The sequence below is a fragment of the Malaclemys terrapin genome, chromosome 6, assembly GCF_027887155.1.
Source record: "Malaclemys terrapin pileata isolate rMalTer1 chromosome 6, rMalTer1.hap1, whole genome shotgun sequence".
NCBI lineage: Eukaryota > Metazoa > Chordata > Testudines > Emydidae > Malaclemys > Malaclemys terrapin.
In genome coordinates this window covers 23,929,557-24,217,914 of record NC_071510.1, presented here as the reverse complement: position 1 = coordinate 24,217,914, position 288,358 = coordinate 23,929,557, and the positions used below count along the sequence as shown (strand labels likewise).

At 41.5% G+C, this 288,358-nt stretch overlaps 1 long non-coding RNA gene across 1 annotated transcript; it reads right to left on the bottom strand.

Moving 5' to 3' along the window:
• Nucleotides 1-62,521: 62,521 nt before the first annotated feature.
• LOC128839595 (uncharacterized) lies at nucleotides 62,522-283,014 on the bottom strand. Its single transcript, XR_008445483.1, has 4 exons — nucleotides 282,980-283,014; nucleotides 177,461-177,570; nucleotides 66,120-66,214; nucleotides 62,522-62,759 (listed from the first exon to the last, which is right to left on the bottom strand). It is a non-coding gene; the product is annotated as an uncharacterized LOC128839595 (long non-coding RNA).
• Nucleotides 283,015-288,358: the final 5,344 nt, after the last annotated feature.

The window sequence follows — 288,358 nt, the reverse complement described above, 5'->3', positions numbered from 1 at the left end:
GTCCAATGGGGTATTTGTCCCTCCTTTTATAGTTTCAGTCCTGCTCTTGAAATACATTTCCAGCTGGGTACCAGGAGACAAAAATGTCTGTGGGGGACGGATGTCCCATGTTGCTTTTTCCTCACTTGTTTGAGCTTCCCTTGTGTCCCTTCCTTCTTGATGACACTGTTTACTGCTTAAATGCAAATGAAACAGAGCATATGTGCCTTTGTTTAGGATTAAGACAGACTTTGTTTGCCAACCTCAGTAACACTATGCAGTGGAATCTTCACACACAATGTTGTTACACACATTTTATCAGGACAATACCGATCAGGAAATTATGAGTTTTCAAATGATACCTTACAAGGCATACTTTGTTACAAAGATTACTACAATTAGAGTGACCAGAGGTCCTGATTTTATAGGGACAGTCCTGATATTTGGGGCTTTGTCTTATATGGGTGCCTATTACCCCCCACCCCTGTCCTGATTTTTCACACTTGCTATCTGGTCACCCTAATGTGAACACGTGTATATTCTGTCATAATCTCCAGTGCCACTCTTCCACTCAGGCCAATGAGATGGAGCATGGACTGCAAGGAAAGCCACCAACCTCTATGAAAAGATATAAAGGCCCTTTCACAACAAACTGATTCTCCACCCAAAAAATTAGCCTTCACAGCATAGACCAACTCCACAAATTGCTCCTTTCCTCTCAAGTCACACAACAAAAAGTCTTCTCCCCCCTCCAGGAATATGCCCATCACCCTACAATGAAAGCGGTCCCTCACCCTATGATCAACCCTCCTTGTATCAGACCCAAAATAGCTCTCCAGCCTTCCATCTCATAATCAGCCTCTGGAACCTGCTGGGCTCTGCAGAGGGGCAGAGTGTCCACTTAATGAATAGTCTCCATTGTAATCATCATGCTGAGATAATGCTGTCACACAATGGCACCCAGATAACAACAACAACCCATTAATCAATAACCCTTTTGTAAATAACTTTGGCCAAGCTTCGTCTCAGAACTCTCCCAAATTTTGGCCCAGTTTAGATTACTGAATATAGAAAGTGTAATGTATTTAAAAGCTGCTTTTTAGCTTTATCTTTTCAATTATTTTTGTCACAAGTTTTCATTATTTTCCTTTTCACATCATGTTTAGACAAACTTTTCAAACCTAGGCTCCTTAAATTGGCATCTAAAGCCATATTTAAGCATCTATGTAACAGATTGTCAGCAGATCTCATTAAAAAGACATAAATGGGAATGATGAATGCCCAGCAGCTCTGAAAATCAGGATACTTATTTATTTGGGTGTCTTGTTTGAGGCACCCAAGTCTGAGTGTTTCCACTGACCTCAATGGCTTTTGGATCAGTCTAGGAAAGAGGGAGGCTTCAGAAGTTACACACACGCAAATAACAATGGGATATGTGAGCAATACTCTTTTTCTTCCTACCATGACTTTGAAACTGCAGGTTATATCCACTCTTGCAAAATCCCAATTTGATCTTGGCCAAGTGGCAAACTTTTCATTTCCCCATGTTTGACTGCAGGAAGGATGTGTTTGCTGAAGATGAAAAACAAGCCTGGTGTGTTCCAACAGCATTGCGGGATGTGATTTCAGACAGGAGATATCCAGCTGCTCACTTGTTATTTTCAGAGAGAATAGCATGATGGTTGTTGATGTTTTTACACTTTTTATGATTGGATATCTATGCTACTTCAGAGCACTATTAACAATTTTAATTAAGTATTCGTTTGCATCATGCTTTGATATATTTTTTTCTAAACGTTCTGTGATAGCAACAACTTTCCTCAATGCATTTTGCTAAGCTTTTCATTTTATTATCTCCATTTGTTACTGTTCTGGTCTACAAGGATAGCTGTTGCCTTCTTCTCCTGTGCAGGCTAGATCCCTTGTGAGCTTTGTTGCTCAGAATTTTGGTAGCACTGGAAACCATAGTGTCCCAAACCTCAAAAGCAAGCTTGATGGTAGAAATGCACACCAAAGCCTGTATTAAGTCCTATGGACTATTTGAATCTTAGAACCAAATTGTGATCACTTGTGGGAAGGCAGTGGGACTACCCATGTGAGGAAGGCATTAATAATGTGCCCCTATAATGGGATGTCATTATAGGAATAAATTTCACACGGTTTTCAAGCTCAGAGTCAAAGGCCCACTTATGAATGACAATGACACACAGACCCTTTCTCTTAATCCTGAAGACAGAAGGTAATTAACATGATGTAATTCAGATCAACAGGAGTTACATAATATAGTATTAGATAATTTAATAAATACATGATTGATAACACAGCTCTAATAAGAGTCAATCCTTTGGGTTATCCTGGTTTGAGCATTGTTATTGGAGTACTCTGTGTGTGTATATATGTAAATAGTTAATGGAAAACGTCGGATGAACGTACAATTTTACACACAAGGCTAGACTTTGAAAATTTGGACCAAAAGTATCTTCTGCTGCTGGTTCCATTAATATTATTGGGGGTGGGGGTGAGTAATTGCATTCTGGTGTGGGAGAAGAAAGCCCCAGGATAGGTAGTTACCATACCAGTCAGTAACTAGAATTGTAGTTTCTCCTGATGGGAGTCTATCTTCCTAGCAGGAAGTTTAGCCTCAAGAAGTGATTCCAGGTCCCATTAGAAAGTATAGAAAATATACAATAATATTGTACATTAATCATCCCCTTCTACAGCATAACTGCATCAATTTTACTGAAAGGTGTGCCCTGCAGACATGGAGGAGGGGATTGGATTTACAAGCACAATTGACATTATCTGTGAAGTGAAAGAGACAGGAAAATTTACCGTGCTTATGGAGAAGCTGTCTGGAATTTGATGAGTTTGTCTTTGGCTTGTGGCCTGCAAGGCTGAATTCTCGCTACATTTAATTATATATTTCTAGCACAATTGTCTATTTTGTCTATTACAGTGTGGCTATGTGGAGATTATCTTATAATGTGAAATGTGTATGTATTTATTTATTTATTGTGCATTTTCATTTACGGACTTTGTTCTTGCAATAATAATTGCCACATTTGGTATAAAATTATAACCCCAGGAAAGCCAGCTGTTTTGTTTTATATTGCTGATGTGGAATTCATAGTGTATTAGGATTTTTTGCTTGTTCACAGATTTGTTTCTGGCATTCAGAGTAGAGTTTTTTTAATTAGTTTTCCTCCTAGTTTCAACCTGTTTTTTCTCTGCGCTGAATATATACCAGTCTCATGTGTAAATCTATTTTTGCTCTCTCTTTAAGATCTGACTGTGCAACCTTTACTTCCGTGAGCATTTATTCATATAAGTAGTCCCCCGATTTCAATTCATTCACTGATGGTGCAATCTGTACCCACTGTGGTGAGCACTTACCCACGTGAGTAGTCCCAAGGAGGAAGGGTCACACTATTCAGCCTGTAACATGTTAACTGCAGTGTAAAAATTAGGAAAATTTTATAAATGAGGTTTTTTCCTAGAAAAAACAAAATCCCAGATGGAAAACCAGAAATCAAATTCAGCTTTTAACTCTCACTCACGCACAGGTGCCAATGCTGAAGCAATGAGCAAAGCCTGAGTAAAAGGGCTTTGATCCAATGCAAAATGCTGTAAACCATAGCACAGATAAGAGGAGGATTCCTCAGCTAACATTCACTTTAGCACCTGAGAACCTATGGTAACCATCCTGTAGCCACTAGTGGTAGGGATGGGAAAGGTGAGTAGTTGGTTCACGGCTTCAACCCTCCCTACACAGGAGTTTAGCATTGATCCGGATTCATCTGTGGGGATAGGCCTCATTTCTCATCCTCTGCATTCCCCTAGGAACAAATCTCACTTACACAGTTTGGGTTTTCTATTGATTTGCTCTCAAGTGTGGTTGATGCGCTGCATTACACCTTATTAACCATTATAGGCACCCACAGTCTTGGGTTGAATTATTTTTTTATTAACATTTTTTATGAAAAGCTGGTTTTTATCCAAAACAAAATTTTTGATGGGAAAAAAATTGTTTTCCATTAAAAAATGAAACCCCAATTTTTTTATATTAAAAAAATCAAAATTATAGAAAAATGCCCATCTTTTCTCAGTATTTGTACTGAGTTTGTTTTGATTTGTTTTAAATTAAAAAGTGAGAGAACATAACATAGAATAAAATTGAATGAAAACAAAATCTTTTCATTATTTTTCAATTTTATTTATTTATTTATGAGGAAAAAAACCACTGTACTTTTGACCAGCTCCTTTATTGGGCCCATAGTCTGAAAGATGATCAAAGGTGAAATTCTGGCCCCATTATAGTCAAAGGCAAAACTTCCCTTGACTTCAGTAGGCTCAAGATTTCACCCTAAATGTAGAACTGGCTGAAATTTTTCAAATGAAAATATTTCCCATTGGCTACTGTGGTTTTGTTTAAATCAAAATTAAATGCCAATTTGAAAGAAATGTTTTGGTTTTGGTTTTTTCTGTCCAGAACATTCTAACTGAACATTCAAAATTTCATTTTGAATCAACATTTGTTAGATTAAAAAGAAAGATATGCACATTAATAAGAATCAATGCACAGATATAGCTTATTGCTTGGGAGAAAATGAAGGATCCTCACATGGGAAAAGATTTTGAATAATCTTTCTGAAAACTGTAAAGCATCTGAAACGTAAATGTATTTCATATTTTTTTCTTACCCTGTTTCTTAAATACCAAAGTTATCGTTGTATAAAAAATGGCTTCCTCCCTCACAACAAGAATAGACCCTCAGTCCCTGAGTCCAGATGGGAAATACTACTGACCATTTTGTCAACAGCAACAATAATAAAAACAAACTACTGCTGTTTTCAAAGTGCAGTTATATTCGGAGGGCCGAATTCTGCATCAAATAACACCCGGAGCAATCCTTTTGACTTTACTAGGAATTGCATGTCAGTGCAAAATTTGGCCCTAAAATGACTACTTAGAAATGACAACATGGAGGTCCATAGCTATTCTGTTTCATATTACTCTGAATCCACACTGGGAATAGATCTGTTGAGTGAGAAAGTGCTACTTTGCTAGTCATAACTTGACCTATAAATCTTGATGCAGTTTGCGTGAGATGAGAGATACATCTATAGTAAAAGCCAAGTATTGTTTATTATTTGTTAAGCATGGAGAATATGTTCTGTGCTGCACCGAAAACCTTTGGCCTGACACTGTGAAGAATCATAAGTATTTGCACATGTGCTATGTTGTCTACCCAGCATTTAGACTAGGTTGTTGATTTGGCCATAACATCATAAGTAGGTTTTAACTGGTGCATAGGGTCCTCACCATTGGTATGGATTCCAACTTTAAAGCATTTATTTTTTCCCTTTTAATAATTGTGGATGAGTAAGAGCAATTTTAATGAGCTGCTTCAGGCACCTGGCACTACTGGGCCCACTTCTTCCTTATTCAAATGATCCTTAGTTGATGGGGAATGATTTAGGGCCTAATCCAAAGCCCAGTGAAGTTGAGAAGAACATTTATTCTAATGGATTTGGATCAGGCCCTTAGTGGATGATCTTTCCCGTTAAGTGTTCAATAACATATAACATGCACAAACTAGGGAACCATTTATTGCATACAAATTTTCAAACCCTCATTAGTAATTAAGATATTTGGGCCTAAACACACACATTTTACCTAACAGCCAGGTTGCTTCTCTCCCTTTGGCTTCTCTTCAGGAAGTTACTGGGTTTTCTGTCATCACAGTTTATTAAAGTGGGAGTAAATAAATTTGCCAAAAGGAGGAGATTATTGTTTCCTTGCATGTTCTAAGCATGGCAGGAGGAAAAAGAAGCATAGGTAGACGAATACTTGGCGTGGTGCCCTCATGTAAACAAAAAAACAGAAAAACTGAGAAGAGTTTAAAAAATATTTGCATGCCCAGTGGAATAACATTTGTATATGTTTAAGTACTCCATAAAGGGAGGAGGATTACATCAGAATGTATAGAAAAATCCCTCCTCTAAAATTGAATATGTTCGTTACTCCTTACAGTGGTAAAACTACAAGGACTTTGAGTGTTTAATTTTTTTTAGAACTAGTTAGTTTGTGCTCAGGGAGCTAACCTTTAGCTCTATCATCTGATTTCAAATTAAAATGGAATGACTGCACTGAACAAATCCAGTGTTCGGAAGTATCATTAAAAAGGATTATCCTCAGGACTATCCATTTTCAGCTAGGCTAAGAAAGGAACAAAGTGATGAAAGGTCCCTCATCAGGGGAAAAAATGATTAACTGTTCTTAATAGCAATAGTCAGAGAACTTTCAAATCGCTTTATGGCAATTAATTAATTAATCCCTCGCAGCACCCCTGTGTGGTAGGTAAACCTATATCATCTTCCCCAGTTTACAGTTAGCAAAACTGAGGCAGAGATAGACGAAGAAAAAAATTTAAAAGTGTCTTTGGATCTTGGGTGTCTCAAATTTCGAGTACCCAGTCTTAGAAACCTACTGTAGCCCTTTTTAAAATGGGCTTCCTCAGTCTTTTGGTGCCCAACTAGATACAAATAGGTTGTTTAAAGTTGGACACTCAATATCTGATGTAACATGCCAGGTGTTATGCATAGTCTAACATGCTCATGGATGTTAATGATCAGAGTTCTTGATATTACATTTAGGGCAGGTCTACACTACAGATTTACGTCAGCGCAGCTGCACCGGTGCTGCTGCACTGCAGTAGCCTGTCTGGTGAAAACGCTCTAAGCCTACGGGAGAGAGGACTCTCATCAGCTTTTAATAACTCCACCTCCCCGAGAGGCGGTAGCTATGTCGGTGGGAGAAGCTCTTCCACCAATACTGAACTGTCTACACGGGTTCAGGTCAGTATAACTATTTCGCTGAGGGGTATGGATTTGTCACACCCCTGTGCGATGTAGTTATACCAAAGTAAGTATGTAGTGCAGACCAAGCTTCAACAATCAGGAGCAGGAGCCTGTCATTCCTCGAGTTTAGAAGCGTTCTTTCCATCACTACGCCCGCTCCCCACCACAGTCTGCATCCCAGTTTCAACACTTTACCACGAAATCCGTAATAAAGAAAATGGTGTTCATTAACAAAGTTCCATTTATTTTATTTTTAAATGTGTGTTGGAAGAGAGGGGGTGAATGGGGTATGTAGCTGGATAGGATAGTCAACAATAAGTGGGTAAAGAAACGGGGGCAGGTTCAGCTTCTCTTTAAACAAACTTAATAGTCACAGGTTACCCTGCTCACTGAGGAACCTAGCTTTCAAAGCCTCCCGGATGCACACCGCGTCCCCCTGGGCTCTTCTAATTGCATGGCTGTCTGGCTGGGCATAATCAGCAGCCAGGCTATTCGCCTCAACCTCCTACCCCGCCATAAAGGTCTCCCCCTTGCTCTCACAGAGATTGTGGAGCACACAGCAAGCTGCAATAACAATGAGGATATTGGTTTCGCTGAGATCAGAGCGAGTCAGTAAGCTTCTCCATCTCCCCTTGAGACGTCGAAAAGCACACTCCACCACCATTCTGCACTTGCTCAGACGGTAGTTGAAGAGTTCTTTTTCAGTGTCCAGGGTGCCTGTATAGGGCTTCATGAGCCAGGGCATTAGTGGGTAGGCTGGGTCCCCGAGGATCACTATAGGCATCTCCACATCCCCAACAGTTATTTTCTGGTCCAGGAAGTAAATACCTTCCTGCAGCCATCTAAACAGACCAGAGTTCCTGAAAACACGAGCGTCATGAACCTTGCCCGGCCATCCTACGTTGATGTTTGTAAAACGTCCCCTATGGTCCACCAGTGCTTGCAGCACCATTGAAAAGTAGCCCTTTCGGTTAATGTACTGGCTGGCCTGGTGGTCCGGTCCCAGGATAGGGATGTCAGTTCCATCTATAGCCCCACCGCAGTTTGGGAATCCCATCGCGGCGAAGCCATCTATGATGACCTGGACATTTCCAAGGGTCACTACCTCTGACAGCAGTAGCTCAAGTTGCGTTGGTTACTTGCATCACAGCAACCCCCACGGTAGATTTGCCCACGCCAAAGTGATTCGCGACTGACCGGTAGCTGTCTGGCGTTGCAAGCTTCCAGAGGGCTATGGCCACTCGATTCTGGACAGTCAGGGCTGCTCGCATCCGGGTGTCCTTGCGCTTCAGGGCACGGGACAGCAACTCCCAAAGTTCCAGGAAAGTTCCCTTCTGCATACGAAAGTTTCGCAGCCACTGTGATTCATCCCAGACCTGCAGCACTATGCGGTCCCACCAGTCCGTGCTTGTTTCCCGGGCCCAGAATCACCATTCCACAGCATCAACATGACCCATTGCCACCATGATGTTCACGGCGTGGGGTCCCGTGCTTTGTGAGAGGTCTGTGCCACTCTCAGACTTCATGTCCTCACCGCACTGCCGTAGCCTCCTCGCCTGATTTCTCAGCATCTGCCTCTGGAAAAAGTGGATGATCAGGTGCGAGGTGTTGACAATGGCCATAACTGCAGCGATGGTCGCAGCGGGCTCCATGCTCGCAGTGCTGTGGCGTCCGTGCTGTCACTCACCAGAAAAGTGCGTGAACTGATTGTCCGCCGGCGCTTTCAGGGAGGGAGGGCGGGAGTGACGGTTGGATGACGACAGTTACCCAAAACCACCCTCGACACATTTTTTTTCCCCAGCAGGCATTGGGGGCTCGACCCAGAATTCCAATGGGCAGCGGGGACTGCGGGAACTGTGGGATAGCTGCCCACGGTGCACCGCTTCCAATGTCGACACTTGCCCCGTTAGTGTGGATTCACAAAGTCGAATTACTGACCTTAGTGTGGATACACACGTTCGACTTTGTAATATCGATTCCACATATTCGATTTAAGTACAATCAAACTACTCTCGTAGTGTAGACATACCCTCAGTCAATAATCCCTCCTGTTATTTTGAAGAAGGTAACATCACAGCTTTATATGTAATTCTTTCTAGCCTGAAGTCCCTCATTCTTGCTTCTTTAATCCTTCTCAGTATTACCAAGGAAGCTAAGATGTATAATGACACAGAGATGTTATCGGTTCTGTGGTGGGGAGTTATCTATGTCAGTCTCTCTCTCATTCTAAGCTAGTGTGAGACCCACGTTAGAAAACATGATGAATCCTAATGTGTGTATCAAGGTGAGCTAGCGAGCATTTCTGTGTAGAAGGTTTTTAATGTACTTCAGGGACAAAATATCTGTCTTCGTCACAGTGTATGCCTAACTTTCCTACATCTGAGTGTTTTTTCTACAGGATATTGTTCAACTAATGTATTTCACATTTTCCTGATAATAACTGGTTCTTCAGATAATGTGGCATTTCAATTAAATCTGAATGGAATAAATAACTACACACATTCTGTTTGTTACTGGAATGTGATTAGGTGATAATAGTCACATTGCCATGTTTCATGCGACAATGATCCAGTTCCTGAGTGGATAAACTGTGCGCCTGAGGGCCAAGTAGTTTATCCCAGTAAGGGAATAGGATTATTGCAGAGAAAACCAGAGAGAGGGTGGCATGAGCGCTTTTATGCTTCAAAATGTAAAGGAGAGCTGAGATGCTTTTAATCTATCAAGTTATGAAGCTCAAGGATCGAGTTTTCTCTTGCAACAATTGATGGTGATAATTGTTCATTGTAGAATTGGTACAGGTGGTGGAAGGACATACAGTCACTCCCTCAATTCAATTCAAGCACTGATTCTTATGTATACTTAAAGTTTTGCCTGATTCAGCATCAGTAAGCTAGGTACCATACTGGAGGCCATTTTTTATTTCCTCCCCTTAAATCAAGCAGGCTGGGGAAGTAAACCTTTTTAGTCTTCATCTACATAATCATAAAATATTGATCCACCAATGGTTCAAATGCAAATTATGAGAGGGTGGGGAAAGAGAGTAACTTGTGATATCTTATGATGTGGCACGGAACACTACAGTGCCAAGACTTATCGGCTTATTCAGTTTTGAGCTGTGGGTTTCATGATCTGCAGAGTGACATTGTATTTCCAACATAGATATTAAATGCAGGAAAAGGTGCAGAACATTAGTAACCAGAAGAAAAATGCTTCTGAGTGTTACTGAAGCTTTCCCTTCTCCCCTATCCTCCCTCCCCCCTCCCCCGCCCCATTGCATAACATTTGGGATCATATATATTATGTTTCTTAGAAATGGCCAGAAAACAGAATTTCCATTCTGTGAGAAATGCGAACGTTTCTACAATGGTTTTAGTTCTGAATCAGAACAAAAAGTCTCAATTTTGAAATGTACTGTGAAATGGAAATTCCAACTAATATTGATTCGGAAACATTAAGACGTTTCATTTTTGATAACATCGAATTTTCAATAATGACAAAAAGTTTCATTTTGATAGTGTTGAATTATTATTTTATTATATTATAAAAATCAAACTGAAACACGAAAAGGGGAGAAAGTCAAAACAATTCATTTGGACAATGTTCCTTAAAAAAAAATTGGTCAAAATCAAATGAAACATTTACATTCTGATGAAACTGCATTAGCCAATGGAAATTTGTTTAGATGTTTCTACCAGGTCTACTATTTATACAATTTAGGTTGACTTCTAACCACAGATACCCCAACATATATCCCTAGGTAGCGTACAGTTTTCCTGTTGTGCACAAAAACAATAGCACAAGCACAGTAGTAACATTTTTCTCATTACATACATGTAATGAGGTCAGAACAGAGCTCTTACTGTGGTGGCAGATTATAGGACAGATTGTCAGCTGGTGCATATCATTTTAGCTCCATTGAAGCCAGTCTGCCCCTATCTATTAGTGCAGACTAGTGGTATACGTTAATATGCTGTATTTTCAGAGAGAGAGGAGGAAGACAGTTCATGGTGATTATTGCCATTGAAGCCTTTTGCCTACATTGTTTATAAGTCACACAAAATCCTGATGTAGAAATACAGACTTATACTCTAGCTTTGCATGGCCTTATATAATAAACTGTGAAGAGTTTTTGGAGGAGGAAAAGTAATGTACCAGATGGCAATAAGCACTAGCCACTGTACATTATAGTGCATGGGACAGTGTTAATCTGATCATGTATGAACACTTGTATCTCAAATAGTGTCATAAACTACAAGGAGCATGCTTTATGTTTTAGGAAACAATTGTATTTCAACATTAACAGTCTTGGTCTTTTTATAAGTGTAGATAACACTTTAGTGTACAGTGTTCTTCTTCTAGTGGATAATAAAGTTCCTTGATTTATATCCCCCTACTATATAATGTTAGTTATTAGGGATGCTGTTCCTTCCACTGATATAGTCAAGTGCCAGTTGTCCTGCCATTCCCATTATAAAATGACAGACCAAAACAAAATGGCTTTGGAATGGAACTTGGCAAATTAATTCTAAGGCTGGTAACCAATTTTGAAAAATGTCAGGTCAATCGCTGTACTGTTCACAAACACAATTTTGCTACTTTTGTTTAAAAGAGGAAACTCTTCTGCTTGCATCTTCACCCTATAACTATAGATCAGATTTGGGGCTGTATTGTGGTTGGCCTTAACTTGAGTGTGCAGGGGGAGGAGAAAGCTGCCTCTTTAAGAGGGTTGTGGGCTCAGCTGCACCTGTGCAAGGTTTGGCCTGTCTCCCCAGGTGGAGGCAATGAGTCCACCTGACAAGGACTCAGGTGACCAGGAACTGAGCCTGCTGGGGGGGATAAAAAGGAATTTCTGGGGGAGGAAAAAAACTGGTTGTTGACAGCTATCTGCTGAGCGGCCGCCTTTTTGCTCAAGAAGGAGTGTAGTAGGAAAGTGTACTGCTGAAAGTGGGTAAAGAAAGGTGCATTGCAGCTGAAGTGTAGTGGCAGGAGAAGAGACAATACCTGGAAGGGTGTGTTGTTGCTGATAGAAGCAAGGTGAGTCTCCGAGAGAGAGAGAGAGCTAAGGAGAAAAGGACCCCAAGGAAATGAGCCCTAGCAGAGTGCTTGTCAGAGTGAGAGGCTAACCAGGTAGGATGGTAATATAGGAAAAGGCCCTGGGGAGAGTGAGTTATTATTTTTGGCTTGGCTATGGGGACAGTCTGTTCAGATCTTTAGAAGTCCCAGAGCTGGGAATCCATAGAAACAGGTGAGTCTGGGTTCTTCCCATATGGTGCCACCTGGTGATGTGAAGCAGTGACCCCTCATATTAAAGGCAGGGGCCTGGAGACTAACAAAAGCCCAGAAAGGCTATAGTGGAGCCCAGGTATGGAGTCGAAGACTTTTCTAACTTTGGTACTCTAGCAAGTGATGGACTTAAGGGGCTTGGCTAGAGGACCAAGTCACCTTAGTCACCTTGACTATGCTGACCATTGAGAGAATACAGTTCATGGGTGACTCCCAGGTGGAGTGTAATCCTGCAAGGAGCAGCCAGGAATTAGAGTTAAGAGTGCTGCAGTGAAAAGGTTGATGTTAATAGGTTGTGTCCAGTGCTAAGGTCCCGAGAAGAACTCAGTTGAAAGTTCCCTGGGCTGAGAGGAGTCCAGCAGCTCAGCCCTCATACACGTGTGTACACATCCTCCTGTGCATCAGCATTCGGGCCAGTCCCAGTGAGGCAGGCAGGGGGCTGCTGGCCTTTTTTCCTCCCTAAATAGGTGAATAGAGAGAGGGAAGAAGTAGGCGGAGCCATGCTTCCACCCATCCAACATGCCATGTACAACAATTGGGCCATCTCAAAGGGGGATGGGTGGAAGGGTGCTATACCCAGTGAAGAGCTGTAACTAATTATTTCCTCCTGTAACTAATTATTTCCCTGCCTGTGTACGCACACACAACACAGGGAAGCATGGGAGTCTGAGTCACAAGTCCTCACCAGAGCTCCTCCTGACGTGGTACAATCTAGCCCTTAATTATCTATAAGTAAGTAGTGCATGCTACTATACATATAAAAATGATGGGCTAATTGGTGCAGCTCCCTTGACTAGACTGAGGCTATGCCAGTTTAAACTAGTGAGAACTTGGCCCAAACACTTAACTCTTTGACTAGCCCAAGTAGCAAAAATTAGATCTATGGAATTTTTGAAGATTCTTCTTTTGCAAAATAAACAGAAAATGACACACTCTATACGAGACACTCTAGGATAACATTTGCAGCAAATCGCTCCTTCTAAGACCTATGTCTCTATTGGCTTTTCAAGGTTCCTGTTTTCTTCCATAACCATCTTTAAATATGCGTAGGCACTGTTGGAAATAGCAGCTGAAATTCCTGTGTGCTAAGCAGGCACAGCTGTAAATGCGCCACAACTGAAGAACACGCCACATGCCAATTGTTTGATTGTCAGTTAGGAAGATGATCCAGAAGAGAGAAATCTCAGCACACTTAAGCCTGTTTCATTCTCCCTTTTCTCCTTTTTTTTTAAAAGCCTCTCCTGGTTTTTCTGTCCTCAATCATCATCCTTTTTTAGGCAATGACACCTATCCTGAATTCTCAGGAAGGATCCTAGTCCCTCTGAAGTCAATAGCAAAACTCCCATTGACTTCACATGGCAGAAACATCAGCTATACAGTCCTGCCAATTCCAGGTGATCTCTTCATCTAAATACCTAGCCCAAACACATTATATGATATGCTTATAAGTATGTATGTTGCACTGGTGCAGGTTGGATATTTCAGTTGTCACCATCTCTCTTAAATGTATCTGCCCACTGAGCTACAAGTGTCTTTGCTTAACATGAACACCAGCTAGCCTCTGTGCCTCGTGGCCACATAAGCACAGCTGTACAGAATAGTGCTCAATAGGAAAAATGAAGGAATAAAAAAAATCAGACACCGTGCTATTGAGGTGGCCTTTCTGCCTACTGAGGTAATAAAGTTCAATAGCTATTTGTTTTGCCTTTATGCTGACTTAATAACATGTGTACGTGTGGTCCCTGGGGAAAGCAAGTCATAGGCAACAGGCATTTCCAGAGAGCCAGCCCTGTGATACCTTACACCGGTAAGAGCACCACACTTTCACAGGATCTAATGCTAGCGAGTGACTTTCTGTATAGTTCATATCCTCAATTATATCTATAGTGCTTCAGGCCCCTTTTGTTCCCCAGAGGAGTGTGGAAGCTGAGGATAGTGAGAAGCCAGCCTCTGCATCTGAAAGAGGGAGAAAGACTATGTTGCCATGGTTTGTAACTGCTTTTTCATAAATGTTTCAGTCAGGTCATGGCCTGCTTGATTAATTCCAAGAGTTCACATTCATCTACTGCTACACAGACAGCTTACAGCAGATGTTCACCGAAGCCATTTCATGCTGACTTAAAACCCTTTTCTTTTTCAAAACCTAATATATGGGGATGGCTGCATTGTGGACATAGAAGTCACTTGGGTAGTCGCTCACAAATCAGTTGCTGCTTTTCAGTATCATAGAATTCCAATGTTTGCAGTCGTGGTACCAGTTGCAAAGAACTGGTATGATGCTTTGACCGTCCAGCATAACAATGTGCCATCCATGTTATTGATGGGATAGGTCATTAAATAACAGGTTTTGTTGTGCTCTTTATGCAGCATAAGCAAAATGTTTAGGGACAGATTGTGATGACTCTTGCATAGGCATGCAGGATGCGGGGTGGGGGGAGGGGGGTTGAGGGAAGGGCATGGCCTGCAACTGCTCAAAAGCAGCACACAATAGAAATCCCTGCACCCCCCCCCCTTGCTCTGAGAAATGCAAGGACTGTCTGCTCCTATTCCCCCCAGGGACCAAGTGCCAAAAAATAGGGAAGAGGCAGCCTCCTGTCACGTGCAGTAGATTGGCAGGCTGGAGGGAGAGCCAGACTGAGGCTAGGTCTACACTACCCACCTGAATCGGCGGGTAGAAATCGATCTCTCAGGGATCGAATTATTGCGTCTCATCGGGACACGACAATCAATCCCCGAATCGACGCTCTTACTCCCCCAGCGGAGGTGGGAGTAAGCGCCGTGGACGGGGAGCCGCGGAGGTCGATTTTGCCGCCATCCTCACAGCGGGGTAAGTCGGCTCCGATAGGTCGAATTCAGCTACGCTATTTGCGTAGCTGAATTTGTGTATCTTAAATTGACACCCCCCCCTGTAGTGAAGACCTACCCTGAATGTTGGGAGTTGAGGAGGATTTGCAGGACCCTAGACCCCACCAGGAGATGATAAAAAAGAGGATCTGGGTATGAATTTTGAGGAAACTGAGATCCAAGAGAAAAGGCGTTCCAGGCTTAACATTTCCTCATGAAAACATGTGAAATTCTACTGTATGGCACAGTTTCTGCTTAAAATTATGTAAAAACCTAGTGGTTTTTGGTTGAGTTTTTACCTTTATTTTTTCTGATCTAAACTTTTCATTCAAACTCAAATTCTAGGGGTCTGAACCAAATCAAACCAAACTCCTGGTTAACGGAAGCACCCAAGATCTGAAATCACTGCTTCACACAGTTCTAGTTATTAGTAATTACCTGCAGCAGGCAAGAGATACTCTCACAGAGTTGATAATTGTGATTAAATAGATAACAAAGGAAAGGACTGCTTTTCTTATCTTGTGCACAGCACTTCTGACGTGACTCTGAGCACTGCAAGAAGACAGAATGCCACTATGGAAAATGACATGATTGCTTGAAATCTGCATCCACCTCAGTAATTCCCGCTGATTTACTCCTTATTACAGTATTATGCTGTAAAAACAAGAAACACTTTTGCAAGTCCTGTTTTTTCTGAATGTCAAAGCATCTCCTAAATACCTGTGCCTCCTGATTTCCTCTCACTGTAGCCCATCCTCACCTCAAAGCCAGATTGTGATTTACTCTTGTGCATGAGAACTAGCTGGGTGTGAGGACTAAAGGGGCCTGATCCTGCCCTCTGCTACACCAATATAAATCAGGAATTGTTCCACTAAAGTTACAGCAGTGTGAAAAGGGAATCAGACCTGCGTGGCTCTCCTATCCCTTCCCAGCCTTTGTACCTGCTGCACTGGGGACAGCCATAACTGCAGGCTCCGGTCTCCTCTGGGACTAACCATAACAAATGGGGAGTGGTGAGTGAAGTGGTACCATCCCTTCACCCCGCTTCTGCCACAAGTGGATGGAAGCCTGCTCTGGACACGCCGAAGAGGTTGTTTCAGAATTATGCTCCCCAGCTCCCTTCTGGAGCACCCACTGAAGCAGTCTGGGTTTCTCGACTCCTGGAGTATGTGTGTCAAGTAAAGAAGGAAAAGAATAGCTATAACTTCACAGCACTGCTGAGAAGCCCCTGACACCCCACCCTTCCCTACCCGCCAATGCAAACCGCTTCAAGATTTAAGGGTAACATAATCCAGATATGAATCTAAATTTTACAGTTTTAAAAACATTTTAAAACATAAGGTTTTTTTTGTTTGTGTTTTTTTTACAAGTACATTATTAAAATGGAGAACATTCTAACAACTAAGTTGGCTTTTCACCACTCGTGTTCGTTTACTCCTTGAATTTCACTGAGCTTTGACACTGAAATGAAACTGGTGAATTTAGCTGCTGTTTGGCAGTTTCCTTTGCTGATTTTTCATGTTTTATTAACATGATGCTGTTGGGTTTTGGTTTTCACAGCACAGAGGGACATAACTGAGGGTACAGCTTTGCAATGTGGCTGAGCATAGCAGGGCTAGGCTAACCTGGATGCTCAGACTCTCATGCAAAGACATACCCTAACAAGCCAAAACAGAAAAAGGGGTTGAGGGGGGAAGGAAATACTAGTATCCTCATTTTACAGATAATTTCTGTCCCTCGGTTCCTCAAGTGACTTTTCCAAAGTCCCTCAGGGAGTCTGCAGGAGACTTGGGAACTGAATCCAGACATCCTGAGGTCTGATTTAGTGCCTTAACTACAAACTATCCTTCCTCATGTGCTCTAATCAAGTTCCTCTCTTCTTTCTTAAAGTGGTTGATATATTTCTTTAGTTAACTTTTCTGCCTCATTTCTTAGCTTCTTCCTTCAGGGTATTTCAACTGGAGAAATAAATCAAAGAACAGAGTTTCACATTTACAGGGTGAGTTTGGGGGTCATTCTGGTCTCCTGTGGCATGAATAACAAAGACCTGAACCAGCCACCATGAAAGTTTTGTCTCCTGCCCTCTCTTCATGGCTGATAGTCCCTCAGGAGCGTAACTATCAAGGCATGTCATAGATGTGTTACCTGAAGGTCTTAAACTCTTTAAATATATAATAATTCTTCTGGAATCGAGTTTCAGTGTAACTTGAAGGAGGAGAATCAGCCCACTCCATTGCACGCTGGGCTTGTTTTTGTCAGCATGCACTCCTAATCACTTGGCAATTTCGTATGCAAATTGGAGGAGCAGATGCTGAAGGGTTGCTTTCAGGGCTAGCTCTTGCGGGGCCTGCAAAGCCAATAGCCGCAGATTTCCATATTTTGGGGTGAGTTCCAGTAAAGTTTAGTAGAAAGGGCTCAATTCTTCAGTGCATCTGTGCACCGCTCAACTGTGATATGAGTGCCTCTGGGTGGGTGGGTCTGCTGTGTTAATTTTGATGAAATAAATGGGCCCAACAAATTAAAGGTGTTAACATGACCCTGTCACTGTCCAACATTAAACAGTTTTAAACAAAGTTCAGGATTTGGTATGCAGAGACCTCAGACTGCTTTGTGCCATGGTAAACACACCATTAAAAATCCTTTTAACCTTTTATTAAGGACACAGAAAGAAGGAAAAACAGTTAAAGCATTTGAAACATTAAGTATTAAATAAGGCTTCCATTTTAATAATATCCTTTGCTTTCTTTGGCCAAAGAGAATCTTTAAAAGAAAATTTCCATGTTTGAAGCCTTTAAGATGGCATTAAAGATTGTGGTAACTGTACTCTTGGGGAAAAGAGAAGAAACTAGTCAAGATAGCCAGATCTGCTGCTGTTGATGATAAACTCTGATCCTGTTTCCTAGAAGATAAAACAAGACACGTGCATGCAAGAGGGGAGAGGGAGAACAGCAAAGAGAAAATGCAGCTTCTGTCTTTGGTGGTGACTCTCACTTGCAACTTTACTGCTGGAAAATCTCAGGCACAACATACTGTTTTACTAGCCACTCCAAGATCTGGCAAGCAATGTTGCAAAATATACAGACTTGGCTGGGTAAGCCAGACTCCCCTTAGACAGAAGACAAAAGGAGAGAGATAAAAAAGAGGAGAAATATAGGGTGGGGAGGGGGAGTAAGAGGGAAGTGACAAAGTCTCACATACTTTGGATTTAGTTAGAGCTGATGGAGGTGGTGATGCCATCTGGGTCGGTCTCTCTCTCTGACCCATTCTGGTCAGGATATCTTTCAGAATCAGGATGACAAAGGTTTAATGATTTCATAAGAATGGCCATACTGGGTCAGACCAAAGGTCTAGCTAGCACAGTATCCTGTCTTCCAACAGTGGCCAATGCAAGGTGCCCCAGAGGGAATGAAGAGAACAGGTAATCATCAAATGATCCATCCCCAGTTGCCCTTTCCCAGTTTCTGGCAAACAGAGGCTAGGGACACCATCCCTGTTCATCCTGGCTAAATTGATGGACCTATCCTCCATGATCATCTACTTTTTTGAACCCTGTTATAGTCTTGGCCTTCACAATGTCCTTGAGCAAGGAGTTCCACAGGTTGACTGTGTGTGGATCCCAGGAAACTGTGGGGTTGGCAGCCATGATGGCTCATTCTTTCCTGTTCTCCTGTCTCTCAGCCAGCTAATATAGTTAGAAAGCTTGCAGGCAGTCTTCCCCACAAGTTCTTTTTCCTTTAAAGATCCCAAAAGGAATTGATGGGTGGAATAGCCTATCCTCTCTTTATTTTGTCTGCCACTTAGGCTTAATTTTCAACAGGCCAACACTTCTCTTGTTTACCAGGCATGTTTACCTAACACAGTCCTTGAGTTATATCAGCAGGCCTCTTCCTTTGGACTAATTCAGTCTTTCTGCCTTCCTTTTTGCACCTTTTCCCATCAACATTATTGTTGTAGGTTATGTGACTTTTTATGAACTTTCACTCGCTTCTTACAACTGAGTTCACAATTAGAGTAAATGTGTAGTTCCAGTTATTACAACAGTCCCCAAAGATTCCTCCTGCTCCAAAGGGCTAGCAGGCATCCAGGGCATGGATAAGGAGGAAGATGGAGTTTGCTGGTTGAATGGGAAAGTAACAATAAATTTGGGATCTTGAGGGGTCAAAACTAACCTCATTGGGGGTCCTCAGAAATCTTGAAGAAACACCCCTTTAATTAAAAATGAGTAAAGTTTAATGGGGTATCTACTATCTTGCTATTACTCTGAAAATCTTGAAGGCAACCCTGGCTGTTTTATCTGCTGTAGATTATTTAAAGTTATAATTATATACTATGACTCAGTGCTCCCTTTCATATACATGCCTATTCTGTAGTGTTGTCTATCATAGAAACACACTGTTAAGTAACTTTGATAATGGTTAATAGGTAGAAGAAAGGGTTGATTAAAGTACAACCATCTAACTATATTTCTTAATTTGCATAATTATCTTTAATTAAAGAGCACAGAATATAAACTCTACTTTGTGCTGTTGTGACCACTGACAAGTGAAATTCCCTGTAGACGGGGTATTTGTGGATTCTGAGAGATCCTGTGGGGAAATCAATAACATTTTAATCTGCATTAGACATTGTTCCTGCAGAGTGGAGTCTAAGCAAGCCCATAGAAAACTACAGATTCTTACAGACAATGGAGCATTTTCTATCATATGTATCTCTTATTATGCAGAGATTTTTCTATAGGTGACTTGCAAGCACAAACTTTTTGTATGGCCCCTTTTATTTTTTTAGTCCCAAAAGTTGGCAGCTTACCTTTTATATAAGGTTAAATACAAGCAGTCTAAAGATTAAAATTTTTCTATCTGATCTTCTAAAGATTAAAACCAATCCATGCATAATCCCTCACTGCTATCCAGAATGCATTTTAAAAATGTTCGTCTAATTATCCAGACACTAAGACTTGCACATTGTATAACCTCATATGATAATATCTGAAGTATTATTAACAGATTACTGTGCTGAAAAATACAAAACATTCCCTGTTTGTAACTTTCATGGATGCTTTGCTGCCTCTCTGTGCTGCTCTTTGTGATTTGTACCTTGAGTTCCAAGAGGAAAATAAATAAGAACAGGGTACTTTCCATTTCCCTCTGAGGATCTGAAAGCCCTTAAGGCTCACAAAACTTCTATGAGGTAGGGACAATAATATCCTTATTTTGCAAATGTACACATCCAGTAATCCCAGGTAACAGCAATCAAACAAAGGCTGCCATAATGTCTTGTGCCATGAGCGTAGAGCGGTTCAATTTTTTGATGAATAATTTATTCATTGAAACGTGCAGTTTTGGGTCAACTGAAAATATTCCTGAACTTAATATGAATTAATGAAATCGTTTTCATCAAACCAAAAAAGTTAATGTTTTGGTAACATTTCATTTCAACCCAAAAGATTGTCTTTAGACTTTGAGGCATTTTGACAAAAGCAAAGGGTTCACAGAACTGGGATGGGGTGGTATTTACATCTCCTAGAGTCCACTGGCTAGTGCCCTCCTCTGGGGTGTCAGAGACCCAGATTCAATTCCCTTTTTCTCCCAGATGTGAAAAAAAGAATTTGAAGTTGCGTCTGTTATTTTACAGGACAGTAGCCTAGCTCTTGGGCTACCAAATATTCTGGTGTATCTTAATCTCACCTCTTTAAGCTGTTTCACTTTTTATAAAATAGTTAGTGACATAGGAACTTGAAGTTGGGTCTCTCACAGCCTAGGCAAGTGCCATTACTACAAGGCTATAGCTATTCTTTCTGCCCACTGATTATAGTCATTCATAGTGGCAATTTACAGTGATTCATAATGACAATGAATAGCTGTTGGGCCAGGGAAAGAGTGATACTAGCAATTGTACATGTAAGTGGTCAATACAGTGCATAATTTTTGGATATGCTAATGTTCAATTTGCATATGCAACCACAAAGTGCATGTGCAGTTATGCGTGGGTTTTTGCACACACATTTTGCAAAGCCTCTTTTTGAAATTAGGCTCTCTTTTTTTAGGCTAGCTCTAATCTGAGAGAGTCTGGCAGCTCTGTACAGAATAGATTTTGCTTTGTTTACATACCATTGATTATACAGTTTTCTACACGAAGTCCCTAAATAATCCTCTTCAGGAATCAAGTTATAAAGAGATTACACTGTAAAGAGAAATTTTAAGCTAGACAAAATGTAGTTCACTGAACCATAGCAACTTGTTATAAAACCTTTCATAGTATTGTCCTTGTTCTTGCAATTCAATGTCAGACTTCACTTTCTGTGCTCTTCATAAGGATTCCCTAACATTTTAGTGTTTGATTATAAAGTGCAAAAAGTATTTTGTATGGGTTTTTTCAATCTAATTGGTACTGACTCAAACACATCTGCTCTGCTGCAGCCTACATGTGGCTTGGAAGTACTGTGACAGCCAGACACAACCATGAAAGCTCCGTGTTAGTTGATCTCAGGCTTGACATCTGTACGCAAGCTGGCCCAGGTCTTGGCAGTTCCATATCTGCTGGTCTCAAGTTTGGAAGCTTTGTGCTCATCAGTCCTAAGGTTGAACAAGCAGAAACCAAAGTAAATTCTGCCTCTAGCTTAGCCCACTGAGCAAGCCATATCTACTTAGGGCTTGTCTGCATAGTGCAAAACGTGCCCGAGGGTGTGATTTGTGAAGTTCACTAACTTGCTGTGCTCTACCTGCTGCACGTAGACCCTGCTGGCATACTCTACAAGGTACCTTGTTTGTATGAACATAGTCGTTAAGTCTTCTGAGCTTTGTGGAAGACACAGAGCTCAGAATATATTGTGTTTATTAGAGCTGGTTTAAAAAAAAATGTTTTTGTGGGGAATGGGGAGTCTATTTCAACCAAATAGAAATTCTGTGAGGAAATTCGAAGGTTTCAGTTTTTCATTGCAAAACAAAACAAAACAAAACAAAAATCCACAAATTAAGAAACCAAAATTTTCATCTACATTGCTTAATTGAAAAATACATTTTGTCCAGCTCTAATAATAATAATCAGGAGCAAACAGTGTGATGTAGTTGGAAATAGATCTCTGGGGTTTCTTTCTCCCAGCCTTCAGCTCAGTTTCAAGGCATATTCCTACTTCCTCACTCTTTACACTTGCAGGAATTCTTGTAATCTCTGTATGTTCTAATAAAGATATTTTTGCTCCTTGCATCATATCAAACAGAGCAGTTTTAGGTTCACAAACTCCAGACTGAATGACTCTAAAGATACCTGCCTAGCCTTTCCAAAATGAGTTAAAGGCACCAGTCCTCTCTGAGGCCAATTAAATGAAACAAACCTGAAGTTTCTAGGACAAAGAATTTTTGATTTGACATTCCTAAAATAAGTTAGAACAGCTATTAACCCGTGTAATTCTTCTTCTTTTTTTCAAATCAGTGCCTTGTCCTCCTTTCCACTTCTCCCACCTCAAACTATTAAATAAAATCATCAGAAGGATTGTTTTGGTTTGACTAAAGGTGTGCCTGATGGCAAAGAATGTGAAGGTGAGAAGTCCAAGTCAAAATGTTGATTCTAGTGGAAAGCAAGTCATAATCCCTATTATGAAGCTACATATTTTGGAGTCAGCCTTCAAAAAGGTGGCTTTCTACTTTTGACCCAACAAAATATGTGCCTACATTTTGCAATCCTATTTTGTACCCACAGAAAGGAGAATTGTAGGCAGAGGTGCAAGCATTTTAATTTGCACCCATAGTGCACTTCTATGAGTGCAAATTGTACCTGCAAAAATGGAGGCTAGACCTCAGTATTTTGAAAATGTACTTCTTAGAGAAACAGAGAAAGGAAAGTACTAGAGCTATACAAATTGGCCAACTTAAAATGTTGCTGTTGGAACTTTAACTTTTGCATAGACTTCTTATGTTGTTTAAGTAGCCTCAATTAGTCTTTGAAGTTCAGACCTCACTAAGGCAAATGGAGTAGGGGAGAGTTGATTTCCAGCTTTTGCTGCTGTTTGATTTTTTGCAACACTTGGTTAAAAAGACAGTTGAAGCACATTGGGATGGCTTGCAGGATATTTGCAGGATATTACAGGATGCACATGCAGATTTGGGGGTTTTCCTCAAGCACACGAGTTTCTTTTCTCCCTTACGTTAAGGTACGCTTTCTATTTTGGATAGTGTGGTGTGTGGGTGGGTGCATGGAAACTGCCCCAAGAGCAGTCTCTGCCTTTTCCATCTCCTTCCTTATGCCACCCAAGGAGAATGAGCATGATTTAGTTCCCACTGAAGTCAATGGGAGGTTTGCCCATGATCAGTCCATCTGTCAGACAAGGAAGCTGGACCTCATTAAGCTGTGCTGAATTCTGAGGGTTTGTCTCTAATGTGCATATGTACAGGGCAGAAATAAAATAAATACTCAAAAGTGACTTTTCTCAGAGCTTCTTGTGCATCATTTTTTGGCCAAACCAAACCTAAGTCCTGCATGAGAAATGTCTCTACTAAGTTTCACATTTTAAGCTGTTTTTAGTTGCAGCCCTGTTCAAACATGGATGGTTATGATTTTCTTTTACAGTGGCAGAAGTGTATTTTTCTCCCATAACTCTAGTTCAGCTGCAAAGATTTTGCTCAACCATTTTGTAAAAAATTCATCATTAGTCAGTGCTCAAGCAAGAATTTCTGTCCAAGAGATGAATGTTTCAGGAAGTGATGACCATGTAAAAACAGAGGCTTACAATGCAAACATGTTCAAACTTTACTGATAATAGGTGTGATAAGCTCAAGTTATAATAAATTAAAAGCACTATTCACCCAAGACCTTCAATGTTCTTTTGCCCATTAATTCTCATAGTGCCCCTGTCAAGTTGGTAAGCATTATTATAGCCATTTTTTAAAAGTCAAAACTAATAAAATTGCTTTCTACTTTTGGCAGACCTGGCTTCCACTCCTGATTAGATGGCCAGCCAGAAATAGTTTTAGTAGTTTCATCTCAGATCACATTTTAAAAGAAACAAGTCCTGTGCAGTTGGCAATTTCTGTTGAGAAGAGATCCAGGAGTAGATCAGCAGAGGTACAGAATGGTGAGACCAAAACAGGAAGTGAATTCAGAGACCTGTATGTATGGCAATGGCACCTGGTCACAGTCAGTGCCATTAGTCTCTCCACTGTCAAGCACCAAAGTCTCTCACATTTTGAAAACAGGATTTAAATAAAAACCACATGAATTACTATTTCAGTAAAGCCCAGATCATGTTATAGCTCTTTCATATTAATCTCAAATAAACCATGCATAATCCATTTGAGGTACCACGCAGCTAATGCTCTGCTGCCTTACTATTATTGTCTTAACTCTTTTGTTTTCTGTTAGTCCCAGGTAAGGATTAGTCATGGACTTGTTTGAGCAAAGAGCTCAGAAATTCCCTTTCCAGTAAAACTGAGATTAAGAGATGGCTAACTCTCTTTCCAGAGCAAAGAGTCTGATCAAGTTTACCCTTACATAGCCATACTCACACTTGTACTCCTATTGATTTCATGAAGGTTTTGCATAAACAACCCCAAGATTCCAGTCCCTCTTAGAGATTAGCTATGTTTGAGAGGGGTGGAATTTAGTCAGAAAAATATCCACCCAAAACTTGAACCTCCTAATTTGCCTGTTTGGGGATGCATCCAAATTTTTCATGCCTCCTTGGAGCAGCCAGATATTTTGTCACATTCCCGTTACTCTTTCTCCTATCAACCATGTAGCTCACACTTATGCATTTATCACATGAGTATTCCATTGACTTCACTCATGTAAATTTGAGCTTTGGGCTCTTTCTTGTGTTTGTTTGGGGGGTTTTTTTGTTTTTGTTTTTGTTTTTTTTTAAATTGATAGTCACCTTGTTGTACAGCAGGAGCTAACACACATAAAGTCTCTTAAAGAACATCAAGTGTAATGTAAGAAATTGTTCAGCAAGGTCAAATGTTTGGTGTTTGGTATTTCTTTGAAGAAATGTGTCATGCAGCAATGAAGTTTATAACACTTTAAAGGGCCAAGTTTTAGAGTAAAAGAGCAAGATTTCTTTTTTAAATGAAAGAAAATATGGACATAGCAAAACTTAATATCAAACTATATAAACTGAATAGTTACGACATTTAAAACAGTCCTGTGCCATTGTCTGGATAAGATCTATCACAATCTGAGAATTCCTTTAATGACTAACAATAATGCTGGTAGTTTTCATGCACAGATGGCCTGTTTCTGAAATTGTTTTCCTCACATTACAGCTGTACAGTGGGATCACAGGGATACACTATTACGCTCATAGAGAAAACAATGCACAATTAAGTGTAGGGACAAACATCTGCATCTTCATATCCACCAAAAGAGCAAAACATTAGCACAACTAACTTGATCTTTAAAAATTTATTCTATCCTTGGCATTAGCAGCCTTTCCATGAAAAAAGGGTGTGGAAAATCCACTCCTCTGTGGGGATAAAATATAAGAACAGAAATCCCTTAAATGTATACCATTTCAAGATTCCCTCCTTTTCTATATGAGCAGGATGGGGAGAAAGTCTCGTTAGCATTTCTAGAATGGAAAATAATGAGACCAATATACATTTTGTTTCTTTCGGTTGCCACTTAACTCACTTCTCCCTGATGTTGCTGATTGACAACACAGAAAATAGTCATTCACATAGGGCTAGGTATTTCTTAACATGCCACTATGACTTCATTCTTTGGTATGGAAGCTATAGTTTAACAATGAGATTTTTGGAGTGCTAAGTGAGAAAATTATATGCTGTATTCAGGAGTGCTGTACAAATGATGCAGGGTATTTGGATGAAATAAGAATTGAAATCCATCTGATGTTCAAGCATTGGTTATTATTTGCATTCTGCTAGTTCCTAAAGGTCTCCGTCAGGATTGGGGCCCTATTGTTCTGGGCACTGTATGAATGCACAAGCAGACGTGGCCCCCTACGCCCAAAGAACTTGCAATCTAATTTGAAACAGGATGCAGCAAGTGATTATTATAAACAGCAGGAGGAAAGGAAGAGATAGGACAAAGGCAACTGTGCTGACACATACTGATATAGATTAGCTCAGTGCACAACTTGTAGGGTCTGAATCATATAACAGTCATTTTTTATTTCTTTAAATAAATTTCATCTATTTCTGACTGCTTACATTACAGTCATTGGTTGGCTGATTTCTTGTAGGCATCACAACAGAAGTGGGTTTTGAGGAGGCTATTAAAAGTAGCCATAGGGACTTGCTTAGGGAGGGTATATTCCATGACTCATGGTCAGCATGGAGGATAGCATAGAATCATAGAACTGGAAGGGACCTCGAGAGGTCATCTAGTCCAGTCCCCTACACTCATGGCAGGACTAATTATCTAGACCATTCCTGATAGGTGTTTGTCTAACCTGCTCTTAAAAATCTCCAATGATTGAGATTCCACAACCTCCCTAGGCAATTTATTCCAGTGCTTAACCACCCTGACAGTTAGGAAGTTTTTCCTAATGTCTAATTTAAACCTCCCTTGCTGCAATTTAAGTCCACTGCTTCTTGTCCTATCCTCAGAGGTTAAGAAAAACAATTTTTCTTCCTCCTCCTTGTAACAACCTTTTATATACTTGAAAACTGTTATCATGTCCCCTCTCCTTTTTTCCAGACTAAACAAACCCGGAACTGGACACAATATTCCACTTAAGGCCTAATCAGCGCAGAGTAGAGTGGAAGTATTACTTCTCATGTCTTGCTTACAACACTCCTGCTAATACATCCCAGAATGATGTTTGCTTTTTTTGCAACAGCATTACACTGTTGGCTCATATTTAGCTTGTGATTCCCACTATGACCCCCAGATCCCATTTCACAGTACTCCTTCCTTTGCAGTCATTTCCCATTTTGTATGTGTGCAACTGCTTGTTCCTGCCTAAATGGAGTACTTTGCATTTGTCCTTATTGAATTTCATCCTATTTACTTCAGACCATTTCTCCAGTTTGTCCAGATCATTTTCAGTTTTAATCCTAGCCTTCAAAGCACTTGCCACCCCTCCCAGCTTGGTATCATCCACAAACTTTATAAGTGTACTGAAGGAGGTTGTGGAAGACGCAGGCAAATGGACTCCAGGCTCGTATCACTAGCAGCGGTGAGGGAGTGGAAACAATAAGAGAAAAGTGGTTAAGCATGGATGGTTATGTTGTGAAGGGCCTTGAAGATGAGTATAAGAAACTTGAATTTGATTCAGTAGAAAATGAGAAGCCAGTGCAGAAGTTCAAACAGGGTTAAACACAATCGGAACGACAGGCAAGGAAGATTATCTGAGAAGCTGCATTTTCAGTGGATTGAAATGTCCCCAACTTGTATAATGACATGTTAGTGACAGGAGTTGCACTTTGAATGGCCTGGAATGTTCCTGACTTGCATAATGACATGTTACTGACAAGCACTTTGAGGGTCAGAGCAGCATTCTTATCTGTCAACCTTCTGACTTCCATGAATTTTCCCCAAACCAGTGAATTCACCATGGTTAAAAGTCTCCTCAAGGGCAGCAAATTCTGCAAATTGAGCAATATGCAGGCTTGTTTTGCTATTATGACCTCAAATTAACAAAATGTCTACTCTATAAGAGATTGTACATTTAGTGCTTTAGGTAAAAAATAACTTAGACTTTATTTAACCATGTAAAAAAATAAAACCTGCTTTGATGTAGCAAATAATTACCTCCCAGATATTGTTATAAAAATGAGACAAAAAGTGGTGGATTAAGGTTTCTGGATTTCCTTAACTCAACTTGGTTCCTTTGGCACTCGGTATGATCACAGTGCAGATGGCTTTGATTGGGTCTTACAATATTCTATAATATAATCAGTTAAGTTCTGTAAGACAGACCTGGCCTGCGCTCTCTGTTGGAAACTTTTTTTCACATCAAATGTAGACTGAAAAATGTGCAGAACATCACTGTCCTGTTGTCAGACAACTCCTGGACATAAGCTATACATGGATCTCCTTGTTCCTTTGGAGAATGTTATTGTAAGTGCTAATTTCACCATCCCTACACATGCTTGATGAAATGATAAAATGATCTTTCTACACTTTAGCCAAGATAGACTTATTCTAGAAATTGTTCAGATTGCCTGGAGATAAGTTTGACCATGAAAGTCAGGGTCATGTTACTGGAAATGGAAACACAATTGAAAAAAAAAATTAAAGGACAAAATACTTATCAACCATAGGGTTGGATTTGTCAAAGGAATAAGGGGGAGATAATGTTCAGTTTGGGGAATTCTAGTAAATAAATGGAATTCTGACCCTCAGCAACACTCAAAAGTAGACAAAGGTTATATTTAGTGATTAAACCCAAAGTTCTATCAGCCGTACTCCCCTCCAGTGGGCAGTGAAGGACAGAGGGATAGAAAAGGAGAGGAGAAAGGGGGGGCAAGACCTCCTCCCCCAACACCAGTGATGGGAGCAAAGATATCTGCAACATGATTTCTCCCCTTCCTCTCCTACACATACAGCAGCCACTTGGAATTATTAACTTGTAGGAGCTCTGTGGATTTGGACCTGAGTTGGGACAGAGCCATGTGCCAGAACTTGGGGGGACAGAGCCAGGGACACAACTTGTCTATGTGGTATCGTCCTTTCCATAATCTAGGTATGTTGTGGATTCTCCATCACTTGATGTCTTTTCAACTTGATATCTCACTAAATGATATGCTGTAGGTCAAACAGAAGTTATTGGTTTGATGTAGGAATTACTGGGTGAGGTTCTGTGGCCTGTGTTATGCAGATGGGCAGACTAAATGATCATAGTCATCCTTCTGGTCTTAAGATCTATGAATCTCTGAAAACAAAAGGGTGTACATTTTATTAAAAACAAAAGTAACTTCCGCTGTGCATTAGAAGCGATTAGAGTAGAGTTACACCAGAGGATAAACCTTAGTAGCAAGGCAGACCCTAGGAAGCATCAGAGTTGGTTTCTGTTTTTCCAGGAGCTTCTCTGGCTCAGTGGGATTTGAAGGTTGTCTCAATCTCTAAAGTTGCAAATTCCAGCCTTTGAGAGAAGAATGCAGCAACAAGTCTACAAACATCTCTTGGTGGAGTGTTTGATATTTTTCTTATCCTATCCTGTCCCATGCAGAGTAGCATTTAGATCTCCTTGGGCCTGATCCACGTCCCATTAAAATTAACAGAAAACTTGCACTGATTTCAGCAAGAGTTTTATCAGGTCCACGTAGAGGAAAACCCAGCTTTTGTGTATTCCCTAGTTTTCTATAAATGTAGAAATGCAGGAGTTTTCATAATAAGCAGTGATGATTTATCTCCATTCAAGTTTGTACATTTGGAAATAATTACAGTAATATCTCACTATTATATAGTACATAATCTTGCACCATACTCTATAGATGCCAGGTGCAGCTGGAATAAGTGCCAATTACTGAATCACCAGTATCATTTCTTGCATTACCTGCGTTTTCACTGTCTCTCTCCTGTCGATCTATGATTAGACTTGACTTTGCTTGGTGTCTGAAAACTGAGAACTTCATGATCTAAGCTACTATGGCTTCACAAACACTCTAGCCTACATTCACTAAACAGTAAACATGTTATTTGCCTGTAATCCTGTCAGAAATCTGGTCACATACTTGATAGGAAATATTTTGGACTTCTTTTTCCATTTTTGTTCAACATCCCCCAAAATGCCCCACCAAGGGACACATTTTGTCATCAGTTATCTCTCATTAAAGTCAATGGAAAATGGGAACTGTGTGTGTGTAACTGATGGCAGAATTTGGATCTATGAATAACTTGCTAGCTAGCCTGCGTTTCAGACCTATGTGACTTTTTAAAAAAAACATTGTTTTAATGATTTAGCTCTGATCCCTACAGGAATCAAACTTTTCCGTGTTAACTGTCTGCATTGTTAATCTATTTATACTGTGTGAAACATTATTCAGTTATTACAATTATGCCAGCTCTTTTTATCCTCAAAGTTCCTTTCAATGCTCTTTTACTATATGTAATTTTGCCTAATATTTTAGTATATATTTTATTAGAATTACTAAAACAATTGTAAAACTTGAATTTTTCTGTCCAACTATAGTTATTTTTTCCCTTGACAAAATTTCACATGGTTTCTGAGCTACATGGTACGTTTCTAACTGTGTGCTTCTTTCCATATAGAAAAGAAACAAAGGTAGATGGGAAAGAAAGAAAGGAAGATCCTATACCATTCTTCCTTCCACACTTGCCTAGCTTTCTTTCCATCTTCCTTCCTTTTCACTTCTTTCTTTCCCTGTGTTCTTCCAATTCTCTCACTCATCTTCTCTCCCTCTTCCATTTCATCTCCTCTCTTCTCAGCTCAGCTTGGCCTCTGTAGTCTCCTTTCAGCCATGTTAATGACAATCTGTGTTCACTCTCTCTCTCTCTCTTTCTCACACACACACATTCTTTATTTCTTCAATATCAACTCCCTCCCAACATTGTAATAAAGCTCATCTCACTTGTATAAAATATGCTAATTATTCTCAGTTCAATTTATTTTTCTCTCTTGCCCTTGTCTTCTTCCCCTTTTCCTCTCCCCCTTTTAAATGAAGTTTAATGTGGCAGTGTCCTGCCCTTTTTTTCCAGAGTACATTGATCATCTAAGGAGATGTGCCACACACAGACATCCAAAAGTTTCAATTTCATTTTTATCAGAGGTTGGCCAGTCCAGTTCCAGACTGTGCACACATTTAAACAACACCTCTCTCAGGGGAGTATAGAGTTGCAAGCTTCAACATCTATATGCAAATTAGATTTTATTTATTTGCTATCAGTTACAGCAGAAATTTTCCATTGAGGCAATTTTAAAACTGGCATTGTCTCACTGGCTGCAACACATATAGAAACTTATTTTTAAATGCCAGCATATCCTAAGGCAAGGTTATATCATAACTGAATAATCATCCTGAAGAAATAGCAGGTAATACTGAAGTCCACTAAACAGAAGTGCAGGGAAAAGATTCACAGAGACATTTGTTGTATGACAAGTGGAGAAGAGGCATTGAAAACAAAGAATATTTTCATAAAATCTTCCAGGCAGAGAACTGTAAAACATACCCAAGTGCACTCTAATCCATACACTCTCCTAAGCTTTGGCATATGTAAACCTGGAGCTAAATCCAGCAAAAAGAAAACATGTTTAACCCTTGGAAACTTAGCAGGTATACTGTTACACAGCTGGGGGGACTAACCCTGACACTTCAAAAGAAAACCCCTCTTCAGTGGTCCTGGAACACAATATTAAGTATATTCTGCTGCTCTTTTCTAGGAAGAAGATGATTTTACTCTTACTAAATACTATCTGTCAACTGGATTGTAGAGATTGACATCAATGGACCGCATAAAAGGTGCCCTAGCAATCTCTCAAGACATCCTAAGTGCACACAGCGTCTTCCTCTGAAATGTAAATGGCAGTAGACTACGGAAGGATTTCAAAGCAAAACCAAAACCACACCAGCTAGAGGTTTTGAGTGGACTTTTCTCTGCCTAACAGCTCTATTCTTCATGAGAGAATAGAGTGGTTGACCTCAGGAACAAATCTGCCCCCAGTGGAGAGTATTAAACAGGCCAAGTATAACCTAAAGATGTATTGGTGCAAAAATATTGGTTTCCAGTTCCTGCTCCCCAGAAGAGTCAAATCTTTTAAAAATATAATTTTACTTTTTGCAATACATTTAATCAGAAATGGTATTTAAGCCCCAACAACAACCCTTCTCCCCCCGCACCCATGGTGAAGCTGGGGAGGTGGTCTCACCATCCTAGACCTAATGCAATTGCTGATTGCAGCATGGCCTCCAGCAAAGCTTTCTGCAATCTCATCTACAATGACACACACCCCCATTTATAGCTGCACCAGTGCTGACCCACAGTGCAGGTAAGGAAAGCTGTGAGTTGCTCTGGTGGAGTTTATAGGTTTGGGAACAAATTGATAAAGTAAAGAGTAATAAGTCACCAGGATTAGATAGTATTCACCCAAGACTTATGAAGGAACTCAAATATAAAGTTACAGAACTACTAACTGTAGTATGTAACCTACCACTTAAACCAGCCTCTGTGTACCAGATCAAAGGAGACATAGGCACTGATTTCCCCTCTGCCCCATGGCTGCTCCACCCCTGCCTCTGATCCCACCCTGCCCACCCCTGCACCACGCTCACCCCACCCCAATTACATTCCCTTCCCCTATGTCCCTGCCCCTGCCCCACCTCTTTACCACCTCCTCCCCCAAGTGCGCCATGTCCCCACTCCTCCCACCCCTCCCGAAAAGTCTTAAGCACTGGCAAACAGCCGTTAGGCGGTGGGCAGGAAGCACTGGGAGGGGGAAGAGAGGAACGCAGCACGCTTGGGGGAGGAGGAGGCAGGGATGGGGTGGCGGGAGCTTGGTTGCCGGTGGGTGCAGATGTGCACCCATAAGGTCAGCGCCTATGATAGAAGAGTATCTAATGTAAGGCCTATTTTTAAAAAAAAGTCTCCAGAGGCAATCCTGGTAATTCCTGGCCTGTACACCTAACTTCAGTACCACGCAAATTAGCTGAAACTATACTAAAGAACAAAATTATCTGCCACATAGATAAACATGATATGTTGGGGAAGAGTCAACATGCCTCACCAATCTATTAAAATTCTTTGAGGGCATCAACAAGCATGTGGACAAGGGTGATCCAGTCAATAGTGTACTTGCAGTGTCAGAAAGCCTTTGACAAAGTCCCACGTCAAAGGCTCTTAAGCAAAGTAAGTAGTCATAGGGAAGGTCCACTCATGGATCAGTAACTGGTTAAAAGATAGAAAACAAAGAGTAAGAATAAATGGTCAGTTTTCACAATGAAGAGAGATAAATAGCAAGATCACCCAAGAATCTGTACTGGGACCAGTGCTGTTGAATATATTCATAAATGATCTGGAAAATGGGGTGCAGAGTAAGGTGGCAAAATTTGCAGATGATACAAAATTACTCAATAATCAAGTCCAAAGCTGGTTGTGAAGAGTTACAAAGGGATCTCCCTAGACTGGGTGACAAAAAGGCAGAGAAAATTCAGTATTAAGTGCAAAGTAATGCACATTGCAAAAAAAAAATCTCAATTTAGATGGGGGTCTAAATTAGCTGTTGTCACTCAAGATAGATCTTGTAGGCATCATAGATGCTGTTCTGAAAACATCCACTCAGTCTGCAGTGGCAGTCAAAAAAGCTAATGGGATATTAGGAACCATTAACAGGGACAGATAATAAATCAGAAAATACCATAATGCCACTATATAAATCCATGAAATGGCCACACCTTGACTATGGTGTGCAATTCTGGTTACCCCATCTGAAAGAAGATATATTAGAACTGGAAAAGATACAGAAAGGGGCAACAAAAATGATTAGAGGCATGGAACAGCTTCCATACAAGGAAAGATTGAAAAGACTGGGAGTGTTCAGCTTAGAAAAGAGACCAATAAGGGGTGATATGACAGAGGTCTATAAAATCAGGAATGGTATGAAGAAAGTGTTATTTGCCCCTTCACGTAACACAAGAACTAGGGTTCACCTGATGAAATTAATAGGTAGCAGGTTTAAAACAAAAGGAATTACTTCACACAATGCACAATCATCGCTGTTGCAATGGGATGTTTTGAAGGCCAAAAATATACATAGGTTTAAAAAAGATTTATATAAGTTTATGGAGGATAGGTCCATTAATGGCTATTAGTCAAGATGGCCAAGGACGCAATCCCATGCTGCAGGTATCACTAAACCTCCAACTACCAAAAGGATCTGGCACTGACCATTGTCGGAAGACAGAATATTGAGCTAGATGGACCCTTGGTCTGACCCAGTATAGCCGTTCTTATGTTCTTATCCTGGAATCAAACGGGAATAAATTCCACCAGTGCAAATTGCAGCTTTCTTTGTCTACACAGAGCATTTATACTGGTACAAGCTCACTGAAGGTTGTTCTTGTAGCTAATTTTATTCTTAAATTCTTAATGTCTTTCAAAAGTGGATGAAAAAAATGTAGAAAGGCTAGTTGTCTCCTCCCAGTGGCTATCACTATACTGAGACTTATGGTAATATGGATTTAAAAATAATTATAAAGGGCAAATTCATTGGTTTATTTCCTACTACCACTGGAATATATGTGACTTTATTTTATTCTCTCTAACCATGTTGTGAATGAGTTTTAGAGCTTGTAAAAGGTGCCAGGTTGACAGTCCTGGAGACTGAAGACCTTTATTTGTCCACACAATGCCAACTTGTCCACACTGTATTACCAGTGCACAGCAACCCTTGGTCTTGAAGGGCTAACTCTAGAGGTGAGTGTGATGTTATTGACATGAACATGACTGTATAGATCTTTGTTTCAACCAGGGTCCTATGGTTGCACCAGGTCTTGTACAGAAGAAGTCAAGTGGGGTGTCTATGGGAAGGTTGTAGTTTGCTGGTTATGATTATGCAGTCTGTATGTGTGTATCATTTTTGTATTTGAAGTTATGAATATTGGCTATGTACTTGTATCTCAATGTGTTTGATTCTAAGTAGTCTCAGTGAAGCATTTGGTCAGCTTCTTGAGAAAGGACTAATCTCAGTAAGTGCCCATTCAAGAAACACTAGACTTTGGGAAATGCCAATCCACATCTGAGCTTTCCTGGGAATGTTCAAACTAACATGTAAACAACGGCGTTGGCCTGCAAAAAGCTGAATCATTTATGGACATTTGACTTGCCCAGGTGGCTACAAACTCCATCTTGTTGCTGTGATTTTGCACAGGAGAACAAAGGGGTTTCTGCCCACAAGAGAGAGAATATAAAAGGCCATGGAAGCCCTTCCATTTTGTCTTCAGCTGGCTTAAGAGATGGCCTCTTCTCACCAAAGAGATGCCTGAAAGAAACTGGAACAAAGGACAGTAACTACGGGGGTGTGAATGATTGCTGGACCCAGACTAGGAAGGAGTCCAGTCTGTGAAAGAAGCTTATTGGAACATCTCTGGGGGCGAGATTTCATCTGTAATCAGTTTCTTACTGTATCAGGCTTAGACTTTTGTGTTTTGTTTTGTTTTGCTTGGTAACTTACTTTGTTCTGTCTGTTATTACTTGGAACTTTTTATACTTAATAAACTCACTTTTGTCTTTTATTGAACCCAGAATAAGTAATTAGTACCTGGGGAGCAAACAGCTGTGCATATCTCTCTTTCAGTGTTATAGAGGGTGGACAATTTATGAGTTTACCCTGTATAAGCTTTATACAGAGTAAAATGGATTTATTTGGGGTTTGGATCCCATTGGGAGTTGGGTATCTGAGTGCTAGAGACAGGAGCACTTCTTAAGCTGTTTTCAGTTAAATCTGCAGCTTTGGGGGCACATGGTTCAGACCCTGGGTCTGTGTTGGAGCAGACTGGCATGTCTAGCTCAACAAGGCAGGGTTCTGGAGACCCAAACTGGCAGAGAAAACGGGCTCAAAGGTAGTCTGGGCTCATCAGGTGACAGTTCCAAGGGGGTCTCTGTGACTGAACCCGTCACAGTGAGATGGTAGCTCAAGAGCCATAGCCCTGCATTTTTTGGTTTCTCTGCTGAGATTGGCAGGTGAGGTGCCAATCAGAGTGGTGTATATAAAAACTAAAATGGTATCCTTGACTGATGTTTTGACAACTTTTTTTTAAGCCAATTTGTCAAAATTGAAACTATTTGCAGGGAAGGGTTGGTTTTGACAAATTTCCTGCTTTGGAAAAACAGTTTTAAAAAATGTCAAAATGTCCCATTTTGGGGAGGGAACTGCCAAAATGAGTTTTTGTTTGAAATCCAAGTTTATTTATAGCTTAAAAATCAAAATGAAAATGAAATGTTTAGAAATTGCCAGTACAAAACATTTTGACTGATCCAATTTTCTATTTGTAAATTAATTCAAGATATTGACTTTTCATCCAGATTTGAGATAGGGAAATTTTTTTGATGTCTTCAGAATTCTTGCAGGAGGGAAAAGCCATACCCCCCCTCCCCAACTCCCTGCAGAACCCTTTTTATTTATATTTCTGCAAACATTCAAATTGACTATCTTTTCTCCTTTTTCATTTTCAAAAGTGTTTGTTGAAAACCATAGTTTCACAAATACACATGCAAATCCAGTTTGGGGTGAGTGATCATACCTAAAGTGTTTGCATGGCCAGGGTGTAATCTCTTTGATTTGTGCTTGCTCTCTGGACAAGGGTGGATTTTGCCCTTAATGGGTGTTACACGAGAACTATTTTAGTTAATAGAGCTAGATTTTTGTTTTTCTTTGTATAGTCTCTGCTTTGCCAACTTTTGTGGTTTTGTTTTCCCTTTTTCATCTCCCTCCACCTTATGCAATAATACTGTAGAACAGTCACATCTGGCTTTAAAATACAATTTGCCTTTTTTATGTGGGGGCACTGATGCACAAAAACAATCGTAATGCTAAATAGGTACTAATTATGAACAATGAGTCACCAATGTAAATCATCCCAGCCAGGGCTTGACAAAGCCCTGGCTGGGATGATTTAGTTGGGAATTGGTCCTGCTTTGAGCAGGGGGTTGGACTAGATGACCTCCTGAGGTCCCTTCCAACCCTGATATTCTATGATCCTATGTACTTTGAGGCAAACGTGATTTGATTGATGTGAAGTGCCTGAACTAGGGGGGAAAATGGTAGCAAAGTTTGTTTGTTTTTTCCCCCCCTCTCATCCATCTTTTTTTTTTCAATATTTTTTCCCATTTCCCCCCCTCAACTGACAGTCATGAGAAGTTGTCATGTTACATAACCACTTCTATCCTTGCCAGATGGAGCATGATGCAATTAAATATGACATTGCATTCCTCAGCCCTGTTGTATTTTGCATGCTATTTGAGAATTAGTTCATTTTATTCAAAAGTGGCCAATTTCTACCCTCGCTTAGCCTCTGTGGTCAGATGTTGGCTGCGTGTGTGTGTGTTCTTTCTGCTTGCTGTACTGACTCTAGCCAGATAGCCGTACAGCAGTCTCCGAACGAACTGCCCAATAACCGCAGACTCAATTCGTAGCGAAGGAACTTGGTCAGATTTTATTGTCAATGAAGCACAGTCCTAATATCCTGGCTCCATGCTTACAGGTACACTACCACATGTATGCCCGTTGCAATGAACTAGCTCAGTTAATTGCGTGACTTTCCATTATCCCCTAGGCCAGCCAAAGACACTCCCGCCGAGATACCTCTTTAAACACTGATACAAACAAGTTATGTATTACTCCTGACACATCTAGGTGCCACCCTCTGATGTATTTGGGTGCCACCCATTACCTTGTACATGTTGGTTCAATCAAAACATCTCTATCCATCATGCTGTCATCCTGACCTCATCTTTAGGATGGGTCAGTGTGTTCCTGTTATCTTTGGGGAATGTGTTTGGTATCAAGGTGTTCTGGTACCACCTTTCTGAAATGTGTTTGCGTATATATTCTTACGCCTAGCACTACTTAGGAATGTGTTTTTCTGCAATATCAGCCCTGTTCTTGCTAGATTCTGTGACCAGGGCCTGCCTCTTGCTCACAACTTAACTTTGCTTTATATCAGCAAAGTTTTGACTATTTTAGTCCAGGTCTCAGGACTCATACCAGGCTTCTAGGGTGACCAGACAGCAAATGTGAAAAATCGGGACAGGGGCTGGGGGTAATAGGAGCCTATACAAGAAAAAGACCCAAAATCGGGACTGTCCCTATAAAATCAGGACATCTGGTCACCCTACAGGCCTCTGATACATGGGCTTATATTTGAGGCCCTCTTCCTACTACAGCTACCTACTTCCTCCCCTAGACACTACCCCAAATGATCTATGTTTCATTTTATGCTTCTCTGCAGTGCTGTTTCCCACAGTTTCTGCTCTAATATGAAGATTCTCAATTTAGAAGGGTCCAAAGCAAAACTTGGGATCCCAAACTTTGGTGTGTTTGAAATCTGGATCTGAATTTTTGTAGTTTGGGTATTGGGCGTGAGATAACATCTTCTTGGGAGGAGGGGGAAATAAGGTGCTGAAATCTTGGCATGTCGTTTGCTGTTATAGGTGCAATTCTTGCAATTTGAGATAGGCCCAGACCACAGCATATGGATCTGAATCTGGCTCCAGAGTTTCCCAATATTTCAGTGTATTAGGAAGCAGGCTTTGGGTTCAAGATAGGATACAGCCAAAAAAGTTCAGCTCCAGATCCAAATTCACCTGTCTATTGTGGATATTTGGATAAAGGGTTTTGGTTTAAGCCATCTCTAGTTTCATTGCTGGGTATAAAACCTCTATTGTGCAATATTACTTCCAAAAAGATTTGCTTCTTTCAAGCAGGGTTGCACATGCTTGACTGACATTTTCTTCTTGATGCTGTCAGAATGTAGCTAATTATATGATATGCTAATCTACAGATCCCTTGTGTGTATCCTCCCAATTCCCCACCTGTGTCCTCACAGGGGCTCGTGCAGCACCACTGTATATTGCTACATCCTAATGCCAGGTTCCATATATTATGCAACAAACAAACAGAAAAGGGGAGCATGGAATTAGTGCCACCAAAAGACAGTTAAACCTGAGACCAAGCAAAACTATTGTAAGATGTTAATTTAAAAGTAAAGCTGGTTTAATTACTGATTTTGGGCAGTTTGGGGGGGGGGGGGGAGGGAACAAAAAAATCAGTTAAGCTTAAACCCAAACTATATGTTCTTTAAATGTTGGCATATTGAAAATGTTGACAAAACCAGCATTTCAGCTTGAATTTTTCTTTTTGTTTCCAGTCACTTAAAACTAAAAGCAAAGAACTAGACTCTCTAAATGATGAAGGTGGTGGTGCTGCTGTCCTTATTACCTTTAGCCCAGTGGTTAGGGAACTCACCTGGCTTCAATTCCCCGCTCTGCCTGATGTGATGTTAGCTTTGCTCACCCACATTATAGGAGATTGCCTCAAGCCCAGGCACTATGGGGTGTTCTGGGGAAACAGACGTGTCTCAATCTCTCCTCTTGACGCTGTTCCACTGTATATAAAAAATAAAAGAGACATTGAAGCTTGAACTCAGACTCAGGTCTCTATCACTGCAGATGAGTCCCCAACCAAGGGGGCTAATAGAGTTATTTGCACTCACTTTCTTTGGTCCAATGACCGGAATGTCCGGTCAAAAAGGGACACTGGCAGGCACTAGTCTGGTTGGCTGCCACAGGGCAAGCAGGTTCTGTGCCTGGCTCCGTGCGGCTCCCAGAAAGTAGCTGGCATGTCCCTCTGGCTCCTAAGTGGAGGGGCGGCCAAGGGGGCTCCGCATGCTGCCTCTGGCTGCCGGCTCCACAGCTCCCATTGGCCAGCCCATCTCTATTTAAATGTCTTAAATATAAACTAAAGCTACTCTCAAAGTAGCATGCTGTAGTGGTTGGAGGACTGGCCTGTGAATCAGGAGAACTAGAGTTTTTATCCCAGTTCTGCCAATTACCTAGTGTGTGGCCTTGAGCAAGGCACTCTGCTTCTCTGTGCTTGTCTCCCCTCCTACTTTTGTCTGTTTTGTCTATTTAGAATGTAAGTTCTTCAAAGGACAGTCTCTCACTATGTTTGTACACCACGTAACACAATTCAACCAGCTAATGTAATCCCTTCTCTGGAGACTGGGCTTGCTGTAATGTATAATCAGCATTAGAACTAAGACTTAAACTAGGACCCTCATGATTCTAACCCAGCTGTTCTCCCCCCTGGGGGGAGAGGGGAAGAGAAAGCCTCCCTCTGGCAGAGCTAGAAGGTGATCTGCTAAACTTGTCTTAGCTGGAAGTCTCTGTTTGCTAATCTTACCCCCACTATTTTTTGCATAGTTCTTTGTTAGATTGTTATGTGTTCTTGTAACACCAGGCCTGAAGCATTAGAAGGCATCCTGTACCTATGTTTGAGGTAAGACTTCTTTTTCAAAGTCTCAGTTAGGTAACTGTATCATGAGAGGAGGTAATTTGGCAGAAAAGCAAATGCATGCTGTCTTCTAGCGAGGTAGGTTGCTGGCTGAGTGCTCACAAGTGAACATGGAGAGGGAGAGAGGAATCATTCTGTGATATTTCTGTCCTTTAAGACAGTTGGGGCTGATTCAAATTTTCTTCTGCACTTCTGGAGTTGTCAGTCCACAGCAGGAGGGTGGGGATGGGGCACCCCAGGAAATCAAAGCAAACTCAATTATCTATCTGCTGACAATGACAAAACCATTTCATTCCTCAGCTCTTCACAGAATGTGAGGGGGAAAAATTAAAAGCGTGAACATTTTTAATGAGTGCAATTATTGAATCATCAGTCACACAGTCCATCTGCTTCAGAGTGTTCCAGTGACTAGCGAAATACTAAAATACTGCATTGCCTTTTTGTATTCATATAATCACATAAATGTTCTTTAAGGAAGAGCTAATGATATTCATATATCATACCCATCACTTTCAGTAACTCACAGCTCTCCTTTTTTCTTCCTTCACTTTATTAATTACTAATTTTGCATTTTGACACCAACTCACTGGAAATATACTGGCAAAAGCATGGATAACAGTTAGCCCTGTGACATTAAAGACACATGTAATATTCAATTGGAGAGATAAATTTTGCATTAGTTTATCTCAAAGGTACCATTCAGTCTGGAGTTTTGTGAACGAAATGAACTTTACACTGCAGTAAAAGAGGACTGGATTTTAAATTCCTGTCCCTACTACTATCAATCCACTTGGTGCACAGGTCTGGCTGTGACAGTATGTCAGTGAAGAGCCAAAGCTTACTCAATAGAGTTAGAAAAACCTCTGCAAATAGTCAGGATAGATGGGGGAGGGAGGGAGGTTCCAACAAACATGAACCTGAGGAATTGTGACAGAACTATAAATCTGGTTTGGCTCTGATAGCCTAAAATCCATCCCAGAATGGCAGGAAAGGTGGAGATTTGGATCTTGAAACACTAGCAGGCTTTGCTATGTACTAACTCATTATTGTGTTGGTATTTGTGTGACAAGCATGTGGCTGAGTAAAAAGGAGAATGGTTTTGTGCAAGGAACATTGGCTGGGGTTGCAAACAAATATAACAACACAATGTAATAGATCTGCAATGGGTAGGTCATGTCAGGATCTCTCTACAATACCCAGCTATGAATTGCCCAGATTCATTAATGTGCATATCTGAAGTATATTGCCTGAGAAACCAATAATGTTGCTACAGGCACCAACATCAAAACATTTTAAGGTTTTATCTTAAACTTCTTTCATTCAGAATCTGTAAACATTATATGGTAACAGTTGTTTTTCTATAGATAATACAACAAAAACAACCACATTTCTGGCTCTCGTCTCAAGTCTGGAAATCCCATTTCTTGTAGCATTGGATAGTCTAGTCATAGGATATGTAATTCATAGCAGCTGATGCCAAACTAATGACCCCAACAAATTAGACATTTTGAATTATGCATCATGTCCACTCTAATCCTGTCATTTGAGCTAAAACCAGCGAGACTGTATGTGTGCTGGTGAAATCCCATTATTTGTTGTCAGCGATAAAGTGAGTTATTGTTTTTATTGTTACATTATCATACTTGCTCTATGAAGTAATTATTTATTACATTTTCAAACCGTATGTTTTATTTGGGAAACCAAGATCAAAGAGGCAAACAGTTGGCTCTAATGTTATTGGCAGCATGCAGGCTTTGGCTAATTAATATACTCCTAACTTTTTCTCCCTCCCCCCAAGTTAACCCTTGCTGGAGCTACAGCTAGGGTGACCAGATAGTGAGTGTGAAAAATTGGGACAGGAAGTGGGGAGTAATAGAAGCCTATATAAGAAAAAGTCTCAAATGTCAGAACAGTCACTATAAAATCGGGACATCAGATCACCCTAGCTACAGCAACAATTTTTGCTATCAGGATGGAGAAGTGTTAAGTAAAATAAATAATTAAGCAAAGTATTCCTGAAGTTGTTCTGCTTGGAGGAATATTGGATGATTTTGTTTTTCAAAGTTCCAAAAGTGGGTACTGACTCGTGCATAGAGCTGTGAAAAAATATGGCCCCACTTTCACAGTTTCCTCAGTAGTAATCTAAAAGTAATCAGTAATCTCCTTCTCCTGTGAGAAAGTAATCACTGGTATGTGGCAGATGACTGCTGAAACCAATAAGTGGTAGTAGATTAATTCTCCCCTGAAACTTTGATAGCTACGGTAAAGGCTGTCAGAAAATGGGTATGTGCTGTGTCGGGTGTTCTGGAGAAGAGTCACCCAAGTCAGGTTTGGCTCATCCTTTTGCAAACCTCACTTACAGACAGCCCCCCAACCTGAAGAAACTACCCAGCACACAACAAAAACACCAACCCAGGAACCAAATCCTGCAACAAACCCCAGTTATCTATTCAAGGGACACCATAATAGGACCTGTCCACATCAGCCACATCATCAGGGGCTCATGCACGTGCACATCTACCACTGTGATATATGCCATCATGCGTCAGCAATGCCCCTCTGCCATGTACATTGGCCAAATGGGACAGTCTCTACGCAAAAGAATAAATGGACACAAATCTGACATAAGGAATCATAACATTCAAAAACCTGTAGGAGAACACTTCAGTCTCTCTGGTCACTCAATTACAGACCTAAAAGTGGCAATTCTTCAACAAAAAAACTTCAAAAACAGACTCCAATGTGAAACTGCAGAACTGAAATTAATTTTCAAACTGGACACCATCAGATTAGGCCTGAATAAAGACTGGGAGTGGTTGGGTCATTACAAAACCTAAACCTAATTTCCCCAATACTAAGTTCCCCCTACTGTTAGTCACACCTTCTTGTCAACTATCTGAAATGGGCCACTCTCGTTACCATTTCAAAAGTTATTTTTCCTCCCTTGGTATTCTGCTGTTAATTGAATTGTCTCGTTAGACTGACCTTATACGTGGTAAGGCAACTCCCATCCTTTCATCTGTTTATACCTGCTCCTGTATTTTCCGCTCCATGGATCTGATGAAGTGGATTCTAACCCACGAAAGCTTATGCCCAAATAAATTTGTTTGTCTCTAAGGCCAGGTCTACACTAACCCCCTAATTCGAACTAAGGTACGCAACTTCAGCTACGTGAATAACGTAGCTGAAGTTTGAAGTACCTTAGTTCGAACTTACCTTGGTCCACACGCGGCAGGCAGGCTCCCCCGTCGACTCCGCAGTACTCCTCTTGTCTAGCTGGAGTACCGCAGTCAATGGCGAGCACTTCCGGGTTCGACTTATCGCGTCCAGACAAGATGCAGTAAGTCGAACCCAGAAGTTCGATCGCTTGCCGCCAAACTACCGGGTAAGTGTAGACCTACCCTAAGGTGCCACAAGGACTCCTCATTGTTTTTGCTGATACAGACTAACACGGCTACCACTCTGAAACCAAACCAAGGGTGTGATCCTGCCTACATTTACAAAAGTGAGGACCTTTTCAAGTGAGTTTGTGATGCCAGCAAGTGATGCCAGATGATAAATCAGTGAGAAAGGGAGAAAAGTGAGATTGCACAGAGATCAGGTGTGGAGAGGTAGGCTTGAGGGTCCCAGGACTACACCCTGCGATCACAAAACTCCCAAACTACTGCTGAACTTTGTCTAGTTTTGATAAAATGGCTAATTTATAGTTTGGCATTAAATGCCTGACTTTGACATGAAATCAAAACAAAAGTAGAAATGATGACTGAACTTTGAGATTTTGGTGATCATTTGAACTCAGTATTTTAAGTGTGAATCTGGGAGCACTAAACCAATGCAAACCAAAATTGAATGACTGCAAAGAAAAAACACTGTTTCTCATAGCTTATGTAGGGATTCTCTGATAAAAGCGGAGATCTTCTACCTTACTTATGTTTATTATTGTTATTATTTAACATTTATATTGTGGATCGGGTTGGGCCAGGCAGTGGTAGGCACTGAATCAATGTATAGTTAATTATAATCTCTGAACCAAAGATCTTACAACCTAAAAGACAACACATAATGGGTGGGTGAAATAAACAAGCCAATGGACGGGTGGGACAGATGAAGTAACAGGGATGGAATCCTGGCCCCATTGAAATCAATGGCAAAACTCTATTTGACTTCAGTGCACCCAGGCTTTTTACTCAGGAGATTTATAGTATGAACTATCAATGAATACAACTTTAACCTGCAGTAAGCCAATTGGGATAAGCAGTTACAGGAATCATAGCTCACCTCCAACTTTGCCATTATCAAAGGCCAAATTTCTCTCGTCGTCATTGCAAAGGTAAGCTGCAAGAACCTGAGTATTTGGTCAGTGTGCTTAGCTTTCACCCCAGAACTTCAGCACGCCAGACCAAATTCAGCCCTGACATAAATGGACACAATGTTCATTGATATCAGGGCTCAATGTGGTCCATTATGAAACCAGGAGCTGACAAGAAATAAAGAGGAAAAAAAAGCTGTCTTAAAAATCTCTTGTTATCCAAAGTTAACTGCTAGGAACGGCCTATGGTAAAAGTCGTTTACAAAGTACGGTGACAACCAATTTAGAGGGGCTTATTGCTACAGTAAACTTTAATACCAGCAATATTTTCAATAGACAGTGGTGTCTGCAGCACATTTTGGACAGTCCTCATTGAAAAACTGGTCAAAATGTAATGGTACTGAGCAAAACTAGTACCGGCCACATTTTAAAATGTATTTAACCTTTCCCACCTTTACCTAATTAATGAACTTTACCACTTTCTTCACACACAAAAAAAATAGTCCCTAATTCACTCCTGCCATACCAATCAGTTTAACTGTGCAGTAATACTAATGGAAGTGGGGGAGAGGGATGGTGTGAGAGAGAGAACACATAAATGGTTTCTTTGAGCTGTAAGGAAAGGAATAGAGAACGTTAACAAAGAATGTAATTTAATACCTAATCAATTTACTGATTGGATTTTCCATGAGATTAACTTTGAGTCCAGAATGAATTGCATTGATCTCAGAAACAGCTATAATGACCACCAGTGGTATGAAGCTGTAGTGGTATAAAAATGATAATGTCAGAGATTTTAAACAGCTACTATAGTTAATTAAATATGCTCAGATAACATTACAGGTCAAACATAAACCCACAAAAGCAGGGAAATTCTGAGGTGAGGCTTCCAGAAAGTCTGTAATTCTGCCTGTTGTGCTTACATATTTATTGCCGCACACACGGCCTTTTATCTGGGGTCCCAGAGCAGTGGATTATCTTACATACCAAAGGGGTGAAACCTGCGCTCAGATAAATATGCAAAATTCCCTTTGACTTCCATGCATTTTGTGTATGTATTTCCAAGAGCAGTATTTAGCTTTATTCAATACCTCTGAGGCAGTTTAAGATTAAAAACAAACAAACAAACTAGCTGTGCTCAGAACAGGAAGGAGGGCAGGCAAAAATTAACTTTATGTTCCATCTGATACTGGGGCCAATAGGTCATTTTGGCAGCCAGGTATCAACCAGATATGCCAGTCACAAGAAAAGTCAGACTATGACTTTCACATGTCAGGTCAGTAAAATGTTAAATAAAATAATGTAGTCATTCATGGTGCATTATGTTAATTTATGTAAATACATATGCAAATTAGCCATGGACTTCGTGCTCCTGAGAAGTTGTTAGTGTGGCCCTTGGTGCCACAGAGAATATGTACCACTGGTTTAGGCCATAAATAATATGTGGCCATTTTGGAAGCTCCACATCCACTGGTACAGAATTATTCTAATAGATAAACAGGGGTATGTGCATGGCATTATCTCTGCAAGTTACTTTGCAAGTGTTGATCATTTCAGTTCATAACACTATGCCTGGAAACGTGGACCAACTTTGGGTACAGGAAATGAATGAAATGATCCTAGCAGGTGTAACTTAAAGGAGATAACATTTTGCTTTGATTCTGTTATGGGCTGGGGGGGGGGGAGGGTTGAATCTGTTTTTTGTGCATTTGAAATATGGATGTATTATTTCATTCTGTTTTTGATGTGAAAGCAGTTCAGAATTGCCTCAGGTTATTCTTTTGAAATCTCTGTGATATCATCCAGCTAGAATTATGCGCACATATTTTCTAAATTCTGCAAGGAAAAGAGCTGAATTCTCTGTGACATTTACCTTATAATATCTTGGCAAAATTATTTCTCTTTTTTCTTCAGAAACCTATTTCCCATCTTAAAATCCATCTCCTGGAGTGTTTAATGTCTTTTAAAATCTTTATTACTGTGGCCAATACAACTGCAGTATGCAATAATAAATATATAAATTTCCCACAGGTTTATCACATTTTCCAGACCAGATAGTTCTTCATTTTCTGGAGAATCCTTTTACATGTTCTAGGATGCTGCCTTGTGAGGACCAAATTTTGCCATGAGATATGTATGTGCAGCTCTCATTGAACTTACTTGGAGATGAACGTGCATATCCGAGAGAAGAATTAGATCTTAATTATTTAGCTCAGTGTGACTTTTCCCATATAAATTAATTTCAGACTGATTCTTCAGACTGATTCAGTTCAGTTGCCATCAGGGCCGGCTCCAGGCACCAGTGCAGGAATCAGGTGCTTGGGGCGGCCAATGGAAAGGGGCAGTACATCCGGGTCTTTGGAGGCAATTCGGCGGCGGGTCCCTCGCTCCCTCTCGGAGGGAAGGACGGCCGCCGAATTGCCGCCGAAGAATGAAGCAGCACGGCAAAGCTGCCACCAAAGTGCCACCAATCGCGGCTTTCGCTTTTTTTTTTTCTTCACCGCTTGGGGCGGCAAAAAGCTGGAGCCGGCCCTGGTTGACATTTTCCTCATCTGTCATTCCATTTTTAATCTCGTTCAAGGCATAAATACCATAATTCAATAGCTTCAATCGCTCATAAATGTTTCTCCTCAGCTACACCCAAATCTTTAAAAGTGCTCTGTCCTATGACCCAGTTGAGAAACTGAAGCCCAGACAGGTGTCACAACGAAGCCTCTGTATGGTCTCCGCCATTCTACTGATTATCTGGGCTCAGTCATACAAGATACCAAGCACTTTGGCCCCACTCTAGCAAAGGATTTATATGCTTAGCTTTAAGCATGTGAGTATCCCCACTGAAGTCAATTGGACTGTTCACGTACTTAAAGTTAAACACATGGTTAAAGTGTTTTACTGGATCAGGGACAAAGTGCTCAGTAATTCACAGGACTGAGCTCTTTATGACTAATTCATGCATGATGAGATCTTGTCTCCCCTCCAAATTCCACACATGCTACTTTCAGTCCAGTGTGCCATTACTTCCATTTAAACATTTGTAAATAGCAGTCTGAGATGGACAAGGCATTCTAGGATGTTGCAAGCCAAACGCTATAATTTAAAAAACTGCAAGGACATCTATGGGGCACAAGACGGTGGTGAAGATAAAATCCTAACGGGTGTCAGTATCTCTGTGTTAGGCTTGATCTTATAGGTGAGTAACTGGAGGGTTATGCTCCAAAAACAGTGAAGTCTGTATTTTTCCTCCTCTGGTACTAGTGTTAGTTTAGAATAACCAGAATAAGACAGCCCCACTGGGGCCCAAAATAATTCCAACATTGCTTGTGTCCAGTGGAGGTCGTCCGTACTGAGAAAAATGCTGGGCTTTCTCTAATGCCTTAAACATCACATATTGTATGTGCTATTAATCTATATGTAGGGCCAGGATCTAGCTCACTCTCGCTAGTGTAAATCAGGAGTAAATCCACTGAAGTCAATGGGGTTACACTGGTGTAAAACTGGCATAGTTCTTAGGAACTGGCACATTTACAATTGCCCACATGGCTGCTTTTGCTTGGCAATGGCTTGAGCTCAACAGATTCTGTGAATTTTGATGGAGGGCACTGTGTAAGCTGGTACTAATGAACTGTGCAAGTTCTGCCTGGTGGTGCAACCAGCAGAAAATTCCAGTTGAGATGAATCTGCCAAGTCCTGCCTGGAATGACACTGAATGGCATCTATTAATGTATAACTGTCTGCATGAATCATCCCCATCTGCATCTCCTGTGGGATATGATACCCAGTTTTTTCCAAGCACCTGACAGCCTCTGAGGACTTGTCACACCTTTCTTGGCATGCAGTGTGAAAATAGATACAACTCTACCTACAGCTATATGTCAACTGGTGGCGAAGTAAAACCTTCGCCATCCTACTGCGATGTAAGAATTTCCTGGGCAACCTTTCTTACATTAAGAAATTGTAAACACTTGTCTTCAGTCTATTGTTAATGCTGACTTTGCCTCCATCTGAGAGCAGAAGCAGAGCCTTTGACTTATATTTTAGCAGAAAGTCTTTTTATGATGTCCTGAGGCAATGAAAATTTGATTCATATTTATAAATGGCAACAGTGGCCACTGAATTTGACATTATTTGCCTGAAGGGGATAATAAAGTTTTATGAGTTTTTGCCAATATTTGCTTACTTGCAGATGTGATTAGACAAGGGCAAGTGCCTTCTTAGTACTGAGACTCTGTTGGGGGAAAACAATACTTTGAAGCTTACAGCATATTAATAAAGGAAAAGCTTACAGAGATTTATGTACTTTGAAAAGGAGTATTTAAAATGCCAAGATTAAAAGTCTATACTTGAAAGGTGCTTTGTTGGTGCACAGACTAAGATATAAGCCATTCTCAATAAACCCAATGGCTGATCACAACCCCCGGGGGGGTTATATCTGCTTTCTTTGTATATATCATTTGCTCCAGTGGAGCCATTGGCTCTGACATTCTCTTCCCACAAAGGAATAATAATCTGTGTGTGCTTGCCAGCATTTGTGTGTTTGTAGACACGACCAGACAAGGACAAATCCTCCCTCCTATCCCCCACCTATTTTTTAGTTAGACACCACTGAGGGGAAAGCAGTGCCCTAAAGGCTGCCAGCCAACTCGAGGATGTGAAAGCGCGCATGTAAGGACAACTCACAGACAAGTTTATTTGCCAGAATTCCAGTTTTCAATGAAAAGAAATCATACTGTACTGTAACAGGCGGGCCACATTTGCCTGCAACACATCACTCTGTCAGCAGGGAAGGATCCTGATGGAAGTGTGTTTCCAATTCGCTGTTGCAGATGACTTGACACCATCTAGATATGAGAGTCACCCTCTGGAGAGAGAGGACCTAGGCTTGGTGGGGTTCTTGACCTTTTCTGTTTTACTGGGATAGCATTTTGCACTACTTCCTTCATCCACACTCTACCCACCCCTTTCAGTTCCTCGCTGTTGTCCCATGCCTTCTGCTTAATCATTCTGTGTGACCCTTATTTTAAGGATGTTAATAGAAAATTGGGCCAGCTGTTCCCATGTCTGCCAGCTATGATGAGGACTTGGGCAAATAGGTATGAATAAAATAAACACAGGCTTGAACTTTCATGGAAAAACTAGAATGGAAACACTTTTAAATCCAAAAAAGGATCTCTTTCTTCCCCATTATCTTTCATTTTCTTTTGCCTCAGTGCTTCCTTATTTCTTATTCCTGATAGGACTGGCGTGGAAGTGTTAACATATTGAGTAAAAGGCTGGCATTTCTGGTTTGAACTGAAGCAGGGAATGCCTGAAATCTCACAAGAAATCCTGCTCTTGGGAAATGTCCAGCCAAGTTTAGCAGACTCAAAGGGCCACATTTTTAAAAAAGACACTGAGGTTTGCATACCATCACACACAACTTCACATGCACATTTGTGCAGGCAATTGGGGTTAATGAATGTATAAATCAGATGATTCTGTGTCACTGTCACAGCTAGCCATTTGCATGTGCAACCACACAATTTGCATGTAAATATAACCATGTGCAGAGTTTTTTTCTGAGAGACCTTGGACCTTTTGAAAAAACATAGTCCAAAACATTCAGATTTGGTAGTTCCAAATTCTTAAATGCTTATCCAAATTGAACCTATGAATGTTTTCAGGGTTCTTACCATTCTATGCCTCCATTTCCCCATCTGAAAAATGGCAAAAATACTTACCTAGAGTGAAATAAGCGCTAAATAGGATTGAGGTAGAGTCTTCAAAGTTATGAGCTGTTGCTTCACAATAATTATTTAAAGTAGCTTGCTTCTTTCCTTCACCTTTCATTTTATATTGGGGGGCGGGGGAAGGGGAGAGAGAAAGACAAACCAATACAGAACAGTTTAATTTCTAGTTTGGCTTGTATTCACCTGAGTGTCTCTTCTCCCCAGGTGAAGGAGTTGTGGAGAGTCTGCCAGTTCACTCCCTAGTTCATTAAAAAGCACACCAGTAAAAAAATAAGTGCTACTAAAGTTTTAGTTAGATTAAAAGGCAGGGCAGTTGCTGCATAATTTATTATTGATTTTGGGGTTGTTTTTTTTAAAACATTTTCAGTTTCTGAGATTCAACAGGAATGCACGGTATATATCTAGTTGCCATGATTGCAAATTTAAAATAGGTCAGAATTATAAATAAAACCTAACCAGTCAATTGGTAACAAACAGCCCAACCCCACCCCACTGCCAGCAAACTTGAAAAGAAATGTTTTTGTCTGTTCAGCATAACTGTAGCAATGTTAGATATTTAAAACACTCATTCCAGCATTTAATGATATCTAACTTGTTTACCTTGCAATGCCAATTAGAGGTGAATGATGAGACAAATCATATTTAATAACAATCAAGTGCAATTGTACATTTATTACCAATGTAATTTTGAGTTAAAAAGTAACAAGATTTATCCTATAGCTGGTACTTCCTAAATCTTGTAATAATCAATATTTAATTAACTTATAATTACTCACAATAACTGCCTTTTAAATGCAAATTAAATGCTTCTTTGAGACATTTTAAGTGTTACTCATTTCTCCTATTAGATCAGTTTACATAGTGCTTACTACTAAGATTTATCCTTATTGGTGGTGGAGGCATTTGGAGTCTCAGAAGATATGTTTTGCAGAACATTAGTGAAAACCCATGCATATAAGGGCTTACTAATTTCTCCTTTGTATTTATCTTAAAAACATCTAATGATTTAACAATTATAATATTAACATAAAGCATATGCTGCGGGCAATCCTCTTTAACTTGCATACGCACATGGCATGCCCTTGTTCTGCAGTGATTCATTCCATTTAGTCAAAGTGAATTGACAAGAGATATGCAAGTTTTAATATAAAACAACATCCTCAGATCTGATTCAGTTTTAACTCAGGCAACATTCTCATTGATTTCAGTGGGAATTTGCCTGAGTAAGAACCTCTGGAGTTGGCTCATCATCTCCTTAATACACAGTGTCACACAGGCCACTTTACAAAGAAAGTCAATCGTAAGCTCAAGAAGAAAGTAAGCTTAAAAGAGTTGGTGATTCACGGTCCGGGTAGATGGTTTTAAATAGATAGTGCAGCAGCATCGTGTACTGTGGAAAGCTGTCTGTTTCAGTCCTTGTGGGGTTTGCTAAACTGAACAGCAGATTAGATTTGCAGCGGTTGATAGACTTTCAGGTTCACTTTGTGTTTCAGCTTTGCACAAAACCTGAGACTTGAAATGAAACTGTGTAATGTATTAAACCAGTGAGTTCTCCCCACTTCCTCCTTCCCTACAAGAAGTTCCCAGACTCCTCTTTTGTGAAGGAATAATTCCATCTCACTCCAAAGTCTTTTGGGGAAAGATGAGCTGCCATCCCCCACATTTGCAGGAGCTAGTACTGTAAGTCTCTTGCTCTCCCAATCCCTGAAAAGGTCTCTTGGGTGGGTGGGCAGGAGGCAGGAGGATTAGGGAAATTTAAGTGAAAGTTCTTATTCTGGTTCTGATTTTTGACTTTTTAAGAATCTCTGAAGTTTCCTTAGTTACCATGTGTGATAGGATTTGGTGCATCTCAGGCCCCAGGCTCAGCTAGGCAGTAAGAGCAGGAGATTTTCCTGATCTTCTGCACTAGATTGGGGTCAAGCAAGGCCTTCAACCATACCAAAGAGTACTTCAGGGATAGGAGAGGTAGCCCTCCTAATGACTGCAGGAGGGAAGAGCAGGCCAATAGGCTGCCCTCTAGGAAGTATGGGAATATTAAGGGGAGTGTTGCAGACCAACAGATCTATGCATCATACAAACTCTTAGCCCCTCTACCTAATTTTCAAATAGGGGGTAGTTGTGGGTATAGAGGGAAGGAATGGGGTCGAGCAAAACAAGCAAAGTTGCCTCCGGTACTCCAAAGGATAGTGAGGCTGCCCTGAGAAGGCATTCACAAACTAGGATAGTTTAGCGTGGTTTAGGGTTGCCAACTTTCTATTGGCACACAACCGAACACCCTAGCCCTGCCCTCTTCCCTGAAGCCCCGCCCCCAGTCACTACATTCCCCCTCCCTTCGTGGCTCACTCTCCCCCACCCTCACTCACTTTCACTGGGCTGGGGCAGGGGGTTGGGGTGCAGGAGGGGGTGAGAGCTCTGGGCTGGGGTGCGGGCTCTGGGTTGGGGCCAGGGAAAGGGGTTTGGGGTGCAGGAGAGAGCTCTGGGTTTGGGGGTCTCAGGGCTGGGGCGGGGGGGTTGGGGCACGGGCTTACCTCCAGTGGTGCAGCAGGGCTAAGGCAGGCTGCCTGCCTGTCCTACTCCTGGCTCCGTGCTGCGCCCCAGAAGCGGCCAGCAGGTCTGGCTCCTAGGCGGGGGGGGCGAGGCAGGAGACTCCGCGGCACGCGCTGCTCTCGCCCACAGGCACCATCACCCCCAGCCAGTGCTTGGGGCAGAGGCAGTGTGTGGCCAAGATGTGAAGAGCAAATGAATGGGTGGAGGAGTAAATAGACAGCATGGAGCAAGTCCATGGAGTGTTTTGGATATTGGTAGGGCAGTTTTGAATGGGATTCAGAGATTAATAGAAAGACAATGTGGGAAACAGAGACGGGCATGATCTGGTCATTTTCTAGTAGAGTTAGAGAGCTTTCTGGACTCACTTAAAGTTTAGAGAGTCAGGATTTAGGAAGACCATAAAAGAGGGAATAGCTGTCATTGAGATGGGAAATGATTAAGCATTTTAATGGTGGCTGCAGTTAAGCTTCAGTAAACCTGAGGAAGAGGGTGGGCCTCCTAGTGAAAGACAGGTTCTGCATAGCAGCTAAGCTGGGGACAAGCTGATTAAACTACAAACCTCACCCCCTCCTGAAGGTCTTAAGGTAGAGTTATAGCCAGGTATCTGAACAAAACCTAGGCACTCTAAGGCCCTATCCGCAGTAGGAAAATGACTTATGGTTGATAATGGCTGCCACCTTCAGGCTCACCCAAACCCATCCTCATCTAGAGTTGAAAACAGGAAATTCATGGAATATCAGGGTTGGAAGGGACCACAGGAGGTCATCTAGTCCCACCCCCTGCTCAAAGCAGGACCAATCCCCAACTAAATCAGAGGCTCATGCACTAAGTTCCAGTGCTCCCAGTTTCAATCCCGACGACCGGGGTCTGTCAGCGTTACATTGGGGGGACACATTTTGTTTGAATGGACCCTGCTTAGTCTGACCCAGAGATCCCTGAGTGCCAACTGGCGGATGATGCACAGAGGTTTACAGGCATCCCCTGGGGCTGGTATATGCATAATAATTCACCAATGGAGGGGCATGTGAGGTCTCCACTGAGCCAGTAGTCCGCTAATGAGCTCAATCTTTGCAAAATGATGATAATATGCACACACTTTTTTTTTAAGCGCCTGATGCTTAACTCCCTATCAACCACAGAGTCGTTTTCCTCATGCAGATGGAACCTTGGGTTGGATTATGCCGGAAAGGCAAAGGCTTAGTCTCAAGCAAAAACAAAAGCCTTTCTGAGATCATTAATGACTCTTTTAGAGGGCTCAGTGAGCCAAACACAAAACCCTTATGGAATAAAGCTATAGGATTTAATAGTATCTTTTCCATAGTTTGTATTTTTATTCAATCATCCTTTAGCATTTAATAGAGAATCGTATCCCTGTATTGCTATTCTATAGGATGGTTCAAAAAACCTATAGAAAGGATCATTCTCTATTAAAGAGATTTTAAAAATTATTTCTACAACCTCCTATATGATGCTAAAATCCTATAGGATTTTTATTCTTTTATTCTAGTGGACTCTTCTATAAAGAAAGGAGTCGTTCACTGCAATTCTCAGAGTTGCTGAAGAGATTCTAACATGGGGTCATAGGAGAGGGAATGGCTGAGAACAGCTTATGTGGGCATTGTAACTGGCTGAAGAATAAATATGAAGTCATTTTTCAGCACTGAAAAACCAATTAATTTCACATATATACATTCACTTTAAAGTAACAAAAATGTAAAAGAAACATAACCGCAAGTAATTTAAAATAAAAAGAGCCTAATAATCTATGACCATTTCAGATTCTGTGTAATATTGACAGAATCAGTGCACTTGGCAGTTATGCCTTAATGGAAGCACCTGAGTGACATTCGCAATAAATGATTAGCTGAAAAGCATGCTCCCTGCTGGGCCAGCAGGGTTTGTTTTGCTCTATTAGCCTGCAATATTTAAAACATGTGACTGCTGAAAGAGACCCACAACATGTGCATAATAGAAATTAGGTAGGGAATAATGAGGAGGAGGGGTTGTTTGTTGGCAGCTATATTTTTTAATAAATCTTATCTTACTACAGCAACAAAGGATTTTTCACAGGGATTCAGTTAATTTGCAGCTTTAATAAATGAGAGACTTTTGGAAGAGAGGTATATGAAGACAGAAAGCATAGGTGACATCTGACTGTGAAAAGATAAGAGATTTCACCCGTTTCCTTGATTGTGGGTTACACATGGTTTATGTGAACTGAAGTTTAAAAATCAATTAACTGCATCTTCCACAACATTGTCCACATTAATTATGTATAAAACACATATAGGAAGCTATAAAAACAGAAACAGCTTCATGCCTACTTATAACACAGACTACCCAAGTTCAAGGGACATACTACCTTCCCTTAAATATTTCCCCCTCCCACCCAGCGTCTGCTGCACTGTGAAATTTTAATATCTCATCAAATATATAGCAGCCATAAACTACAGTCCCTTCGTATATAGTTTCAAAAGCAAGAAGGAGAACCTTCTTTGTAATGACGTAAACCTACCAAATGAAATAACTCTCTGGGATGTTGAATGCTAAATTATGAGTGATTATTTATTTCTAAATTCATTACAACTTTGGCGTTTTTATTGCCTGCTTAATTTCTTCCAGCTAAGCCACAGAAGTCATTATCTTTGATATAAGCAATGCACCTATTAGAATTTCCAGATTTGCTTTCTAGCGGCTTGGCTTCCAATGCCAGGTGATTGGGCCATGCAGTGGAATGTTATTGCAGCAGATTCCAGCATCAAATATGCAGAAATAGAAAAAAGGTTGCCATGCAGAAATGAAACAAAGGTTGCCATAAACTTTGCCTTCAAGAAACTCCAAAGCACTTTTCAGACATTAATCAGTTAAGCCCCACAACAACTTTCTGAGGGAGGGGAAACTGAATCAAAAAGTTTAAGGAACACGCTCAAGGTCACAGAGTGAGTCATTAGCAAAGCAGGGAATGGACCCCAGAAGTTCTCATTCAGTCTCCTGATATAACAGCTAGATATCACTCCGCAGTTATGTTAAGAAAGATATATTTGAAAGCATTTAGGAATGAATGTTTATTCCAGGACGCTGTCTCACCTGGACTGAGGCCACATCATCATCTGATACCATCATATATTGGTGCACCCATGGAAATAACAAGGGAGACTACATTTGCTTTGCTAGAAGAAAGAAACCTATTTTGTACTGAAGTCTGAGTCAGGTCCTAGGGTATAATGAAGTCTGAGCTACATATATTCCCACTCAGCTACATGACAGCAAAGGTTTTGGGTTTTGTTTAGGGCGCATGCAATGTTGTGATATTTGTAGAACTATAATCAAGTAAGCTATTGTAATCAGATCTTTGGTTTTAGGCCAGGAACGTATCCATTGCCCACCATGTTGAGCACTTCACAACTGACTAATATGGATTTTTTTGGCCTTCCTCCGAATCATCAGGTATTGGCCATTGCCAGAGGCAGGCCACTGATCTGGTGTGGCAAATCCTATGTTCTACTGAGCTCTGCCCTCAGTGTCATTTTACAAACTGGAGCCAAATAAAAATCAAGATAACAAAGAGCCCTAAAAGAAGCAGAAGACAGAATAAGCAAACAGGGCACTACTCTAAATATAAGCGTTGTAGTTAATAGAGATGGTCCAACAATAATCACCAAATACATTTAGCAAATATTCCCTTTTTATCTAATTTATTCCATAGAGTTTTAATTCTTAAAAAAAGCCAGTCAGAGTCTATTTCATGAAAACATTATTCCACAAATACAGGCAATGTCAATCAAATACAAACTTAGAATTTTTTCTTGGTGTTCAGCCGGCTTTTTTGGGCATTATGCTGGTCAATAGTATAACTTACACTCATGTATCCAAGAGCAGACACATGCTCAAATCAAGGTATCTCTGTGTCTCGCTTCTTCAGTAGCCTAGTGTTTTGCCTAACGATATGAAGGTGGGTTCTATTCTAAACCTCCTTCTATTCTTAGCTATTTGTGTCAGGCCTTTTCTGATGCATTACTGCATGCATCTGTATGCCCATATAAGGTGACCATAGCAACATCCTGCCTTTATTGTAAAGCACATGAAGGGCCATTACTTCACACACATACTCTAAGGAAGGGGTCAAGAGACTAGCTTTATTGATCCACTACTTGTGACTTGGTCTCTAGCATGTTTTTCATTCATGTGGGAAGTGGATCCACAAATAACTTTGCCTGGGCAAAGCTCAAGCTGTCACCTGACAACCACAAACTGTTACATGTTTCCTTGGTGTGAGCTGTCTGACAAGAAAGTGGATAGATGAGCTTCTCACCCTGCCCTCTATTATGCAATCCCTATCCCCACAATGCACGTGCGCATGCGCACACACACGCGCGCTGGGGTGATAGAAGAGAGAACCTACTATGTAGTGCAGGAGAGAAAATTATGCTTCCACAAAAAAGAATATGCACCACCCGCTCCCCTCCAGTAACTATGATAATTACAACTAGTATATACTGGCCTGGACATGCCGGAGAGGTGTAGCATACCTGAAATTCCTATTTACTTCAGTGTTGTTCTTCTCACACTAACCTTTAGACAGACCAGCCATGAGTAAGTTTACACACTGAGTCTGCTATTTCTGCAGAAAGAATGCTGATATATTAGCTAATTCTTTTGCGGATGTAGTTCAATTTATAAAATATCAACGCCCCTCTGTGCATTGTAAATTGGACAATCGCCGTATGCCCTGCTTTTATTAATACATGATCATTGATCACACTGTGGAAAATCAATGTTCCATCAGTATTATGCCATGTACTATAACTCAGTGATATATTTCTTTAAAGAAGCGTTAAGGATCTAAAGTACCTTGCTGAAAAAATACACGTGGACAATGAAGCATTGCTCTGCTCCTGCTGATGTTGTGGCTAGAAGTATTTCTTTCAATAAACATTAGCACACCTAGTCTCTCGCTAAACTGTCTGTTCCATATAAATCTAATACCAAATTTTGCCCTAGTATGAGCACTGTAACTCCATTAAAGTTGGTGGTGTTACAGTCACTTAAACAAAGTCTACGTTTTGGCTATTGGTAGCCAGGGAAAGCTGCTGTGTGCTCAGCACTATTAAAAATCAGATCATTTATTCAGGTGCTAAAATATGATATTAGAGGCCTAGCACGTGACACCCATTATTGAAAACAGCCCTTGCATCCAGGGGTGCTGGAACTAGAGGTGCCGAGGTGCTTGGCAGCATGCCCTGGCTTGAAGTGGTTTCCAGCATATACAGGGTTTAGAGTTTGGTTCAATGGCTCTCAGCACCCCCACTATATAAATTGTTCAAATGCCACTGCTTGCATCTAGAGTTGGTCACATCATTCATAGTAAACAATGTATACAACAAATTTCAGCCTCCTTTCCCCGTTAAATAATCTATCAATTTTTAATTTTTATGAATTTGTTTCCAATTTGTAGTTAATCAAAATACTCCATGCTGTCAAATTTCAGCTTATGACTTGTTTGTGACCCATACTTGCTCTCGGTATTCAGTATTCATTATTTACATTGCATTATTAGTCATCTTTAGTCAGATGCTCTTTTAACTGTTCCCTGAGTGGTGAAATATTATAAAAACATATCAAGTCACTAGGCCTTTGATTCTTTCAGGGAGAGGATGGAAGCCATTTGGGAAGCTATGAAGAGTTAGACTATTTAAGCCTTTTTAAACCTCCTTCTATTCTTAGCTATTTGTGTCAGGCCTTTTCTGATGCATTACTGCATGCATCTGATACATCCTGGAAAAAATAGGTTATTACAGTGCCATGGGTGTGATGATATCACAGGGGGAGATTTACAATTAATTTTCTTCTTATCTAAGAAATTGTTTGTGATCTCAGCCACAGCTGGTTACAGCCAGATTCCCTGTTTGGGGCAGGATGCTGGTGAGGGGTTTTGTATAGGTGCTGCTAAAGATGTAGTCACACAGATTTATGTATTTCTCATTCTGCCGTGGAGTCTTTCTAGATGGTGGCAGACAACCATACTGCAGTACTCAGCTGACTCATCAAAATGTCTGACCTATTTATGGGCCTGCAAACATTCCTGTGCTTGCCGGTACCTGGCAATTCAAAATTTCTGCTTTTGACCAACTCTAAATGTTTAGCAACTATAGCAATTGTTGCTCACTACACAGCCGAAAAGATAGACCAAACGTTTTTCAAGGTCTTCTTCTTCTTCAGTGTCAGTACCCTGAATGGTTCTACGTGAGTGTTATTAAAACAGAAAATGTTGACTGAATCACTACATGTTTGAAAAAGTAGTTGCCTCTGGAAATGGAAGGGTCACATCCTAACTTGGGGATAAAGTTGCAAAGCTGGTATAAAGCACAGCATTGAAGTGTATTTAATAGCTCACCACAGAGTCACATTTGGGAACATAGTAGTTCTAAATAATAAATAAAACAGTGGTTTTATTACTTTTTAGAAAAATTAATGGAAATATTTTGTAGCGAACTCTCACATGACTAAGGCTCCCTTATTTTTACGGAACACATTGCCAGACATTTATGTTTAATTTATATGGAATTCTATGAAGTATCATAAATATTTTATCAAATAGATGAAAAAAAAGGATATTTTGTGAATACTTATTCACTATTTAAAAATATATATATATATTGTTTTGTGTTTGCATATTTGCTTATTCACAAGGCCACATGCAGAAATCTTTATGGAATTTTTACAAGGTCTTTACTCAGGCAAAACCCCCTTTGGGGATTTGGTCTAATATTTGCTAATTTGCAACACAGCTTTCAGCCATGAATATGGATTAGCAGGGACTCTGCTTTTAGGATTGAACAAATATGTGCATGTAGTTGTGGTTGTGCCCAGCATTAAGGTGCAGATTCTGGTGCATGTAAACAAATACGGCACACGCAAACATGTGCAGTCATCTTTGTATGAATGAAAAATCTGGCCCTGTAATGCCGAAAATTAGAGCCAGACTGCTTGATGTTTAAAAGATTAGATGGATGATTTTGTAGTTCTTCCTGTGTTTCACAAGCACATTTTCATTGCTGCAGTAAATTTCTGCAGTCACAAGTGCTTACTATTGTGCATCATGTCAAACAAACAGTTAGGTGCACTGTGAAAAGGTATTACAGGTTGTAGTATGTGAAACAGCAGGTGGGTTAAGCCACTCTGCTAATGTAATTTACATAACATTCAACTGATTATCAGAAGCAAATAATATAAGTTAAGGAATGTTGGAGGATGAAATGTAGGGTAGGAATCCATGTACAGTATCTACACTAAAGTTTAGACAAATATTTAATGGACTGTGCAAAACCAGCATTAATTTCTTTAAATTACATTGATTTCAGCCAGTCTTTGCTGAAGCCTTGCTGATAACCATTGCATTAGGGATAAAAGGTGAACAGGTATTCTCAAAACAGAGAAGAGACTGACATGCCAGGCAGCTAGAATTCAGTACTAGTAGGAGTGATTAGGCTGTGCCATCATCCAAACTGCCCATGGCTGACAAAAGGACATATCATTGGAGCAGCAGCAGCAGCAGACCCCTCATTGCATTGAGAAGGGGAGGCTGGTGTTGGCAGATAAGTGACAGAAAGCTTGACTCATCACCATATTTTATGAAAAGGCCAAACAAAGGGCCAACGTGTAAATGTGCAGTTTTAAGACAATATTGGAATAAACACACACACACACACACACACACACACACACACACTCTGCAGCTCATAATGAAAGAGAAGAGCGGTGTTCTCTCAGCTTGAGTTACTGAAACTTTTATGTCTTTGTATGAGTCTGGCTCACTAGACTACCATCATTTCAAATTGGTTTGAGGAAGATCCCAGGTCATCACCAATAATCCAGTTCCTTTAGAGGTCCAGCCCTCTAAACCTAGCAGCTTTCTTGATGCCTCTGCTTTAGGGAGAGTTGCTGGAATGAAGGGTTCTCTTTGCCCTCCTGTTTCACATGGTGACATTGTGGGACGATGTTTGTGCCTCAGTGCAAAGGCACCATGGAAATGTTATCCTATGCTGGTGCAAGCTTTTTATCTTGGAGGAAATAACTAAAAGATAGTAACAGTATTGGTAACACAGGTATACCTTTAGAACCACGCCTGTCATATTTGGCAGGCACAGCTTCACCAAACCCACATAGATAGTTTGCATGGGTTTAGATTTCCACACAAAATCATGTGTCTGGCTAACATTAGTATTTATTACTAATAAACAATAATATTTACATTTATATTCTTATGTTGACACAATCAAGAGAACTGTATGAAAAGTTTCACAGCAAAAATGAAACTGGTACAGTTTGCAGACATTTTCAAAAAGGCAAAAAAAATACCCTGTCTTGCCGTAAGTCGCTTTAACATTGCACTTAGGGTCTCTTCCAACCCTAATCTTCTATGATTCTAAGTCATCTAGTCCAACCCCCTGCTCAAAGCAGGACCAACCCCAACTAAATCTTAGCAAATGTACAAGAGGACGCCTGTTGAGGAAAAAGAAGAATATTTTCAAAAAATCTCAAAATATGGGAACATTTTTAAAATGCTTTGAGTCTGGATGATATTGGGCAAACTGCTGTGGCTCAAATTGTCATAACATTTTGCATACTTTTTCAGGTTCATATAAAATGGTCACAAAATGGAAGGCAGAAATTTCCCAATATGCGACAAAAAAACAATGCGCAACAAGTTTATATTGGTACTTACCTTGAAAATGAACTGACCCTTAACCCATTTACTCAGACTCGCCAAAGATGCAAAAGTGGGCTCCCTTCAAAGCTACCAGTTTTCTTCAATAAATAAGTGCTTTTCTACATAGGGAATTATTCCAGAAGTGCTCTTCTGGATTAACTCCTTGTGCGGATGCTCTTATTCCAGAATAAGAGTGCTTTATTCCAAATTAGCCATTAAACTAATTTGGAATAAGGCACTCATAATCCAAAATAAGAGCATCCAAACATGGAGTTAATCAGAAATACTTAATCTGCTTTAAATTAACATCCTATTTTACTCTGGATTAATTTTCATGTGTAAAAAGCCCTAGTATAACTTTACCTCAGTACTTTCAGTAGTCAAAATATTCCCTACAAGTACAGGAAAGTTTGGGGCAACTTTATATATCTTAAACAAAACTAGCAATGGAAAAAAAAAAAAACCTCTCATGCATGGGGATAGGTTAGTTTTTCATTGGTTTGAAACAAGCCATCCTATCTATTGGTGCCTAAACCCCATTCAGTCTAATTTTCCTGTCCATTTACAACGGAACAGAATGTAAACTGTATAAAATACAGGATATAGTGCATGTACTATACAGCCTATATGTGTTTTGTACTTCTTGTGATCTGAGTAAGATTGTCCATGTTAAAAAAATGTTCATGATTATTTGCAAAGCTCTCTTATATGAGCATCCTTAAACTTGGGTCTCTGCTAACATTTTTTTCTTGTCTTCTACTTGTATTTTCCTCGCTCTCTCTCTCTCTCACACACACACACACACATACACACTTTCCCCTTAATTTTATTTTGTTTTTTCACATATCCAGTCCTTTCCCATCACAGATATATTTTAAACAGAAATGAGCTGGTGGCAGAACTCCCACTACCTACTGTCACCTACAGGCAAAAAACTTGAAACCCATCAGTAGTGAAATATTTATTTTAAACAAACAGTTTTAAGTTGGGACATATTTAAAGAGACCGCTGTTTTATGGTCAGACTCTGCCACTTGCACGGACATCTAGTGCAATAAGGTAGTCCCTTATTCATTGAGTTGGTGAGCTCATTGCGACTACTTGTGTACAGTATTCAGCATCATTAAAGGCAGCAGTTCTGGTGCTTAGTATTTAATGTGCAGCATTATTAAAAGTCAAGATTCACTTGAAATGTTTCACTTCATATCTTGTGATGCTGCTTATGTTTTGAGGTATCAAACAATGGTGTATGGAGTTGGGCTATTTGATAACAATGTCAATAAGATATCCATGTACTCGGTTTAATTTCTACTTTCATTATTTTTATTATCATTGCAAAAAGCTTGTGCATCAGCTGCTTAATAATTCACACATATACATATACAACAAAGGCAATCTTGCTCAGAGTTCCTGGTCCATAAGTCATCTGTCACTTTCAGTAAAGCTGCCTCTTTTTGAAATGTACCAAAGTATCCAGTCCTAATTCAGGTAGTTAGCAAACTTCAGCATCTGCCAGCCGGAGGATATGGCATTGTCTACTATTCCCTCATCCACCATCTTCATTTCAGATCTGATGTCACCTGAGGATCCAGGGGGGCAAGTATTTGATAAGGGTGTGGCAGTATTCACATTCTGAGTAACACGTGTTATTATTGAGTTAATTCCATGAAGTTACAAAGAAGCTACACTATTACCTGTGACATAGCTCAATGTGTCAACTTTGCTTCTCTACTAGTTACCACACAGCTGGTGAAATAGAAAAGTTCCAAATACAATAAGAAATCTGGATACATTAGTATTATAAGAAGAAAAACATTATTACAATAAGAAAAATGGATACATTAGTATTATAATTTTTCTATGTATCATGAGGCAAAATCAGGTTATGATTTAAGGAAAATCAAATATGGCCAATCAGCAGTGCTGTTACTGCACTCTGGCTTTTGAAAGGATGTTGTGACTAGTTGTCCACCAATATGAAAGATAACCAAATAGTAAATAGTGCTTTTTAAACATTTATTGTAGGGCTCAAAGCCACAGTTCCATGAATAACATGCAACCAAGATATTCACTGTGAAAAATGAATGAAAGTGGAAATGAGCAATGCAAAGTCTAAAATGTATTCCAGACTGATATAATCATGTCTTTGATCCTCAGAGTTATTTATAACCCTGTTGCTTTTATGATCTCAGTTACACAAGTTAAGGAAATACAGGATTTGCTGGCATGAGAAATCTAGGCTTTAATCTACCCCAAAGCACTGGGTCTGATTCTAATTTACACTAAGGCCTTTTTCACCACTCTTGCCAGGCTATGTAATGTAATTTGTAATGCAATATAAATGTAATTTAACCGCCATTTAAGGCTGCATTGCATTACCAAAGTTTTGTAAAGGGACCTTAGCATTAATAATAATTAGGCCCTAAATCCGCATACATAAATGTGACTACATAGTGATATGGTGAGAGCGCGATTTCAGTGCTCTGAGGATGGAGACATGGTAAGAGTTGATGCTGCGCTGCACTGCCCCCAGAGAACAGTGGAGGCATTCTGACTGAGCATAGCACCTCCTTGGGTTCCCCATTAGCCTGAGTATTTGCTTTAGGTTGGGGGGTTGTCTGTAAGCGAGGACAGGTCTGTCTCCCAAGATCTGTGAGAGTAAAGGATCATCTTTCAGGATAGGTTGTAGATCTCTGATGATGCACTGGAGAGATCTACAAGGTATCTTGAGCTATCTTGATTATCACTTCAAAAGTTTTTTTTTTCTCTCTTACTTAATTGGCCTCTCAGAGTTGGTAAGACAACTCCCACCTGTTCATGCTCTCTGTATGTGTGTGTGTGTGTATATATATATCCTCAATATATGTTTCACTCTATATAATTCCGAAAAAGTGGGCTGTAGCCCACGAAAGCTTATGCTCTAATAAATTTGTTAGTCTCTAAAGTGCCACGAGTACTCCTGTTCTTTTTGCGGATACAGACTAACACGGCTGCTACTCTGAATCCACCTATAAGGCAACTCCCAGGAGCATTGTACCTCAGGCAAGCACACACCTGCCAGGCTGTGCAGGAAGCCCTGCCCCACATGCAGGATCAGGCAGCAGGAATATGGTCCTGTTTCCTCTTTTCCCCCCCGTGAAGGCTAGGGCTGGAAGTGGGACTAACCTGGAATAGCCTGTTCTTAAAGGTGTGCAGGGATGGCCAGTTTGCATATGGCCAGGTAGACATGAGGCTCCTTGGTCCTGTCCCTTCATTGCATGCTTTCACAAAATGAACACCCCAACCCCTTTGCCCTCACCTTATATTTATTAAACTGGTTGTTGTTTTTACAGTGGTAACATTAATTTCAAGCCATTTTCAGAGCCTGAGCTCAAAATGCCTTTCATGTGAGGTGTTTTTTTTTTTTACTGTCATTGATGATGACCTTTAAACAAAGTGTGTTTTTCCTTCTCATTTTGTCCTCTGAAGATAATTACTTACATAGCTATTAAACATTGTTTGGCATTGCTTTGGTTGAACTCTGCTATGCGGTATATCCCTTTGTTCAGCTGTCACTGTGACACTGGGCTGTCTACAGCAACTGGTTAGCATTATCCTCACCTTGTGAGCGCTAAGTGGATATGCTGTATTTTACTGTGACAGCTGGACCTTTTTACTTGAGCCTTATTGGATTTGATAGTTACCTTTAGAGAATGTCTTTTTTTCCCCCAATTGTTTGTTTCCAAGGTCTCCTGTCAGTTCAGAATGTGAAAGACAAAAGGAAGCCCTGAAGTTGTGGATCATGATGCACCCACCCTGGATACCAAATGTTGGGGCACTATTGTTTTTTTGGCATGGTATTTTGGAAAGGATATCGGTATCCTATCAGAGTGTGGTGAGACAAGAGAGGGAAACCACTTCAAACTTTTGTCTGGCCAAAGATTTATATTAGCTATTTTATCTTTATTAATAATTCCTTGTTTAGTGCTGAAAGTGTGTTTGGTGCTGAACAAACCAGTGGAAGAAACAGTCCCCCCCATCCTCCAAAAATGGAACTCAATCTTCTTATGTCATTAACACTGCCCAAAGTAAGAGTCAATGCATAGACAGAATATCCCAGTAGAGCTCTAGGCTGACTTGCACAATTCCTTCAGTGTATGCAAATCTAACCAGTCAGGCCAATATGATCCCCTCTCTGTGATCAGCTATGTCCCCTTCCCTGACTCTCTGGGGTGGCCTCCAGCCCCTCTGCCTCCCAGGGGCACTAGGAGGTAGCAGTCCTCATACATCTTTAATGTAGCTTCTGAAAGTAAAATATCCCCCTGAATGTGGGGACTGTGGCTGTGCCTATCCCTGGTGTGCAGAGTGCATGGCCAAAGGATGTACCCCCATTACACACTGTCCAAGATCTACCCTTCATTTATAACATTTTAGGATTAACTACCTGTTAGTAATTGTCAGACGGATATGTGGATAGATACTCTAGGACCAAATTCTTCCCTCAGTTACACAGGTGTAACTTTAGAGAAACTCCACTGACTTCAATGGGATTACTCTGGATTTACACCTGTGTAACTGGGTACAGAATTTGTCCCAGTCTCTCATATAAGGACATGTAACTTTAAGAATATAAGCTGAACTGACAAAGCATCCTCAGAATTGAATATGAATGTGAGAATTCATTCTATATAGACAAAACCTGAAAGCATGTTCAAAAATGTTCAGTCTCACCACCCAGTTGGGGGAGGGAGGGGTCATTCAAATTGACTCAAGCCGAGGAAAATTTGCATATTACATTTTAAATAGTCACTCAAGACAGGAGGCAACAAACAAAAACCTAAATGGAAAAATAGAGAATTTCTTGGACATTTCTCTACTGCCTCCTGTTAGGTTCATAAGTCTGGCAAACACAGAAGCCCTTTCCAAATTAAACAAGTGAGCAAATAAACCAACTTACTCACCAGATGGGTTTTCCCAGGATCATCTACTTCTAGTTCATATGCAGACACACACAAACAAGAAACTTCCAAAATTAGGCCTTCAATTCTATTCTTAACTGTAGGGAATGCAAAAGTCAGAGAACAGTGGGATTTTAGCACAGGCACTACAGTACATAGACCCAACAGAATGTATAAATGAGAGAGAGGCAGGCTTACCTCCACATTTTGTCATTGAGACCTGATGCAATTTAAAAATCTGAAGCATCATCCTTTCCTCTCCCTTTCTGCAGGACACTTACTACAATGGAAGGCAGTATGGCCTAGTAAATAGAGTACTGGACTGGGACTCCATATGTTCTCTGCTTTATCACTGGCCTGCTGGGTGATCTTGGGCAAGTTATTTCTCTTCTCTATGCCTCAGTTTACCCATCTGTAAAATGGTGGTAATGATACTGACTTCCTTTTGCAAAGTGCTTTGAGATCTCCGGATGAAAAGAACTATACAAGAGCTAGATATTATTATTATTACTACAACACACATTAACAGAATGTGGATGCCTGTGGTTTTCCCACCTTTTGGGAAGTATGAGTGAGAGTATGTCAAATTGTTTGGTTAAATAAAAAGTGTCTCCAGCCTTTGCCCAAGACCCACACTGAACCTTTTTTCAGGGTTGAAAAATTGTGGATATTTCTCATTTGTTGTGCCCAGTTAAAGAGTTGGGACAAACATTTTAAGCAGCCCAAATAAGCCACATTCTGTCCTGCTTCACCAAGTCTTTAACAGTGCACATCTGCATCACAATGCCATCCCCAAAGAGCCCTAAGATCCAGGAGGATGCACTCCTAGAACACTGAATGAAGCTTGGGTTTAGGATTCAAATTAATCTCAGTACTTAAGATGTTGGTTTTAATTTAGGCCTCAAGCCATTTAACACTTTTTCTCTTTAAGAGACAACTTCTCTCCTCAAGCCGTGCTGTCACAGTTGTGATAAGAGGAGGCTCTCAAGCTGTTTGAAAGAGATGGAGCTGGCTGTGTAGAGCCTTCTCCATGAGAGGCCCTCATCTCTGGAAAAAGCTCACTTCCCAGTATGAAATAGTCTTGGTCTGTTGGCTTTCAGGGCATGCTGCAAGGAACACCTGTATGTGTGAGCTACTGTGGAACATGAGGTTTCAGATGGTTATATCTATGCGGGGAGGGAAGTTTTGTATTTAGTAGGTGGTTTGGTGCTGTTGGGTTGGTTCAGTTTCATTATATTTTTGTAGTTTGTGACAAGGGAACGTAAAGCTATGAGTAGCTGGCTCTTTTTATTGTACAAATCCAAAAGAATAATTAATGCTAATTTTGTGATTAAAACTAGAGCTGCAATAAATGTTTGTAATGGAACCCAAATCATGTGAAACTTGCCTAACTTGGGGTTTGCTTAGCAACAGGAAACTCAGCTCTGCTTCGTGGAAAGGCTTTTGAAGATGCTGAGGTTTGAGAACATTTGGCAAAAACACAGACACAGTTTTAGTGAACCTGATTTTTTTCTCCATTAAAACCCATGTGAAACTTACAACTTTGCATGGTTTCAATATTAAACCATGTAAGACTAAGTTGTTTTGACCTGAGTTTCACGTTGAGTATTTGGGTTGGTTTAAGCCCCTAAAAACCAATGGTGTGACCCTGTGTGATTTGAAAATGGAGAAAATGTTTCCATGCACTGTGAATGGAAAATGCAAAGCTTTACATAGCACCTAAATTTCTATGTGATTTTCTACCTCTGTTAATAATTAGAGATGGGCCCAGCTTGCCTAGTTAGGACCCAGCTTCAAATCAGAATCCAAAGTTTGGGAGGGGAGTGGATCCTGGATTCTGTTTCAAACCAGTTCTTCTAAGAACTGTACATATACTAAGAAATGTGACCCTATAGCATCTTTTATGGTGTGCATCCCAAAGGGCTTTAAAATCCCTATGAACTATCCCAAAAGACACTACCCCTCTTCAACTAACAAGCTGCAGAAAACAAGCCAACATTTACTTGCATTTCAATCATATATAACCAAGTACAGTAGCATTTAATAACATGGAGAATGGGAAACAGGAGGGCAACACTGGGCTCTCAACAGATGGAGAGAGCAGCAGGAGAGGCAATATTAGCATTCTACAAATCAACTTGGCAAGAGTAAGTTAATACCAGTAAGTCAATCGATCAACAGGCACCAGAAGGGCATCAAATCCTGCAACAATATAATTTGCAACTGTAACTTCAATTATTACAATTTAGAGCATTTCCCACTTTAATCATTGTGGCTGTATTTAGAACCTATGAATCCTTGGGACTTTGGGAATTTGCTTCACTGGCTTAAGGTGGGGAAGTGTCTCACAATTCCACACACAGCTCTGCCAATACAGCTCCACCTTAACCTGCAACATCCCCTTGCCATTCTTTTCCTGCCCCTATCCCGAACAAAGAATTCCACTTGATGCAAGGATTTTTTTTTTTTTTTTTTTATAAATTACATATATGTCCAAGGTAAACTTATGTCCAGGTGTCTCAAAAACAAGAATTGGGTCTGAACAGGTAGCCTGCCCTGGATAAATTAGTCAGCCTGACATATATTATTAGGTATATCTTGGCTATGAGGAAATGCAGTATTTAACATTGTTTGCTTTGAACAGAAATATCCTAAATTTTCTTGATGGCTGTGAAGATGTGGAAGATAGTACTAGAATTGGAACAGTTCTGATTATCTGTGGTGATTATCTGATAATGCGTGTGCATGCACACACACACACACCCTTATCCTACCCTGGCAGCTGGTTGAATAAAGGATAAAAACTTGAATAAAAAGGAGGAGAGAGTTTTGGAACTTAGCATCACCTTTTCCTTCCTTCGGAGCTCTACAGATGGGCACTTTCAGTGGATGGTACTGGGGGGTGAAAGGGAAGAGAGTCACAAAGATACCTGGCTTTCTAACAAGTGTGGAATTGCTGAGGAAGATTCAGATCTTTCTTTACTTTAGGACGTTCTCATGCTAAGTGTTTAAATCCTCTCGCAAAGAGAATTGGCACCAGACCTAAAAATCAGGGAGGAAAATGATCAAAGGTAAACATGTCAGCTTTGTTATAAATCACATCTAGTGTCCTGTGGCTGTGACTAAAACTAAATGAACCTTTGAATTACCCAGGACTGCCAATAGCTATTGATGATGTTGCAGAAATACCAGTATGTGCTTAACAGACGTATTGGAGCATAACCTTTCGTGGGTGAATACCAGTATGTGCTTGTATCTCCTTTGCGGCTTCACCTTCCAGATCATAAGTAAATCTTTTCCTTATCATTTCACAGGGACACAGTTGACTTCTAACCTCAAATGCTCCATTTAGTGATAATATAGAGAATGTTTATCTTCGTACTCTGAGAAGATCATACTGTGAGATCAAGCATTGAAGTCAGGAAATTCCAAAAGTTAAGGTTTCTCCAGCAGCTTAATTCAGTCCTGGTGCACATCTTATACGTTTGCACAGCATATATGTTTTGATTTCCTAGGGAAGAGGTAAAGGGAAATGAGAGGCCTCCACTGAGAATGTCATACCCCCACCTAGTACATGTTCATATTTAGGGATTTTCAACACAAGTGCCCTAGTCTACCTCTTTCCTTCTGGGTCACTGTGACAGCTGAGGTCAGCTGGGGCACATCTGGTCATGATTACTAGATGAAAACATCAGAAGGTTGGAGTTAGGCCATTCTCAGTGGAGGGCTGTCATCTGTGTGATTCATTATACCACTGGTTTGTACAGACGAATTGTGTTGGTTATTAGGTCATTGTGCCTGATGACGATGAGTTTGGTGGTATGTAGGCTAATTGTGGATGAATTTCTTCCAATGTTGAAGTTTATCAATGAGACTATTTATATCTATATATACACACAGAGAGAATTTTAATATAGTTTGGTGTCTAGAAATATTGTGATGCGTTCTTAAAAATAATTAAAACTTCCTTAAGATTTCATAGGAAAGTAATTGTGATGGTGAGAAGGAAGTAATGCTGGAAGAGTCTTACCCATTGGATGGGTGGGAGTACAAAGAAGGGTTTTGACCACTGCAGTGGTGGTGGGAGATGTATAATACTGAAGGGGTGAGGGTGGGGTGTTGAGGACACATATCACATAGCTAGCTCTCCACCTCTTCCCTACTTTGAAGCTGATTTTTGGACCCATATTTTAAAAAAAATATTTATTTTTTTCCAGTTTGACAAAATGTGAGGGCCCCTTACCAAACTAATTTGATGCAATGCTGTGTGACCAGATCAGAACACTAAAATATCAGGACACATTGGGGTGCCGTCAGCCCTGCCCACAGTCCACCCCCACTCTGCCCCAGGTCCCGCCCCCTCCCTGCTCACCCCCCTCCCTACCGCGCACTTCCTCATCCCCTGGCCTCCACTGGCTTGCTGCGTCCCTCCTCAGTCCCCCACCCACTGCTCACCTCTTCACCCCCCCACCCGCTCGCTCACCTCTTCACCCCCCCACCCGCCACTCACCCCTACGGCGCCGACTTCCCCTCTGCCAGGTGGGTGCTCACCCAGCCCCTGCCTCTTCCCACCCCAAGCATCCGCCTTTGCTCTGCCCCCATTCCACCCTCTTCCCCCAAGTCCCCGCCTCTTCTCCACCTCCTCCCTTGAGCATGCCGCATCCCTGCTCCTCCCCCCTCTCTCCTGGAAAGCACTAAGCACCACCAAACAGCTGTTAGGCAGCAGGAAGCACTAGGAGTGGGAAGGAGTGGGGACGTGGCGCGCTGGGAGAAGGGAGGGAGGAGGCGGCGGCAAGGAGGGGGAAGCTTGGCTGCAATTTTTTCCCGTGGGTGCTCCCATGGAGTCGGCACCTCCCTCCCGCTCACCTCCTTACCTAAATATCGGGACAAATGGAGTCCCGATCATACATTGATCGGGATGCGGGACAAAGGATTAAATATTGGGACATCTGGTCATGTTTGAGAGGTAATGCAACAATTTATGTTCAACAGGTAACATCTGGACTAACAACAAAACTCTTGAAAAATAATAATGTGTGACACAAGACAATTAAAATGAAACACAGTCATGACAAACACTTACTGCAAGTGGGAAAATTTGATAACTTCAACCTCTTCACAACATATGGTGTCCACATATGTGTGTATTAACTCTATATGGCAAAATTCAGCAGGGGAGTTAGGCACAGCTGCAATTCTAATCCACAGTTATCCTTACTTTTAAGGATTGATTGTTAAAAATTAAATGTCAGAATCCCATGGGAAAGCACTTAAACCTAAGTAATTTGTGTTACCCTCATTGTGTGAGGTTTACTACATTACCAGAAAAGATGGCCATTACCTTCTTGGGTATGAGGACTTTTAGATAACTGGGGCAAGATCCACCAAGGTACTTAGGAACCTAACTCCAACTTTAAGGCACCACTGGCTTTCTCAAAACCACCACTCAGCTAATGCCTAATCCAAGTTCCCTTGGCAGACATGTGCAAAGCCACCTAAATCCTGATGCCACCAATAGCTAACTTGTTGCTCATGCCTAAGCCTAGACAGGATTCTCAAACTAGGTGTTCCCCTGCCTAGCTCCGTAGCAGGGCTCAAATTGGTAGGCATTCACAGGGCACTGTTTGGAACAAGGACTTAAGCCCAGATCACATCTCCCAGGAGAGTCCCCTAGCCACTTGGCTATTGGTTATAATGGACAGGTCTTTCTCTGACTCTTTGTGAGAAAGGTTTAGGTGCCCAATTGTAGGAGAGAGCATTCACAGCTAAGAATCCCAGTCAGCAATAGGTGCGCCTCTCCTCCCTGGAGGTCAGTTGCCTAAGGCCCAGATCAATGGCAATTAGGCACCTAAGTACCTTTGTGAATCTGGGCCCTAAACCTCACCCACTACTGGGTTTCCAATGGCGCCCCCTGCTCTGCCTGTGCTCCGCCCCAAGGCCCCACCCTCCTCTCTGGCCCCTCCCCCCTCACTTGCTCCTCTCTGCTGCCTTCCTCAGCAGTTCACTCCTGGCTAGTTTAAACAGCTCCCCACTCAGCTGGTTGACTTCTGAGGAACTTTTTCTTAGCTGCCTAATTCTTCCCATGCATTGAGCCTGGATGTCTAGCTCCAGGTTGAGGATTCCACTATGTGGCAGGGTGCCTAGGAGTTAGGCACGGCAATGCCTAAAAGCCCTTTGTGAGAGGCTAACACCTGCATACGTCTAGCTGAGGAACTGCTGAGTCAACCTTCAACAATGTCAGAAACTGACAGGAAAGAGTTAACATAGGTTTTAGTTACAAATATATATTTTATATATTCTTTTTCTGATGGGTCTCACTACTAGTCTAATGTGATATTGGGGTAGAGAGGGGAGCTGAAGTGAGTTAGTTTTTGTGTGGCTCATGGAACCTTGCATACAAGGACTGTCCTGAAGTAATATAAACCAGCATATGCACATTTGTAATTGAGGCTTGCATAAGCAATAAACTGAGAAAAGGAGCCTGGTTATTTTCTGGAGGCTCAATCTGGGCATTTTTACTGTGGGAGAAGCATGACAGAAATGTGAGATAATTGACAAGTGAAGGACAGGCACATTTAAGGAAAGGACGTTCTTTATAGAAACCATCAGTACTTGAGTATCAGTTACCAGCAGAAGTGTGTGACACGTGATCATCCACATAATAAAACCATGCCACCAAAATGATGCCATCTTGTTGATTTTTTTCAGTGATGTTCTCGCTCTCCTGAGCTACCCTGTTTCCCCGAAAATAAGACATCCTCCGAAAATAAGGCCTACTTACAGTTTTGCCTCTCGTTGTAATATAAGGCATCCCCCCATAATAAGACCTCCCCGATAATAAGGCATCCACCGATAATAAGGCATTTTTCATTTCTGAAAAATAAGACATCCCCTGAAAATAAGACCTAGCGCATCTTTGGGAGCAAAAATTAATATAAGACACTGTCTTATTTTCGGGGAAACAGGGTATTACTGTCACCAACATTGCCATAAGTAACAAATGCAATTTTTTTCTATTTTTTCCTCATAGATCATGTTTTCTAGACCTTTAGTCATTTTTGTTGCTCTCCTCTGGACTTTCTCTAATTTCACCACATCTTTCCTAAAATGTGGCACCCAGAACTGTACACAATATTCCAGCACAGAGTGGAGTGGAAGAATTACTTCTTGTGTCTTGCTTACAACACTCCTGCTAATACATCCCTGAACGCTGTTTGCTTTTTTTTGCAACAGTGTTACACTGTTGACTCATATTTAGCTTGTGGTCCACAATGACCCTCAGATCCCGTTCTGCAATATGCCTTCCTAGACAGTCATTTCCCATTTTCTATGTATGCAATTGATTATTCCTTCTTAAGCAGAGTATTTTGCACTTGTTCTTATTGAATTTCATCCTGTTTACTTCAGACCATTTCTCCAGATCATTTTGAATTTTAATCCTATCCTCCAAAGCACTTGCAATCCCTCCTAACTTAGTATTGTCTGCAAAATGTACTCTCTGTGCAATTATCTAAATCATTGATGAAAATATTGAACAGAACCAAACCCAGGACCTGTCCCTGCTGGACCCCATTCAATTTGCCTTTCCAGCTTGACTGTGAACCACTGATCACTACTCTCTGGGAACAGTTTTCCAACCAGTTATGCACCCACCTTATAGTAGCTCCATATAGGATGTATTTCCCAGTTTGTTAATGAGGAGATCATCCAAGACAGTATCAAAAGTCTTACTAAAAGTCAAGATATACCACATCTACCTCTCTCTCTCTCCTCACACTCACTTACACACACATGAAAAAGCTTGTTAACCTGTCAAAGAAAGCTATTAGGTTGGTTTGACATGATTTGTTATTGAGAAATCCATGCTGACTGTTACTTATGTTATTATCTTCTAGGTATTTGCAAATTGCTTGATTATTTGGGCCATTACATTTCTGGGTACTGAAGTTAAGCTGACTGGTCTGTAATGCCCTAGGTTGTCCTTATTCCCCTTTTTATACACTGGCACTATAGCCTTTTCCTTTTCCAGTCCTCTAGAAGCTCTCCCATGAGTTTTCAAAAATAGATATTCACTAATAGCTGAGATATCTCTTCAGTCAGCTCCTTGAGTATACTAGGATGTATTTCATCAGGCCCTGGCAACCAAGATATTAAACTTGTTCTTTTCCTATTTTAACCTCAGATCCTACCTCATTTTCACCGGTATTCACTATGTTTGACGTCCAATCGCTACTAAACTTTCTTTTGAAAAACAAAAAAATAGCATGTAGCACTTCTGCCATTTCCACATGTTCTGCTATTGTCCCCCACCCCCCTTGGGTAACAGGCCTACTGTGTCCTTAGTCTTCTTCTTGCTTCTAATTTGTTTAAATAATGTTTATGTCTCTAATCTTATTTTGTGCCTTGGCCTTTCTAATTTTGTCCTTAAATGCATGTGTTGTTTATTTATATCAACATTTCTCAAATGTGATCACCAGGGGGTTTTCATGCAGCCAGTTACAACAGCCTCCTGGGTGGTGATGGGTAGCGGGGGGAAAGCATTGGCCCCTCTCATTCCCTCCTTGCTGCTCCTGGATGTGCCACCCTGCACTGCCTCTGGAGAAAGGTGGGGCACAACACTGCAGGAGCAAGGTAAGTTCTTGACCCACGTTGGGTGGAGGGGGTTTGAGCAGCAGGCTCCAGGGGTGGAAATTCAGGGACCTGGCCACGAGGCCCCAGGCTCTGACTACGGGTACTGATCCCACCCCAGCTCTAGCCATGTGGCCCTAGCTTCGGTCAGCCCCTGGTCCACAATTCCAGCCGTGCGGTGGCAGGTGCTGGTGGCAGGCTCCAGCCATGCAGCCCCGACCCCTGACACTGAACCCCTGCCCCAGCTGCACAGCAGCAGGTGCCGACCCACAGCTCCAGCCCCTGATCCCCGGCTCTGGCCACGGGATGGCGGGAGCTGGCCTGGGGTGTTGACCCGTGGCCCTGGCTGTGCAGCAGCGAGAGCTGGTTCCAGTCATTCAGGGTTAGGCGCTGGCTCCAGCCACGCAGCCCCGCTCTGGCCATGCGGCAGCAGGCATTGGCCCAGAGCGCTGACCCACAGCTCTGGCTGCATGGCAGTGAGTTCCGATCCCTGGCTCTGGCCACTCAGTTCCTGTCCCCAGCTCTGGGCTCTGGCTGCAGGCACTGAGCCCTGGTCCTGGCCGCATGGCAGCAGAAACCAAGTCCTGGCTCTGGCTATGCAACAGTGGTGCTCATCACTCACCCACGTCGACCCTGCTGCCTCCCCGGCCCCGCATCCATCCCACCGTCACCTCCCCCGGCCCCGTATACATCCCATGATCGCCTCTGCTCCTTGCTGCCTCCCACCTTGGCCTTCCCCGTCCAGGGCTTAATGGGTCCCGGGGCTTGCTGAGGAAAGTAATATATGCATGTTTGTTAATATCACTTTTCACAGTAGACTTACTAGCAATCTGTGAAAAGTGATACTTGTATGTTTATTAATATCACTTATCACTTTTCATAGCCTCCCAGGTAGCTACTAAGTGTGCTGTGATATTAACAAATATACAACTATCACTCCCAAAGGGGGAGGCAACATTATTTTTATTATTGAGTCAGCCAAAAAACCCTACAAATCTAAATTACAATGATTTGGATGTGTATCTGTGCCTATTTAATGGTTTTTCCTAAAGTTAATTAAGTCACCAGAAAGAGTTGGTGGCTGCACTCTGAGGCCATCAAAAAATTTGTTGTGAGAACCCCTGGTTTATATTCATCTTTTGTAATTTGACCTAGTTTCCACTTTTTGTAGTACTCTTTTCTGAGGTTCAGATCATTGAAGATCTGGTTAAGCCAGGGAAGTCTCTTGCCATACTTACTATCTTTCCCATGCAGTTGGATAGTTTGCGCTTGTGCCCTTAATAATGTCTCTCTGAAAAACTGACAACTCTCTTGAACTGCTTTTCTCCTTAGACTTGTTTCCCATGGGCTCTTACCCACCTGCTCTCTGAGTTTGCTGAAGTCTGCCTTCTTGAAATCCATTATCTTTATTGCGCTGTTTTCCCTCCGACCATTTCTTAGAATCGTGAACTCTGTCATTTCATGATCACTTTCATGCAAGCTACCTTCCACTTTCAAATTCTCAACCAGTTCCTCCGTATTTGTAAAAATCCAATCTAGAACAGCCTCTCCACAGTACACTTCTCATATTACCTTAAACTAGGCACCCAAGTTATGTTTCATTTTTTTCCATCTATAGAATAGAGACTTTGATACTTTCCTACCTCAGAGGTTTGTTAAGAAGTTCCATTTGTTAGTACTTGTAAAGTGGTTTCAACATTGCCTGCAACAATTTCCAAGTATTATAGTCCAATTCTTGCAGTCTGTCTAGTCACCAGGTACTTTGGGTCATCCTAGCCTTCCTTTTCTCCTGTCACTATTTCTTATTCATTGCATTTGCACTTATTCCCACTCTTCCAACTGTCACTCCTCCATGAAGCAATTGCAGCAGAAAACGTCCCTTCACAGCAAAATAGTGTGTCTGGATGGTGCACTTCATCTTGACCTCACTCCCCCATGCATCCATAATTTAAGGCACCTGCAGATGACTGCTCTAACAACTTGTTGATTTGTTTTCAATAAACTTAAAAGATATCCAAACATGCTAAGGTATGGAAATACAAGTTAAGGCACCCAAAGAACTTTAACTTTGCTCTCTAATGGCACCATGCAATGAGTATTAGTGTATGAAGTGTTTATTCTACATTAAGTGAAACTGATTAAAAAAAAAAGCACTAAATTTCTCTCCTCTTCTCCCCCCACACATGGTTATTTTAGTGACTTAACTGTGGATTTCTAAGTTTTTTCTAAATTATTATTTAAATTTTTGAAATCTCAAATATTAAAGTCAAAAATGTCATTTTCCAATGAGAAATTTTAACTAAACATGATTTTTTTTTGGCATTTTTTTTCTGCTGAATCATCGGGAGAAATACAGAACATGCCAAATTGGAATATGGTAGTATATTTCTAAGGCATGGAATTCGGCAACAAATCATTCAATAATCCACACATCATAGAAATGGTAAGCCAGTTTTATTGATTTTAGTTTGCTCTTTGGCAGTGTGGGCCCAGAAATGGTATAAGTCTACAAAACCCATCAAGTCTTAAACTTTTAGATACACCATGACTGTCTCCTGAAGTCATCTGCTTCATTTTTTCCTGTGCTTGTAAACTGACCGTGAACTTTTATCAGAGTTATTTTTTCCAATTTTATTGACATAATTGCAGTGTCACTTTGTAAGCAAAAAACGAGGTTTTTTCTTCTTAGATATCAAGTCTATGATCATTAGTATCCAGCCCAGTTTGATAGATCCTAGAGGCACAGACAATCTGAATAATTCCTGAGATTTTTATCTAAAAATGAAATAAACATACTGGCGTTTTAAGGTACTGTCAGTATCACATTCCACACCAGGGGTGGGCAAACTACGGCCCATGGGACCATCCTGCTCAGCCCCCAAGCTCCTGGCCTGGGAGGCTAGCCCCCAGCCCTTCCCCCCTGCTGTTCCCCATCCCCCACAGCCTCAGCTCACTGGCTCTGCCGCAATGCTCTGGGCAGCGGGGCTGTGAGCTCCTGGGGCAGTGCAGCTGCAGAGCCGACCTGACCCGGTTCTCTGTGCTGCGTGGTAGTGGCGGCATGGCCCGGCTCCAGCCAGGCAGCACGGCTGTAGTGCCGCCAGCCACAAGTGCTCCAGGCAGCGCAGTAAGGGGGCAGGGAGCAAGGGGGGGTGGGGGTTGGATAGAGGACAGGGGAGTTCAGGGTCGTGGTCAGGGGGCAGGGGTGTGGATGGTGGTGGGGGAAAACAGGGAGTTGGATGGGGCAGGGGTCCTGGAGGGGTCATCAGGAATGAGAGGAGGGGTTGTATGGGGCGGCTGGGGCCCGGGGGCAGTCAGGGGACAGTGAGTGGGGGAGTGTGGATGGGGCCCGGGTCCCAGAGGGGCCGTCAGGGAATGGGGGGGTTGGATGGGGCAGGAGTCCCGGGGGGGAGGGGGACAGATAGGAGATGAGAGCCAGGCCACAACTCCCTCCCCTAACCGGCCCTCCATACAATTTACGAAACCCGATGCAGCCCTCAGGCCAAAAAGTTCGCCCGCCCCTTCTACACTGTAGATCCTTCAGTCCTCCTGTTTCTCACAATGGCCCCACAGCATTTGCTGTATCTGTGACATGGCCAGTATGCTGGAAGAGAGTTACCTTCCCCATGCGGCACTGATCCAGTCACCTTCCCCTCTTTATATAATCACTGGATTACTGTGAAGGGAACCCCAGCCTCTGGCTCCCCATGTGTATTAAGCTTTTCAGGTCTCAGAAAGTTGCAACACTGTTTCCTCCCTTGACCTGTCTGGCACATTTCCTGGGCACCAACAGTCTGCTTTCCCTTTACAGAAATGTAGATCCCCAGCCCACTTGCCTTAGGTCCCCAGGCCAGCACGGACACACACACACCCAAGACAGCCTAGAAGCTAGAACACACCCTCTCGCAGAATCCCACTGAAAACATGAGCCAGAACGCTCTCAGGATGTTCATGCATATAACACTCAGACACTGGGCCCAGATTCTAAGACAACTGCTTCTTAACTTAATCATACGAAGCACAAGAGAGGAGAGATCATTTAGAACACAAACACACTAAATGCACTGCCCCCATTCACTCACTTTTCCCTTGGGAGACCATCCGTGTTCAGAAAGGTAGGCAGTGTCTGCTGCATCATGCAGTGCCTTACATGTTGCACTGCTTCTGACTCCCCCTGAGTTTGGAGAAAATGGCCCCCACAAGAGCAGCTCCTGCCCTTTTTATAACTTCTTGTTCCCTTTGTCAGGTGATCTCCTATCAAGCTTCCTCAGGTGATCAGAGGCCCCTGTCAGGTGACTTCATTGCCCAGGTGACCTCTTCTCTTCTCTGCTCAACCAGATTACCTGGTTGGGAGCCAGTCTATGAATAGAAGCATTCCATTTTGATAGGAGAGCACTTAATGTTGGTGTCCCTCTTGTTATTCCTTTACCTTTTGGAACTTCAGCCCAACAAACAAACAGAGAAGGCAAAAGGCTGCATCTTCAAAATGGAGTTTGCAGGTTGGTAAAGCTACATACAGAGAGTTCATATTCTCTCACAGAATTCAAAAACTGTATAGACAGATCCCCAAGTATCACATCTTACTCTCTCTCCCGAAAACTCAGAGTTCAGTTGTTTCTCTGTCCCAAATACCAGTCACGTAAATCAATTCAGTTTCACCCTAACCAAAGCCATTTTTAAACTGGAACTTTATAGAAACAAAGAAAAACAGAAGCAAAAAGTAAAACATAATGTGTATATGCCTATGATGAATACTACAGGAAGCAATGTTAGACATGCACTGACCTTCAGATTACAATATATTGCAAGATTATCTGGCTCTAAAGATTGGCAACAATTTGTCGACGCCCTTGATTCCAGTCAAAGAAGACAGGACCAGGAATGCAAGCATACTTCCATTCCAGTGTAACTGACACATGTAGATGACTTTAATCATACCCTCTCTCCCTTCACATAGTGTCACAATTACCACATTAGCTGCCCTTCTGGTTTCACCTGGACTCTTCAAGCACGCATACACTCAGGGCTCTAGCTGTTAACCTGGATCAGGGTGGAATCAAATGATACGCCCACTTTCAGACTAGGCCCTGGGCCGCAGGCCCCTCTGATCAACCACAATTACCTTGGCATGTCTAATTTATGTTCAACATCTGCAATTTTCTTTCCTCTGGGAGCAGTGACAGTGGTATCTAGTTATCAGTCTTCTTAAAGGCAGAGTATTATTTATTTAGATTAAAAGCATAGAGAAAACAGTTTTTAAAATACACTTTATGCATGTCTATCTTATGAGGTGTCTATCCATCTGCCACAAGGGGATCCTGGTAGGTCTAAGCTCCCTACAGAACCATCTTCTTCCCCTAAATGCTAAGCCCTCTTCCCTTAACCCACCAAGCAGTTTTGTGTCAGCATGTCTCCCTTTCAGAGCTCCTTGCCCTCCTTCACTGCGCTTCGGGGAACTTCATTTTAAATCTTGCCCAATCCTTTGATAACTCCCCTTCCCAGGATCAAGTCACCATTGAACTGTTTATAACCCTTTGATCTGGTAACTCCCAACTCTGACAAAACAAAGCTTGGCTCTTGTTGGAGACAGGAGGCGGGATTCTTGAAATGAACAGACTTCCTCGTTGTCTTTCAAGTGTTTGCCTCGATGTTCTTATCTGGGAAGCCATTGTGTTGCCTTCCTGAATTGAAGCATTATAAGTGTATAATAAACATTCCACTAACCCCCAATGTAAGTCAGATCGTTAGGGTCATACAGGGAAGTCTAATAATAACCCACCATAGTTATAGTAACTTTATTTCACTGACCAGAGTCACATCCAATGTTCATAAAATTATGACATTTCAGTATTCTTCAACTATTATATAACATTTCCAAACCCATTACACAGACTTGTTACTTCCTTGGTATTATGTAAGTTCATTGTGTCAACAAATATTGTGTTTCTGACATCACCATATACTCACACATAGATTTTAAGGCCAAAGAAGGCTAGTAAGACCCTCTATTCTCACCGCCTGTATAACACAGGTCATAGAATTTCACTGAGCTGTTCCTGCATCCGTTTGAACTAGATTTTTTTTTTTTCAAAATCGTCCAGTCCACTCCAAGTGATGAAGAATTGACCTCTCCCCAAATCTGAGGTAAAGTGTTCTTATGGTTTATTGCCCTCACTGTTAAAAAATTGCATATTGTTTTTCAGTTTCAATTTTTCGGGCTTCAACTTCCAAGACATCGCATCTTGTAATAGCTTTGTTACATTAAGGAGTTCTCCAGTATCGGATGTCATCTTATGTAAATACTTTGAGATAATGATTAAGTCACCTCTTAACCTTCTAAATTGATTGAACTTTTTAAGCTAATAATATCTTTTCCAGAGACCAACATAACTAGCCATTTGAGTAGATTAACTTGTCGGGAAACATTTATTCCATCCAATCTTTTATACGTGTTCATTAGCTGGTCCTCTGTTAGAAAATCTAAACAACATGAGTTAATCTTTGCTGAGCATATTAACAGACAGTTCCTTCCAGGCATTTGGAAATTATAGATTACAATGTTTATTCAGATAAATACCAGACAGAACAACAACCTAGGTTGACAAACTTGTCACAGGTTCATCTTTCACTACTATTGCATTGATTACAGCAAAAATAACTTTTTTGGAGTGTTTTCATACACAGCTATGCAGTTCAAAATTACCTTCAATGTGAACAGACAACCTATTTAGGGAGAGATTTATAGCTAAAATACTTCTATTTCATCATCTTCTCCTTACATTTTTTTTTGTTTGCTGAAGAAGTGAAACAGTAGATGACATTTGATTTGCATTACATTTTGCATGCCCATAAATCTTGTTTTGAACAAAAACTAGTGTATTTGAACTCTGGGGCCTGTATATTTTGATATTTTATAAATGTTTGACATATAATAATCACTACATTCATGTTAAATTTAGGGAACAATATGAAAGCCTTCCTGTAGATAATTTAACATACACAAGTGGTAAACAAACACTGATAATGTACTGTGTAAAAGGTATAAATGCTTTATACTGTAAGGATAGTTTTCAAATGCAAACCCTGAGGGCTTGTAGATCAGGTGAGGGATTTCCTTTCTTTTTGTTCCTCTCAGTATGAAAAATATGACCCAGCTATCAATGCTTCAGGCTCAACCAAGAGCAAAGAGGCTGGGGAGACAGAATAAAGGAAGCCTTCTCTACCAGATAGAATGCTGGTACTGCATTTCCTGAGTTTGGAGACAGGAGTAGGGGTCTGTCTCTCTGTCATGGCCATAGGAGCTGTACATTCTATAGGGGATTTGGCTGAGCAAGGACTTGGTCAGGGAAATTGCTTCCCCCACACACTGGCTATCAACTAGTAGCAATGCTAGGAGTACATCCTACATCTCTAAAAAGGTGTGTGCAGTAAAAACTGTTTCCTCTAGTCCCGCCCCCCATAAGGCTTTCTTCCTGCCTCAGTACTTCTCAGGCAGAATGCTGCTGTCCACTGATACTGGTGCTGTACAGCTCCACAATGCTCTTCTCATGGCTCTGGTTGTAAAAGCAGCCATAATGGAAACCTTTTATTTTCAAACACTTTATGGACCAAAACCAAACTGCTTTTAAATAAAACACTTAAACAACTCTTTGGGTTCAAGAAACCAATTACAATATAATGTAATATTATTCAAACTAATTTTCATTACGATTTTCTATGAATGCAGATTTTAGTATGAACTAAGGCACACCAGTTTCTCAGCTATTTATTCTGTACTCACTTTTTTATTAATCTTTTCCTTGCAGTTATCCATATGTTTCTATTACAACCAGGTACCTGTAAGGAATGCCCTCAATACCTAATGAACACCTGTACGTGCTCTGGGCTTGTACATCCTGTGTAGACAATGGCTGAGGTGTCTATATCACATTTCAAAGGTGGTGAATTCAATTAAGGAGGAATTTTTTTTAGTAACAGTTGTGTTAGCTTTTTCCACCAGTGTAATTTAAAACTGAATAATCTTTAACTGCTCTTATTAAACACTAGACTGTAAACTCTACTTAAAGTGCTTTGGGACAGGTGCTTCTTTGTTGTACAAAATCTGTCTAGAATCATGGGATCCCAATCCCTGGCTGGACTTTCTACATGCTATTTCAATACAAATATTAGAAAGATGTGACACCTAAATTTCAAATGTTAAAAACGCCAAATTTTAAAGGATTTCAGCCAAATAAAGATTCAAAATTCTACCTCAACCCACAACTGCTCTAAAAAACATGGTAAATGTTCAATTGTGTTGGTATGGGCAAATGATCTCTGTGAAAACACAGCCACATTTGAAAACAGTCCAGTTAAACAAGATATACTAGCACAGATTTTTCACTACTGTGCATGTAAAAATGTACATGCCTAAATTTCACAGTCACTGCAATTTCACACACACTCACTTTATTTGTGTGCATAATTAGTGCACACATGGGGTCACAAAGATCTGGTCGATTGGTCCTGTTTCTGCTCCAGTTGAAGTTTGGAGTTTGGTCATGGACTTCAATGAGACAAGTGGATGGGGCCTTTTCTCCTCTGCTTGGGAGTTACAAAGCCACATGTGTACACTTTGCATAAAGGAAGGGGAGTGTGATCAAGTTATCCCAAATTGTGCCTTAGTTCACTGATTGGTTTAAAATATACGTTTTCTAATATGGCTACACACTGACACATGTGCAAGTTCATGTGCAAAATCCTGATGGCTTTACTCAGTATTTGTCTAGTCAGGTAAAACTTATTCAAGTCAAATGGGAATTTTGCTGAGCAAGGACTGGTCTAAAAAGGAGTAACACCTACAAGGATCCGGACCCATATTGTTACATGGCTGAAGTTCTGTTTTAGATCAGATTGTATCAGCCTGACTCTTACTTTGCAAAGTAGCCTTTTTGTTCAGCCTGATTTTTTTGCTATGCTGTTATAAAGATCAGTTTCACATAAACAGCCCCGAATGGCACATATAGATGGCAAATACATTTTGTTGACAACGGGGAGCTCTCTCAAACTTGTCCACATTTGGAAATGCATAAAGTGAAGCAGCAGTGGAGTATTTGTGTTCTCCTCCTCATCATCATTCTGAGTTTGTTTTTAAGCACTATGCATTATTCCTTGCAAAGACATTAGCGCACATTTAGAGTAGTTGCATTAGTGTCAGGATAAATTAACATGCAGAGCTCTGAACTCTACCATCCAGCTGTAGCACTCAATATAGTAAAAGCTGAGGGTGCCATTATACTTCTGCTCCCAGCCACCTTTCTTTTCATCACAATTTTTGTTTTCTTTTTTTAACTGACAGACAGGAGGTGCCGCATACCCACAGTTGCATCCATCTAATTCAAGCACTTTCCAGGACCCAGGAGCATGTCTGTGGATCAGATTTAACTCAGATTTAAGCCATTTTAGTCTTCATGTTTTGTTCAGAGTACAGATTAATGTGAAAATTAAATACAAACTAGAACAAACATCAAGATTTGATAATGTTATTTAATGAACCATCACATTCTTTAATTAAAATCATTTGCCATATTGGTGTGAGGAGAGGTCTCGTTAAGGCAGAAGCTTCAGAAATAGTTCTGGATGACTAGCCAAATCCCTCCAGGGGCACGAGGGAAATGGGTACTGGAGTAGGAGCTCCACCGTCCTCTGAAATGTGTAGCATGCAATCCCTGCACTAAACCATTGAATCAGAGCAATTCACAAAGATTATCTTAACCTGGGCTTGAATTTGACCATTCCTGGCAATATGATGTATCAGCACCTCTCCGGAGCAACACTCTTGTGATGCAGAATCTCTGGGTTTTCTGCTGCTTCTTTTTCTTTAAATAAACCTCTGAGCCTGTGCTCCAGAGATGGGATCCTGTAACAGAGTTAACTGGGTCTCAGTTGGGAGCTGGCCACAGAGATCTTACGGGCATCTCCACATCCCTGTGCACAAGATTCTGTTGCACAGGGCTCTGGCACAATATAGTGACGTGATGCTAAGTGATATAGTGACTACGTTTGCCTGCTTGAACTCCAAGAAATGCCTAGATTCAGTTTCATGGATTTAAATGGTTCCTCCTGAACCACTTGCCCTAGTAATAAGCAGAGATGCAAGAAATGGCTCAGACAGATGTGACCTGAACTTCCACCCAAACCCTGAAGTGAATCTGAACCTTTCAAACAGTGGTATAGAGGGAGACGGGATGGTCTAATAGGAGATTTCCCATCTCTCATGTTTGATGTTTGTTCAGACATGCTTGGTGAACTGTCTTTCATTTTTGGTCTACTCTGTTTTCCTTGGGTTTGGTTGGGCACAGAAATAGCAAAACACAGTAAGAGAGGCTAGTCTAGTTTTTGACCTGGCTGATTCCCAGATGCACTGGAAAGCTTGCAGGAGCCCATTCTTGTGAATTCTAACTCACCAGTGACAATCGACGCAGCTGAACAACACCTGCCACTGCCACAAACAGTTGGTTTGATTTCCTGAAAGGCTTCGTGTGGTCAATGTAGAATGCTAGCGCTCTCCAGACATCCAGTGAGAGACATCCATCTCTGCTCCTGTGCACTAGCATGCGGCTTGGGATAGAAGACTGGCAGAAAAATGTCTTGGCCAATGTGGAATTGAGACACCACCTTGGGCAGGAAGGCTGGGTGAGACCCGAGTTGTACTTTGTCCTTATGGAAGACTGTGTGAGGGGGTTGGAGATTAGCGCTTTTAACTCAGACACTCTCCTGGTCGGTATGATGGCAACCAAAAATGCCACCTTCCACAAGAAATACAGAAGGGAACATGTCACCAGTGGTTCAAATGGGGGCCCCATTAGTCTGAAGAGAACCAAATTGAGATCCCAAGCAGGTACAGGTGGTCACGAATATGAATATAGCCTTTCCATGCCCTTCAGGAAACGTCCTACCATGGGGTTGGTGCATACAGAGCGCCCCAACTCTCCCGGGTGGAATGCCAAGATGGCAGCAAGGTGTACCCTTATGGATGATCCTGCCAATCCCTGCTGCTTTAGATGCAGTAGATACTCCAGGATGAGCGGTATAGATGCCTGAAGTGGAGGTGCGTGACATTGCTCACACCAGCACAAGAACTTTTTCCACATAGCTAGGTAAGTGGCCCTGGTGGAAGGTTTCCTGCTACCAAACAGCACCTCCCTCACCAATTCCGAGCATTGGCACTCCATTGGGTTTAACCATGAAGCTTCCAAGCCATGAGATGGAGGGACTGGGGGTCTGGGTGAAGGAGGTGACCGTGGTCTTGTGTGATCAGATCAGGGTAGAGCGGCAGTGCAATCAGGGTGTCCACTGACAGCTCTAGGAGCATGGTGTACCAATGTTGGTGTGGCCACGCTGGGGCCAACAGAATTGCCTCTGCGGATCTTGAGCAGCATCTTGTGGATGAGTGGGACCAGCGGGAAGGCATACATGATGCTGTCTCCCCAGGGTAGCATGAATGCATCCAAGATGGAGTCCAGACTGAGTTTTTGGAAAGAGCAGAACATTGGACACTTCCTGCTGCTCCTGGTGGCAAAAAGATCTACCTGGGGAAACCCCCACCTTTGGAAGATGGAATGTATGACATCCAGATGGGTGGGCCACTCGTGGTTGTGAATCGACCTGCTGAAGTGGTCTGCAAGCTCAATTTGTACTCCTGGGAAATAGGATGCCCCCAGGTGAATGGAGTGGGCTATACAATAATCCCAAAGCTGGAGAGCTTTCTGACAGAGAGAGGAGGAGCGGGCTCCGCCCTGCTTGTTTATGTAAAACATGGCGGTGGTGTTGTCGATCATCACCGCTACGCACTGGCCCTGCATTCTGGACTGGAAGGTCTGGCAGGCCTAGTCGCACAGCTCTGAGCTTCTTGATGTTGATGTGGAATGAGAGCTTGGTCTGCCTCGACCACTTCCTCTGCCTGCAGGCCCATGTTGCAGGCAAAGCGACGGAGCAGGTCTTGGTGTGCCCTATGGTCAATAGGCAGGAGCCCTGAAGCTGACGCCCCTGTTACCGCCTCATTTGGGCAAAGAAGATGAGGTGGCAAGTGGTTGTACAGGGTCCTCCTGGCCCTCGAGCTGCCTGGGTTGCTCCTGGACTCCGCCACTGGCTCAGCAGGGGTGGTTGTCTCGTGGGCTAGCGGCAGGTCCTGAGCTGGTTCCAGCCCCACCTCTTCAATCTGAGGGGGCAGCCTGGCGAAGGCAGCTTCAGCTCCCCGAGGGACATGTCTATCTCTAGGTGACTGAGAAGGGCGGCGTCCTGAAATCACAGACCTAGAACCCTTGGAAGGGGTAAGCCCAGGGGGTCCAAAAGGGCTATTGCGCAAGGAGTTGACACTGTAGCTGCCAGGCCACACATGCATCCCTTCAGTGCCTGCCCGACCTGTGCCAACTGTGCCTCTAATAATACGAGTTGGCATCAGACTCTGAAGAGCCCGAGGGCAATGACCACAGTGGTGCTGAAGCCTCATGTGCTGGCCACCAGTCTCGTATGGAAGAGGCAGGGAACTGGTGCTGCAATGATCTCGCTGAGGATTGGTGCTGGCGGTCTGGTGATGGGGACCAGTGCCGTGGGGTCCAGTGGCAGCTCCGGCGCTGCTTGTCGGTGCCGGTCCTGCAAGGGTGTTGTGGACCGATCCGTCCTCGGTGCTGCAGAGATAGAATGCCGTGTCCCCGGTGCCGGGCATGTTCTCACTGGACTTGGTGCCGGGGAATGGTGTTGCGATGATAGGGATCAGGAACGGTGCGTCTGGGAGTGCCACATCATAGCGGGTTTGCCTCTGCATGGTACCAGTCTCAACGGTACGGGAGACTTGTCCCTAATAACTGGGGGCTGAGCCGCAGTCATCTCTATGAGATCTCTTGTGGCTTCAAAAGTGTCCGGAATGGGGGTGGTTCCAACACCTCCATCTGGCACTGCCCTTCTGGAGAATCACTGTGTACCAGACTCGATGGTGCCTTCTGGGGCACCAGAGTCATTGGTATCAACTCTTGCTGTCTGGGAGCTGGGTCCTTCTTCTGGTACAGCGAAGCGTCCCCTGGCAGTCCCGCAGCTCTGTGAGGAGAGCACCCTCTCTTAGTCTTTTTATGGCGCTTGTGGGGCACCAGGGAAGTAGAGCAGTGCTGGGCTGCTGCTCCCTGTTGCGGTGCCAGGGATAACCGCTGACAAGGGTCTCTTGTACTAGAGTCCTTCCTCAGCCCCGAGTCGCAAACCGATGCTGGAGTGTTCCGCACTGACGTGCTCGGGCCCGAGCCTTGGTGGTCTGAAGCCGCTGGACGAAGTGTGGATTCCATGAGCAGCTGCTTCAAATGGAAATCCCGCTCCTTTTTCTTCCTATGTTTAAAAGCCCTGCAGATTTTGCAGTGCTCAAGCTGATGCGCCTCCCCCAGACCCCTCAGGCAAGAGCCGTGGGGGGTCACTACTTGGCATGGGCTTGTGGCATGTGCTGCAAGACTTAAAGCATTGGGCTCGCGGCATGCCCCAGAGCCCAAAAAGGGGTGAGAGGCTAGGGAAAAGTCCCGCTCACAAGCACCTATATTAACTATAACTATAACTGTCCTAACAACTAACAACTACAAAACAACAAGAAGAATAAGACTAGGTAACTATGCTAAGGGAGCACTTGCAAAGCAAGCGAGTCACAGTTCCAACGGCCGCCACAGATGGAAAGAAGGAATTGAAGGGGGGGTCAGGTCAGCAGGGTCATATATTGAGCGCCAGGAAGGCACCGCACCAGGGTGCTCCCCAGCCGACCCGACGGGAGCTGCTAAGGGAAAAATTTTCCGACAACGGTGCACACAGCGTGCACACACCTGATTGGAATCAACATGAACAAGCACTCGAAGAAGAATATCTGGTTGCCTCCATGACATTTCCATTTGATGGGTTGTAATTTATGAAATTGAACTTCATTTTTTTAAAAAAAGGTCTTTTTCAGTGTTACATAGTGCACACATAACAACCTTCATCCTCCCCCCTCCCCGCATTTTCATTTGATGTCATTTTTACTCCATCTTTGATCCATATAACGTGTCAGAACAGTCAAGCCATCTGATGTTATTTTTGACACAATGTTTGCATTGGCATGTTAAAATCTTTACATGATTAAATGGACAAGAAGAGATGAGACATGGAAATCCTGACAATTGTGTGGTTTCACAGATCAATTGTTGTATGTAAGTCTTTTTTGTACGATGCCCCAAGAGCTCCTTTGCACTATTGTGATTTATTCAGAATGCAGCTGCCTGAGTTTAAACAGGGAGCAGGCTTTCCTGAAATATCACTTCTACCCTGAAATCCCTCCATTCGGTCCTAGTAAATCTTTGAACTGCAGATCCTGTTTTTCATTTATAAGAAGGACCTCTGTGGAAAGAGAGTATTTTTCTTCCTCACCTAGTACTACTAGCAGCAAAACATGTCTTAAGTAACCATGCAATGGATCAAGAAAACACCCTCCACACCGCAGTTGCTTGGTAATGGTCTAACTAGAGATCAGATGAAACTGTATTGGAAACCTTAGGGACATTTTAAAGTAGTTGTTTCAGACAGGGGTTGCCTACTGTTTCGCCTTAAGTGCCACACTGTTGCTTGCACAGTAGTTGTTTACTATTCCTTTTTCAAGTGCTCTGGGACCTCATTTAAAGAGAGCTATTGTATAGAAATGTCTGCTGCTTATATTGTATTGTACTTCATACTGCATTTTGTTTCAGCTGTGGCCACCACTACCGCAATGCACTGCTCTGGGACTGAAGTGAATTTAGTCATATTAAGGGTGTCTATCCTTATTCTCCAAGAATTCAGTAGACCACATATTTCAAAAGGTACAGAGTGTATAGAACCATATTAGAGAGGAAAACACAGAAAAGAATTTACAGTAGAGAATTCATAAATTGTAAATATTTGGTATTACTTTTGCCCCCGAACCCAAATATCCATATAAGCATCCCAGTTTCCTGGTAAAGTTCAATATTACATATATTTGTATAACGTCAAGATTAAATAGTAAACATAACTGACATCTCATCTGTATAATCTCTATTATATATAATAACTGAACTGGTAGCTTTGGAGGTTTAAGAATGGTAAGACTTGGAGTTTAAGGCTCAAAAAGACCACCAGATCACCTCGTCTGATCTCCTGTATAGCAGAGGCCACTAACACCACCCAGCCACAAGCATACCAAGGCCAACAACCCAACTTAGATCAAAGTATTACAACTCTCAGGAGACTAAACTGCTGTGTGCCACAGGCAGAGAACAGAAGGGACCAAGGTGCCCCAATGCCCAAGGCCACTGTAATGGCAGGGAAATGATTAAGTCAGATACCAGATCCTGGCAAGAGATCTGCACCCTACACTGCTGAAGAAGAAAAAAACAATCCAAGGTTGCTGCCAGCCTGATGTGAGGGACAATTCATTCCTGATGTCAAAAATAGCAAATCAAACTAGACCCTGAGTATATGAGCAGACCAGGCACCTGAGAAAAATTCTCAGTGCCACCTCTGAGCACCAGCACATCCCATACTGTCCCATCTCCAATCAGGTCATCTCTGGTGCTTCAGAGAAAGAAAACAAACAAACAAACAAAAAACAGAATACATAGGGATTCCTCCCCTTCCCCCCATTCTGACCCCTGCAGGTAACCAGATGAAGCCCAGAAGTGTGAGTGTTTAGGAACATAAGACATGAACTGGAAAGGACCCCTAGAGCTGCTGAGACCAGCCCTTCCCCAACACAATAGGCAACCCAGTCAAATTCCCACTCAAATTTATCAAGCTCTATCTTAAAACTAATTAGGTTGTTTGCCCATAGAACTCCTATTGGGAGGCCTTTCCAGAACCTAAAAACCTAGAAAAGAATGCATTTTCCATATAGAATATTAAAATAGGGAGAGAAATACAACTCCATTTTAAATGAATACCTTATAGAGGAACCATTAAAAGAATAAGTGTTGGTGCCTATAATGATATAGCCTACTTACAGTTGCTGTATGGAAAGATTCAGAATATTAGAATGATGGTCTGGAATACAGTGATTCATTTCACACTACTGCAACCCTCCTAATGGAAATACTCCTACTGATTTCAGTGGGCTTTGGATCAGTCCCAAGATGAGTCACCTTAAGGGCCCTAGTAGCCTTTTAAAAGAATGGCTTTATAGGGCACACAAATCCACTGACAGAGAATCTCAAAACCAGTGCAAGTTTGTCTTGGTTCAGAGAAGGATTGAAAAAGTTGCAAAATCTAGTCTAGAAAGTAAGTTTGATAACATCACTACCACTTTATATTGAAATATAGTGCCTTTCCCCTGGCATGCTTTAGAGAGAGCCTTACATACTATAGGGGTCACCATTAAAATACAGTCTTCTCTGATGTGAGACAAAGTATCCTAGGCAGGTAGGCTGCAGCCTATTCCCAACTCTCCCCAAATTCAATACCTGTTTCCCAGCTGACTGTCTCCTCTCCTCCTCCTGACCCATTTAGTTCACGAAGCACTCTACTTGAGTTTCCACGGGCAAGTCAGAATAGCTTTGGAATTGAAACTGCAGGTAGATTTTAAGTTAGGAGAATGCAATTTCTTGGTTCTGAATTTGGCCAGGACACCAGACTCAATGCCGTAACTCTTGCAGCAAGTGCTGTGGGACTTTTAACGAGCATGAGGGGTCAGGTGCTTGGTTTTATTCCTAAATTAAACACTTCCATCAAAACAAATCCTAAGACAACGCTGAAGCACTAGTTCAATAAAGACTCAAATGGACAAGTGTACATTCTGAATTTTCACCATTTCCTGCACTGGATGATCTTTTTCTTGCATATTCCCCTTTCCCATCCAAGTATATAGCAGGAGTGACCATGTTTAGCTTCTGTTATCTGATGAGAGCACAACCCAGTGCAGCACAGGCAGATAAAACACGTGATGATCAATTCTTGCTTTCCACACCTTACTAAACTAATACATCATAAGTGCACACCCTCCCTTCAGAATGAGAAAAAGTTATTAGCAAGGGACCAGAAAAGAACACTAGACTCCAGATTTTGTTAATCAGAACCGCCATAAACAAAGTATCAGTGCAGTCAGGCACAGAAGAACTTAGATGGCAAACGCAGTTTAATGCTGACAAATAGCACAATATTTCTTAGGGCGAAGAATAAAAAGAGGAAATATTTGACAAATGGAAAAGCTCTTCAGAATACTGATCAGGAAACAGTTTTTGCAGTAATGGAAGCAAAGGCCCCCAAGCCTTCAGCACAATGTGCAGCTGCAGCGATGAAGGGAAACAGGAGGCTGGGTTGTACTGCTGGAGGAATACATTATCAATCAAAGCAAGGCATACCCAGAATGATTTCCAGGGAAATGCAAGTACATAGCAAACTGTTCTCTTTTCCCCTTCTCTTCATGCACCCCCACCACCCTTCTAACCACTAGTTGCCTCATAAAACTTTCATCCCAGATCCCTCTTTTGCTTCTGGCTGATTGTGGTCCATCTATGTCATGAATCCAGCTGTGCCTCTGCTGCTGGCTACTGGCTGATCTAGCTTTCCATATGTGCCTATAGGCCTGTCTACCCTGGGAAAGCTTTCTAACCCGTCTTAAAATTGGTTCAGCTAAGTACATTTTAAAACCAGTTAGCCATAGTCTAGACTTAGTTTTAGGCATTCTGACTCATTTTAACTGAACTGGGGCATAGGAAGGAGGCAAAAATGTGCACCACCCAAATAACAGTGGTGTTGTGTGGTGTTGATGGCTTGATCTTGTGTCTTTGGAAAGTCAGGAGACTTTGATGTGACCTAGTTCATGTGCTGAAAGAAACAGCTGACACTGAGCCAAGCAAAATCTACTTAGGTCAAGAACATGACATGACAGCATGTAAGTATAAGACAACCGAGGAATAATAATTTCTGTAGCAAAGAGTAATAAACCTAAACATATGGAAGAGATTATCATAATGGTGATAGGGAGGCAATGATGAGCTTCTGAATGAGAGGAAGCTAAAACTAGGCAAATAAAAATGTGATAAAGCAAACGGAGTTAGACATCAAGGCCTGGTCACCTTCTCCTCCAACAAGCCCGATATTCATTTACTTTGAACATATTTTATCCTATTTCCAGAGATGCCTAGAGAGAAAAACTGCACAATTTTCAAGTGTTTAGGTTCCTATTGTTGACTGTAGGACCAAAAAAATACCTGTTTTTCATGCTGGAGCTCAGGAGCCCTGCAGAGAGGAGTTGAGGAAGGGCATTGGGAAGAGAATGATTGCAGGCTCTTCCTGACAGCTGATCCATGAAGTGACAGGAACAAGTCAAGAGGCACTTTGGCCTCATTTGCAGTAACAAGGATGAGCACTGCATATGCAGTTATCTTGAAGGGAGCAGAGATCCATAAAGAAAAATGGTCATTTCAAATGAGAATGAGTTAAAGGATCCAATCTGGATCCAATCTGGATCAGCTTTCCTTGTGCCAACATACTGAGGAGGGAACGATTGGGGATCTGAGGGTAAAAGCATTTTGTTTGGCCTAACAAAAGAACCATTTATTTTATAATATGGGTCTCATTTTAAATTATGGGGAAGATATTAAGCTCCCTTTAGGCAGAGCCCTGTTACTCCACAGGAGGCAGCCTAAGGATACAGCAGGAATAGGCATGCCTTATTTTAAGCCCAAAAAAGCAATGAGGGGAAGTGTGTAGGCAGGGTTTGTCTGTAAAGAACAGCCAGTATATGTGCTGATGGGCATCTAGGAGGAGTTACAGCACTGTTCAGACCTGCACAGTGCATAAATATGTTGTGCTGGCAGGAAGATGGGGGAGGGAAATGGCTGGTCTAGGTTGGGAAAGAAGAGAGGCAGCCGTGGACCAGTGGGTTCTCACCAGCCTCAGAGTTTAGCAGATAATCACTAAAGTGACTTGGCCCTCCAGCTAAACCCCAAATCCGATGTCATCAAAGGTGATGAAGCTGTTTCCTAGTGGGCCAGGATGAGCTACTCATAACAGGAAGAATGGGGGATGAGGCGGAAGGACACCAGAGAGAATGTAGGAATATTTATACAATGAATGTATCAGTATTTAGTTTATCATCATTTGCACCCGAAGTCTTTAATGCCATTTCCCCATATATTCTCTTCCCTCTCAGGCAAGTCCAAAGTGTCATAGGCAGGTAGGCTGCAGCCTGTTCCCAACTCTCCCCCAACTCAATACCTGTTTCCCCAGTTGATTGTCTCCTCTCCTCCTCCTGACCCTTTTTAGAACTGGCTTTCCCATTCCTTCAGCCTCCAGTCTTCTTGGGTGTTGAAACTGCTCCTCCTCTCTTATAGGATGATCTGGGTCTGCTTATATAGACCTCAGACACCTCCTACTCCCAGAAGCCTCTGGGAGGAGTAGTTATCTATGGAATCATCTGTTTGTTTTTTCCTTCTATGTGACCATTCATACGGTCACACATCCAAGGTGCTGTCAGGAGTTTTCTATGCTGTGTACCCCTCTGGATCCTTAGTTTTTAACTTTTAACCTTTACTCCTGTCCCTGTTTTTTCATTTGTTGTCCTCAGTACTCACTTGCAGCCTGGGTCCATGGCTCCTCCCCTTATTGGAGAGGGCAGGTCTCTAGCTTTGGGCACACCTAGACATGCCTGTTGTAGTACCTACAAATAGTACAGTCTCACATCCAAAGGAAACGTTGCAGAGACACTTTATCACTGCATTGTTCCTACCGCATGGCAACTATTTGATATGAGTTTCTTCTGACATGGCACTTCACACTACATTGAGTCTGTAGGGTTATGAATGGGAAGCGAAGGAAGCAAAAAAAAAAAAAGTTAAGGACCCTGATGTGCCAAAATGGGCATTTATTTGCTGAAGTATTCATCCGAGAACTCAAAAGTGTTGTTTGAAAATTGATCATACATCCTCCTTCTAGGAACCTGACACAGTGCATTAGACGGGGACAAAACTGAGGAAATGCAAAACATTTACAGAAGACATTCAAAGAATTTGCGTTTTACGCGCATACCACTTGTGAAAAAATAGTGCTATTAAATTTAATACAGCAGACTACTGACTGGAAGGACATTGTTAGACAGCTTGCCCAGCGGGGTGGTAATAGATGACCTACTGTACCAAAGAAAACAGGATAGAACCAAAAGGTCCCAAAACTAAATTTACATAAAAAGACACATAGACATGAAGAATAACTATGTGCTGTAAAGCTCTAGTTCTCAATTTAAACAATAATGTAATGAACATTTCATAACTGTATGAGGAAGGGAGAGGAGAAGTAATTCCCCACCTACCTCAAAGGCTTTATCCCTTCACTCAGACAAATCCTCACTCCTTGCACAAAGTCTATATAAATAGGTTCTCTGAGAGGCTTGAGAGTCAGAATCCTAGCCCAGCTTTCTCAATGCCATCAGAGGTACCCAGAGCTGATATGTGTGTGGATGTGGGTTGACTGATGCATCCATCTAGTTGCAGATCTATGGCCATGCCCCCATCTCTGTCCTCAAAGCCCCTTCTGCACTACTGCACATGGACCCACCACAGACCAGAAGGTGTACAAGAGGCCCTACAGCTTTGCATGGTAGGGCACATAGAACAGAGATGACTCCTTTACTTTTAGGGAGAATACATGAAAAAGATTAAGGGTCAATGGGCATCTAATGGGAGCCAAGATATCAAGATATGGAACATTTTTCCTCCAGTTGCTGCTTTGGTTCTTTAACAAGTTCCTTTTGCAGGGATGCTAGAGGATTTGACATTGTTATAGATGCAGTGACATTTTCACACAGTGAAAACATGCCAAAGTTGCCTTGAGATCTTAAACATTATTTTCACTACCCTACTATTGACATACAAGGAATGGCTGGTTTTTATTTCCTATTTAAGACCAGCTTTCCGAGGACATCCTAAACAGATGTATTGTAGGCCTTACCACTGTTTATAGATTCATAGATTCTAGGACTGGAAGGGACCTCGAGAAGTCATCGAGTCCAGTCCCCTGCCCGCATGGCAGGACCAAATACTGTCTAGACCATCCCTGATAGACATTTATCTAACCTACTCTTAAATATCTTCAGAGGTGGAGATTCCACAACCTCCCTAGGCAATTTATTCCAGTGTTTAACCACCCTGACAGTTAGGAACTTTTTCCTAATGTCCAACCTAGACCTCCCTTGCTGCAGTTTAAACCCATTGCTTCTGGTTCTATCCTTAGAGGCTAAGGTGAACAAGTTTTCTCCCTCCTCCTTATGACACCCTTTTAAATACCTGAAAACTGCTATCATGTCCCCTCTCAGTGTTCTCTTTTCTAAACTAAACAAACCCAATTCTTTCAGCCTTCCTTCATAGGTCATGTTCTCAAGACCTTTAATCATTCTTGTTGCTCTTCTCTGGACCCTTTCCAATTTCTCCACATCTTTTTTAAAATGCGGTGGCCAGAACTGGACACAATACTCCAGCTGAGGCCTAACCAGAGCAGAGTAGAGCGGAAGAATGACTTCTCGTGTCTTGCTCACAACACACCTGTTAATACATCCCAGAATCATGTTTGCTTTTTTTGCAACAGCATCACACTGTTGACTCATATTTAGCTTGTGGTCCACTATAACCCCTAGATCCCTTTCTGCCGTACTCCCTCCTAGACAGTCTCTTCCCATTCTGTAGTTGTGAAACTGATTTTTCCTTCCTAAGTGGAGCACTTTGCATTTGTCTTTGTTAAACTTCATCCTGTTTAACTCAGCCCATTTCTCCAATTTGTCCAGATCATTTTGAATTATGACCCTGTCCTCCAAAGCAGTTGCAATCCCTCCCAGTTTGGTATCATCCGCAAACTTAATAAGCGTACTTTCTATGCCAATATCTAAGTCGTTGATGAAGATATTGAACAGCGCCGGTCCCAAAACAGACCCCTGCGGTACCCCACTCGTTATGCCTTTCCAGCAGGATTGGGAAACTTTAGCACTTCAGTATCAGTGGTCAATCACCATAATGACATTAACCATGACAAAATCACTTGGTATTAGTGGATATAATACTGTGTGCAATGCCGCAGGAATTCCCATTCATCTCGCTGACACCTTTGAAATTCTCTGTATTGTGCATGTAGTGTCTTTTTATGGGAGTGAGGGTGGGGAGGGGGGATAAAAGAACATTGCCTACTTTTAATTCCCAGACATGGTTTCTTTGTGCAGTCAGTCTCAACAACAGGCTTTAGTACACTACATTTCCTTTGTGAATCAGAAAGGGGAAGGGACAAGTACAGAAGCCAGATAGTACTCCACTGTCACTCTGTTCCTTGGCCTATTACCTCAGACTTCGTTCAAGGAGAGATGATTTGTCCCTGAGTAAAGTGGGGTATCATGATTAATTTATGAAATGTGGGGAACAGATTCTCACATTGTGACATCATCATAATGTATACAAGACATGGTTGAATGTCACAAACAGGAGTCAGCAAAACGGTCTATTTTCTTCATGAAATCTCCTGGTAATGAAATCAGTTTTGCATGCTATGTTTTGTATGTTTGGAAGTTCTTCCTCGTTTGGAGGCTGACTGTGCCCAGCACCAAGTAAGGGGAGAGCAAAGGCCAAGTAAAAACATTAGACCCAGCATTGGCACTCTATTGATCACAGGGACTGCTACCTCCCACCACCCTCTGAAGTGCAGGACACCTAAAAAGAGACTGGAAGAGGCAGAGCTAGCCATGAACACAGGCAGATATGCTGCACTTCTTGAATGGTTGTAGCAGTAAGTATGCTCTCCTGGTAGGCTCGGGAACTACAGGAGGAAACTCTGTCAGCCCTGTAAATCCAGCCCAGGGTTTCAGTGTCACGCTAGCTGATTTCTTTCTTATGCATCATCAACAGGAATAAAGGAACTGTGGGGTAAATTACACCTCTAATTACACCTGTGTTGCATGATGGGAGATATCTGCACTAGAAAAATCAGCCAAGGTTAGTTTAGCATATATTAACTGACCTCAACCTAATCACAACAGTTTTCCTAGTGCTGGTACATTGCAATGCCTTTAGACTGATGGCATAGACCATGGTGTAATCTTGGTAAAAGATGTTGAAATGTATCCATACTAAGAAAAAGGTTGTGGTTAGGTTGAAGTTGCTTAACACACCTTGACCTAACTTTGACTCATTTTTCTAGTATAGACAAGCCTGAGTCTTCAGTGCGGTTCCACCAGTGTAATTTATGGGATTTTAGTAAATTCTGTGGGTGAGGCACAAGCAAGACTAAAATCCAACTGTCTTTCAGCTGTGTTGGCTCTGCAGAAGTAGGAGTGGAACATTATAAAAACATATTTTTGTCACCAAAATCAGCAGACAGGACTCGGAATACACACAGGGAGCTGATCTGCTGAGTAAGAATTTGCCATTTTAAACACAGTCACTTTTCAGAACAGAATTGCACTAGATTAAACACATTACTGGAAGATTTTGTCCTATTGATCTACTACAGGATATCATCATTTGCATATAGTTTCTGGAGATGAGAACAGGAAAGATTAATATCTGCTGTAGAAATTAAAGGTGCTCTAAGAAAGCATTTTTCTGTGACAAAACTTGAAATCTGTAATTAATTAGCTACATAGTAATGTGACTTTTTTTAAACTGTTGTCAATATTCTGAAACATCTTTTATAGATTTGTGATTAACTGCTAATTATAGACTAATTACATTGTTCATTATAACAGAAGATCTTGTGGGCTGAGACAGAATCCATAAATGATGCCCATGAGACAACAGCAGATTTAATAAATTCTAATCCAGCCGTCTCCTTTTACTAACCAACAAAGCACAGAGAGAGACCTCAGCATGCCCAGTGCTCAAACTAGGGGCTATTCTTGCCAACATTAAGAAACTGTGGAAAGATTTCAGCAGCTAGAAAATGACACAGGTGAACTTTGCAATACCTTCTTTGACAGAAATGTAAGTAGACTGATAAGAGAGAGAAGTAGGCTACACTGACATAGCAGTAGCCTGAATGAGTCACTGCAGTATCTGCTATGGAACAGATTGTGTATCTGTGCTTCAGAGAAACTCATCCCTGTTTCCAAAGAAAATGAAAGTGAAGGTCCAATAGAATTGGAGATAATGGTAATTCTAACACAGATCATATTTTATATACTATTTTCTGCTTACTTACATGTACTTACTAGATGTAACCTATCTACCGAGGTGTACCTTTTTCTATTGTCAATAATACCATCTACTGTTGTTCACCCATATCTCTATAATCTTATATGTTGCTCCTTGTTTCACTTGGCTTGACAATAAAGGCTGAAGTTCATCGCCACTCTTCAATTTGATCAGAATGCAAAATCATTGTCCCACAATTGCCTAAGAGCCATTTGTCACTGGAGGTCACACAGATGCAGGGAGATGTTTCAGTTTGCCTGCCACTAACTGTGCAGGATGTTAGGTCAGTAAATCACTGATCAAGATGACACTATACAGCGTTTCACGTAGTTGTGATTATCAAAGGGTTGATTCAGGAAAAGACAGTATAGTGGGGGCTGATGGTCTTTGAAAGTGGGTAGGCAAAGCTCACATGTAAACTCACATGCTCACGTGCTCAGAACAGGCCCAGATGACTCCTCTGGCTGACTAGGCACAACCTATGGAACTATGTTTCGTGGACTAGAGTGCATATGCACTGATGCAATGACTGTGAGTGGCTGCCTCTGGCTACTACTGGTCCTTGGGGGGTTGAATTGAAAGGGAAAAAAAGTGATATTTTCCCAAGATTAATCTACAGCCTAAGCTATGCCCACAAAATAAGCTTTACCCACTTGAGATGTCCTACTGAGATACCATGCACAATTGATTGTGCTGATGATCAAAATATGATTATGCATGCACCATTGACCAGAACCAAACTCTCTGAGCCTGCCATCCCACACCGTCAGTGGGATTCAAATACCCAAAGTCTGAGTCCTCAGACTTAGCTCCCCTTCACTGAACCTCTGTTGCCCCATTGGACTAATTGAATTGGCTACCCCTAGTGTGGGGCTCAAATGCCTTGCTGGACTCTTGCTCCTTGGGATTGGCTGCATCGTGATTGGAGGAAGATGTGGTGATCCTTGTGGCACCACAGACACACACCAATCAGAGCAGATTGTGCAGATAGTTTTATTATGATTCATCCTCTCCTTTCTTTCAGCAGTGAAATAGTTAACAATGTGAAGATTTAAACTGTCATAGTTGGGCATCTGAGTTAACACCTCCCTGAGATGAACAGTCACAGTCCACACCTCTCTGTGCTAACCTTTCAGCCCTCTGAAACTTCAGGTAGATATGCTGCATCAGATCAACATGTGAACCAAGTGTAAGCTTTTCTTTGCAATTATCAGTCTCAATCTTTCTAAATGAAGGTTTCAATTCAACAGCAGAAGACGGCAGCCAGGGAGAGGTGATGGTATGCAATGGCCCTGTGGAACTCTTTAACATGAACCTTGCAGTTGCCCTCAGCACAAAGAGTTTTTACCACTGGCATCTGCTAGTGGCTGCTCCAGACTAAAGAACAGAGCTCTCAGACTGCAGCACTGATTCAGTCTGGCTCTTCTCCCAGTTCAAAGCCCCAGCTGGCAGGCACTAGGAGAAGGAAGACAAGGAGATATAGGCAGTGTGAATTTTTTCCTCCTCAAGAAGAGGGCTGCAACCAGAAAGAGGAAGTCAGTGAGTGAATTTTTCTGAGCAGACTGCCCAGCAGCTTGCAGCCTAAACTTACTTTTCTGTGTGGCCAGGGCCCACCCTCAGCTCTTCTCAACTCCCCAACCCCAGATCTCTTTCCACCAGAAATGGAACTTTGAGGATGAGTGGCCACGGACAAGATGGAGAACAGAGGGGAAAGATGGAATTCATGTAACCGAGTGGATTTATTTTGGGGGTGAGATATTTGGAGACTGAGGTGCTAGATGTGTTTTACTTTAAAGCAGGAGAGTTATATAAATATTTGGGAGGGAAGCATTTATTTTGTTGAAGCAGAAAACATGGCTCATAATTAAAAATGCTTCTGAAGAATAGGTTTGGCTCTTTTTTTCGCCTTTGGAATGAATTGGGTGCCTTACATAGAGGCATTTTTAAAAAGCGTTATAGGGAAGAATATCCATACACCATCAACAAAGGCATCATCATACCTTTCAAAAATACTGCATATCCCTCCTTACACTGAGTTTATATATCCCCATTCTGCACATTATTCATTATTTAGAGAGGTGATCACCAGTGACTTTGCCTTTGCCAGTCAAGCTCTGGACCAGAACCAATTTACCACAGCAGGTAGAGATCATATTGTGTCTGATTCAAACCTCAAACACTCAAATGAGACTGAGTGCCATATCTTTGATGTGAGAGGATGTGTTAAAGTAATTGTTAAGAAAATCAAATTCATAAGTCACTCCACAACCCTATACAGATTTTATCCTCCTCCTGCAACCAGAGGAAACAAAGGCTCCTAAACCAGGATCAGTAGATGGCACAGAGCATGTATTAAGGCGCGAGGAACCATTCCACCTAAAAATCTTAAGGCTTATTCCCATATAGGTTTGGCAGTAGCTTAGCAAAAGATCATATGCTTCCTATGACAAAATGGCCCTTCTCAAGGCACTACAAGCTCAACCTTCAGCCACCACTTGATACCTCATTTAATGTGAGAGCGTTTTGGATGCGGTGTCTCAGTAACTAAACCTTCACTCCTAAGAAATCTGGCATTTAAAATTCTCCATAGATTTCAAAATGATTTTTCGTCCTAGGCTGAGTAATTACAACCTGGTGCATCCCACTGTGAGGATTGTTATGCACGACTGTGGAACAGAAGGGAAATTTGTGGTTACCTGATAATTCCATTGATAATTCATGCTTGTAAATCTGACCTACCCAGGGAGTTTCACTGCAAAGTCTGAATTCTTAATTCTTATTAGCAATTATTTTAAGAGGCTCTTTTCAAATGGACCATAGTGTATTTGTTATTACTGTACAGTTTAGTATGTTTCAAATTAGGAACACTTTGGTTCTGGGAGCTGTTCTCCCTGGGGGAAAGCCCTTAGTAATTCCCGCCAGCATCTGAAAGCTCTTGTCTCTGATCTCACACAGTACGAAAGGGGAGGATCCACTGTGAGGCAGGAATAGTCAAAATAAGGGAAGTAGCAGATAAATACACATTTTTCAACCTTACAAAATTAATTCAAACTGGCTGTTATATGAACACTCACATGAATTAAAAACAGGCTGAAGGGCAAAGTATTGCAATGTAGTCAGGTGTGGAGGAGTGCTGTTGGGGTCAGTGTTAAGTCTAAAAGTAATTCATAGAATAGCAGGGTTGGAAGGGACCTCAAGAGGTCATCTACTCCAATCCCCGGCTCAAAGCAGGACCAATCCCCCAACAGATTTTTGCTCCCGATCCCTAAATGGCCCCCTTAAGGGCTGAACTCACAACCCTGGGTTTAACAAGCCAATGCTCAAACCACTGAGCTATCCCTCCCCCAATTCAAGAGCTAGAAATGGGTTGGGGATAAATACTACATTAATGAAATATGCAGAAGATACAAAACCAGTGATACTGTGACCAACGGTATGGAAAGAGATCCAGTTTGGAGAAAAATGAAAGAGAATTGTGGGGGGATACTCATTTGGAGCACAGATATACAGTGGCAAAAGAAACCTGGAAAACAGTCAGCCAAACTATCTATCTATCTATCACCCCTCATCTTAGTACCTAGCTGATGATAGCCATCAACAAATGTTAAAAGTGGTTAATCATCTCCAAGTATCTGAAGATGAGTTATTTAGGGCATACAATCAAGACTAATGTGATGAAACTAAAAGAAGAAATAAAATGAAAATTAGGAATACTTCCAAACAGCGAGGTTTATTGGATTGTGGAATCATCTCCCGGCCTATCGCTTGGAACATTTAAAAAGTAGATTTGAAAACATACTGGAGGGTACAATACTGCGCTTGCAGGGGAGGGGACTCTATTAGGATCATTTTATTAGATCTGATTATCTGTTATGAGCTCTTCTCACTCTCCAGGGCTCCAGAAAGCAGGAGGTGGATCTGCCTTGTCCAAATTCCTGAGCACATGGGCAAGCTCTCAGAGAATCATTTATATGCTAAAAAGGTGATAAATTTTAAATGCATTTTTCAGGTTAGGTGGAGAGAGGGAAGAGTGAACCTTTACTTATGTCCTCTGAGAAAGATTTTGGGGGGATAGGAGCTGTAGAAATATACACTCAGAACAAATGGAGCCATGAGTTTCCCCACGCTTCAGTCACATACATGCACTGGGTGGTAAGGATAACAGCTCCTGTGACAAAGCTCTGGCTAAGATCTCAAGGCATGGATGTTTGTAAAATTTGTCTTTTGTCTTACTGTGGAACCAAAAACCCTTTCAATAGCATGAACAAATCTATTAGCTTGTTTCCAGCCTTATGTGGTCCAAACCTGGCAAGGAGGCTTGGGGTGGAGTATATATTGTTCTTTTTTGAGTCACCTTATTAATAAAGCCAAAACTCAGGAAAGGTTGAGCTCAGACCCTACATACAATGTGTATATCCTTGTTTTGGAGCAGAATGGGAATCCATAGTCAATTTATCATAACAATCATGGGGTTGGAAGCATAATTTACTATACACTATGTTGGGAAAACATGACCTTCCTAAAAGAGTTCCACCAACTAAGTAGGTCAGTTGTAAAGGAAATGCCTTGGCCCACATTTAGTGTTAATAGTGCCCTCCTCGTTATGCATAGAGAGCAATCATGTTAGCTTTTTGACAATTACATCTACTCCATTCACTGATCCATTAGCTAGCACAGTGTTCATCTGCTTTCTTGGTTGGTTTAAAAAAACAACAACCCAAAACTTTTACTAAGCATGAAGTAGCCTCTTTTGGTACTTTATGGTGATTATCTCTTACAATCTTCATCCCCCAGACATCCTCATTTATGATAGAAAAAATGTGCTTTCATAATTGCCTACTTATAAATCAACTTAAGACATTACCAGTTAAGCCAAAAGAAAAATGTACTTTGAATAGGGTGACTGATTTAAGGATGGGATTTTTGTTTTGTGCTTTCTCTTTTTATTTTATATATATCCCTGGAATTACACCATCTGCTAGTTCAACCAATTCTAGAACAATTTTAAAAATCAGTTGATGATTCTCATTAGTAGATTAACCAGGCTTTCGGTTGGTTACTGGTTAAATACATTTGTGTCTCATTTTATAAAGTTTTTGATATAAAGTTCTTCTCTGGGAATAACGAAGGGTAAAAAGGTGGAATGAGGATAGAGAAAATTCTGCTAAATATCAGGAAACACTTCCTGGCATAACTATTACAATAGGGAATATTCTCCCAGGGAAATAATGGACACTCCATTGTTTGGAACATTTAAAAATAGACCAGACTGAGCACTAGAAAAATCTACTGACAGAAACAATTCAGTGGTGGAAGGAAGATATATGAGATATTAATGAAATAAACATTTAATTCATATTCATACAATTAGTTATTTCTAGAGCCCCCTCCCCCATAAATGTACATGGAGCTTTACAGAGAAGAACTTCAATTTAAGGGCCAAATTGTGTTCATCTGCTCTTAGGGTGACCAGATGTCCCGATTTTATAGCGACAGTCCTGCTATTGGGGGCTTTGTTTTATATAGGTGCCTATTACCCCCCACACCCTTCCCGATTTTTCACACTTGCTGCCTGGTTACCCTATCTGCTCTATGAGTGCACAAGAGGGGGAGGGTGCAAGGATCCTCCCACCCTTTTATGCCTCTGTGCAGCGGGTGAGTACCTTTGCAGTCCTGGAGCCCCCTATAGCTCAACTCGCTAATCTGCTTACATTAAATCCAATGACAGTCTTCTCATTGGCTTAAATATAAGCTCTTAGGGGTGAGGACTGTCTACTACTCTGTGTTTGTACAGTGCCTTACATAATGGGGCCCTGTTCTTGGTTGGCCATTATTATAATAATTAATACACAGAGAACAAGATTGTGTCAGATCCCACATTCCTCCTTCAGGAATAAATTCTGTTGACTTTAGGGGGACTTTTGCCTCAGCAAGCTCTGGGCCCTTAGGGAAGTCAAAAGGTGAGTCTTCCAGTGCAGCGAGGAATCTACTTCTCCCTTTGATGCACACACACACTTAGTCTGAGTTATACTCCATTTTACCAGTGACATTGCCCAGAACCATTCCAGTTCTTTATAATGTTAAGCCCCAGTGAGCCTTATTTACAATCCAGATCTTACACTTCAACTCCAGAATCAATTGGACTTTTATGACTTTCACAATAATAATGTGAGCTGGTTGTGTTACCAGTCAATCAGGACCTCACCTCACAAGAACAGCAGCTGTAAAGACCAGACTGACTCCCTTATTTATATGTTTTGACAAGGCAACATTACTCTTCTCCCTTTGATGCACACACACACTTAGTCTGGGTTATACTCCATTTTAGGTGAAACAGAGTCATCCACAGTATAATGGTTCTCTTATATTGGATATCAAGCAGAAAAACTGCTATTTAATGTTGTTGTGATTTTGTCTTTTGTGTCAGGAGCACCCTGCCATTAGCCCCTTTTATTTTTGTATAAGTCCAAAGAAATAACAGCTAAATAAATTGTAATTATTTTAAAGGAACATTTTCTTTTAAAATTAATTCCAGATTTTTCCAACTACATCAGAAAAATGTATAGGTAACTTTATAATAAAAAGCTTATACACACACAAGAGATGAAGCACTTAATTATCTTTAAGTTAAAGTTGTTAGTTAATATTCAATTTTAAATATATTGCATTTTTTATTCTCCATCACTAGCCAATTTGTTATTCTAGTAGGAGGCAGAAAGATAAAGCTATCATAACTGCGCTCCCTATATAGCCTGGAAATCCAGCTACCCGGTACCTTCCATATTCATCTTCATATTCATGTGTGTCAGAGATTTCACCTTCCAAACACAGACCACATATTCACCTACACATAATCCAGTGTGCACATATACTGGTAGGCTGAGGACGTCAGAGAAGTTCATCATACCAGGTTAATGCATTACTTATTTGCCAAGGATGATAGAAAGGAGTCTAAATATCTGCAAAATGTGTTATATTTTTGGGTGCAGTAATTGATTTCAAAGCATTCTTGGGTGTAATTATAATATAAGCTATTTTCTATTGTGTAGATGGCTTGACTAACAGGTTAAGAGTGTTTTTTGACTGTGTAATGCAATATTTTATGTTGCATTTTATTTATTAGAAGAGATTATTTAGAGAGCAGTAAAACTCCCTTTCCAAGAATATAAAGCTCCTGGTTTGAGCCCTGGGGAGTCATGAGATATTGGAACTCAAAGCTGTTTCTGGTCCAGGACTAGTGATTGTCCATCCTAAGCCTCAGGCCAGTTTAATTTTGAGGGGAAAGAAGAAAACATTCTGCTAGCAAGTTTATTTAAAAAGTGGCAGCCTTTTGAAGAGGTTAAGGAATGTCAGCATAAATCCTAGGGCAGATGGATTTGGGGTAGAAAGGAGAGGTGAGAAAGTCAAAAGCGCATGACAAGTGCATTTTATTTTATGGCTTTGTAATCTATTACATGGATATCACCCACATCTATGTGCTGTATACACATGCAGAATATATAGGTTGTGAACATTCATCTCATCTGTCATCTTTTATGCATATTTTCAATAAAAAAAGTTACCTTACTCCCCTCTGTGAAATTCTAACAAAATAAATCTGTTAAGGATGTCCAAATGAGCAGGGGAATCTTTTCACAGGCCTAAGTGGTCCTTGTTCAAGTGATCTTTTAACGTGTGACTTTCACAGGTGCATGTCATGTTTACATATACATCAATGTTTTTTGATCGGTTAAGCTGGCGGATTTCCCACACACACACACGCACACACACAAAATCTAGTTAGGATTAATGGCTGTGAATTTTCTACTGAGGTTTATAACTGTGTAATCCCAATTCCATTTTTCAATGTATTTTTTTTTTTTCACAAGGTAGCCCACTGAAATCCAACATAAGCAAAACAACTGCTTCTATTATACGGGAACTAGAGCTGGGAGAACACTGAAAAAAAAAGTTGTAACAAACATTAATGTAAGTAAAAACTTCAGTTTGCTTTGGTAGTATTCATAATGCTTTTTATGTGTTTTCTGAAAACATTCCTAAGAGGAAGTGTTTTTTGTTTTTTTTTTTTTAATTTCCAAGGCTTTATTGGAAAGCAAAATCGCAAAAATAGTCACTTGAACAGCTGTAAATGCAAAAGGCAAGATTCTCCTTTATACTGCTTTACATTACATTACATTTACACTCTTTTATGCTGCCAAAAGAGTGTAATGTGGCCTTAGTTTAAATGAAAATCAGTCCCAAAGTCTGTTCCTGAAAGTTTTTGTGGTCATCTTAACGTCTCTTTGATTTCCCTTCTGTTTATAAAAGTTTTAATCATCCAGCCTATCATAAACATACAGCTAAGGGTAGCATAAAATCCCTCCTTACCCTTTAATAGGGTGACCAGATGTCCCGCTATTATCGGGACTGTCCCGCTATTTATTTGTTTGTCCCGCATACCAACCGATGTTCAGTCGGTACACGAATTGTTCCGATATTTTGCCCTCCGACTTTGCCCCCTCCCTTCCCCATTGGATCCCTCCCCAAATTCCCGCCCTTGCCCCGCCCCCTCACTGCCCCATTGGATCCCTCCCCAAATCCCCGCCCTGGCCCTGCCTCTTCCCCAAGCATGCCACATTCCTCCTATCTCCTCCCTCCCTCCGAGGCTTGCGCTAATCAGCTGTATGAGGGCGCAAGTGCTGGAGGGAGGGGGGAGAAGCAGGATGTGGCAGCTGGTGCAGGGGGGCGGGGTGTGGAGCTGCCAGTGGGTGCTCAGCCCCCACCAATTTTTCCTATGCTCCGGCAGCTCTTGGTTTTTTGTTTTTGCTTGTGTTTTTGTTCTTTCCTCCGCCCCCGCCCGCTCGCCCTGCATGCCGATATTTCACATCTCTTGTCTGGTCACTCAACCCTGTAAAGGGTTAATCCCTCCTTTAACTGTAAAGGGTTAAGAAGCTCAGAGAACCTGGTTGGCACCTGTCCAAAAGGACCAATAAGGGGAGAAGATACTTTTCAAATCTGTGGGGGAAGGTTTCTGTTTTCGTGTGGCTTTGTTCTCTCCCGGTCAGCAAGGAGCCAGGGAGGGAAAATACATCTCCCTAAGCCATATCTGAATTAAGCATCTAATATTACAGAAATAGTAAGTAATAGCAAGGCGATGCGTTAGATTATCTTTTGTTTTAGCTTGTGAATTTTCCCTGTGCTAAGAGGGAGGTTTATCCCTGTTTTTGTAACTTTCAAGTTTTGCCTAGAGGGGAAATCCTCCGTGTTTGGAATCTTTTTGTTACGCTGTAAAGTTATCTTCCATCCTGATTTTACAGAGGTGATTCTTTTATTATTCTCAAGCCTCCCCAGGAAAGGGGGTGTAGGGGCTTGGGGGAATAGGACTCCAAGTGGTCCTTTCCCTAATTCTTTGTCTAAATCATTTGGTAGCAGCATACTGTTCAAGGACAAGGTGAAGTTTATGCCTTGGAAAAGGTTTTAACCTAGGCTGGTAAAAATAAGCTTAGGGAGTCTTTCATGCAGGTCCCCACATCTGTACCCCAGAGTTCAGAGTGGGGAAGGAACCTTGACACAGCAGGAGAATAGAAACAAAGCCACATGACCATCAACCATCACACATTTTATATAGCAAATAAAATATAATCAAAATCAATCATTCATGAATAACCCATTGCCTGAAACAAACATTCTAACAATTTCAAATAATAAACAAATTTATAAAAATCAAAGTCTGTTCAGGGGTAATTTGTGAATAGAGGTAAATTCATCAAATAAATTATTTGTTGCAAATGGGAAATAATTTTTCCCCTCATGTCTATTTGGCAATATACTGGCCACAAATAAAAATTTAGCATTTGTTAGCAATAACCACACAGTTGTGTCTGTGGCACTATTGATTCCATTATATGCAGAACAGGAAAAAACTGTGAAACAAATCTTGATATCTTTACTGTAGTCAGTAGGACTTCTGATTGAGTAAGGGATTCAAGATTTGGTAACTGTATGGTATGGCTGGCAAACAAAGTCAATCGCTACATGTTTATTAGTAGTTACTGAGAAAGGTACCATTAAAAAAAACAACACTGATGCTCACAGGTAGTGGAGGTCTGAATAAAATTGTGCCCTTTTGTGAACAGGAGTGGCTAACAGGGGAGTTTTGTGAGGAAGTTCTCCAGGGGGAGTGTGAGCAGGGGCTAGAACTCAACATTCTTTAAATTTAAAAGCCAAAAATACCTCCTTGATATAAACAAAACAACAACAAAGGAACCAGCTGCAGGAGTAAAAAGATAATGCAGGCAGAAGTCCAGCAACAGAGTGGGGGCTACCCAGTTTATTGCACCCAAAACATCATGTATGATTACCTGCCCTATGGGCAGGTGGGGTATGTGTGCATTCGGTGCAAGGAGCTCCTGGCTCTCAGAGACCGTGTAGGGGATTTTGGAGATCAGAGTGGCTGAACTGGAGGAGCTAAGGGAGACAGGTGTATATAGATGAGACTTTCTGGGACACAGTAGAACAGCCACAGCCCCAGTCTGACAGTCTCTGTGCTGTTGAGGAGGATGAATGTCTCAAGGAAAGAACATCTAACTGGAGCAGAGGGAAACAATCCCATAGTTGGGACCCTCCTTCCAGATGACGTTGTGGTATCCTCTTGCACTGAGGACACCTCTTCAGGGGAGGGAACTCCAGCTATTAGAAAGAGACAGGCATTAGTAATGGGTGATTTGATCATTAGAAACATAGATAGCTGGGTTTGCAATGACTGGGAGAACCGCATGGTGACTTGCCTGCCTGGTGCAAAGGTTGCAGCTCTCTCAAGACATCTAGATAGATGTATGTGTAGTGCTGGGGAGGAGCTGGTGGTCATGATACATGTAGGTACCAATGACATAGGGAAGGATAGGGAGAGGTCCTGGAGGCCAATTTTAGGCTGCTAGGTAAAAGATTGAAATCCAGGACCTCCATGGTAGCATTCTCTGAGATGCTCCCAGTTCCACGTGCAAGGCCAGTTAGACAGGCAGAACTGCAGTGTCTCAATGCGTGGATGAGACGATGGTGTAGGGAGGATGGGGTTTAGATTTATTAGGAACTGGGGAAACTTTTGGGAAAGGGGGAGCCTATACAGTAAGGATGGGCTCCACCTAAACCAAAATGAAACCAAATTGCTGGCACTTAACATTAGAAAGGTTGAAGAGTTTTTAAACTCTTAAGGGCTGGAGGAAAGCCAACAGGTGCGGAGGAGCACATGGTTCGGACATCCCTTAGGGGAGGATCTATTAATAGAGAATCTCTATGTCCTAGTGAGGACGAGAGGATGGAAAATGAAAAAATACAGGCAGGGTCTGACCAGAAACAGTCAAATAAAAGAGAGTCCCATTCAATTACATCGTGTAATGGCAGGCAGCTAAAAGGTGACAAGTTTTTAAAAGTGCTTATATACCAATGCTAGAAGTCTAAACAATAAAATGGGCGAACTAGAGTGCCTCATATTAAATGAAGATATTGATATAATAGGCATCTCAGAAACTTGGTGGAATGAGAATAATCAATGGGATACAGTAATACCAGGGTACAAAAATATCGGAAGGACAGAACAGGTTGTGCTGGTGGGGGACTGGCATTAAATGTGAAAAAAAGCATAGAATCAAATGAAGTAAAAATCATAAATGAATCAAACTGTACCACAGAATCTCTATGGATAGAAATTCCATGTTCTAATAATAAGAATATAGCAGTAGGGATATATTACCGACCACCTGACCAGGATGGTGATAGTGACTGTATAATGCTCAGGGAGATTAGAGAGGCTATTAAAATAAAAAACTCAATAATAATAATGGGAGATTTCAATTATCCCCATATTGACTAGGTACATATCACCTCAGGACGGGATGCAGAGATAAAGTTTCTGGACACCTTAAATGACTGCTTCTTGGAGCAGTTGGTCCTGCAACCCACCAGTGGAGAGGCAATTCTTGTTTTAGTCCTAAGTGGAGCACAGGATCTGGTCCAAGAAGTGAATATAGCTGGACCGCTTGGTAATAGTGACCAAAATATAATTAAATTTAACATCCCTGTGGCAGCCCACAGCAGCCCAACACTAGCATTTAATTTCAGAAAGGGGAACTACACAAAAATGAGGAGGTTAGTTAAACAGAAATTAAAAGATACAGTGCCAAAAGTGAAATCTCTGCAAGCTGCGCGGAAATTTTTTAAAGACACCATAATAGAGGCTCAACTTAAATGTATACCCCAAATTAAAAAACATAGTAAGAGAACCAAAAAAGAGCCACTGAGACTAAACAACAAAGTAAAAGAAGCAGTGAGAGGCAAAAAGGCATCCTTTAAAAAGTGGAAGTTAAATCCTAGTGAGAAAAATAGAAAGGAGCATAAACACTGGCAAATGAAGTGTAAAAATACAAGTAGGAAGGCCAAAAACGATTTTGAGAAACAGTTAGCCAAAGACTCAAAAAGTAATAGCAAAAAAAAATTCTAAGTACATCAGAAGCAGGAAGCTTGCAAAACAACCAGTGGGGCCACTGGACGATCGAGGTGCAAAAGGAGCACTCAAGCAAGATAAGGCCATTGCGAAGAAACTAAATGAATTCTTTGCATCAGTCTTCATGGCTGAGAATGTGAGGGAGATTCCCAAACCTGAGCCATTCTTTTTAGGTGACAGATCTGAGGAACTGTCCCAGATTGAGGTGTCATTAGAGGAGGTTTTGGAACAAATTGATAAATTAATCAGCAGTAAGTCACCAGGACCAGATGGTATTCACCCAAGAGTTCTGAAGGAACTCAAATGTGAAATTGCAGAACTACTAACTGTAGTCTATAACCTATCATTTAAATGACCTTCTGCACCAGATGACTGGAGGATAGCTAATGTGACACCAATTTTTACAAAGGGCTCCAGAGGTGATCCCAGCAATTACAGGCCTGTAAGCCTGACTTCAGTACCGGGCAAACTGGTTGAAACTATAATAAAGGACAATATTGTCAGACATATAGATGAACATAATTTGTGAGGAAGAGTCAACATGATTTTAGTAAAGGGAAATCATGCCTCACCAATCTACTAGAATTCTTTGAGGGGGTCAACAAACATGTGTACCAAGGGGATCCAGTGGATATAGTGTATTTAGATTTTCAGAAAGCATTTAACAAGGTCCCTCACCAAAGGCTCTTACACAAAGTAAGCTGCTACGAGATAAGAGGGAAGGTGCTCTCATGGATTGGTAAGGGGTTAAAAGATAGGAAACAAAGGGTAAGTATAAATGGTCAGTTTTCAGAATGGAGAGAGGTAAATAGTGGTGTCCCTCAGGGGTCTGTTCTGGGACCAGTCTTATTCAACATATTCATAAATGATCTGGAAAAAGGGGTAAACAGTGAGGTGGAAAAATTTGCAGATGATACAAAATTACTAAAGATAGTTAAGACCCAGGCAGATTACGAAGAGCTACAAAAGGATCTCTCAAAACTGGGTGACTAGGCAACAAGGTTTTCAAAAATGAGTGCCTGAAGTTGGGCTCGCCAGTCATTATTTAAGTGTCTAAATAAGTGGCCTAAGTTTTCAAGTGCTGTGCTGCACAATGGGAGTATCTGGGTGCTTAGCACTTTTGAAAATCATGCCACTTATGAAGGGACCTAAACAGAGACTGAGAGATCTAACTTAATGCAAACATGCTCTAAATTCTTGGCCGTTATGTCTAGTTTCCACTCATAAGTGACTTTCTGTGGAAAAGTTTCAATAAAATAAGGAAAGCGGATGTTGAGTTATAGGGCTGAAAAATGTATGTTGCCATTCTCAAAAAAATTGTTCAGTTTTTTTGGGTGTTTTTCCCTCTCTCTGTCCATAGCTCTAAAAATGATTGCTTTTAAAAGTTCATGCAGTTAATCCTCAGCGAGGACAAGAGCTTGTAATAGGTTTAAAGGGGATTTAATTCTAATGCTTTACTCTTACAGAGCTTGATCTTGCATTCCTTGCACATCCAAAACTGCCAGTCACTATAATGAGAATTCTGGATGCACAAAGAATTCAGGATCTGCCCAGTACTGTATAGCATGTTTTATCTTCAAAAGCCGCCTATGGTACCTCTGTGATTTTGGACAGTTAAAGGGAAATGAATCAGAGAAAGGTAAGGGCCAAATTGTGCCTATCCTCTGAGCAGATCTGCAAAAGGAGAGCATGCAAGGAGCCTCTCATCACATTTGTGCAGGAACTGGACACAATATGGAACCTTGGTCTCAGAAATTACAAGGATTCTGCAGGGCTAATGTCACTGTTGTCACTAATCTGTGCAAAGCGAGGGTGGGAAGGAGACAGGGTATAGGTATAAAGAAAATACAGGCACTACTCAGACAAGGGAGAGCCCTCATTATTCAGTTCTAGGGTCAAATGCTCCCCCTGCGGTTACATGAGTAGAGGGGAGAGTGTGCCCCATGTCTCAGCTGGGAGGGCACAGATGGGCAACCATGGCATGCTGCTCCTTCCCTTCAATTCTTTGGAAGCTCCTCCATGAAGATCTGCAGTTTGAGGACGGTTGGAGCTTGTTGGTTGGCTGGAGTGTTCCAGTATCTTCCCTCAAAATCCCATAGAGCAAATCCTTACAAGTTCTGTGGAATTTATTAACCCTCCCCACCCCCTTCTCCTGGAATCCCACAACCACTTGTGAGGGATTCAGAAGGAAGCTCCTAGCAGCATGACTCTTGCAGGGGTTGTACAATCCAAAGGTGTCCAAGGGGCTGTGCAGCAGTGCTGAGGCCAGGGATCTAGCTATGGCATCGACTTTCCCTACAGTCGATCCATAGGCTCCCCGGTGGATGTGGCAAAATCCACCATCCAAGTTGAAACAATTAGAGGTCACACAGCAACAGGGCCACCCGGGGGGTAGGAGGGGGAGTAAGGGGGTAAGTGGGGCAATTTGCCCCAGGCCCCACAGGTGCCCCGCTAGCCCAGGCCAAGAATCCATTCCCTGGCTACTCACCGGGCAGTGGTCCGGGTCTTCGGCGGCAGGCCCTTCAGTCGCTCCGGGTCTTCAGCGGCGGGTCCCTCAGTGCTGCTGAAGACGCGGAGCGAGTGAAGGACCTGTCGCTGCAGACTTGAAGCACCGCCCGGTGAGTACAAGTGCTGCACCGGGTGGTGCCTTTTTTTATGTCTGCTCCCCCACTTTGCACCAGGCCCCCAAATCCTCTGGGCAGCCCTGCACAGCAAGCTGGAAGTCCTCAACTTTCCACTCCTCTATGTGGGAAAAACACATTGAAAAGATATGAGGCTTTTGAGGGGAGTAAAACTGAGATGACCAATGTTTTGTACATTGCTAGCAGAATGGTGCCCCGCTCCTGACAGAGGCCTGAGGAAGCAATGGCCATACAAATATTGTGCCTTCCATTGGTGGATCTTCATGATCATTGCAAACACTAAAGTGTTTAAGTACCTTACAGGATGCTGTGAAGCTTAATATTATTATTTCCATTTTACAGATGTAGAGACAGACTCAGGGAGGTTAATCTTATCCACAGTCCTCTGAAGTCAACAGTGGGTCTTTCCACTGGCAACACCCCAGAACAACTGCCCTTAAGGGGAAGAAGTTTAAAGGTATTTAAGGTATGGACTCAATGGGAGGTTAGGTGCCTAGACACCATTGAGGAGTGACCCTACGCGCCTTGTCCAATGTCATCTAGCAAGAGCTCAGCAGACTCAGGAATGGAACCTAGATTTTTTTGACCCTTCCATGTGCTTTATCCACAAGAACATCCTTTCCCTCTTGGGCCTTGTAATTTAACCAGCAATATGTAATTCAATTAACATCTACTGTAGAACTCTGGAATAGTTGAATTGACAGTGAAATCATTATTGTCAGGCTTCAGTATATTTTCAGTTTCTAATAAAATGTATTTAAATGATAACTTGAGGTTGTTTCCTGTTTACAAAGAAATAACTGGATCCTGGATGAATACATTTTGAGGCCAAATGCTAAGGAGTTTATTCAGACCAGGATATTAATGAGTTAAAAGGCAATACCCTCAAGTTGTTTTCATTATTCTGATGTTTTTAATTAAATATTCAAATTTTAAGTGAGAGAGAAGATAAACATACAAACAAAAACAGGCTGCCAACTGCTGTAAGGGAAATTGTTTTAAAGCATTTAAAAACTTTGTTTCCCCACTACTCCACCTCTATCCCTCCTCTTCTCTGCTTCTTCATCTTTCCCTGCCTACCTATGTCTTACTCTCCAAGTTAGCGAGACTTTTCTCCCCAAAAAACTGGGAACCTTCCAGTGAAAGAAGGCAAACAATAACACATGCAGAGCAGTTGTTCTGAGGACAAGACACTTGCCGACCTATAGGCAGAAAAGGGGATGGCTGGTAAGACAGATGGAGGAAGGAGGTTAATTAGTCAAAGGATCTTCCAATTATATTTTTAAACAGATTTAATTTCATCTCTTTCAGAGCCCCATGTTAATTTTTGGAGGGGTTCCCTGACTCCCGGCTTCTCTCATGTACCTTTTGGAGTATTTCTGCCTCAGATGAAAAGAGTAAGCAGCAGCAGTTACAAGCTGTTTGCCAGCAACAAACATGCATATTTTGAGTGTAGGCGCCTGTCAGGCCAGATGGCATGATTTTTAAAGGTGCTGAGCTTTGGCAGTAGTTTCATTACTTCTGAAAAATAAGGCTAAGATCTATAATAGCCAAATGCAGAGATTTGGATATTCACAATACTGTCAACGAGACTATACAGCAATTATACAAGTCCCTGTACGGTCATTGGCTAATAATGGCTGCCAGACAATCTGAGTACATAGCTTTGCATAGTGTATGACAATTAAGAAGCTCAGTATTTATGCAACAGCCAGAGTGCAAAGGAAACAACTGGGAAAATGTGCTGTTATATATCATTATAGTAACTGTACAGCAATCTGGCGTAGACAATTCCATTTCAGTATAATATCCAGTAAGCACTTGGTTTCATCATAAGCTACAAAATATACATTTTTCCACCCCGAATTATATGAATTTTGTCCGGAAAAAAAAAAGACATTAACTTCCATCCCAATCTGTCAGAATTCATTTAAAAAAACATTTCCTTCTTTGATAAGTCACAAGAGACAAATCTGGAAATATACGGAGCCATGTTTAAGTTGACTACTCCCTGTCCCACCCCATTAGCTACTATGGTATTGGCTGGAGGAGTGAGTTAACTAGGACTTGGCCCACAGTATGAACAGTCTTCGCAGCATGAAGTATTTCTCTTTTGTGTGTATGTTGTTGTGTTTTAAAAATTCTCTCTTGACCTGAGAAACCTTTGAAAGGCACAGTTTAATTAGGGACATAAACTAGAGCTCACATAGCGCAATTCTTTTCATTTTGATCTGGTGATTCAATAGAATAGGTACATCTCTAAATGAGATGACATGCTTCTCCGAAAGTGTCTTTATCAAATTTTGCTACACTATCAGGAGTCTCAGAACATTAGGTTGTTCTACTCAACCCAAAACACCCTCATGAACATTTCCTCTGGAAGTTCTTCATATGTTCCAGATATTTGCTTACAAATAAATATTCTTAGCAAGCAAGTTCAAAGTAGAGCGATTTTCTACATTCCACATTGTGTTGAGTAATATTACGTTTTGTACTTATAATTTGCTATTGCTTTCCATAGGAGAGTGTAATACCATCCAGATGTTGTGGTTTTGAGGCACAGGTATTCAATTTTGCCTCTAGAGATTTCACAATCATTAAAAAACAAACAAAGACAAATAATAAAAATCTACATTCAGATAATCCTCAAGACCTACTGGAGTAACCCCAGTCAAACTGATCTCAGATCCTCCGTTTCCTAAGGTAACAGTTGCTGGATATGTGGGGATACAAGCTTTGGAGAAGGTCTATCTAGGCTTTTAGACTGTCAGACACCATAGTATCAGAACACCTTACAAGGTTTAGAGAAACGGAAATCTAGTCTGCAGCCCTCTTCATTTCTCTCATGAGGCTAACCTAAAGAAACAATTCATACTTTGGTGTTCTGTTGTTCTTTCTCAGGGCTTGTCTTCATGCACTTTTAGTTCACAGCAAGCTGGGGTGTAAATCTACCCTGAAATAGCCTACCGTGCACTCTCCATGTAGACCTTGCTGATGTGCACTCAGAGTTCCTTACTGCGCTTTGATCTGCACTGCTTTGAAACAGGACTAGATCAAGGTGCATCAAGAAACTGTTAATATATGTCAACAGGGTCCACATGGACAGTTAGTGCAGCAGGCTAGTGCAGGGTAGATTCACATCCCAGCTTTCTACAAATTAAATGTTCATGTATGTACACAAGCCCTCAGAGACATTATACAAAAAACACTGGGGGGGGGGAAAGATAGGCACTATTGAAGGGCAAGTGCCTTGAATGGCAGCAACAGCAATCACTACTGGAACTTTAACTGAGAAGAATTTATATGCCAATAAGTATAATGCAACAACAAAAGTAGGTATTTGTAAAGGAAATAAAAGTTTTCCTGGCTGTGAGTTACAGACTGATCTTGAATATGTAGCATTTATATATTTTTTGGTCTTTTGTTGCTGTTATTATTTCAATGAAGGTTGAATATGAGAATAAATATTTAAATCTAGTGGTCTGCCTCAGAACCTTATTGAGCCAGGTTCCATCAAGGTGATGGTGCCTTCTCTTCCTATGCAATGAGCATCACCCATAAGAACTGCAGAAGAAAGAAGAAATGTCATCGCTTGCACAAGATACATTTTCCTCTGAAATCTTTGACACATACCAGAGAGCGCCAGTGGGAATTTTTCTGTCATTGTATCATACTGAGGGTTATGTGTTATGTCACAGATTACCCTGTTTCCCCGAAAATAAGACATCCTCCGAAAATAAGGCCTACTTACAGTTTTGCCTCTCGTTGTAATATAAGGCATCCCCCCGATAATAAGACCTCCCCGATAATAAGGCATCCACCGATAAGGCATTTTTCATTTCTGAAAAATAAGACATCCCCTGAAAATAAGACCTAGCGCATCTTTGGGAGCAAAAATTAATATTTTACTGTCTTAATATTAATATTAATATTTCACTGTCTTATTTTCGGGGAAACAGGGTAGATAGTTTGGCTGTAGTAACAGGGGATTTCCCAAGGGACTTCACTTTATACTCCACCAACCCATTTGTCAGCAAGTCCTTTATTACAAGGAATCAGAGAGCAGACTCCAGTGCAAACAAAAGGGACAGGGTTTGGGAAGCAAAAGTTTGCTTTGTGTGAGGAAAGCAACCTAGCTGAACACATTTATTAAGTGAAATTCAATATGATTTGATTCAGCAAGCCTACCCAAGGTCCTACACACCACTTCATCCCTACTTGAATGGAGCTTGAATGTGTAGTAGCTCTGCACACTTACTGGAAGTAGTAAGAGTAAGACCAATTATAGAAATGAGAGTTATCACTTGAGAGATGGAAAACATTTACATCAGTGACAGACTGGCTGAGAAGGCGAAAAAAATCAAAGGATTCAAATACAGCTCAGGCAAACTCTAAGGTTTATTGCTAGCGCTAGGTTAAATTGGTTTTATTCCATCAGATTTGTGAACCAAATACAGGGACATCTGAAGTGCTGTGGGTACACAAGACAATTATCTAATGTACTTCTGCATCCACTAAGGTTGCAGTGAAGGACCTAGCACAAAGAAAAGCTTTACTGATCAGTGAAATATTTTCTCTTGCTTTCAGAAGTCACTCACCATTGCTTGACTGATGGGCTTCATCAGAAGACATTTTTGTTTCTCTTTGACCAAAAGTCAGAAAACTATGGATTGGGAGAGCTGGGTGGAAAGTAACACTATTTTTTAATTTTCTAGGTTAAGTTTTAAAAGTAGTTTGGGGTGTGTTAGAGGGGAATACTGCGGAAGGACATTTTCCTCTCTTTATTCCATCTGGCTGATTGATAAGAGATAAAAAGGCTTGAGATTAGGAGAGAAAAGAAAGGGAGACAAAAATCCACCCCACCTTAAACCATATTTAGTTAAGGTAAAAAGCTTCATAGTTTTTGTCTTGAACTTTTAAGGCAAGGTGCCTTTTCTCTATGCATGTCCCTGTAATTCAATTTGGGGGCTGGGAGTGCCTAGATCCCTAGCCGGTGTGAATCAACATAGCTCTGTGGAAGTCAAGGTAGCTATAGATCTGCAGTTGGTGTCTAAGGTAGCAGAGCAAGGAAATATCACTCACTTGTGTGGACAGAAATTTTCATTAAATCATTATGTCATCAGAACTCTCATTAACATTATAGCCCATTCTATTTCACAGACACAGGGACAGTGGTGAGCTGGAGCCGGTTCTCACCGGTTTGCAAGAACCAGTTGCTAAAATTAGACGCCGGTGGAGAACTGGCTGTTAAAGGGCCGGGCAGGTGGGCAAACATCTCTGGTCCACGGGCCACATCCGGCCCACAGGACCATCCTGTCCCCCACCGGAGCTCCCAGGAGTCCCAGCTGGGACCTTCCCCTAGCCCCTCCCTCGCTTCCCTCTCCCCCCCACCCCCCAAGCCGCAGCGTGCCGAGCCGCTGGCAGCTCATCTCCCCAGACCTGCCGCTCAGCTCCCCAGACGGGCAAGGGGGGGGGCTGCGAGCTCCAGGGCCGCTGGGGAGGGTGGGGGGCAAGTGGGGTGATTTGCCCGGGCCCGCAGGGGCCCCCACGAGAATCTGAGACTCCCCCTGGCCCCGCCTCCGCCTTCCCCCCCCCCCGCTTCCTGTCCCCGGCCTTTTACCATGCCGCTTACCCTGCTCACAGCTGCGTGGTAAGGCCGGGGCAGGGCTGCGAGCTCCGGGCCGAGTGGCGGGAGCTCAGGCCCCGGTGGAGCCAGGCCACTGCAGCACTGTCCAGGGCTGCTCCTGGACACCGTGCGCTGAGGCTCCGGGAGAGGGGGGGATATAGGGGTAAGCGGCATGGTAAGGGGCCAGGGACGGGGGGTGGGGGTTGGATGGAGCAGAGGTTCTGGGGGGGGGCAGTCAGGAAATGGGGAATGGGGGGGTTGGGTAGGTGGGAGTTCTGGGGGTCTGTCGGGGTAGTGTTGGATGGGGTCAGGGCAGTCAGGGGACAGGGCAAGTTGGGTAGGGAGTGAGGTCCTGGGGGGCAGTTAGGGTGGGGGGAGTCCTCAGGAAGGAGTGGTCAGGGGACAAGGAGCGGGGGGGGGTTGATGGATTGCGGGTTCTGAGGGGGGTGGGGGTTGGATGGGAGGGACAGGCTGTTTTGGGAGGCGAGTGGGGCTTGTACTCACGGGGCGGATCCCTACCGGGTCTTTGGCGGCACGTCCTTCACTCACTCTGGCACTGAAGGACCCGCCGCCACCGTGCTGCCGAAGAACCGGTAGGGAACCGGTTCCTAAGATTTTGGCAGCTCATAACTGCACAGGGATACACTGTATATTTGTCTACCTGTTTCTATGTGCGTAAAAAGGTTTTGGAAAGTGGAGGTATGAAATGGGCATGGAATTATATGTAGGATTCAACCCTCAGATACCATGGAGAAGAATAGAGACAGATAAAGGAGAGACATGCAAAGGAAACAAAAGTGAGCAAATAAAAACTGAAAACTGCACCTCCTATCTAAAGATAAAGATCTTTAGGATCAGAAGAACATAAGAATGACCATTGACTGAGTCAGACCAATGGTCCATCTAGCCTAATATCCTGTCTCTGACAGGGGCCAGTGCCAGATGTTTCTGTCAGTTGGAGGTTTTGGGACATCCGAACTATGGGGTTGCATCCCTGACCATCTTGGCCAATAGCCATTGATGGAACTATCCTCCATAAACATATCTATTTTTTTTAACCCAGTTATACTTTTGGCCTTCACAACATCCCATGGCAATGAGTACCACAGGTTGACCAAGTGTTGTCTGAAGAAGTACTTCCTTCTGTTTCTTTTAAACCTCCTGCCTATTAATTTCATTGGGTGACCCCAGTTCTTGTGTTACATGAAGGAGTAAATAACACCCCCTTATTCTCTTTCTCCACACCAGTCATGATTTTGTAGACCTCAATCATATCCCCCCTTAGTCGTCTCTTTTCTAAGTCCCAGTCTGTTTAATCTCTTTTCATATGGAAGCTGTTCCATCCCCCTAATCCAGGGGTGGCCAACCTGTGGCTCTGGAGCCATATGAGGCTCTTCAGAAGTTAATATGCGGCTCCTTGTATAAGCACTGACTCTGGGGCTAGAGCTACTGCCCCCACTCCACCCTTTCCCGCCCCCTTCCTGAGCCTGCTGTGCCCTCACTCATCCCCCCTCCCTCCCAGAGCCTCCTGCACACCAAGAAACAGCTGATCGGGAGGTGCAGGTAAGGAGAGGAAGGCATTGATCAGCAGGGCTGCCGCTGGGAGCAGGGTGGGGGAGCTGCTGACATTACTGTGGCTCTTTGGCAATGTACATTGGTAAATTCTGGCTCCTTCTCAGGCTCAGGTTGGCCACCCTTGCCCTAATCATTTTCATTGCCCTTCTCTTCACCTTTTCAATTCTAAAAATGGGACAATCTTTTCCCTAGTATTTGCCCAAGGCCAAGTACACCACAAGCACTAAAAGCCAGATTTTCAAAGCTATTTAGGAACCTAAAGATGCATATAGTCAATGGAAGTTAAGCACCTAACTCACTTAGATGATTAATGGCAGAGACACGTATCTCTTTATTCAGGAGGGGGGCCCACAGGACTGCCACACATCTCCTCTGGGCTGAGGAGCAGCAGCAGGGCCAGGAGTACCAGGGCAATGACAAGTGAGTGCCTTGGGGAGCATCTCATGGCAGCCACGCTTCATGTCCAGGGCCAGCTCCAGAGGGCATCGTTGGCCGGTGCTGGGCTTTTTTGGGGACAGGCAAGATGCATCAGGGGCACAGCTCATAGCTGTGCTGCACAGCCTGCCTGGGGAGCGCCAAGGTGTGCAGATGTGGCCCAGCTCGGGGACCAAGGCAGGAAGGGCTGCTGGGTAGCCAGCCCGTGCCTTGGCTCCCACAGCGCAGAGAGGCAGGGGCCCAAACAGCTCCCATCAGCTTACAATCTGCCAGCTCCTGGCAGGAGGCAGGCAACAGTCTTCAAACTGTGCAGCATGCCCTGCTAAGGGGCTCACCTCGCAGTTTGAAAACCTCTGTGCTAAATGGAAGGCAGAAATCTGGGAGTGGAGGGAGCACATCACCCTGCGTGCCACCCCTCAGTCATTACCTGTGACTAATGGAATTTACAAATGTGCCTGCCTGCATCTTTAGGCAGGTCCTGTATAAATGGAAGTTATCACTTGGTCACAAGTTATTCGCTGCATTAGTGTAGGCGGGAGGTTGAAGAAATTAGGGGATGAACAAGTTGCCTACTCTTTTGTCTAACGTTAAAGACAAATTATTTCAGGAAACCAAAAATATATCAGTCTTCTAGGATTAGACTTTAATCCTTGATGCTACTTCATGCCACTTGAAAATTGAGCAAGGGGCAGATTAGCTAAAAAATGGCTTGACATTTAGGGATTTTCTATTGGCACTAATAGGATCAGACCCTCCCTAGTGATATGACCACCTCAATACTATCATCATTACACAGCACATTATGCTCTGGATAATAATTTCTTCAGATTCTCTGTACTTCTGAAACCATAGAAATTCAGACCACCCTTTTACTATGGGAGTTGAAGTCACTTCATAACACCCCCTCTATCTACATTCCATTCAGGCCTCAACCCCTTTAATCATCTACTATGTGTACTTAATTTGTTATGTTACAAAGTTATATTACCAGCTGCATAATAAAACATTCAGAGGGTTGTTTCACATTCTTTAGTTGCATGTTATGAGTTAACTGGAGGACTATAAATATCTTCAATATATAATTAACTGTACAAAATTTGAATGTTTGTAATTACAGTTTTATCTACAATCTATTCTCACTTAATATTTCTAAATGCTACATATTCTCTCAGAGATTTGGTAAAATGTTGCCTGTCAGACTACAGTAACAAAACCACAGCAGAAAAGACTAATGGAAGTATTTCACAATATGAAGAAGGCTATGCTTCTCCCACCTGCCTCAGAAAGAAATGCATTGCAGAAATTAAATATATATATTGCTGACCTGATTTCATTTATATTTAAATGCTTCAAGTGGGGAACTGGATGGTTTAAGAAACTGGTAATGATCTATGGAGGCTTTTGTGCGTAGGTCCTCGGTTCAAAATCCAGCACAAGAAGATGGTGATCAGAAGTCATTACTGTCAAACACAGGCATGAGAGGAGCTCAAGATCCCTGCAAACTATATTTTGAGCTCCTAAAACCTGGTTCAGGTTTGTGAATCTTTCTTCCTTTAATTAAAAGCTATATTCTCCCCCCCACCTCCAAAGGGAGATTGAGTCATATTTTTTTTAAAGGGGGTCCAATTTTTGCCCCACAAGAATGTCTTCAATAGCAGTATAGAGGAGCAGACTCACCCGGCAGCGCCTCCTGCTGGTCTCTGATGGGAATTAGCTCTGCCAGCCTTGGGGTGCCCTCTGCAGGCCAGTGATCCGCCTGTCCTCTGGCCCCCAAGTCCCTCCCTAGACCCCGGTTCCCTTATACCTGGGGTGCTGCCCTCTAGCAGTAACCCCTCAGTTCTAGGGTCTCCCCTCCTCAGGGAACCCCCACCCACTATCCCCACCTCACCTCAGTGTATGGCTGCCAGTCATCATCTAGCCCCACGCCCTGGGGCTGACTGCAGTATCAGCCTACTCATCACTGGCAAGGTTGGGTTTGGAACCTGCTGCCTGGGCCTACCTCTAGGCTGCCCTCTGCAACCCCTGGTACCCCTTGGCCTTCTGCTAGGCCACAGCTTGGGGTTTTCCAGGCTGGAGTTCCCCAGCTCCTCAGCCTGTCCCCAGCCCTGCTCCACTCAGGTACTCTGACTCCCTGGAACCAGGCCCTTCTCTTCCTAAACACAGAGAGAGACTGTTGAGCGCCTGGCTCCCAGCCTCTTTATACAAGCCAGCTGGGGCCTGATTAGGGCATGGCCCAGCTGTGGCTGCTTCCTCCCAACCAGCCTAGGCCTCTTGCCCTTCCACAGCTCTCCTCCAGGGCTGTTTTAAACCCCTCGGGGGGGGGGGCAGGAGCAGGGTAACCACTCCGCTACAAGCAGGCACTTGGGTCTTTCAGAGGGAGAATAAGATTCAGAGTTTTCTACTTAAAGAGAAGCCTGCCCTATGTATGAGAGAGACACCACCTCCCCAAAGCTAGGCTTGCAGAATTGAGTAGCCTTCTCTCTCTCTCTTAGTATTATATATATTTCTATTACAATTATTCTCTCCTCTCTCTTAGAATGTGGTTTTTCCTCTATTCATGCCATGCTCTGTTTCACCCTATTTGTTTTCATTAGAATATTTTCTCCTCCTCATTGCATCATTCTTCAGTTTCTCCTAAAGTGGAGCATGAACTCAAGATTGTTCAAATTCAAGCTGAACTTTTAAAGCCACAATATTTGAATGTGCTCAAAATTGAGCAAAAAAATGAGGTCACCCTTCTCTAATCTCATGGCTGCCCAGTGGCTTTTGTGAAATGAACTGGTGATTGCAGTCCTGTTCCTACTAGATAGATGCCAAAGACTGACTGGGCTTTGAGACTGAAATGCCCTCACAACACACAAGATTGCTTCCTCTAGACCAGGTCTTAGGCCCAATAGGGGGAAGCTTGCGGTGCTCTACTCACACTGTAGCTCCTGTAGGGACAAATACCTCACTCTCCAAGGCTGCAAGTATGACATCTTTCATGAGTACAACATTTTGGTTTAAAAAAAGTCGCAACTAAGTTTCCAAGCTAGGCTGTTGTCAAAATAACTGTGGTCATGGTAAAGTGTTATGTTAGCACATTGACTATTTACTGTGGAGTGGAAGAAATCTTGTGGTGTACTTGCAAATAACTCCTGCCTAAGAAGAAGGGCACTTTTACTTTCCAAATACCTCTTAATGACAACATTTTTCCCTCAGGGAGGGGAAGGGTCCTATACTTATTTTTCCTTTACTGCCATATATCTTAACAAGCCTCACATTTTGGTAACCCTTCCCTTAGCCAGAGACGACAATGTGGCTCCATCCTTCAGAGTTCATCAGAGATACTCCTGTCAGAGGGAGGCATGTTTTTGCCCTTTGATTTTCTCCCTATGACTGTTAAAAAAGCCATTTGTAACTTTAGAGTTTTATTAGCACTGCACATAGAAAGAGAACAACAGAAGGCTGTGGTTTCACCGTGCAGAATTCATTTGCCAATTTGTTCATCATAGGGATTGTGCCGAGCGCACGTGAAGCCAATAAAACTGCTGGAAATAAACTCTCACTTGGCCTATAACATATGTATATCATTCTTCGTGAACAATAATTGAGAGCTGCTCCAGCAAAATAAAGACTGTATGCAGGAAAACAAATCAGGTCTGAATTACTGCAAAAAAATTACTAGAATTCTGGGAGAACCTCATGTTAGCTTGCAATTACAATCATGTCAAGTTAATCCGCTAAAAACATGAGCCAGACTCATCAAAATGTTAAGAGATCATGTAAATTCATTTTGTTTCTGACGTATACGTTCCTAATGCTATTAATTCTCCACCAAATCTTACAGTTATTTTCTTCTGTCCCACATTCAGCTCAGATTTCTCTCATTAGCTGTTCAAAGGACAGATCTTTACTTTATTTTAATATTTACCTTATTAAATAAAAACCCACGACTTACACCTGGCAGCCTTTCTAATAAAATAGAGACCAGAGGCATTGTAACTTTCTACACTAAAATATTTTATTCATAGTCATCTAATGAGACAAATATCCAGTGAACTCTGCTACTCACATATGCATCTTCAGTAAGTGCACATAACACCCATCAATGCACATATGGAAAGGAGAACAGACCCCAAATGAGAGTATCACTTATTTGGGGGGGGGAGATAGAGTCATATAATGAGCATGTGTTAGATTCATTTAGTCTCCCATATCAACAGGCTATGAATCTGAAAATAGTGATATTCAACCTTTGACAGATAGAAAGTTAATCCATCATCAGATGGCTTTGCCTTTAACCTTTCATCACCTCAATTGGATTTGCAGGGGGGACACAAAAATCATCATTACAAAATATCTGGACATTTTCTTGTGATATTTGCACATTATCGCATTATAACAGTGTTCTGCATTTCAGGAATCACATGGTTTTATTAAGCTAATCGCCAAATCATGGGGTGAAGTCATAAGTATGAGAAAAGCAAGCTCTGAAGTAAGGAGGGAGACATGGAAAGAATGAAGGCTCTGCAAGTGAGCCACACAAAGGACATTAAGGACTGGACTGAGACTCCAGTAAAGAAACAGGAGATTTGATCAAGGGCCTAAGATAAAATACTGCTTTGAGGAACCTCATCACCAGATATGGAAACCCACTGCAAAAGCAATCCCCCTAAGGGGACATTATGCCTTATCATGGACTTCAGTGGGTGCAGGATAAAGGCCTACAGATAAGCCTTGATCCCCAAGGGGGCTGGGGAAAAACCCTCTTTTCAAACCTGTCCTGGAGAAACTCCAGGATGGAGAGAATTTGAGGCTTCTTGTCAAAGATCAGCCAATCCTGGCATCAGAAGAGTACAATCTTGTAGGAAGCATAGGAAGTCCCCCTTTTCTGAGAGTAGAGGCGGACCTTGAGGACTTTGTCTGCAACCCTTGGCTTGTCAGGATAGAATATTCACAAGCAATACCTGGAACTTGAGAAAGTCAGGGCTGGAGTGAAGGACCAAGCCTTGAGACAATAGGATTTTCAATTCTGGGAAGAGGAAGCTGATCTACTTTGAAAGATGGAGAAGGTCCATGAATTAGGCCCTTGCAGTCTTGCACAAAGTGCCATGGGACCTTCAATAACCAAAGATGAACAGGATGTTGGTTTTTCATCTCACTCAAGAGATTGCACTTTATTGGCACAGTGCACCATGTGGGAGTATTGATTCAGAAGGACACGTGCCCATTGCAAGGTTATTGTCACAGGTTCCTGTGCTGTGTCGGTTTTCCTTAGAGGGTTCCCATCAAAATACTGACAAGCTTGATCTGATTTAGCTTATAAGGGATAACAGAATTATAGCCCAAGGTGCTATAGCTAAAGAATAACCTCAAAACGAGTCCTTACTGAACAGACGATGAAAACCTTCAGAATGAAACCCATACTTTTCATTACACCTCCATGATGACTGCTCTGTAACTGCATGTGAACTATTTAATATATTGCCTGGAGGAGAAGAAAGCAGAACTTTATGATTGACACTTAGATATCCAAAATAAAGATATATAAATATTTTAAAGATGAGATTAATTTCCCAGTACTCTGCAGTGCCCTCTAGCTCACTGTTTGCTCTGATGAACTATGGCCCCATATAACCAAATTCTCACTAACTCAGTGGTGACCCTATCTGATTTTTTATGTTCTTCGGGCAAACTAGAAGAGAAACCTTTACATTTAGAAATATAGTATGAATTGGAATTTTTTTCTCTCTCGTCAGACTTTCAAAACCAAGGCCATGAATCATTTCTTGAGAAGTTTTAGATTTATGGTTCTGTGTCCTTAATCTGGGCCAAATATCCCTTTGGCATAGTTTGTTTGAGAACTTTGTGATGAGAGATAGGTTAAGCTGATCTAATTTGCAGAATCAGGATTTAGAAAGATAAGAGACATCATCATGCACCACTGAGTTCCAAAATTAAGTGTAGTGGTCATTTTGGGTCATTTGCAGAGCAATCCATTTTGTTTACATTGTCCAGTGCATGCACTTATATACCAAGCAATAGTGTTTAACACATTCAGCTTCTTTTAAAAGTAACTGCTTTACTATTCTTCTGCATCTTCACTTGGCCTTCCACCTATATGCATGTGCCTCTATGACATTAAAAAATAACTCAAATTTCCTTATCTTGCTCATCTGTGAAATGACTAATATATACCTATTTTGCATAGTTATATTGAGGTTTAATTAATGGATTGCAAAGAGCTTTGATGTCTTCAAATGCAAGTATTATTATTAATCTCCCAACTATTAATTCTCACCTCCTGCAGTCTATTCTCTTTTCTAGTCCCACTGCCCAGTCAGAACATCACTAAAGAAAAGCAAACTTCCTCCCCACTTTTTTACATCCAGTGCATCGTTTTAAGTGTTTATCACGTGACTTACACATTTCTCACTCTGCAGAGTACAGAATCGGGCTTGGTCATGCAACATGCCACAGCACATGATCAGTGTATAATATATAACAGGACATTAATGAGAAAGGCATTCCAAATATTTAATAAAGTTCAGTGTGTTTGTGCTGCATTGCTGGGCAGACGATTTGCATTTGAGTAGAGCTGGTTGGAAAATAGGCTTTTTCCATGGAAATTTTCAACTTCTTGTAAAAAACTGGAAAAAAACAAACATTTTTCAGTTGTCTGCCAAAAGTTTTTTGCTTTCAGCCAAATTTTTTCTGATGGTTTTCAATGAAAAGTCAATTTTTTCAGGAAACAAGACACTAAAAATTCATTTTTACAAAATCCCAATTTTCTACTGAAATAAAATGTTAATGGAAAATTGTCATCCAGCCCTGGGCAAATTTTCAAACGAGCTCAGCACCCAAATATTCAGCTCTCTAAATGTAAGCGAAACACTTGAAAATTGGCTGATTCACAAAGAAGCATTAGTGTTCTCGGTGAACTTTGCTAAGGATCTTCCATATGTGCATCTTCCTAGTCTGTCTGCTAAAATTTGAAAATCTCAGGGCTTGGTCTGAGACTGTGGAATGAACTCCCCCAAGAACTAAGGACCACCACTTAATCGCAAAGTTGGCACATTTATGTGACATTATCTTCTCTAACACACACACAGAGCAACACATACATTTAAAACAAACAAAAACAAGATTCTCTGCTGCACACACATCTGCCCTGGAGAGAAAATGAGAGAACAAACAACACATGACAGATGCTAGTCATATTACCTAACACACTACTGGAAGGCATGCAGACACTATAGTGATAAGCCTTGGAATATGAACCTATATAGAATAGAATCTGAATTATTTTGCTTTTGTGAAAGATGTCCATCCTGATAAATTATTGTAGGTTTAAGGTTAGTAGCTAACCAAGTAAGATAGAAGTGCTTCATCCTCTTTGTCTCCTACTCATTCCTATATCATTTCTGTGATTGAGAAAATTAAAATGATTGCTTGTTTTCATGTAAGGCGTGAAGTATGGAAAAGGGTATGTCTTATAGAGCTGGTAGTTGGGACCTTATAACAAGTTCCATTTCTCTGTTTTGTTTTGCACTGCATTTTAGGATTGTGAAACTCAATGTTGTAAATTGTGGGGTTTGGATCTTACTTTCCTGGGCTGACACCAACTGAATCACATTGTGCTTTCTTGAGCACAAAGTACTTAACCCATCCGAATGCATTTGATGACAATAAACAGTGGAAAAGTAATCTCTTAAGATCATTAGCTATTCTGAATCATTTATTCACAGCAGTACCAAATGTCTGTCTAATTAATTGTTAAACATAAACCTTCACCATCACTCTCTCTGCTACCACTGAGACAGAGGCTCTGCGTCACCCACATCCTAAAATGCTTAAGGGAGACTGGGAGAGGGGAGATAAAGCTGCTATCACCACTCAAATAAGGCCTTTCCCATCAGTCCTAGTTCCCTAGCCTCAGGATGCTGAGGCCATGCTGGAAGAAGGGAGGTAAATGCCCCCCTCCCCCAATCCTCCTTGTCACCTGATCTATACATATTCAGGGTCTTGATTCATCACAGTACAAACCTGTGTGGGAGCTTTAGTAATAAACATGTCAATTGTTTACCTTTGCTCATTTTAATTCTATGTGCTTTATATTTTAGTGATTTAAACGGAACGTCTCTGCCTCCCTTTTTGTGAAGTGATGTCCCTTTTTAAAGGAAGGATCCAAAGGAAAAGAAGTTTAGGGCAACTGGAAAATGTGTACCTGTGGAGTGGGCATGGATGCAGACATGATCACAGCAATTTGTTAGTGCTTAGGCACATGTTTGTATTGCCCCACCCTCTTTGCCCTTTTGATACTCTCTTTTTTAAAAAGACATCCGTGAATAAAGAGGGAGGCAAGTAGACGGTTTCTGTGTTGGCCTTCCAATGAAGGGAGTCATCTCACCACTTCCCCAGTGACGGTGAGTGGGAATTTCAAAAGTGCTCGGTGATGGCCTACCTCTGCTCCCACTGGGTAGAACTGCCACTGAATTCTGTGGGAGCAGAGTTAGTCCAGCACTGAGTGCTTTTGAAAATCCCTCCCACATTAGTAGTTATTGTTGCTCCCATTATTGCAAAGAGGACTGTGGACATGGGTGGGAGGGTTTCCTTGACGTCTCAGTCCTATGCATTCTCTCTCCACTCGCAGCCATTGCAATGGAAGCTATGGACAGAGAGGACCTGTTCTCAACAGTCTGAGATAGGAGTTCTATCAGACATTTCTTTAGAAAAACTACACTGAGTCCCAGTCAAGGTTCAACAGTCTTCAGCTTGGATTTAGTTTCTCCCAAAGTAGTTGTTTTGGATTAGGAAAGAATAAAGTTAGTGAGGGGGGAGAAAGGAAACAAAATTAAGGAATTTGTGGATACGATTCTTGATTTACAAACCAGGACAACAGTACCAAAACTCTGAGTCCCATTCTGCACTCCTTACTCTATCAAAATCATCATAGAAGCACATCGGAGAATTTGGTCTTTCAGCTGGCATTTTAATAAAAGACAACAGTTGACTAAACAACATAGAAACGGGGAAGTAATGGAGAATTTCATAAAATCTTCAATATTAGGCTCTTTCACTGAGGCCTTAGCAGGGGATGAACTTTTTGTTCTCTGTTAAATTCAAGCCTCCTATTCATCTTTCAAATTCCTCTCAGGTTTTTTCTTAAATGAGTCTCCATCTGATTCTTCTTTGCCTACAAGAATTGTAACCGTTATCTTAATGTCATTGCGGGAGAGAGAGTGAATTGTCAATTATCTAGAAGGGAAAAAGGAAACATTCATTTTCAGAAGAAGATTTTTATATTTTCAGACTTTAGCAAAACTAACCAAGTATGAAGGAAGACACTTTTCATCCAGAATTTCTGTCTTCTGATTAGAATCTATCTGTATTATTCCTTGCCAAAGTTATGCTTATCAAAGGTAAAAGAAAACATACTTTTGGACTGTGATGATGTTATAGCCTTTTTATCAGCTCAAATGATCAATAAGGATAAATTGCTTAGTAAACAAGGTGGTGTTGGTTCTGATAATGATTTACTGCTTAGTTCTATACGGGCCAACAAAGACTTCCTAAAATATTGTATGCCACATATGGCAGTAGCTAGTACTCTGTTTTTGAAAGTGTATTTTTACGCCAATATGCAGAAAGGAGTATGTTCTTAGAGTTGATTACAGGTGTTTTTTTTCCCCTCTCCTTTTTTAATTCCAAGGTATTAGTAGCATTTGTAATTACTTATTTTCTTTTCCTTAATAGTTAATAATGCTGTACACTTGTCAACTCCATTGACTGAAATTTACATTGTTGTATTTTAATTTAAATGGTAATGTTCTGGGTGAAATTCCCCCTTCCCGCCATTGCAGAAAGCCAGCACAAGTCCCATTCAGCACTTATGTCCCAGTTAAGCTCTTAAAAGAGGACTTGTGCTAGCTTTCTAACTTTCATCCCCTGAGAATTACAGGATTCTTTGGAAAAGTCTCCAACTTTGTTGCTCTTTCTGCTCACTTTGAGTGAATCCTGGCCCCAATGACATTAACGGCAAAACTCCTATTGAGTTCCATGGGGCCAAGATATTAGCTTTCTATTTTCCCACTGTGACGGTACCTCCCATAAGGCTTTATGGAAATATGCTTAGAATGTGTTTTATGCTACATATGCCATGCTCAAAGGTTATGATCTACTGAATGTATTAAACCTATTTGTATGCATGTTTCATTTTTGTATTCGAAGTTATGAATGTTGGCTGTGTACTGGCTTGATTTCTAAATAACCTTAGTAGAGCATTTGGTCATTTCCTGGAGAAAGGAATGTTGAAATTAAGTACCTAATCAAGAAACACTTAAAGGACAATGAATCTTGGAATGCTCCAATCCTCATAAGAAGTCTACTTGAGGACATTCAAGGTAGCATGTAAACAATGGATGCTACCTGTAAAAACTGAGTCATGCATGGACATGTGACTGGCCTAGGTGACTCCTAAACTCCATCTTGGAGCTGGACTTTGCACAGAAGTGAGGAGGGGGTCTCCACCCACAAGAGAAAATCTAATTAAACCCCTGGAAGACCCCTCCATTTTGTCTTCAGCTGGCTAAAGAGAGAGCCTCACCCCCCCCCCCCCACAGGCTACTTGGAAGAAACTGGAACAAAGGGCAGTGACTGCAAGGGGTGTGATTGATTGCTGGACCCAGGCTAAAGGGAGATTAGTCTGTAAAAGGGAGCATTCTGGAACTGGTGAGGATCTTATCTGTATTCATTTTGCTTAGACATAGATTTGTGTATTTTATTTTATTTTGCTTGGTGACTTACTTTATTCTGTCTACTACTACTTAGAACCACTTAAATCCTACTTTCTGTATTTAATAAAATCACTTTTTACTTATTAATTAACTCAGAGTATGTATTAGTACCTGGGAGAGCAAACAACTGCATATCTTTCTATCAGTGTTATAGAGGGCGAACAATTTATGAGTTTACCCTGTATAAATTTTATACAGGGTAAAATGGATTTATTTGGGTTTAGACCCCATTGGGAGTTGGGCATCTGAGTGCTAAAGACAAGAACATTTCTGTGAGCTGCTTTCAGTGAAGCCTGCAGCTTTGGGGCAAGTAATTCAGACCCTGGGTCTTTGTTGGAGCAGACGGGTGTGTCCGGCTCAGAAAGACATGGTGGTAGGGTCCTGAGCTGGCAGGGAAAGCAGGAGCAGAGGTAATCTTGGCACATCGGGTGGCAGCTCCCAAGGGAGTTTCTGTGATCCAGCCCGTCACACCCACATCCTGATAATCATCAAGGCCACTGTGCTTATGAACACTACTTCTATATGTAATTGTGTAATATGGGCAATCAACAACTTCTTCCCCTTTTACCAGCTAGCTGGGGCCCGGTTGCTGGATCAGTCTTTTCAAGACTTTCTGGACCAACACTCCCCTTATCAACTCCAGTCTCCTGTGCACAGTTTCTACACAATTTTCTTGACTGTCTTCTCATTCTCCACATGCAAACTCTAATCTCAAATGCCTAACAGCATTCCCTGCTTCCATCCTTTGTACATGCCCATGCCATCTCAGCATCCTCTCTTGTAGTTTGTCTCTAATATTGCAGACCTTGGTCTCCCTTCTGATGACATCATTCTGCATGTGGTCCAGCAGTGTCACTCCTCAACATCACAATTTAATGGCTTCAAGTCTTCTCAAGTGCCTCTCTTTGGTCACCCAAGTCTCTGATCCATACAGAGGAGCTGGTCCTACCATGGTTTTGTATAGTTGTCACTTAAGTAGCCTGTGCAGCCATTTATCATAAATCACTCCACTTTCCTAGCACCAGACTTCCCCCACGCTTAGCAACCTTGCTTGCTCTTCTCTGCTGATTTCTACATTTGCTGCTAACCAGTCCCCAAAATATTTTAAATGCAGAAACCTGATTTAAGTGCTGGCCCTCAATGTTGACGTTCATCTTCCCTTGGTTCCATGCAAGTCTTCCACATAACTTCAGTCTTTTCTTTACTCATTTTGATGCCATAGTTTGTTAGTTCCCTGTTAAGGCATCAGTCACTGGGACCAAATTTTCCTATTGGCCATTAGCAAAATATCATTTGCATAGACAAACTTCATAACTTTCATTTGGATTTGCTTACTGCATCACAGTTATGAATAGTAATGGACTAAACGCTGATCAAAACCTTCATTACACCAAAGAGCATCCAGACTTCTGGCATTATATGAACCGTGTGTGATTATCAGTGGCTTGCTGTCAAACTGGGAGGGCATATTTAGTGGAGTCCTGCAGGGGACTGTCTTGGGTCCAGTACTATTTAACATTTTCATTAATGACTTGGATATTGGAATGGAGATTGTGCTTATAAAATTTGCAGATGGACACCAAGCTGGGAGGGGTTGCTAGCATTTTGGAGGGCAGAGTTAGAATTCAAAATGACCTTTACAAATTAAAGAATTGATATGAAATCAACAAGGCAAAATGCAATAAAGACAATGGCATAGGAAAAAGGAAAAATCAAATGTACAACTATAAATTTGGGAATCATTGGGTAGTCAGTAGTACTGCTGAAAAGGATCTGGGGATTATAGTGGATCACAAATTGAATACGAGCCAACAATGTTGTGCAATTATAAAAAATGCTAATATTCTGGTGTGTATTAACAGGAATGTCATATGTAAGACACAGGAGGTAACTGTTTTGGTCTACTTGGATTGGTGAGGCATCAGCTGGAGTATTGTGCCCAATTTTTGAGTGCCACACTTTAAAAAAGATGTGGACAAATTGGAGAAGGTCCAGAGGAGAGCAACAAAAATGCTAAGAGGGTTAGAAAATATGACCTATGAGGAAAGACTGAAAGAACTGGGCATGTTTAGTCCTGATAAAAGGAGACCGAAGGGGAACCTGACAACAGTCTTCAAATATATTAAGGGCTGTTATAAAGAGGTCTGTGATCAATTGTTCTTCATATCTTCTGAGGGTAGGGAAGCAAAAAGGCAGATTTAGGTTAGGTATTAGGAAAAAAAACTAACTACAAAAGATATTTAAGGGTGGGAACAGGTACCAAGGAAGGTTGTGGCATCCTTGTCACTGGAGGATTTCAAGATATTTAGTCCTGCCTCAGCACAGTGGGATGGACTAAATGTCTTCTCAAGGCCGCCCTACTTTTCTATGAGTTTATAAATTGTGTGTCTCAGATCTCAAATCACCTTGTATATATATGATTTCAGATAGAAAAGACCTAATAACTCATCCAGTCCATCCCCCTACCAATGCAAAATCATTTAATCTTGTAAATGAGACAGTGTTTTCTCAAGTCTAATTTAAATATACCGAGCAATGGGGCTTTCAGCCACATCGTGCCATTTCTCTCCGCACCTCCAATGAAGCACTCTGGGAACTGGCACACAAGATTCTGAAGAGGACCAATTATGAGCAGCTCAGTGTGGGGTAACAACATAAAAAAGCTTGGGAAAGCCCTAAACTAAAATCATTGTAATTTCTAAAAACAAATGTTCTCCCTAGCCCTTTACCATTTCAGTTCAGTGAGGGCTGTGTGGTGATGTGTTAAGCAAAATGGACCTAATGCTAACTTGATATAAGCAGATAGAAGCATTCCCACTCAGCTCAGAAAAAATCCACACATGCTGTATAAGGCCACACTTACCCCTTATTGGGGCTTGGCCTAATTGGTATCTCAAACAACAACAGACCATAAACCTCAACCCAAACTTTCTTCACAAGACTGGCTCATCCTATGGTTTCCTGACAAGACCTCCCTGTCTGTCCCCTGTTCTCTTTGATAAGTGGGTCACCCCCACCAGCATATCCTGATGGAGAAGCTGCCGTGAAGTAGCAGAATTTATTCTGAAGCTCTAGGCAGGGTTCTGCCTCTTGTTAGCAGGGACCACCAACAGCAAAACCTTGAGACCTATGTGGGGTATTAGATCATGCTACCCTGTTACATACATTTTCCTACCTACTCATCCCACAGCAATGTGGGTTTACTATGTTCTCCGCCTCTGCACAACTTACTCAAGTCACAACAAACATTATGACCAGGATGCTTGTGGCAATTCCTTTTCTGTGGCTAGAGGCATGTCCCATTGCCACTTGAACACACTGTGGAGCTCAGGAGGGATCAGAAGTCTTTCTCTAGTCTTTCCCTACAAAAAACATCCAGGATAATAAGCAAGACAGCTTTATCTAGAGCTGACCCACTCACCCCTTTACTCATAAGGGGATTACAGCTGAGGGCTGTATCCATGAGGGCCCTTGGGCACAGGTGATTCAAATGGATGATTTGTAGTACCTCAGGTCTATCAAAGCCCTCCCACAAGAGGGGTATGTTCATTAATATATTGTATTTATTGTGCATCATGGGTTTCAATAGTCAAACAGAGAAACCCAGTAGATTTTAACAAGCATTTTTACTAGGTGGAAAAAACTAATGAACTTGCTTTGTTTGTTTTGATCTATTCCAATTATTTCCAAATATTACTATATGGTAATTGAATTGTAAGGCAGTGGCTTATTTGAAAAGAACAGTGTAAATGTAAAAAGGTCTCAACATAATTCAGCTCAGCCAAAACGTACGTAGACTGGGACTAAAAAGACCATGTCCACACTATCTCCCCTCTGAAGAGTTATTTTCAGGAGGTCAAAATTCAGCGATGCACTGCCAGTGGAAATTAGAAACATCTATTCAAATGTCCTTTATGAGCACAGACCAACTGTTGAAGCTCCATAATATAGCACGAATCAGCAAGGATGCGGAATAAAGCAGCTGTGCCTTCGGTTGTTTTACTCAGTTAGCATTGTTATAGGCTCTAACAGACAAAACTGAAGCATGGGCATCATTTAAGCTTCTTCTGTTGAACTGCTTATTCAGTATCTTCCCCCTCCCTTTAAACTGTGCTGTGACTGTGTGTGTGTGGGGGGGGGGGGGGGGGGGCAGGATAGAAGGGATTTTGCTGTTTTCTCTCTGCCACATATGCAGTTTCCCCTCCCCACTTCAAAGAAAAGACAATGCAATTTTTTTTCCTGGAAGGGAAAATACACTGTGTTGCAACATCAGTTCCATTTCTGTACATCTCTAAACTATTACAGGAGGAGCTGTTTTTGATCCCAGAGGCATGGTTCCATCCCAAAGTTGAAATTGGTTAATAACAGTGGAATTTTGCATTTTTGAAACTAACATCTAAAAAATGCTATTGACATCCACGCAAACCAAAAATGAATGATAAAAAAAAAATCCAATAATGGAGGATTTATACTTGAGAAAGATTTCTGAAGAGTCTCTTTGTAAATACACTAATCATTCCCGGTGATAAAAAGAGCCATCTGAGATAAAGCAATGGAAAGGCTGTTCAGGCAATGGCCCTGCATGCTAATGAGCTAGAACTCTTCAATTGCTGTGTAGCGAGGATGGTGCTGAACCTCAGAACTAAACACTAACCGATTCCTCTCTATCGATGCTGACAAATATTTCAGCCTTAAGACCTGATTAAGTTCTAATTGCTGCCTGGCAGTTGAATGCTTTACGTGGCATCTTGAAATGAAAATGAGGATGCTTAACCAACCAAGAAACTCACTAGCATGGCAATGACCTATTTGGAGAGTCTGACGGACATTTAGTGATAGTTCAGCTATTTTCTTGCTGAGGTATTTGTAAATGAGTCTCATTTGAGAAAAAAATATTCCGTAATGGAAAGGAGGTTGCTCTGATCGTAAAAAAAAATAAATAAAAATAAACAGTTTCCACAAGGGCAGAGAGTATTTTCATTTAGCTAATTTCCTGCATGGAGAATATTTTGACATATGTTGCACTCCACAATAGGAATCTTGATCATTAATGAGTATGGTTTACAGAAGAGCCATTAATCTTCCCCCTTGTATGAATGTATATTCAGTAAAAATACCATTGCAGGTGTGAACTCAAACACGATATACACAAAATTTAATGGGCCACTTAAAAGTAGAGTTGGTCAAATCACCTGCTGCAAATTATTCATCTGAAAAATTCAGACCATTTTTCTCTTCATGAATCATTTATGACTCCATCCTGATTTTATAAGTATGTTCATTACCCATAAACACTGACCAGTTTATGTAAACAAATTTCAGCTTGTGGGTTGCTCATGAACTGCTCCCTTCATTTATTTGCTATTCCAGGTGTCTGATTGGCCACCTAAGTCACATGATATTGTTTCTGCTTCCCTGTTGGATGACAGCAGGATAATGAATAGCAAGTAAGGAACAGAGAATTATCAATAGTGAACAGGAAATACTCTTGTTCATGCATAAATACATTTACTGATATGTGAATATGGATATTTGTATGAGAAACAGCAATTACCTCAACATCTCAAGATGTAATTCTAAGGCAGACAGGCCAAGACACAAGTACGCATTATTTTGACATTATGATATAGGATATGATTTATTTTTAAATTGCAAGTCATTATACATCACCAGAGGTGCACAACCAGCCAATAACAATAAATTAACTGGTGCAACTCATTTTCATCCCCATTTTCATCTTTTGGTGCCATATACCAGTGGATGTTCAGAACTATACTCTCGGCTCACCCCATTCCTTACTTGCATGCAGCACCACAATTATGTTAATGCAAGTTTGGATTAGCTGTTGGTTTGTTATCATCTTGCCTTCCTACCATGGATACAGCTGCAGCAGACTATACAGGATAGTGGCTGTTATCGAAGTTTGTTTTTAATTTCACAGAAAGAAACTGGTGAAATTGTTGTTGGTTTTTGTTTTTTCTTCTCTCTCTTCTCCCCCCCACCCCATCTCCACTCCAATGAATAAAATGTCTAGAGGACATTCCACTCCAGATTCTAACAACTGTAATGTAAACCAAATGTGGGGCTCAAACAGGTTCATACTGTTCTTTGTTTCCCAACGATATTATGCTGAGAACCAGCAGTGACACTACCAGGTATTTCAAAACCATGTGCAAAACTTTAAAAAAAGCAGCATCAAAGCAGACAAAGATGAAGTGAAGCCCTGTGTCAAGGAAATACTGTTCAGTGGTCTAACAAAGTGGATAAAATAGGTTGTTAGTCACTATCTATCAGTTGGAAGGCCATTTTGAAGGACAATTCCAAATACCATATGCGGCACTGAAATACCAACTGCAACTCTCGCAGTTTTATCTTGAGTCTCATTATATTTGGTGTTTTTCTTAAAGCACCAAGTGCTGAAATCAGATTATTAATTGTTTATATATTAGATAATTAATTAATTATAATTATTAATAATGAAATCATTTTTACTCATGGTTTTCTACCTTCTTTTTTTCTCTGTATTCTATTTTCCCAGCCTCTGGTATTCCTTTACCTCTTCTTTTTCCAGAGGGGCACCTCCTGATTTCAAATGCAAAATGTTTAAAACACTGAATACAAAAGACACCCTAGTTACGATTAGTATTTTTTAGAGTGTCCTATTGCTGCTATTCTACCATGTATATTGCAGTGAAGGGAAATGGGGAACCTAAGATGGTACTTGCTGAAAAACACAGATAAATGTATTTATCAAAGGAAATGGCTGAAGGATTGAAGAACACACACCTTGTTATATATACACACACACAATCAATTTGGCAATTTTTTGTCTGAGGTTTTATGATATCAAAACTAGAAGGTCTAGATTATTGTTGAACTTTTTACTTTCTTTTAACTTAAACAATTATTTTCATAAGTAAGCATTTGCTGGAAGATAGAGCATACAATAACTGATAAAGAATTCCATAAACTCAGAGGCCTCATCATAAAAAAAAAAATTTGTTAGTAAACACCCATGTAACTTTCCCTTTCTCTCGGATTTCTTTACTAGACTGATGACTAAAAAAGGATTACTGGGCCAAATTCAGAGATGATATATAAAGGCAGTGTATGTTAGACATCAGGAAAGTGAGTTTAACAGACTGTAGGTAGACACAACCTACATGCCAAAGGGTCAGATGTAAAGGATATAGCAATAAAATCCACTAACAGGTGGGTGTAAGATGGTGTAAGTTGACTGAACTCAATACATTAATAGAGTTAAACCATGAATGTTTCCGGCCTAATGAGTCTGAACTAGAAGAGTACTCTAATTATCCTGCTCTAAGTAATATTTAATAAACTCCAATAAATGGTGCCCTGTGAAAGTATTTTTGACCCAAATCTGGCTGTAGGATAAGATTGCTAGAATTTAACAGGCACATAGTGATGCTGTTGACTATTTTGTAAATATGTGTTATCAAAAGTAGTTTTTTCAGAGTTAGACAGAGAGGTTCTGGAGGGCTTTGTCATCTTTAGGGAGGGCACTGAAAAAATAGGTCAGATTCAACAAATATAATCCAGACTGACTATTCAAGAGGGCAAATGTATGGAGGGAAATCACCAGTTCCAGAGGTAGAAACAATGGCTATGCTGTCAGTGCCAAAAAAGCCTTTGCAGAGACTGTAGAGGGTAACTCTCGTTTAACTGTAGAGAACTGAATCTGCCTTCTGTGGCTATTCTAATCAATATGAAGCTTATGTAACAAACTGTGCACTACTCTCATTAGTGCATTCATTTCAAGGAGTACTTTTACGCTAAACCCCCCTGACCACTTCTGTCCAGAGATTGACTTAATTTGTACTAGGCAGTCTTGCTTTACAGTCAAAATGAGAAAATGGAAATAAAAACACGACACAAAACATTACATTTACACATTGCATAGAATCTAGATCTAAAAGCTAACATAAAATGGAGGGAAATGGATGGCTGAAGGGGTTGGAATTCATCTCTCTTACCATACATATCACCAGTTCAAATTCAGTCCAGTTCAATAACAATCAAAGTGTTACAATCCATGTTGTTCAGTGGCATGTTTGAAATGAGTTTGGTGGGTTTCATTCCTGTTCTTATTGGATGTTCCAACACAACAACAACATTTCAGAGAGACCAAGGACTAAATGGTCATGGAGACCATATTACCTGCTAACCACTAGAGGTGGTGTTTCCATGTGGTCAACAATAAGACATATTGATGGGGCAATGTGATGAAATTTGAACTTCTGCTGTTTATGGTGTACCTGCACTGTGGACAGGGTTGTCAATTCAACACATTCCACCAACGCTAAATTCCCATTCACACAAAACTGAACAATTTTAGTGCCTATTTCCCAAACTAGAGGATATTTGTATACCTTGGGAGGTAACCCTGACTTTATGTAATATGATCATAAGACAAACCTTTCAAGCAATAAGCACACACTTACTCTTTCAAAGACTATACTAATATTCTTGACATTTCATTTCATGTCATGTTGTTCCTACCTTTGCCACTCCTTTTGACCAGCTATTCCCTCTGAAGCCACACCCTCAAACAATTAACAAGTATTTAACTGTCCCCACCAGTTGTTCACATCATCATATTCCTCCATCCCAGTGTATGTTAGAAGAAAATTACTAGAAATGAAATTTAACAAAGCCAGAGCAGTAGCTACAAAAACTATAAAAGAAAAAAGAAAAAAATTATAAATGGACAACAACAAAAGCAAACAAGTCTTTTTCTATTTTGTCTTATTGTAGAATAACTGCATAATGTCCCTAGTGCTGAAGCATATTTGTAATCAGCAGCTTTTGCTAGGTTACAGAGTGGGTAGTTTATGAGATTCTCATTTCTGGAGACCTGGAGTTGAAATTATGACTTCGGTCACACAAATGAAAATGAGTTTGCTGATCTCCAGCCTAATGACCATTTGTATATATCAGAACACACCATTCAGCTGACAGAAACGGTAATCTCCGGTCAAAAGAAAATCAGCATTGGGACAGCAACTCTGCAGGTCAAATCTGAGTGGTACTGTAGAACAGAGAGAGGAAAGTTTGCACAGCATCTGCCTACACTTTACAGAATTTTACAAGTGCCCTTTCATGAGCACTAAATTCACTCAGAAATATATAAAATGAAGTTGTACCAGGGCACATGAGGTAGGGAAGCATCATTATTACTTAAGAAGGAAACTACATAAACAAAACAATAAATTTACCTGACAGCTTAAATTCTACTAAAAGACCCAGTCCTGCAAAGCCTTATTCATGTGAGTAGTATCACTGAAATCAGACATTATTTTAAAGTAACTGCCAATGTGAATCAAAGAATCATAGGACTGGAAGGGACCACAAGAGGTCATCTAGTCCAGTCCCCTGCACTCATAGCAGGACTAAGTATTATCTAGACCATCCCTGACAGGTGTTTGTATAACCGGCTCTTTAAAATCTCCAATGATGGAGATTCCACAACCTCCCTAGGCAATTTATTCCAGTGCTTAACCACCTTGACAGTTAGGAAGTTTTTCCTAATGTCCAAACTAAACCGCCCTTGATGCAATTTAAGTCCTTTGCTTCTTGTCCTATCCTCAGAGGTTAAGGAGAACAATTTTTCTCCCCGTGTAACAACCTTTTATCTACTTGAAAACTTATGTCCCCTCTCAGTCTTCTCTTCTCCAGACTAAACCACCCCAATTTTTTCAATCTTCCCCAGAGGTCATGTTTTCTAGACCTTTAATCATTTTTGTGTGTATGTCCTGCATGTAAAAGTGTGCATGTATGTGGGAAGTCTGTAAGTGCACGGTAAGTGTGGGTACATGGGTATGCAAAGACAGTGAGAGAAAATGTGTAGTGAGAATGTATATGCATCTGCATGTTAGAAATGCACTACTTGAAATTGTAATGTTACCAAAAATAGATCTGGAGTTGGACTTATTTTGCCCTTGCAATGCCAAATGTTACTTTTTCTTGCTCATGTATTTCTCACTGGAGGAATTTTGTAAGAGTTTCAAAATATATTAAACAAAGAACTAATGGAACATTCCATGGGGGGAGGGAGGAAGAATAGTCTAAAATTAAGATACTCATTTGGGATGAAGGAAATTTGGGCTCTTTTCCCAGCTCTGCCACAAACGGTGTGTGAGACTTTCAGAAAGTCACTGTCTCTTTCCATGTCTCAGCTTCCCGTCTGTAAAATGGGAGTGACAATAGAACAACACAGGAGCATTGTGATGATACATTAATTAATATATAGGAGGTGCTTAATTTGGTAAGGAGCACCACATAAAGCCTTTAAACAAATCTGTCCATCTGCAATACCAAAACACTACAACACAGAGAAGGCTTTAAAAATAGCCAAATACCTCTATATAATAACCACAAAAAAGATTAGTATTTTTCTAGCTTTTAGAGCAGGCAGTTGCATAATGCAGTGTAAATAAAAGGAGGAACTCGTAGGAGGACTGCAATTTTACTGGTCCTTAGGATAATTATAAAAACGATTTGTGACTAACAGGACTGAATTTCGTTTGCTATTATTTGACATTTGTCAATATTCAAACAAATATTGGATATTCACACAAATGTTTGTGAATCCAGCATAAATTCTTTCTATCTAGATACCTTCATGATCCCCATCACCACAGCATCTCACTGCAGTCTGAAAATTCATAGCAAATTGTGAATACTGCACTTTGATATTTAAAATTTTAAAATATTTCAGTCCTCTAATATGAAAGCCTAAAACCATATTATACGAGTGAGGTAATGAATCACACATGACAAAAAGTGAATAGTAAAAAACCAAAGCCAATAGTTCATGAAAATTAGTCTAAAAATTGCTTACTCAAACAGTTCAATAACTATGTACTCATTGAAAGAAACTCAGGGTTGCTTCCCAAACAACATGTTTATCAAACAAAGGCTACATTTGTATTTCACATTTTTTGTAATGAATGATCAGCTTTAATTGATTAACAAGTAAACATTAGCACTGGTTTCATGGTGTGGCAAAACTACTTCACAGCTTTAGTAATTGCAGAAAGAATCCCAAGAATCCAAGGTCTCCCAGAATAGAAATTTTGTACAAATATAGCTACTTTGCCACAGATTTACATCCCCATAAAATTGCAGAATATCTGAAACATGGTAGCTAATTTTCATGTGCATAATTTTGTGCTTTGCCACTTTAGCATCAAAGACAATAAAAACAATAAGAAGTGGCATTAAATTTTATAGGCCGCTGGAGAAGTCTGTCCATGTTGGAAAAGAATAAAACTAACGTTCCCCACCCTGCAAGGAAAGTGTGCTGTTCCACATTGTCAGCATCCACAGGGTTGATGTCCATTTCATTTACAGTAGGCTGTTTGCTGAAGCTGTGCTGCATACCCACTCTACTGTAAATAATGTCTCCATCTAGTAAATAAAGTGATCCATAAATTTCAATGATAAACGCCAGAAAAAAGTGAAAGATTCAGAAAAGCATTCTGCCAATAATAATGCATGGTCATCCAGAAGCAGCACCCTGAGCATTTGGGAAGAGAAAGCGCCTCCCAGTTCAACCGGGATAGAATGGTTTGCCAGCTCTAAACCCTACATTCTAAAGACAATCCCAAATTTTCCCACTCCCATCCCCTAATTATAATTAATTATTATTAGTATTATTGCCATTTTACCACCCACCCTGAAAAACACATGAGCAGTTTTGAGTTGCTGGGTTTTTGAAGACCGCTCTCCATTTTTATTGCTTCACCTTATTCTCTCCCTTCAACTCTGAAATCTGCAGATAGATTTGTGTCTCAGTATTATTAGTCCATCTGGACTATGCTTTAGTCACTGTCTATGTCTATGTGGCCCCACAGTTCGGACTGCCCGGGTATGAATTGCAGCGTGCTCTACTGTCCTGTGCTGTAACTCACCCATGTGGATGCTGCTGGCACAAACTAAAATGTACCTAATTTGTGTGAACTAGTCCTGTTCGAAAGAGAATGATGTTAACATGAACTGGGGAACTTTTAGTTTGCACCAGCCGCATCCACAAAGGGGAATTACAGCACAGTAGGTTAGTGTGCATTGCAGTTCACACCCCGGGAGTCCGAACTGCAGGGCTGGGTAGACAAACCTCTAATCTGTCTGAGTGCAGATCAAGAGACCAATACCAGCTATGCATAAAGTTACTCTGATATGCTCCAAAGGACATGGCATCTAGCCATTGGCTGTGGGGAACATTTTTGCAGTGTAGGCCCTATCTGGTTAGTGGAAGGTATGGGAAAGGAGGAACCCACAGAATCTTTCCACCCCTCCAAAAATGAGATATCTACTGCGACAGTCTTGTGTCAAGGGTAATTTTAAACTATGGAGAATAGTGTGATTCTGCATCCATATAATAATGCTACTTAGCATTCATATAGCACTTTTCATCTGTTCAGCTCAAAGCACTTTTCAAAAGATGGGGATCATTATCCCAATTTTACATACGGGGAAATTGAGAAAGAGAATTTAAGCCAAAATTTTGTGTGCCAGCTGATTTTGGCTGCCTCAATTTTTGAAACATCAATAGGATCTGATTTTCAGAGGCACTGAGCATCCACAATTGCAACTAAATTAACTGGGATCTACAGGAGCTCAGCACCTATGAAAATCATACCACAGGTGTCTCACGCTGAACACCCAAAATCAGAGGTACCCAAAATTAGTAGGTGCTTTTGGGGGAAGGGGTCGCGAAACATTGACCTATGACTTTCTTGAGGTCACACAGCAAGTCAATGACAGAGCTAGGAATAAAACACAAGTCTCCTGTCTCCGCAGAGTCCCATCAACTGGGCCATGCCATCTCCATTAGGCAGAATAGTAAGGGAATAGTTCTTTTCTCTCAGCCATATTCAAAAGCAAGCTCTATACAGAGAAAAAAAATGGAAGACAATTCACCCCTCTCCATGCTTATTTGTGCTTATGCTAATAGATATGATTCTAGTCTGCAGATTTCCACCCATTGACATATGCACGTCCGGTAAGTACACTCCCACCAAATAAAGAGGGGGGGAGGGAAGGCAACTCATACAGAAAGTTAATGAAGTGGGTTTACTAATCCTCTTTTAGATTAGAGGCTCCCAAGTTTCTTAGGGCTTTGGGAAAAGAGATGTAATCATTATATAGAACACTGGGTCCAAACCAAATTTGAAATCCCGTCCCCATTATAACTAGTAATGCCCCATCTACAGTAGGCATCTGTTCCAGTATGCAATTCACTACAGAACAGGCTGCCTCTTGAGATCAATCGCATAAGCCAGAAGCAGCTGCTCTTGCTCCTTCTGCCCCTCTCTCTCCAATTCTTTGGAGCCATGTCACTAAATTTCAAACTATACATGTGTTTTATTACTTTATGTTTCAATGGCGCTAACAGGCGAGTTGGTGTCAAGGCTTAAGCTGTAACCGGTAATAGTTGAACGGATAGCCCTGAAGCCTTCCGACTGCAGAGTTGTTTAACTAATAAAATTAATTTGCCTGCTTAAAATGGAAAATCAAGACACGATGTTTTGATTTTTTAATAAAATAGGCTGGCGTAAATGAAAGGAGCTGATTTGTATGCTGATTGGCCTGGTATGGAGCCAAACTGCAGATAGTTTGGCCTGAAGCCACTCTGAGTTGTTTCACTCCTACTCTTCCCCCGGTCCCTAGATTGCAAAATGAAAGAACAGCAGTGAAGAAAAGGAAGTGGGAAGGGAAGCAGAAGCAGAGTCACGTGGCATAGTAGCCATCCAGCCATAGTAGTCAAAATAGGCTAAGCATAAACTACATCTTAAAGGTATTGTAGCACCAGTGAGATCTAATATTATTAGTACTTTTATTTCTTATCTCTTTTGCACTGGGAACTGATTCACATTTCTGTCTGAAACCCTTCTGCCGGGTGGTTATCAGCAGCAAAAAGGGCAGGGTTCAATATATCCACATGTCTGCAACGCACCAAACGAACAACAGATGAACCCTGCAAAGCACCACGAATTCCCAACAGGCCTTGCAGACCATGACCAGACTGAAGAACACCATCCAACCAAAAGTCAATTGTGTGAGTCACAACTTTAATGCCTGTTTGCCCCCAGTATAAGGGGTATCCCACAGAATTAATCTTTTAGGGCTCTACTAGAGCTTTTAACCAAAGCCTTAGCATCCTGGAGCTCAACCATGCAGAAAGTTACACGGCTGTTACACTCCTTCAAGAGGCTCACTCCCCTGTGTGGCCAACCCACTCTACTGACCAGTGTTGAAAGGGAATAAGGGCTGGGTCCATGGCACTGCCTCCTTCTTGCTTTGGGGTGACTTGTGCACGTAGGCCCACCACTACAGAGGGTGCACAAAGAGGAGAGGATTCTTTTTCACTCATGCAGAAATCAGCAACAATCTAATTCTCAATGAAATGCTCACAAACAAACTTGCACTTTGCATGTCTCATGTACTGAAATCGCTTGTCTGTTGTGGTCATTCCAATGGGATTTTTTTTTTTTAAACTTCAAACCACAAATTAAAAGAAAAAAAAAAAACAATGACAAACCCCTGTGGTTTGTTAACCTGAATCATGTAAATATCACACATTTTCCCCCCTTCAGAGAAATGAACCATCAAACCCTGGAATTGCACGGGGGTGAGAGGGGGGCAGGGAGCGGAAATCAAATCTTCCCAAGCTGCTGAGTGAAAGCCAAACAGAGCTCTCCTTGATGCATGCGAATTACATAGTAGTTACATGTGCATATCTTCTAGGCAGAATTTAACCCTGAGTTTTTATAGCAGCAAATCTGATGGCTATGAGACTAGAGTCATTAGAGGTGTAAAAGATCAATGAGCTTATTCATTCCCTCTTGAAAGTGCAGGATATAATCTATATAACTATCTAGAGCTCAAACTATTTGTATACTTTTTTAAGCACCTTTGTTCCAAAGGATTCCATAGAGTTTTACAAACAAACAGAGATCACTTCAGGCCCAAAACGGAGAGCAGCTGACTCTGAGGTGAATCAGAGCACAGCATCACAAGTTTGGGACAGAAAGTGATAAAGGATGCTGAATGCAACTGGAACAACAGAAGGAATTTGTAGGTAGGCAGAATATGAGTTCCCAAACAATGGTAAAAGCCATTACCCAAAGTGAAACGAAGACTGTTAATGACTGGAAATGGCTAGGACCTCAGTTTAGATTATCCAAAAGATGGCACTTGTACAATCACATGCCTCAGAAAACTGAGACACTGGTTTGGTTCAGTACTGGCTGAGACAGAAGAGCACCACTACTGAATTACTGAGGCCACTTTGTATAGCACCTTGTATTCCTTGGAGGACTCGCAACCAGGTAGTTATTAATCCTGACCCTGCTTACCACATAAGAGAAGAGGTGTTGCTGCAAATACAGTTTAAAATAAATCACATCTTTTGTCTTATGTTTCCTAAGAATCACTTAAAATTTGCCAAGTAATTACCATAAATATTTACTCATTTTAATTACTGAACCAAAGTATTAACAATATTTACAAGGAAAGAGGACATCCATAAATATAAAACTAAATATATTGCCAAGTACAGGAAATGGAGTAGTAGTAAATTACTAAGAACCGCTATAAGTAATTCTCAAGCACTAACTGCTACTACAAATTTCTTGTAAAAAGGACAAATTATTGTGCTACAGCTAATAATTTCAATAACTAACTTCATGCAGTTGCAATCTGTGTAGGAGGAAGGATCAGAGAAATATCATTTATCAGAGGGTAGCCGTGTTAGTCTGTATCTACAAAAACAACAAGGAATCTGGTGGCACCTTAAAGACTAACAGATTTATTTGGGCATAAGCTTTTGTGGTTAAAAACCTCACTTTTTTTTTTTTGATGCATCTGAAGAAGTGAGGTTTTTACCCATGAAAGCTTATGCCCAAATAAATCTGTTAGTCTTTAAGGTGCCACCAGACTCCTTGTTGTTTTTGTAGAAATATCATTGTGATTAATTTACACAACTGAAAGCTGGGCAAGCACAGCACCCTTAAGATGCAACACAGCAATAAATAATGCTGTATCCAAAACTAACTTATATAGAGTCTGATTCTGAATGATTGAAATCAGTGGGCATTTTACCATTGACTCCATGGAAGCAGGATCAAACCAATGCTAGATAAGTATCTTACTGTTACTACAACACCTAAATTGATAAATATGCTATAGTAGTGTTTCTCAAAGACTGACACTGGTCCCTGAGAACTCCCTGACACAGCTTAGGAAGGCAGCAAGCCGGTCCTGGGTATCAAAAAGGTTGAGAAACACTGTGGTATAGCAACAACTTTTGCTCTGTTTTAGGATTTCAGTTCAGATATCAAAAGTCCATGAGGAAGAAAGCTCTTCTGATGATTCTCTTGGCTTCTTAAAATACAAGTGCAACCCCCTTCGAGACCAGTTAACTCATCCTGTCTGTCACCTATGACTTATGACTGTTGTGTTGCCAAAAATACTAAGCAAGGCCATCCTGAAACTGTGCCATAGGGATGAAGAGAGTGAGGACAAAGGAACTGAGGGATTATCAGTAGATTTCACTTAATTTCAGAAACCAAAATCCTTCCAGGCAAATATTCCATTAGCTAGAGCACTGCATTATTCTGGGAAGGCCTGTGTGTGCCCCGTCTTAGTTATACTTGTGACTGTGCCTGATAGCCATTACATTATCGGCAAGAGAAACCATCTGGATATTCAGAGCGGGGGGATTGTGGGAAGGCTGATCATGTTACCTCAAACATTATAATCACTATGTAGTGGGAGATATTGCATGTGACAAGTTTATATAGAGTATGCAAAAGAGAACCAGATGTCTCAGGGGACTGATCATGGGATATTGGGCATTCAACTTTTAGGTCACTGATTCAATGGCAGCCCCAATCAGTTCCAGTGAATAAATGTTTTTTAAAAATAATAGTTCATCGTACTTACACCATCTGATCCTAGTAGCTTATGTGAAATGAATTGCGGTCTCCGATCCTAGTTTAATGTTTAGATCACAGAGGGTAATAACTGGTTCTCTTCTTGAGCATCTCAAACAATATCTCTATTGGTACAGGAACCATACTATTCTCTCTCCTACCAGTCTAATCCTTCCCGGTCATCCTAGAAGGCTCCTATCCTGTGACTTCTGTGCAAGTTCTATTATGTAGCCCTTAATACAAGGCTTCCCTTAACCTCTTTAATTACTTGATTTCATGTTATTTCTCAAACAATGCAATATAACATCACACAAATGTTTCTCAAACCTTAGATGATACTTGTGTATACACATGTATCTATGTGGCTAAACATTACTGGAAAGGCTTCTTCCATGTACCTTAGGAGGATCACAGCAAGGAGTCCCTTTGCCATGAACCTTTGGAGCCTAGCAGCTTGGGCTGCACACTCTGCAAGCTTAGTGAAAATATCTATTGTGTATGCTCAGTATATGATTTTCAAAGGCACTTAACTAGGTCAAAAAAAAAAAAAAAAACCTCTCCAGAAAAAGTATAATCACTTTGTCTTAGTGAGGTTAAATTCTGGTTTCATCTCCTGTATCAGTGTTAGAGATGTTCAAAAAAAGCTTGCAAGAATCTGTATCTAATATATTTTTCTATTTCTAACCCTCCTCATTCTTGAATGGTAGATTTATTTATGCTCATACTTTAAAATAAAAATAGCTATTGGGCAGAGACAGAGCACTGAAAAATCCAGCCGCATGTAGCAAGTGAGAAAGTCGGATGAATAAAAATTGGAGGTTAGAACAGAAACCGTTATGCAACTTTAATTATAGCTATCGCTGCTGCTGCTCTTATTATAATAGTAGAGTTACTATAATAATAGAAGTATTCTAAAAATGTTAGATTTTGACAGTGCTCTAACACCGTGAAATGTGAGTGACTTATAGACTCCGTTCCCTCCCTAAGAGATGTCATGATATACATTTGTTCTGTGACAGAATAAATTGGTAGGTGGTAACAATTGGTATTCTATTGCGACACTCTATGGTTCAACCCAGACCAGCAAAAGGTTTTGTCACTGCCTGCCCTGTAACCTGTTCAGCTTTGATCCAGCATCCTAGACTAACAGGATGTTCACAGCACAATAGCCTCACTCTGACTTGCTCATTGGCAGACATTGCAGGTGGTGTCATAAGACAGAGTTGGCCTGCAATTGCTGTGTGACAGTTATCTTTCCTTTCTTGTCTGGCATTTCTCTGAGACCAGGCCAAGGTGATTTTCCTCAAAAGTAGATGTTCCCTCTCTGGCAAGTCTTCGCCAGTTATCCCCGTCCTGGGCTACTGTCTCCCAGTGTGTGGTGTCGATGCCACATCTCTTGATGTTTATATTGAGGGTGTCTTTAAAATACTTCTTTTGGCCACCCCGTTTCCTTTCTCCTTTGGGGAGTTGTTTTGGTAAGTGTACATCAGGCAAGCACACATAGTGCCCACTCCATCTCAGCTGGTGCTGGATAATCAGGGCCTCAACACTGAAGATGTTGGCCTCTGAAAAGACATTGACATTAGTGAGATGATCCTCCCACTTTATGTTGAGGATCTTCCAAAGAAAGTGCTGGTGCTGGCATTTCAGGTATTTTCTATAGGTCACCCAAGTCTCACAGCAATAGAGGAGAGTTGGGATTACCACTGCTTTATAAACTAAGAGTCTAGTATGTGTTCTGATGTTGTGATTGTTGAACACCTGGAGAGGCGGTCTGACAAAGGGAAGGCCAGCACAGCAAATTCTGTGCTGAATCTCGACGTCTATATCTTCCCTCAGAGAGATGGCTGTCCAGATAGGCAAAGTGTTCTATAAATTCCAGTTCTTCTTTGTTGATGTAGATCTTCCTTGCTGGGTGTGATGACTGACTGGCTGGTGGAGAACTTTTGTTTTGTTGATGTTCAGAGCTAGCCCTCCATTAGTATTATAGAAGTGTCAGGCAAGGCACTCAGAAAGACTCAAGAATTCAGATGCTCAACCCATGGCACTTCTGGTCACTGCCACACACACACACACACACACACACCCATACCCACTTCTCAGCCTGCTGCAATGAGACAAATAATCAATACAAATTCCCCACAAACCCATACTGGTTAACAGCTGCTATTCTGAAAGTGACAGGACTAGTCATCGGCGATCCCTTGAGGTAGAGGATGATCTCTTTCACAGGTTTTATTTTTCACGGGTGATTTGAACATCTCTTAGATCCTGTGTACTTTCAATGACAGTCTAGGAGGTGCCACTGTTTTGATTGGGGGGATTGCCAAGTTGTTTTGTTCTTGGTCATGCTCTGCACATTTGCTGAATAAAAGGATGCCATTGGAATTGGTCTTGTCCACTCCTTCCTTCCCAATGGTGCTACTGCATATGTTAGAATCTCAGCCAACTCTTGCGTTAAAGTCCCCTAAGAGGATTATTTTATCTGTTTTTGGAATAGATGACAAAATTTTATCAAGGTCAGTGTAGAAAGATTCTTTCTGTTCTTCTTCAGCGTCAAGAGTTGATGCACATGCACGGATAGTGGCAAATGACTTATTGACCAATTGGATGCAGAGGGTCATAAGGCGCTCATTGATGCCGACGGGCAGCTCAGTCAGGTGGTTGACTAGAAGGTTTTTGATTGCAAAGCCAACACTGGTTTTCCGTTCCAGAAGAAAGTGCAACTTCTGCCCTCTTCCCTCAAGTGGCCATCTTGTTTCGCTGAGAGCAGCGATGTCGATGTTGTACCTTGAGAGTTCTTGGGCAAAAATTGCTGTTCTGTGTTTATCCAGTCAGGTATGGTGGGACAGCCTATGTTTAGGGCAACTTTTCTAGCCCCTTCCCCATATGGGGTGAGCAGAGGGGTTCCTAAAAAGGCCTGCTCAGTCATGACTGCTGCTGCCAAAAATGCCCCCCAATTCCAGTCCAGGGGCACATGACAACCATCTTGCGGTCACCGCCTGCATGTGGGTCTGTGACTAGGGACTTCTAGTGATCACTTCACCTATTCCCATCGCCATTCGCCCATCGCCGCAGAACTTTTATGTGTTGGGGTGGGGGAAAAGTTCTTCCTGTGAAAGAAGACTGTGTGTGAGTAGTTTAATGTGGGGGAGCTGTTGTACACCAGCAGCCACACAAATCTTGGCTGAAGAAGCACCTGTGTCTGCTAGCAAAGAGATCCAAGACTACCAGGGGTTTCTCCTCCATTGCAGACTTCGTCCACCTTTCTAGCCGTTGAGACAGGGCCGACTCTAGGATTTTTGCCGCCCAAAGCAAAAACAATTTTGGCCGCCCCCTCCCCCCCCGTTCTTTAATTACCCCACCCCCGGCCCCGCCTCAACTCCGCCCCTTCCCCAAATCCCCAGCCCTGCCTCCTCCCCCCAGGCTCTCAAGCCTGGGAGGGAAGGAGGGAGGGGGAGAAGCGGCGCCCGCGCCGCGGCCACTCGGAGTCTCCCCAAGGTTTGAGAGCCTGGGAGGGAGGGGGAGACTCCGAGTGGCCGCGGCGCGGGCGCCGCTTCTCCCCCTCCCTCCCAGGCTCTCAAGTCTGGGAGGGAGGGCGAGTAGCGGCGCGCGAATCAGCTGTTTCGCGTGCCGTGGCAGCAGCAGCGTAGGTGAGCTAGGGCGGCAGGGGCACATTTTTAGGGGCAGCATTCTGGCGCTGGCCCTGCGTTGAGAGGTGATCCTGCTTCATCTGCCTGTTCTGCCATTGAGGTCTGTAGGATTAGTAATGAGCTCATTAAAATGTAGTGCAGGGGTCGGCAACGTTCGGCACGCAGCTTGCCAGGGTAAGCACTCTGGCAGTCTGGGCCAGTTTTATTTACTTGCTGACGCGGCACGTTTGGCCGATCGCAGCCCCCACTGGCCGTGGTTCACCGTCCCAGGCCAATGGGGGTGCTGAGAAGCGGCACGGGCAAGCGATGTGCTGGCTACGGCTTCTCGCCACCCCCATTGGCCCGGGACGGCGAACCGTGGCCAGTGGGGGCCACGATCGGCCGAACCTGCCATGTCAGCAGGTAAATAAAACTGGCCCGGCCCACCAGGGTGTTTACCCTGGCGAGCCGCATGCCGAATGTTGCCGACCCCTGATGTAGTGTATCAAGGTAATCTACCCATTCATTTCCCTGTCTTTCTGGGCAGTGTTTTAGGGTTAGCCAGTTCTCATTGCTGCCGTATCACTCTGCAGTGCCCGCTCATTAATTGTTAGCAATATGATCTGTAGCAGAAATAGTCCAGCTCTTTAGATCAACAGTCCTCTGCATAGAACTGGTTGCGAAATTTGATTTTTCTCCCTTCTCCCGCACCAGTCCAAAATGTTCAAGTTTTAGTGAAAAACTGAAAACCACAAAGTTTTCAGATTTTTCAGGTAACCCACACCAAAATTCTATGAAAATTTCTATTTTGGGACACAGCCATTTTCCATCAAAATAGATTTGATAGACATTTTTTAATTAGCTGTATTCTCCACCTTGTAGGATGAGGCCCTCAGCAAATATTTGGCCTGATTCTGATCACACTTACAGCGATTTTATGCCAGATAACTCCATTGACTTTAATGGAATCACTCATTTGCACCAGTGTAAGTGAGAGGAGAATCAGGCCCATTTATGTTCTGTATTGTTTTAATTAGATTTATTCATCCCTTGGTGGATTAGCACCTTGTGCTCCCTAAGAAATACTGTATTATAATGCCCACTATCTGTACTGACCGGTGACCATACCATGCATCATTCTTCCCAAGAAAATTAGCCTAAATTTGCATTGCATATCATGAAATGAATGTCTTTCTTCCTGAGCATGACATGGCCCTTACTCTTTTGTCCTTAGTGACTTTTTACTTTGGTATGTGAAATAAGAGACATCCTGAAATTTTGCCACAAATGTGAATTACAAAGAATCCAAACATTACAAAGGACAAAAAAGCTGAACTAATATAAATACTTTTTGTTTGTTTATGTTTGGTTTCGTTGCCTCTGCCCTGTTCTGATTTCAACAGGCACTGGTAGCAGATGTAAGAAGATACCACAAGGAAAAATGTTCTCATCATATTTTCAGCATGGCCAAAAGCAAGGGAGCTCTGGTAATCTTGCATGAATGCCTGACCTCTCACAATTTCCATCCTACACTCCAGTTCAACAAGTTTCAGCCAAAGCTGGATAATTCTCAAAAATCACATCAAAGATCTGAGGAGGTTTATCTAATTGCAACTATCACTGAACGGTTCAAAGACAAAGGGCTAATACAATCTGATCGTGGAAGATTTCAAACAATTTTTAGTAAGATTTTAAATGCACTGAAATTACCTACCAACTCCTTTATCACAAGTGGCATAGCCTTTGAACATAAAAAAAATAGGAAGACATGCCAGATAAGTGACATTTGGCATCTTTACTATATGAGGCTTCAATCCTACAACTCCTGCTGATATATTGAAATCAGCTGGACTTATGTGAGTAAAGGCTACATGAGTGAAAATGAGCTGCAGGATTTTTTTTTTTTTTTTTTAATTGAAAGTAAACAGAATTGTTGACAGTGCAAGTTCCTTTCTTATGTAACACACTGGTCAAGTGAATCATCGTCACGCTCTACATGGTCCAACCACTAAAAGAGGTTTATAAATGTTTTGTTGCTGCTTCTAAACTAAAGGACCAGGTATTTTAGCCCATGAAGTGGGTGTGACGGGTTGGATCACAGAAACCCCCTTGGGAGCTGCCACCCGATGTGCAAAGACTACCCCTGCTTCTGTTTTCCCTGCTGGCTCAGGACTCCAGCACCCTGTCTTGCTGAGCCAGACACTCCCGTCTGGCTCCAGACACAGACCCAGGGTCTGAATCACTTGTCCCAAAGCTGCAAGTTTACCTGAAAACAGCTCACAGTAGTGCGCTTGTCTTTAGCACTCAGATGCCCAACTCCCAATGGGGTCTAAACCCAGATAAATCCATTTTACCCTGCATAAAGCTTATGCAGGGCAAACTCATAAATTGTTCGCCCTCTATAACACTGATAGAGAGATATGCACAGTTGTTTGCTCCCCCAGGTATTAATACATACTCTGAGTGAATTACTAAATAGAAAGTGATTTTATTAAATACAGACAGTAGGATTTAAGTGGTTCAAAGTAGTAACAGACAGAACAAAGTAAGTCACCAAGCAAAATAAAATAAAATGTGCAAATCTATGCCTAATCAAACTAAATACAGATAATCTCACCCTCAGAGATGCTTCAGTAAGTTTTTCTCAGACTGGACATCTTCCAGGCCTGGGCACAATTCTTTCCTCTGGTACAGCTCTTGTTGCAGCTCAGGTGGTAGCTAGGGGATTCTTCATGATGGCTCCTCTCTCTCTCTGTTCTCTTCCACCCCTTTATATATCTTTTGCATAAGGCGGGAACTCTTTGTCTCTCTGGGTTTCCACCCCCCCTCACTGGAAAAGCACCAGGTTAAAGATGGATTCCAGTTCAGGTGACATGATCACATCTCACTGCAAGACTTCATTACTCACTTGCCAGCACACACATATACAGGAAGACTCGCAGGTAAATACAGCCATCTGCAGACAATGGGAGTCATCAAGATTCCAAACCATCATTAATGGTCCACACTTTACACAATTACAATAGGCCCTCAGAGTTACATTTTATATTTCTAGTTTTAGATACAAGAGTGGTACATTCATACAAATCAGATGATCATGCTCAGTAGCTTATAAGCTTTGTAATGATACCTTACAAGAGACCTTTTGCATGAAGCATATCCCAGTTACGTTACATTCACTTATTACCGTATTTTCTCTAAAACTATCTCAGTTACATTATATTGACTTATTATAAAGTTTTTATAAAACCATATAGACTGCACAATGTCACAGTGGGGGTTCATGAGTTTAGATCAATAGGTCCCAAATTCAATCGCTGCATGTGACCCATCAGAGAATTCTTACTCCTGTGTATGTAATAGAGAAGACCAGATACGTAAATTAAGAACTTATCTCAGTGCAATTCAGTGGGAGGTGTGCACATAACTCTTTGGGGCTCCTTTGAGAATCCCAGCCTTACAGCAATGTAGGTTGCTGGTTACATAGTGCATGAACACAGCACTGGAATTTTAAAAGTTATACCAATTTGGTTTTAATCCATTTCTCTCACTTGCTCCACCTTTCCTCAGATAGATGAGTTGTTAACTTAATACAGGCAAAGTCTTACTATGGTAGCTACGAAAGCAGGGTGAATACTTCACATGTGCTCAGGCCTGAGAAAACAAAGCACACAAAGAGTAAAAGTGTTTCTTTCATGTAAGGTTGGGATGAAATGCACTTGAGATGAGGAAACAGCATCCTCAATTGAAATGTGTCTTTTAGGCTGAGGCAGTTGTTCAGTCAAGCCACTTCTGGCTATTGCTGTGTCAAGCATGGTGGAAGTAAGCAGCAAATTCAACTTCCCTCTTATGCAGGGTTTGGCCAGGTGGAATCAGAGCACAGACTCATAGGCCAATCCCTATTTATGGCTGACATGCCCACCTTTCCTCTTCCATGCTTCCTTTTGGAGACCTTGCAGCTCACCATGCTATGCATGGTGAGTGGATTCCCCTTATTTGGGACCTTCACTGCTTTTGCTCTATCCCAATCACATGTGCACCAACTACGTTGCATTCCCACTGGACTTGGACCTTATGTAGCCACATAAGATAGCACAGGATTAAAACCAATAGACAGATATATGTTTATCCAAGGTATCCAAAATTCTTCAGTCAGCACAATCATACTATAAACTTCTTGAGAAGAGACATGGCAGATTTCTGGTACTTCCTCCTCCTCCTACATTTTACAGCTATCCTACAATTTTCCAGCTATTTAAAAAATTCAGACCGACATGCTACAATCTCAGCAATTCCCTATCACCACTGTGCATTCTGTGTGACTGAAAGAGCCAATCTGCTGGCTGCCAGCAGGGCCAGTAGGAGAAAATTTCTGGTCCTGCTGCTGCAAGACATGGGGAGGGGCAAGTAGGTTGGCCCTGGGCTGGGTTGATGAACCCACTGCCACTTTAAAAAAAATTAAGATGGGGGATCAGACTAGCTAGTGATCTTCTTGAGGTGCCAGAGAGGTGGTGGTGAGCAGGTCACCAGGCCTCCCCTACCAAGGTTGGAGACTGCCCAGCTTCTCCAGGAAGAGTCAGCCAAAGTTTGTTAATTATAAAAAGCTGAGCTCTGCAGGGATTCACCTGCACTTGAACCCCCAGATTCAAGCAAACCTTAAGGAGCGTGAAGCCGTGTGTATCAAAGCTGCTGCCTTAGCTTCATTAAAATCCACATGAACTTCAACCAGCAGGCTCTGTGCAACTTTGTACTGTGGAGTCCTATCCAACAAAGGAAGGAGGCAAAGGCAGCAGGGTAATCCTTTCCATTATCTTTCCCCCAAGCCCAGGGCTGGTGATTATTTACAGCACTGAGAGCAGCTGCCAGCACACCCCATAAAGAAGCAAAAGAATCATAGTGTTATAACATATTTCATGGAAAAGAACGTGTAAATGTATTTTAAAACATTAACATTGGCCAATTTTTGTACAATTTAAAAAATTCAGTTGGTCATATACCACATGGCCCTTCATTACTAATTCCATATGGTTTTGCTCTTGTTTCAGATATAGTTAAAATAGATTAGGTCTTCTAATGGACGATCAGTGCATGCTTTTTTACTTGCCAAATCTACCCTGGATGAGACTATGATCTAGTCTTCACTGGAAATAGTTGTAATTTCCTAATTTTGTTAAGATGGTTTATGTTGAGCCCCGCTCTGCTGAAAAAGTTTTATTTTGGCACTTCTGTTTTTCATCTTGCAAAGCACATCAGGAGTCCATCTGATGAGAAGCTTTCAGGTTCCAGTTTTTGCTATTATAACACATCTCAAAAAGTTCCCCTTTGCAATCTTAAACCCCCAAATACTCTCATCCCTGGTATTCATTATATAGCAGGTAGTTTATGCAAACAGAAATTAAATCAGGGTTTCAAATCCTCTGTGGCATCCATACATCTGTTTGGATTTTGGTTATTTCAGAATAATATAGACTGGGTCTACTCTCTGATAGAGTTTTCATATCTCTTTTATATATAAAAGTCTTTTATATCTTGACTTTAGTAAGACTTTTGATACCATCTCGCATGACTTTCTCATAAACTAGGGAAATGTAGCCTAGACAAACCTACTATAAGGGGCGGGGGGTACACATCTGGTTGGAAAAGTGTACTCAGAATAGTTACCAACAGTTCACAATCAAGCTGGACAGAGCCCTGCAGGAATCTGTCTTGGGTTTGATTCTATTCAATATCTTCATAAATGATTTGGATAATGGCATAGCGAGTACTCTTATAAAGATTACACAATACCAAACTGGGAGGGGTTGCAAGCACTTTGGAGGAGAGAATTAGAATTCAAACTGATCTTGACAAACTGGAGAAATGGTCTGAAATAAATAGGATAAAATTCAATAAGAATAAATGCAAAATACTACACTTAGGAAGGAACAATCAATTGCACAAATGTAAAATGGGAAATGACTGCCTAGGAAGGAATACTGCAGAAAAAGATCTGGAGTTATAGTGGATCACATTCTGTCAGCAATGTAATAGTGTTTAAAAAATTGAACAATATTCTGGGATGTATTAGCAAGAGTACTGTATGCAAGACACAAGAAGTTGTTCTTCCACTCTACTCAGCACTGATATGGCCTCAGTTGGAGTACTGTGTCCAGTTCACGGCACCACACTTGGGGAAAGATATGTACAAATTGAAGAAAGTCCAGAGGAGAGCAACAAAAAAGATTATATGTCTAGAAAGCATGACCTATGAGGACAGATTGAAAATAATTGGGTTTGTTTAGTCTCAAGAAAAGAAAACTGAGGGGGGGACATGATAATAGTCTTCAAGTACATAAAAGGTTATTAGAAAGAAGAGGGAGATAAATTGTTCTCCTTAACCACTGAGAACAGGACAAGAAGTAATGGGTTTAAATTGCAGCCAGGGAGATTTAGATTAGACTTTAGAAATAACTTCCTAACGGTAAGGGTAGTTAAGCATTGGAACAAATTACCTAAGGAGGTTGTGGAATCTCCATCACTGGAGGTTTTTAAGAACAGGTTAGGTAAAAACACTTGCCATGGATGGTCTAGGTAATACTGAGTCCTGCCTTAGTGTAGAGGACTGGACTAGATAATGTACTAAGGTCTCTTTACAAATCTATATTTCTGATTCCATGATTCATGAGTTTGTGCAATTTCAAACCTCAGTCTTAGAAAACAAAACAACGTCTTAAAAATGTTACACAGTCTCACAGAGGTCTCTGGAGTCAGAAACTTCTATCACTATTTTACTGTATTCTCTTATACTCTACATTCTGGTCATTTACAATTAGTATTTATTAATATTAATAGCATGGATATACTATTTTATTTACTTTATTTGCATGAACTCTTTCTAGTATACCATTCTTCTATACTATATATTTGTATTGGTAATGAAATTATCTGTTTATTATTTAAAGTTAATAAGTCATTTGAAGACACAAAAAAGTTAAATATAGTCCATCTTTTCTCTCTCTCACACACAGTTCAGTGCCCTGAATCCCATCTACGTCTGTAAGCAATCCCGTTTATATCATTCACCCTTATTCTTAGAACTCTTCCTCATGACATTGATAGAGCTTCCCCGCCATAAAAAAATACAACTTTATTACTTGCTTTTTCCTGGCATAGCTTTAAGGGTGTATGAAGCACTACTTGGTGTCTTTGGAGCTTACAAATATACATCTACCCTTGGAGCTAGGGGTGTGATTCCCAGCTTGTGGAGACATACTCACACTAGCTCTCATCAAACTAATGTGCTAAAAACAATAGTGTAGCTGCAGTAGCACAGGCAGTGGCGAGCAGCAGCATGGACTGGCTTCTCTAAGACAAAGTCTCCCGGACCCGATGGGCACATACTTAGGGCACCTAGCCCATGCCACTGCTTGCCACTGCCTGTGCTACCACAGCTTTGCTACTATTTTTAGTACATTAACCCAATGATTACTGAGCACGAGCACAAGTGTGTCTATGCGAGCTAGGAATCACACCCCTAGCTCCAAGCATAGGTATAGCCACAGGTTGAAGTCTTGGCTCCATTGAAGTCAATGGAGGTTTTGCCATTGACTTACATTTCATCCATAGCCCCAAATCTTAGTTAAAATTAAGGCAATCATAACATACACATGGAGAATCAACATCATGGAAATCGGAGTCTGTGCTGGTTAAGAAATATAAAAAAAAGCTCCCACCCTTCTACATTAACTCATTCCTTCCAGGACTCCTCTGCTTGTAGTAGATATTAGTAGGCAATAATTTGGTGTTATAAACCATTATCATCAGCCAGATAGAAGCTATAGGATTTCCAATCTCTCATTCTTTTTCTAAGAATGCCATCCAGCCTAGCTCTAAGAATCTCTTTGTTAGAGCAGCTCCACTATCAGTTCTATCAGCATCTACATTCAAGTGAAGTCACCTAATACCGTCAGAACTTAGATAAAAAGACTGTTTATCTTGCATAGTCAGTAATGTGGGGGACATATTCTTTGCTATTAACATTTCCCCAGTAATAGGTCTGCTGTATTCATCTTGTCCACACTGCTATTATTTAGCAAGAAAGAGGTGCACCAGGTTCTGCAGAACATTGCAGACCCTTTGTGCCAGTCTGGTAGCATTAAAGGAGCCACAAAGAGGTGTAAAGAGCCCCCTCATAATATGCTCAGGGTAAAGAGATTTCCTGCGTACTACTAAGCAATTATAATGGCTCTACACAGTGTGCCTCCTGCCTGGCTATGCTCAGATGATGAGTGGCCTCTAGGTGGTTGTTACAAATCAGTACTGTTTAGAACAGCCATGGGGGTGCTCTGTATTGCTTTGGGAATTGAGCAGGCCCCAAGGCACGGCCAGAACAGGATTCGAAGAGGCACCTTTGTCCACCCTATTCTCCATTTCTACTCTGCACTAGTATTTTCACAGCTCTCTAACATGGACCAAAGTCTTTTAACCTATGGTAGTACCACCCTAACAAAATGGCTACTGTAAGATGGACAGAAGCATATTTTACAATGACTGGTAAAGTCAAGTCCAATGTATTTGGTGGAAGTTTGCATTTTTAAATAAGCTACTTATGCTCTGTCCTTATTTAATTTAATAGTTTAGCCTCCTGCCCCTCTCTCCCCGCCTCCTGGTAGTGAATTAGTTTCCAGAAAGAATGGAGAATTTTACACATCATCATATTGCCGGTATTGTCACTTAAAAACTTTGGGTCGCCATTACCCCAGCACCCCATCCCTTCTTGCTCATTAGCAGCACACCGTATGGAAAAATCGCAAAAGATCATTACCCCTGTAGTCTAAAGCCAATGTGCCAACATAATGAAAAACAATTCAGCAGTTCCCTATGCTCTGTTAGTTGTGTTTGTCATAAATGAGTTGTGGAGATTTGGAGTGAATGATCCATATCATATTGAACTGTCCTTTTTATCGCTGACAATTGAAGGTGACTGAAAAGCTGGGTCAGTGTCAGACTGTATCTAATTGGAAACCTTTCCTCATTAATGTTCAATGTTGACTTGTATTAGTTGATGAAATTAGGACCACAGTGGAATAGATTTTATTACAGAGAATGAGCTGGTTGAGCTGTCTTCCATTTCAGTGTTATTTTAACCCCACCCCCTGTGGACTCAGTTGAAAAAGGAACCCAGCAAAGGGGAGATTCTGGTGAGGCAGGATTAAGAGGAAATAGAATAAAAAATGTCAATTCTGCTCAGGAAATTGAAACCATGTGGATATTTATGCCACATTTATTTCAGCAAATCTTTTGTAAAAATACTGCTTTATAGCTCATCGGGGGTTATTCTGTGGGCTTGGGTCAGGAATAGATGAAAAACTTTTCCCAGGTAAAAAATGGAAATGGCAAATTTGGGCTTTTTTGCTGGGTTTGAGAAAAAGCAACAATAAAATATTTTTTCCACTGGTGCAGTTACTTAAATGTTGCTATAAGAAAGAGGCAGCGTTGTCTTCAGCAAAATCCTCTGTCCCAAAACATCCATTTTGTTGCTTTTCTGGCTTTTGTAAATTGTTTTTAAATTAAAAGGAAAAGCAACATTTTAACAAGTTCAGTTTAACCCTCCATAAATGTAAGGACTAGTTTTACAATCCCGGGTATGTTGATGGACCAGACAAGTGGGTTTTGACATTTTGTATATTAGTACCCTCTGGAAATACCCTTCCTTCTAGTTGGGCGCCTCCTCCCACTTGGCAACATTGAACGGGCAAAGTGGTTGTAAACCCCTGATAGCTCTTCATTGCCCCTAGGCTGAGAACCCCTGGACTAGAAGATCGACTAGGACTTTCCCATCTCTAAGTGCTTTGTATTTTGTTCATGAAATGCTTCAAATTTTCTGTAAGCATTTGATTGATTTGATTAAATGTGGCACTCTTGAAACTCGGTTTATATGCAGACTACTAGAGCTAAGTTGAATTCAGGGGTGGACACATACAACTTCATGATGCTCACAGACTCATTGACGAGTATAAAGTCTATGATTTATTCATAAATATACCACAGCTAGGGTCATTTCCAACTTGTACACACATTGAATAGCCTGTTGCCGCCTGCCATACTATATCTTTATATCCTCAAACCACTACTAATGACGGATGAACCTTAAAAAGTTTGGGGGTTCAGAAGTTCAGTTTGACTGATGTCAAACTTGTATGTGTGGAGGCTTATATAATCTTCTAAAAAATTGTCTGAACCTCTAGCAGTTGGAAAACTGAGGCTTGATCCTGCGATTGGCTGAGCACATCTAGCACTTTGCTAAACACCCGCAACTTCCATTACATTCAGTATCTCTCAGAAATTGGCCTTTTGGTCTGGAAATCTTGCCATAAACAAAAAGCATAAACATACTCTCACAAAATTTCTACTACTCATGTGGCACTTGGTCATGCCACAGCCATGAACCAAACAGCCTCTCATGCATTATCTCAGCCATTCTTATGGCCAGAACCAGATGGGAAACAGAAATTGAAATGAATGGGGGGAAAAATATCCATGTAAACTTTTTCAAACTTCAAAAATGATTCAGTACAAGTTCAGAAGGAATTTTGTGCCATTGTTTATAATTTTAACATAGTTTGTGTGTATTGAAACTATAACTTCAATTTGCAAGGGGGTTCCTGTTTGCAGCCTACGGGGCTCTGTAGGGAAGAGTGAGGTCAAATTAGTTCTGCAAGAGCACTCGTCTTGAGTACGGTGGGTTTGTGCTTCTCTGTTTTAGGGAGCAGTCTGTTTCATCTCTCTCTGGTTTGGGGTTCTTATCTGCAATTGTTTTGAATTCTAAGAAATAAAAGTAGTGTGATGTTGCAACCTTCCTGCAAAAACATTTTGTCTAACTTCTCTGTTTGGAAGTGATGAACATAATAGCTTGTTTTACTTGCTTTATCCCGCTAAAGAGGTTTGCCCATCCTTAGACATTAGAAACAATGGGCCAGCTCAGTGAAGTTATGCCAATTTATATCAGCAGAGCACCTAGCCCAAGATGATTACATTGTGAAAAGATATAGAAATCTCATAGTGTGGACAGTGAGAGGATATAATTAATTAATATGGCTGGACAAAAATTTGCTGAAAAAATTTTTCCGCAAAAAATGACTTTTCTACCACAATGAAAATGTGTTTGAAAAATGAAATTACTGACCCATCCACCAAATTTCCCCCAAAATTCAGTTTTCACATAAAAACAAAACAAGAAAACAAACACTAGAAAGCTTCAAACAAGATAAGAAATTTTCAGTTTCAGTGTATGCCAAAAACTGCAGTTAAAAAAAAAACAAAAACTTTTTTTCAAAATTACCTGCAAAAAATAAATGGGCATTTTTCAACTAGGTTCCCTTAAGAAGGGAAAACAGAAAACCTGCACATTGCCCTAAGAAATGTCACCCTTATAACCTTAAAAATGTTATGTCATACATTGTAGGGACAATTTAAGAGATTATGCCTACCTACAAACCTTTACAGTGCAATTGTTTTCCCAGGGGTGAAAGTAATACAAGACTTACCGGTATGGGGGCCTGGCGCCAGGGCCCCGGAATAGGAGGGGTCTCTGGCAGAAGGGGCAGGGCTGGGGGCTCAGCCTCCCCTAGCCAGCCCATCTGCACTGCCTGGCCCATGCTGCCCGAGGTTCCAGCGGCGATTTAAAAAGGGCCCTGGGCTCCAGCTGCTGCTGCAGTAGCAATGGTGGGGAGCCCTGGGCCCTTTTAAATTCCAGGCCCCGAGGCAGCTGTCCCTTTTATGCCCCCCCCACCACCACACACATCAGCAGCCCTGCTGGTAGGGTCCCTACCAGCAGGGCCGCTGATGTGGGGGAGTTGGGGAGAAGGGGCAGCGATGTTAAAGTGCTGCCACAGCAGCTCTTTAAAGTTGGCTGCGTACGGGCAGTTACCGGCAGCCACTTCTTACCGGTTCACCGTACCGGCCCACTTTCACCCCTGGTTTCCACCCAGGTTAAATATCGATTGATAAAATACATTTTCCTTTGCTCATTTTTAAGATCTGTACAGCTCTCTTTTCCCTGCCTGTGTGGATTTGTGCATCATAGAAGCAAGCTTGATACAATTTGCTACTTCATGTCTAATCCTAGCGCTGCTGGGCCTAAATGGCTTTTCAGATTCAGATTTTGATGTCCTGACTTCTTTCCTCTGATGTTGTAAGAAGTCTTTGCCCCAGCTTTAGAGGACTTCTTTGGCTAAACATAAAAAGACAGAAGAAAGAAGCATACAACTTTAATCTATCCCCCCAGAGCCAAACATTTGGAGTGTGATGAGTAATTTGCATTACCAAGATAGCGTTTACAAATGAACCTTGAGACAATGAAATTTTGTGAAGCTTTCCATGTCCCACGATCATATTTAAAACAATTATGGCAGGGATGAAATTCTAAGAACAACTACTAGGTGGTGTTGGTAGAGGGGAGGAGTAGAAGATTACTCTGTAAAAGAAGATGAAAGGATTCTATCCTAGGTCAGAGCAAGTGACACATCACAACAGCAACAAAGAGAATTTTAACACCACAGTGTAAAATAACTTTCCAAAAGAGAAGGAATGACATTAACATCAACAGCGGAGACTGATTAATTTATTTAAAGGCTCTGCTTTTGACAAATGCAGGGAAGAGACACATTGGAGTGATAACTTTGCAGCCTGCAGGATCCCCAAAGGTGAAATTACTCCAGCATGCATCTGGAAACTGTTGCATTTGTTTTCTACCCACACTCAGAGGTCAACGTGGTTGGTTTGGGTCTTTCAGTAATGTCTCCCTGTTTCACCTCTACAGCATTTATAAACCCTAATGACTAGGAAATGAGACATCAAATTGTAAAATGGAAATCCATTGATATCTAAACACTGGAAGTTACTGGTTAAATGCTGCATTGCTTTCCTCCCAAATTGTCATTAAACGACCTTCTGTCTGAAGCTTCAGCTGCTGTGGAAGAAAAGGTGCAGACATTTTGTTGGCACTGAACTTGAAATTCATAATGGGCACATTATTTGGCCACATTATAAAACAGCATCATTCATCTGACAGATGAAAATCTTTTAATGGGTGCTCTCTTAATTATAATAATTTGGACGAGAAGGACATCAGCTGAAACTGTAGCAAGAAGGTCACTCAGTGAGACTGGCGTCTTTGGAGTCCCTGTTCACATCAACATCAACACTCTCGATCAGCATTTTCTGTTTTGTTGGGGGTAGGTTGTGTTTGTTTTTCCCTTCTAATGTAAAAAGGGTCTGGTGAGGGCACTGAAGCAAAGGAAAAAGAGGAGGGAAATGAGTAATAGTTGGTCTATTTGTGGCATAACAATTGCGGACACTGTTGTCGGCAAAGTACAACTCTATCCATGGGTCATTGAGAGGTTAGTGAAGAAGACATACACCAATCAGAACTCTTGTAGAGAACACCTGTTTATGCGCCCAAACTAAAACATTAGACCAGAAAGCATGCCAACTACCCATGTTTTCAATGGACCCAATCCAAACCCAGTTGATCAATGCCCTTCAACCACTGCACAACTTTGGAAATGTTTAGTTCTTTTACCTTTGTAGATCAACCCCATTTCTACTCTGAATTTCTATGTAATACCACACATTGGTGGGGTTGCATGAGGGTTAGATTAGAGCCACACAATTTGGCCCTTAAAATTTGTCTTCAAGCTTTGTTTATTTTAATGTCTAAAACAAGGTGTATGACATATTCATGTCCTGACAATGAAGATGCCAAAAACTTGTACAGCACTGAAATTAAACAGATGCTTCTGTAGCATTGTGCAAGAGGCACTCTATATTACATGCACACACAAAGCCTTTGTGAACCAACTTCCCTTATGGTGTTTTGAACACCTGGTGTTAGAGTCTCTTTTTGCTGATGATTGCATTGACAACAACCCACTTTTAAAATAATAACTTGCTTGGAAACTAAGGGTGACGCCTAAGTATTAGAAACTATTCGGCAAATTCTTGAAAATAATGAATCCTTTTCTAGAAATCAGGGCAGGTTTGTCAACAATTTATAAACCGAAAATATGGTTACACTTGTCAGATGTCTTACTCATAACTAGCAATTCAATCAGCATGATCAGCTATCTGTTTTGGGGTCCTAGTTCACGACCAGTCTCTTATTATGCTGACTTATTGCTAGTCTTGGCCCATAAGGCTCCAGTTGTGGATTTTTATTTATTATTAAAGCCCTTACAGCTCCCTTTCCAGAAAAAAGTTATGTATTCTGCTTTTCTAGAATTATTTTATTTAACAAGGCGCTGCTGTCATTTAAATTGCCATTGCTCGGTCTCTGAGTTCACAAGATCAGGACTCTGTCAGCTTGATAAAGATGACAGAACAGATAAAGGGGCAAGATGGCAAACACTAAAGAGAAAGACTGTCTCCAAAGTAGCATATGTAGAAGCCACAGACAAAAAGACCCAAACAGCCAGGTGGGTTACTGAACTGCCTTCTTGCTTCATTAGAATACGTACCTATCAAGCCTGTGCAATAGGTCACATTGTGCGAACATGGCTGCAAATAAACATACCTGTAGAAGTGTTGCAAGATCAAAGCTTCTCTCCCTCTTTTTGCTTATCCTTTTAAAAACAAAACACAAACCTAACTTTGATCTATGTCTAAAGCATAAATCCTGTTTCAGTAAGGGAGTGCTATCAGCTCATTCTGCTCCCGAGCAAAGATAACAGAAGATAATTGTTCCATGTCTCAGCAAAGATCTCTTTATCAGGGATTAGTCAATTATTATAAGTGCACAAAGGTGACCCCTAAGAAGAAAAAAAAAAAAAAAAAAGTGGGGGGTGGGGCAAGAATGAATGTATGTTTGGGATCTAGCAACACCAGAGGAATAGCTATTAGAAAATGAGCTGTAGTTTCAGACTAAGGGATCACAACATCATGGTAGTAGGACTTTGGTTTGGGGAATATTTACCAAAAACAATCATATGTTCCATTTAGCACTGAAGAGAACATTTTAAGATCAAGTCTGGAGCTAAACCGCTAGGAGCTGGTTCACAATATCTTATCTTACTCAGCTTTCTTTCTGAGCCAATTATCTGGGACAACTTGGCTGGGATTCAGGCTGTGTTTGTGCAAAAATAAAACATATATACTCGAGTCTTGGGATTAAACAAAAATAATATACAAAAGACTCAAATCTATAAAAACAAATGCGGACTTTTTCCCTCCCCTCAAACGAAAAGTCCCTAATGGCCTATCAGACCCAATCGCAACAATGTTGTGATGGCGTGTGCTTGCCATTTTTACATCCATAAACACGTATCATCCCCTCATCTGCTTTTCCTAATTTCACAGGAAACAGGAGTCTATCTGCATGGCCCTTTCATGGCTCATAAAGGCGCAGCTGCTATAAATCAAAGAAGTGATGGCATTACTGAAGGGAGAGAGGGCTGCACGTAGCATTTTTCCTGACCTCTTTGTGAAAGAGTCAAGTCTACAGTTTAATGAAATGAAATCTCTTCCGAGGGAATATGAATGAGGTTGCCTCTGGAGCACTGTTCTGGGGAAATGATTTCAGCTGGCCTCTGAGAAGATTTACACCTAGGTCTCCAGTGTCAGAAGCTAAGGCAGGCTGCATTTACTACCTGGAGACCTTTGAAGAAAGTCACTCCTTATCTTAAAGCCAATAGCAGCCTGTGAAATTGCTTGAAGTAAAAACATTTCAGAGACAGAGAGAGATATAAACGAACTAAACAAGAGCACAAGACGACTGTGGCTCTTTGGAAATAAGAATGTTATCCTACATAGGAATTTCCTAAACATAAAGGGGGAGAAAGGATTAAAGTTATTATCCACACAATCAGGGCAGAGCAATACGATGAGTTAATTACTACTACTACTAATTAGTATTACCATAGTGCCTAAAAAGCCCTTGCTAGATGCTGTACACACCCGGAACAACAAGACGGTCCCTGTCCCAAACGGCTTACAATCGAAGTATAAGACAAGAGACAAACACTTGGATACAGACAGATGGGGCAGTACAAGGGAACAATATGACACTACTGGTCAGCGTGATTGACAGAAGTCTCAGCACACCAGCAGCCTAATTGTAAATTTTTTTTGCAGGCTTCATGGAAAAGGAAAGTTTTAATGAGTGATTCGAAGGAGGAGAATGAATCCCGTTTGCACATGTTTGTGAGGAACTCCTCCCAAGTGTAAGGGGCAGCACAGGAGAAAGCACAAAAGTACGTGTTAAATTTTCAGACAAGTGGGTGAGAGGCTGGCATCACAGGCCTATCAGAAGTGAGAATTAACATCTCAGCAATGAATGGAGAGATGATAGAGTGAGGATTGGCCATGGAGAGCCCTGAAAGTGAAGGCAAGTAGCTTATATTTGATGCAGTAGAGAAGTAGGAGCCAGTGAAGGGATGAAAACGTGAAAGGTGACATGGTTGAAGCAACTGGCTAGGAAAATGTGTTGAGAGACATGGGTTCAAATCCTGCATTAGACCACAAATGAGACTAAATTTGGGGTTGTCTTTATCCCAGAGTTCTCAGCCTAGGAGTTGTGCCCACTGCTCTCTCTGTATTGCTAAATGGAAGGAGGTCCAAGACAGATGGAAGAGTCCTTGCATGGAAAAGGTTAAAAGCCACTATTTGATCCTATTCTCTAATTTATATTTATCCTTAATACAATGCTGACTTAGCATTCTTAGTAGGGAGTCAGTGGAATAGTAAGGGGCACTTCAGGCCAGGACTGACGTATAGAGAGATCTGCATGGGGAAGCTAACACAATAGCCTGCCACACTGGCATGAGCACAAACTTGCACTGCAATATTTTTTTGTTAGTAGCAACAACCTATGACCAGAAAAGAAAGCCATTAATCTTCCACAAGTAGAGATTACAGAGACCCAGAACACCATCATTGGGTGAATGTAAGACTGTCTTTAATTCCTGTTTAAATAGGCTCTTACCACCTTGCTATATGCCCTCTAGTGGTCAGCCTGAAGAGTGGCTCTAAACCTGCACAACTAGCGCCACACCACCAAACGCTGTGATAGCAAACACCCAGAATTATGTTAAAAATACAGCCGATCAAGTTATTTGTTGCAAATAAATTATCAGTCCAATTTTGGTATTTTTCCCCTCAAATTATTCACACCCAAAGAGTTCATTGTCCAAAAAGCTCCACAGATTGAATAAATTCAGCAAATAATTTATTCAACAAATGTACAACATCAATCAGCATAGAAATTACTCTCATTTTTCCCCCATTATTCAATTAGCCTTAATTAGAAACACAGAAAAACCAGGCTCAGAGGTACATTACTTCAATGCACAACAGCCCTTTCACCTTTGGAGATCAAGCTTCAAGTTATTTCTTCAAATCTTTGAGCAAAGTAATTTAGCTAGATCACTCTATTCCAGTTTCCTTATAGCTAGCGTTCCATACACAAACATACACTTACATTATTACAAGCATTCATTTGGGTAGTAGCCTTAAAAATGTTAAAACACTAACAGTTAAATTGTAGCCCAAATCAAAATTTTACCACTGGGACACGTAAACCTCTGAATATAGGGATTTATAATGGAAATGCTGACAAGCCCCTGAACTATAATAGACTGAGAATCACCTATTCTTCTGTGGTACCGTAAATGTCCTGAATTTCTCATTGGAGAACAAGGCAGAAAGGTCAATAATTATGCAAAATGAATAACGGGTTTAGAGCAATCACTACATCCAGCTGCTGCAAAGTATTCTCTAAATCTGTCTGCCAGGTGTCTGCCTGTTTTCCCTGTAGATATAGCCAGCCCTTTCCAGAAAATAATGCAGTAAATGATATTCCTAGATATCCAGGAAAATGCTTAGCAACATGGGTGAAATCCAAAGGGCCCTAGATACAGGTACTAGGAACTATGTTTACTTTGTATGGCTGGTTGGTTCAGTCAGTGAATAGGTTTTTGTATAAATAGAGCTGGATGAAAACCACATGAAAATCCTGCATATAATTACTTGAAAAAGAGTGATAAAGAATTTGTTTGGGTCATGTTCTCCCCCCTTGTGTGTTCACTTGAACATTCAAATGTTTGAGTTTTACTGCCAAACGTTTTTGGAAAGTGAATTCTAGTCACATGCACAAATTTTGCAGAGACCAAATTTTGAACTCTCAGTCACTCTAGAAATGCATTCACACTCTCCCAGTCAGAGAACAGAAATAATACCATGTGACTTACCTGACCAATAACACAGCATGAATATTGAATATTCAGTATTCCATTCACAATGCATTCATTGCTTAGAAAGCTCACCAGAAAAATATTCCATCGAAATACAAATATATCTGAGAAAACTGATCTATTCAGGGATATTCTGTGATCAGAAGAAGCTAATGCTAAGGTTATAGGCTAAATTACAGCTTCATAGAAATTCCATCCCATGTAACCTCCAACCAGTGAACCGGGCAAATTAGATATTATAAAAATTCTCCTTTTCTAGCAATTAACCATCCTCATATTTCTTCACTTTTCATTGTGAATTATTGGCTTTATTCTATTTAAAAAAAAGTGAGAGACCACAGGCAAAGCCAAACATATTGCAGACAGGTGCTGCTATGGCAGATTCCCTCAGAGCTTTGTCAAAGCTCCTCAGCTCTAAACTGAAACATCACATCCTGATATTCAAAACTGAGGCTTCTTTCTAACAGTCCTCCTCAACTGTGGCACATTATGTGGTGGGTTCTGTGATGTGGATTCTAGAAATGTCACCAAACTGATGCTCAACTCTGTTCTGACCTTATCTGGAATTCAGCACTGCTATTCAGAAATGAAATGAAGCAATTGGTAGAGCACAAAGCAACTGGATTGCACAGTCCTTTAACTGAGAGAAATAAAGCTGTGAAGGATGCATAGAAATATCACAGCAGGTTTGAATGGGAAGGGGTTGATTTATTGTACAAGAGTCACAGCTTTGTAAAAGTGTAAAATAAAATAGATGGGAGATGTATATCCATCCAATCTCCCTGCACTTCCTTCCCCTGACTACAGAGATGCTGGTGAGGGTAAAAGTTGGTTAGTTCTCCTGCTGCCACTTGGACAGCATAGAGGCCACTGAATGCATTATATGCCTCCATGATGTTCTGTCCTGAGCCAAAACTGGTGCACTACAGAGTAGGATGCCTGTGAGGGACAAATGTCTGTTGACATCATCCAAAGATTGTGTTTTAAGTCTCCTGGGGGGGGGGGGGGGATCTTTTCCTTCCTGCTTTCACTGTGTCAAACTCAAAGATAATTCTCACAGCGAAGTCAGAGCAGACTTTACAGACCATTGAACAACCATTTGAGAGAGTAGGACCTGTTTAGGTAGTAAGTGGATCTCTTCATTTGACTTGAATTTGTAACATTAGAAGCTTTTGATCATTTGGAAATGCTTCATCTGAATTGTGTCCTACTTCCTTTCCATGTTGATAGTGAGGGGCCCTGGTTCAGTTCTATAGGTCAGAACACTGACCACTGAAGCATAATATGTCCTCAAAAAACTTTGTTTCTCTACTTATCAGGGTATTTGGTTTGCAAAAGACTTTCTTGATGAGTTGCCCCATTACTGATGATACTTTGGCAATGAGGTCTTCAAGTTCTTTCTTGATGCCGCCCATGTTATCAACAGATCCGAGGCAGGTGAAATCACTGACAAACTCGACTGTGGGGTTACTAGATGCTAGAATCTACAACTTGTTCAAGATCACTGACCAGAAGTATTTTGGTTTTACCTCAATTGATTTTCAGGCCAAGCTTTGCTGCTGAGTTCTCCAGAGCTTTAAGCACCACATCGAGCTCATCCATTGAATTGACAACTAGCACTATGTCATTGGCAAAATGGATGTCAGTGAGGTTGAGGTCATCATCAAGATGAATGTTCTTATCAACACAGATCAAGAGCCCCATTCACATTGCATTTGTATCTATCAAGGCCACATTTGACTGTGTTGACAGGGCATCATTCTGGTTCATCTTGAAACTCGCAGGCCTCTCTTACAAGCTCTGTAGGATGTTCCAGGAGTTCCTGTAAATGGGAAAAGAACCACCTTCTTCCAAATTAGGTCAGGCTTTTGACAAAGGATGCATTGCTACCCCAGAATACTTCAGTGGTGGGGAAGGCATCTAAGAAAACAGCTCTCTGGGTTTTGGGGACAGGAGGTCTGAGAAATCCATTGCCTTTCGAATTATGGGCAAAAAAAGAAGAGATGAAAGATGACATAATGGAGGAATCAGGGTATAGAAGAGTAAACTAGGATGGTCCTGCTAAGAGTAAGGAAAGTGACCACCTTCCATGAAAAAAAATTAGTAGTAGTGTAACAGAAGGCTTACACATAAGCCTATGTACTATATTGAGGGATGCCTGGCTAATACACTGTATAGATACAAACATAGATAAGACCCTATCTCTAAGCAGAAAAACATGCAACTTAGTGAATTTAAAATCCTTTCACTTAGAAGTCTTGGTTCATTCGTTTGGGTCACAAATGAAAGCGAGTTTCATGGAGTCATCTGGGTCCCTAATGGAAGTTTTCCTCCCAACACTCAAAAAAATGATTTATCAGAACAGTACAAGTATCTGTCTTTGTTCAAGAACAAGAGAGGCCTTAGACTGCAGGAACATTCTTGTGAGTATTTAGGGGCACTAAAAGATCTTGCTGGGAACCTTGCAAAGCGCTTCTGTTTATTGCACTCTGTCTCAGGCCATTGCATTGACTCTCCACTTCTTTGAGCGCCAGATTAACCATGACCATTACTCATAAAAATTATCCTTAAAATGTTCATGACATGGGAATTGGAGGAGCAGTGTTGAGGAGAAAAACTAAGCAAGGGTGATGTTGGCTTCTTTCCCTTATAAATAAAAAAGAACTACAAAAAATGCACTGCAATTACAACAGAAAACACACTCTGAGGTGACATTTTGGCTGTGTGGCTTTCCTCTGGCTTTGTGACAATGAGAACGAGCTTAGCAGCAGATAGTTTTATTTTTCCATAGCCAGAAAAAAGGTCTCACAGCTAAAATGTCACAACCTCTCTTATTTCAATTTCCAGTACGTATTCAAAAGCTAAGGCTGACATTTGGTCCTAAACTCTCATATTGGTATGGAAACAACAAAGAAAAAGCACAAAGGTATGAGGAGTTAAGGACAGAGTCTCTCTTCAGACTTACCTCTGTTGTTCATGGATTTTGTCTGGTCATAACTGTTATTGGGCCTTGGACCACTCAGGACCTTAGAGTTTATGTTGTTCAGGCCGACTGCAGTCAGTTTCTTTGCAGCATCTTTTGGGAAGGAGCACTGCAGGTCCCTTGTCTTTGACCACATCCTTAGATGCCCTCTACAGTTCTGTCAGCCTCCTCTGAAGTCAATGCTAAAATTTCCCTCCCTCAAGAGTCTCCTAAAGTGCGTGTGTGCCACACTAAACAGAACCTGAGCTGTGCTCGATCAAGCTAAAAACCAAGCGTACAAAGGTGGTTTACAGCCATCTAATCCTGACGCTCTTCTTAGCTAACATTATTCCCTGGCATAAAACAGAGCAGCCTTAGGACTTTTTACTTACTCTTCTTACTACTACTATTTTGGCAGCTTACAATTTGAATCCTATTTGCAAGATGGATTTTACTTTCTCCATAATTGCCACTTATGTCGCTTACTAGTTGCCTTGATTTTGCAGAAAGAATATGGAGACCATTTATTTAATTCCTATTTTATGTGCACGAGTCCAGTGAGATCACCTCATTTAGACACTGCTTTGGAAGCCTAAGTGAGACTGGCCCCCCTACTCAAGCTGAGCCTTATAATAGTATAATACAGATACAGTGCCTATAGTAAATTAAATATCATCCATCTTACACATTGGTATTAAAATTAGTGAAAGGCATATGATTTGGCAAGGGCCCTGGCTAAACCAACACATTCTCAAATTGACTAAAGGTCCAGATTTGCTCCCATTTGGAGCAGGATTGTGCCCAATATGAAGTATTATCATAAATAAATTATAATTATGTTTAGGTTTGGTATACTTCTCTCTAACCAGGAGGGAAGTGGCTAGTGGGAATAGGTACAGTGGGATCAGTCCAGAGCAGTCCTTCTCTGCTATTGGGAATGAAAGGAAAAGAGAATGCAATCTTCATGCGTAAATTCAGACACCCAGAACAGTTTTTAAATATGGTGATCTCATCATACTAATGTATATTAACCAGGAAGGAAATAAACACAATTGACATATGGTCAGGTGGATTTTTCTTCAATATTAGAAGCATTCACTCATAGACTGAGATGTTACAATCTGACAAACAGTTTATGGATGAGTTATAAATTATTGGAGATAAGGATTTAAGCAATGCTAAGACCAAATAATGCCACCAAAATAAACACCAGGTTTTTTAAATTGCAATCAGTTATATTGTGCATGCAATAGCCCTGATTCCCTACTCTCTTCCAGATTTACACCAGTGTAAAATTAGTGTAACTGTGTAGAGAATTAGGCCTCACAATAGTATTTTATTTTATCTTTATTTAGTGTTATTCAAAATAAAAAAGGTTGAGTAAAGATCAAAAGTAATGAGAGATAGAAGTGAGAGGAGGGGGACTTTAAAAATTCTGGTAAATCAGAATGTAAGTGCAAGGACAGAGAAAGACAGACCAGATAATTTCCCTCAGTGTGCTTGCACATCACAAGAAGTATGGTTTTAACCAGGCAATCTCACTACCTATTACTTTGTTTGTTGCCTCTCCCCCTCTTTCAATGGGGATTTGGTTTATTCCTGTTCTATTACAGCCTCCCACTTCAAGATAAGTACTTAAGTCTTACTGTCTAACCTTAGAATGCAACTGGGTACAGGGATGAGGCCCAGTAAAAGTTACACACACCACATGTCAGGCTTTTATCGTGTTTTCCATTGTGCTTTGTGATGGAGAAAGGAACAAATTAAAAAAGGAAAGGAAACCTGCTGTCAAGGTCACTGGCGTTTTCCTAGTGCAGGATTGCCATAGGGGAAATTATTTTAATTTACAAATTTGCAGAGATAAAAAAAATCCCACGCTGTGAAAACCACAATATTCACAGGAGCATGTGGCGCTGCTGAGTTCCACCATATGACAAAACAAATTGAAATCTCACATTTGCTAGACCTTTTCTTAGGGGGGAGGGGGAAATCGTATAAAGAGTTACAATGTGGTTAATGGTATTGCAGGGCTGATCTCACTCATTTTACAATTCTGTTTTATCCACAGGTTATCATACTAATTAACTACAGCTGAATATTTATCATCTTAATGGAGGGCTTGTGTGTTTCCTTTTACTTCAGTTCTAAAGCTTCCAGTTCGGTGGTCTAAAACCGCAATAAGAATCAATCTCACAAAACAGATGAAACAAGATAATAAGATTTTAAATAAATTACCTTGATAGAAGCACAGCAACAAAAGAAAAAAAAAATAGCGTTATTGAATTTTCCAGTTCAGTTCTCAGATCCACGGAAGTGGCAAAAAAATAAAATAAAAAAAAAAAAATCCAAACCCCCCCCCCCCCCCCCAAGAGACAGAAGAATCACAGCAGGTGCAAAATACTCTCTCGTTTTATTATTCTTGGGCCCTACACGATGTAACTAGCCCAATATTTGTATTTTAGCTGGAACCACTGGAAAAGTTTAACATGATCAGTTTAATTAGCAGCAATGGGCCGTCAGCAGGAAAGGCCAAGAACTCTCTCTCACTATTTGTTAGTGAGATACTCATGTGAAAAGCTGGAGATGAAAGGTGGATGAATCCTGCAAAAACATTTCTGCAAATATTTCTTTCATACATTTCTGTCATATTTTAACTGACTGCACTTTTACAGTGCTCAGTTTCCATTAATATTCTGGCAGATACATTTACTTGTGGATTCTTCACAGAAGGAACACAGAAGCAGATATGGCAGAACACTCATAAAAAGTTAATATCAAGCTCATAGTAGCAAGTATTTGCAATCAAAATATCATTACAAATTACATTCAGCCAATCAGGGGACAGAATCATACACGCGCCTCTGGTTGTGTCCAATCAAAAGAAACCAATTTTCGAATCAAGCTCCACATGAATCATCATCATCATCATATGAATTTATTTGCAAAAATGCCCTAGTAATAGAGTTGCAGAGATTTCTGAATTCATTTCTCTAGGCCCTGTAGCCTTTAGGGAAATTTCATCTTTCATTTGAGGGAAATTTTTCCACAAAAATTGTGATTTTTCAAAAGCTTTAAGAATTCAAACAGGTAACTGTTACTAAGCTAACTTCATTACTAATATTTCACCCTGCTCTATAAAGTGTATTCACTTTGCAGTTTTACTGAAAGAGAAGAACAGTGTAAAAGAAACCAAAGCATACCCATGTGTGTACACGCACGCACACACACACACACACACACACCCCTACCTAATGCTTGTCTTTTCAGCTGCTTAGTGAGCCAATGCTGGATTCTTTCACTTGATAGAAATATTATCAATTGAGTTGATAGCTTCATTCTTTACAGGTTTGAGAGATACCTGGAACAGCAAAAAAAAAAAAGCTATATGGTATATTGCAACCTAAAGCACATAAGCCACAGATTCATTCTCGCCTCATGACATCTGCAATCTTTAAGGAAGGCAGTTTGTAAAGTGAGAGAAAACAGTGTAGGTCTGAAAGCCCTCTGCCCACTGCCACTTGCTCTTTGAGCCACCTCTTTAAAAAGAAAAAAAAAAAAAAAAAAAAAAAAGCAAGTGTTATGAATAGTCTAGTAATAAAAAAATAAAATAAAAAAATAAATAAATAATAGAAGCCGTGTACTAACAAAAAATCCCAAATGCTCTAGTTCAGCAGAAGGTTGGAACCATTCCCTAAAATTCTCGATTTTTACCATTTTGCAAAGGCCAAAAGCGGATTTACTTGAGGGTTAAACATACCTGATATATTTTGAACTGCATTGCTTTTGCTAAACTCAGATTCTTTTTCTGGATTATATTTTCCAGGACAGGGAATGGGGTATTTTCAGGTGACTTTTTTCATTTGTTTTAATATAATCTATCTTTTGTAAAGGGAGGTGGTTTCAAGGTCAGTTGGACACTTTCAAAACTGCAGTAATCCAGTAATCGTAAAGATGAGAGGGAGGAGAAAGAAATTGCCTCATCAGTATGTTTAATAGGACCTTAGATCTCATTGGTCACTTTCAGTCAATCCCATCAATTCTTTCTGGAAGGAGCATCCAGTTGTATCCACATACACCAACAAAAAGGTAAACTTTCTTTAATATATGTGAACTGATCCCTTTTGGCTAATAGTTTGGATAAATATCAAAGAAATGTTTAACTCACTCAGAAATGACACCTGGCCAATCAAGACCTTTAGGACTGGGGAAATCACATGATAGACATGGGACTGCCAGAGTATATGGCCTGATGAATTATGATGTATAAAACAACAAAAGGAAGGACAGGATGAGGGCAAAATCATAAACGCTTGCTTCGATTATTTAGAGTATAGATCCCTGGAAAGGATATAATGCATTATTGGATTTGGACAGTATTCACTTATCTGAAATCAGAGATAACATTTTCCACTTTGACCTATGGAATTATTTACTTGTATATAATTTCTTAGTTTTACATAACTACAAAGGGAAACCAATAAAAATAATGTTTTGTTGGAGATGTCAGCTAAGATTAGGCATCAAACAAACAAGCTCTTGTTGATTCTGGGGCCTTGCCATGGTCAGAGAGAAGTATATATATGTATTATGCCCATTATTTTGGATCCCTCAATGGGATTACCACATTACCTGCTGCTGTGGGCGTGGTGGGGGGATGAAGCAAGTCAGAGCTGGTCTCCTTATGAGCACAGATGAGGTCTTCATTAAGGAATATATGTGGAGGACAGATCCATACGGCAGATGCACTAGTGTGAAATGCAAGAGGAGTTTTGGGTTCCCTTGTCTTGCAGATCTCCCAGTTTTAGGGAGATTATAAACTCAGAGTCATATAGAAAGGGACATATTTGGTAGTATCGATTTACCATGGTAGTGCAGACCAGCCCTCAGTATCAGGACAGAAGAATATTTGAACAATACATGCTTTGTATACTGTCAGAGAAATTCAATGAAAGGATCTTAAAAGTGCACATTAATCTCTTTTTAGATTTAAGAGAAAAGGACCAAAAAAAGTTAGCTTGCTTTTCATTCAACAGGCTTAAACTTAGAAGATACTGAATGGTCTCATCTCCCATGGGGCTGGTTTAGCATGTTGCAGCATCAGGCTCTAATTGCCTGGTTACATTATTTAATTAACTCTGAGAAAACTCTTTTAGGGGATGCAGCAAGGGACATTTAACCAAACTTCCCTCCATGAGAAAGCATTGGCTGACATAAGATGAGAGGGAGGAGAAAGAAATTGCCTCATCAGAAATTGTACTGATGACATTATGCAATGTGATGGAGACTCAATGCAATATTTAATTTGCATACATTCTCTTTCAACCTATTTTTAGATATATTTAAAAAAATTGAACTACAACTTGTGTCCCTAGAAACCCACTTTTGAAAATGATTGTTCCCCATTCTTATTACACACAAACTTCTGCTTTCTTTCCAACTATTTCTCATCAATTGCTGCCAATGAGGAAGAGGAGGAGAGCTGACGGTGATGTGACACTGTAAATATTACCCAGGAAGGGGTCAAATTTTATTCAAGTGTCTTCTCAGGAGAGTAGTAACAGACAGTTTAACCAGTAGAATTACATTTAGCTGGCTCTACAAATATGAAAATGAATGAGATGGTACGAAATTTAAGGTGATCCTACTTCTGAAACAGCACACAGGGAGGGAAAACAAAAAGCCACTGACAACCAAAATGCTCCTTCAAGTGAGCCTCAGAGCACAGAAGGATTTGGTACCATATATCAGGATTCTGTATATCAGGCATATAGGATTTTCAGGCGGTGCTAAGTAACTGCATTAACTGTGAACATCAGTTAGCACATATTTAAACAGGTTCAGATCATCGAGTCTTTATGAAAACTCCCCAAAATGCTGTTTTTGATTCAAAACGGGGGGGGGGGGAGGTACTGCAGCAATGCCATTTACGATTTCACTGAGCAGCTTCACAACTCAATCCAAACATTTAAAAATCATTTCGGTTGGCGGGGGGTGGGGGGAGTTTTTAGCCAACCGTGTAATGTTTTTGGCATATCAAGGCCTTGGAAATGGTTTATTACTTGAGACCTAATAAAACAAACATGGCCTCATAGCACCCACGAAAGCTACCATAGGAAGTTAGACAAGTCCAGGGTGAATAGTTATCCTACACTGAAATTCATGCAGTCATGAGAACCTGGGTAATCTGAAAGTTTGCATGGCTGCAGCTTTTTGGTACCTCATAACACGTCTGCTAAATGTTAATATCCAACATATGGGTCTTGTTTGAAAGATTTTTTGATTGCAACGTTAAATAGAGTCATAACTGGCCAGGCCAACCAAGCAGGAAACACCCTTATCTCCCTTTTGAAAGTAGTAATACAACACAGCAGTATTTTACCACTTCCCTCATACAAACTTCGTCTCCCATTCTTCACTGTAGAATAGTATCTATTCTAGGGGAGGACAGTATCCCACATACACAGGACACATTCATTGTCATCTTGGTTGAAAATCACACTCCCAAGTTCAATTCAGACATAGTCAGTTCTAGGTGGCAAGTCCCTGTGGACATGCAGAATGTCTTGAACAGCACTGCGCACACTAGGAGTTCTAGCCAATGTACCAGATATTCTGCAAACATTTATTTAAAAAATTGAAAACCCTTCCACTTGCAAAAACAAACTATTCCTCATCCAGCCACTCCAGACCCCCAGAAAAAAAACACAAGCCTCCCTACATGTTTTGAAGGTAACCAAATTCAGCCTTTGGTAAAGCAAGAATGTGTGAATGTTACAAAGTTGAAAACCACTCAGAACTGCCACCAGCCTTCTCTGCTTAACTCAAGAGGATGTTGGCATGAGTGTCTCAGTTGTTCATTACTCCTATGATATCCCACAAGGAGAGTAGCTTTCACTCAGGTAGCCAAAACAGACACAAAAATTATTTAGGATTTTAATCAGTGAAAATCAGTATCTTAAGCTTCAACTGGAAATCTTTTGGAAGCCATTTTTGATAGGTAGATGGGATCCAACAGAAGAATGATCACATGGCAAAATATATCTTTTCTTACTAACAGTAGCATAACAGTCCTTTCTTTCACTGTTGGTCTTAGATGTTGCAATCATCCACAAGCAAACAAGGGGTTAAACGGCACCCCGGCCAGTGAGTCGCTGGATAGGTTTTGTCTTATATGTTTCTCTTGTGCAGCCAAAAGCAGAAAAAAAAAAGCTATCATGCTACAGGAGACTGTGATTCTTCAGCCATGACTAGAGGCCAGATTTGACAAGTTTTGACAAATACAGTGTTCCAGAGGATAAAGCACGTCACTGAGATATACCAGTGCTGTACTAATCTCAAATTGTGTTCTGGACCCTTAGAAGCAGTTTAAATTAGAGCAGCCTGAGGGTTCCTCTACATTCTTCTGTGGGGACCAGCCATGCACACAATAACCTTAGGATCAGGGTGAGCTTTATGCCACCTTTGCATGCCTTTTCCTATCCTGCACTGTGTGCAGAGTGGCCGGACCCCATAGTTTGGCCCAGTAGTCCTAGAAATAGTGTTCTGTGGTGAAGAATGTGTTTTAATAATTTGGACAAAGACCTGCCAATTTCTTCCCTTATTGTAAAATTTCTGGCAAGCTGTACTTCACAGGAAAAGTTTTTGTTATAAAACAAAAGAGTAAAAGACTGTAGTGTAAATATAATTTCCAAAAGTGTTCTGTGATTTTGCTACCCTTATTTTTCCTTTCTGGGTCTATTGTTTATTGGCCATTAGAACCAAATATGAAGGGTGGCCTTTATTACTTCACGCAAGAAGATATTTCAAGATGTGCAGTATAAATCCTCTGTTCCTTCTCTACTGCAGCTCAGTCATCTGAATGATAAATAAGCTTATGTTGGTATTAGGGTTTAGCTAGCAATGAATTTCACTTTATTGCAATATTTATGAAAGCTTTTGAAAACGTGGTTAAGTGAAACCCTTACAGTGGGCTACAGTCAATATTTCTTGAGCAGGACTATGTTAAAAGCTGTGGAGTTTAGCCTTTTTTTGATACCTCACCTTCCTCTGTCTTTTCTCTTTTCTGCTATTCCATAGAGTCCAGTTCTCTATCATAATGATGGGGGGTGGGGGTTGTGTTTGCTTGCTTGCTTTCTTAGATTGTTTATCTTACAGTCAAAACTAAAACACCCAATCAGCTTTGGGAGCAGGGCCAAGAAACCTGAGTCACAATAATTACCAATTCCAGGCCGCTGCTATGTCTTTCCTATTAAATCTGCATAGCAATTATTAGTAGTGTTTTACAATAGCTGTGAGAATTGCTATTTAACCCTATCTAATTGCAGTTCTGACTCATAAGAATGAGTTTGTAAACAATTTTGTCCTTGAAGACTGTTCTATGGGTTTGGGGGGGGGGGCTGTTTTCCTCAACCTTTTTCTGTCAAAATAAACTCTCAAATGTATGAAGGGAAGATCGGGATTGAAAAGAACAAGACCTACGTTTGAATATTCACATATAAGCACAGGCTGATGCGTTTGGGTCTGATCCTATGAGCGTTTTCTGCAAGAACCTGAGTGTTCAATAGGAGTAGAGGGTGGCTCAAAATCTTCCAGGATTGGATTCATTTTTCTGGGGGAACAGTACTGATAATCTCCCTCTTGGGAGTGTAGACGATGACTTTAGGCACAGCCTGGAGCAAGGAATGGTGCATAAGCTGCACCTGGGAGCAGTCCTGGGAGGCTTTGAGAGTCAGACACAACCTTTTGTCTCATACTAGCCTAAGCCAAAAATGCTTTCATGATCTCTTTATTCCTGTGATGGCTCAGCTGTCCTGGCCAGAAAAAAAATGGGGGTGGAGCCCAGGGTCAGTCCATTCCCTGCCCACCTGAGAGAAAGTTAGCTGGCACGTAGCCTGCTTACTCCTACATGCCTAGTTTCAAGGTACAGATACCCCACCCCACATCCTTACGTGGGCAAGTAGCTCAATTCAAAATCTAGGCTCAAGTGCCGGTTACCTATTTAACTCAATCACAATGAAGCCTGGATTGCTTTAAACCCCACTCACTGAAACCAGGGTTTGTAGAAATTTAAATTCCCTTGCAGATTAAAGTGTACCCAGTTGAGTGGGATGGGCATAGCTCAGTTGCCCCCAAAAGTCTGAGAACCACTGATTCACTTGAACAGAACAGCCACATTTCAACTTGCCAAGGACAAGTACAGCCGCTTGAAGAGATTAGTAAAGAAGTTGTTCTCTCAACTTCTTTCCAACCTGAGAGGATAATGGAATCAGGATCAATAAAGTGTATGTGAGCCACCACCAGTATGAAGATGGAACTGCTGTCTGTGCTGAAACCCAGCAGGTATACAATTGGTAAATGCTTCTACACGGTCTTGAAGATACAGAGACTACGTAAGAGTCAAGTATCATCGTTATTGCTAGTCAGAAAATACAAACAAAAATAAGAAATGTGGATTTAGGAGAGTAGACAGAGGATAAGATATTAGTCTAGCTCCATTGTAGAAGAAACAGAAAAGAGCACAATGGATGGCAAAGAAGTAGACACTGTTAAGCACTACAGTAATTATGGAAACATATTAGTCTTTCCTTATGTTGCATCGAGTCTTCCATTTTAATGTGTGATTCACACACAAACAATTTTTCCAAAACTAAATTCATCCACTTTGAAATTCCACAAGCATGATTTTGTGCCCAGGGAGAATTTTTCTGAAAAGCGCTTAAGCTGAATTGGCTGACATTTCTTGGAGGGAAGAAGAATCACTAACCAAAAGGGATCTTACTTCTTGGATACATTCCTAACACAAACATGTCATAAATCAACATTATCGTATGTCCAAAAAGGCCTGGTTTACAGCCTCCTTACCAAGGCCACCAGGACTGGTGTTTTTGACTACCTTCACTGGAAGCGGAGATTGCAGAGGGAACCATTTGGTAACTATAAGTACACTATCAATCCCAAGTAGTGCCTAGCTCATGTGGATAAGAAACAAAAAGAAAATATTGACATCTCCATGGCCATCGCAATGCAGACATGAGTGTGGATAGACCTGATATGAAAAGCCACAACAGGGTTAGTGGCAGGAAGCAAACAACATGGAGAGCAGGAAGTTCATCTGGGGAAAGGAAGAATGTGCTAGATACTGCATAGGGATCTAATGTGGGGAAGGGAGGGAGTAAGTTGCATGAAAAGTGGAGAGAAGTTAGGGGAGGAGTATGGTCCATCTCTGTGAAACTGAGAAATTCCATAGGGACTTCTGACAAATTTAAAAAACTAAGAAATTCCAAAGCATGATTTTAATTAAGATGGATTTGAAGTTGTAAATATCTATTAAAGAAATCTATTGTTTATGGGGGAACACTGAAAAGAATATTATAACTTCCCCAGAAAGCACAAAGGTTAGAAGACCTAGAAATTCAAAGTTAAGATTACACATAAATAACAAGCATCAAAAAGTTTTAAAACCCAAACCATCTTAAATCTTCCCTCAGCCCTTTATCATCACAAAACAACTGAAAAGCAGGAAATACTCTTATTCTCAAACAGCACACATCTTAATTGGATCAAGGACTCCAAAACAATAAATGTTCCAAGCAGACTGCTTAGCCCTGTGCTACATTGATTATGCATTACTGTAGCATTTAGCTACTGTGGTCCTTATGAGGCATAAGGAGGATAGAATCCAGCTCACTCTTTCTTAGGTGAGTTGAATCTGCAGAACTAACAAAAGTAAACAGCATCCAGATAAAACGTCAGAACTAGGATCAGATACAACCTGCCCTTCTGTTTTATACCCAAAGGCTTCCGGGAGCCTTAATGAAAATTAATATAATTATAAAATAAACAGACAAGGGGATATATTCTGAAATAGTTAATCACCAAATATGGAGCAGCTAAAAAAAGAAAAAGAACCATTACAATCTGTGCTCCTACTCCTGCAGAACTTAAAAGATTAAAGCAGCTCTAAAATAAGGCGAGAACAAAAAGTATCTTTGATCTTGCCAGAAAGGGATCATGGTGGATTATCCCAGCAGATATAATTCTGGATGTACATGATCTTGTTGAAAAAGGCCCTGCCTCCCACTCTTCCAAAATTACATTTTGGGACCTTCTTGAGGTCCAGTCATCACAATTTGTTGGGCAGCAGCCAGTAATGCCAACACACGCCTTCACCTTGGAGAATTTCACTGCAGAGTGAGGCAGTAATATGGTAGAACACTTATGCACTTGTGCTATCTTATGCAAAAGCTAGCTGAGTGTGAGCAGTAAGTAATTTTCTGGACTATAAAACAGCATGAAACAAATAACTTACCACTACTACCGACGAGAACCGCCACCCCTAGCTGATAACTGGGAGCAGACACCGAAACTAGGAGCAGACACCGAAACTAAAGTTTTGCCTACATTCTTCCATTCCCTAATCCTACAGAGATGAATGGCAGAAGGATGGAGGACATCTTGCTTATTACTATTAAAAACCCACAAAATAGTGATTTTATATATTTTAAAGGCTATTCTACACCAAAAACCTACAACACAGTCTACATACACATTTAACCTTTGCTCTGAGCCATCAGTATAACCTATGCTTAAAAAGAGTTGATGGGGAGGGCTCCCCTGTACATTGCACATTTGTTTTACCATTGACTTCAATGGGTTTCAGATCCGGCCCTTGCGGTTTCTAAAATTTGCTCTCTGATATAGCAGAGATACTCTTGACTGCTAGTGCCAGGCAAAACTGTCTGTAGATACTGGGCATTTCTTATGCTGTGCTCTCTCAAATTCTTGAGAACTGACTCGAAATGCAAGCCAAAACCCATCTCAAGTGAAGTGCAATAAAAAGAGATACAATGTAAAAATGGTTACATATTAATGAGCAGTGGAATCATTTGGTATGCAAGTGAGCATACAAGTATTACTGATAACAGTAAGAATGAGATAATTATATAGCTGAAAAGATAGTAACTATCTCATATTATGATATTATAAAGTGAAGCTTCTCTCTCTCTCTCTCTCTCGGTCTTTCCCCCAAAGGAATATAGAAAGTGGAACTCATCAGTTAAGGACCAAATAAAAAGCACATGAAGTGACTAGCCTGCCATTTATTACATCTCCCTCTTGTGGTAATTAGAGTGACTTCATGTTCAGTGCAGTGGGTAATTGAAGTAAGAGTGCACACTAAAAAACAAGAAAAAAACATGGTTCATATGATTTTTGATTAATTTCACTAATGATTTTTAACCATGTTCTTGACCTGGCCCTTTAGTAATGTATTCCTTACAATCAAATGACTATAACAATTGTTGTTCTCCACTCTCCCTGGGTGTCTTTTTTTGTTTAATGATATTTGGCAATTACTGGGTTTTAAATAAAGGTGGTAGGTAGGGCAAGACTGAAAGAATAAAACATCTTGTTATTTAAGCTGCTTTCCAACAGCTTGTTGTAGTACTCTGGAGTCCACTTAAAAAGCACCTGTTGAAGAAATAGCCCTGTTAAAACAATTAATTTCTCTGATCCAAACTAAAATACATTCTGAAACACAACTGACTAGCCAATAAAGGAATAAGTATGTTAAAAGAGTAAATTTCCAATAAATCAGAAGCCATATCAGAACAAAAAATTGAACTGTTAAATGAGTGTGGACCAAACACAGTAGTATAAAATTCATAATATAGTAAACTAAGCTCAATAATCAACATTTGTTGAAACATACGTAACCTTCCTGCTCATAAAAAGTATTAACAGATTTGTATTGTACAAACAGGATACATAAATTATACTACCTTATATGGGAAGGTCTGCAGAAAACAATTCTCAAGGGGCACAGTGGATCTCTGTGTGCCTATCGAGAGTAAGAATGGTCTATTTAAACACTGGAAAAACAAAGATGCTCCATCTGAGAAAGACGTATTACAGCGATGGTCAAGACAATGTTTCTTTAACAAGTTGCCTACGGAATGGAGAAAAGGCTGAGTGATTTGGAAGAATACTGTGGGCCACATATAAATGTAAATTTTTAAGTCCAAGTAACAGCAGAAATGTAGGTTGCCAGCATGAGAGGGCAACAGCATCGAGAACAATAGGATAAAGAATGAATCAGCATGGATGGCAACAGCTCTAGGTGCAATAAGCACACATTTTCTCTTCAGTGGGGGCTAGAGGTTGTTAGGCATTAAAGTGACTTGTGCATATATTCTGTGCAGCTGTGAGGGCATAATGAGCATCCACAGCATTTTTGGCTGTATTGTTCATTTTCAAAATGCTGGCATCTTGTACATTTCAACAAACAAACCACAAATAATTTCCCATGCTAGCGTTGGCTAAGCTCCTTATATAGCTGGGGAGAGGGTTAGTCGTGGGTAGGTCTGGCAGGAGGATGACAATTCCATTTCACATCTTGTGAGCTTTCAAAATCGGCTTTCATTCCTCACTGGAACAAAACCAAATGCTTTCCAACATTTTCACAAAAATGGAATTGTGCTGGAATATCCATTTTGGGATTGGAAAGGTTAAGTTCTCCATGCAGGTCTCTCTCTGTGACCAGAGAGTCCACCCTGGACCTCAGCAACCTTCCCGTCAAGCTTTGTCAAAATCTGTGCATCTCTGAGACATTTCAGCCTTGAAGAAACGGCATAGTTTGACACTGTTCATCAGCTCGAGTCCTGGGGCTTGAGAAGAAACAGGAATTCTGCTGCCTTTAGGCTAAAGCTAGATCCAAGCACAGCTTGGAAGTTGGATTTAATGACAAAGAAGGGCAGCCACAGAGAGCCATTCGTGATTCAGAGACACCTGATGCCAGCTGCCCTTGTGCAACCCTAAATGACAACAGTAGAGAATCATACCTAGGGCCCCTTCCTCATTGACCCACCTATGCCTATGGCCCTGACATACTCCTTCCTTCTCCTTACCCAGGGAAGGGGTGGGCAGCTGGACCAAGAGGCAGCAGAGCTATCTCCACCAGATTTACATCAGTGGAGAGTCCCACTGCACGGGGGAATTCTTCACCAGCCTTTTCTGTCCACCTTAAGGCCACTTTACACAGCTTACTAGGCACAAAGTGGCCATAGCAGGCTAGGGAACCCAGCCCTAAAACATCTGGGGCTTTGTCTGCTCAATGAATTTAGATTAGTTATCAGTTTTTATCTAGTTTATTTTGTGGTCCTTAACTAATATTTTCAGATATACTCTTACTAATAGTTGTGTCCTTTGGAGCTGATCATTTTCTGGAGCTTTTTCATGGGGAAGCTGACTACTATTCCCAGGATTTTTCATAGATGAGGGGAGTACATTTTCTCTCCGTACACAAAACCTTTCGAAACAATAAATCTTAGGTGCCCACACTCTGCAATGCAATGCATTCCACGTGCAATATAAGCAGTGCTGTTCAGCTTTTAACTTTGGGCTGTTCAACTTTCACCTCATCATTTATATACACCTTTAGGGAGGCTCCCACTTTTCTCTTTAATCCATTAAATTCCAGCGCCTTCCATCTACCAGCCAACAACAGCTCGATGAAGTTCTCAGAAGTTCATCCTCTATGCTGTTCCTGGATTAACCAGAAGGACTCTGCTACACATCATACCTAAGGGAGGTCTGCCACTGCATGGGTCCAGAGAAGGAGGGATTCAGTCCCATACCAGAATCTCAAGAATGGCAGGTCCTTACCAATAGAGGCCTCATCCTGAATTTTTGTGTACCTAAAGTCAGAGGGAGTTTTGAGTTTGTAAGGATTGTACAACCAAGCCCCTTATCACCAGGCTGGATTTTTTATTTAGCAGGTATTCTTTAGTTCACTTAATCTAACACTTTTGACATTGTTTTAATTATTATGGGGGAAATGATCCCATTTGATCCCACCTTGTATTATGTATCCATTTAATGTACTTTATAAAATAAGCATGAGAAGTTGAGTGAACTGATTAGCTAGCACTGTAAAACAATTTAATTCATTGCTCAGAGCTTATGAGTCTCTTCATTTAACATTATGCAAATTCTTTGACAAAAAAAGTAACATTTTATAATAAAATTGCATTAGCCAAGTCAGACGTTCCACTGTTTGAATTATATTAGAGGATTTTCATTTAGGACAACCAGCTTTGATCATAAATACACACTTATTGAGGGCCTGCCATGTCTTATTGATTAAAAACAGGATATTTCCTCTCTCATTTGAATGACGTTGCAATTCAAAGGTTTTAGAAAAACATCCACTATAAAGAAATTGGCAAAACAAATGTTTAGTGCACTTCAGCCTCCAGAGAATTTCATGACTTCCTTCTTCTCATGCTACTGTGGAAGGTTATTGTTTTAAAAAAAATGTGTACAGTATAGAATACTAGAATAATTAATATTTGAAAAAAAATCTTCTGGAGACAAATACGTGCTCACTCAAATGCCATGAAAATAGCAGAAACACCCCCATCTGTTCGGGTTTAAGGATATCATGTATTGTATCAGAGATCCACAACTTGCACCTCCCATGCAACAGCTTTGGCTTTGTCTCCTGACAACGTAATGCAGCAGTCACCAACCTAAGCAAGCAGTGACACTCACACCCTCCCCAAAAAAGTAGAAAACTTGACTGAAATCATAGCCCTGCTAGATGTAGCAGGAATCTCTATGATCGCCCTTCAATAAAGAAATGTTCAGGAGGTTTTAATGAAGGAAAAGACAAAAGGTGTTCAAGGTGAAGTTTATCAAGTTTGGATATTTTTCACTGACAGCTAATAAGTTACTCAGCAGCTTTCTGAAGTCTACAGTAATTACTACTCATATGGCAACTTTCATGCCAAAGACTTGGAGGCCAATGTTTTGAGAGCCTCAAATAGAATGCCCTACATAGTAAATTAATTAAAAGACTTTGCACACGTACAGTGAACTCTGAAGAGCTGTAAGCACTTTGGAAAAAAATGTATTAATTCTCACAGCACCCCTTGTGAGATGAATAAGTGCAGAGGTTGGGAATGGGATGATCATCATTCCTGTTTTACAAATAGAGAAATCAAGAGAACTCTTAAGTGACTTGCCAAAGGCTACAGAAGAAGCTTGTTATAGAGGCAGGAGTGGATCCAGAACTTCTGACTCCTGTCCTGAAGTTTAGCACAGAGTATTTCCAGAACATGGATCAGGGCAGCAGACTTAACATTCCCCTTGACTTCAATGGGCTTTGATCAGACTCTAGATTGAGATAAAGGTATCATGAGAGTTTTCATAAAATCTGGAGTTGATCTTCCCATTAGACTAAGCACCAAATCATTTGAAGAGTTTTCTGAGTCTTATTCAAACCTGAGATTGCAAAAATGAATGGCAAAAAAGTTCTTCAGAGCTTCCTAGTACATCTTGCTTCCAGGAATAACCTGAGAATAGCCCTCCTTTTGGCATTTTGGAATTACTTCACTCAGCCTGAGCTGGGACCAAGATACATACAGAGATCTCAAAAATGTGGGTGTCTTGTTTGTCCCAACTCCAGCAACTCAGGCTGCTGCTAGGAGTAGAGAATAGACAATGGCTTCAAAGATAAGGCACATGCAGTAAAGTATACATATTATTGCGTTATCTTTGACTGTAAAGCAGAATTGTATTCTTGTCATCAACCACAGATGTATTCATATGTTTTATGTATGCTTGTTCCTTTAAAATGGTCACAGAGTAATTTTTAAAAAGGGACTAAAGTTTGAAAGGAGACAAGAGCAGTTAGTTCCAGCATCGACTCAGATCTGTTCTACACCATTCACTCTTGTTTTACCATATACATCCTGTCTTCTGCTCCCCAGCTCCAGCCAGCGCTACAACAATGAATGTGTTCCCCACTGATCTGAGCCCTGTTCAGAGCTAAGAATGACACCTGAGTCCCTGACACTATTAAGCATCTTGTGCAGTCAAAATGGATGAATAAAAAGCTCTCCTTATGAATGGTACCAGCATATCAACACCACAAACACCTATTTCCCAAGTGAAAATGTCTTCCACTGGGGGTGGGGAGTAGGGAGGTCATTAAAAAGGTCTCAGCAATACATTTGTTTCTTTACGGGGGGGGGGGGGGGGGGAAAAAGGGTCAACCTTTCATGAAAATCCAGTGCCTCCATTAAAACAGCAGTTTGCTTGAAAAACAGTTCAGCTATAGTTCAGGCTAAGTTTCTCTCTTAATATAACCCATAGAGATGTTTTTTCCATCATCCTCCTGACTGGTCATTATACTAATTAAATACTTTATTATGCCAGGGTACGTTAGATGTCATCTTGGAAACACTTCAAACAGTATTGAATAATATAATATAAGGCAGCCACATTATACGGTCAGATTACAGAGTGAACTAGCTTTTCCTTTTTGGCAACAAAATTGCAAAGAGAGTGCATATTTTAAAAATTGCTGGAATCTCTAGAAAGTGAAGAAAAATAACAGAGTTATAACAACACTGATGCTTTTTCCATTTTATTACTCTTGAGTATGAAGTGCATTTTTCTGGCATCCTAAGCAATGACAACATATTAGAAACTTGTATATTTTTAGAAGAGTTGTATTATTGTTGACCCAGTACATATGCTGAGTTTAATCATCTGAAGTCCTGTCCATGTCATATGCCTAATACAATAGACACAAGCTAGACAAATAGACCATTTCCTTAAACGTGCAGAAAAATCATCAGACAAGAGAAATATCAGAAATTCCATCAGTGTGTGCATTCTTATCTTCTCAGTCCAGGGAACAAATGTGCACACCTCATTTTATCTTTCACTGAATTACTCCTTTGTTTCCCTCCCTTTTCTGAGCCACAGTGCAGTATTATTTACAGATGCTCCACAGCGGACTCAGAGTACAGTATCTCAATATGTCCGGATGACCTGGGAAAGCTGGCACACCATGGAGGTCATGTAGTATCAGAAGAAACACTGAACTAAATGAAACCAGCATAGCAGCAACAAAAACTTGAACTAACATTCTGAAATACACGTTTCAGGATCGGTCTCTCTTTGTCTCAGAGCATTTAGGGGAGAGAAATAAATGAACATGAAATCTGGCAGCATTATTGTAACTTCAGTGTAAACACTGCTTCCATGAAATGGAGGGGCTATGCTTTGAGGAAGATTTGGAGAAAATTTGTACACAACTATTGCACCCAAATGACTGCAGCATTGATTTGATAGCACTGCAGTAAGCAAGCATAATAGCAGGCACAGAGGCCCAAGCTTGAAATATCAGGATAGAGGGGCAGATTCTCTTCTGCATCCAAATGGAGCTGAGCACAAGACAGAGGGGTATGTCTTCCTGAGTCTAGAGATTACTGTGCCCCACTATTTGCTGAACACCCTAGGTTATGCTTTAGATTATGTTAACAATATATGGTCCAGACAATTGAGAATCTGGTTCAGGATATTGGGGGGGGAGGGAACATGAAACAGTGAACCTTGTCTAAATATGGTATGTTTACTGTTGATTGGGACCCAAATTGTGCCAGGCTGTGCAGTGGTGCAAACGGTGAGTGACCTTATGGCACACCCTCTCTGTGAACAAATCAGGCACCAACACACTCCTTGCACTGACAGTTCTGGGACTGTCAGGACTGGGAAAGGCTAGTGCCCACAGGCCATCCTACCTGCTCCATCCCCAAGCTAGCCAGCAAAGGAGGAGGGGAGAGGCTGCTGCATTCCCCTTATGGTCCAGGGAGCTTTGGAAGTTCCAGATCTGACAGAGCCATCATGCCTCCCAGAGCTCCCACTGAGTGGCATCCCTCTGCACCATAGTACACAGAGCTTTGGGTTAAACCCGCAATGGAGCCATATGAGCCAAATCCAATCCTTTCATACACCCTTGAGCAACCACATATCTGTCATGAGGTTGCATGAGATGTATTTGTCCATTTACATGTAAAAGGAAGAGGTGCCGATTCTGAAATTCCTACACAGTCAAAACTCCCAGCCATTTAAGTCATTCGCCCCAACTGAGATGTACGCAGCTTCAATGCTGCTATTCTGCAGAGTGCCGTGTTTATCTTCCACACCTCAAGTAACTGTTAGCTGGGATCTTTTGTATAGTATTAATTTTCAGTGGGACTTAGAAAACAGAACATTGGTTTTAATGGGCGTTCTGTCTGAGTGACTGACATTTGTCATGTAAAGGAGTGGGAGATGACTAGAGTGATCCCCCTTGACATAGGAAAGCAGGACTCTGAATGCAAATCAGAGCAGAGAGCTGCCTGCTGCAGCCAGGCGCAGACTCTAGTGTTAGATGGACGTAAAGTAAACTTTACACAAGCTCTCCTCGCGTGAGTGTGGAGGCCACGACAGCTGGATCAGATCAAGAAATGGAGGAGTGTAGTACAGCTAGGCACTTTTGAAAATTCCCAGTTTGTGCCTGTCTGCCTCTTCAGGCACCTTTAAAAATCTGAGCCCATATATCTCCGCCAAACATGCCAAGGCTTTTATGGGCACTGAGTGTTTTAGGCACAGCAACATTTATTTCGGCTGCACAGGAGCATAAATTGCATACACTGCTGATGAATGCTTCCCTTCCTTCTGAATCAGCTCATTCTGGGCAGCAGCCACAGAGAGGTGAAAGTCACACCAGGTCAGGATCGAAAAAAAAAGAGAAGAGAAACCCACAAACAAACAAAACAGCACATTTTAATTTAAAGGAAAGTCTTTTTAAGGTCTCAAGGCCTAAGCCACTGGTGGGATTGTTAGAGAAGCTGGAAAGCTGCCAATGTATCAGGTTGCAACAAGCCATTAGGAAGAGTTGAATGTGGATAATCTTCCCTAAGGACCAAGCAGTCAGACTGCCTTGATATTTTTTTTTAATTTAGATTAAAAATCCCTATAAGGGTTGTAGACTAATTGGAAAAAAGACTTTAAAAGGGCTTTAGGAAATTAGGTGAGACTAGTTTTTATTATTGTTGAAGGCACTGGTTGCTGAAAACCTTTTCTTTAAGAGATGGAGACTCAGACACATGAAATTCTTATCAGGGTAGAAAAACAAATATTGCCTTTATGTGTTTTCATGATCTGGAGGATTGTATTACTGCTGCTTTTTTATTTAATCCAAAATTTAGAAGCAACCAAACTAAATAATATCAGAACGGCATGGCTGATTTCTCAACAACCTGTAAATGTGCAAGGTCTTATTAAAAATAAATTGCATTGACATACGGTTAAATTAGTGAGCAGTCATTGTAGAATTAAGACCAACATTTCTGATCAACAGAAATATCAATAGAACTTTTTTCCATTAAAAAAAAAAAAATCACAGAAAAGAGCTTCTAATTTGATTTAAGCATTCCCCTGCAATATTGTGATATGAATCTAAACATCAGTAATCTATTGCTCTTCGTCACTCATGATTAGTACCAACTACAGCACTGTTTTCAACTCAGGCATTCAGAGTTCAAGTAAAGCACTAGAGGTTCCAACCAACCATTAATTTCAAGGGTGGAGCATAAACATAATGGTCTTATTTATGCAACAGTAGCAGTGTTGTGCTAATGCATAAAAACCGGAATGTGAAATTGACTAGAAACCAAAGTGAATCTGACCTGTCTAGTTTCCTTGCGCAAGGTGAGGAGCAAAACATAAATGAAATGCATAAATGTGAAAAATAAGAGACTTTTAATTGTTGGTTTTAACAATCTGCAGTGTTACTAACAATGTAAATAAGGGCTTTTTAATAAACATACACATTTTATTTTGACAGCGTCCTTACAATCACTGCCAGTCTCAAGGATTTACAGCTATTGGCTCCAAATTTATGTGTCACTATCCATTTACACAATCATTAATAGCCCCATTACAGATTTACAGGGGTAGCCATAGCATCCATCTGATTAGTTTCATTCAGACATTAAATTGATTCTCCTAGTTTTCTGGGAAATATTTTTTTTTGAGAAGCTGCGAGGGTAGAGTCCTACAGTGACCTCTCTCCACTGGACATTTTTGGCCAGATTTTTGAGTGCTCAGCACCTACAACTGAGACCAGACTTTCATAAATGCTCAGCACCCAGGAACTCCCATTGTGATACCAATGGACAGATTTTCACATCAACTGTACCAGGGCCGGCTCTAACTTTTTTGCCACCCCAGGCAAAAAAGAGCACCGCCCCGCCGCAACAACCCCCTTCCAGCACCGTGCTGCGCCGCCAACCCCCCCACCCCCAGCGCTGCGCCACCGAATCCCCCACCCCCCTGAGCGCTGCCCCGAGCACCGTGCCGCTCAAACCCCCGCCCCCAGCGCTGCGCCACCCCGCCCAAACCTCCGCCCCGCCCAGCACCTCGCCGGGCCGACCAAATCCCCAGAGCGCGCCACTCAACCCCCCCCCCCCCCCGAGAGCCACGCCAGGCTGCCCAATCTCCCCCCCCCCCGCCCCGAGCGCCGCGCCGCTCAAACCCCCTGTCCCCCCAGCACCGCGCCGGGCTGCTGAACCCCCACCCACCCCGAGCGCCGGGCCGGGCCGCCCAACCCCCCACCCCCCGAGTGCCGGGCCGCCCGAGCACTGGGCTGCCCAAACCCCTGACACATACCCCCAGTGCCATGCCGCCGAAACACCCTCCGCGCTGCCCAGCCAAAACAAAAAACCATCTCAAGTGCCCCCCCGCCATTGGCTGCCCCTTCTAAGGTGCCACCCCAAGCACGTGCTTGGTCGGGTGGTGCCTGGAGCCGGCCCTGAACTGTACATAGCTAAGCTTTTCTAAAAATCTGGCCCAGTTGTGGGTGCTGAACCCTTCTGAGCATTCCAGCTTTATTACTGCCCCTTTATGTAATAAAATTGCTATTTGGTACCTTCAAAGATTCTCCAGACTATCTTTTCAAGCCAGAAGGCTCATATATTCCTTATTTGTATTGTGTGGCACAGGGGATCAAAAGCTATCACCTCTTCATTCACACAGAACACCAGTTGCAAATGGGAGCCAGATCCTAGGCAGAGGAAGGCTAAGAGGTAAACATAAAACTCCATGCATGAATCACGACTGAATCTGAAATAAAAGGCTATATAGAGACCGACTAAGGGAGCTGGACTAAGAAAGACAAATTCTTTCAACTCACTGGCCTACCAGAGTGACTTGGTACCTGACCCAAGATAGTTATTTACCATTCTAGAGCCCTTGCTGGAGGGGAGTGAGTCCAGGCAGATGCTGCTTAGAGCATCCTTATAGCTGGGCATGTAGTCTCCTCCTCCAACAAATGAGCAAGTGTTCACAAATCTGGAGCATATGTTCAAATAAACCCTGGGTGGCTTTAAATTAAGCTACCCTCATGTAACACATACTGTACATAGCTGGAGGAAATTCTTGTTTTGTGACCAATATCCAGCAGTCCCTTTAAACTTCACTCAGCACTCAGGCCATTTTATATCATGTACTCACAAAGGAAAACAACAATTATATGATTATTTATAGTGCAAACAGAAAAAATATTCAATTTAAATACTGAATATTTAAATATAAATGATTTTAAATACATTTTTCCCCCCAGCTTTTTCAGTTTAATGGTTCATTTTCCCTCATTGATTCGCCAAGGAAAAGGCTAAATCCAGGAAACATCTTAGCTTCTTTATTCCATAATACCATCATCATGATCATGCAGGAGAGGGGGAAATTGTTGCTAGGCAGATTAATTTAAGAAAGTGCAGACTGTAAATAGAGGGAGGTCACTGGTCTGTGAGCCCTGAATAACAATAGCCTGCACTGGCAGCGTAATGGGGCCTTAAAATGAGTATACATTAGCGTAACTGAGAATTAGGCCCTGTGAGCCCCCCCCCCCCCCCTCCGACCCCTCCCCCCCGTAGTTTAGGGCTGGAATTGTCTGTATATCAACCTAAGTTTAGGTACATAAAGGGAAAAAACACTATAAATGAAAACCAAGAGGATGAGGGTAAAACACTCTATAGTTATAAACGATACATTGTTAGCTATTAATAGCTCAGAGCCCCGTACTCAGCTCCAACATCTGGTCGGGTGGAGAGCAAAGAAGCAGGAATTAGTGCACAGAGGTGCCCTGAACACATCAAAGTAAGGAGTCAATGCAGCGTTCTCCCTTCTTTCCCCTTATTGACATGAGTATGTCTATTTTGGGCATCTGAGCCTCCAAGAAGAGGCAAAGTTGAAGGCAGTTAAGAGCCTGGGAGTAGCCACTGCTTGTGGTATTTAAGGACTCACTGATTTCTACGTAGAAATCTTTGGAATTAAATATTATTACTGCCAAAAGGAACATTCCCTCCAGCAGAGCATTCCCTCAATGGCTTTTATTGCACAGTTGACATGCTGGGAGGGCTTGCCACAGCAGTCCAGCTTCTAAGGGAGTACTGCCACCACCAAAACGAAGAGGGAGCCCACAGAGCAGCCTGAAGGGGCAGAGGCTCCAAGGTCCATGGACATTGCCCTTGATGATTTGCAGGGTCTGGGGAATACTCTCAGCTCTTTTGAAAAACCAGAATCCTTTTTCTCCCTTTGGCTGGACTAGCTCCCAATATTGCAGCTTTGAAGTGGCAGTTATTTTAACTTAGTTTTTCCCTCCCCCGGTTTCTGCACAAGAGTAGCATGGTGCCCTGAGTACACTGCAACACAAAAAAAACCAAACAGAAAATTAGAATGTTGTATGGTACCTGCTTACATTCTCCATTGCAGAGGATTCAGAAATCTGTTCTACATAAAGAGATTCCTTCCCACAAGATAGGAACTCAAGTGTAATTTGTATTCACATACATGCACAGATAAATGGGGGAGGAAGGAAACAAAACGTGGTCCTCTCATTCCTGATTTTAAGCAGCGTTCCAGAGTGACCTTATTTGGATGAACTGTGCATGGGCCCTTCTCGGAGTGAGAGGAAAAGCCACGCGTTACTGTAGCGTAAGAAAATAGGGTACTTGTGATTAGAAATTATCTTATATTTCTATAGCATATAGTGCTTTCCTCCCAAATTGCTAATGTTCCCTGGCACCAACAGGACTCCTAACCAATGGATTTAGAGATATTACTGTAAGCGTAGGTGGATGGAACAGGCAAGTAGAAAAAGTATCCTTCCGATTTGATTCTTGTGATAAGGGAAGTCTCAGCTTCAGTCTCCCTCCCTCCATTAATGTGAAGTGCTATTCTGCCTTTGGCTGTCACTATTGTTTGTTTGTGCTGCCAGTCCTTGACTCTCCACAGTCTAAATCCTCATCTCTATAGTTCAGCAGAAGGAAGCAAAACAAGGGAGACTGAAATGGAAGTAAATTCCCTATTCCAATGGTATTTTTTCCTCCTTCCTATAGATAGAATGACACTGTAAATTCGGAAGGTAAGATCTATCTGATAACACAGAAAGGTCTCCCATTCATTCACCATACTTAAACACTCTCTCTTTTGCACATTTACCAAGACAAAAATCACACTCTCAACTAGCCCACCGGACAGAATCACATATTTTAGAGTCAATTCCAAAAGGTAGCATGGGGAAGGGAGTAAGGAACAGCTTTTATTCCACATGTTCATAGTCAACTTGATTTGAACGGATGGTAAGATTTAATGGCACAGACAAAGCCAGTTTAAACAAAAACCACAACAGGAGTCCCTTTACATGAGCAAAACTGGACTAGTGAAATTTTTCAGCTGAAGTTTCATCATAGCTTCAGGCAAAAAAAAAAAAAAAATTTCATGACTAAAAAAAAAAAGAGGCCAACATTACAAGTCTTAGCCCAGTGTTTAGGGCACTCACTCAGGATGTGGGAGACCTAGGTTCAACTCCCTCTTCTGCCTGATGTGGAGAAAGGATTTGAATTTGGGTGCTCTAGATTGCAGGAGAGTGCCCTAACCACTGGACAATGGGATAGTCTGTTGTGGGGCTTGCTCAGTCTCCTCTGTTGAAACTGTTCCAGTCTGTGTAAATAATTAAATACTCATTGGGCCAGGGAGGGAGAGTGAGAATGGCTATTGCCTGGTGGCAACATGCTTGCAACATGGAAGACTCAAAAGTGACTTGCCCCAAACCAAAACTTTGTAGAGTTGTTCAATTTGCCAACATTATTCAAGATTTTCTAATTTGGTTTGGTCCAAACCAAAATTTTTCAGAACTGCCAGTGATCCAAAAAAACAGTTATTCACCCTGCTCTGATGTACAATGGTGCCCTTATTTTTGCATATGGATTTACTGTCATAGTATGCGCAATCAGACAATGAAATGCCCAAAGGGTATATAGTCATCTTGGGCCACACATCAGCTACCGTAAATCGGCGTTGCTCAGTCTAGAACTTTAGTTACACATACAAATGTAGGACCATACACTAACAACTGTATCATAATTGCATGTGCAAACAAATGCAGGCACTTCCTTGAATGTTTCATTCTAATCCCATTGCCTCTCCTGACTCAATGAATGACCTTGAGCATTACACTTGCCTTCTGTCTGCCTCAGTCTGCCCCATCTATAAAGTAGATTTACAGTAGGTTAACTGCCTCACATGGGTGAGGATTCATTGCATAATGTCTAAGGAGCATTTTGAGATTGCTAACTAGAAGATAGACAGTAAAGGAAATTTATCATTAATACAAATAAATCATCATAATCAATCATTATTCACTTGTTTTTTAAAAAGAATAGTCAACCGTCTTTTTTTTTAAAAAAAGCTTTCAGAACTTAACAGTTGCTGCAAAATTCCATTCAGAAAGAGATACAGTATATTTTAGCCTGGGTTCCCTGCTTTGATGCTCACACTCTTATTACGGGAGGTGAGGGGGAGAGGCGGGCAGAGGTGAGAGAGGAAGAGGGGGTGGGGAAGGAGAGAGAGAGAGACGTCACATTTGAGTGCTTTCAATGACATTTGCTGCACACACACATAGGAGCATTTCCAGCCACTGATTCAGTGCTCTAAATATCTGCCCAGTCTTGTTAGCTCCTCTTTCAGCCTCTGTGGTATTCCGGATGTTCAGTAAATGACTGCCTTCAATTGCCTGACTTGACAACTGAGCTCTATAAACCAACCGCCAGGAAAACTCAAGTTGAATCAAGGGGCTGCTTGAATAATTTATATGATTGTTACTTTTACAACTTCAACACATTTAGGTCTAAATCCAATACACATGAACTACTGTGCAACAGTCTATTCACTGCAAATTGGGCCAAACAGGAACCTACACTTTCCTGGGAGGGGGGGGGGGAAAGCAGCCAGAAAGGGCAGCAATTGAATTTCACTGGAGCTCATTCTACATTGTGTGCTGGAGTGCAGTTTGTAACAGGAAAATAAAAAATAGCTCATCATCAGTGCAGTAACTCCCATCTTACTCAAGTGCCAGGTTTAACCAGCCTCCTTATAGAGACTCTTCGTCACATGGGTTGTCTACACTAAAAAATTACATCATGTTAGAACATGTATTGACTAACACAATGTTAAACATGGCTTACTACTCAGTGTAACAAGGAGCTCTGTCTCTAATCTTGTGTCAGCTAACCAGGTGGGCAGGCCTAGTGTATATTAAGTGTATGACATTAGGTTCGTTAACGCATGAACTAACTGTAATTTTCCACTGTAGACAAGCCCTTAAAGGCAGTCTCTTAGTTATACACTGGTTAAAGAAATGTGGCCAATCTCCAGCTGGTGTAAATTGGCATCACTCCACTGGATTCAATCAATTTATATCAACTGAGGATCCGGCCCATGATGTCAATCTCACACGTGCATTCACATAATAGTTAAAGCAGCACATATTTTAGCATTCCTGTCTTTCTGGATAATTATCAGTGACTATCAGCAAACCTATCCTGTTAGCTGCTGAAGTGGGGAATGCCTCCTTCAGATCTAGATGATCATTTCCAGGCCACAGACCCACCCACTCAGACCCTTGCCACACACTGAACAGAAGCAAGACCTAGCTCTATAATACATACAAGCCCTTTACAGCCTCTCTTTCTCCCTCCACTACCCCCAGAAAACTGCTTTAGCTAATTCTACAGTGTGGTGACCAAACATTTTTCCCCTTAAATGATTCCATTGCCCACAAAAACGGTTTATTTTTAGTTGCTGCTGTTCTTATTTGTTCAAGGGAAGGGATAACTGCTGTTCTTTAATGAGACTATTCTGCAGACACAGTAGTCTCTTTCTATAATGGCTGGTTGGGTGCCAGGCATCCATCGCCAATCACAAATTTCTATTGTGAACTCTCTGTAGCAGTGGAGTGGGAATATAGGAGCAAAATGGTTGTGGACTAATGTGATACAATATTCATGGCTGCATACTGTACGAGCAACTTTCCAGTTCGATACGTTACGGTTTATTTCCTAGCTATAAAACAAACAGCACTCATTTCCTCAACAGCCTTCTAGTCAGAGTGTTTTTCAGCATTATTAACCCCATAATCAAAGAAGATGGGGGAAGTCTAAAAAAAGAGGGAGCCGTCCACCATTCTGGTTAGCAAAGCTTTCTGTACAAAGAGAATACAATGTACAAGCACTCCTAACCCATTTGGTCTTTGCCCAGAACGCCAACCCCATCATTGTTCCGACTTTGCTGTGAGCTGAAAGAACATTCTGGGGACTGATGTGCAACTGAGCTGCTCACCAAACACTCCATTTCACTTCAGAATTCCTTTTTTCCCCAGTGCTGCCACAGCAAGTGGGGTTCCTTCCTCCCTCCCCCTTTTTCAAGCAGGTACAGGATTTACACAGGCAAGGCATGTAACTGTGCTAATTGTTTCACACTGCTGGAGTTCATCTGGTAATCCACAATAAACTGGCCTAACGAAAGTAAAGTTTATGAACGTCAGGTACACCCTACATGGGTTGAGGGGTAGGAGGGACAAAAAACACAGCAAACCACAAAAAACCTACACATTTCTGCTGCATGCTCTGCTAGCCAAAACTATGGAAGTCTTGTCCCACTCTAAAATCTCCATTCCTTTTCAACACCAAAATCTGCTCTCAGTTACAGCTGTGCAGCCTATTTTAATGACATCAGTGAGGTGACATAGTTGTTTAGGAGAGTAGAATTTGACCCTTTAGAAAGTTTACTATAATGGAAATATGTCAGTTTAAGCTAAAAGTTCAAATCATATCTGCCAGCCTATTGCATACCTGACTCTGGTACTTGTTGGAAATGCATGTTGCTCCAGTCATGGTTGTCATTCACTTGTGTCCATATATTTGCTGAATACCCATGTGATTTAGAATTTTAGATGGTATGTGGCTTAAGTGTAGGTTTGAAGTTTTGGCCAGTCTATGCAGCTGTTAGGGTTTTTACAACACAGTGATGATCAATGAATCTGGAGAGCTCCATTTGCGGGGGATGTCATCGTACCAATAGAGCCAAAATTTGGTGTTGAAGCCTGTGCCCAACTCTGAGACACAAATACTGCCAAATGTGGAGATCCACAGTACAGATGTAGCAAACTGTGGCTCTATATGGACACCATCGTTGTCAGTGGGGAATGAATGTCAAACCTAGAGCACAAAGCACAATCCTTAATGTAATATTTTGGCATGCATCATTTAATATTTTGTTTGGTCACAGGCTATATAGCATCTGGGCAGCTGCTGTACCTAGGAATTATTTTTAGGTCAAGAAAGAGAGACTATGGCAGGGCAGGGCAGATTCAGGTAAGGAATAGCCTTTACTACAATATGCTTATCATTGAAAAACAACTACATCACAGCTGGCGTATTCCCCAACATCTAACTCCTATACATTTAGATAAACAGAACTTCTAACACTATATCTACACCGCACACTCCTTTAGCAGCATGTAGAGTACATACACTATGCACCTCCCCATCACAGGTATATATAGCAGCGTAGATGGTGAGGCACTGCTTACACGAGTAAAGATACACATGAACCCTGTGTGTGTACCCTCAGGTACCCTGCTAGAGCCTTTCCCCACTGCAGTGAAAGGATCCAGCAGCTCCCTGTGACTGGGAAAGACTTCAGCAGTGGGTAAAGCTCTGGCAGGGAGGAGGTAGTGATAAAAGACTCCATCAGCTCCCTGCTGCAGGAGCCTTTCCCCCTGTCTTCCTGCTACCAGAGCCTTTCACTGACATGTAGCTACGCATCACAGTGCAGACAAATACACTACACAGCATGCCTCTTATGGTGCATAGATGAGGCCTATATGTAGCCGCACCTTCCAGTGACCCCAAATAATATTTCATCTACCACTTAAGGTAGGGGAATACCTCCATTAGCTATTAGTATTAGTAATTAAGCTCTTACTGAGTTTCCGCATGGTCCCACACACTAAGGTAAGATATTACAAAGATCTGATGGCCCACAGTTCATGGGCAATCTTTCAAAGCTACCAAAAATCCAAGACTAAAACCCTGAAAGGTGTAGAGCACCTGCAACTCCCACAAAACCAGTGCTTGGTATTTTTCAGGCTTTGTTGCCTATGGGGACAGTGACAGCCAGCCCACAGCAGCTTTAATGTATGCAGGATACATAAAAATCAACCAGCAGCTGTGACAAAGTTCCTCCTCTATCTTGGTGGGTCCTGCGCTTATTGGCGGATTTTCTTGCCTCAGAGATTCACCATGTGGGTTGGGGAACAGCCCAGAGACCTTCCCCTCTGGGAGGACTCACAGTCCAGGTCAATTGGGAGGTTTGCGGGGAACCTGGGCCCACCCTCTACTCCAGGTTCCAGCCTAGGGCCCTGTGGACTGCAGCTGTCTATAGTGCCTCCTGTATCAGCTGCATGACAGCTACAGCTACAACTCCCTGGGCTACTTCCCCATGGCCTCCTCCAAACACCTTCCTTATTCTCACCACAGGACCTTCCTCCTGGTGTCTGATAACACTTGTGCTTCTCAGTCCTCCAGCAGCACACCCTCTCAGTTCCTTGTGCCTCTTGCTCGCAGCTCCTCACACTCCCCCCACAAACTGAAGTGAGCTCCTTTTTAGAACCCAGGTCCCCTGATTAGCCTGCCTTAATTGATTCTAGAAGTTTCTTCTTAATTGGCTCCAGGTGTCCTAATTAGCCTTCCTGCCTGAACTGGTTCTAGCAGGTTCCTGATTACTCTAGCAAGCCCCTGCTCTGGTCACTCAGGGAACAGAAAACTACTCATCCAATGACCAGTATATTTGCCCTCTACCAGACTCCTGTATCCGGGGTTCTCTGCTCGGTGTCCCCGTCCGGTTCCCTTCTTTTGACCCTTTGACCTCACGCCTGTCCCTGTTCTTTTATTAGTTGTCCCCCATAATTTTTTGGTCTCCAGACCCTGTGGACCCCCCCCCTTAGGCTGGACTCCTGTACTCCACTGGTCTGAGTCTGTCACATAGCACATTATACTTTCAAATCCTGTGCATTTATTTAGTAATGGTATATTTCAAATGGCAAATCCTGCATTACATAGTACAGGCACCTACTTCTCTCTTAGAAGCATTCAGTGAAAACATTAACTTCACCCACATTTTTCCTCTGCCTAATATATTGAGGAGCTTGGAAATATAAACCATCCCCCCCAAAATCTTATTGATAATTGCTCCTGATTAATGCATGAGCATCAATAAAAGGAAGATGGGACACTTTTTATTAATTAACATAATCAAGTCAAGGAAAATAGGCTACATTACAGATAGCTTGTGTAAAAATAATTGACTCATTAATCTTAACCATAAAAACATGTTCACATTAGCAAGGTCAGCTATTAGAAAGGATGCAAACCCTAGAAGCACATGCACACAGGTATGATTCTGCATTTATTCCATTTGCAGTGGAGTGCAATGAAGGTTTTAGGAAGGCCAAATATTCAATGGCAAAGCCAGAGGAACTCTCAGTGAGAATATCATGCTACATCTTTGGGGCAGGCTGTGAGTGTGAGTGAGAGAGTTTTAGCTCAACGAGACTCAGATTTCTGATTGGGGCCTCTAACAATACAAATGATAAAATACACATATGCCCTAATCTTAAATGCACAGGCATCTCACTCTCTCTCTGGTGCTACAAGGACTGAAGATTGTGGACCAAATTCAGTGCTGGTGGAAAGGTTCAACAAAGTTAAATTTGGGCTCATAAAGGTTACATGTTAAGCCAGCATTGGTGCATTGCTGGCTTGGAGCAATAGATATATTCAGGAAGTGAAAAGAAGGTCAAGGCAGCAAAGGATTTTCCACATCTTTCGGATGAAAGGGAGCCATCATAAAAATCACTCAGCGTTTAAAGATGAAGTCAGGCATCAACCTGTAAATTCCATGTTATAGGACTTAAACGTTTAATTATTCATATTACACAGTGGATTGGAGGGCAAGGAAGGTAATGTGTGTGTTATGAGACAATGTTGCATGTATCATGTATCACGTAGAGATGTCTTTTCTTTTTCCATTCCTGATACCCCACAATTATCATGGAAACTTAAACAGGAAGTCTCAGTGTCTGACCTTGAGCTGCCACAGCCTTCACGTAATGAGGATGTATGCAGCAGTCCATGGTGTTACGTGAACAGGAGCTATTTTCTACAGCATGAAAATGTTGGCTGCTGTAATTGTAATATACTGTAATGTAATAAAATGTGATGTGGATGAATAGTTGGGATCCACCCAAGATACTGTGGGCCAGAATCTCAGATGGTGTAAATTAGCCTAGTTCTGACTGAGGGTCTGACCTGGTATGTTCACATTACAGATGCCCTGTCACCCTAGCTGCAAAACTTCTGTAACTCAGTGTGAAACTCTTCCTGTGTATCTTCCCTTGGAGTTCGCAGAGATTGTAGCAGGAAGGCCCCTCTACTCCCTCCCCTCCTCCTGTGTAAAGTGAGTCACCTTGTCTCTGCTTCTCTCTTCTTCCCCCACCCCTCTCCAGAACTCATGGTCACCATCTCTTCCCCCTCCCCACCCCACCAATGCCCCCAATTTTAATTGTTTTAGTTCAGAGATCATGTTGGTTTTTTTTAACCCTATATTGTTGTCTTAATGACCTTTTTACCTGCTAGTCCATAATGACTGACAATAGTCAATGTTTATTTAAAAAGATATGCTCTAGGAACTATTTTGGAAAAGTTCTACAGCCTGCGTTATGCAGGGGGTCAGACTAGATGAGCACAATGATCCCTTCTGGCCTAGGAATTTATGACTCCAAAAGAAGTACTGACGAATATTAAGGAAATATTAAATGAATGGAGCAAGTCTTTTCTCAGTTATTTCACGGTCTCATCTACAACAATGTAAATCTGGAGTAACTGAATAGATGTGAATGGAATTATTCCAACTTTACGTGAGTGTAAATAAAAACCCAGAATTTGGCTCATGTCATTCACTCAATAGTAAATATTATGTATTTTGATTAGTGCTGTTGATTAATCGCAGTTAACTCATGTGATTAACTCAAAAAAAGTAATCGCGATTAAAAATATTAATCACAATTAATCGCAGTTTTAATCGCACTATTAAACAATTGAATACCAATTGACATTTAACAACTATTTTTGGATTTTTTCTACATTTTCAAATATATTGATTTCAATTACAACACAGAATACAAAGTGTACTGTGCTCACTTTATCATTTTTACACTGCAAATAAGTTATTTATTTGTAATCAAAAGTAATGTAAGAGGGGATATGATTGCTATCTTTAAATATATCAGAGGAGTAAATACAAGGGAGGGAGAGGAATTATTCCAGCTTAGTACTAATCTGGACACGAGAACGAATGGATATAAACTGGCCGTGGGGAAGTTCAGGCTTGAAATTAGACTAAGGTTTCTGACTGTCAGAGGGGTGAAATATTGGAACGGCCTTCCGAGGGAAACGGTGGGGGCGACGGACCTGTCTGGTTTTAAGATTAAGTTAGATAAGTTTATGGAGGGAATGGTTTAATGGTCAAACATAGTAGCCAAAGAATACCAAGCAATGGTAGGTAAATAATATAATGGCTAACCGGGGTCAGGCTGGAGACTCTTGCCTAAATGCTCGGGGTCTCCCTGATCGCCATATTTGGGGTCAGGAAGGAATTTTTCTCCAGGGTAGATTGGCTGAGCCCTGGAGGTTTTTCGCCTTCCTCCGCAGCATGGGGCAGGGATCACTAGCAGGAGGGTCTCTGCCAATTGAAGTCACTAAACCCCAGGATTGGGGACTTCAATAGCAGAGTCCAGGGAAGGGGTAGGGATGATTTTGTGGCCTGCAGCATGCAGGGGGTCAGACCAGATGATCATAATTGGTCCCTTCTGACCTTAAAGTCTATGAGTCTATAAAAGGAACAGTATTTCACCTCATAAGTACTGTAATGAAATCTCTTTATTGTGAAAGTACAATTTACAAATCTAGATTTTTTTTGTTACATAACCGCACTCAACCAAACAATGTAAAACTGTAGCGCCTGCAACTCCACTCAGTCCTACTTCTTGTTCAGCCAATCGCTAAGAGAAAAAGGTTTCTTTACATTTACGGGAGATAATGCTGCCCACTACTTATTTACAATGTCACCTGAAAGTGAGAAAAGGCATTCGCATGGCACTTCTGTAGCTGACATTGCAAGGTATTTACGTGCCAGATATGCTAAACATTCATGTGTCTCTTCATGCTTCGACCACCATTCCAGAGGACATGCTTCCATGCTGATGATGCTTGTTTAAAGAAATGCATTAATTAAATTTATGACTTAACTACTTGGAGGAAAATTGTATGTCTCCTGCTCCAAGGTTTTACTCGCATTCTGCCATATATTTTGTGTTATCATAGTCTCAGATGATGACCCAGCATATATGTTGTTTAATTTAAGAACATTTTCACTGCAGATTTGACAAAACACAAAGAAGGTTCCAATATCAGATTTCTAAAGATAGCTACAGCACTCGACCCAAGATTTAAGAATCTGAAATGCCTTCCAAAATCTGAGAGGGACAAGGTGTGGGGCATGCTTTCAGAAGTCTTAACAGAGCAACACTCTGATGCAGAAAACCACAGAACCTGAACCACCAAAAAAGAAAATCTGCTAGTGGCATCTGACTCAGATTATAAAAATAAACATGCGTCGTTCCGCACTGCTTTGGATTGTTATCGAGCAGAATCTGTCATCAGCCTGGATGCATGTCCTCTGGAATGGTGGTTGAAGCATGAAGGGACATATGAATCTTTACCACATCTGGCACGTAAATACCTTGCGACACTGGCTACAAAAGTGCCATGCAAATACCTTTTCTCACTTTCAGATGACATTGTAAACAAGAAGCGGGCAGCATTATCTCCTGCAAATGTAAACAAACTTGTTTGTCTGAGTGATTGGCTGAACAAGAAGTAAGACTGAGTGGATTTGTACATTCTAAAGTTTTACACTGTTTTATTTTTGAATGCAGTTATTTTTTGTACATAACTCTACATTTGTAAGTTCAACTTTCATGATAAAGAGATTACACTACTGGATTTGTACTGGGTGAATTTAAATACTATTTCTTTTGTTTTTTACAGTGCAAATATTTGTAATCAAAAATAAATATAAAGTGAGCACTGTTCACTTTGTATTCTGTAGTGTAATTCAAATCAATATACTTGAAAATGTAGAAAACATCCAAAATATTTAAATAAATGATATTCTATTGTTTAATTGCACGATTAATTTTTTTAATTGCTTGACAGCCCTAATTCTGATACAAAAAAAAAGACAATAGGGTAAACATTCAAAGAGGTGAACAGGGATTTATCTGTATGAATTACTACAAATCCTGCTGTAAACATTTAGGAGTAGCCATTATGAAATCATTTTTCTCTCTTGATATTTAATCATTTTTGTCACTTCACATTTAGGTGAAGTATTTTTAAGGAGCCTATCACCATGGAATCCAATTACCAGGACCCGTGCAAGTGCTGTACATATTTGGAGCTGTGTCCAGAGTAGGTGTTGAGAATCTTATCACACCACTGACAGTGCTGGATTTAAAAATAAGTAACTATGCTTCTTCCCTCCCAAATTAAGAAAAGCAACGACTCTGTAATTTTAAGTGGTCCGCAGCCATTATTGACTAATCAATCACCTGCAAAGCTTTATATGGAAATAAATAAAGTTAACTTTTGAGATATTGGGCTGAAGGAAAAGCAGAGCCACAAAACTAATTTGTGGGGAACATAGTCATAACTCAAATGCAACTATCAAACACAGCAAAAATGAGATTATCTTTGAAGTTTCATTTAAAAAACAGGGAGGGGTTGCAATCGACCTTAGACCAAAAAGCAGCACATTTGCCCAGGCCTGAGAGATCTCTAGTATGAGGTTGTCTTATTTGATCTAAAGAAGATCTGCAATGGATTTTCACTGTGTTTGGCAATATGTGCAGAATTTGACCATACTAAGGAGAATAACCTGTAAAGATAACAAAGAGTCTGGTGGCACCTTAAAGACTAACAGATTTATTTGGGCATAAGCTTTCGTGAGTAAAAACCTCACTTCTTCGGATGAAGAAGTGAGGTTTTTACTCACGAAAGCTTATGCCCAAATAAATCTGTTAGTCTTTAAGGTGCCACCAGACTCTTTGTTGTTTTTGTAGATACAGACTAACACGGCTACCCCCTGATACCTGTAAAGATAGATACATTCCAGTTATATTAGGATTGTTGGTATTTTTGTGTTTAAAAAGGACAGTGGGCAAAGTCACAAGAGGATTTATTTATTTAAAGAATCCTTATTACAAATAGCTTAGTTGTTTGAAAATGAAAAGATTTTCCAAAAAATCATGTTCTTTACACCATTCATGCAGTTTGTTCACTTTTGCACTGTACTCAGCTTTCACTATAGTTTTCTCCCCCACACTTTTGTTCTAGCAAGTGTCATGTTACCTGTTCTTCCATTGATATATTCCAGCTCTTTGGTTAGGTTAAAAAAATGCTGGACATGGGATGGCAGTGTCCCTTTACAGAAAGATATAGAAAGAACCTTGAGACTGACAGAGGCATTGATCTAACAAAATAAATCTGATGTGCAGTTTCTGGAAGCGGACGTTTTCACTAAAAAGCTAAATAAGTCAAAATCAATAGTTCTTGAATCTTATGATCGCACCACCACAATCTCCCACCATTTCCTCTTCTGTGAAGAAGTGAGGTTTTTTACCCAGGAAAGCTTATGCCCAAATAAATCTGTTAGTCTTTAAGTTGCCACTAGCCTCCTCATTGTTTTTGTGGATACAGACTAACACGGCTACCCCCTGATATGTTACGTTGTAGGAGCAGGCTCTGCACATCTATTTCTGACACTTTTCTAAGAGGGCCCCCTGAGGGGCTATGTCACCAAAGCTCCCAAAGATATAGTGGTTTCCTAAGACTCTGGTCATTTGTTCCAGACTCTTTATGAAAACAAACATTTCTGAGGGTATTTTTCCCCCCCAAAGCCGATTCTCATTGTTAAGTGAACTTGAGCCACATTCAATGCAGAGAGCAAGAAAAACCCAACCTGCTTTCATTTGTCTACCTAGGCTTTCACACCACACTCATCCCTATTCTTCTCTGTCCAAATTCCATCCCATGATGCCTCACTTCATAAAGACCCACTCTCTCACATGACATCCTCTGCCTTTATTCCTGCCTTCTCTCAGGTATGGATGGCTAGACTTGTGGGAGCAACATAGGCTTGAAGTTATTCTGGTTCCCAAAGCCAGAAACAAAGAAATTCCAGCTCACCAGAATGAAATAAAAATGTTTTCCCTTTGCTCTGTATCAAGGTTGATTTTACCCAACATCCCTCAGACATGGGCAATCCATTAATATAACATAATAAAGTAATAACACTTTTCCTTAATATGGTAACTGTCATTTAACAATCTTATCTCACATTATTGCCCAAATGTTAATTAGACTCACCGCACCTCTTTGAGATAGGAAATATTAACTCAGTATTACCAACCCTAGCACTCACAAATAATCAGGCCCCCCAAAATCATGAGATTGGTTTCAAATTTCAAGGTTTTTAAGCTAATCAATAGATTTGGTGTTCTTTTTATTGGCTTTCTGCTTTATGAGCCTTTAGGCTTCACATTTTCAAGTTTTTCTCTGCAGCTATGAGGGCCAGAAACTTCCTTGTTTAAATGAAAGTTGAGACTGACACAGTCACATTACATCAGGAGGGGAGGCTCTAAGGGAAACACCAAATGTCATGAGACTCATGATAAAAACATGAGTGAGTAACCTTTAATTATCCCTATTTTACAGGCTGCAAAACTAAGAGGCTATTGACCTTCCCAATGCAGACAAGAAATAAGTGGCAGAGTCAGGAATAGACCAATTCTCCACTGCCTGGTTCACCTACACTTGTGCAGAGGGGGTGTAAAATACTACCAGATCCGAATGTTGTAGCGGACATGCAAGGCAGTGAGGCATTAGGTCCAACACCTCCAAATCAAAAACAACAACAGTATTTCTTAACAACATTCAGCCTTCCTTTTGAAGGCTCCTCTTTACCTATAACCCAAAGAGACCAGCTGGTACTTCTCCATTATCCATCCCTCTTTCTACAGTTGGCTGATATCAGAAATGCTGATTTAGGAAGATGTAGTTTTGTGGGCGTGCATTGTTTTAGATTTGAAGCCTGTTCTTTCATAGTTGTACCAGGGCAGCTTTAAAGCAGTGGCCACCTTTCCTTGTCGCTACTTGGTCTTATCTGACTCAGGGATATATAAGTGAGCAAAAGCTTTCTAGCTCTTGAAGGCTTCTCTGCTGGAACAATGATGACCGAGGCCTAAACAGGAGAGATGGATTAGAATGAGGAGCACTGTGTCTTTGTACGAGCCTTCTCCCATCCTCTGAATCTTACCACCACTCCTGCTAGAATTTTAAATGTGATCAGTGAAGAGACTATACAATTATTAGAGTTTCTCTCTCTCTCTCTCTTTCGCACATGTGCACACATACACAAGGAGGAGAAATGCCTTGGGAAATTTCTGCAAATGTGAAAGGATTTTCCATAGTTATGTTTTGAAAGGGATTTTTTTTCCCATTAACCAGATGTTGCATGGATTTATTTTCAAATGCAGAATTTTGAGATCAGATAATTGATACAGAATACTCTAGTTTTCACAAAAAAAACAAAACAAAAAAAACCCCACCATGCTGCTAAACTGAGCAATCATTGTGGCAATGCACAAAATAAGAAACTATATATTTATATAACTAGCACCAGGCTATTTTATTGCCTTTAAAGCTTTTGTTGAAAAAAAATCAAAAAAAGTTTTTGAAAAAATAAAATTGCACAGATTTTTAATGAAAAATTAACTTTTTGGGGAGGACGGTAAAATTTCCACGAAAATATTTGTCATTTTAAAAATTCCTGCTAGGCTTTGACACAATACATTATAGGTAGACTCATAGGATACATTCCCTATATACAAATAAGGCCCAGTAATTTTTTGAGAACAAGAGGGAAAAAAAATAAAATATGGCCAGATATGCCAGAGACCATTCCAAAAATACTATGAAGGGGACTGGACCTGATAGGTCATTGCTTTCTGTAGCCACTGACACATGTAAAACAGGTGCAAATTGCTACTGAATCAGATTTTTCTCTTTCTTCTATCCTTTTTGTATAAAGGCTGCCTGCTCTTCTAGAATAGGAGAGGCCGAGATTCTGCAAACATTTCTGCACACACTTAACGTTAAGTACATGACTAGACCCTGTGAAGTCACCAGGACTAATCATGTGCTTAAAGTCACCGACAGACATAAGTGTTTACAAAACCAGTTCCCCAATTTTTTAAAATACACAGTGTGCTGTTAACATGCAAATCTAAGATTCTACTTTGTAGGCAACTGAATTACCATCTGAACAATTGCAAAAGCAAAACTTTGAAAAGCAAAATAAGTTCTTAGTTTGAAAGTCACTCCTACACTGCTGTGAGATTCTTTAAACCCCAGTCTTTGCAACAGATTGCAGCAAACGGGAATGAAAGAACAACAGATCCTTACTATCAATGCTTATGGCAATGAGCCCTGCCTCCCAGTAAGTTTTCAGTCAGTGAAGATTATTTTAGGATCATAGTGACTGAGATTGTCTATTTTGGGTCGCCACAATAATTAGCTTGAAACCATTATTAATGTATAGGAAAGCATTGCTATTGTATTTTCTAAAATAATCTGCACCGGTTTCAGAAAGTCCCGTAGGCTGGTGGAGAATTTACTGATTGTAAATGGTTAAAGATTTGAGATTAGTTTAAGTAGGGTTACCATATTTTGAGCCTCCAAAAGGAGGACATTCCACGGGGCCCCGGCTCTGCCCCCAGCCCCGCCCACGCCCCCCCACCCCAACTCCGCCCCTTCCCCAAAGTTTATTAATGCTGTGAAGAACAACAAAAGCGTTGTGTCACTTTGGGGGTTCACCCAGACGAGGACAGTGGTGATACAACCCTTTACTGTAACCCTGGGTTCATCTGCACTCTGCAGCTTTGGCTTATAGTCCTGACACCAGCAGCCAGCCTACTGCACAATGATCTCACCCTAGCTTCCACCAGCCTGGTAACTCCTTGCAGGGTGATGTCAACAGCCCTTCCAGTCCTGAGTCTCCCCAAAACCATCTCCCCTGCAGTGTCCAGTCCTCTCACTGGACACTCGCAGAAGTTAAGTTCGTTGCCTCCAAAGACACACAGAACGCGCTCCAGTGTGGTAGCTTAGTTGAGGACTTCACATTTCATTTTAATACACAGCACTGAGGGGGGGGTTGTAATGACTCAAAAGTAAGATTATTAACAAGAGCAGTGTAACAGGGTGCTGGCCAAAAAGGTTCTGGCCAGGCCCCTGTTAGCCCAGCTCCCATTAAGGGGTATTAATTGATACTAGCTGGGTGTGGCTCGCCAAAGGGCCTAAGGAAAAACACCTGCGGGCCTTGTTAGCTAGGAGGCTATATAAAGCTGGCAGGCAGGCAGGAAGGAAGCAAGGGGGGCAGGAAAGGGAGGAGCCTGTGGCTGTAGTTCCCAGCTGGCTGAAGGAGCTAGCTGCCTCCCAGGGAGCTGGCTGGAATGGACTGTATATAAATGGTGGTGAGAACTGACACAAGGAATAAAAGGGCACTGGTGTTTGCATATTAAGCGGTCTCTGACTGATTTTTGGGACGAGCAATGAAGCGCTCGGTTACAAGCGGATATTTAAGTGGTAATAAGTTGAAATAAACGACAAGCAAGATTACAGATGAAACAAAAACACACTCTCCAATGACAAACTTAATTTCAGCAAGTTATAATCTTTGTTTAAACAGGTTTCTCACTTGCATAAAGTTTCCATCAACTCTTGCCTTCCAGGCTAAGAGGACCCCAGCTTTCAAAGGGTGCTGTATCCTACTATCCCCTCAGTGTGTATACCCAAATGGCTTTTTGCATTGTTTTCTATTTCCCAAACGCTATGGTCTGCTTCAAGAGCTGGGGTGCAGGCTCCATCCCCAGTTTTGATCGTCAAGTGGCCTTACCCTCTTCTCCTTTATCTTGATGGCTTTGTTTACCTTGTATGTAGATATACTTGTCATTGTCCTCTGAGGTGTTACCTCACACCATTTACATAGGAAAACAGGCAAAACAACATTCCTTTGCCAGCATTATGTACTGATTGCAAAATGCCTTTTAAGAACATATTTCCAGCACACATCTATGATTCTTTTTACACAACCCTTACTTGCATCATGCAATAACATTAATGACCAGTATGTTACCAGTTTGCATGACACCTTTCAGACACAGATTATGACAACACTGTGTTAGGGGCACCGAATGTGTCAGGCCTGATATGAGTTATGGTATGTCGTGCCCTCTGCCAGCTGGCACCAAGGGACTCCCTAGGTTATAGGAGTAGCCCATTTGTTTAACAGAATAAGGGCATTTGACAATGGTGTGTTTGTTTATATTTTCTTGTTGAAATTAGAGAGCTGGACATGGAAATATATTAAAGTAGAAGAACTGTTCACGGTCACAAGTATTGTAAACTGTCAAATAGCTTGTTTTTCCCTAAAGTAAACAGTCATTCTAACAGACTGGCAGTGTTGGCAGGAAACACGAAGGCCTGTTAGAAGGCAAAGATTCTGCTGAAAAGTGTTAAATGTGTTTTGCTAATTCTGTTGTAAATTCCAAGAGAAGGAACCAGCCAAGCCATCTGTGACAGATACTGCAATTTCCTGCAGTATCCTTGGGAGACCTTATTGAATTAAGTTTGGAATCCATTGTATAAATGAATGATTTTATGTATTGTTGTGATTGTACTTAACCTCTTGAGAAGGGAGATGTGACAAATGTGTGACCTGGGGGTTTCAGAGGACTATATTGAACAGGCAAGACTGGACTTTTGGAATGAAAAATGTTAAGTGGTTTTCCAGGGGAATATCTACGGAGAGGTGAATATTAATTCCCTAGCTCTGGTTATGCAAAAAGTCAATCTTTTGAAGCTATGCCCTGAGGAGTAAGATATTGTCCTGTTACATGAGGCCAAGATCAAGGCCCAAGCTGTATCAGGGAAAGACTGAACTATTCATAGTTGTTCTGGTTCTGAATCTGAGACAATTATGAACTTGGAATGATGGGGAAAACCTAGTTGTGGGTTTTGAAGGACTGGTAAGCTTTTCAGCATGTGTGTAGGTTCTTTTGTTTTTATTACTTTTTCTCTGCAATATTTTCACCATAAATATATATGTGCTTGCTTATAAAAAGAGCGGCATGTTAACTTATAACTGTGGGCAACTATGCTATTCATAACCTCCGGAAAGAAAGCAAAGCACGGATGCTGGCCTGTTTAGGCTGTCTGGCTTGCTGGGAGTATTACAGTGGGGAGGCAGAGAATTGTGCAGCCTGGAAAAACCCTGGTCAGGAGGGAGAGAGAAAACAGGTCTCTATCCAAGAGAGGTGAAGGCTGAGGAGCCAGAAGCCTAGAGTGGGTGCCCTTAAGGGACCACAAAGAAGGAAACCATGTGCAGTTGGCCAGAACTGTGACAGCATCCTCTTAAAAAAGCTGAAGTAAAAGTAAAAGCCTTTATTTCTGGCAGGTCTCCTTACTGGTGCTGGTCCCTGGCCATACAATGCCACCTTCTCTACCCTACTGGATGGCCACCTAGGAACTGGAATCCAGGGACATTTAGGATTTAACCTCTCCAAATAAACAATCATGAGCCACCGGCAAGTCCAGCAATTAAGACATTGGAGCCAAGAATACTTCTAGCTAAAACTTCTCAACTACAGCTTCTTGAAAATGAGTGAAATCACAACCACCATCATGCATAAGTACCAAACTTTTTAGTTTTGTTTTCTTTTGCAATTTTCATTCATAGAGGCATGATTCTACCATAGACTTCATGAACTTGTTTTTAATTCCATTAAATGGTGGAAATGTGAGTGATTGTGTGAGTGTGAGTGAGAACATCACCCGTGAAACTTTTGAGAACAGCACCTAGAGAATAGGTCCTCAAATAGCTAAAACAAACAACCTTGTTGTCTGAAACATCACACATGCAGTCTCAACTTTGGCTTCAACCTGAAAGTCATTCAACCCTCCCTCTATCAGTCATTCAGCTGACATAAATATATGTAAATTTTAAGATTGCTCTCTTCTCAAATTATTAAATAAAACTTAAGAATTTTTGGTTTATCAGCCTGATAACTAAATTAATTTGTTATGTTTAATATTAACTGACATTCAGATTTGTTTATGTGTACTTATTTTAGCTATTTTACTTAGTTATCTAGTTTAGTTAAATTATATGCAATTAGAAATCTGTGTGGTTTAGATGCTCCTTCCCTATATGTCAGGGTTCCAGACTTGAGTCTTGGGGTAAATAATCAACTCTGTGACCTAACCAGTGGTGGCTCATAGAACTGCCCCCATAAGTCTTCCCATAATTTGTGTCTAAACGGTTTGTTAGCTTTTAGAGGAACGCTGACTTCTGTATTTATCATTTCTTTAAATAAGCTATTGGGTTCTAGAACCTTTGAGATTTTGGGGAGGATACCATATGTCAACTTAAATACTGGCCAGTTGTTCAAAGCTTATATTCCTAACAGTTCCAATCTGGGCTTTAAGAAGAACAGGAGTACTTGTGGCACCTTAGAGACTAACCAATTTATTAGAGCATAAGCTTTTGTGGACTACAGCCCACTTCTTCGGATGCATACCAGGCTTTAATGCTGTCAGCTGTACTTCTCACCATGACCACACTTCGACTTGATCTTTATTTTGGTTTGAATAGTCCATTATCACGCAATCCTGCTAGGATTAGGTCAAGTTACTCTTGCAACTCATCTTCTCTATTCTCCTCCCCTCTTGCTTCTTCCCCTATTAATTCTTTTCTTTACGATCCTAGAGTGATTTCTGTATGCATTTCTAGCCCCGTGTCCCACTGTGCTCACTATCTCGCAGTATACCGGAGTTTATACTACTGTAGGATCCTGTTCCACAGCCAGAGCTTCCTAGTTTGGTGTCCTTGGAAGACCTTGGCCTAAACAGCAGATTATTAATGACCTTGTGTGCTATTATTTCAGATGTTGATGACTAAAATTTGCTTTGCGATGTTAAGGGGCTATGCAATCATTTGAGCCATCAGGCTCGAGGTGCAACTACAGCAGTGAAGCATGTGAAACTAGCAGCTGCTTACTGAGCAGCAGCTGCAGAAGCAATAGATATGGAAGGAGCCAGTCAAGCTGCAAAAGGAGCTTCTGTTGTCTTAGCAGAAAGCTTATACTTTCCTGTTTCAGGCTGTTTATGACATAAGTGAGTTGAGGATACAGAACAAATATAAAACAGAACCTGGAGAAGAAAGCTCTTACAAAGTTCATTTAGCAAAAGTATATCAATGAGGTCTTTCTTGTCCAATATTTGTATATTAGCAAGAAACTGCCCTTAAGAGTCAGAATCCAAGTTATTGTTTCTCCTTCTGGACCGAGTAAACATTGCATTTCTGGCCTAGAAAATACATGCATTGCCCAGAGACACAAGTCAGCTGAGACTGTGGTAAAATAATGGAACAATCTTCAGGCATATTGTCCTTTCTTTAAAAATAAATAGGGATTTGAAAATTAGACTGGAAGGATTACTAACCAGTTCTGAAGCATGATTAAAGTATCTCTATTGCTTTAGAACAGGGGTAGGCAACCTATGGCACATGTGCCGAAGGCAGCACGCGAGCTGATTTTCAGTGGCACTCACACTGCCCAGGTCCTGGCCACCGGTCCGGGGAGCTCTGCATTTTAATTGAATTTTAAATGAAGCTTCTTAAACATTTTAAAAACCTTATTTACTTTACATACAACAATAGTTTAGTTATAGATTATAGACTTATAGAAAGAGACCTTCTAAAAACATTTAAATGTATTACTGGCACGCGAAACCTTAAATCAGAGTGAATAAATGAAGACTCGGCACACTACTTCTGAAAGGTTGCCGACCCCTGCTTTAGAACATATTTTTCCCCATTAAAAAAAAATGTAGTCCTTTGTTGCAAGGAAATTTACCATTTCAAAGTTTTGTTTATTTGTTTTTTAAAGTCTGTTTAATTTCAGTGAACAAAGTCAGAGCCAGGTAGCAAATAGTTCTTTAAGAAGGGATTTTATATGATTTCAGTTTAGCAACCAAAGAAAGACCAACTTTGCAGGAGGCAATTCAGTTATTGTCATTCTTAAAGATTTATTTCTGCCTGCTGAGATGGATTAGATGTGTTGGTTTTGCATAGAGATCGCTGTAGAGTGAATTATCTGTGGATTTTCACTATCCATGAATAATTAAAGTCTCTAATTTACCCAACACGCAGTCCACCAGTAGTTTGTCTCACTCCCCCGGTAACATGTTTACTTCGTTTTTAATTTTACTTTTCTTTAAGAAAATGTTCTTTAAGAAAAAAAATACATTTCAGGCATAACACATTCTGTTCAAAGTAGCCAGACAACACAACCTAGTATGTCAGTAATTTAGGAGAAAATGAAATCTGTTGAATTAGATACCCAGTGGCAATTCAGAGTGTAAGGATCTCATCCAAATGTATTGCTCTGGATGGGAAAAAGAGCAGATGACTGAGCACAGTCAGGATACACCAAGGGCGACATTTTTATATGTGGATGGCCAATTTAATTTGTCTCTGCTTTTTATGAATTGCAGGCATAGCTGTATTTGCACAAAAATACATAGGCATTTTGAAAGCAATTAATTAAGCATGCAATTTATATGAAAACAATTTACTGTTGGACATTATCTAGGCACCCAAAATACACAGGCAATTTCCACACCTTCCAATTTGTGGACATAATTTATTTTGATTGTGTAATTAGGAAAGTAGACTCTTATTAATTTCTGTCTCACTAAGAGAACCAAGACAAATTCAGCAGCCAAGATGCCTATGAAGGAAAAGGAAAGTGCAGCTTTTGGCAGTAGTTAGAAAAGCTTCCGGCAAAGCTTATATATGGAAAAGTAGAGAAAATAAGAATCCTGAGTTTATGAGGCAAAAGCTAAGCTAATATGTGCCACTTAAAAACTCTCTCTGTGAGACAAAATACAGTTAGTGCCAAACCTTAAAAACACAAGTAGGTTGAGCTGGGAGAAAAGATCATCCAGCTCAAACCTGCCTAGGTTGTCATTGCTTCAGATATATTTGATTTGGTTCTCCCTAGAGCTCACCAGAACACTCTGACAACATGTATTTTCAATGAAATATGCGGGGTCATTGAAGCCAAAATGTTTTGCAGAGACTATCTATTTGGACCGGAAGGTTTCTGAGGTCCAGGTGGATTCTGGTCACTTCTCACCAGACATACCTGAATCAGAAATGTGACCTTTTCAAATCCAAAAACAGACCATTCCGTTGCACAAAAACGTTCAAAAGATTTTGCTTTCATTCCAATGCAGAATGAAAAAGTTTCAAAACTACAAAAGTTGTCACCAAACACAATTGTTGTTCTCTGGCCAGTTCTAGTTTTTACCCCTCATTCTTTCCTTTGTCATAAAATGATAGTGTTCCCCATCAACTCACCTCCACCCTGTTGCCAACCAGTGTTGTGTGGCCTCCTCCACTTCCTGCAGTGTTACTAAGCTAATAATTTCTGCTGTGCTCTAGAGGGGTCTGATTCAGAGTAGTTCTCTGCACCCAAAACTCCCATTCTGCGTGGCTGCAGCATTAAAATCTCAGTTGTGCCCATCATTCAGGACAGCTAGTTCAAAATCAGGGTGGTGCAAATTCTATCCAAGGATGCCCTTATTCCACAGCCTAAGGCCCTAATTCAGCAAGAGCTTAAGCATATGCTTCAACAAGATTAACCTTGGGGCTGAAACAGAAGTGGAGCTAACTGGCTCTGCTAAGGTTTATTCAGCCAAGACTTAAAGGGACTATCAGGACATTTTGAATCCTCTGAAGAAGAAAAAAAAGTGATCATCCAGCACACAGGAGCTACAGGTATTTGACAATTGTCCCATCTTTTACCTTGAATGATTAAGTATAGAGCATCCAAGAACTCCACAGCAGACACATTTTGATTTTAATCACCATGAGCAGTATGGAAGGCTGGCTTCCTTCCTTCACTTCCATCCCCCCAGTGTTTCTCAGCCAAGGACTTTTCCTTCACGTGTCCCTGAAAATTCTTCTTCTTCAAAGCCCCTACCCATTTCATCTCCCCAAGAACATAACAGCCATACTACGTCAAAGCAATGGCCCTCTAGCCCAGTATCCTGTCTTCTGACTGGCCAATGCTAGATGCTTCAGAGGGAATGAACAGTACAGGACAATAGTAATCCATCCCCTGTCATCCAGTTTGAGCTTCCGGCAGCTGGAGGTTTAGGGACACGCAGATTGTGGGCTTGCATCCCTGACTATCTTGACTAATAGCCATTGATGGACCTAGCCTCCATTAAATTATCTAATTCTTTTTTGAACCGAGTTATACTTTTGGCCTTCATCACATTTCCTGGCAACAAGTTCCACAGGTTGACTGTGCATTGCATGAAGTAGTTTTAAACTTTGTTTGTTTTAAAGCTGCTGCCTATTAATTTCATTGGGGGACCCATGGTTCTTGTGTTATGAGAAGGGGTAAATAATACTTCCCTAGTCACTTTCTAGACACCTTTCCTGGTTTTATAGACCTCTATCATATCACCTCTTAGATATCTCTTTTCTAAAATGAACAGTCCAAGTCTCTTTAATCTCTCCTCATATGGAATCTGTTCCATCTCCCTAATCATTTTCATTTCCCTCCCCCACCCACCCTTTTCCCACTATGTTTTTTTGAGATGGGGCAACAAAACTGCAAACAGCATTCAAGGTGCATACAGTGGATTTACATAGTGGCATTACGATATTTTGTCTTCTCATCTGTCCCTTTCCTAGTTCTGTTAGCTTGTTTGACTTCCACCACACATTGAGCAGATGTTTTCAGAGAACTAACCATGATGACTCCAAAATCTCTTCTTGAGTGGTAACAGCTAATTTAGACTCCATCATTCTGCATGTTTAGTTGAGAATATTTTTCCCATGCTCTTAACATTAAATTTCATCTGCCCTTTTGTTGCCCAGCCACCCAGTTTAGTGAAATCCCTCTAAATCTTCAGAGTCAACTTTGGACTTGACTGTCTTGAGTAATTTTGTATCATCTGCAAATTTTGCCACCTCACTGTTAACCCCCTTTTCCAGGTCATTTGTGAATATATTGAACCACACAGGTCCCAGTATAGATCCTTGGTGAGCCCTGCTATTTAACTCTCTCCATTGTGGAAACTGGCCATTTATTTCTACCTTTTGTTTCCTATCTTTTAATCAGTTACTTGTCCCCAAGGGGACCTTTCCTCTTATCCCATGACTGCTTAGTTTGCTTAAGAGCCTTTGGCAAAGGCTTTCTGAAAGTCCAAGTACACTGTATTCATTGGATCACCCTTGTCCACATGCTTGTGGACAACCTCAGAATATTCTAATAGATTGTTGAGGCATGATTTCCCTTTACGAAACCCACGTTGGCTCTTCCCCAACATATTGTGTTCTCCTACATTTCTGATAATTCTGTTCTTTACTATAGTTTCAACCAGTTTGCCTGCTACTGAAGTTAGGGTTATGAGCCTGTAATTGCCAGGATTGCCTCTGAAAGACTTTTTTTTAAAAAGTTGTTATATTTGCCATTCTCCAGTCATCTGGAATGGAGGCTGATTAAAGCATTAAAGCACATTCTGCAATCAGTAGTTCTTCAATTTCATATTTGAGTTCCTTCAGAAGTCTTCGGTGAACACCAACTTAGAAAAACCATATGAAGAACCTTTAAAATCTAAATAGAAATACATTTCTGTAAAGCGTTTTCAATTTGTTTGAAAGGGCATGTGTGTGACTTCACTTACAAATTAATAATATTAAAAATAGATATTTATTTTGAGAAATGCTGACCGTTGACTTCAGTGCCTTTAAAATCAGATCAGGAGTTCATAACATTCAGTGTAGTGGTTTCATTTAAAATATTGCATCTAAAGATAAATATGCATATGCAAATTATAAAAAACCACCTGAAGTGATGAAATATAAATTATTTTATTTTAGATGCCAAAATATTGATGTCGTGATAATGGTATTCTTGTTAGTTCTATTATGTTAGAATATATTTTATAAATGGCTTTTTTTTTTTTAACACATTAATGATTTGGCATGGAAAAATCTCAGACCAAAAATAAAACCTCTCTTTTTTTATACTAGTACATTATTAATTAAAATGCATTATTCTGTAGATAATACAAAATAATATTACCATTCTGCTCCTGGAGAAACGGATTCTTCTTGTTACTAAGTACCAATGCAACAAGAAGGAGAATATAGTGTCACTAAAAGTTTCAGGAGGATTTGAAACTTTTGGAGTAGATTATGGGTATATGCCATTGGAACATGAAGACAGATTTAAAACACTGGCCACACACGTCACATGTCAAAATATTAACCCATCCCCACTGATTAACATGATTAAGGACCTTAAAACCTATTGTTTTTCAAGCACAATTACATTCTAAAGGCCCCATCTGCAATGAACTCCATGTGGTAGATCTTCTTGCAACCTGAATAGATCTGATTTCACTGCAGCATCTGGGCTTTAGATTGTAAACTCTTTCTTAAACTGTAAATTCCTCATGCAGAGACCATTTCTTCCTATGCACTTTGAACAATGCTTAGCACAAGAGGGACCCACTCTGTGTGCTTCTCCAATACACAACACAACAAGAAGATGAGTGCTAGCCTTTCCAGAAAAGATCTACAACTTTATATTGATATAGTGCCTTTCATCCTGAAGGGTCCAGAACGTCTGAGAACAGATGCAGCATACAGGAATTGTTTTGCAATGATCCCAAAGAAGAACATGGTGACGGTATGCTATTAAACAATGACACTACACAGGGAATGAAGACACATTCCACACCCATATTAAACTACAGAGGTAATTTAGATAGGCAGAATGAAATTACTCAAATTGGCATGTAGACCGGGGCATTGGGTTTTAAACCTGCTATTGTGAAGATTGCAATGGGATCTGTAATGGCCACTAGGGATCAGGACACTGCTTTTATGTCTGCATGTGAAATATAGCATCTCCCACAGCACAAGACGACTCCACCTCCCCTAGCTCCAGGCTGAGGTTTTAGTTCAGTGCTGACTCAGAGAGAAGACTGCTAATCACTGAAACAAACACTGAGGTACTTCAGTGATGACTGCGGCAGGTTTCAGGAGTACTAATTTAGGGCTAGATCATGAGTTAGCGATCTGCCCTTAGCAAGGGACAGAGAGGAGTTGTGCTGCCTGGGAAAGTAATTGTAACTCACCTTGTCACAATCTCTCTCCCAGTCTCTCCGCTGTTCCAGAGAGGAAGTAAAGTGCACTGGATCTATACCCTGCCCAGCGTATGCCTGCCATTGCACCTGTACATCTATTGTCCTCTCACCCCTACCTGCAGACGGCTCAGTAAAGCCTGCTTCCCCTCTCATGCTATGAACAGCAGTACAGCTGCTAGCCAGTGCAAGGTAGCACAGGGCTCCTTTGGCCCCTTTACTACCTTGCTCAGCCATGCAACCCAGTTCAGGATTTGACCTTATTTAAGTGACAAAGTTAAAAGATGAACAGAGGAAGCCAAATCCTCAGCTGATGTAAGTCAGCAGAGCTCCACTGCCTTCACTCTACCTATGCCAATCTACACCAGCTGAAGATCTGGCCCCTTATTTATACTGTTGCAGTTTAGCTGTATTCTCTGTCTCAGTCTCTACAATATGTTTTAGTTTAGGAAATGTGTTACTATACAGCATCCTGCAGGAGGCGCAACTGCTACTTGCTGAAATACTCTAGGGTTCAGTTCTCCCATCCAAGTATTCGTTTGTGAAATCTGGCAAAATCCTACCTGCATTGGGATGGCTAAAAAAAATAAAAAATAAAAAAAAAAGTTATCATTTGAACCTGCAAACTGAGAACTAATGTACTGGCCCCAAATCAAAACACCAGGCTTGCTCCAGCAGCTTTTGTATGCAAATGAGGGAAGCAGGAGGGATTCTACAGAAAATGCCCAAAGAAAATAAAAGCCATGCTCATATTAAGCAAGAAACAACTCTGTCAAAGAGGAAAGAAAATGTCAGTGCATTATAAAGTGTCTCATTGTTGAAGGAAGGAGGAAGGAATGGAGGTGAATAAGCTTAAGAAGCAGAACATGTGGCATAGTATAGCCGTGGAAATCAAAGCTGGAAGCAAAGAAAGGGACAAAAAGGAGCCAAAGAAATACTGATAGGGCACAAGAAGAAGAGCCATAATAAAAACACAGAGTGAAGAAGGAGGAAATGTAATTGTACCAGTGGAGGAAATCTACCATTGAGAGAACAGTTAAATTGAAAGAGGGAAACTCCACATCTCATACATACAACTGGTGCATGAATTGTAGAGTGGCACTCAGGACTGGCAAAAAGATGGTCCGCTATAACTGCACCTAGTGAATATTGACATTAAAAAGGGGGGGGGGAAAGCAATTTGTGAAAAATTAAATTAAAACAACACATCTGTAATGATAAAAGGAATTCTTTGAATGAGACTTTTTAAAGTTAGTTGTTAAGTGCACCGAGTTAAATTGCTCTTAGCCTAAAAGTTTGACCTTTTTCTACAATATCTATGGGCCAGATTGTTCCCCCACTTCCATATTCTCAGCAAGCCTGAGTAACCTGCCTTAGTTCAGGAGTAGGGGGACTCCACAAGGGCTGACAGAAAGGAGGTCTCTTTCCCAGACTGTGGAGTCAGAATTATCAAAGGGGGCTTCTGCAACCTTGAGTCCGCTGCTCTACCGTGTGGGCAAATTTGTGGATACATGGAGCATCAGATCTACCAAATCTTGCCCATCTGGCCTTGCTCCAGTAACTATAGATCCTGCTATACGGGCAGGGTCTGTGGCAGCTCTATGAGGCATGGAAAGGATATGGACCCCCTACATGGTCTTCCTAAATCGTGCACTAGTTCTGCTGCAGGCAGGGTTTTCCACTGCCACAAAAGAAGAATCAGATTTTACCCCAATGTATCATAATAAGAACATTACAGCTGGATAGAAAATGGAGAAAGCTCTATAATGAGGCATATTAACAATACCCTCCACATTCTCCATGGAGACAGAGTCCTATAGAAGCCTCTGATGGAGTACAGCCAACATCCATCGAGAGAGAGAGTCTGCAGAGAAGGAAAGTTAAAACAATAGCTGAGGATTAAAAGGTTTCAGAGTAGCAGCCGTGTTAGTCTGTATCCGCAAAAAGAAGAACAGGAGTACTTGTGGCACCTTAGAGACTAACAAATTTATTAGAGCATAAGCTTTCGTGGACTACAGCCCACTTCTTCGGATGCATATAGAATGGAACATATATTGAGGAGATATATATACACACATACAGAGAGCATAAACAGGTGGGAGTTGTCTTACCAACTCTGAGAGGCCAATTAATTAAGAGAAAAAAAATTTTTTAAAGTGATAATCAAGATAGCCCGGTACAGACAGTTTGATAAGAAGTGTGAGAGTACTTACAAGGGGAGATAGAATCAATGTTTGTAATGGCTCAGCCATTCCCAGTCCTTATTCAAACCGGAGTTGATTGTGTCTAGTTTGCATATCAATTCTAGCTCAGCAGTCTCTCGTTGGAGTCTGTTTTTGAAGTTTTTCTGTTGTAATATAGCCACATTTTTATGGCTGACTTAGAACAACGCTTCCTTAGCTCTCGTCCCCTAATGCCCCTACTCTACTTGCGCTACATTGATGACATCTTCATCATCTGGACCCATGGAAAAGAAGCCCTTGAGGAATTTCACCATGATTTCAATAATTTCCATCCCACCATCAACCTCAGCCTAGATCAATCTACACAAGCGGTCCATTTCCTAGACACTACTGTGCTAATAAGCGATGGTCACATAAATACCACCCTATACCGGAAACCTACTGACCGCTACACTTACCTACATGCCTCCAGCTTCCATCCAAGACACACCACACGATCCATTGTCTACAGCCAAGATATAACCGCATTTGCTCCAATCCCTCGGATAGAGACAAGCACCTACAAGATCTCTATCAAGCATTCTTAAAACTACAATACCCACCTGCTGAAGTGAAAAAACAGATTGACAGAGCCAGACGAGTACCCAGAAGTCACCTCCTACAAGACAGGTCCAACAAAGAAAATAACAGAACACCACTAGCTGTCACCTTCAGCCCCCAACTAAAACCTCTCCAGCACATCATCAGAGATCTACAACCTATCCTGAAAGATGATCCTTTACTCTCACAGATCTTGGGAGACAGACCTGTCCTCGCTTACAGACAACCCCCCAACCTAAAGCAAATACTCACCAGCAACCACACATCACTGAACAAAACCACTAACCCAGGAACCTATCCTTGTAACAAACCCCAATGCCAACTCTGTCCACATATTTATTCAAGTGACATCATCATAGGACCTAATCACATCAGCCATACCATCAGGGGCTCGTTCACCTGCACATCTACCAATGTGATATATGCCATCATGTGCCAGCAATGCCCCTCTGCCATGTACATTGGCCAAACCGGACAGTCTCTACGCAAAAGAATTAATGGACACAAATCTGACATCAGGAATCAAAATACTCAAAAACCAGTGGGAGAACACTTTAACCTGTCTGGTCATTCAGTGACAGACCTGCGGGTGGCTATATTACAACAGAAAAACTTCAAAAACAGACTCCAACGAGAGACTGCTGAGCTAGAATTGATATGCAAACTAGACACAATCAACTCCGGTTTGAATAAGGACTGGGAATGGCTGAGCCATTACAAACATTGATTCTATCTCCCCTTGTAAGTACTCTCACACTTCTTATCAAACTGTCTGTACCGGGCTATCTTGATTATCACTTCAAAAAAAATTTTTTCTCTTAATTAATTGGCCTCTCAGAGTTGGTAAGACAACTCCCACCTGTTTATACTCTCTGTATGTGTGTATATATATCTCCTCAATATATGTTCCATTCTATATGCATCTGAAGAAGTGGGCTGTAGTCCACGAAAGCTTATGCTCTAATAAATTTGTTAGTCTCTAAGGTGCCACAAGTACTCCTGTTCTTCTTTCTGAGGATTAAAAATAAACTCTCGTGCCAATAGCATTGTCACAAGAAGACAGGGTTCTGAAGCACTTAGTGAATCCCATAATATCCCTTGATGTGCTATATGTACTAACGGAATCTGTCTAGTGTTCCCTTATGTTAAAATGGAATGCAGACAAAAATAGCCATTTCCAAAGACCTAAGGATGTGAAGACTTATCTAAGCTCCTATAACATTGAGTGCTAAAAGCAGCACATAGCCATAGCCCTGGGCAAAGGTACACTATCCTTGTACAAGCTCTCTGGAGGCATTGTGCCAATGCTTTAGGGAGTGTAGGGCGAGTCATAGTTGTAGTGCCACCATTGGATAGGGCACAGCATCAGCTGTCCTCTGCACCTGAACTGCTTAACTAGAGAGGTCAACGGTCCCAACTATCTCTGGTCCCTATGCAGGGCTGGCTCCAGGCACCAGCCTGGCAAGCAGGTGCTTGGGGTGGCCACTCCGTAGAGGGGTGGCACGTCCAGCTATTCAGCGGCAACTCGGTGGACGGTCCCTCACTCCCACTCGGAGCAAAGGACCTCCCACCGAATTGCCACTGCAGATCGCGATTGTGGCTTTTTTGGGGGGGGGGGGGGAGCTGCTTGGGGTGGCCAAAACCCTGGAGCCAGCCCTGTCCCTATGGGCAGGCTAATGACAGCTCTAGGTCTGTAGAGTCCTGGCAACCCTCAGCACGACTCCCGTCATGCTCAGTCCCTGCTCCTTGCACATTCCCCTCTCTTTGCATACACTCACAGTGACCAAGCACTATTTAGGTACGTGGGCTTAGAGCCAGTACCATCACGTATAGCTGGAATGAATTCTTTGATCTTTCATTACCACAGTAAATTACTTATTTGTGGGAAGTCTTTTTACGAAGTCTCCTTTAAAAATATACAACCACTATAAAATATATTTAGCATGAAATATATCCCATGATCAAATATGTGCATAAAATATACTTCACCGATTGTCAACCAGCTCACTAGAAATGATGGCAAACAAACACCATAAAGCTTTTTAAAATCTCCTTTCCTCACACAATTTTTTGTGTGTTTCCTGCAGAAGAGGCGCTCCAGACGTACCAATAATGCTCCAAAAAATTAACACATAAATAAATAAATAAAGACTATTCTATAGTTTTAGAGATGGATGTAAAAACCTAATAAATCAGAGGTATGGCAAAGTAACCAAGGCCACTGTAGTTCTATGTAGGCTGTAAGTGGAAGGAACCAAGTATCATCTGGAGTCCTTATACTTCAGAGCAGGAAAGTCTTAAAAAAAAAATTTGATCTACTGTAATGCAGAAGTGCTACCCTCTATAAGGGAAGGCATAAACAGAGGTAAAGAATTGAACAGTCATGCAGTACAATATCTTGTTTTATGGAGAAAGATCAGTGGGACATTTTGCAGTGAAGTATTAGAGAACAGCAATGTGATAGTAAAATCCCACTTAAGGATGCATGTTGCCCTCTGCTGGAGTGGAATACAAATGTGGTGATTCCACAGAAAAAGCGTGTAAAGTTGGTGGAGAGGCTAAGGAACGTGTGTTATCCTGGAAAACACGCTTCTCAAACCCCAAACATTACTTTAGTTCAGTGTTTCTCTTCCACAACTTTATTAGACAAAGGACCAAACTGAACCCTCCAGTCTGGGTTCAGATACAAGTTTACAACTCTACCCTATCACTAAATAAGCCAAGTGCTGACATCAAAGTTGCAACACTGCAACTTTTGAGAAAGTCCACATTTTGAGCCTTCTCTGCTAAGCTTAGATCTGAGGTTTTGTTCTAGCCCATTTTATTATAAATAAGGCTGCAAGTCTGTCATGGAGGTCACGGATTCAGTCACTTTCCGGGACCTCCATGACTTCTGTAGTTGGCAGGTGCGACTGACCCCAGGGGCAGCCGCATTGCCCCCCCCCCACAACAGCGGTGGTCCTGGGCCATCTCCCACTACCAGTGGTGGGAGTCCTGCGCCGCCGCCTGCCAGCAGCAGCATGGCGGTTCCAGGCCGATGGGGCTGCCCTCTACCAGCAGTGACTGCTGCAGTCCTGGTAGGGTGACCAGGTGTCCGATTTTCGACCGGAACACCTGGTCAAAAAGGGATCCTGGCAGCTCCAGTCAGCATCGCTGACCAGGCCATTGACTGTCCAGTTGGCGGTGCCAGGCAGCGGGGCTGGCAGGCTCCCTGCTAGCTTCCGTGCCATGCGGCTCTCGGACAGGGCAGCTCTGCACACTGCCCCGGACAGGGCAGCGTGCAGAGCCGCCTGGCCGCACCACCTGCCCCATCCCAGAGCCCCCTCCTTCACTCCAAATCCCTCAGCCCCAGCCTGGAGCCTCCTACTGCACCCCAAATCCCTCATCCCCAACCCCACATTAGAGCCCGCACCCCCAGCTGGAGCCCTCACGCCCTCTCACATCCCAACCACTGCCTCAGCCTGGAGTCCCCTCCCACACCCCAAACTCCTCATTTCTGGCCCCACCCCAGCCCCCACACCCCAGCCCCCTGAGACAGCCCAGTGAAAATCAGCGAATGAGTGAGGGTGGGGAGAGTGAGTGACAGAGGGAGGGGGATGGAGTGAGTGGGGCTGAGGCCTTGGAGAAGGGGAGGCATGGGCGGGGCCTCAGCGGAGGGGCGGGGCAAGGTGTTGTGTTTTGTGTGAGTGAAAAGTTGGCAACCCTAGGTCACGGGCCAGCGGGGCCCGTCCCCCACCAGCAGCAGCAGCCGCTGCCACTTTCCCAAGCCGCCCTTCTCCCACAAGCACCAGCAGGCACCCCGGAGCCCCCACGCTGAGCACCAGCAGGCTCCATAGCACTAGCCCCCTTCATAGTAGCAGTTGCGTTCCCTGAGCCCTCCCAGAACACCAGAGATTTAGTCAGGGGTATTTACAGTAAAAGTCATGGACAGGTCACGGGGCAATAAATTTTTGTTTATTGCCAGTGACCTTTCCATGACATTTACTTATATAAGAGGCCATGGAAAATTTAAGAGTATATTCAAAATGATTAAATTGCTGTCCTACTAAAAAGAATATAGTTCTTCTAAGACTATTGTTTCTCTCAGCCTGTTTTTATTTAATTTATTGCTTTAAGATTTTAAATAAAGAAGTAAATTATGGTACATGATCTATGACTAGTTAACACTAAATTTCTAGGCTTACAAAGGATAGCGCAGTTGATATTGATGCTGCCCACAAATAGCTTTCCCCACATCCCTGTCTGCCTTTTTTTCCATCACTCAGTTATGCAGCATATTATATAAAATATACTGTGCATGCAAATTAGAAATAGAGGCATCTGAGTAGTGGATCCTAAACATGGAACTCTCCTAAACTACCACAAAAGGATGTTTCAAAACATTACTGGTCATGTCTGAAGAACCAGCCATTTAGGTTGTGCTTTGCTGAATATCAGTGTGATTGTATTTGTACATGATTGGTTGCAATAATTCACATATTCAGGATATTAGAGGGACTTGGCATCACACTGCATCCTTAAAATTGAACATTGTTCAATTAGATTCTGATTTTACAGATAGGAAACTGAAGCAGAGAGGTTAAGTGACTTGCCCCCCTCCACCCCAAAAAAAAAAAAATCACACAAAGTCTGTGGTAGAGCAAAGAATTGAACCCAGATCTGGGACATTCCAGTCTAACATGAAGTAGTTAAATATTATCGACCTCATTTTACAAATGGGGAAGCTGTGGCTCAGATACTTATTAGGGCCATATATAGTGAAGTAATTTTGACCTCACATCTTGGGATGGGGGAAGCAAGAAGCTAGCTCACCAATTGCTCTTGGTCCCAGGGATGCTGGAACAATTTGTATAGTGGAGGTGCGGAGAGTCATTGAACCAAAACTGTAAACCCTGGATATGACGGAAACCACTTCAAGCCAAGGTGTGCTGCAGCGCCCTAGCACCTCTAATTCCATCCCCTATGCTTGGCCCTTGCTGTTCAAGAGCCTGTTCACACTACGAATCCTTCCACCCTCCTTCCGGGGCTCCTTAGCAGCCCCTCAGATCCAGTCTCTTGTAATCAAATCCATCATCTCCCACTCCTCCATCCTTTCAAAATCTCTACCCAGTCTAGCTGTCCTGTTTCCCACTCAAGTCACTTCTGTTCCCTCCACACTCACTTCCTCTTCACTCACTCGGCCACCCCTGCCCAGGAATATGTGGCAGGAGCAGAGAGCCAGAATCCCAGACCTTCTCAGCCTGTTATAGGAAACCAGCCTTTTCTGTGCCGTGTCCCTTGCTGACCATCTGCCTTTCCGTGAGACTGAGGAGCTCAATAACAGGAATGATATGGTAGGAGACTGAGCCCTGCTGCAGAACGTAGTGGTGACACTGCTGACCTTCCCTCCCTCAGATGCCTTCTTCCCAATTCCCCTCTACAGAGCTGGAATTTGAGGAGGTGTAGGAGCAGGTATCGACACACTGTCTGGAAGCTGTGAGGTAGTTAATTCATTATGAGATTAGAAGTGCAAATTAATATAATCAAAGCTGGTGCTTAATGTTTGTGACATCACTCATTTAAACCTACAATTTCTAGGGTTTTTCAGGGACAAATTCTGGGTGACAGTGAGAAGAAGAACAGCCTAAAAGGCAGCCATATTCTCTTGGTTCCGTGAGAATTGTGGCTCATCGTTGTCCTAAGTGTGTTTATTAGAAACTGCAAGGAGCAGAATTAGGGTATCTTTGTAGGTGGCTTAAGTGCAAACCGACAATAGATAGATGTTGAACAAAAACGAATGATGAGACCAAGGCAGCACAATTCCAAGCAAAACTAAAGTGTTTTCTGCTTTATAGCAGAAAGCAGCCCTGAGGCACACTGCAGGAACTGTGACTTTATTTAAGGCCCTTCCAGATAGTTACAATTCTCCTTTTTTCTTTCTCAGCAGGCTACTGGTTCCCTTGTATATATGCTCGTCTACCCTCACCAATAAAAAAGGGTAAAGATGCATCAGGCCTCTCCCTATATGTCCTGCATATGACCATGGCTAGTGCACAAAATCTGTCTTCAGTCCTCCATACCATACTCTACAATCCAAAGAATCAAGGAGATATCTTGTTCAAGACAAACTCCTGTAAATCTCTCCCCATCCTCACCCTCCACGATCTCTCTCACTTGGTTACTGAGTGGTCAGTCTTGACTGACAGAAGTTCATGCAAACCCCTCTTTTTGGGGGAGAGCAGTTGCTCCCCCTTGGTCTGGCTTTGTGTTAAGTTCAAACTGCATTAAAAACAAAGTAAAATTTAGCTGGAAGCTATAGGTTCAGGCTGGTTTAAGATGGAAACTGTGTGTTTGTACTTCACAAGCCATTAATCAAGCCGCACTGCCCCGTCCCCCAAGGTCTATGCCAATCTGACCCAGCAGGAAACTCCTTCCTGGCCCCAAATATGGATCTTGAGCATTTCGGCAAGACCCACCAGCCTGACACCTGGGAAAGAATTCACTGTAGTAACTCAGAACCCTCCCTATCTAGCATCCCATCACTGGCTGTTGGGGGATATTTGCTACTAGCAGTAACAGATCGGCTACATGCCATGGTAGGCAGTCTCATCATACCATCCCCTCCATAAACTTAACAATCTGTCTTGAAACCAATTATGTTTTTTGCCCCACTGCTCCCCTTGGATGGCTATTCCAGAACGTCTGTCTTCTGATGGTTAGAAATCTTCATCTAATTTTAAGCCTAAACTTATTAATGGCCAGTTTATGTGTACTTGTTCTTGTATGAACATTGGCCTTTATCTTAAATAATTCCTCTCCCTCCCTGGTGTTTACCCCTCTGATGTATATAGAGAGAGTAATCATATCTCCCTCCGCCTTCATTTGGTTAGGATAAACAAACCAAGCTCCTTGAGTCTCCTCTCATATGATAGGTTTTTCATTCCTCTGACCATCCTAGTAGCCCTTCTCTGTACCTGTTTCAGTTTGAATTCACCTTTCTTAAACATGGGAGACCAGAACTGCAAACAGTATTCCCGATGAGGTCTCACCAGCGTCTTGTGTAATGGCAACAACTCTTTCCTGTCACTACTGGAAATACCTCTCCTGATGCAGCCTAGAATTGCATTAGCCTTTTTCTTGGCCGCATCACATTAGCAGCTCATAGTTATCAACCAATACACCCCATCTTTCTCCTCCTCTGTCACTTCCAACTGATAAGTCCCCAGCTTATAGCAAAAATTCTTGTTGTTAGTCCCCAAATGCATGACTTTGTATTTTACACTACTACATTTCATCCCATTTCTATTACTCCAGTTTTCAAGGTCATCCAGATCTTCTTGTATATTCTGGTCCTCCTCCGTATGGGCAATACCTCCCAACTTTGTGTCATCTGTAAGTTTTATTAGCACTCCCCCTCTTTCTTGTGCCAAGGTCATTAATAAAAATGTTAAATAAGACTGGTCTCAAGACCAATCCCTGACAGTTATCTCCCCCCAGTCTGACAGTTCACTTTTCAGTATGATCCGTTGTAGTCTCCCCTTTAACCAATTCCTTATTCATCTTTCAGTTCTCATATTAATTGACATTGTCTCTAATTTAACTAATAATTTTCCATATGGAACCATATCAAATGCCTTATTAAAATCCAGGTAGATTAGAGCTACTGCATTTCCTTGGGGGGCGGGGGAGACACCCACAGTTATCTTCTCAAAGAAAGATCATGCTGGTCTGGCAGGCTCTACCTTTTGTAAAACCATGTTGTATTTTATTCCAATTACCGTTTACCTTTATGCCCTTAACTACTTTCTCTTTCAAAGTTTGTTACAAAACCTTGCATACAATTGAAGTCAAACTAACAGGTCTGTAGTTTCCTGGATCACATTTCCCCCCGCCCCACGTCTTAAAAATAGGTACTATGTTTGCAATTCTCCAGTCATAGGGTACAATCCTTGAGTTTACAGATTCATTAAAAATCCTTGTTATTGGGCTTTCAATTTCATGTGCCAGTTCCTTTAATATTCTTGGATGGAGATTATCTACTCCCCTCTTCCCCAATTTATTCCCATTAAACTGTTTAAGTTTGACTTCCACCTCAGATGTGGCAATTTCTACGTCCATATCCTCATTTGCATTGGCCACCATATTACTACCCTTTAGCGCCTCATTACCCTTATTAAAACTCATGCAAAGTATTTGTTTAGGTGTTGGGCCATCCCTAGATTATCTTTAATCTTCACCCCATCCTCAAGTGCTTGTTGGTCCCATCTCTTCTTTCCTTGTTTCCATTGTGTAAAGAAATTCACCTTCAATTTAATAGAATTATATAGTTACCTCATACTCAAATTCCTATTTTTTAATTTTTTGAAGCACTAACTCTCTCTATCCTTCCTTAGGGGTTGAAAGTCTTGTGTCTCTGTCAGGGTTCCAACCATCCTTCTCCCATCCTTCCAGTTGAGGATGACAGGATGGGACAAGTCAGTAGAAAGGGTCACTTTGAGCAATGTGAGAAACTCCCTTCATCCAGAGACTGAATATTTTGTCGCCAAAACAGTCCAAGCCCTTTCTGACTTGGCAAGTGGTGGAGATAGGGGACTTGGCTTTGGCTAGCAGTGCAGAACAGAAACACTATGCTCTCCCACAGCAATAACTATTTTTAACCTTTGCTCGGAAGTAATCTCTCTTTTTTAGGGTCCTCTATACAATATTTCTAGAATATTCCTTACAGTTTCCTTTTATTCTAATCTGTGTATCAGAGGTCAAGTCTGGCTGACCTTCATAATTAATATATCAAACTCTGATTTATGTTGACCTTTCATCTTCCATAATGTCCTTCCTAAAATATAGCCCCTAAAAAACTGTACACATTGTAATGTTCCAACTACTGTCCCAGTCCCATTAACGCCTGCACAGTATCAGACTAATATTTACCAATTTATATTCCCAGACTCTTTGAGCCTGCCTTTTCACTGCTGCCAAATAACTTACAAACAGTTTTAGTGTATTATTTATGATCACCCTTCCAACCCAAGTTTTTTCTAGTTCTGTGTAATATTTTGTGCTTCCATTTGAGGCTTCATGCATGGTTAGCTTTTGGTCTCTAATTTTATTACTTTTGCTTCTCTGCTTTCAGTTATGTGGACCACATACATCTCATCTAAATCAATCTGAATTTGGGTTTTTGTTATTCCTGTGTATTTGCTAACATTTTCTGTTAGCATAAGTTACTTTTCTCCTCCTCCCCGGAGCGCTGCTTTACTGCGTTATATCCGAATTCGTGTTATATCGGGGTAGAGGTGTATAATATATGACACCTACATTTTCTGGTGATAAGAATAATGTGATTTTCAAAGGCCTATAACTCAATGAAGTTACAAAATTAAATGACACCGAAATACTCAGATGATACTTCCATGCCAAATTTCAGCTTTCAGCTCCCACCTACTTTGGCTTCAAGGCTGCTCAAAAAAATGTGTTACTTGCGCGCACACACACACGGGAAGTGTATTTGTCCCCCAATCTCCAAATACTTGGAAGCAAGTGACCTGTTTTAACTCAAATTTCCAAAATAAATTGGGCTCCAACTAGCCAACCATGAACAATTTCAGCCCATTAGGAACAAATTTCAGAATCTAAGGCAACTGAAAAAAGCGGTTAAAATAGAAATGATTAGGCATCATTAAATATACCTTCTACCACTTTTGCTTCTGAAATAATATATACACAAAAAAACAAAATACATGCACAAAATATTTTAGATCTCTGAAACCCTCACATAGTAGCCAGTGGGTACTAGGCAAACCACTAAACAAATATAGGAATAAATAAGTACCTTCCACTTTTCTATATGATCTCATCATTAAAAGCTGGGCAGTTTTATCATAAAGGACTATTATAATTCCTCCTGCTGACCTCAAAACAATCCAGTGCAGGCAGCAGCAATGCAAGTTTCCTTGCCACGCCCCTTTTATATGCTTCATTCCTAATTTGAGGGGGCTACTTTCCAGAGCGAGAAGGGAAGTTCAAGTTACTTGCTCCTTTAGTCCTTAAACTCTTTGCTGAAAATGTAATATAAAGTGCCAATAAACAACTGAGGTGATGTTGTTGACACCTGGTCCACTAAGAACTGGACTTAAGCAACTATAGGTTTGAATTACAAATCTTATAAACTGATGCAATTAAAAAGAAAGGTTTACAGCAGTAGAGCAGCTCTAGGACACAACCCCTGATGGTAGCAAAAAGAAGAGCATCTCGTAACTGAGCTTCACTTGCTTGTGCTAGGCACTGCCTGTCACATCAAAGAAGGCCATTCCCCGTATTAACATATACAGTTTAATACAAGGACATGAAAGAAAGCCAATGGAAATGCATTGTTAAACATTTAGCACTCAAGCATTGATGGGCTATTACACTACTTAGGAGGCTCATGGAGCACTTGTAGCTGTCAGGGTGTGAAATGATGCTATTAGGAACTGAAAAGAATCCCCCTGAACTGAAGGGTTCAGAAAGTGACTTTGTTGAGTGCCCAAGCCAGGTGTTCTCTGCTTTAGGCACTTGTGTGACCCAGTTTTTTCCAGGCACTTTAAGTTTCTATATCTCGTAGAGCCCATTGGTGCTCATTTAATTATCTTGACAGCAAACTATATACCACTGTTTCTGAGGATGGATCAAAAGAGCGTATGCTATGTAATCTTTATCTCTAAATGATTTATAAAAGAAAGTATCATCGTCAATTAAAATCATTAACGATCTCTCTTGCCTTTATCATAACAGCGAGATAAAGAGCAGACTAGAGATTGTCTCTGGATACAAACTTTAAGAAAGCCTGGAGTTGTCAGGTTCAGGGATTTTGGTAAAGAAATTAAGACAGAACAACTGTCTTTTCAAAGAATTTGAAGTGTGGGGCTAGTTGGAGCCCAATTTATTTTGGAAATTTGAGTTAACACAGTTCAGTTGCTGCAAAGTATTTGGAGACTGGGAGACAAATACACCGTGTGTGTGTGTGTGTGCGCGCGCGCACACGCATAATATTTTTAAAGCAACAGCAACAATTTTTTTGAGCAGCCTTGAAACCAGAGTGGGTGGTAGTAGCCACATTTCAAAATACAACACAATAGTCTATCCCCATGGCATTTCATATTTAAAGAAAACAATCTATTCTGAGAACCTAAACAACTTAATTATTCTTTTGATTATTCTTTCAGTATATTATTATTTCAGGACAATGCCTGTCAGCAAGCATCCAATAGACACCCAATTTTCCTGTGTCTGCTAAAATTCTAAAGAAAGCACAAGTGTTGTGGAACTGTGCCTTTAAGAGACCTAGTAGTGGTACACACCAGGAAGTGAACTGGCTGCATCCAGTTGTGACTTCTGGCAAGCAGTGGGATCTCCAGAAACTACAGTGGCCTGTTCCATCCTCTCTTCTTGTAAGAATGTCGTTGGCTGCTCCCTCCCTTCCCCTACCCATAGCATTCTCTTGGCTTCTGAGAACTAAGGATTAAGACTTTGCCTGCCTCCTGCAGCAGCCACAATTGGCTTCTCTTCCCAGGAGGCAGGCAAATGGGGAAGGCAGCCAATCAAAGGGAGTTTCCCTCCCGCTGATCTTTCCTGCTATAAGGCTGAAATTTGGGGCGGGCTGGAGCATCTGGTGTCATTACCAGGCTGGCAGCAGCTAAAATTGTGAGAATTGACAACACTGGGAAAACAGAATCCACCCTTGACTTTAATTTATAAACCAGAAGTCTTTAAAGAACTAAGCAGGGGGAAGTGTATATGCCTTTGGAATAGATGACATAGGTAGGGATTAGCTGAACTTTCAACAACTTAAAAAAAAAATCAAAACAGCTGGAATTTTCACAAAAGATTCCAAAGAGTCAAGTTCCTGTTGTTTTTCCTTTATGTAGGAAACATTCTTTGCAGCCTCCAGATATATCTTGTGCCCTGCTCAGATATGATCTGGGCAGCTAAACATATTGGGCTAAGTATCAGAGTTCAGGGTAAGAAAATAAACTCCTGTGCTATATGCACTGCCTTGCTGGCTGCCTGTATCTTTGGGGAGCATCGATTAACAAGTGAGGAACTGAATGGCAACCTGATGGCCTACTGGCCCTATTCTGAACTGCGATGCAGGTGACAGACTGGATTTCCATTCCAAAGCTATTAACTCCCTGGAAAACAGGGACTGAGTTTTTCGAATGCAGTGGATGCAACCCATGGAAATGGACTTCCTCATCTCTCAGCAGTGACTCCTATGGCTTACCAAGGAGCAGCATCAACAAGGCTCTAGAGCAGGGGTCTGCAACCCTGGCGAGCCGCGTGCCAAACGTTGCCGACCCCTGCTCTAGAGAGTCCTGGGTGCCCAGCCATCCTTTGCAAGGTAGGTGGTGGCAAAGATGTAAGGGGATTGAGAAGGCAGGGCATAAAGCACAGGAATTTAGAATGATTGTAAGAATTGCACAGGGACGTGGACTGCTGAGGGACTGAGTTGGGCTGGTTAAGAGTTAGGTGAAGCAAGAGAGAAGGAATGGGTTGGACACTTTTTTGAAAGAACTTCAGAAAGCATAACAAGAATTCATGCTTACCAACTAGCAGATAGGAAGATAAAGCAAGGGGTGGCCAGCTGCAAAATGGCCACTTTAAGGCCTGTGCTATTTGGCTCTTGCAAATTTAGAGGGTCAGCCCCAGAAAGACATGCTGGGAAATATGTTTGAAAAAAGAGGCAGCCCTGCAGTAGAGAGGAGGAAAGAGCTGCTTCTCTATCTTGCAGACCACCCCGATGTCATAAAGACATGTTCTCCAAAGCTCTGTGAAAGGAGTAAATAGCTTTTAGAGCAGACTTGCTAAACTTATGAAAATTTGCCAGCCCAGACACAAAAATTTACCAACTTCTGGTTTACCATAAGAGCAATTGCAATGGAGATGGCTGTGAAGCAGATGTTGTGTTGAGTAACAAAAGAATTCTTCATCTCTGGCAAGTAGAGGATAGACATTTTTGTAAGGCTTTTTCATTAATATTTTTGATCATATCATAAATGTGGGTTTATTTTGAGCACATGGGAAAGACAAATTTGAGACTAGATTGGTTTTTTTCCTATTCTGCTTTTCCAAGTACTATCTTTAACTATAACACAGCCTCAGAAAATATCTCCCCATTTGTCCCCAAAACACTGTGAAAACAACAACAAGATTGTGTTCGTTGACAATACACTAACATCCAACTCACTGCTGTTTCTGTTGCCTGTTTTGGGAACACCACCTACTTCTCATAAAAAGGGAGAATTCTTTAAAATTTGCAGTGCTGTGCAACACATCCCGTTGTGTCAAGTCACATCAGGTTTAATCATATCCTGTGATGCATACAGAGTAACCTGACATAACCTAATGCAATGTAACATGTCCGTTGTGATGCAGTGTACATTGGGGGGCGAGGGGAGAGAGAAGGCATTTTTGAAATGCAGGATGAAGTTAGTATTTTAGTAAAAAATTCATAAGCTTGCATGTTCCAGAAATGTAGTTTTTAGGGAACTCAAGAATCTCTCTCTTGTTCTATGTAGTGTCCTGAAGACTTTGTTATACATTGACAAAAGGAAGAAACCCTGAAGTCCAAAGCCAGTTTCTCTCTTCTCTTGCAGCTATTATAGCAACCCAGTAATTTAAACATTAGAGGGGACCTTTGAAAAAAGGAATAATTTGTTTTGTTTTTTTAAATAAGCTGCTGATCCAAGTCTATATTCCTCACAGCATCAAATACATCAATGTTATTTGTAACCGTCAGTTAAAGAACTACCAAGGACATATTCAAAGCATTTATATGGAGATACGGTGAGCTGTTAGGTTTTTGTTTGTAAAATAGAAAGTCTCTTGAGGGAAGAAGAAAGAGAGGTATATCTTAGAGAAACCAAATAAAACACACATACTATGTGTCTGCAGAGACCACCTTGTTTTCCTCCAGAATTGTTAACTGCTAATTTCATAGCCATGGGAGTAGTTGTGGTAGAAAAGGGAGTTACACTACATCAGACTTGCAGTCTTCAGAGCTTTTGAAAGAGGAAAGAAGCCTGAAGGAACAAAAATACTGTGGGCCAGATTCTAATCTCACACTGATGCAACTCCCATTGACTTCAGTGGAGCTACAAATCAGGGCCCACATTCATCCCTGGAAAAAGAATACCAAGATCAGAATTTTAAATTGCAGCTCCTAAGATTCTTAAATAAAGTGGCCTGATTTTCAGAGACAGACGCGTATATGCATCTCTCACTGAAGTCAATAAGCCTGATTTCACCTCTCACTTGCACTGAAGTTTATACCAGTGAAATTGAATTAAGTTACTCCTGATTTACACCAGTTTACGTCAGAGGCAAATCATGCCCATTGATTTCACTCACTGATCTACTTCAAAAAGTCAGGCCACCTATTGAGGCGCTTAAATATGGATTTGGGATCCTAATTCTTGGCACCTAGGTTATACCATTTACACCTATATCCTTATGGAGAAAGTGGAATGACATTGTCATTTCCATGTTTTTGAAGCCCACTACTTATACAGAATAGCTGACCCTATCTGTACAATACAACACCAGAAAGCCTAAGAAAAAGTGTTTGGTATTTCTATAGCTTTGCCTACAACATACTAACACTCTTTCTTTTTACCTGTTAAGGAGAAGAGACCAGAGCTGACAATGAACACATCTCCAAAGCATATCTTGTATTTTAGCCACACATTCTACTTGGTGTGGAGGTGAGGGACAGTGGAGAAAAGTGGTAAAGTAAACCTTGATCCCTGCATTAAAAGAGCCTCAGGCATTAGATCTGTGCATCTGGTTAAGAGAAAATATCAACCTATTATGTTCTGCTGTTTGCACTCAGGACAGCCTTCCTTCAAGTCCTGCTGTGATGCTCAGGAATTTCTTGGCTGCAGAGGTATATTAAACATTGCTTATCTGACAAATGAATGACCCCGATAGAAATTCTTCTCTTACATGGTCACTGATACCTTCATTATTGTCAAAGTGAAATAAAGCAGCACTGCAAAAAACAGAGCACAGGGAGGTCAGATTTCCATTTGAAGAAATGTCTATAATGCACTCATTTAGGATTGTAAAGTAAATCACAGATTTTTATCTGTGCTCTTCTGTCACTTTAAATAAGAGATATTGAGGGCCACATGTTCAGACACAGGTGCCTCAGATGCACCAGTAACTGTAAACAAAGTATTCATTTGTAAATGCATATTTTTTCTTGTACAAATGTATATCTTGTGCAATTGACTACTTATTTGTGCCTGCACTCAAATATTGTAGGTGCAACTTAGTTGCCTATGTTTCAAAAATGTAGCTCTATGTTGTAAATCACCATAGATTTCCATTTAAGTTTCCATATCACTGTCTTCAAAGATAGATAGCTATGTAGCCTCCCTCCATTTTAACAGCACTTTCAAGCCCCAAGTCTTTAAAGCAACTTATCCCAATTAAAAACCCCTCTTTTTTTCCCCTCTAGCATTTACAAGTAAAAATAATCAAATTAATTAGAATGCCTTCATTTGTTTGGGGTGATTAATAATGCACAAGGAAATCAGCTTTTACATAATTCATCAATCTGACGCAATCTGGCACTCTCCAGTTCCACCAAGTAGAAACCCAGCTACTCTGTGACACTTGAAAAAAATCAGCCATGAATTGATGCACTGAATCCTTTTGCCACTGGACTTAAAAGTCATACAAATTCAGCTTGCCACTTGCTAGTGAACTTTCCAAGAGTGAGGGCAACAAGAAACCAACTTAAGAATTATTTTTAAGGTGGTAAAAATGTTAAATACCTAAAAGTGAAATTCTAGCAATAAAAGATGGAACAGACCTACTAAATAATCACTCTATCCTCAGGCTGTCACAGGATTGTTCCCTGCAGTACATTTCATTTACTAGTGCATTATTCACAGTGCTGGATTAAGGCAAGCCAGAACTCTATGTGCATCATGACACAAGGCCCCCCATAGCCCTGTCCCCACACCATGACCCTGACTAGGGTGACCAGACAGCAAGTATGAAAAATCGGGATGAGGTGGGGGGTTAATAGGAATCTATATAAGAAAAAGACCCCCAAATCAGGACTGTCCCTATAAAATCGGGACATCTGGTCACCCTAACCCTGACCCACCTCAGATGGGCAATGGAAGCGGGCCCCCTTCACTCCCAGATAGGCAGAGACAGCTGAGATCATAAACACAGGTCAATAGTGGCTAGACAAGATTATCCATTATAGTTTTAAATGCTCCAAGTGACAGGGCTTCCACCACTTCATTTGGGAGACTCTCCCACTAACTAAGGCCCTGCAAGGTACTCCACATGCACATACCCCTGCACCCATACAAGAGCACATTCCAGGATCACGGCCTACTGTGTTTCAGTGTTAGAAAGTCTCCCCTGGTAGTCAGCCTAAGTGCCCTTGTCTTAATTTCATTCCAATACTTCTAGTTGCACCCCTGTATCTCACTAAATAAATTTTCTCCATCCTCGATGTTTACAATCTTCAAATATTTGTAGACTTACCAGGTTTCCCTTTTATGTTGTTGTTGTCGTCTCCTAGCCAAGCTATGCATATTTACCTCTTATAATCTTTCCTCATTAGCCAGTCCTTCCAGCCCTCTGATCATTTGTGTGGCTTTTCTCCAATTCTTTCCAGTTTGGCCCACCTCTCTAGGCTTTCTAGGTCCCTTCATATTATTTCTGTTTTCTTACTGGGGTTTGAAACATCTCACAGTTCAGCAACATTTGCCAAAATCATTATGTGCTGCTTTCCCTGCTCTTCCAGATCATTATATGATAAATAAGATGATATCTAACAACTTACCTCCTTAATTTGATGCCGCGCTGTTTACCTATTATTCTTCCTATATGGTCATTCAACCAGTTTGCATTGCACAAAGCAGGATCCATATCAAAGCCAATTGATTTAGCTTTGAAAGAAAGATTGAGAGAGACTATCAAACTATTTATGTGACATAAAATTAGTGACAAACTTGTCTGATAAGATTTCTTCTTTATAAAATATCCCACTTACTGTTCTTGGCTCAGTTATCCCCTAGGTGCTCTTATTTTCTTTACAAAATATTAGTTCCATTATTTTTCTAGGAATAGAAATTGGATTTACTGGATGGTAATTGCCAGAATCTTTCTTCCAGCCTTATTTGAATATTGGAACCACATTTACATTTCCTTCATTCTTCCAATACCAATTGCCCATATCTTTGAAAGGTAAAATTTGTTAACTAACTAGTTCTCTTAATATTAGAGGGTGCTTCTAATCTTTACATTCTTCCTTTTTGCTGCACAGAGAGCTTGTATCGAATACTTACATTGTATTCATTTAAGTATTGCATAACTCTGAAGCAACAGAATTTGATGTTGACTGCATCTCCTTATTCTCCACCGTCACGCTTTCCAGAATGGGGGGGTGACCCACTGCTCTCTGCAGCCACATGGACATCTTTCCATAATTGGGATAGGGCTTGTCTACACTGGCAATTAGCATATGGCAAGCCATGGAGTGAACCTACAGCACACTAATCAGCCATGTGACCCCTGCTACCATGCGCTAAAATTCAGTTTCAAATTGGAGTACATCACAGCAACTGTGGAACTTTTGGTGCACGTTAGCAAGGTTAACAATAGTGCCGGTAAGTGTGTGGCAAGCTAGTGCGCTGTACATTTACACTCTGGTTTGCTGCACACCGGGTCATGCACTAACTAGTGCTGTAGACAAGCCCACAGATTCTGCACACAATCCTGCCCCCTTCTTTGAATATACTTGTTTTCCAAGTGGTCCCTTATGCGTGATTGTGCTTGCCCCAAGTCTTCTTTTTATTTTTCGAGTGAAAGTCAAATGTTAGACGTGAATTCCGTATCTCAGCTCTGAGGCATTAATTTCATCCTCTTTATTAATGGTTCTAATTTTTACTCTCTGGGATGGCATTTCTCAAATGTTTTAATATTGTGGCCCACTTTTTCAGGCAGACATCCTCTCAGAGACCTCTCCCCTATGTAGCCTCCCAAGCATAGATTACTCGTTTTCCTTACAGCAACTACGCTGCTTAGTTACACGAGAAAATAAGATTAGGCTAGCATTAAGGAAATGAAATTGAAGTGTATTCACATGATTGTAATTGGTGTGGACATGAAATAGCTGCAAAGGCTGCAGGAAGGTAACTATGGGGATTTTTTAGTTTAGTTGGTCAAAAATTTGTTGGAAATCCTTAAAACAAAATCCTGGGCTATACTACAATACGATAAAGCATCACTGTTCAAAGTCCAACAGCCACCATTATCATTAGGACAAATAGCTCAGCAGACTATATGGAACACTTCTAGGACTATCAATGGTCCAGAGACCACTAATCTAGTATTTCAGCCCTCCCAACCCACATGTTTGTTTCGAAACAATAAGAAATACACTTCTTATCCTCTAGCTGGTATTAACTTATTCCATTTTATGTTTCCCTTGTTTCTCCACACAAAGAGCTTAAGACTCTGAACATTCTCGTTTGCCTGTGTAAATCCATTGCCTTCCATGGAGTTTACTCTAGAGTGACTCCAGTTTAAGTGACAGAAGATTCAGGCCCAATGAGTCCACATCTAGTACAATGCGTGTATTCATATCTTTGGTCTTTGCCATGTCCACTAGAAACTGAATCCACCCACTCATTGCATATAGGTCAGACAACACAGAGGGTTTTCTTTACCCTTTCCTCCCCTCACCCCTCCATCTTTAAGCTGATGGTTACTAGTTTTTTTTAATTCTAGTGCATATGTCTTTCACGCAGTGCCTTCAGCTGCTCTATTAAATATTGACTTCTGAAGACATGTTGTCTGTCTTTATTTAAGACTTTGTGCAGCAAATAATCAATATTTACCCTAAGGAAATCTTAAGGCAGCTCTGAAAAAACAGAATACAACAACCCTTGTGTCAAACAGCTACTGAAAAACAAGCTCCCCTGCCCTCTTAAATAAATGGCCATGGCTGGATCCCATAGTGAAAAGAAACATAATTTATTGAGCCCCGTTTCACTGCCCAGTTGGATTCCTCCAGAGACTGGAAGCATTTATTTTTTATTTCTAAAACAATTAAGAGAAATTTTCTATTTATAGGCTATTACCAGCTGGCTTTCAGAAAATATTCAGAGATTATAAAGCCAGAAGGGACTATTGTGATCATTTAGTCTGACTGCTCCAGGCAAATGTTGGCCTCTAGGCAATTAGAGCCTTTTTAAGATAAAGATTAGGAAGGAAACCAAAATGTCAGCATTTGGCTAACAATTTAGCTCTTCCATTTTCATTGATTTAGTCCCACAATCTGCTTCTAATTTTCTGAAAATTGGTGAAATTAAAAGACCACTCTGGGCAAAGGAACAACTTGTCTGCAAATGCTTTAAAAACTTCATCTGACATTTACCAAAAGCTGAGCACTTCTCTCCGAATCCTGGTTCTTGCCATAAGTCCACATACCGCCTAAGGATACCGAGCACGAAGCTTATTGCACTTCTCAAGTTAGAGTGGCAGAAACTACTTCTAATCCTCCATCATCCTCAAATTGACTTGTGTCTGACACTGTCAATCCTGAGCACCAGGTGTACTTGCAAACACCAGAGACTGAAAAACGATTTCATTCTAATCCTAAATAAGTATATCTAGAATTGCACACCTACTGACTGTTTCTTCTTGGGCATGGGAGTGGGGGGGAAGATTATCTAAAAATGTGTGCTGGATTGTAAAAAGAGGAGAAGCCTGCTCAGTATACCAACATGCTATGCATTTTAAAGCTTAAAATTGTGTGTGTGGGAAATAGTGCCTGTACTATACACCAATACGCACCAACGTTAAATCTCTGTTAAGCAAACACAGTCCATATGATTCAAAGTAATACAGCTGGGCCCAAGCCAGAACTCTGGATCCAAGCATAAACAATGCTCTATGCAATCATTCACAGCACCAGATTTTAAATACAAAACAAGGAAAAAAGCCAATTTTGCCTTCCGAAGCAAAGATCATATCCTGCTTTGGTGCCCATGTTAACCATTACAGTTTTCTATGAGCCAGGCCCAGAGGTCTGCAGCCCATTCCTTAATTCTTCAAAGGGGTTCTGGCTTTGAATTGAATTGTGCATGGGATTCTGGGAGGTTTAGTTCCAGTGGGCAGCACTGGCGGTGAGCAGTAAATTGTTCTGCTCCGCATATATTTGAGGATCAGCATAGCTACCAGTTAACCTGACAGCTTTGTTTGACGATACAGCATGGGGAGCAGCCAGCAAACACCCCTGGAGAGCACAAATCAAAACATTATCTTTAAAATTATGAGATTTTATTTAATTTTTTTTTGTTTACCTTCTAGTGTTTGAACCTTTCAGGTACGCTCAGGTCATATTTTCAAGTTTCTCTCTGCAAACAGGAGGACTAGAAACTTATTTTTTTAAAATGGAAGCCAAGATTCTAGTGTAATAAAAAAAAATCACAAGAAAATGGAAGCTGAGACTCACAATAAAGTTATGAGAGTTGGCAACACTTAAAAAGATTACAAGATTAGAAATGAGTAGAGGTCAGTGGACATACTTCCCAGAAGGCAACAGTCAGTGGGGATTTTGGAGGAAAGAAGCAGAAATCATAGAAAGTTCCTGAGAAGAACTGCTCATGCTAGATTTCCACAGTTTTGTTTCAGATGCCAGATCCAAATTGGATCCAGCCCGTTGCTTCGTTTCAGAGAGATGGAAGTTTTCAAAAGAGCCTTTGTAACCTCCACTTATGAAGATGCACATGTAAATGCACTTGAGGTTGCCAGGCACAAGCACTTGCTCATGCACATTCTCAAGTGTTAGAATTTGAACATACAAGATCCATCGGGTCCAGTGCTGAATTAGAGGATTGCCTTAAATGAAACATCATGGACTGAGTCAGGATGGGCGAACAATAATAAAAATCCTCTAGCTCCTTTGCACAAAACTCAAACTGAAGATAAAACTTTGAGCCTCAAAAACCTTGGGATTATTCCCCTGTACTTCCTGTTCACACTAGAGGTAAATAAAAAGTAACAAAAGAAAGTGTACTCATGTCATACATGTGGCACAGGAAAACTAATAAATATTGGGAATTTCCTCTGAGACTTCCAAGTGAAGGAAGTTTGGATTGTGTCAGTTAAACATGAAAAAGATCTTTAAAATAATTGAGTCGGTTCTCCTGCTAGGACATAATATAGCCTATACACCCCTCCCTTAGCAGAGGACAAATATTAAACTGATACAAGAGACTTGAAGTTTCCGCATCAGATTGTGCCTCATTTACCCATTCCCCTTTACAAAGCTGGTTTTGTAGCACATCCAAACAATGGGAGGAAAGGAACAGCCAAGCCTGTACACTGGGAAATCACCAGAAGGGATTACCTTAATGGTTGTATTGGGAAATTGCTCACTAAATAGAAAGAGAAAGCAGCTTCTTATTTACTTCTCTAACCTGCATGTCACCTGCTTGTATTTAAGGTGTTACATGCTTCACATGTGGAAACAAAATGGGCTGCAGAATGGAATAGTAATGTTACAATTTGCATTGTAACCAGCCAAATGATTGCAGAAAAGGAATCAAAAAAGGATAAAAGGGATAATCCCATCAATCACCTTTTCAGAAAGTAATATCCAGGCAATAATATCATCACAATGCAGTGGCTGCTTACATTACTCTCTTAACTCTCTGCATTCTCAGCCAATAAATACTCATTGCTGTCTTTACACCTGCTTCCTAAATTAGAGCAAAGGCTCTACAGAGCACTTAGAAGACTGCTTAAAGTTAAAGTTGCAGAAACCTCTCTTGCTAAATCAATTCCCTAAGTCTTTCCAATGTGCTAGGATGGATGTAAGTTATGGTCTAACATCCTAGTACTCAATCATTTATTGTTTGACAGCTTTTTTGTAAACTTTTTAATATTACTTTTACAGTGGAAACACGGTTGACTGAGTGGATGTATCAAGAAATAGGAAAAGAGAGCTAATGGGAAAGGGAGTTTATCATCTCAGAGCCACGGTTCAAGTTCAATCCCAGATGCTAATTACCAAAAACTTCAACAACTGTTGGCTATTCTATAGTCTACATCGGGGGTTCTCAACCTTTTACTTTACTTCCTCCCCCCACCCCGTTATAAAAACTGCACAACCCACCTGTCCCACAAGAACTTTGTTCTGCATATAAAAGCCAGAACCAGCATCAGGGAGTAGCACGGAGGGCTATTGCCCTGGGCCCCACACCACAGGGGGCCTCGCAAAGCTAAGTTGCTCAGGCTTTGACTTCAGACCCAAGTGGCAGGGTTCAGGGCTCTGGTCTTCAGCCCCGCATGACAAGGCTTCGGCTTTCTGCCATGGGCACCAGCAAGTCTAACACTGGCCCTGCTTGGCGGACCCCCTGAAACCTGCTTGTGGCCCCCCAGGAGTCTCCGGACACCTGGTTGAGAACCACTGGCAAAGGTGAAAGTAAGCTGGTACATTCCGGTACGGCAAGAGCCAGTACACCGTGCCGGACTGGACCGGCTTTTCTGGCAGTGACTTAAAGGGCCCAGGGCTCCAGCTGCTGTGGGGAGCCCCGGGTCCCTTAAATCACCGCCCGAGCCCTGCCACCCCGGGGTAGTGGTGGCAGGGCTCCTGCGGTGATTTAAAGGGCCCAGAGCTCCGCGGTGGCCGGAGCACCAGGCCTTTTAATTCACCCCTGAGCCCTGAGGCTCCCAGCCGCCTCTGCAGCTGGGAGCTCTGGGAAGATTTAAAGACGCTGGGCTCCCAGCCACAGCCGGAGCCCCAGGGTCTTTAAATCTTGAAAGACCCCACCTCTTCCAGTTGAGGCCACGCCTCTTCCGGTTGAGGCCATGCCCCCACTCAGGACTCTGGCGTACCGGTAAGTCCTTTAAGTTACTTTCACCCCTAACCACTGGCCTACATGACTTGGTGGGCTCAGTTCCTAACAGACAGTTGTCTATTCACACACAACTCCCTCTCCCCCAGTCACAATCTTCCATCCTGGTCAGTAGTCTCAGCCAAGAGGATATGCACTGAAGGAGCAGAGCGACTGACACTTAGGGGATCCCTCCCAATCAGGTGTGAAAACTCATTGCCTTTTACTGGAAGCTTTTACTCCCCATACAGTATGTGTTCTGTGGATAAATAAAGGATTCCTGGCAGCATTAATTTTGCTAAAACAGGACTTGCAAAAGAATCTAGCAAAATTCCTCCAACTTTGGAAAACGCATTCAGAGCCTCTATTCCCCAGGTTCTGAGGCAAAATAAACAGAGAGTATACTACATGTGGAAAAGGAAACAAAGTAATTATTTCATACAGTCTTCATACTGAGACACAGTAATGGTGTTATCAAAACTACTATCCCAACCAGCATGACTACATTCCAGCTTTGGAGGAGTAATGGATAATACTTAATGAACCTACCTTAATAGGGTCAAGTATGTTGCAACACAGTTTCAAAGCTGTGTTCTGCAAAGGCAAGTCATGCTGTTTACAAGTATTAGAGCAGACAGGGCTTTAAGATTATATGACCAAACTGATCCCTGGTGTATGGCCATTGAAATCAATAGAAGTTTTCTGATATTTGTGAAATCACTGCCAAGGCAACCTATGTGCAAATAATAAAAACTACTGGTAACTGCTTCAGTAAATACAAGATCTGGTGAAAGATTCTGCCAAACTGGACTGAATCTTGGTATCCAAGTGGACTGTGTGCATCTACTCTGAAGAGAATATGTATTTTTCTTCCTAGTATTATAAGAACATAGGAATGGCCATACTGGACAAAGGTCCATCTAGCTCAGTATCCTGTCTTCCAACAGTGGCCAATGCCAGGTACCCCAGAGGGAATGAACAGAACAGGTAATCATCAAGTGATCCATCTCCTGTCGCTCATGAATTTATCTAGTTCTTTTTTTTGAACCCTGGTATAGCCTTGCCCTTCACAACATCCTCTGACAAAGAATTCCACGGGTCGACTGTGCGTTGTGTGAAGATGTACTTCCTTTTATTTGTTTTAAACCTGCTGCCTATTAATTTCATTTGGTGACCCCTAGTTCTTGTGTTACGAGAAGGAGTAATTAACACTTCCTTATTTACTTTCTCCACACCAGTCATGATTTTATAGACCTCAGTCATATCCCCATTAGTCATCTCTTTTCCAAGCTGAAAAGTCCCAGTCTTATTAATCTCTCCTCAAACGGAAGTCATTCCATACCCCTAATCATTTTTGTTGCCATTTTCTGAACCTTTTCCAATTCCAATATACACCTCTACCCCAATATAATGCTGTCCTCGGGAGCCAAAAAATCTTACTGCGTTATATCGAACTTGCTTTGATCCACCGGAGTGTGCAGCCCCCACTTCCCCCCCCCCCCGGAGCACTGCTTTACCGCGTTATATCCGAATTCGTGTTATATCGGGGTAGAGGTGTATCTTTTTTGAGATGGGACGACCACGTCTACACGCAGTATTCAAGATGTGGGTGTACCACTGGTTTATATAGAGGCAATATTAATTATTAGGAGGTAAATATGCCCAATGGTCTGTGATGGGATGTTAGATGGGATGGGATCTGAGTTACTACACAGAATTCTTTCCTGGGTGCTGGCTGGTGAGTCTTGCCCACATACTCAGGGTTTAACTTATCGCCATATTTGGGATTGGGAAGGAATTTTCCTCCAGGGCAGATTGGCAGAGGCCCTGGAAGTTTTTCGCCTACCTCTGCAGCGTGGGACATGGGTCACTTGCTGGAGGATTCTCTGCACCCTGACGTCTTTAAACCATGATTTGAGGACTTCAATAACTCAGACATAGGTTAGGGGTTTGTTACAGGAGTGTGTCGGTGAGATTCTGTGGCCTGCGTTGTTCAGGAGGTCAGACTGGATGATCATAATGGTCCCTTCTGACCTTGGAGTCTATGAGTCTATGAGAATATGATATTTTCTGTCTTATTATCTATCCCTGTCTTATTATCTATTCCCTTCAGTTACATCTGAAGAAGTGAGGTTTTTACCCACGAAAGCTTATGCCCAAATAAATCTGTTAGTCTTTAAGGTGCCACCAGACTCCTTGTTTTTGTAGATACAGACTAACACGGCTACCCCCTGATATTATCCCTTTCTTAATGATTCCCAACATTCTGTTCGCTTTTCTGACCGCCACTGCACACTGAGTGGATGTTTTCAGAGAACTATCCACAATGACTCCAAGATCTTTTTCTTGAGTGGTAACAGCTAATGTAGACCCCATCATTTTATATGTATAGTTGGTATTATGTTTTCCAATATGTATTACATTGCATTTATCAATATTGAATTTCATCTGCCATTTTGTTGCCCAGTCACCCAGTTTTGAGAGATCCTTTTGTAGCTCTTCGCAGTCTGCCTGGGACTTAACTGTCTAGAGTAGTTTTGTATCATCTGCAAATTGGTGAGGCATGACTTCCCTTTACAAAAGCCATGTTGACTCTTCCCCAAACAAATTATGTTCATCTATATGTCTGGCAATTTTGTTCTTTACTATAGTTTCAACCAGTTTGCCCGGTACTGAAGTCAGGCTTACCAACCTGTAATTGCCGGGATCACCTCTGGAGCCCTTTTTAAAAATTGGTGTCACGTTAGCTATCCTCCAGTCATTTGGTACAGAAGCAGATTTAAATGATAGATTACAGACTACAGTTAGTAGTTCTGCAATTTCACATTTGAGTTCCTTCAGAACTCTTGGGTGAATACCCTCTGGTCTGGTGACTTATTACTGTTTAGTTTATCAATTTGTTCCAAAACCACCTCTAATGACACCTCAGTCTGGGACAGTTCCTCAGATTTGTCACCTAAAAAGAATAGCTGAGGTTTGGGAATCTCCCTCACATCCTCATCCGTGAAGACCGATGCAAAGAAATAATTTAGTTTCTCCACAATGGCCTTATTGTCCTTGAGTGCTCCTTTAGCATCTTGATTGTCCAGTGACCCCACTGGTTGTTTAGCAGGGTTCCTGCTTCTGATGTACATTAAAAAAATTGTTATTACTTTTTGAGTCTTTGGCTAGCTGTTCTTCAAATTCTTTTTTGGCCTTCCTAATTATAAGTGGGGGAATCTGTTTACAGAATAATATTTGAAGTTTGAATAGAACTTGTTTAGACAACACTTCTCCCACACCCCAAAAAATCTGAACAGTAAAGAAAAAAATCTCTGGCCTAAATTCATCCCTGGTGTAATTCTAATGAAGTAATTGTTTGGCGGATTCTTTCACCGCTTCTGGTGTCTCCAAAAAACTAGTCACCGGTGTTTTTTACATAGTTTGGTTTGGCAGATGTTTCACTATTTACTTGAAAATCCTCCATTAGCTCCAGTGACGAGATTTGCAACAGTAAAACCCAAAAAAGGCATCGGGGGCCTGTAAATATTATAAACAGAATATGCATTATATGCATTCAATAAATCCCACAACTGTTCCAAGTACAGTTTTATAGGAAAGTTGGGATCTGCAGACAGTTCATATTTCCATTACATATCATTAGGTCATTACATGTGCACTACAGCAACATGTCTTGTGTCAGGCCTGAAATCAGAGATATGAACTGAAGTCTTAGTTGCACATTTCTCTGTTGATGAATACATGAATAACACAGCAAAAGTGGCAATACAGAGTCATATATGCCAAAAAATTAGAAATATAGTTGGAAAGGCCATTGCCTTGAACATCTCAATTGTAGCAGTAATATACAAGGGCCCATCTTGCACCAGTTGTGGAATCTACAGACATTCTTGAAAGCTGTATAGCAATAAGTGTCCTAGCAGGAAAAAAGAGCTGGGAATGTCAAATTGGAATTTAAGAGCCCAAGGTCCAAAGGTTCCACCTTATCACCAGTTAGTAAAAGTTTCAGAGCAAAACATGTTTTACTGAAAAACATCAATGAGCTACAGTATCAACTGCAGTATCAAGAGGCAGTTACCAAATCAACCCAATGTGTCACACTGGAGAAATAAAGCTGTATTAAAATACAGGGTTCAGTCTACTAGGCTACAATATATCACACAGACAATTTGTAGTTGAGGATTAAGTGCAGGATCCATGCCCAGGGGGAATCACTGTATCTAGACCTCTCCCTTTATGTTGGGGATCAGTCTTTTCTGCTGCACTATCCTCCCCTGCCCAAAAACTGTCTGAGGATATTTCATGGGTCTTGGGGAGCGGGCTGTGGGGCAAACCCAGAATGCCATACTCATCCCACAGTGACAAGTGATCAGTCAGCCAAACAGCGAATGCAGAGTCAGGCTGCATTAGCTTTGGTGAAGAGCCCACTGCATGCTGAGACATGCTTCTTGATATGGGAGTGGCAGCAGAAATGACAGGCAGGGAAGCCAGGGCAGCACAAGCTCCAGTGGAACTGTGCTGCCAGGGAGCTTAAGATGTGGGGAGGCCTATGAGCAAGTGCAAAGGCTCAAAACCTTCCCCCACAGACGTTCCTGTGTCTTCCCTCAAGTGGATCCCTGGGAATACACGAGAGAATTCTACCAGCTTGATCCAATGGGGGAGGGTACTGGGGGGAGGGGAAACAGTTTATGCAGAAGTCTGAGTCTCACTGATATTCCCTTTCACATTTTTTCTTCCACTCATATAAACTGTGATGATGTGGGGCTGATTTAGACCCACTGCCATAAAGAAGCCAAAAGGGACCCTTTTGCAACAGTATTTCTTTCCAATACCATTCTTTTATAAAGTATTTGGGACCATAATTTTCAAAGGCATTTAGGTGCCTTAAAATGCAGCTAGGAGCCTAGTGGGATTTTCAAAAGAGCCTAAGTAGGCTAGGTGCCTAACTCCCATTGATTTCCTCTAGAGGTCTAGTTCGGACAAAAGAGATCTTTACAAAGCAAAACCCACGAGATACTGACTACAAGACCACAGAAGGAAACAGACAGGAACCTCCATGGCTTGAAGAGACTCTACAGCACGTGTAATGATGATTGCAGTCACTAGAGGCTATGGTAACGATTTCTGTACACAGTACACATATAAGATGAAACAAATCAATAGCAAGATGCACTCTATTTATTGCAAGACTAAAGTAGTGCCATTCCTTGAGGCAAGGAGGATACTGCAGGGCCCATGACTTTACCCACTGCAGATGAGAGGAAGATTTTCCACCACCTTAGAGTTAGGAAGTGCAAGTGGTATTCGGAAGGTTATATGGTTCAGTATGTGCTTTGTACTGCCCTTCTTAGCCATCCAGCAATCAGAGTCCTATGGCTGATTAGCAGGATTGAACCACCCATGGTAGAATCTTTTGATAGGCAGATTCAGAGCGATTTAGCTCTCACCATGCTCAGTGAGAATATCTGCAAGGAGAGACATTTATTTCCATGATTAGACTGCACTTTGTGCATTCAATTTTGAATACATGTTTGTATCTCAAAGGATCCTAAGCTAGAATTTGGATTATGTGGATTTACAAAGGGTTCCATGGAGCGGATTCACCATGAAACAAACCATAGAATCATAGAATGATAGAATCATAGAATATCATAGTTGGAAGGGACCTCAAGAGGTTATCTAGTCCAACCCCCTGCTCAAAGCAGGACCAATTCCCAGCTAAATCATCCCAGCCAGGGCTTTGCGGTGGCATGGGGTCCCCAAAGACAGGACAAATATGTAACAATCTGCTCCCGAGTCCCGGCCGGCGGAGCAGCAGGGCTCTGGAAGGCAGGCTGCTTGCATGCCATGGCTGGTGGCCCCATGCCGCTCTCGGAAGCGGTCAGCTGCTGGCATGTCTCTGCGCGCCCCTGGCAGAGGGGAAGGCAGCTCTGCGTGCTGCTCCCACCCCGAGCAGCGCATGGAAACCCACTGTCCCCCTGACTCCAAGGGGTGTGCAGAGACATGCCATCAGCAGCACAGCAGGGCTAAGGCAGCTCCCTGCCCGCTCTGCCTCCCTCCCTCCACGCTGCTTCGCTCCCGGAAGCTGCTGGCATGTCCCTGAGGCCCAGGGGTGGGGGTGTCTCTGTGCACTGCCCCTGCCCCAAGCGCTGACCACGCAACTCCCATTGGCCAGGAACTGCAATCAACAGAAACTGCGGGGGCAGCACCTGCAGGCAGCAGCGCATGGAGACCTCCTGGCCCCTCCCACCTAGGAGCCACTGGCAAAGGGGTGTGTGGGCCTGTCGTTTTGGGAGCCACACTGCCCAAGGTAAGCACCGCTCCCTTGCCCCCCTTCTGCACTCCAACACTCTGCCCCAGCCCAGAGCCTGCACCGCACACCCAAACTTCCTCCCAGAGCCCGACCCTCACCCTCCCACACCCATATCCCCTGCCCCGAGCTCACACCCCTCACCCAAACTTCCTCCCAGAACCCGCACCCCTCACCCCCTCTCACACCCTAATCCCCTGCCCCAATCAAGGTACCTCACTTTATTTTCATTTACTTCCCATTACTTATAATATAGGAGGAGGAGGAAGAAAAAAAGAATGAAAAATGAGGGGAGCGGGGGAGATATAAGAGAGAATGTTCTCTTTCTTGGCTGGGTCCTGGGGTGGGGGGGGGGGGGAGAGGGGCAAAAATGAAGCTGCATACAGGGCTCCACTAACTCTAAATGTGCCCCTGGTTCCAGCAGCATCATTACTGGCAACCTTCATCACATCCTATTGGAGTTTTTACAAGTACTACTATATGGCAACTCTTCAGTGTTTAAACACTTCCAGATGAAGAAGTCGCAAACCTTGGTGGGCTAACAAGGGATCCTCTGCTAAATGGTTGAATGACACAAAAAAATCAGCATTTCTTTGCAGTCCTAAAACAATTGGAAAAGCCAGGCTTAATGCTTGAGGCTAAGGGCAAATTTACAAAGGGCCAAATTAAATTTCTAAAACAAATTACCCCCGGGGGACAGGATGGCAAAGCAGACATTAAAGGCTAAAGACAGTCAATTCAGATGAGTAAGCCTAAGAACGCTATTGAGCTATATCAATATATAGACAGGTGAGGTAGCAATTTTCTCAGGTGATTGTCTAATGGGGAAGATTCCTAGATTTTAAGGCCAGAAGTCTGATAGGACTTCCTGCATAAACACAGGCCATAAAATTTCACACAGTAATTCTTGCATCATACTTACAACTTCTGGTAGGGGCTACAGCATACATATTTTAGAAAGACACCTATGTCTTGATGTACAGATCTCTAAAGCAATCAGAATTCCTTGTATTGGGGAACTCAGAGCTCAATATTCAGTGAGATGAAGAGAAACCTGGAGATTTGCTCACCATATTTAGATCAATAGTATCCAAATAAAGAAACCGTATTCTCAGCCAATGCATCTTCTCACAGTCTAGGAGTAGTTCTTCAAAGATTGTCACCAAGAAAGAGAATGCCTTACAAGCGGTCACAAAACAGCTTTATATAAAAGGCCTGAATCTCTGCTCATAGAACAAAAAGTATTAAGCAAACACGCCCTGACCCCAAAGGTTGTAAATAGTACCCCGTAGTTAACAATAATGTTAGCCCTTTGATTTTTACTGTCATGTGCGTTATTTTTAAAGAGTATATAAACTTGTTGGCTTCCATTTTAGTTGCCATATAACCCTAGAACAGCCCCTCTCTCCTTGCTAACGCTAAGTGATGGGAGAAATATTGTAGCTGTGTCCACATACTCCAGGCCTCTCCTCACTCATGTGCCTCTATTTTACTCAAGAGGCAAGGTTGCTTTATGTAGAGGATCAACTGCCTCTTACTGAACCAAAGCAATTGGACTGGGGACACATTTGCTTCCACAGTCACGTCCCTGAAGCTTAACTCATCTGAGTGCCTCTAAATATGCTGCAGCCCAGTGGCCGGTAAATATCCCCCAGAGACTCAGTGACCTGGTAGGTCTGAACAGGTCATACATGAATAACCATTCCACTGTACGTGGTATTTTTCACTTTGCTCTGGACCGGAACTGTAGGAAAGGAAGATGTTACAGAGTCGCTCCTGAACTGCTTGGTCTCTGGTCAGGTGCAAAAGAAATAAGAATTTTATTTGGCCGTTGCCTCATTCAGGCAGGGCACTGCCTGCAGCAGTCATACTCAGCAGCAATAGGCACTGGTAGCAAATCAAAGAGTTCCACATGAGGCCTATCTTCCCTCTGGAAGGCTCTGGCAGGCAGCAATTACTAGCCAGTTCCTGGCCTGGTGAGAACTGGAGGTGTGCTCTCTCCATTGAGCTGGGCTAGCCCCTTTTAACTTCTCCCGCCTAGCCTAATACCTATTGCAGGTACAGCACAGTGGGGCCACAGCAGCACTTTAAACTCTTTCTAGCCAGTGTGGGGTTAGCCAGGACCACAAAGGGCCAGGGGACAAGATAGTTAAACTAGGTCTTCAGCTTCTGTAGAGCAGACTGAGAACTGGCAAGAAAAAAAAATACTTTTCAAAAGAAAAAATGTTTTGTAAAAATCCAAAATAATATTGTGTCATATGAGTTGCTGTACTACAATGGCTAAAGTAGCACTTCCATGATGAGAGTATTTTCCGATGCTTGTAATTTTCTGGGGGGGAAAATACCCTGTGACCTGAAATTTCGGTACATGACCTCAACTTGGAAGCAATTTTTAAAAAAGTTTCCTAAGCATCTCCCTGTCTGTATAAAGAAACCTATTTTAGATAAAAATCCCACACACAAAGGCATTATACTCTATGAACTTAAGACCATAGCTCAAACTCTTAATAATCAGAGAGGTAGAAATCTAGTTGTCATTACAGAATGCTATGATCCAAGGTGTTGTTTTTCCCATCATTCAGTGGCACGGATTTGAATATGGAAAGGAAATGCAGCAAAGTTGACTGCAACCCAGTTTAATGAAATCTAGTAAAAAATAAGAGTTCTGTATCTTGGAAAGCGGCAGCAGAGTTTCTGTATAAAAGGATAAATATAGCAATTGCCCTTCTAGTAATGGGTTTAGTCTGGCTTCACAGGATGAGCTACAAATGTCTGAAACAACATTAACCCTAGCAACAGAATCTAGTGCAGAGGTTCCTTTTCAATTGTTATGGTTAGCACTGGAGATAGAGGGTCAGGATTTTTGAGCTGTATTCCCCAGCCTGCCACTGAATCACTATGTTGCCTTGGGCAATCATTAAAAAAAAAAAAAAAAAAAAAAAAACTCTTGGCCTCAGTTTCCCTAGTTTTAAAATGGGGACAATATGTCCCTAACCAAAAGGTGCTGTGAGTGAACCAATAGAGTACAACACCATGCAAAACCCATCAGTTTCACTTCCACAGGGGACAGGCAAACATTTATTTTAGTTTCCTCATTAAGTCACATCCCTCAAAGTTTGCTTTCAGTTTAAGAGCTTCATTTTCACTTTAAATCATTCTCAGGCTTTGCCTGTGCTGGTGGTGGGAAGTCGGGTGTGTCGCTCCATGCGGCAGTGAAAGGCAGGCTGTGTCCACACCGTGTTCAGAGCTTTTCACTGCGGTGGGGAAAGGCTCTGCAATGGGGAGGCAGCAGGACACTACGCTGCTAAAAAATAGATACTGCTCAGGTGTGTAGAGAGTCATGTAGGGTATATACCACAGGGCTCTGGCATGTCTTTTCTTATCTAGGCGGTGACGTACCGTCTCCACTGCTATTCATGTCCATACTAGCTGGGCATGCAGTGCCTATACTCAACATGCTGCTTTAGTTGTAGACCTACCCCAAGAGCATAGGGATCTTAAAGTAAGTGTGCATAGATGTGAATTGCATCTCTGTTTACTCCCACTTTCAGGTCCCTTCACATTTTGCCAGGGTAATATAAAGGGGTCATATTCTAAATAAGAATCACAACCAAAATCTGAAAGTGAAACTCATCTGAAACTGCTGGATTTCCTCTGGCTTTGTTATGATACCATGCAATAAACTCATAAAGGTCGCATGATGTCAATGCAAAAACCAATAAGTTGGAGGAGGTTTTATTGAAACTGGACACAGGTTTACTGAAAAGGTTTTATGACCTTTAGCAAAAGCTTCTGTAATGAAAAAACGCAAGTTTCTTGCAGTTTGGGCTTTTGTGATGAATGTTTTATGCAGCCCCCAGCAATCCAAGTCCTGCTGATCTGAGGAAGCCACTGTCTGGTGAATGAATGAATGGACTTTTTGCTGCTCATGCTTTTAAAAGGATGTGAGTGTGTTTATTCCACAACTCTGGAACTGATCAGATCCTCAGTTCCTTCCACTCACAGTTCAAACACCCTGGCTCAAATTTTCAGACATAGTAGCTTACAGTTAGGCATCTAACTCCATACTGATGTACCTAAATAGATGTGGCCTGATACTGAAAGCTGCTGTGCACCTGCAGTTCCCATTGAATCAATCTAGAGTTGCGGGTGTTCAACACCTCTGAAAATCAGGTTTCTTATTTAGGTGCCTAAATGCAGATTTAGGTGCCTAACTTTAGTGCCTAATCTAAGTCTGAAAATTTTGGCCAAGGTGTTTAACTTAAGGCAGCTAAATGTGATTACCTTGGTCTGAGTCAACAAACTGTCAACAAATTGCTATCTTTATGCTGGTTAAGAGAAGATAAGCACTGGTCTCTGAGCTGCCCGCTTCTTGTAGCAGAATGCTCTCATCTTCAAACTCACAGTATAACCATCCAGCTTTTCATTTCCTTGCACATAACCCTTCCGATCTATTTTAAAAAAAATCTTTAGTGACTGTAGCCCTGAAGGAAAGGATTCGAGTTGTGAGATATACAACTGGATGTGAAGAAGGGATGTTAGAGGCACACTATATTAGTTACAGCAGGTTCATAAATGTCACCAAGTAGATTATTGATCACATATTCTTTCTGTCTGGGTGTCTGACTAAACACACAAAACCTGAACAAACAAGACGAAAATTAATACTGTTGCTTCTCCCCTTCCATAAGTGCTTGTCCACACAGCAGTCCACAAAATCTGATGGTGCCAAAAGTAATCTCAAAATTCACCGGCATCTCACTCCAGAAATAGAAAACAAATTTATGTGATGCAGCCTATAAACAGAAAATGGAATAAGATCATCCTTGATGACTAAATCACACTGTTTCTGGTGTGGGAGCTTAATAACTGAACTCTAGATCCCCCTGAGGGCCATTCAAAACATTTGTTTTCATTTTCTTGACATTTTGTCAGTGCAACATAACTGAATGTGCTGCTCTACTTGTTATTTTCTGTGATGAAAATGACTGGCTTTGCCAAGGAACCTTAAGAGATAATGAATAAAGTGGTAGAGGAATGAAATCGGTCACGTGATTCCCTAGGAAAGATCATTCAATCCTATGCCTGTTTACAAATAATTGAAGACAGAACAAGCACTACAAACTAGGGGACTCAAGCGGGAGGGACCATGACAGGTTCCCTTTATGTTCACTGCAAAAAAAGTTTCATTTGAAGGATTTCCAGCATGTTTTTATGTCAGTCTTTTCATAAGGGATGCCTTTTTTCTACAGCTATTATTTGTCAATGATTTGAGAACTTCAGTAACTCAGCCAGTGGTTAGAAGTCTATTACAGGAGTGGATGGGTGAGGTTCTGTGTCCTGCAATGTGCAGGAGGTCAGACCAGATCATCATGATGGTCAGTTCTGACCTTAAAAAAAGTCTGAGTCTAGGGGTTTAATGAGTCAATGCCTTGCTTTCATTTTCTTTCTTTTGCCACATAAGGCAGGCAAAATGTAGCAGTCATCATGGCAACATTGACAGCTGCCCCAGGAAAATCATATATGGGCTCCAGGTGATGCAGTAGGTTAATACATTCAGTGGCTTTGGCCTTCCAGATTTTCCAGCTCTTTCTCCTGAGGTGGTTTAGGGAACAAGTGAACATGAGTTCTATGGTCTCATCCTAGCCTCTAGTGGACACTTATCCACATCACATAACCGTCAGACTATTTGCCACAATAGGTACAGTCTCTGTTCAAAGGAACCCCCCACAGCTGTTCGAGTGGAGAGTATTGCTGGACAGGAATGAGGTGCATTGTCATTGCTATTTGTATAAAGCTTGCACAGCACCTGAGCCCAATATCATTGCTTGATGTTAGCTACTCAATTTCATTAGCTTTTGTGGTGTGGCTTAACGGAGGCTATCTTCCAGCTTGTCGTTTCAGCTATGTCACTCCTTCACTGTGCAGCTCTCCACTGGCTCTCCCTTCTCCACCACATACTCTTTGTCGTCACTGTTAAGGACCTATCCTTCTCCTATCCTGCCCTAAACACTATCGAGCCACTGACCCCCCATCTCTGCTCTGCCAGCAACACCAATCCTGATTACCAGTTTCCGACCTGTATGCTCTCTCTCCCATGCTGCTGCTGAAGCATGGGAGGAACGCCATGTAAAAACCCACTAAGTCACTGGACACTGTCCTCCTTTAAATCTTTCTTTAAACCCCATCTCTTTCATGATGCCTACAAAAACACCTCACCGGGATCAAGCAGCTAGCCTGTGAGATTGCTGCTTCTTATACTAACCATAACTGTCCCATGGTTACACTGTTCTCCCGTCTGTCTCAGGGGATGTCTCTCATCTCACACCAAGATTGTGAGTGCTTTGAGAAAGGGACCCCCTTTTCATCATATGTATGTATATAGTACCTAGCACAGTCAGGCTCTTATCCTAGATCCAGCAGTGGTATCTATTATTCATTGAACATGGACTATGTTGGGGTAATTTTGCTTATTTTGATATTTCATCTTTCCATGGTAGCAACAGCACTTTGACTCTAAGCAAAGTAACAAATGCAGCTCAGATGGTGCACACAATGCCTCCTTCCAGTCATCTCAGTTGATAAAAGGTGCATTTCCAGAAATACTGTACATCTCTGCAAATATCTGTTACTAACAGCACGTCTGAACTGATATTACTTAACCTCTCTGTGTTCTTCCCCTCCCCCACCAACCCACCTCCCAAAGACACCCAGTGATTTGGGCAATCTTGGTGCTCGACAGCATATCTGTTGGACGGAAAGAACTAATATTAGCAATAGCAGCATCTCATTATTCCTGAGAAAGATTAGGGAAAGTGTGTGTTGCAGCTTTCAGAGTGATATGTGAATGGCTGCCCCAAAATGATGGACGTGACAACTCTAATAGACAAACCAAAGTATAGGAGCGACTGCCAAAGAAAGAAAACATCACCAGATAAACACCAGGACAAGACAAACATTTTAAAATGAAAACTTATAAAGCTGAGAAAGAATGAGGCTAAATAGGAAATACTTCAGCCTAAGTGAACATTTTCACAAAGAAAGTGTGGGGCACGCAGCACTTAGGAAAAGAAGAATGGGAAACCAAACTACATTTTTAAAATGAGTCCATTAAGATGCTTAGCCCAGACACTACAAGATGGAATAAAACACAAGACTTCAATTTTACTTGAGAATTGTTGTTTTGTGAAGGATAGGAATAAAAGTAAAACATACTGGTACATTGTCTGGATTTATAATTCCAGGCGAATCACTCTAGGCAGACTGATGCTGAATTAGCTAGCATTGCGTGTATGATCAGTTCCTGGTGTGATAACTATTACCTATTTGGTCTACAACTCTAAGAGGCATGATCAGTATTACCTATTTGGTCCTATAACTGTAGAGCATAGAGACTTTTATGCCTTTAAATTAAAAAAAAAAAATCACATGGTAAATTAAACAACATGAACTGAAAAATCACACGTTAGTCATCTGAACAGAGAAAATGTTTCCAATTTCCTAGAAACAAAACAAAACAAAAAAGCCTAAATGGAATTAGTTTGCTTCAAGAATTTCTAAGTTTTTTTCTGACAAAAATAGGAACTTGGCTAGTGGAAGAAGAGAGAAACCTGATTCAGTGATATTGACCATTAAACTGCAGTATGATCCTCCTGAGAAAGAAAAGAATTAAATGTTCAGTTCAAAAATGATTACATTGCCATTACTACCCACTAGGAAAGTGGGACCAAAAAAGTCAAAAAACACCGAAAATAGCATGCTGAATTGCTTTGTATAAAAGAATGCCTTTTATTTTGCCCAGTGCTTGAGCAAAACCATCAAGTGTTAATGCATATAATCTATCTAGCAAGCTAACTAGTTTAATCAATCGCACAATATGTGAAAACATAAAATAACCCAATAGACAAGTTAATGGTAGAGTTAAGCAATAAAATGGTGACAAAAACAGACTGATTAATGATGCAGAACGGTCTAGCTCTAGTATGGATGGGATTTGTCTAGGTTTATTTAGTGGTCAATCAAAGCAAAATAGCTCAGGTAATTTGACATATTAAATCACATCAGAAGAGTGGAAAACGTACCACATTTTCAAACAGAGAATAAAACTAGTAATTTATAAAATTAGAGCTGCTCCATATGAAAGGAAAGAATTAAAATCTACTCAACTTGTGAGGAGCCATTTCAGCGGTACCCATAATGGAGCCAATGCTGTACTTTGAATAAAATGAGAATCAAGCCAAACCATTACCCAAAGCTTCAACCAAAACTTTCTGGCTATCTGAAATTTTTGAGTAACTTCTCCTTCCTCCACATTATTTTCCATTTTCGTGACCCTGTGCTCTCCCTCATTCTAGACAGGGCCAGAAGAAGAGCTGAAATGCCACAAAACTTGCTCTCATAAGACTAACATGTTGAATATTTCACTGGGCAAACCAATGAATACACATTCATTCTAAGGAGTGAAAGAGGAGAGACAATGGTGTGTAGAAAGTCAAAATGGAGCTGGTAACAAATGTGGGAAAATTTGGTGGCATATAAAGAGGTCTAATTTAAACCCATTACTTAAAGGAAGTCAAGTGGTTTGTTACTCTTAGAAAACAGAGCTCAGGAGCCAATCAAAAAGCACCAGAAAAATATACCCTTTTTGGAGCTGTCAACAGATTCCTGTTGGTAAGGCCCCTCCACATATCATCCCACAGGATACCAGCTCACCATCACCAGTGCTTACTCCATCAAATCATGCTGAACAACTTTGCCGATATACATAGTGAATTTACCAACATCCATTTTAAAAGAATTAGCTGCACCCTGAAAAAGTCTCAGCAAAAACATATACTGGCTGCGTAAAGTTTCAGTCTGCAGCCTCAGAGATAGCTCGGGACTCAGAAAACATTTAACAACTTGTAGTCTACTCTGTAAATGTGCTGTTCCTGTATTTAGCCAGTTAGATTCCTTCTGCCCTAGTGCAACTGGACCAAATCATCGGTCCTCTCTCAAGCACACTCCCACTGACTTAAATAAAGAGGGCACAAAATGCAATGCTTAAAAGTAATGAATGGAATTTCATCTCTTAATAAACTGCTTTAACAGAAACATAGGCTAGTACATAATAACATAGGATTTGCCATACTGGATCACAACACTCGTCTGTCAGAAACGGTATTCTGCCTATGAAAGTGACTTATGTTTGCTCTTTTACAGGAAGACAAATGTCCTCCACACAGATAGGTACTTGTACAAACAGGGGGGAAATTCCTTCCTGAGCCTGTGATGATCATTTTACCACTGGAAGTATAAGATTACTGAATATGGGCTTGATCCTGCAAAGTGCTAAGCATTCTGGTACCAGTCCAACAAAGAACTTAAATATGTGCTAAACTTTAAAGTCATGCTTTGATTTATTAAGTCAGTGGAACCATCCAAATGCTTAAAGGTAACTCTTTGCTGCATCAGGACTGGAATGGTCAGTACTTGTAGGACTGAGTTCCCTGACTGCTAAAATTAGAGAAAGAAGGCCCAGTAGTTTGGGTAGCAGACTAGTCCTTAGGTTCAATTCCTTGCCCTGCCACAGACTTCCTGCACGAGCATAAGGAAATCACTTGGGTCCAGAGCCAAAAACAGAATGTAGGCAACCTAAGTCCCAGACTCCTACTCCACAAAACCCCTTGTTTAGCTAATTTTTCACTATAAAAGTTCCCTAGGCCTAAGTTTCTGCCTCCTCGCAGATGCACTGCTGCCTTTGGCAGATGTCCAGATACCCAACATCTAAGTTCCAGCGCAATCCCCAAACCAGGTGAAAGTAGGCATTGCTTCACCTAATTTGGCTGCGGGCAGGAGCGCCGCCAGCTTTTTTGCCGCCCTAGGCGGTGGAAGGTCCCGCCCCCGAAATGCCGCCCCTGACAGAGGCAGCAGAAGGTCCCGCCCCCAAAATACCGACGACGACTGGGGCAGCCAAAGATCCAGCCACTGCCCCCCAAATGTTAGCACCCTAGGCAACTGCCTAGGTCGCCTAATGGGTTGCGCTGGCCCTGGCTGCGGGGCTTGATCCAGTAGCAAGCTCTGAGAACACTAACTCCACCTGCACAAATCAAGGGGAACGGAGGCCAGTAGTGGAATTTACACAACCCTCTTATGGCTAAAATCTGTTGTAACCTCAATCTTTGTGTCCAAGTCTGCAATCGTAAGACTTCTCAATCTTCCACTCTGTAAATGTTTATGAAAGACTCTTCTCTCTCAAACTAACTTTCTTCCACATCATGAGCGCTCATATGCTCAGCTTCTACTAAAGCAAAGTTACTTCTGAGTAGAAGGGTTTGCTTTTGAAAGATGTATGAAGCTCTAGCTAAATCTTAAACACTAATTGCTTTGACACAGAAAAGGAAAATCCAGAAAGTGAAGTGAGGGCCAGAGTAAGGGGAATGCCCAAATGCAGGCCAGTTTATGAGGGCTAGTCGTAAGCTTCTGCAAATGCATGAGTTCCAACAGAAGCCTATCTTAAAATGGCGTCAATTTTATCATCTTATAAAGGACAAAGGGGTCCCTGCTGTGCATCATCATGTTGTGCAGCATGACACAACCAATCAGGTGGCATCTGGACATGTCAAGTTAATGTTTAGCGCTCCTCTTAAATTGTTGCTTCTTTTTCTGAATTTCCAGCTAATGCATCAATCTCTACTGCCCTGGAGGACTTGTGTTGACAGCACCATCTAGTGTGTATTTTTATACCAGATTAAACCATTGAAGAAAAAGCAATTTAAAGTTGCCATCTATCTTTATTTAGCAGCTGCTATTAAATTTTCTAATTAGAACTTAATTCGACAATGTATCTTCTAATTACTTTCTCCTGTGGCTTTAAATCAAGGGTGGCTTCAAAATGAGGATGGCTTTAAAAAAAAAAAAAATCTCCAAAAAATGGACAGCTGCCTTTTTGTTCGCTTGCTAAATCCAAACCATTTAGTTTAGGATTTAAACTTACAGATATACAAAGAGCAGAAAAGGAGTTAGTTGCAGGGTCTTTTAAATTCGGTAAGAACTAGGTGATCGAAAGGCCCACGAAAAAGACAAATTAAATTTATGAAAAAAAAAATCTATCGTTGGATGAGTCAGCTTGGAAAAAACTAGAAATAAAGGTGCTATGTGAAGGGTGAAAAACTAATGCCACCTCTGTTGGTAGATTGGATCCTGGGCCTGTTTAGTCTTGATCCACCCCTGGCAGTAGCAACTGATTCTTAATCATAATTTTTAAAAAGCGCGTCATACTTGCTTAGGTGGTGCAGTTCTTCCCTTGTTGTGGCTCCTAAACAAAAGGTGTCCCTCCTATTAAAAACGGCTCAGTAAAGCTGAGATTAACAACTAAGGACAGCTGCTAATACAATCTGCAAGGGTAAATTACTTCCAGGGGTGCCATATGGATGTACTTGTAAACGCCAAAGAAGTTAGTTAAGATGTGCCAGATTTTCAAAGGTATTTAGGACCTAAAGATGCACATAAGAACCTAGTGGGATTTTCAAAAGCCCTTAAGCAGGTTTGGTGCCTAACTCCATTGACTTGAGTGGCAGTTAGGAGTTGAAGCATATTTGAAAAATCTCACTAGGAGCTTATCTGCATCTTTAGGTACCTTTAAAACTACAAAACCTTTCACGTAGTACTTTATCAGGGAACAAAGGAATCTTCCCCGCCTGGTGACTTTATCAACAGTGACACTAGGCCAGGTTTTCAGTTTGGAGTAGACTGGGGTAATAGGAAGTGCATTGGAGTTGGAAAGAGAAACATTAATTAAGATATCTGAAGGAAGCAATCCTGTCTAAGAAAGAAAAAGGATGGAGGAATAGAGGGAAGATTTCTGAGGCAGAAATTTCTTGAAGGTAAAGTGTTCTCCCCACCTTCCTCCCACTAGGACAATGGGCTAGCATTGTGGATTGCCACATAAATTCATTTCTTTGCAACTCTGCTTCATGAGGACTGTACCAGAGAGAGTAGTAATGGAACTGGTTAGAGAAAAGGAACTTGTAAATTCAGTTCCCAGGAGCATTCTAGCAGAAACCAAAAAATGTTTACTGGAGAAACAGGAGAAAGATGCTGGACTTCTGTGCTAATTTCCCAAAGCTACTGACAGGAGGAAAGAAAGGAAGCAAGTTTCTCAAACAGATCCTCTTACAAGAAGACTGAAGAAAAGAATGAGAATGGATCTAGTCAGTGAAACAGAGGGAAAGGGGCACCAAATGTATTGGCACCAGCCGGAGCAAGTGAAAGGAAGGAACTAATACTTGATCAAGAACTATTCTGCCCCCAAAAAAGAATTTCAGAAGAAATTGCAGAGAATGGAACGTAACTATAACTAGCTATAATCCTTCAAATACCACTTGGCTCTTCAGAAGGAGTGAAGAAAAACACAAATGCTCTAGTTACTCAACGTAACTACGCCAATTGTAAAAAGGCAAGAATATTTATTCTTGAGGCTTATTTTCCAAAAATATTTCATAATATTCATATTTTATTTGAGAAATAACTACTTGTAACCACTATTGCATTAGCTAGCACTACCTGATGTATAGGCCTGGGTCAGGGGTGTCCAACTTGTGGCTCCGGAGCCACATGCGGCTCTTCAAAAGTTAATATGCGGCTCCGTGTATAGGCATCAACTCCAGGGCTGGAGCGACAGGCACCAACTTTCCAATGTGCTGGGGAGTGCTCACCGCTCAACCCCTGGCTCTGGCACAGGCCCTTCCCCCGCTCCACTCCTTCCCGCCCCCTTCCCTGAGCCAGCTCCTCACCCTCCGAGCCTCCTGCATGCCACAAAACAGCTTATCGGGAGGAGTAGGGAGAGAAGAGGAGGTGCTGATCGGCGGGGCTGCCAGTGGGCAGAAGGCACTGGGAGCGGGGCGAGAAAGAGAGGTGATGGGGGGCTGCTGACGTATTACTGTGGCTCTTTGACAATGTACATTGGTAAATTCTGGCTCCTTCTCAGGCTCAGGTTGGCCACCCTTGGCCAGCTAGCATGTTATTGGAATTGTTCTTAGAGTGCCTGATGGCCCCACTTCCCCAATCACTATCAAGCACTGGCAGGGCTGCAAAGGACTGAGAAGAAAAAACACAGGCTACTTCTTTCCTATGTATATAATGAGATCTGCTGCTCCACTGGAAGCATTACCATTTCTACAGTAATGGTGTGTCCCTTTACTAGCGCGGGGGAACTAAGGGCTTTCCCTCCCTCTGTACTGCACAGCGCTCAAAGCCATGACTTAGCTGGAAATGTGACCTAGCAATAAGCATTGCATGACAGAAAATTATGATATTGCCTTGGCTGATCCTTGGTTCATCTCACTTGCTGGACACAGAATTGAAACCAAATATTCATCTCCAGGGTGGTTTGACACCATAGTGGCAAGATAAAGTACTAGTATAAAAGGAGATGCCTAGTAGCTTCCTCATACAGGTTTTTCAGATTCCTCTACTACTTCTGGATCTTCTCTTACATCACCAAAAATGCCACCAGGAACTGAACAGTTCAGTGTGGAGGTTGACTTCCCTATGAATATTTTAAGAAAGTAGGTGGAGATTTGGTCATTCAAGGTCAGTCTATCTGGTTAGTTTTTGGACATTCAGCAGTACTAAATTACTGCAGTATTTTGAACTGTACAGTCGGCTGCTGTGCAATTTAAGAGCTTGCTGAGCATTTGTTAACTACAGCAGATCATATGTGCAATTATTTCTAACAAACTACCAAGACCCTCAGGTAAGAAAAACACATCCTTTTGAACTGGTTCTACCTGTTGGCTGTGTGAAATTTGGAAATGAAGGCCTTACATTTTCAAGTCTCCCCTTACTGCAGACCAAGACTAGCATGTTCGTTTTTAGAAAACCTCCCAAAGCACTGTAAGCATGGCCAGACTAATACATCTCTTCTTGACAGTTGCAGAACTTTTATCTCCTTGGCTAGAGTGTAGCAGATCGATCGCAGTTTAAGTCTCAGTATTGGATTTATGTGCAGAATTCTGCTGCATGCTGGGAGTCTAAAGAGGTTCCCAGGCAGGGTATGGAATTCTGGGAACATCTGCTCACATAAACATTATACAACTAAAGAGAGGAGGGAGGAGACCATAGTTTGTAGCAAGGTGGGGAAAAAACTGTTTATTTTTTCTGGTATAGAAATGAACCTCCCCATTAACTTCATAGGTAGGAGGAAACCTCTTGCTAACCAAAACTGGTCATCATCAGTATTGTGGGGAAACTGTTCATTCAACCAGCAGCACAGTTAAAGCAGAGAGGGAACCTCCTGTTCTAATGGAAGGACTGCTTTGCAATGAAATAGAACCTCTCATGTCCCAGGATGTTTTCAGGGTTGTTCTTGCAAGTTTCCACCACATGAATGCAGACAGAGTAATTGGGAAAAATATAACCTCACATGAGAGGTTTTTCATTTTCATGGCAGATTTACATAAGATTGTCTTTTATCTGGGAGATTCTTGATCAGCAGTCGAAGCAACAGCTGGTGCACTCTGCTTAAGCTGTATTTGGACATCGGGGAATGTCGTATTATCAAAATGTTTTAAGTGCACCCATCAAAGCTGACAAAGTGGAACCTGCTACATCAGCCAGGCAGGCTCCTGCAGGTTTATGGCATGGTTTCACATCACTGTGTGGAAAACAAATTGCAAGAGGGCGTGAAACAGAAATTATTCTAACACTAAGCTTGCTTTACTTTGAACTTTCCCAGAACTCAATTTAGGTCCAAGCCCTACAACTCTCTAATGCTGGTTTTGGAGTTTAAACCGTTCAGTATTCAACAGTATTTGTGAAACTAGTAAAATAAACTTTTATGAGGCCCCCCTAGATGTATGTTTGTTTGTTTGGAAGGCACACACAAACCTGGGTAAACAAAACATGCTTTAGGACGACAGGGATTTTGCGTGTGTTAAATGAGTCATTTAACTGCATTTCCCCACAAATGTTTCTCTCTCCGATTGTGAACTGCATTGAAATCTACATAAAACGCTTTATGTGGTGTTAGATTAGGAAACGTTACTGACAAAGAGCTGCAGTCAAATCACAGCAGTCACCCTCAATACTAAAACAAGGTTTTTCCTCACAAGCTATTTAATTACACATACAGTATGCCAGACTATTATTAGCAGCTTCAGTACATTCAAAATGCTTTAGCCAGTGTTGGTCTCAATTGCCTTTTCCATAATATCCAGATCGACATTTATTTTTATGACACATTATGTTCTAGAAGAATAAACAATGCAATCACCTGATGGCTTAGCATGCATGGGATTTGCAGTGCACTAAAGATTCTCATATTTTCACCCAGCATCCCACTTTGGCATAAAATTAGGCCATAAATTGACTGAATGCAGCTTTCCCAGATTAAGTTGGAGTTTTTCAGCCTGCTCCTCAAGAAGGCAAAAATGAACGTGCACAGCGCAGGTGTGGAGGGCTAGGTGAGAGGCACAAGATGGAAAGTGATGAGTGCAGGGGAATTTGATTCTAGGATAATGATGGTGTTGCTATGCAACTGCCAAGTTTCTCCTGCATAGTAGTGGGAGTAGGGTCAAACAAGTACATAACTAAGCACCTCAGTAGCTTGGTGAAGATTGCTCCTAGATCCACACGTCCTCAGATATATCCATACGGAGCCCCCCAACATCATCTTCTGTACCCTGTGCTCTTGGGGCTAAGAGAGCATGCACACAAGAGGCTTGAGAGTTATTGCTGCTCAACATCAAGAGCCATGCCTCGTCCTTGATCTCACTTGTGCTTGTGAGGGTGAAATATAAAACTAGAACACCAACAAAAGAGAAAGTTGAACTTGCTGCTGTGTCTCTTGTGACCTTTCGAAGTAACCCAACACAATAACCAGTTGAAATTAGGAAGCTGCTTTTCACTCTGTGTTACCTCTCTCACTAAAGTCCCCTGTTGTGGGATAAATACAATTCATCAAAGCACACGCTGGTATTTTGAAAGGTTTGAGTTTCACCCAAACCGCCCCAACAGACATCCTGACCAGGCAGGTTAAGCCAACCCACCGCAAGGCTTACCCTCAGCATGCATATGGGAGCTCTGACACAAGAGAAATGGTAATTAACCCACCTGTGTTCAGGCTTCTTTTAAAGAGATTTTTTAACTTTTTGATCCTACCCTAAATGGTTTTAACAACTGTTAAGCAGCTCAAACCTGGTGAGCCAAGATGTTGCTGTTAATTTATAAACACAAACTGCTATTTCTAAGACTGGAATCTTTTACATTTGTATGGCTTAATTACATACCCCTTATATTTGTAGCCTGTTTGTTTCTCTTACATTTTAATCATCAGCTCCTTGATGCTTTTTGTGAACAGGCATAGAACTGAATATTTTATATAAGAATGAGTGTATAAAGATGCTATAAAGAGTAAGTTGGAGATATTGTTTATGATGTGCTTATGAGACAGATATTACAATATTCTGCAATATCTTGGGCAAAATTTATGGAATTAAGCTAAACATTATTTAATTAAGTTTAATACCTATGGGGTCTTTTGTATGAAAGACAAAATTGTGTGTGTGTTCTTGTGGAATTGTATGCAACTTCCCTGAGAGACAGACTAATGCAAGCTCTGGGAAGGATTAGAAACTTCAAAGGACTTTGGGGGACAATGTGTTTGAAGTGGATTTCTGAGGAAATACTTGGGTTGAGAGAATTCCAAACCCCCACCTAAGAACTCATCTTTTGAAGCTGTCTGCCGATCACCTGTTACATGAGAACAATTCAAAGACCCAATCTGGATTCTCCGGGAACCAAAAGACAAAACGGATTTTTGAATAAGTAGCCTGGATTTAAGATGACTCAGGGCCTCCTTTCTGATCCAGTACATGGACAGGACTTCTGGTCCAAGGTGGGCCTCAATCTTTCGGAAAGAGCCCTTGCTAGAGTTTGCAGGTTGACCTCTGGTAAGCTTATTCTCATGCATATAGGTTCTTTTATTATTTTTTTAATATTTTTCTCTGTATTGCTCTCTACCTTAAGACTGTACTTGCTTAGAAATAGCTATGTGGTAACTTATAACTTTAGCAATCACACTGCATGTCTCTGAGGAGAGAGATGAAGCAAGCCTGCTTAGGCAGACCGCCTTTTGCCAGGAAGTCACAATACACTGAGGGAACTATGCAGTCTTGATGTACCCTGGCTAGAAGGGAGAGAGACGCAGGTCTCCACCAAAGAGAAGCAACAGCTGGGGAGGCCAGAAGCCTAAGAACATGTGCCCTTGCTGAACCACTGAACTGTGACAGCTTCTACCATTTATGTCCTAAATCTAGGTAATTTAAAAAAAAACTGGTTCATATGAGAAGTTACACATTTGAAATATGTTTTAGCAACATGAAGCGTATGAAAAAGATAAAACACTGTAAAAAGTAAATGTTAGACACCCACACAAAAATCACTGAAGCTTGAGAAATACCAAGGGTAAAAAGAATAGTTTGAAAGTAATTTTAGCTGAACATGGGAAATTCTGCTCCACTTGGAATCAGAACTGCCTCTTCTTCCTACTAAGCATTGACTAAGATATTTGTAGTACATCAATGAAATTCACTGTATGCCAAAAGGAACAAAGTTCAGAAATTTGAGAACCACACAATACGACTACCAGGCCAACAGGAAACAAGAGTTGCTCCTTCCTCATCTCTGAAAGCCTGATACTTCATAAAATATGCCTTTCATCTGAGCCTAGCTGAGTTGTTGTAGTTTCATATGTCCTCCAGCCTGGGAGTCAACAGATCATTCCCTAAATGAAACCAGGATCTGATGAAGTTCACTTTCCGTTCTAGTGAACTTACTCTATGAATCTTCATAGAGATGTTATCACTTAGCCAATGGAGTCATGAGCACAGTTCAGATTTGAAACCAGAAACTAAAGAGGAGAGTCATGAATCTGGTTAAAGACTGAGAATAACTGAGAAACTGCAATAGTCTTTGAGTAGCAAGCCCAGCTAAGAAGCTGTGGGACCCCTGCAAGCTGTAATTCTGGCTAAACCTACTGGTAAAGCATATGGAAATCTAGTGCTGTGACCCTTCTCTGGCTCACGGAACAGTCCAAACCCAGAACCAGAACACAGAGAAGATAGTTTCTTGGCCTAGCAAAGTTTCTCTAATATGATGTCGAGATCGGCTTCCCAAAATCCTACTTCAGTATAGCTGTTTTTACCTCAGTCTAAGACATCTAACTTAGGCAAAGATCTTAGACATTAATATTAGTTTGTTAACTGCTACTTAGGTATTTGGTTTCATCTTTATAAGACCAGATAAATACCTGGCTTAAGTGAGAGCCCTGAAATTACCTCCAAACCACTAGATCTGTGTAAAAAGCCTTTCCCAGCAAGAAACTGATGCTTTACAGAACTAACTAAATAGATCCCTATGTCAACCGCTCCCCCCATGCTGGAGACCCATATACAATAAACAGTTACTACTATGAAGTGTTTGGTCAGGTAAAAAGTTATAATTTTCAAGCAATAATCATCTAAAGAATTGTATACTGCAAGCATGTAATTGTGAGACATTCTGCTGTGATGCATCTTTAAAATAAACTTTGTAACATATTTTCCCCACAGCTGTCTTTCTTAGATGGAAGCTATACTATAACAGTCTGCCAGTGGGTATTTTATTACCAGTGCCAACCAGGGTTCTAGGAACATAGGAATTGCCATGTTGGATCAGACCCAGAGTCCATCTAGTCCAGTATCCTCTCTCTGATAGTGGTCAGTGTCAGATGCTTCAAGTGGAAGATTTAAGAAGCCCACAGTAGGTCAATGTGGGACAATCAGCTCCCTACATAGGTCTGAGGTACGTCTATACTTACTTCCTGGTCCGGATGTAAGCGATCGATTTTCTGGGATCGATCCCGAAAGTGCTTGCCATCGACGCCGGTACTCCAGCTCAGCGAGAGGAGTACGCGGCATCGATGGGGGAGCCTGTCTGCCGCGTCTGGACCCGCGGTAAGTTCGGACTAAGGTACTTCGAATTCAGCTACATTATTAACGTAGCTGAATTTGTGTACCTTAGTCCGAAGTGGGGGGTTAGTGTGGACCAGGATTGGCTTAAGCCCTAAACACAAGGTTTAATATCCCATCCAAAATGTTTGTAGTCATCAACTATGACAAACTCTGTACATTCTTGATATCCATATAAATAGCCAATCCCTTTCTCTTGGATAATATTATGCTATCTTAACTTAATGCAACTTTCTCACCCAGGATAATTGTTTGTAATGGAGGATAAGTTGTCCATTTATCTTGAGCAGGATGCAGTAAAGTAGTCACATGGTTCCATAAGAAAGCTTTTTGTACTGCATGGTGTACTTGTAGGTGTTTGTAAAAAAACACACACACACACACAGCCTCTCAGAAGACCAACCACAACTTCCATCCCCAAAATTGTGCAGGAAAGGAGAAGCCATGAGCAGCTAAACCCAGCAAGTGTTATATACATACTAACCAAGAGAGTAACATCAATCAATGAGTGTCTTGTACTACTAGTGTATTGTATCCTTCCAGTGCATGATCCTTTGGATGTTTAAGGTTTTAGCCTGTTCATTATAATCCCAGGCATCTTCTAGGTGTCTATATCAACACCCCTCTGCAGGGTTATGACTATCCATTGGTTGTTTCCCAATTCCATTCTGGATAAATACGGTAATTCTGGGTTCCTGTTTTTCCTGCATTCCTTTTACAAATTACTTCTTCAAAAGTTCACTTGAAGGTGTATCTACACTATAACCATGTCTCTGCCCATATCTATATCTATATCCCACTCTCAGGCTATGCTGAGGAAGTTAGAAGAAATCCATTTTAGTAGAAACCATATTTTTAAAGGAGGAGGCTAATGTAACTGCTTTCAAGGTAACACCTCAAACCAGTGCTTTAAAAAGAAAAAATGCTCCTATTTGTCAGTAATTCTATGTTAACATTACCTATAACTGATAGCTATGAATTGGCAGATTAGAGTCCATCTTTCCTAACAAAGCACACAAACCCAACCCTTAATTGTATCCATTTTGTTTCCTACTGTTGTGATGCTTTTAATAGCTTCGTTCCCTATTCTTTGGCCAGTACTACCACGACAAATATTTTATTTTCCTGAATTCAAACATGAATTCTACTAAGAGGTCATATACTGAGGTGTTCACTCAGACAAACCACCATTGAAACAAAAACGTTTTAATACCATAGCTAGACTAAACACACATACTACAAATACATTAAGTAAATTTGTATTTTAACACTATTGAAAAAATTCTTTTGAATTCCTCAAGGAGCTGAAATAATGCATCATATATTTAAAAAAAATCTATATAATTAATTTAATGGAATTTTCTCACTTTGAAATAGGGTCAAATACATTAAACATGAAACATTCAAATTCCAAATTGCAAGTGAACTGTCTAAGGAACTTTTGGCCTCTTTTCCCATTCCAAAATATAAGAAACAAAAATATTACATTTTTAAAGATAGTGTAAAAACATATGCATGCTTTGTGATGATACATGACCAAAAAGAGCACCAAGTCATCTAAACTAATTTTGTTTTTTGGTCCTAAGTCCCACCGTCTGCCCCCCAGCATGTCTGAAAAATCCAAAGGCTCAAACAAACTATTTCAATGGCCAGGAAAAAAAACGGACTGAAACAGAGAAGATCAAACCTGGAGCTCTTTGATTAGTTGACTCATCAACATTGGTAGTGAACAAAGAGATGGTGATTTATTTTATTTATTTAAAGGACCTGGATTCACATTTCTCTCAGACTAGAGAGCAGGGAGTCAATGTAGGAAGCTTTTCCTATAGATGAAGTAGCTGTATAATGGTTGCAATTGCAGGGCACTTTTAAACTCAGGGTCAGGAAAAGAACCAGTTTGTATTTCCAAATTGTAAGAATGGTTGTGGAAACTACTGAACAGGATTCACCCTCTACACCAGAAGTATTTATAAGCAGCCTTACCTTCTCAAAGCAGGACTCCCTTTGTATGTCTTCACTGCAGAGTTAACATGAGTTACTCCTTTTCAGTTAGCTTAACTTCAGTGAGAACAGCCATTTCGCAAAATAACTCTTGAGTTGATGCATCCATGCTGGTGCTGCACTTAGACTCATAGACTCTAAGGTCAGAAGGGACCATTATGATAATCTAGTCTGACCTCCCTCATGATGCAGGCCACAAAAGCTGACCCACCCACTCCTGGAAGAATTCTCTCCCTTGACTCAGCTGTTGAAGTCCCCAAATCATGATTTAAAGACTTCAAATCACTGAGAATCCTCCAGCAAGCGACCCCTGCCCCATGCTGCGGAGGAAGGCGAAAAGCCTCCAGGGCCTCTGCCAATCTACCCTGGAGGAAAATTCCTTCCCGACCCCAAATATGGTGATCAGCTGAACCCCGAACATGCGGGCAAGATTCTCTAACCAGACCCTCTGGAAAAAGTTCTCCATAGTAACTTTTAATATCCCATCATTGACCATTGTTGCTAATTACAAGCGATGGCCCGTTATTGACCTATTGACTAATATCACTTTATCCCATCAAACCATCCCCTCCATAAACTTATCAAGCTTAATTTGCTTATTGTGGCCCTAAGACTTTTGAGCCACTGTATGAATTCTTCTCCTACAATTCACTGGGAAATTTCTCTGTGCTTGCTGGCCACATGGGGAGAATCATGGAAAGGCATTGAAAGATTTGTAGTACTTGAGTGGTGCTAGCCAGCATTACCTGCAGCGGAGTTTGCTGCTTGTGCTCGCTTTAGTTTTAGCCATGCCCCTCTTCTAAGGCCAGACAACTGAAGGTAAAAGCACCATTGCACTCAAGGATTTGTGTGTGTGGACAGGACTTAAGTCAGGGACAACATTAGAGGTAACTTTTCAGTGAAAAGAAGCTTTTGTGGTCAGTGGAACTCTCTGATTTTCTTCTAAGAACAGCCTCACTGTCTGAGGTCTTACAGCCAGAGCAGTAATTTTGCACATGGTTTCAATGTACTGAAAATATTTGAACATTTCACTCTGCTTCATTACAAACAACTTCACTATCTCCAAATTCATCCACTGTAGAAGGAAAAGGTTTCTCAGCAATCCAGCTCTCACCCCTCCAAGGGCCTGACTCAGCTCTTCCTGGCAGCACTATATAAAGAGTAACTCAAGGAAATCAATGGAACTACACCTATGTGAAAGAAGCCTGAGTTCACACGGAAGTCCAAAACATTTATTGAGTTCATTAGGCAAAATGCTCCATGAAGAAATGATACACAGCTCTCCATTGCCAAGGTCTTGGGTCACAGTTTCCTTGTTAATGCACATTTTTCAGATGTTCCTCCGAAGAAATACATTCATTTTATTCCTCTGTCTCGCAGAGAAACTGTTATTATTATCCTACTTGAACATTTTTAGTGCTATTCCAAAATGCTGTCTCATGAAATTAAAGTCTCACAACTTGTTGATTATATTAAAGTTATTCCTCCACATTGATCTTCCTCTACTGTTATTTGTTTTAATGTCCTTAATTCTGGGCCATTGGCCCCATATTGACCCTCAGCCTATTTAGGGACACACCAGATCTTCCCATACCATTAAGCTAATCTTTTAGCCAGAAGAGTAATCTGCTCCCAGATACTCAGACTATCACAATGCTGAGTATTTAGACAGCCCCTGAACCACTCAGCCCGAACACACACAACTCTCCCACAAGTACTTGCTCCTCCTTCACCAAATTTAACTTGGTGGAGATAGGAACACTCTTTCCTCAGGGCCAATCATGGGCTTAAAGCAGCTATACTACTCATCTCCTAGGCGGCCACAATTAATGCTGAACAGCTGCTCCATTTTGCCAGAAACCTCCTCCCCTACAGCAGATTGTATATGGGGAAGAGCAGGTGTGTAAAACTAGTCACAGTCTTTTGGGATTATAAAATCAGAGCCCTCACACAAGCCTGACTTCCTGAGCTAAGGCTTGCAGTGTAAAACAGGCTTCTCTTTCCTAAAGAAACAGTGTGGAAAGGCCAGCCAAGGCACAAAGGGCTAGATCTACAAAAGGGACTTAGGCTGAGTGTTGCAGTGCCTAATATTTAGATGCCCTGATGCCTAATGGAAGCCACAGCTCTGTGTTAGGTGCCTAGCTTCCCTGTACAATGCATGGGGAGAGTTAGGTGCCTACAAAATGGCTTCACAGCATGCTGAGCAGGGAGCAACCTAAACTAGCTATTTGGAAATGCCAAGGAGAGGAGTAGGTGAAGGGACATGGGCACCTAAGTCTGGGCTGGAGAGAGGTGCCTCCCTCTCCTCGGGATTCAAAGTCATGAAACCTCTCCTGGAGTTATACAAGACAGGGCTTAGGTCCCTAAGATAAAGCGGGGGGAGTGCCCTCCTCCCCATAACCTTTGGTCCAGTGCAGGGGAGTCGAGTTGTATGGGCCCATGGTGCCCAGGCTCCAGCAAATTCAGGGCCCGGCTCCACCAATGCTCAGGGCTGGGTCTCTCCCTTGGCCCCACCTGCTGCCCCTGCGCACGTCCCCCGGCTGCAGCTGCCGCCCCTGCACGTCTCCCCTGGAGCGTCCATGCCTGCTCTGGGCAGCAAACGGCTGCCCCCTGCAGCTCTGCGCTGCGCTGCGCTCCTTTCCCGCCCGCTGCCGCAGCCAGCTACAAGAGGGCGGCAGACTGAGGTGGCTGCTGCGCCGGAAGAGGGGAGGAGGCACATGGCAGCGCCCCCTCCCCTAGCAGGTAACTCTGAGTCAACTCCCAGTGGGGGCTTATACTGGCTGGGCCTTCTGAGCAGAAGTCTGGGGGAGCTTGGGTGAGTGTTGTGCTGGGGAGGGCCCCCCCTCACCTGGAGCTCGCTGCAGGGAGTCCTCCTCTCTGGCCCCCCACCCCAGCCCTGGGGCAGCCCACCTGCTGCACCACAAACTCCTCATCCCCAGCCCAGCCCCATGCCCTGCACCCCCACCCCAACCCTCTGTCCCAGCCCAGAGCCCACACCTAAACCCTCTCCCCACACCCAAACTCCCTCCCAGAGCCTTAGGCAGGTATGGGGGGCAGCGGGACATGGACCCAGTCTGGGCACCACCAAAAATTATATAAACCTACTGCCCTTGGTCCAGTGGTAAGAACACTCACCCACATGGGAGAAAAACAGCCTCAAATCCCTGCTCTGCCATGTCAGCAGGATTTTAAACCCAGGTCTCTTAGCTCTCAGGTGAGTGCCCTGACCATTGGGAAACCCAGCATTCTGGATGGAGTCCCCCCCCCATCTCTCTTCCTGGAAATGTTCCACTTTGTATAACTGGTCATTGAAACAGAGACTCAAACTTGGTCTCCCAAGTGCCAGGTGAGCACCCTAATGACTGGGCTAGAGAGACATCCTCATGCTTCCCCTGGCCCAGTGATTGTTAAGCAATTTTTACAAAGTGGAACCACTTCCACAGGAGAGATGGAGAGAAATCCATCTCAGAAGGCTCCATAGCCCAGTGCACCTCAGAGGTGAGTGCTCTGCATTGAAAACCCTGCTCTCTTCAGGCAGAGGAGAGATTTCAACACCAGCCTGTCACATCCTGGGTGAGTGCCCTAACCACTGGACTAAAGGGGGAATGTGGAACTACCTCCCTCAGCCCATGCTTTGCCGAGGCCTGGTCTAGTAGGTGGGCTCTGATCACACCTCCTGAATCAAGCCCTGCAGATGGCGGTGACAGGACACCTAGCTTGACTATCCTGCTTTGGTTTAGGCATGAGTTGGTGGGTTGGCATCAGGACTTTGGTGGCTGTGCACCTGCCCACCGACAGAAATTTATGTGCCCTAGGGACTTCAGGACCTACAGGGTTAGGTGGCACTTGAGCCGGTATTTGGAGGATCTAACTTTTGCCTGTAGGCATCTAAAGTGACAGGTAGGTGCCTAAAGCCTAAACTGCAGTGCTTACAGGAGACAGCAGGCCTATGAGGCACTCAGTGCAAGTTACCACACAGAGTGCCAGGGTTGAATTATGTGTGCTTATTCCCCCCTCCCCCCTGCAAATTACTATTCTATTTTAAATAGAATCCATCTGTGAATCCAGCACAATGTTAATCAGTGATGTTCACATGTCTGCTGTTACAGGACTGAGCTCCTCTGGTATCTTTGCTGAAGCCCTAAACCTACCATATTAGAAACTACAAGCAATGCTAAAAAGTATGCTATCTTTGGCCTTTCTAGTGGCCCCATTCCCGCATTAGCCTGTTTTTAACCTACCCCCTCATCAGGTAGCTTGATCTCCTTTGAGGTATAAGTACAAAGGTCTGCAACACCAGAGCAACCTCACTCTGGTGCTGGAGAAATCAGTTTGCTTTTTGCACTTGTCAATGTATTTCTGCCTTGTTGGAAACCATTCCCAAAGGCACAAAATGCAATGGAACTAGGCATAACAGTCATCATTGTAGTTCTGCCATAGAGATACAGAAAACAAACTCAAGAGGAGTGAGATTAAGGCATGGAAGGGAAGAAGTTTAGCAGCTAGAGTCTGCTGTTAAAAACCCAGAGCCTTTCCCTGGCTCTGGGTTGCAGCAGACGAGCATGCTGGATACAACTGAGACAATGCAATAAAACGTTCGTAGTACAGCAGGAGTTTTTCACCGTGCAGTAATATATACTGCAACTGCAAAGGGAAAGCAGGCCACAGGTAAACCATAATATTTGGCACTTCTGCATCTTCAAAGCACTATGCAATCATTTAGTTAACTGATCCTTACACCATTCTCATTTTATAGATGGGGAAATTGAGGCACTGAGAGTATAAATCATTTGCCCAAGAACACGGAAACAGTCAGTGCTAGGATTAGAATTTGGGAGTTCTGAATTCTTAGTCATATGCCTAATCAATGGATGCATGCTGCTCTCACCATTATCCTTTTTAAAAACGGGAATCATTTGTTTCCATCCCACTTAATGGATTATGAATGACAGTGTGATTGCTAAAAATGGAAAAAATCCAAAGTCGAGTGGGTTGTTTTAGAGCTCTGCTAAACCCAGGTATCATCACAGCATCTGTGGGATTATAACAGGGATCAAATGAAGAGCCGCAGACCCAGGAGTTTTGCTTTTTGAGCAACCAAAAATAAAAAAGAAGAAAGAATTGCTGTTCTATTCTGGGACTGCGGCTTAACATTTGTTTAATTCTCCCACTACTGTATTTACAGACAACATTATGTTTGCACAATGCAGAGCTCTCAGAAAAGAAATGAGCAGTATAAACATATGACCATGATATGAGGATTCATAATCCTTTGTACATGGCAGACACACATGGTGGTTATGCCACAAACCTAACTGTTCTGTACAGAAGTGCACTGGAGAAAGGTTCTGTTTTGTTAGAGAACATAGAAGAAATGGAATGAATCTGTAATCCACACTAGAATTATAAAGTGACACTGATTTACAAGGAGAAAAGTGCATAGAAAGCTCCAGGATTTATTTTTTTATTTATTTTAAAGGATAATTATATGGCAGGGTTTCTTTACACTAATCTGTTTACAGAAATATTGAGCATGCATTACACATCAAACTCAATAATTCCCCCCTATCTTTGTACTCCAAAATTTTCAGTTAATTAAACTGATTTGTCTGTTTTTTGTGGGTTGGAAACTCTTGCTGTCATCCTTTCCAATCACTACTTATTTAAATTTCATCCTTGGCCAGTTTCATGATAATGTTTATCTGCTCCAGAGGATTTGAAATGAGAGTAATACACTGTTCTCCCATTTAATTTCTTTCTTAAAGCTGGAAAAAGCCAAGCATCAACTGGCCAGTTAGATAACACAATTTCCCTTGTAGATTATTTGCTTAAGATAGCTACGGGCTAATTTAATTCCTGAGTTGCTTATTTACTGGTGCTGTTAGGGATTCCCTACAGTTAAGAATGAACTGTGCACAAAGTTTCTAAAGAGAATCCTGTATGGAAGTTTCCTTATGCAGGATCAGGTTAAAGTAAAAAAAAAAAAAAAAATTGCTGATTTTTAGTCCTGCATAAATTTAACTTCTTCCACTACCTGAACAGAAATCTAATGTTCTGTTATTTGCATACTTAGTTTTTGGAGCTATTTATTTTGCATAGTAAAGACACAAATGGATAGTTCACAAGAATAAGGTTTTTAATGGATAGCTTACCTTTACCTTTGTCTGATTTCTTTTTAAACTCCCACTGAAATGCCTAGCAAGAAAAGCAAACATGTAAAATCAGTAAAACAAAGGCATCTTTGTTTGCTTTTCATGTTCGAAGTGCTTTACAAACTTTAATTCTCACACCATTTCTGTCAGGTAGGGAAGAATTATTATTCCCACTGTTTCCAGGGAAATTGAGGGAAAGGGTGGTCCAGTGACTTCTTACAACAAGACCCTGGTAGAGCAGACCTGTGCTTGTGGTCCTGTGCTCAGTCCACTAGACTACACTGCTTCATTGACTAAGCATTTCCCATACATTTCAGTTTACATTTTCAAAGTGCTTTGCAAGCATTCACAAATGAATTCACACCACAACCCTCCAACATAGGAAATAACAACAATCTCAGTGGAACCTTATACGTTTTTGTTTTGCAAGTTGTTTGAGCAGAGAGGAACCTTTGTTTTAGAAAGATGGCATTCTCAGAGCAGAGAAAGAGCTCCACAATATTTCTCTATGCTGTCAGTCTCGTGGAACACTGGGTTGTAACAAGTTAAGAGCCCCTGGATGAGCTATGGGCAAATCATTTGGATTAAAATAAAAATCTTCACCCAGAACCTCAACAAAACACAAACTTTCTTAAGGTTTCCCAAAACTAGTGAATTTTCCCCTCTTACTTCCATTTTTGTGCATTTCTGGGTTTAGGATCAGAGGTAGAAGATTCAAAATAATGGAAATAGTGGAAAGCTCACTAGGCAGCCAGTTCCTCTGAGATTTCCAGCTCTGTCTGGGAGATCAAGAGAGTTTAGGATGACCAGACAGCAAGTGTGAAAAATCGGGACGGGGGTGGGGGTGGGGGGGTAATAGGAGCCTATATAAGAAAAAGACTCAAAAATCAGGACTGTCCCTATAAAATCGGGACATCTGGTCACCCTGAGAGAGCTGAATAATTTGGATAAGCATTCATACCTTTCTCTGAACTGCTCTACCACATATGGGCCCAAGCTGAACACACCCCAAACTTTTGAGGGGGTGGTATCTGAACCTTGCACATGGTCCTTTCATCTAATGTGCCTTAGGCCTGAATGCCTCCAAGCTCCAGAGTGTTTCAAATCTGCAAACAAATTTTGGGGTATAGCCCAATCACTACTCCAAAATATTTGAACTTCCTCACCCATCAGTATCCAGGGTGTGTAGTGGAAGAAATCCATATAGTCCAATTAAACATGTAGGCCAAGGTTTTTAAACATCACTGGTGATTTTTGGATGCCCAGTTTAAGACCCCTTGAAGAGGTCTTGCTTTTCAGAGAGTAACTTCTCTGCACTTTCTAAACAAAATAATCAGGACCTTATACAGTGACTGAAGCTGGACACTGTCCCAGTTCTCAGGATACTGACAGGCACCTCCTGCTATCTGGGTGCTGCAAAACTCAGAGGGTGCTTCCATCTGCATAAACAGGAATCTCCCCAATACAAAATTGAGCCAAGTACTCCAATTGCATTTGAAGGGGATGGGGGGCTCCTAGTTCCCACTGCCAAAGTCCTTTCAATATAGTCCCAGAGTTCCTAACCCCAGAAGGGGGACAGGATAGTTGTACTGACCACTTCACAGCTCGCCTTGGGGCTTGCCAAATCTATGCTACCTGGTCAGTATACAGGAATGTTGTCTCCTTGTAGGCATGGGGGAGATTAGTGAATGTCCTTCTTGAGGACAGGTTCCCTGAAGCCTTCCAGGAGCCTCTCTCAAGAGATGTAGAACTGCTGTCTACTCTCTTCTAGAACTGCCCACCTACTGTCTGCTGCTTCCTGCTTTTAATTCCATCCCTACATGATTGACCGGGCCCGAGGGGCTGGGGCATCCTTGCCCACAGCAGCTCTTTAACCCCTTTGTCACCATTGTGAGGTTTATACACCCCATCAGAACACCCAAAATCACTAGTCACTTGAAAATCTTGGCCATAATATTCTGTACCACATAACATAGGAAACCTTCTCTGCTTCATACAGCACCACCAGCAAGGGGGAGGAAATCTTAGAGCATCTGGATCAGTGCTACCATTTTTCTTCCCCCCCAAGTGATACTAGTGCCAAATGAAGATGGGAATCAGCCAGGTCCCTTGTCATGTCATGGGGAAGTTAGAGCTTTTCTGGTAAAGTGGATTGGCCCATATCCTTTTCTTCAGGCCTGGAATGGAGCATGAGTCCTTCCCCTCTGAATGCAGATGACAAGAGTTTTGTTAAAGGTGAGCAGGTAGAAGATTCAATTTGTGGGTTTTACATGTCAAATGCAAGTGATCTGACAGCAACCATGAGAATGATCTGTCAAATCACTGGGCAGGTGAAAGAACAATTAAAAATGTATATACGCATTTCCTGTCCATACAAGCAACTGTGTGGGGAACAGTGTGGGACAGGTCTTGGAGGGCAAGTCTTGATTCAAAATGTGTGTGTACTGGAAAGGTCTGCACAGAGCTCAGACTAGGGAATCTGCTAGCCCAACGATCTGTCCTTTTCCAGATGTCCAAGCTGTGAAGTCTGTCCTTCCTTCAGTGCCCATACCCAGCGTGGCTCCCATTCACATTAACAGAAGTCCACTACAGGCACATGTGTGAAGAGGAGAACAAGCCCTCTGGTGAACAGAATATAACAAAGCAGCACTTGTGATTTTGCAGACTCTTGAAGAGAATGACTTACCTAGCCAGGTATGGTGAGGCCTAGAAAGGGGCAGGATTAATGTTGCAATGCATGATGGAAGAGCTGTCTCTGCAGTGCACTTGCTTAGTTCTGCACTTCACCAATGTGCCTGTCTGTACCAAACAGCACCCATGGAAGGGGTGAAGTGTGCTACTTCCGTCTGTATCCATACCCTAAAGAATCTGGACTTTCTGTGCATGATAAGATAGTATGTAATAAGGATAACCATGTCATCTCCTTGTGACGCTTCCTGGGGGTACCCAAGGTTATGAGGCATCTCGCAACCACCTGCCCCTAGCACAAGGAAGGCTTGTCTGTGCCTGCCAGGGGTCAGCTCTCCAACTCCTTCAGTCTGAAGTGTCTCTCTGTAGTGGCCAGGCCCTGGGTCGCTGGACACTCACAGTATTCACAGATTTACTGTGTCCCGCTTACCAGTTCCACCTCAGATGACTGTGCTGCTTATCACCCAGCACTTAGGTCTATAGTGAAATCTAGTAAGTGCTACAGATAAAGCACACAGATTCAAGTAATAGTAGCAGAAGCATTGGAAACAAATGGTTCCATGTAATATAAAATCATGACACACTTTCTGGAGCTTAGCTGTGATTAACAAGGTACTCTCATGTCTAACCAAGTGTTACACACCCAAAATCCTTGCAGCATTTTACAGCTAGGTGGCTGTAACCCGCCTTTCATGAGACAGACATGCTGCCGGCTTGCCTGCTAGGTGAAGGATTCTTTGTCCCCCAAAATATACATCCTTTGTCATAAACAGGACATGCTCTGGTGTTTGTTTCAGCTTGCAGTTTTCCTTTCTCATAGATTTTGCAATTTCTCATTTCGCAACTGTCTTAGTATGCAAATAGGCTTGCAGTGTGCGGCATACAATACCAAATGGCCAGACAGGAAGATAGATGTCTGTTACCTTGGAAATGTTTCTTTCAGGCAGGAGATAGATCACCTCCTGGTGACCTGCCTTAAATCCAAGACCTTAAGAACATAATTTTCGGTATAGATACATAACTCCTTAGATATTATCCGTACGTACATTTCACAATGATTATGCCAACCAGCAGACTACTGGCTCTCGGTAGAGATCCCACATGCCACCCTTTGGTGAACTCTGATGCATATATCTGACCCAGGGGATCCCAGTAAAACCCTATGCACTCCCCTTGTGCCCTCTGCCACCAGGGGGTCCCTGGGTCATACTCCCTCTTTAGCCAATCCCACTGCCTCCCCATACAGGATCAAGATACAGCTCTAAATTGCACTTTGATTTTAAAAACTCTTCAGGGTCTTGGGCCAACCTGCCTCATGAAACTTGTTCCTTTCCACTCCCCTCCCTCTTCTCATCTAACATCGTCCTCCTTCTAGCTTCTTCCCACAATCTCACCACAGTTATTACAGCTCCTGGATCAGATTGTCTGTATATAATATCTCACCCACATCATAATACTACCTAGCTCTTATATAGCTCTTTTCATCCATAGAACTCAAAGCACTTTCCAAAGAAGGTCAGTATCATTATCTCCATGTTATAGATAGGGAAACTGAGGCACAGAAAGGTGAAGTGACTTGCCCAAAGTCACCCAGCAGACTAGTGATAGAGCCAGGAATAGAATTCCAGGTCCACTGAGTCCCAGTTCAGTGCTCTGTCTAAAAGAGCATCTGAAAATATGCTGGTGCTTTTTCTACAGTCCTCTCTGCCTCTGCTCTTTATTGTTTCATTCTGACTGTAAAACATTCAGAGAGACAATCCGATGCTATACAAAATAAAGCTGTATTGTATTGCATGTAAGGTGAGAGCATTCTGTAACTAACACAAATACATTTTATTTTTAAAAGATGTATATTTAGTTTTAGTGGGGCTGGGGCAGGAAACAGGAACATTGCTATCTCACCATGTAGATTGATGCACTGTATAAACTGATATAGTGTGTTAGTGATAAAGTAGTAAAAGTATTGTATTCAGCCTCAAAATGCCTTTTATGGGGCTAAAGCTATCGCAGAAGAAAGACATTTACTTTAATTAGCTAATGTTTTTACAGTGCTTTGAAAATATGGAGTGCCATGAACAATTGCTTTTTTTGAAGCATTGTTAAGTGGCTACTTTGTATCATTCCACTGCCCAATTCTGGCTGTAGAGCCAGCATATCTGGACCAGACAGGATCTCCTAAGGATCTCCTAAGTGCAAGGGGGATCCTGCAGTGTAGTAGAGCTAGTGTAGAGATACCGAAACCACCCTCTCCACACAGCTGCCTGCAATGGGACCATAGAACCAGGGACAAGGCTAAGATACCACCAAGATGCATCTGGCTGTAGGTTTGGTCCCACAGGGATGTGAACAGGTAGAGAAGTTTGAGCTAAAGTAGTTTAAGGGCTGTTTTAACCTACATAAGGGGACTGACCTTGCTTACAACTGCCTCAGGATCAGCGGCGCTCATAGGCGAGTTCTAGGTTTCAGAATTGGGAAAGTTCAAAGTTGAGCTTACACAAACACACCTCACAGCCTTGCACTGCATGCTCTTCAGCCAGAGTGTGTTAAATTTCAAGTTCAATTTTTTTCCCCCGCATATATTTTCTTGTCCTACAGGTCTCCCTTTTGTTATGCCTATCGCAACAATGGGGCATACATCTCAGATGGCAGCAATAACAAAGTCCTTGCTCCTGCTTGTAATTTATTGTCTGA